The 288,358-nt window shown below is 40.3% G+C and overlaps 2 protein-coding genes and 1 long non-coding RNA gene across 7 annotated transcripts; 2 read left to right on the top strand and 1 right to left on the bottom strand.

The window, feature by feature from the left end:
• Window positions 1–59,881: 59,881 nt before the first annotated feature.
• On the bottom strand, window positions 59,882–275,161 carry EFNA5 (ephrin A5). Of its 4 annotated transcripts, none has more exons than XM_083464639.1 (5): window positions 271,596–275,161; window positions 102,571–102,863; window positions 72,773–72,838; window positions 72,282–72,362; window positions 59,882–64,103 (listed from the first exon to the last, which is right to left on the bottom strand). In XM_083464639.1, the coding sequence occupies exons 1-5, from the start codon at window positions 271,718–271,720 to the stop codon at window positions 63,982–63,984; spliced, it is 687 nt and encodes a 228-aa protein (XP_083320765.1). In that variant the 5' UTR covers window positions 271,721–275,161; the 3' UTR covers window positions 59,882–63,981. The 4 variants fall into 4 exon arrangements, with proteins under 4 accessions (XP_083320765.1, XP_083320763.1, XP_083320766.1 ...); XM_083464637.1 differs by lacking the exon at window positions 271,596–275,161 and adding an exon at window positions 202,665–202,915; XM_083464640.1 differs by lacking the exon at window positions 72,282–72,362.
• LOC310688332 lies at window positions 169,035–170,437 on the top strand. Its single transcript, XR_014516856.1, has 2 exons — window positions 169,035–169,334; window positions 169,705–170,437. It is a non-coding gene; the product is annotated as an uncharacterized lncRNA (long non-coding RNA).
• LOC310688290 (uncharacterized protein) lies at window positions 272,550–282,648 on the top strand (the record flags this gene model as incomplete). Of its 2 annotated transcripts, none has more annotated exons than XM_083464634.1 (2): window positions 272,550–277,929; window positions 279,595–282,648. In XM_083464634.1, one exon carries the CDS (start codon window positions 272,550–272,552, stop codon window positions 273,477–273,479), a length of 930 nt encoding a protein of 309 aa, XP_083320760.1. In that variant the 3' UTR covers window positions 273,480–277,929; window positions 279,595–282,648. The 2 variants fall into 2 exon arrangements, with proteins under 2 accessions (XP_083320760.1, XP_083320759.1); XM_083464633.1 differs by having other exon boundaries at window positions 272,550–277,934; window positions 278,302–282,648.
• Window positions 282,649–288,358: the final 5,710 nt, after the last annotated feature.

Raw genomic sequence — 288,358 nt, 5'->3', positions numbered from 1 at the left:
CCTTAATATATAATATCATTCAGTCAACAACCAAAATGCTTTGAGACAGAGAATTCACTTCTATTTGTGTGCTCGTGTATATATATCACTATGTGTTTGTGCATATGTATCAATTTAAAAATGAAAATACAAAAAAGAACACTATAATAAGGTTTTTATACAAAATTACAAAGCATGGTATTGTGTTTCACTTTTTTATGCTTAGAATTTTTTTGAGCAGCACCAGGAACAAGATTTATTCAGCTTTATTACAATCTTCAGGAAAAATAACTAAGCGCAACCCTATATCTTCTATGACACCTTTAATGTGGTTCTTCGGGATTGTAGATTTTGGTTGCTAACGCACACAGAGAGGGGAGGATAGCGCTGAAAAATCAATACAACTGAATGAAATACTCGGCCACAAGAAAGCGCAAATCTTTCAGTTAAGGGCTGAAATTTACAGTCTACATGCAAATAAAATCCCCATATAAATGAATGATAGATTTACCTTGGCAGGAAACAAAAAGACAGGCGCTAAGAATAACTTATTTTAATGACAATCAAGAATATTATGTGCAAAGGTGGAATGTGAAGTGAGGGAAATAGAAGGATATTTTTCTGCAGACAGCCTTTGAGAAAACACTCTCCATAACATTTGGTGTTGTAGAGACAACAAATATTCTTGCCTAGGAAATCCTGACAGATATGTTTCCTCTGCAGGAAGGAACAAAGGCAATAGCCAACATTGTGAAAAGGCCATGGTGGTTATGGGTGGTGGCTGTTGCCCATTGGGACTGGAAGAATGAAAGGCCCCGCAGTAGATGGAGCCAGAGCCAGTCACATGCACAACAATGATCAATAACAGTGCCATTCTCCAGACTGGATGTAAGTAAGAAGGGAGGCAGGTGGGATATGTGGCTAAAAGGAGACTCAGATTGGTGGGGCAGTTATAGGACTGTATCCAGCATTGCATGAGCTTGTGCAACCTATATTCCCCTTGTTAAGTATAATTGGTTTAATTGACACTGAAACGGTGAATGCCTTTGTATTGCTGAAAATTCTTTAACATGGAGATTTTCCATGGAGCTATATTAATGCCAAGAATGGGCTCTCTGAGCTTTAACTGAGTTGTTAATTAACCGTTGTTGTTTCCTGCTAGCTAGCACGTGAGTGTTTAACCTTAGATCACATGGGAGGTTATTGAATTGCAAGTCACCATTTTGAAAGGGAGTTGCCTTTAGTCCAGGCATGGCCAAACTTGGCCCTCCAGAAGTTTTGGGACTACAGTTTCCATCATCCCTAGCTAGCAGGACCAGTGGTCAGGGATGATGGGAATTGTAGTCCTAAAACATCTGGAGGGCCAAGTTTGGCCATGCCTGCTTTAGTCTTTGTTCTCAGACTCTGTGTGAGTGAGGATGTAAATGAAGCTCCCCAGGTAAATAGCCCCAGGCAGGATGTAGGCTGGAATGCAGGCTGTGGGGAGAGACAAGCCTCTGCTTCTAGGTCTGTTGGAATTATTTCATATTTTGTAAGATGCTGGTCCTATGCCCTCGACCAGCATAGCTCTTGTGGAACTGTTTGGATGTATCATCTGATGTTTCTGTTTCATTTTGAATAATGTTCTGCAAGTAAAATTTTGAACAAGCTAACAGGTCTAGACAATGCTTCTTTTCAAAAGCAATCAGATTTCATGCATCCATTTGCTTCAAATTATGCAATATTAATATCTGCAATACCCCTCCTTTCTCCGCCCAAACCCCTCCCACCATAGCTGTCAACGTTTTTAAAGGGAAATTCCCTTATTCTGAATAGGATTCCTCTTAAGAAAAGGGAAAAGTTGACAGCTATGCCTCCCCCATTGTGAGTGGGTGGGTGGCCTCACCCACAACTGGATAAAAGAATCTTGAACTGCTTGCAAAAGGTTCCAGTTTGGAGCAACTCCTTCCTCCTCCTCCGGCTACCATGTAAGACACAATCTGCAGTGCTTGGCAGGCCTCTGTGAAGGTGTAAAGAGGCTAGTTCACACTATACAAGGGGCTACAGGAAGGAAGAGAAGGGGGAAATTAGTTGTTTGAGTTGCCTTCTGCTTGTACAATGGTGGAGATCACTCATAGTTTATCTATGAGCCAGTGTGGTGTAGTGGTTAAGAGCGGTAGTCACGTAATCTGGGAAACCGGGTTCGCGTCTCCGCTCCTCCACATGCAGCTGCTGGGTGACCTTGGGCCAGTCACGCTTCTGTGAAGTCTCTCAGCCCCACTCACCTCACAGAGTGTTTGTTGTGGGGGAGGAAGGGAAAGGAGAATGTTAGCCGCTTTGAGACTCCTGAAGGGGAGTGAAAGGCGGGATATCAAATCCAAACTCTTCTTCTTCTTCTTCTTCATCTTTTTCTTATTAATCTACCTTGTGCAGTACATTATACATTTTCATGTATCATACTGGGAACTAATTTTGAGAAAGATTGAGGTGCTAAAAGAAAAGAAAAGCTTATTTAGGTGTGTGTGTGTGTGTGTGTGTGTGAATGGGGATCTAGGTGAAAACATTTGCCCAGCCTATGTATTCCAGGCTTGCTGGAAAATTGGGACTGCCTGTCCCCTACCTCTAGGTCTAAATTTTCAGCAACCTTAATTTTACCTCTAACAACCTGATAGGCAGAGAGCCGGGAGGCTGTCATCTGCAGAAGGGTGCAATGCCTCCTGGCTTCACAGCAGGGGGGGTGATAGGTCTCCCTATGATTGACTGACAGCGAGGGAGATCGAGCAGACTACCATATGTTCCCTGAAAGGAGGGAACACCAATTTGGCGAATAAATCACACACATTTTTCACATTAACTGTTGCCATCGAACAATTTTCACATTGAAAATGGCATTAACAAAGGGCATGTGCATTAGCTATGGTGATTTACTCTCTACCATATGTCTGTTAAGTGACATGCTGTTTGTGTGGGTGACGGTGCTATATGTAATAGTATGTAAACAAAACACTCATGAAAAGGAAAGAGAGAAAATAAAAGACTGAATGCCTGCCAAACCAAAAAAAGGAAGTGAACAGCAGGGAATGAAATGGCTTTCTTTCAGATTTCTAAGAAATGATTACCAATAACAGAGGGTGGCTTTTTTTTTTTAAGGTCCTCAGCAAGATATTACTTGGCAAACTCTTCTTGTAGGCAGATAACATGCCCAAGTATCAAAGGATGATTGGAGTGACTTGCATTGAGTGATCCAACGAACCCAGTTGTGTCCAAGAATACTGCAGGGTCTTTCATGGATTTCTACTAATGTTTTTCCAAACTTCAAGAATGTCCCGTCCCCCTCAATTTCTGGATTTGAGGCACACTTTACCCTTACACACAATGAAAGTTTGTTTTCAGAGTGTGCAAAGATAAGGGGCACTCATCCTCAAAAGAATCTTGCTGGGCATTACAGAATTTTTCAGAAGCAGCGTTCTTGGGCAAATTACCTCATGCCACCAGTATGAGGTTCAAACAGTCCTACTTGCATTCCATACTGCTTTCAGCCATCCATTGTGTTGTGTCATTGGACCCATTGACACTATACATCTAAAGTAGTATCGTATCAAATCTGAAGAGCGATGGCTTCCCCCAAAGAACTGTAGTTTGTTAAGGGTGTTGAGAGTTGTTAGGAAACCCCATTCCCCTCACAAAGCTACAATTGCCAGAGTTGATTAGCAAACGGATTAATTGTTATAGCACTTCTCACAATTTTTTGGAAACAAAAAAATCCAACACACACATGTGTTTCCCTTCTGCCCTACAGCCCAGTAACTGGAGGTGCTTTTTCTACTAGCAAGGCTGGAGGAAGACCTGGCCAGAGCCAGAGCAGCTGCCTTGATGTTCTTCCTGGGAGGCAGTAAGTATAACCTCTCAGTGGCCCTTTGTCTTCATCTGGTGGCAGAGGCCATATTGTGCTCTCCTCCTTAGAATGAAGTGTTCCCACCTATATGAGAGAAGGGAGGAGGCATGACTCTTAAGGTGGCACCTGCTGCCCCTGATTTTTGTTACAGATTTGCATTCAAAGTAATGAACAGTTTCAGGCCAATTGTAAAGAGTGAACCCTAAACCTGTGTGAGAAGACATCTTAATGGTGCCATAGGAGTTTAGACCCACCTTTAATACCAACATGAAATGCAGCACCTAAAAAAGAATCATTTATTTCTACATCTCCCAATATGGCAGGAGTGTGGAATCTTTGGCCATCCAGATGTTGTCCAACTACATTTCCTAGCATGCTAGACTACTTGCCTTGCTGGCTGAAGCTGATGTTGGAGTCCAGCAGCAGCTGGAGGTGCATATTCCCCATCCCTGTTCTGCAGGGGGCATAGGGATGCTTGATATGCAGAGTGTCCCAGTTTCAATCCCTGTCATCTTCAGTGAGACGGGTGATATGGCAGGTGATATGGCAGAACTTTCCATGGAAAGCTTCTGCCCATATAGAGAATTTTGCACTAGACAGACAAATAGTCTGATCCGGCATAAGGCAGCTTCCCATTTCACTTCCTCCCTCTGTCTGCCTAACTCCTTTCCTTGCTCCCAATGGCTGTGGATCTGCTAGTATGACCCACCTTGGGTCAATTCACAACCCAGTTGTTGGTAGCAACCTACCAGCTAATGATCAATACAGTCAAGCAGCCTTCATTAACCTGGTTTCCTCAGCTGTTTTGGACTACCAAGTGTCCAGCTGTTCCAGCTGTCAGGTGAGTTGCAGCCCAAATCAGCCATAGAGCACCAGAGTTGTGGCAGCCTCACTGGAGGTCAGAGATCCTGAACCTTTAAAGAGTTTTCTTTTCTTTGACTGTTTATATATACCACTTAATTACAATGGTCTCTGAGCAGTGTACAGTAACTCAGTATGATAAAAATCAAAACCAGTTAAAATGACAGGGAAAATAAATAAAAAGTTCAACAGGGTCTGTTTGACCTCAACTGGAAGGGGATTCAATAAAATAGTTGATGAGAAGCAGAAGTGGAGTTTTCCCTATTCTAACATTACAGGAAGGCAAGGTGCACTTCCTACACAGTGCCTTTCGGACTAGCAATGAGAGGCACAGAAGTTTTGTCTAATGCTGAATCCGAGTGACATATACCTTCCTTTTCCCAGAACACCTCCAACATGCCTTCATGTGCAGTGCAATGCCAAACCACAGGGAGCCCTTCTCCTGACGCACTGCCAACAGCTGGAATCAAAAGAGAGAATTGTATCAGCACAAACCGCAGGAGTATCAAAACCCAGCAGCACCTTCATCCATAACCTATCCCCATTCATCCGTAGCCTGGATAAAGTGCTGAGATAAAGTGAATAAGCTGTGCCTGAGTATTCTCGGAAATGGTTTTAATAATTCTCCTTGAAGATCTTTTAAAATGTGCTCGAGCTCTTGTAAAAAAACACACAGCCCACCAACGCCAAATTCAGCAACGTAATGAGATTCAGCAAGAAAAGCTCACAATCAACGCCAGCTGTTGCCCAATTAAACTCAACAGTTCACAGGTGTTCGCCTGAGAATACACAGTTTTGCCGAAGCCAATCTATGTTCTTAACGAACCCTTCAGAGAGGGAAGGGGGAAATGAGATGTGTTTGATAGGGTGATCTCTTTCAAAAGTTGGATGTTTAAAAAAATAAATTTTGTACGTTCGTGTCAAGAATCTGATGCACAGCAACCCCCCCTTCAATTAATTACAGTTTAGTAAAAATGGAAAAGTCAGCCTTAATAGCTGAAGCCTATGCCTTGTCATTCTCTTCTGGGTGCTTTGATTTTCCCTTAATAGGCTTTAGTGTCTGTCTCAGGTGCCACCTCTTTATGCAGAGCTAATATATTCATTGATTCACATTTGGGCTGTGTTTACATTATACAGGCAAATAGTGCTGGCCACTTCTGTAGGGGAATTATATTGGAGCTAGGTTTCTAACTTCTATAGGGTGCTCAAACTTATATATTGGGCCTAGAGTGTTTACCTCTATAATGTGCTCAAACTTTCCTTATGTGCCTTTCCCCCCTTTATTTCACCTCCCATCCTCAGGAGAGAAATTCATATTCAACAAAGCCCTGTAGTAGCTTTCTCCAGTCTGGCTGCTTCTGCCTGGCTGTGACTGATGGACATTGTAGTCCAAAAAAAATCTGAAGGGCACCAGACTGGGGAAGGTTGCCCCCATAAGGAATATCCTAGGATACCTGGTTTGCTTTTTTGGAGATAGAAAATATTGAGGTAGGACGGGAGTTAATGTGTGCCAAGACATCTATTTTCAAGATCAGTGGGCACAAGACCAGGCCAAAGGTCTATCTCGTTCACTTCCTGTTCTCACAGTGGCCAACTAGATGTCTATGTGGAAGCCTACAAGCAGGACTGAGTGCAATAGCACTCTCCCCACTAAATTGAAATTTAGAGACATACTGTCTCCAGCAGTGGAGGCAGATCATAGCCTTCATGCCTAGTAGCCACTGATAGTCTTGTCCTTCAGGAATTTGTGTAGTCCTCTTTTGGAGCCATCGGCCACACTTCCACTTGTTCCATGCCTAGAAAGCATGGGTCCAAGCAGTTTTCCACTTGTTCCGTGCTTTCTGGACATCATACCCTCCATTTTTTTCTGATGGAAATAGGGGCATCCTATTCCGTATTTAATTTATTATTTATACCCCGCACATCTGACTGGGTTGTCCCAGCCACTCTGGGCAGCTTCCAACATATATAAAAACATACCGGTAATAAAACATTAGACATTTTTTATTTTTTTAAAAAAACCTTCCCTATACAGGGCCACCTTCAGATGTCTTCTAGAGGTTGTATAGTTACTTATCTCTTTGGCTCAGGGAGTCACATAACTCCATAGCTTCCAGCATTTCTCTGATGAAAATAGGGATGTCTTAAGGAATAGCGGGACGTTCTGGGATCAAATCAGAAACCAGAATGGCTTCTGTAAATCCAGGACTATCCCTGGGAAATAGGGACACTTGGAAGGCCTGGGACATGGGTCCAAGCAGTTTCACCTTTGCCCTACCACTTTCACCTTGAAAACCCACTTTTGAGTGCTAAATCAGAACAAACATCAATCCGGAGAAAGCCAGATTGGCATTTGCTCTGATTCAGCAGTAAACAACAGGTTTACTTGGGTGAATATGGTGGGGCAAGTAGAAGTATGGATGAGCCCTAGGTTGGTGGCCTTCAGTACATGTTATGAGAATGATAGTTTAAAGAAGTACTTTCTTTTGTCTGTATTCATTTAGTGTACTCAAGCCAAAGAGAAATGATTAACCAGTCACCTGAAGCAGAAGCAGTACTTTTCAGCCTACAAATGAAGTAGTTTTCAGGATAGCAGTCCCCAAATCCATTGTAATGCTGTAGAATTGTAATTCCTGGAGTGTTGTAGACCCTGGTTGTCTAAGTTATAGGTTATAAGGATTAAAAAGTGGTCAGAGTTTTAAGTTAGCAAATGACTGAGAGATTTGTGTTCATATCGGCCTCTGTATTCATACCGGTTCGCTTTTATTTGTGTCTATGTACACACCATTGGTGAAAATGCTAAGAGACATGGGATTAATATTAAATAGAAAGTCATGGTATTTATCCTTAAACTTGAGATGAAAGCACTTCACCCCACCCCACAATGAAACGCTGTTCCTATGTGTTCTGCTTCCAATTTCATTTAATAATACTTAATAATAATAATAATCTTCAGAATGATGCACTGCACTTCCTTTGATCTTCAGCTCTCAAAGGTACTTTATAATCACATATTTCCACCACACCCTAATGATGTCGGAATCAGACCTATAAACACATGGGATTAACACTTGGCTCTATGAAAACCAGTGGGAATTATTTAGCCACTGACTTCAGTGGAGACAGGAAGCTTTACCTTAAATGGGAAAGAAAATTTAACTGTGTTGAGGAGATTTTTATGTTCTGAGTGTTTCAGCTATGAATTTGATGATGCTAGAAAAATCAAAATAGTAAAAACATTGTAGTTGTTGTATTAGGGATTATGAATAAGATTGAAATGTAATTGGATTAAATAAGATTTTGGAAGCAAAATTAAATGAATTTATCTTACCTTGAAATCTAGCATGTGAGAGGCCATCTAAAAAGTATAATTGGCTTATCAAATGGTTTATTTTTGAATTGTAATTGTAATTTGGTAATGTTAAAATGTGATTTATATTGGATATATGTAACTGAAAATTAATTAAAAAATGTTTACAAAAGAAAAAGAAAAATAGGAATAGAATCAAAACATAACGCTCTTTGGAAATAATACTACAGCACTTACGAACTCCAGGAATTTGTACTCTGCGCATGTGCAGTTTGATCTATGAAAGGTTGCTGGGGTAGAGGGATTGTACTGCCTCTTGAGGCAGGGAAGGACTTTGGTAACAATGGTACCCTGTGTGAGGCTAAAATTTGATGCGCCCACCCCCTGACCTTGCGCCACTTTCCCAAAGCTGGGTAAGGGAGGTGACAGGCTTTGGGAAGAAAGCGCAAGAGCTCTGGGTCCCACAGCCCTCACACCTCCTTCCCAAAGCTGGGCAAGCACAAACTAGGCTTTGGGAAGAAGGAATGAGGACTCTAGGACTCTGTCGGAGCCCTCACACCTCCTTCCCAAAGCCGAATGATTGCAGTTGAAGCACCTTACTCATCTTGACCAAGAGTGCAAAACCGGGATGCCCCATCCTGAAATGAGAGCTGTCTGGATAAGACCTTCAACTGTGCCACAGAGAAAATGTGAAACATATACATTTATATCCATTAGGGATTCATATATAAAGGAGTGTGTGTGCGTTTCTTTTTGAATATTCTTCCCTGGGATTAAAATACACAGACAAGCAGTCATAGGCTGCCTTTCTGTATTATCTTGCTAGGCAGTCTCAGAGCAATGCTGCTGATCCTATGGGCCAAATTACCATCCTTTGGAACTTGCAAGGGAACTAGAAGTTCAGAGAGGAGATGTTTAGAGTGCTGACCTTGCCGAGAGCGGAACAGCTTGGAGTGCAGCGCACAGAGGAATAAATGGCAAATGAAAACTGGATTATTGCAGGGGAGAAAAAAGGGAAAAATGAAAGAGCATGCAGGGAAATTATCAATAGATGCCTATTATCAAGAGCCTCATTCAGAGAAAGCCTCAAGATAATAGCGCACAGCAATAAATATGTGCTCTTTCTGATGAAAGGGGATGCAACCTGAGCGACCGAGAATGTCATTCATTTCCTGTCAAGTTCTATACAGGAGGGGCTGAGCTCTTCCAACAAAAGTGTCAGAGGGCTCCAGGGCTTGAACTAGGAAGGAACTGCATGGCCTGAGGTTGGGAACGAGCTTTGTAAGCGACCTGGGAATGTTTGAGAGGAGTCCGCTTCAGGGACAGAAGGGAACAGTGCAGCGCTAGTGATTGGCAAGCACTTTGAAGGAGACGGGCTAGCCCAACCAAGTTTAAATATGAGACATTTGACAAATTACACTGATATTTGTTGGCCGGTTGGGGTCATTAATTATTGTTATTTAATGTGATTTTTAAAAATATATTTCAAATATGTGGTTTACTTCTTTGTTTGCTTCAGAGGGGGGTGGTCTGGAAATAGGTGGGGTGTATGTCACCCAATTGTCATGCTCAGTTCCTGGGGAGGTTTGGACGTACAATGACAATTCCTCCCTGAAGGCATAGGTGCTATATCTAGGGGGCCTGGGGGGCCTTGGCAACCAAAAAATTCCAACTGTGGGTGCTGGGCTGGGTGACCCAATGTGTCGCATGTCATGACACCACATAGGTACCATTTCCATGGGGCCAACAGAAGCCTGGCAGTGGAGGTGAAGGCCCAGCCCAGTTGCGGTGGCCGCGATGGAGAGCGAACAGAGGCAAGGCAGCAGGCAGCAGTGGTGGGTTGAGGCCAAGCACTGTCGTGCACACATGATGGCTTGAGTGACGTCATGACATCACAGCATGTGCATGCGCATAATCTGGGTCCCAAGTCAGCACCTCTGCCCGCAGGGGTGGGGAACCAGTTAGGATGGTCTGCATTATATTACCATAGTTCTGTTCTTAACTTCAGGGCCATGTTTAGAGAGTAGCAATGGATGAGGACAGTGAGTGGCGATGCTGCCAATGGGAAAGGATATGGCAGCCATGACAAGCAGGGTCAGACCTCTTTAGCTTATTAGCTTATTTCTATTTCGCCTTTCTCCCAAGCTGGGATTATATATATGTGTGTGTGTGTGTGTGAGAGAGAGAGAGAGAGAGAGAGAGAGAGAGAGAGAGAGAGCTTCTCAGGATGCTAGAAGGCCCACCCACTTGCTCAGAGGGCCTCATCACTGTGTTGTAGCTCTTGCAGCCCAGCTCATTCTTTTGGGATACTAATCATGGTGCTTAACAAGTCTAACTCAGAATCATTGCCTAGACAAAGAGACTGGATTGGTGAGCTTGCTCTCATACTTTCTACCCTCAAACCTACATCAATACCAATTGCCCCCATAGCACTCCAGTGGTCAACATCCTCTGCACCTAATTGTCAAATGGGAAGGTCTCATCCTGCTGGCAGAAAGATAGAGGGCAGAAACTGCTCTAAACTCTCAGGCAATTTCACAATATTGCACTGCCACAGGAAAATCTTTCTCTCATGTCACCGACCGCCAACCATGCCTCAGATGTTCATGGGACTGAGAGGTGCTCAGCCAAGGATCTTAGCACCCAGGCATGTTCATAAAAGGAAATACAATTTTTCAAGTAACCTGGTTGGGGGTGGTTCATCAGATGCCAAGGCTTCCCCAAGTTTGGTTCCCCAAGTTTGGTAGGCCTGTTTCCTACATGTCCCTTCAGTTTAAAATACCCACTATGTATTGCTGCTTTTCATATCTGTCTTGTCTGTGTGCTTCCTTGCTTACAAGACATTTCTGGCTGTTTATTTCACCTTGTTTTTGTGACATTCACTGTGATGCTTGTTTTTCCACTTTTTTAAAAAAAAAAACACCATCAGTCGAGAGGTTTGATATAGAAGGAAGACCCCTGCCCCCAAATTCTCTTTATCTATCTGGTTTCAGTGAGAAAGTACTGTCAGGGGACTAACTCACATTCTGTTTGAGATAAGTTTCATGGACAGTCTTTCCCGTTCTACTAGAGAGCAGCAAAAGACACCTGCAATGGTCAGTAGTGCACATAGTGATTTAATTGAACCTCGTCCCCTGAACTAAGACCCTCCAATTCTTGGCTTCACCCTCTCCCCCCCACACACATTCCAACTCAAGCAAGTTGTAACAGTCTCCTCCTGAGCCAGGGACCTGCATCCATCTGTTTGCTGTGACTTTAATTTTTTAAAAAATTGCATAGTTTATATGTTGTAACTTACAAAATGGTCCTTCTTCTGGAATAGTCCCAACAGAGTTTGATATAAAATGGGTACCACAGCCCAATTCATACACAATGAACACATCTTAACGCAGCACAAATACATTTTTCCACGACACTATAAAAATGCCACGTAATTTAATGGGCTGCATATTAATGTTATTGATTTTTCACAAACTCAATTACTTTTAATTTGAGTGGAGGAGCAAGACATTAGGTATGTCATCTTATTAATGACTTGGATGAAAAAGTGGCAAGCATACTTATCACATTTGCAGATGACACAAAACTAGGAGGCAGCTCAGAATTATCTTGATAAATTGGAGAAATGGTACTGGAAATGATTTATTGATATTACACAAAGGGAAAAAATATTAGATATAAAATATAAAGCCGTTTGGTGTTTGCATGCTTCCAAGGACCAAGAAATTATAGAAGTCTGCAAAGAATCAGTAATAAATTCTAATTTAATTGTATCTGCATTTACATTGAGCAAAAGTAGAATTTAAAAGGCAAGTTTTAGGCCTCATTCACACCATACATTTAAAGCACTATGATGCCACTTTAAACAGTCATGGCTTCTCCAAAGCAATTCTGGGAGCTGTAGCTTGTTGTAGGTGGTGACAGCTGTTGGGAGACCCCCTATTCGTCTCACAGAGCTAACAGTTCATAGCAGAAGCACCAAGTTCCACCCAACATTGGGATGGAACATTGACACACACACATGTGACATCACGTGCATTGGGAGGAGGCCGCAAGACCCAATGGGATCCTCTGCCAGCATGGGAAGGCCTGGTGGGTCCCCTCAAGATGGGGGGCTCAGCCCCTTCCCCACATACTTTTGGGGGACTGAGGTGCTCAGTCCCATAGCATTGGCCCTATAATTCATAGAGTGGTTTAACAACCAACTTCTTCCCAGGGAACTCTGGGAATTGCAGCTGCCTTTCCTCATATGGAGCCAAGGGCAGCTAACAGCATTCAAAACACACAGCATGCAAACAGAATTAAAACCACAATTTACAATTAATTAAAATAACACCATTTAAAGATCAAAGTATCCATCAGTGGGACAGAAAACGTTTTAGACAAATAGGGCCATTTCCTACTCCCTCTGCTCTGAGGACCTACAAAAATAAACGTGTCTTAAACTGATGTATGAATGAATATCATGAGGAGGAAGTTCAAAAGAAGGATTTCAAACCCTTGGTATTTTCTTGCAAGGTTAGGGGTCTCTGAAGTCTCCTCCCCAGTCTTCCCACATTTGGACTCTCAGTATATTTCCTCATTATGCCCCCACTTTAGTAATACAGTTGTACCTCAGAGGTCAAACACCTTGTGACTCAAACGTTTTGGCTCCCAAACACCGGAGTGTTTTGGTTTGCAAACGTTCTTTGGAATCCGAATGTCCGGCATGGCTGATGCAGCTTGCGATTGGCCGCAGGAGCTTCCTGCCGCCAATCAGAAACCACACCTTGTTTTCCGAATGTTTTGGAAGTCGAACGGACATCTGAAACGGATTCCGTTTGACTTCCAAGGTACAACTGTACGCACAAGGAAATTAGTGGAACAGGAAGAATCTTCACTAATACTTTTTTTTAACTTATCCTAAGGCTACAATCCTACTTGCCGGAAGTAAGGTCCATTTAACCAAATAGGACTTACTTTTGTGTAGCGACCTACAGCATTGTGTTATAAAAACACCAAGGTCCATGTAAATTATTAAGTTATTAAGGTCCATTATCTACTCCAACAGTAATAGAAGAAATGGAGCTCATTCATTAAGACCCAATTTGGGGAGGGGGGGTCAACTAGCAAAGTGAGGTCTCTTTGAGATGCTACAATGATACCCGAGGTTGTTTGGTCAGTTAGTTGCATGGACTGACCTTCACATGCTGCTTCTCTCAAGCAGCCCTCATACTACTTTGTGTAAACTAGCTCTAAATTAATAAAATTCTAAAACTGAGATTTACATCCAGCAATTTTTCCCCACCCCCCTATGATAAGGAATCCCCATGAATCCTTTCTATCCAGTTAATGAAAACATTTGGGGAAAGCTTTCCCCCTCCTATGTGGTGGGGGTAGTCCCTTCATTTCTAGCAGACCACTTTTATAACATTGCTGGTGTTGGCTTGGATCCCAAAGTTGCTTAAAATACCACAGTTTTAAATGTAGCGTAATAAAAAAGTAATAGCGGAACATTTCAGTAGCACACTTCAAGTCGTCAAAGCACTTAACATGCCCTACCTCAGTAACATTTACAACACTACAAATGGTTGGCCAATATTATTAGTGGCATGTTGAAGATATAGAGAGAGATGCCGAGATAATGGCTTGCATAAAACTTCCCAGAAAGCTTACAGGTGATTTGAGCTCTGAAGTGGGGGCCAGCCTGGCTATTAAGCAGAGTGTAGCAATTGCCTCAGGAGGCTCATGCTGTGAGGAGATGGTAGTGGGAACCTAAGAAGGGCCTGCTAGATCCGTCTCATAGCCTATCTAGTCCAGCAGCCTATTCTCACAGTGGCCAACCAAATGGCTGTGGGAAACCCGCAAGCAGGACTTGAGCACAGGAACACTCTTTCCTGCAACTAGTAGATGCCACCACTACAGCCTGTCATTCCTCCCAGGTCTCCTGGTAATTCAACTCCATGACCTACTTCAACTGCCAATTTGAAGGGCTTAGAACTGAGGGTAAGGAGGACTATCCTGTCCTTTTCCTCATGTGGCAAAATTTCATGGGAGGACCCTGCTGAGGACTTACATTACATCCTTAGCCACTATGCTACACCAGCAGAAGTAGGAGGAAAGGTGGCATTTGTTGGATGTTTACACAAGCAAGCAATGACATAGGACAGCCTTTCTCAACCTGTGGGGCCCCAGATGTTGTTGAACTACAACTCCCATCACACCTAGCTAGCAAGGCCAGAGCTCAGGGGTGATGGGAGTTGTAGTCCAACTACATCTGGGGACCCACAGGTTGAGAACCGCTGCCATAGGCGATGCTGGACTGACAGCAGCCATGTCTGTTCAAAAACACCCATATGTCTCAGAGAAGAGAGAGCAACTTTGAATATTTATAGTTTTGCATTGTAAGGAGTTGGGTGTTTCATTAATCTGCATTATTGTTGATAGAGTAGGGCTTTGGATTTACCTATTAATGTTCTTATAAATCTCATTAATGGATGTAATAGAGGTCTTCTTAGCAATGTGCCCTAATTCTGCAACCATAGCAATAGAAAACATTAAACTGTCTTGAGATAATTTTCAGGGAAAATAGTACCTCGGTGACTAGGAAGAGAAAATTTATCACAACATTGTTTTATGTCTTTATCTTTATTAATGCTGTATTAGCATTGATATTGCTCCTGGAGGGAATTACCATGTTCAGAGAATGCCTCAATAATGAAGAGGGAATTTATTTACTTGTTCTTATTAAGGTACGAAGCATATTTGTAATGACTTGATGGAAGGAGCCCATTCTGATTTAAAGATCGTGATCTTGAGATGAGTCAGGTAAACAGTCATTTCAGATTTACAGCTGACGTCAAGTTTCTGCTTACTTCAAAAGTCGTTGCTAATTTAGATTTTGTTATTAGCATCTAAGTTGAATCTTTGGCCAAAAGAATTTAAATCACAGCAGGAGATATCTCCTAGGCACTGCTGTTGCTGCCGCCGCCAGGGTCCTTGATACAATTACACACTCTTATTCTCATTTATTGCAGTGGGAATTTCGCACACATAACTGCATGTGGGAACAAATCCATACAGTACTTCTTAGAAAATCATACTCTTTACCCTGGTGCTGCAAATATTGGCCATGTTGGCGTGCTATCTTCCTACATGCATCAGCCCAAACAATTCATCCATACTGTCAGCTCTAAAAGGTCCAATCACATGAGAGGAAGGTGACAACTGTGTTCTGTTTCTTCTTCCCCATACTGGTAATAAGCACTGCCAAACCTTGACGGATTACCTGTTCTGAGTTGCAACTGCACTTCCCAACTGAACAATGGGAAGTGTGTGCACAGCTTGATTCTGTGGTGCAGAACCACACAAACAACATCCATTTCTGGTTCCTTATCAACTTAGGATGGACAAGCTAGTTACATGAGGTTGACTAGAGACTGCAAACTATGGGTAGATAGATTGAGACTTTGATCACCACATGGAAGTTATAAGCAGATCACTTATAGACTTGCCATGGAACAAGGAGGACGTTTCCATCCTCTATTTGGGTGCAAATGTAAGAGAAGACTTTTAAAAGTACACTTTTGCTAATCACAATAATCATTCACATAGTAACTCTAAAATCTTTTGAAGTGTGTCCATTGCCAACATCTGAAAAAGCAGGGTAGATACTTGGCCCTGCCATAGTTGAATGATCACCTAGGCCTAAACCTGATGTTATGTGTGGTGATTCTCAGTCACGCAGGCCCCCTGAAACTCTGAAACCACCAATCAATGGGAAGGATAGCTTAGAATTACATACCTGGAGCTTCTCGCTGGGGATGGAATCAATGGGTGGATATCAATGGATATTACAGGGAAGCAGTAAAATGTGAAGCTCTGTCTGGGAGCAGATGTTAGATGGTCATCTGTCAGGATGCTTGAATTGGACTCTGAACTGTAGCATACCCTCCAACATCCAGGGGATCAGAATTGGGATGCTCATTTTTTGGTCAGCCACTCTGGCACAAGCCAGCTGATTCTTCCCATTTTGCTGAACCCATTTCTTGAAGGGGAGGCGTTTCCCACAAGCATTTGAAAAATCTCGCAAAAGCTCAACATAAAGCAGGTACAGACAACTAATAGCTACCTGAGAAATTATGACTGAGAGAAGGGGTATAAATATTTCAAATCAGTAAATAAAATAGATTAAACATACCCTCTCTGAAAACCAGACCTCGGGAAATGTTTTACGCCGCTTGCAGCAGACACTTCGATTTGCAACTTGGGATGGTTTTCCACAAGAAAGGAATTCCACAGTAGTGCCCCCCCCCCCCCCGCCAGATCTGGCTAATCCAAAAACCAGTCAGAGTCTCTTCAATAGTATTTTACTGATTACAGCAGTGAGATATTTGTTATGCCCAAATTCTTTCCTTAACATTTATTTGCTAATCTATTCCCTTATTCCTATGTAAGAGGGACAATGACTAAATTACTAAAATAAAGAGTATTAAATAAAGAGTATTCTTGTATTCTTCGCCATATGAATATGCAGCAAGAATATGTGATTTGTTCATTATAGCAGCTGTGGAAGGACATTGGAGAGAAAATGCTTGGCTTGCTATGCTGGACATAAGCTATTGAAGTATGTATAAACTTTGTAGACAGTGCTTTATGTTGTTCTGGTATTATTCTTATTTTAAGAGAAGACGAAATTCCACACACTTAACAATACTAAATAAAATCATGATATGGCAAGAAAAGTTTGGTCTAGGCTTTCCTTCTACCTGTATTTTACAATAAAAATTCCATATTTTTCGCTCTATAACACGCACCAGACCATAACACGCACGTAGTTTTTAGAGGAGGAAAACAAGGAAAAAAATATTCTAAACGAAATAGTGGATATATGATTTTTGTGGTTCATGCTGTGGCCACAGACATGTGATCTGACAGTGAGTTTGGAGTAGCCCAATGCAAAAATCCTGAGGATCCATGTGGATCAATGCTTTGTAACCACGGAGGAGGAAAGGAAGGGGAACCATGGATCCTCTGCTCACGACTGCAGCAGATCCCCACCACCACCCGCAGGCATTCGCTCCATAACACGCACAGACATTTCCCCTTACTTTCTAGGAGGAAAAAAGTGAGTGTTATGGTGCAAAAAATACTGTAACTGAACTTGTGCCATGTTGCCAAAGGCTGCACATTTTGACATCAAATACCAGATTCCTGGCAAAAGCAGCTATCCTTCAAAGCAGGCCTCTTCCAAAAATGATTCTGGATTTTTGTTGTTGTTGCAACTCTCAGCAGATTCAAGGATAATCTAATGTAATATTTAAAATGCAAGTTGTATTACTCATAATCATAATAATAGAATTTCTCTAATGTCCTTCAGTTGACGATCACAGGGCAGTTTATAATATGAAAACAAAAATACATTTCATAATAACAAATAAAAACAATACCTCCACGCAAAAGCCTTGGAGAAGAGGAATGTTTTTTGCCTGACACCTAAAGATATGTTATGAAGGTGCCAGGCAAGTATGCCTTCTTTGCAGCCTTCATTGCCACTAGGTGAGCTTGATGAAGAGCCTTCGCCTGTGTTTGACCGCATTCAACTGGAGTTTTCCACCACTCATATTCTATCTAGCCATCTCCCAACTTGTTTCCCCGCCCAAAGCTCTGGAGTATACCAGGGAACCAAAGAGACTCCACGATGCAGGAGAGGGTGCTCAGGAACGATGATGTCAATGGCTGCTGCATAAGTCCTCTTGATAATGGTCTCCTGATTTTCATTCTGCTTTGTTTTAGAGTGCATCTTTTCCTCAAGTGGAGAAGAGTAAAAACATGGGCTAGGAAGCTAGCGTGCAAGGTTGCCATAGCCTGACTTTACAGCACAATCCTACGTATATTGACTCAAAGGTCATTCGCATTGAGTTGGAACCCTTTAAGTGAGCACAGAACTGCAACCTAATGTCAGGCAAATGAAGAAGGCACTTAATTCTGGAGAATTCGGACCTGGAGCATGCAAAGATCTGAACAATAGGAGAGTGACATATGGAACATCTCTATGGAAGTTACTACCATTCACAAGATAACATTCACTAAAAACTGAACAATTTTTTTAAAAAATTGCATTGTGCTTGGGGATGGGAGGGATTGATTGGGCAGAGAAGAAGAGTTTGGATTTGATATCCTGCCTTTCACTCCCCTTCAGGAGTCTCAAAGCGGCTAACATTCTCCTTTCCCTTCCTCCCCCACAACAAACACTCTGTGAGGTGAGTGGGGCTGAGAGACTTCAGAGAAGTGTGACTAGCCCAAGGTCACCCAGCAGCTGCATGTGGAGGAGCAGAGACGCGAACCCGGTTCCCCAGATTACGAGTCCACTGCTCTTAACCACTACACTACACTGGCTCTTCCTTCCTCCCAGTTCTTCTGAATATGCCAGGTTCTTACCAGTCATATTCATGGAAGACACTCAGCTAAGAGTGATCGCCAAAGCAGAAGACAAGCTACTGCCAACAGAATGGTGCAAGTACTACTCCATTGGTACAGCACTGCTCTTTACACCCACCAATCATGCTTCTAGTGGCAATAGTATAAGGTCCCAAAATGGGTCCTCCTAGAAATGGGGACGTGGGGCTGAGCCAGTCCTGGTTCCATTGAATCCTGAGCTGTTCTTAGAGTCATTATGCAACAGCATCAGACTCTATCCAGGCCCAATTGCTGCACCAGCTCCAGGCTGGCAAAGTGATCTTACTGCCCCCCTCAACCTTCTGCCCCAGCTTCTGTAAAGTAAGGTTATCAGATGTTTTTCAATGAATCCGGGGACACTTACTGTTCACTACATACATGTGAATGCTGATAAAGCTGTAAATCCAAGGACTGTCCCCGGGAAACAGGGACGTCTGGTAACCTTACTGTAAAACTCCAGAGCGGAGGTTTGGATTGAAGTCTAGTTCATTTCCAAATATGATATTGTGGTAAGTTGGGGGGGGGGAGATAAGCTGTACGCCTGAGTCCCTTCTAATTCCCAAATCCAGCAAGGTTTCAGTTGTTGGAATGGCTAGGCTATTATTGGTGAGATAATGGCCCCCTAAGTATGGGTCATTAGGGTAACAGAGGAAGTGGATTTGTGCCAGAGGGCAAAAGAGTGTGGAGGCCCCTCTCTCTCTCACCTAGTTTTTGGTGAGGAGAAGAGTCAGAGGAGAGAGAGAGCGCTGGGTGAGAATCAGGCAGAAGGCAGGAGCCTGAGAAGGAGAAACATGCTTGATTTCTGTTTGAATCCAAAGCTGTGGCTTGGGAAAACTAATATGCTGTGAGCCCCTCCATCATAGGCTCAGGCTGTATACATGTGTAAATAAACTATATAAATCCTAAAGACACCACAGTCTCTGCTGCCACTCATTCCAAGAAAATTGAACTCTGGGTAAGTGCCTGGAACCCCTGGAATCTTGCACCACTCGGAGATTGGGTTGGTGTGCAACAGTATATTAAAAAGTTGTTTTGTTTTGTTTTACAATAAATAACTCCTCCTCACCTGACCATTTCCATCACCTGATACAGTTGATAATATAGGACAGATTAAATCACTATTTACCAGGGTTTCCTCCCCCAATGGCCCTTCTCAGGTCACTGATGGTGTTTGTTAGTTGTAACAGTTCCATCCTGTTGCCAAGAAGGACTCATATTTTTCTCCTTTTAGCAACCTTTTAACTTGACAGGTTCAATGTAGCTCCAAAAAGAACATGACTGTTAAAGACAAAGGCCACTCTTACAAGTGACACTTAAAGTGGTTTCTGTATTTCCTACATCAGCAAAGCAAGCAACATGGACTAGAATGTAGTATATCTGATTTTTTTATTTAAAAAAAAAATGGCTCTCCCCTGCTCCCACTATTCACAGTGAGTGTTCATAGGCAAGATCTCATCCTTAGAAAGGATCCCTGGGAAGATACTTGGAAAGATAAATTTCAAGCTGCCTCATCACTGTCTGAAAGAGTATGCCCCATTATTCTTTTCTTCTTTTTTCTGTAAATAACTTTTATTGGTTTTACAATTTCAAATTCAACCATTTTTTCCATCAAAAAAAAGGGGGGGGGGATAATGAGAAATGCAAAATATCAAACATGGAATATAAGAACAAAATAAAAAAATAAAAAACATCTTTCCGGAGGTTCTCTTTAACCTCCTGACTTCCCTCCATTTCTTCCCTGGTTCATTGAACATATATATTATTTTCTGCATAATTGTACTTAAGCTTCTTTTTTCTTATCCTTGTTATTTTATCTTAATTACATACCATCAGTTTTTATTGTTTCAGTTCAAATTTCCTTCCATAAACTTTATCTTATTTTAACTGCTTGCAAGTGTTTAGTCAAAGCCTGCCAATGTTTCTACTTGTTTACAATATTTTTTGTAGATATACAATAAATGTCTCCCATTCCCTTTTTTAATTTTCTCAATGTCATTGTCTCTGAGCTTTTCTGCTAGTTTTGCCATTTCTGCATAGTCCATCATTTTCAATAGCCATTCTTCTATTGTTGGTGTCGTGTCTTCCTTCCACCTTTGGGCTAGTAAGATCTGGGCTGCTGTTGTTGCATACATAAACAGTTTCTTCTTTTCCTTCGGGATTCGATTTTCTGTTATTCCTAGTAAAAACACTTTACCAAAAAACCAGAGTATGCCCCCCATTATTCTTAATGAGTAAAGATTCCTAAGAGGGGTACACGCTGTCAAGACAAATTCCCAGAAACTCGGAGTCATATGAAGATTTGGCTTTGGTGGATAACATTTGTGGCTTCTCTTCTGCTAGGCATATGTTGTTACAATATTTCATTCTAAGCAGAGATGGTAGCAGCACAGGAGATATTTCTGAGGAATTAATCAGAGGTTCATGGGTCAGAAATGGGGGAGCTGAATGACATCACAAACACACAAAAACAGGACTTTGCACAGACAGGCTAAAAGAAATTGAACCTTTGTGTCTACAAAATACATATTTTTCTTGATGGATAGTTCAACCATTCTGAACTCTCCAACTGAAAGGAGTTTCCTTTTACTTAAAAAACACACACAACCCCAGCCCACATCTGCTTTGAATGCTAAACTCTGGACAAGCACATGGAGATTTAAGGTTAATCTTCACATAATCTAAAACACCAGTTTCTTGTCTTCTCCAAGATGAGGCAGACATCTGCCATATTTGGTGTTTAGTAACATGGTGGACAAGGAAGACATCAGCTCACTTGGAATGATGAAACATTTTTAAGAAAGAAAGAAAGAAATCATGGATCATTCTAACTATGCTTATTATAAATCACAAAAGGAATGTTCTTGCACATTATGTCAGCTTGTTGGCAGACCTTTCCATAGCCTTTAATTTTAGCCTAGTCGTGCCCATGTTTACACAAAAATAAAATTCAGTGGAGCTTACTTCTAAGTAAACATCCATTGCAGCATTTGAGAATTCGTATGTCAACTGCCATTAACAGAGAAATTTGAAAACAGGTTCTATCACATCCTTGCAGGGTAAATGTTTTATTATTATTATTATTATTATTATTATTATTATTATTATTATTACTACTACTACTATTATTATTATTAATAGAGGAGTTCTGTTATTCAGATTAACTTCCATGTTTATTTCGTTTTGTAATTCGGACAGAATGGACATAGTGCCATGCATCACCTATGCTAAACTCAGGCCTGTGTTATTAAGATATACTTCCCACTGCAGTAATGGTGCTGTGCTAGCAAGCACCATTTAAGACAGTAAAACATACTACTTCGCAAGGGCTTGTCTGAAAGTTGCTAATAAAGGGGAAGTCTGGGTTGAAACTGATGTGCAGAATCTAAAAACATCATTGGGTCTCAAGTGCATTAAACTCTATCTTTTCAAATGCATTTGCTTTGTATGATTCGGCCTGCTTATAAAATATGGATTTCCTTGGCCCATGCACACCTCTATGGGGCTCAAGTATGTCTTAATATGAGGAGAATTACTTGGGATTTACCAGAAGTAAATATTAAAAGAAATTTTACTTTCTTGGGTTCCATGATCACTGCCGATGGTGACAGCAGTCACAAAATTAAAAGACGCCTGCTTCTTGGAAGAAAAGCAATGACAAACCTAGACAGCATCTTAAAAAGCAGAGACATCACCTTGCCAACAAAGATCCGTATAGTTAAAGCTATGGTTTTCCCAGTAGTGATGTATGGAAGTGAGAGCTGGACCATAACGAAGGCTGATCGCCGAAGAATTGATGCTTTTGAATTATGGTGCTGGAGGAGACTCTTGAGAGTCCCATGGACTGCAAGAAGATCAAACCTATCCATTCTGAAGGAAATCAGCCCTGAGTGCTCACTGGAAGGACAGATCCTGAAGCTGAGACTCCAATATTTTGGCCACCTCATGAGAAGACAAGACTCCCTGGAAAAGACCCTGATGTTGGGAAAGATGGAGGGCACAAGGAAAGGGGACGACAGAGGACGAGATGGTTGGACGGTGTTCTCAAAGCTACCAGCATGAGTTTGACCAAACTGCGGGAGGCAGTGGAAGACAGGAGTGCCTGGCATGACTAAACAACAACAAATATTAAGTATAGTGATTTAATTTACTGAAACTGGTAATGCTTAAATGCATTGCTGCATGTTTAATTCTGGAATGTTCCCCAATAACTCTGGTCACATGGGAGGTATCTTATTACATTCTCCATTTTGTTTTGGGTGTGAGTGACTTGACTGCAATGGCTGCATCTCCATGACCACTGAAGAAGAGACATTGTTAGATAATTCTCTCTCTCTCTTTAAACGCAATAGAGGAGAGGAGTGCTGATATTTCTGTGTGAATGTATGTGACAGAAAGAAGTACATAAGTTGATGTTCTCCCAAAGAAGCAATAAGGAGATGTCTGCTGGAAGGAGAAAGTGGAAACCTTACAGAAGGAACTGCCTGGCTGGTTAATATACAGAAGGCTCAGTGCAAATACTGGAAAGAGAGAAAGCCACTGTTTGAATGTTAAAGGATGAAGCTGTAATAATCAACTAAGAAAAACTAAGCCCATGCACAGTATTGCACATGATTTGGTTTCCTAGCCGCAATTTAGCTACTCTGCCAACAATAGAGTTTTGGTGAGAGGCTGTAGCTCATTAGGAAAGCATCTGCCTCCTAATATTCAGGTTCAGTCTCCAGCATCTACAGGTAGACTTGGTAGAGGCCCCTGTCTGAAACCCTGCGAAGTCGTTGCCAGTCAACATAGACAATAGCTAAATGGACCAATGGTCTTGCTCAGTATAAGACAGTTTCCATTGTTCCTTTGTAACTAGTTGCTTGGGATGATGCACAGACAGATTTTCCTTTCTGCTGAGCGAACAATCATTGCCAGATACTCCTAGAAAAGTTTAAAAGAGTTACGATAAATTTCATACTTGGCTACCAAAACCCAAGCACAACAAAACATACACATACTGTGCTAGTTACAAAGGATGCATGCCTGTGTAATTGATGGCTTTTCACTTCAAATTACAAACAGGCAGTGAGTTTGGTGTGTGTGTGCTTTTAGGGAAAAGCTAAAAATCATAAAACAAGCTGACACAGAATGATTGTATTTAATATCTGTGTACTGGGACCAAAGACAAAAATAGCACAAACTGCTTGACTTTTTAAAAAGCCAGATTCTTAAACTTGATTTCTACAGAAATATCCAGTTGTGTATCTGAGCTTTCGATAACATCATTTTTATAGCTGGACATTGTTTAAATGCTTGCTGCTAGCCAGTCCTATCTAGATTTTTCAACTGAAGCTTTTCGTCTTGTCTCTGAAACCAGTGACTACCAAAATTATTTTCACTTTCGCAGTTTTTTGTTATTGAGCCTTGCAGAGGCTGTCACACAAGAAACTGAAACCAAATAAAACTCGGCTTTGTGGAACATCGGCAAAGACGTGCCATTGTTGGAAGTTATCTAAAAACAAACAAATAACATGTGCGTCAGGAAATGTAAAAATGGTGCAGATTTGAAATTGGTTTGGGTGTTTTAGGCCACCTCTCAATAATCACATGAACCAATATCCTCTACTCATCTTCATTTACTTTTTAGAATTGAATTTACTGTGATGTTTCCCTTCAATTTTCATCTGGTGAAATAGTCTCAAGAAAGGAAATGGTAGTTGCTGACTTGTGTGTGTACTGTTACACTTACTGAGTGACGATCTTATGTTAAATGCATAGTTGCTTAATGGTTCATTGAGATTGGTTGACTTTGGACAAATGGGGAACTGATGATAGGATATGCTGACATGAGGGACGGGCCCAGGAACTGTCTCTCCAGTCTTGAGATGTCATACTTGTCAGTCTGGGAAAATGACATCTTCTAGCTAGCCTGGCAATGTGGGAAGTTTTGAATTTGGGATGGAGGAAGTGGGGTAGGGAAAATTTAAATCTGGTAAGTTGTTTGAAGGAGAAGCACCTGGCTCCTAGGCCTGCCTTTGGGAATCTGAAACAGGGTTATGTAAATCAACACTGGAAATGGAGAAACATTATTAGAAAATGGGAAGATTAAAGGATTTATTTTATAAGATGCAACCTAAGGTTGGAATTTACAGAAAAATCAATGTCTGCACATAAGGAGACTGTGGAATTGCACACTAAAAAGAGAAGGATATTGACAAGCAGAGGTATAGTTAGCTGAAAGAGCAAGTTCCAAAGCACTGGAAAAATACGGGTGAATAATTTAAAATGTGAATTTGCAGAATGTCCCATTTGGGGCCCTTTTAAAAAGCACTTGGAAAATATATAGTCAATCCTTTAATCACCTTCCTTCAAGAAGGTCTTGGGGTTTTTTTTTGCTTTTTAAGCTACATGGGTATCTTGACAAATAACTACAGAAGTATTAAGTCAAAAAGCCTTCCCTGATTGATATCAAAACTAGCAGCAATTCTTAATAAAATATACATTTTTACTTCTGAAGTGTTGCACCAAATACATTGCACATAAGATACACAAGACAATGAAGAAGGTCCAGTGTTTCTGCCGTATTATTTAGCAACAGCAAAGTATCACATCTCAAAGGCTAAATTTATGATGGCATGTGTTTTTATAAAGTGGAGTTTGCTTCAACAGATATTTTAGCAATGTAGTTTCTCGTATCTAACAGAAAGAACTAAGAAACAAAATACAGCACATTATCTCTCTGTACTGGAATTAGGAATGGGGGGGGGGTTCAATTCAGTTTCTGTTTAAAGCCAAAGTTATTTAATTTGCCCTTTCCAAAGCAATATGTTAGCTGTAACACCACTATGTTTTTAGATTTGCACTTCTCTGAATTTTGCAGTACAGTTCTCCAGACAAGTAATGTGTACAGAAATACATATACTCAGTCCTTTTTTTCTTTAAAAAATGTTTAGGGGTACTCTAATTTTCCTACTCATATTTAAATACTGCCCTTCAATGAGGCCAAACTTAGATTCACAAAATGTTTAGAAAAAAGCACTGCATATACTACAACAAAGTGGGCACAAAAATGCAAAAAATACCATTTAAATTTATTAGGGGAAATGGCTTTGCAAAAAGATGTATATCAGGCAAGATCCAGTACAAATATGTCTCTATTAAGAGTTGAATTTAAATGCTGATGATTTTTCATGGCTTTGTTTTTTTTAAAAATCACAAACTGATGTGGAAATGTGGAGAATTGAATTTAAGATTGGAAAAATGAAAAACTAAAATTGACAGATTTGCCCAACAATAACTGCAATACAGGAACTCTTCCCAGATGTGTGAACCTCTAGTTGTAAGTTTGTTGGAAGATCTCATTTCTGAGGAACTTACATCTCCTGCAAATCAACAACACAGCTATAGGTCTGTATATTTAAATATCCAATTCTAATTATCCTAATTAAGAACACGCATGAACCTTTAGGAAGTGTTATTTTTCTATGTGAAAGGAGTAGCAAGGGCCAACCCTGCCATTAGGCAAAGTGAGGTGAGCAACTCAGATAGCAGCTGCTGTTTCTCCTAGTACAGTGGTGCCCCGCAAGACGAAATTAATTCGTTCCGCAAGTTTTGTCGTCTAGCGAATTTTTCGTCTTGCGAATCACGAAATCCCATAGGAATGCATTGAAAATCAATCAATGCGTTCCTATGGTCAAAAAAAGTCCAAACAAAGCCAAATTTGGTACAACAACAGTTTATTAACTGCTCTTTAAAGTCACACATACTGTAAAGAGCAGTTAAAAAATTGAAGGGAAAATAAATTAACTTTATAAACAAAACATGTCTTTGTTTTTAGACAAAGGAAACAAAGTCGCGAGACGTTTTCGTCTTGCGAAGCAAGCCCATAGGTGAAATTCGTCTTGCGAGGCAAATCGAAAACGGAAAAACCTTTCGTCTAGCGAGTTTTTTGTCTTGCGAGGCATTCGTCTTGCGAGGTACCACTGTAAAGGTAAAAGTTGCAAGTAACGGTTACCTCACAGCAGTTAATATCCTGCTTGTCCTTTTAACTGTTCCATCCTCTTATGTTCCTCCTGAGATGAACCTCTTCAACAACAACATCTCTCAAGGCCAGCTCTTGGTTTGAAAAGGCCCTTGGCAAGGTGCCCATCTGAAGCCTCTCATAACTCAGTATACTTCAATGCCATGGGCTTACCTGGGGCAACTAGTAGATTACTATCAGCCACTATTTAAAATTCCCAGAAATCTTTGGCATGATTGTCATTGGGGTGGTCCAAGGCATTGTGGGACCCCATCAGTAGCCTGAGTGCACTGGGGGGCTGGTCAAATCCACCCTATACATTTAAACCCTATACATTTAAAGAATCCTGGGAACTGTAGATGGCTAAGGGTGCTCAGACCTGTGGCTCTGCAAAGAGTAAACCCCAGTTCCCAGGAATCTTTGTGGAAAGCAGTGCATGTTGGATGTGCTTCAAACATCTGGTGTGGATGTGACCCATGACTGCTTGCATTTCCTATTGTTGAAGCAAGCAGGACTCTTTCCCCATATTGCAGGCAGGAGAAGAGGGGGATGAGGGGGACCAGAGCAGGACTTCAAGCTTCTTTTTCCTCCTCCTCCTCCTCCTCCTCCTCCTCCTCCTCCTCCTCTTCTTCTTCTTCTTCTTCTTCTTCTTCTTCTTCTGGCAGCAGAGCTGTTATAAAGATATTGTGGGTTTCAGCTTGGCAGCTCTAACTGCAGACAGTAGAAATGTGTCTGGTGAATATATGTTAACAAACATCTCTGTGATCTTTAAGGCTTATCCTGACAGCCACAGCAGCAGGACCCTTTCCCATTCAACGTGGCTCGTTATTCAGCTTATACATTGCTTCATTCAGCTGAAAAGAGTCTCAAAGCGAGGGCCCCACGTGAGACCTTAGGATGCCTCTGCTTCACACATCAGGACTACTGAGTGGGGTTTTGTACATGGGCAGGCTTCTTAACATGGGCCTGCATCAGGCCTTCTCCAGGCCAAGGGAAGAGAGAAAGAGTAAATTTTGGAGGCTAGCCTGTCCTTCAGGAAGCCATCAACAGTTCATTCAGTGTGCAGACTCTGCCCCAAATTCATGAGAACTAATGCTACAGCAATAAGAAGTGCCTCTTCTTGTGGCATATTGGTCTTTGCTTGCTGCACCAGGAAGTCTCTGCATCAGCTCTCAGGCACTGTGCCTACAGTTTCTGTTCTATATTGCAAGCCGTAGTCTGCTTCATGTTCTTTATTCCCCCAGATGCCTTTTGAATTGAGGTTCTTGTTGATGAGGCATCCTCTATGTAGGTTCCTCTTCAAACTTTCCACTTCCCAAATGACTTTCGATGCAACTTCAGAAGGAGCTGCAAAAGACTGGCTCCTGTGTCATTCGGGTGATGTCAGAACAAGCCTAGGAGAGAATGCCTGTTAAAATCTTCCTGTTAATTCTGAAAGGGATGGGAATTTATTCAAAGCGCTTCCTGTTCACTGGACACACGAGAGCAGTTCTGAAAAATATTAATTTTGCAAGTTACTGCAGTGGTGATAAAAATGACACCACCGCTGTGTTATTCATTTCATGCAGACCAACTTATTTGTGGCTGTGAAAGAACACACCATTTGAAAAGCTCCTTCGATATATAGCTCTTTTCTACTCCCGGCCCCTTAATTTTGCTCAAGTTGTTCTGCTTCCTATCTGATAAGATTTTCGGCTCCTTTCTTTTCCAAGTGCTTTTTAAAAAGAAACCTTCACTCACAATCCCAAATTGGACCCAACTGCCCCAGGCAATTAAATTCCGGGACCTCAGAGTGAGTGTTGGTATTTTAGCTGGTTGATTAATAGCATCCCCATTTAAATGGTCACGGCTAGCCTTTGAAGCCATTAACACCCCATTAAGATGAATGGGGCAAACCATGTGCCTTTTGTTTCAGGCTCCTTGAGTGGGACAAGGCACAAAGGCCCAGTTTAATGATTTACAGGGAGAAGTTTCAACTCCAGTGAAGAAAAATACAGAGGGGAACTTGAATATTCAACAGTGCTAAATATTTATATTGTTCTGTTCCATTTGGAGCGGTTTTATGTATTTAATAATTGTAACGATTTTCTCATTTTCTCTGTTTTGAGAATTGTATTTTCTGTTGCTGTAACCCACCCCAGGATCTTATGGCGAATGGAGAGTAAGACATTTTATACTCAAACAATGAAGTAAAAATAGCCTGTTGCCCTTACAACACCTGGAGAGTCAGTGTTCCCTTAAATGATCAGGTAATTACACTAACACAGTTTTGCAAACTGTCTGGGCTCATTGTCCCATGCATTTCAGGGGAAACTGCTCCAGGGGAAGGAAAACACAAGTCAATCTAAAGGCAGTTTGCAGCATTCTGATGCAAATAATTGTCTGTGTGAAATTCCCATCTAGCATCTTCGCTGAGCAAAATAAGTAAAAGCAGTAGTTAGCTTTTTCTACAGGGAAAACAGCACAGTGGATTTCTGTGCCTGCTGGTGCTCTCATATATTTTTGTTTACAGTTATAATAATCTTGTCCCTGCATGCATCTCCCTCCTAACAGGCCAGTAATGATGCGATGAAATTCTAGCTGAAATTAAATGGCTTGGGTCTTTATCGGGAGTCACTGGAAATGAAATATGGATGCTGTTCCAAGAAATTGACTCCTATCTGAAATACCTTCCCATTTGAGGTGGAAGGTGTACTACCATCTCTTTTACAGAGATGTGGTCACTATTTCCATATTTTCCATCACCACCACCATCCTGTCGAAACACAGAAAAGTAAAGGAATGGAATGGAAAGATTTCCAACAAGAGCCAATAGAGAGAGGAAATGACTTACCACGGTCTTAACCTGTGCAATGAGGTAAAGAGTTCAAGATTAAGCCTATTATGTGGATGATTTGTATATTTGATTGTTTGTTGATATATTTATTTATTAAAAGCATTTTTACCCCTTAGAAATTCTCAAAGAGGTAAACAGACTACAATAAAATGTGCTACAAACAACCAACAGCCTTCTACTAGGTGTCGCTTTATAATTCAAAGAGATTTTTTAAAATCAGCGTAGTTTTGAAAAGTCAAATCCACCATCTTGATTCAAACTGTTGTCCTAACATAGACGAAAACCTTCACATTGGCCTCGGGAGCCACCATGCAAAATTTGGTTATGGCCTTAAGCGGTATCAAAGTGCATAGTGGACAAGCAACTTTCCGTCAGTAAAAATGTAAAGCAACAATATAAAATCCATGTGGGTTAAGCATTTAGCTTTGTTTGAATATACCCATTGTTTTGCTTCTGAAACAAGTGTGGCATACTACTGGATAAATGACATTTCCAAGTATCATAGTTTTATCTAGGACCTAGGACTTTCCATCCATTAATTACTTGACACCGCTATACAGCCTTATCTTTTGCCCATTTTTTAAAAATATGCCACCAAAAGCTCTTCCAACAGCTCAGAATTTCAGGTCTGCAAGGATTCTGATGTAATACCTTCCTGCTGCTTTTATATTTGGCTCAAGATGCTGTTAACCCTACCCCACAATTACTGTGCGTCCAGATTCAGAGGCAGCAATGCTTCTGAATAGGGGATAGTTCTCTTGTGTTCAGTTCCTGCCTGTTGGTTTCCCACAGGCATCTTGTTGGCCACTGTGAGAACAGGGTGCTGGACTAGATGGGTCAGTGGCCTGATCCAGCAGGCTCTTCTTGTGTTCCATTTTTGTTTTGACATTTCTGTTTTTCTTTCATTATGAAGCCGCAAGGAATCCATCCAGAGAAATGTTGCCCTGCCAGTTCTAAATTTCAGATCTGCAAGAATTTTAACATCATTACTTTCCAATGCTTCTATATTTGAATAAGATGGTGCTAACTGTGAACGCCTTCCATTACTTTCCCCCTTTTTTTCTTTCAGTGTGAAACATCGGGGAATCAATATTTCCCCACAAGGTTTTATGCAAAATGCATAATGTTAAGGAGCCATATGAATTATCACCGCATATGGTCCGAGGCCTAGGCATTACTTGGTATCAGAAACCTCATGTTGATTATCAAACAGGAATGCTCTGCTGCCTCACCGCATGGGTAGTAGAGATGGGCTAAAACTGGCAGAAGTTATCTCTTCCCTCCTAGTTTAACTGAATCAGACAGGGCAATTTTTGTTGGAAGAGTCTGCTGGCAATCAATATGTCTCGGCTTGCTTCTCTGTGCCTTGCTGAGAGCGGGAGAGAGAGCTGTTGGAAAAGAATCAAGACGTGAAACTTCTTCAGCTCTAGTTTAAAGCTTATGAAAGCAAATGATCTCCAGGGCACTAATCCTTTCACCTTGGTAAACATGCAATGAATTTAAATGAACACAAAACAGAGAGGCTCCTCTTTCCCTCCTGCTCAAGCATCCCTCATACCTTAAAGGCTTCAGACAATATATATGCCTAGCAGGACTTTTTGCTAGGGATGCCCTATACAACTCAAGAGGAAGGGGAGTGTGAAAGCAAGAGTCCCTTCGAGGCAACTGAATGTATCATTCTCTTAAAAACCTTGGCTTTTCTCCTTTTACTCTTGGAATATGTTTTCTTTGGCAAAGGAGCCTTACTAAATACAATGAGATTGTGTGAATCCCGAATGTGATTTTATTCTGTGATTCTTTTCTGACAGAGCAATATAGCAGAGCATAAGTATTTAAAATACATACTGTGAAGACATATTTATTTCAGCATTTAGTTAGATGCTGGGCAGGATTTTTCATTCTTGCTGTTCTTTGTTTTAATGTCATCCCCACTGATTGGGAGTAAGCCCCATTGAACTCAATAGGACTTACCTGTGAGTAGACATATATGTGTCTGGAAATCACGCTTGATGTTTTTATTTGGATAGTTGGATTGGGTGCCTTCTGTGCTGCTCTTTTCATTTTTCTATGATATTGATTGTGAGCCACCTTGAGAGAGTGCCAAACATGACTTTATAGTCCTGAAATAAATAAATAAGGGGCCATACAGAGTGTTTTTTTTAATTTAAAAAAATCTATAGAACTCAATACAATAGTCTGCTTTGCATTGGCACCAACTGAAACATGACACAAGAGAGTTCGACTCTGAAGCACAAAGCATAGATGACAAAATGTGTGCTGGCTTTAAAAGGGAATTAATCAAATTTACAGAGAACAGGACTATCGGTGGCTACCAGCCATGATACCTAAATGGAACTTCCAGAATCAAAATACAACTGAACATGAAATTTGAGGGACAAACAAGAGGGAAGGACTGTTCCCTTTCCCTGACCATCCCTGAGGCATCTTGCAGAACACTGCTGTAAACAGGACACTGAACTAAAACAGAGCTGGAGAACCTGTAGCCCTCCCAGTGCTGTTGGACTACAACTCCCCTCACCAGTGACCACTGACAATCCGTTGATTAGAGGGCCACTTGGTCAGATGTTTTTTATCTAAAAATTTATAAACTGCATTTTTCTTAAAAGATATCAAAGCATCTTACAGCATATAAAATGCAGTAAAGCACTCTGCCAATATCTCAAAAAACATAATAAATAAATAATACATCAGTATACAATTTTTGGTTAACGGGGGCAGGGGGGGAATCATATTGTGAAGGCCTCCCCAAAGTGTACAATTTTCAGAAGACATTTGAAAGACGGAAGGAACAGATTCTGCCGAACCTCCACAGGTTCATCAAGGGTGTGGGGAGATGCCCCTCTTGCCTTGCCCTTGTATATGCCCATAAGAGCAAGAATGAAACAGAGCTATAACAAATTTGTAAGACAATGACATATTGCACCTTACAAATTGCCCCAGGTTTATGGAACTAACACTGAAATGGGACCAACTGCAGTGCTATTTTTCTAGAAAAGGAGATACTAGAACTCATCACGAACGCCTTCCTTGTTCTTTTATAATGGCAATGCCACACACCTGAGAGATGTCGGAACTCAGTTCCAATGAGTTCCAGCTGAAACAAAGCCCTGGGACCAAGGAAGAGCTTGTCATGAACTGCCAAGGAAATTGGCTTCTAGTAACTCAGCATTGGTACCACATCGAGTAAGATTTGAAAGGTTTTTCTTATTTTCTTACTTGTTTATTCAAGTATTTATAATCCACTTTCATAGAAGTGTAACAAGGTGATCTACGGCATACAAGATTATAATGAAATCAGTAAATGCTGGTAAGTAAAAAAAAAAAAATCGCACTGCAAACACCTGTCTAAACCATTCTGTTTTCAGAAGGCATCGAAAGGAAGGCAGAGATGACTCCTCCTGAAACTCTTCTGGGAGTTCTACAGAGCACGGCCCACCCTATTAAAGACTTTGTCTCTTGTGAAGGCCAACCAAACCTCAGAGGTGTGGAAACCCACCAGATATGCCCCATCAGATGATCTCAGTGATTGAGGTAGAGCATCAAGGGGTCAGGTGCTCCTTAAGATACTTTGAGCCCAATATCTTTTGGGCTTTGGAAATTCACATAAGAACCTTAAACCTGACCTGAGAGCAAATTGGCAGTGTCTTAAAGTCTACTTGCTTTTAGTGCACTTCGTTAAAGTGATATAACTTTATCAACCGGGCCTTTCCTAGAATAATGCTTTTGGCAGGAGAGGCTTTGAATTGTATGAACACCGTTGCATTTCTTTTTCTTTTCTTGCCTATTGTTGTAGGCAGCCAATAGATTGAGGTGATGCTGGCAATTCCGACGAAAGCTTTCATCTCTGCAAATCTAATACTGGGTCAAAATAAGGAGAGTTTTCTTTATGCGCCAGACAGCAGCTCAAAAATGGTATTTGATTTAGGTTTCCAAAGGTTAGAAGTGAGACAAGCATGCAATAAACATTTTGCAAAAGCTCAAATCAAGCATGCTACCCTTGAACTGCAACAATGTTAGAACTCCTTCCTATGCGAGGGTCAGCCTGTGAACTTGTTTACCAAACATTTTTTCCCATGAACTGCAACTCTCATTCGATGTACATGTCCTAAGAGTGGGAAGGAAGATGCTATGAAGCTGAGGCTATGAACTGAACTGAGTTCAGATGAGAGATATACAGCTGGAACCAGACTTCGAAAGAAACTGACAAGCATCCCTGTGTCACCAAAAATTGCATCATCATCATCATCATCATTATGCAACCCATCTGGGTTAACCCAGCCACTTTAGGTGGCTCCCAACAAAAAACAGTAAAAACACAATGCATGGAACTGGCCAGCAGAAAAATCCTCATTTAAATTACTCTCTTTTTTGCAGGCTAGTGACAGTTAGCAATTCTAAAGAAAAATATCAATCGGTATATTGGCTAATAGGAACCTACACTTATTTCAGATATGCAGGTACATGAATGTATACAATGTGACCTTCAAGTCTGCCCTTTATTTATCATCCTATATATTACACTTTTATCCCTCTTTCCTCCAAAACTCCCAAGGCAGCATATAAGCTCCTACTCAGCTCATTTTATTCTCACAACAACCCTGTGTTTGGGTAGTGAGTGGCTCAAAGTCACTCAAGAGAGCTTTGTGGCTGAATGAGGATTTGAGGCTGGGTTTTCCCAGTCATAGCTGGACATTCTAGCCATTATCCCATGCTAGCTGTCTGTGTGAGTATCCCCAGATATGTGTGGTATCAGAGGGCATGGAATTCCCCCCCCCCCATACAGAACAGCTCAAAATGCCAAAACACCTTGTGTTGACCAGGTACCCTCCAGATGTTTTGGACTATATGGCCATGCTAGCTTGAGTGGATAGGAGCTGTCATCGAAAACATCTGGAAGACACCAGTTTTGGAAAGTTTAGATCAAAGAATTCTGTGTACCTGATGGTGATCTTCTGATTGATTACTTCCTACTTCTTCCACCCCTCACCTTCACATCACATGTTAAACTTAATTTTTTACAGACCTAGGTGCTTCTCCTTAAATAATCAAGTATAATTTCCTAGTGTCATATGAGCAACGACTCTAAGCAAAAGATGGATTCACTGGAAGTCTGGAAATGGAGGGTGAGTATAGAACACAAAATGTTATTTGCAGCTTGTTATATTTCAGACATGTAGCAAGCTAACTAAACCCTAGCCTACAACAGAAATTACGTGGATCAGCAGAATGGAAATACTTTCATGTTGAAACTCTCTAAGGTTCATGAGTTCCAGCAATGGATCCTCTAGTGCTCATGTAAAAATAGGACAAGCCAGGTTTTTCCATAGCTAGGAAGTCCCAGTTCTGGTATATAACGGCAGATGTTGTGTTTCATGTAAATGGACCATCAAAATATATTTTTATTAAGCTGGAATGCAATTCTATGCAGGTTTAGTTCAACAGGGCTAAATCCCGAGTAAGTGTGTTTAGAATTGCAGCCCAAATATAGGAGAGGGGTTAGCAAACAACAGCCATAATCATAAAAGTTAGAGTTTAAAAAAAGTAGAATAATTGTATTTTCCTTTTCTTGTCTCCAGCAGACAAAAAAAGGAAAATGAACCAGAAATGTATCCCTGTTACATTGCTCCTGCTGAGTGCTAATAGGTCTTGGAATGAAATTGTTTTATTAATTTGATTAAGTTGAAGGAATATCGAGGGTCTCCCATGAATAATTCAGATTCTCATCATATCCTCGGAAGTCATATGTAAAACATTGTTATACCTCAATGGTCCCTTACAGTCTAACCTACATTTAATTTTCAATAATGTTGATTTATAGTTTTATAAAGGCAAATAATAAATATAATAAATTGCCCCCATATTTCTTGATCCCAAGCTCTATAAAATAACCCCTGTAGTTTTACATTTCCAGTGTGAAATATTAAATACATAAATCAAAACAAGATTATTTTTCATCTGGAGGTGGAGACCAGTTGCAGAGAAATGACAAATTCATTTTGGTTAAAATGAATGTTTTAAGGCAAGTTCTCCATAGAGTGTCTACCAACTCTAAAAATGAAACAAGCGATGTTGGGTTTTTATTTATTTATTTATTTTTAAAAAAACTAATAGCCTGCATTTGTTGGGTTCTCTATGAGAGATATTTGTGTTCATGTAATACAATAGGATGATTCCCCATCTTTAAGGCATAAAATTATATGTTTCCAATTCATTTTATAATCCCTTATTATTAGGAATGGGGCATTTTACCTCTTTTTTTACTCTCACGCTTAGCAATGATGTCTCTGTAGCCTGGCACCAGACTGGCATATTAGTTACCTGAATGCTGTTTTTTAGGTTTTCCTCCTTTTTCTGCCTTAATAATGGTGCACTAACCAGAAGAACATTATAATAAGACATTTCCAAGAGAGGTTGAGCTTCTAATTTCACAAGCAGATCCATTTATAGTTACACGCGCAACATCTCAGCCAGAACAAGAAATATTGTTTTGCATCCTTGATTAAAAAGAGTAAAACTAATTATAAGGATTCATTATAACATTTAAATACCTTTCAGCTCTCGGAGTGCTTAAAATTTTCTGTCACCAAAAGCTTTCTGGTGGAATGATGAAGCCTGAATGCAAAAGGCTTTGAAAGCCCATGAGCGAATGAAAGAGTGAATAGATTGAGCTAAACTAATGGGTTAGGGAGTCTCGGGATAGCTGCACCCACCTAAACATCCTGATATTGGAAATCTGAACTCAGTCCATCCATTGAATTAATCTCTCTGAGGCTTTGTTTCAAAGCCAGTGAAGATTAAATTTTGACAGCTAGTATGAATAGAATTCTGCCCATTATCCTGGACATTCACATGCTCTTTGGTGAACTACTCACATGATCACAGCCATGGCATTAGAGACATCCAATACTGATGTATTGAGCACTTGTGAACAGGAACAGATAGTCTTTCAATTCATGCTCATGCTGCTACAGCCCTAGCTTTCAATTAAGAAAATGACTTTTCGGGAAGGTGGGGGTGACCCTTTGAGATTGCAATCTTGTACGCAGTTACATGGGAACAAGCCCCATTGGACTCAGTGGCGTTTACTTCTGAGTCTTCTTTTGGGAGCATACATAGCCGAGTAAGATTGTCTTCCAGGAAAACAGTCTTAATAGTAGACCTGTCTAGGGTTGCACTGTAAATTTCTCAACCTAACAAAAATGTGAAGCACAGAGCCCACATGCTATTTTGGAAATTTCTGAGGAGACAATAAACTTTTTTTCCTTTGTGCGTAAGTGCAAGAGAACAAATCATATTATTATCCATCCGGAAGGGGAAAGAGGTGTGAAGAAATATCAAGATACCATTTCTGCTGTAAGCAAATAGGATCCCAAAAGCTGCTGTCACAAGATACCACATCATACTAGTAGAGACAGCTGGGGCCGTCATTAGCCGTAACAGGAACTCTAAGGAAAATCCATATATTTAACAGAGTTAAATGGGCTACTGTCTTAAATCTGACACCTTTTGAATTTTGTTAGATAGCTACAACATCTGGATAATTATGCATGGATCTTGAGCATGTGGCCATCAGTATCCTTTTCTTTTAGCTTGGAAGTAGAAAAACCTGAAGACATTAGCCTGTTGATCAAGTGTGCAGCCTTGGCAGTGAAAAGGCTGCAGCACAACATTGCAGAAGTGCTGCCTAATAACAACCCGTTTCTGAGGGGTAAGAAGGTGAAGTCTCCCAAAAGTATGACAGAGGCCGGTGGAGGCTGTAGGGCTGGTCACTTTCACCTAATCCAAGCCAGTGCAAACGGGATTGTGGCCAAAATGTGTTTTCAGGCCCTCTGGAGGTTGATTTGGAATAGTAGTCTCTGACCCACAAAGCATGAACCAAAACTAAACCTAGAATGACAAATTAACAGGTGGGGTGAACCTGTGACCCTCTTGGTGTGGCCCCAGCCCATAACACAACCTTTCTCAACCTTGGGTCCACAGATGTTTTTGGCCTACAAGTCCCATCATCCCTAGCTAGCAAGGCCAGAGCTCAGGGATGATGGGAGTTGTAGTCCAACAACATCTGGGGACCCAAGGTTGAGAAACACAAAGATGTCTACCCTGGATGTTGTTTTTCTTTCTTTTTGGGGTTGGTGTGTTGTGCGACAAGCACACAGAGTGCAATGAGATTGAGTGTTTGGGGGAGGGAGGCTCAGTTAATTTCATTGTACACAGGTTATACATTGACAATGTTGTTGTTGTTACTATTATTATTGGAACATGATCTATTGATTTATTCATTACTGTATTTATACCCCACCTTTCCTCCAAGGAAAGTTAAACATTCAGAAAATAAGAGATAAATATCAGAAAATAACTTTTATCTTTGGGGAAACCATCCTCTTTCTACAGTTGCTTATACCAATCTTAGGTAGTTGTCTAAGGATCGTCATTTTTCTTTAAAGCACACAGTGCCAGGTTCCTTATTGTATTTAGTCAATGTGATAGCAGCATAAGACAATGAGCTGCTATGTTTAAAAACATAGGGACCTGCCTTATACTGGGTCTTTCTAGCTGCATTTTGTTTCTTCTGGCTGCCAGTGGCTCTTCTAGGCTTTTCTCTAGAGGAACCTTGCCAGACCTACCTGGAGATGCCGGGGACTGAACTTGGGAACTTCCACAGTATATGCAAAGCAGATGCTCTACCATGAGCATCTCCACCCCCATCGTTCTGCCCAGACACTGAGGTCCAGTGCCGAGGGCCTTCTGGCAGTTCCCTCGCTGCGAGAAGCCAAGTTCCAGGGAACCAGGCAGAGGGCCTTGTCGGTAGTGGCACCCACCCCGTGGAACGCCCTCCCACCAGATGCCAAACAACTACCAGACTTTTAGAAGACATCTGAAGGCAGCTCTGTTTAGGGAAGCTTTTAATGTTTAATAGGTTATTGTATTTTAATATTCTGTTGGAAGCCGCCCAGAGTGGCTGGGGAAACCCAGCCAGATGGGTGGGGTATAACTAAATTATTATTGTTGTTGTTGTTGTTGTTGTTGATGTTGATGATGAGCTATGGGCCCTTTGCCTTTAGTTTCTATTCCCTGGGCTATTTGGGGGCCACCCTCAATCTTGACGCTAAATCACGGCACTTATCTTGCAGTTTACATTTATTTCAGGTAATTTATCAAAGTGAAACAAGACATGAATAATGTTTACAGCTGAAACTGAAACCACAGACCTGGATTCTGCAGATTAAGCTGCATCTCACCTTGTGTGCTGTATAAACTAAAAAGACATCTCCCTATACCTGTGGATAGACAAGCCATGATGGTCCTCTATTCAAATGCCATGAAGGTGAGAACAGTGTCAGGATTTTGACTCGATATACTGCCACAACATTCCAATTCCAGTGGCCATGAAAGTTGTCTCATGCCACATCATAATGCCTGTTCCTCTTTACAGATTCCTCTAAAGATCTTTCTCAGCTAGAAGCAGGACACGCTCAGACAGATATAGCCCAATGATATTTTACCTTTTGTCTGGGACATCATCTAGATCATTTGACAAAGAAATAGTTGGAATATTTTTGCTTCAGCCTCTTTTTTTTTAACTCGGGTGCTACAAAGGCAGATTATGGTGCATAAGTGACAGCTTGCTGCTTTACATATAAGCTTATAGCATTGGGCCTACACGACAATGTACCTTGCATAATGGTTAACCAGTGATATCTCAAGAGTGGACTCTATGGGACTGTAGTGCCAATCAAATTAGCAACTTGAGTCCATTGGCACTGCAGTCACATAGACCACTCCGAATGTTTCCTCAAATTAGCCATTGGACTCATTCCATTTTAGAAGGAAAAAAAGTGTAATAAACAAAATAATTGATCGTCAAATCAACAGCTATACAACACTGACCTCAAAACAAGTCTCTGTTGAATATTTTATGAAGATGCTTAATGAATACTGCAAATGTTTATAATGCATGCATATATTACATTAAATTCAACATCTGGTCCTTCATCGAGTGTTTTCAGCAGCCTTAAGTAATTTCCCTTTTCTCTGGACTTTTTAAAGAAGACTTTCAACAGATATCTTTTGCTGACTTTAGGAAATAGCAGAACAGTAGAAAATGGAAAATGGGATCTTTCTCTTTCTGCTCTATAGATATCCTTACCAGCTGTTTGGGCATTAGCCCCATCATACAATGTGTTTATCTTTCCCAGCCTTATGTTTGAATTGCTTTCCTTTTACACGAGACTCTTATACCAAACTTCAAAGTAGCTTCCCCTCCATATGATCTTCTTCCCCTTCCCCCTCTCTTTACAGCTGCATCTAACTAGATTCAAAGATATTGGGTTTCTACCAAGACACATGGTTAACATTTGAGAGCCGGTGCTCTGCCGTCATTTAGAAAACTGCATTTAGAAGCAAGAAAGAAACTATTTGAAGACAAGAAACTGGAAGAAGACAGTACTAAATACAGCTTAGCAATGTCATATTTAGTTGCCATAAATTTGCTTGCCAGAACTGGGGATTTACAACGATGTAGGGAAGTTGCCTTGTTAAAAGGTTAGACCCGTAAGAGAGGATATTTCAGAAAACATGGAAAAATAACAGCAATCAAGAATTGGCCAAGAATGAAGTAAATGCAGGCTGGCTGAAATAGTGTTTATCTACGTGGATATTCTTAGCAAAGCAAACTAGGTGCCCTTGATAAACTGATTGATTGATTATTGATTATTATTTATTAGAACTTACTTTTGCATTTATTATTTGTACATCATCAAATGGTCCCAGGTTGCAGCAGTGATGCTGGGGTCACTTCTCATGGCCTGGCACATGGGTGGATCAAACCACACAGATCCTTTCTGCATAATCACCTCCTACCCACAGACAGGCGATGACCAAATGATAAGGTCCCACATCCCTGTGATGGCAGGTATGGAAACATTACAGCAGCAGCATGCAATGAACCCATGGAAGATACAATCTCCTACACTGTTGCTTAAGAAAACAGTTCCTTTCGTCACATCAACTGGGGAGCAGAGGGTAAGAACAAGGATAGCAGCTGCTTAAGATCACTCCATTAGAAGCTGGAAATCAAATGTTGATCATTTATCTGGACAACTGGAAGTGAAAAGCTGAATCCATGCATCATTTCTATTAGTCTATATTTTTTAAAAAGGTAAAGGACCCCTGGATGGTTAAGTCCAGTCAAAGGCAACTATGGGGTTGAGGCATCCATCACACTTTCAGGCTGAGGGAACTGGCTTTGTCCACAGACAGCTTTCCGGGTCATGTGGCCACCATGACTAAACCACTTTGGGTGCAACGGATCACCATGACGGAAACCAGAGCGCATGGAAACGCTGTTTGCCTTCCTGCTGCAGTGGTACCTATTTATCTACTTGCACTGGCATGCTTTCGAACTGCTAGGTTGGCAGGATCTGGGACAGAGCAAGAGGAGCTCACCCCATCGCGGGGATTCAAATTGCCAACCTTCTAATCAGCAAGCCCAAGAGACTCAGTGGTTTAGACCACAATGCCACCCGCGTCCTTATTAGTCTATATTTGCAGAGCAGGAGGATAAGAGTACCAGATGGAACAACTCCAGAAGGTGTAAGCCTGCCCAAGTAGGAAGGATGCCAAACGAGGTCACTTTGCAGGCCTTTTCTTTCAGATAATATGCATTGTGTGTGTGTGTTTTCCCCATAGCCCATATTTTCCGAGTAAGGTTAGCCTTCTTCTAAAGTGACAGGGATCAAATAACTCAACAAGAAAAGCTTCCCAATCACTTAACTCAACAAGGAAAACTTCCAAATTCCTGTTTCAGCCTGTAATGTCAATTAGCTTTCATTAATCAGTGACAACCAATCCTCATATACCAATATACAGCCAATTGCTCATGTTAAACTTCAAAGCAGTAGCTATAAATCCTGAACAACGTGACATTTGACACAAATGAAGCTTCAAGCAGGTTCTGTTCAAGCAACTAAGTGGCAGAAAGGAGACATTTAATTCTGATTGTATGGAATTTGGTCTACATAGGAAGTTTATACATCTCACTGCATGGAACCGTGATTCTTCACCAGAGGGTGGCAAACCATGAAGATTTATTTTAGCACAGGAGGGAGAGACATTCTATATGTCGCACATTTGAATCCCTATATCTTTCTGGAATGAGGACCAGCATGAAAGCATGCATAGTGAGGTGGACTTAGATTGTTTGCTTAAGTCTACAGAATGGGAAGTCCAAGGGAGGTGTGATACTTGAATCAGAGGTCTTTAGAATCCATGTCAGCTCCCAGTTGCTACAATGGATACAATAGTAATGTAGTTTACATGATTAAACAAAATAAATGGGAGTGAAGTACTCAGAAGGCCTTCCTGCAGTTAGTGGTAGAGTGGGTGAGGTTGAATAAACTTAATTCAGAATAGATGGAGGGGATAATGAAGGGGAGTTTATGGATTCACTGGTTGGAAATATGCCTTTCCTGGATAGGGTTGTACACCTCTTGTAAGGACCAGATTGGGAGGTTACTACTTGAGCTGACATCATTCATGGGTGATCAGCTTTGGCTGATTTGATGGTTCTGTCTACTGCTTACAAATGAAGACTTGGGCACCATCACTCACTGTATGGTGACAGTAGAGACAATTAAAATGTGCTCTACTGGCATTGTAGATGGTTTGGATGCTATAGATGGTTTGGTTACTGCAACTGGGTTGAATGATCCACTCTGGTAGTCACTCTGTTTCCAGGCCCAGTTGAAAGTGCCAGTTTTTAAGTTTATTGTTTTTATTACATTTTCTTCTGGTGAGGAACTTCTTCAAAATTCCATCTCATTAACCACCAGGAGCAGGGCCATTTCTGTAGTGGCCTCAGTGTTATGGAACTCCTTTACGAGGCTGCTAGAACATACTCCTCCCTATTTTGGGAGTTTCCCTGTTCTTTTAACCTCAGCCAGTTTAAATCTGGACTCACCTATTGGGTCATTATGGTCTTGGGAAAATCATTACCATTCTGTCTCAGCTTCTTGTTCATGCAATAATAAATAACTATTATGATGATGAGAGACCTAACTCACAAGGTTGTCACATTCAGCAAAAGGTTTTCAGAACATCCTGCACATTAAAAGAATTTTCTTAAGGAAAAACAGCAATGATGCCATGAGTCAGATGTCATCAAAACATTATTCAGTTGGGGGGGGGGACGACAGCAAAGCAGAATCAATCAGCTCATCACCCAAGGTGAAATAATTGGGACCACACTTTTTTTAAAAAAAACTAGGATGAGCCATGCCTTTAGTCAGACACAGACAACAATGCCCTTTATGAATCTTTGTAGCACAGCATGGACCATTTAGTTCACCAAGGGTGGCTCACACCCACTGTGACAGATGCCTAAGCCTTGTACAACTGGAGCTCATCAGGCTCTAAGAGAAATGAATAAACAAGGCCATAAAGGTTTTAAAAGCTCAAAGTTGCTATCTTGTTAGTACAGGAAATCTTGAGTCATTATGAATCTCTCAACAAAGGCTGCTACCAACTCTGCAATGAAACTATAAATGTATTGTGACGCTTGGAAGGAGACCACCCTGAAACAACATGCATTTGTCTACTTGGTAGTAGTGGAGATCTTGGGTTATATTAGATGGTGTATTCCTTCAAAATGGGGTAAGCAATTGCTGCCATTGGCAGAGGTGGGTGTGGGCTCTTGCTTATTATGTTGAGTGTTGTCCTAGACTTCTGCACTGACAGCACAACAACATTGTGATAATATGCAAACCAACCAACTGGAAGGTCTACAACTTAGCCTCTCCCAATATACATTATGCCATCAATCATTATGCCATGGGACGTGGGTGGCGCTGTGGTCTGAACCACTGAGCCTCTTGGGCTTGCTGATCGGAAGGTTGGCGTTCCGAATCCCCACGACAGGGTGAGCTCCCATTGATCTGTCCCAGCTCCTGCCAACCTAGCAGTTTGAAAGCATGCCAGTGCAAGTAGGTAAATAGGTAGCACTGCGGCGGGAAGGTAAATTGCGTTTCCATGCGCTCTGGTGCTCATCACGGTCCTCCGTGTGCCAGTAGTGGTTTAGTCATGGTGGCCACATGACCCGGAAAACTGTCTGTGGACAAACGCCGGCTCCCTTGGCCTGAAAGCAAGATGAGCCCCACAAGCCCATAGTCGCCATAGTTCTCTGAGGATTGAAAGTTAAATCACTCTTTGAACTGTAGCTCTGTGGGTGGAAAAGGACTCTAACAACTCTCAGCACCCTTAGCAAACTACAGTTCCCATGAGACTTTGGGGACAGCCATGGCTGTTTAAAGTTGTCTGATACTGCTTTAAATGTATTGTGCAGGTGGGACCACTTGCTTCCTTCAGAAGAAATTATATAGGCAATGCTGCACGTCTGTAGCCACAAGATAAATTAGAAGATTACAGAGACTAGTCAACAAATCTTAGAGCTACTTTTGGGCAGCTCAGCCCCATGAATCTAACATAACAGTAGCGCTGCAAGAGGTGATTGATGCCATGACACCAATGAGTAATTGATGGCAGTGTCCGTCTGCCCAGGGCATTGCTAGGAAACACCCCTTCTTGCAAGATGTGAACAGACTTGGTTTATGATAGCCTCTACAGTTTCGATAGGACTCAAAGGCCTCTGCTATAGGATGTTATAGAGGCAGACCTTCCAAGTCTTCACAAGAGCATTTTTATATGTTCTGACAGCATACAGCTGTGCCTCACAGACCAGCTCTGGTTGGTTTCCAGTGGTGCAGTGTGTGTATATGTATTTTATTGGAAACCAGCAGTGGTATTGTTTGGGATATCTCAGGAACCAAAAGATCAGTGCCGTTCTGAAAGGTTCAGTCCCCATCTTGATTCACAGTGAAATGTAACTGTATCCAAACATTGACAAAAATATCCCTTCCCCTTGATCTCAGGAACCATCAAATTATATTGATGGTATCTTGATGAGGTGTCCAAATACATAACAAACAGACAGACAAACAAATAGGTTTCCTAAATGTGTCGTAGATACATTAGTCCTTTGAAAGCTTGGTTGTATGGATTTGTGTGAAAAGGGATATGGCATTTCATGTGCACAGGACTCCTGAAACATGCACACAATCTATCCTGAATATGCATTAAAATATGTTACCCGCTTATACCAGAACAATGGAAATATATGTTAGCGTGATACATGAACTCTCACTGGAGCTATATATGTATGTAGAAAACCCATGCTAACTTGGCTGAAAGTCTACTCACATATAGTTTGATCGTGAGGTAGAAGATGAACTGCATTAACCCGCTTAAACAAAGCTCCGTTAAATTGTGGAAACGAAAATAAATCAGCAGCCCCATCTACAAAAGCAGCCCACACAGCTGCTGCCAGCAACCAACCAACTGCTGGCAGACTTCCTCCCACTCGAGACTTTTAAAAGGAATCCTCCCTTTGGTTGCTGCCCACAAGAGCAGATTTTCTCTCTTGAAAAAGCCATTAATCACACTCAGTTCTTTGTACTGGTGGGGTGGGGGGTGGGGAGGTAGAATATCCCCAGATAGAGAACGAATATAGCTGAAGGAAAAAACACACCTGATTTTAAGTTTAAACTAAGAGAAAGCTTTCTGTTTTGTTTCTTGACGAAATATCACCAGGGTTTAAGCTTTTGCCATAAAGAGTTGTTAAGTCCCTAAATGTATGTAAGTGGGAATCATGCTGTTGATCTTTATTCCACATGGTAGCAGGAAATAAATCGGAAAAGATCCCCCGCATCACCTCATCTTCTCTCCTGAAACCCCAATAATAGGCTATGCTGAAAGGGAAGAGCACAGATTATCTCATCAAAAGATGAAGATCCAATGGAAAAACCATTTCACCCACCACAGACATCCGAAGCATGTTCTAAAGCAAATTATTGTTGACACTTGCATACTTCAAACATCACTGTAATAGTTACAAATATAGTGTGCTCTCTAAATGAAACATGACTTTAACTTGCAATCATCGGGCACATAGTTTAGAGTGGGATGGCTGCTAGGGAAGGTGCTGGGCATGAGAGTCTGGTGGTGGAATTTCTCTCATTATGATGACTTCAAACATAAATGAAATTAGAGATTCTGGAGCACTTTTCCCAATCTAGAGTTCTCCAGATGTTTTGGTCACCATGCCTGACCATTGGCCGTGTTGGGTGGATCTGGTAGGAGCTGTCATCCAGAGGGAGTCAGGTTCTTTAGAAGGTTGGTTGGTCTGTTCCAGAGAGTAAGAAATCATAAGGGTAAAGGTAAAGGGACCCCTGACCATTAGGTCCAGTTGTAGCCAACTCTGGGGTTGCGGCGCTCATCTCACTTTATTGGCCAGGGGTGCCGGCGTACAGCTTCCTGGTCATGTGACCAGCATGACTAAGCCGCTTCTGGTGAACCAGAGCAGAGCATGGAAACGCCGTTTACCTTCCTGCTGGAGCGGTACCTATTTATCTACTTGCACTTTGACGTGCTTTCGAACTGCTAGGTTGGCAGGAGCAGGGACCGAGCAACGGGAGCTCACCCCGTTGCGGGGATTTGAACCGCTGACCTTCTGATCGGCAAGTCCTAGGCTCTGTGGTTTAACCCACAGCGCCACCCACGTCCCAGATACTCCTTTGCAAATGTGTAGGTATTGATAAATCGATCACTGGGGCTGAATTTAAACACTCTTCTTTCAAATGCCAGCTCTTGGAAATGCCACCTGGGAGCTGAACTTTCAAGGTCAAGTTTGCAATATTTTTTGGAGGATGAATTGAGGGGGAGGGCTCACTTGTGTTCTAAACCTTTTGGAGCCAGACTGCGCTCCAAGTGTTTTTGTGACTCTCTAACGCAGAGATTTAACCAGCAGATGAGAACAGACAAATTTCAAAACAAAATTCACACAACAATTTGAGACATTTCACAAGGGGCCACCTCTGTTATGCAGGCAGAAAAATCAGGGACCTCTCATCTCTTATGATGAGAGTACACGATAGCCTTTTCAATTCTGGGCTCAGTTGAGCTATAGGAAATTTGTAGTGGATCATTTCCATTTAAAATAGACTAGATCCGCAGACACCAAGCGCATAAAATTCTGAATAGCTGTTATGATGTATCCTTGCTAAAGCCACCAACAGCTCAACAACTCTGAATCCTCTGCCTGCTGACAGAGATGAACTGGGAAGAAACAAAGAGAGAGGGAGAGAGGTAAGGCACGCAGTGCTTCTGTGCCCTCTCAGAATTGCCGTTCATCACTCATTCTTTCAGCGGCTCGCTTGCTCCTTTTCTGAGGGAGGTACCATCGCCTAATGAAACAATTAAGGTCTGACAGTTTAAATATGCTCTTCCATTCTTTTCAGGCATAAGTGCCAGCCGTCAAGACAAACTATCCCCACTGCTGCGCTATCAGCAGAGTCGTTGCTGGCCCAAGATAGAGTGCCCTAAAAATAAAAGCCATTCTCTGTGAGGAACTTCATCAAGTCAGGTCATGTCAGGCCCTCAGGGCAAACAGCGCTGAACTCATTTTATTATTCTATTTTTAAGCACCAGCTCCTTGCATTGTTCCGTGTGCCCTATATAATGCCCACAAAGCTCACCCGCTGTGCTCAAGGTTTAAATAACGAACAACAAAGGGTTCTATCCCAGTTTATATGCATATTTTTGAATGCAGTTTGGGTAGTAGGTTTTATCTAGACCAGAAATGGGGAACCTGTGACTCTCCAGATGTGGTTGGACCAACCCTCTCGTCCCTGACCATTGACAGTGTTGGCTGAGGGTAATGGGATTTGGTGGAACACAATCTTACTCGGATATGAGTGATGGCAAAGAAGAAGAAGAATGGAACTTGGTGTCCCAACAACATCTGGAGGGCCACAGATTTCCTGCCCCTAATTTTGAACTTAATTAGGGTGCAATGCTGTATACATGTATCTGGGGGAAAGCTTCATTGAAATTCAGTGGGTCTTACTTCTGATTAGGCATGTGCAGGACTGTACTGTTTGTTCCACTAATGGCCAGGATTCACCCTGGCTGTAATTAAGAGCCATAGCTGAGTCAGTACTCCTGTCCAAAAGCATGTAAGTGCAGCTGTTACTGAGATACGTGTATTAGACAATGAGTCGTCCTTCTATGCATCCTTTCCACATCTGCAGTGTATAATTTTGCTACATGTACAGAATGGCTTCGCCAGTTGTAGTGATAAAGTATACTGATTTTTTAAAAAACAAACAAACATAACTTTATTTTAATTTTTTTGAATATTACCATTTTCTGCTTCTCAATATTCCCGCCCCCCATCAGTGTTCCTTCATGATTTCCCTGTGAAACATGGCAGTTCAGGCAAAGAAAGGCAATATACCCAGGGAAAATAAGCAGCTCTGCATAGAACATTGTTCTGAAAAAATGGCTTGTGTTACCACAATTTCCCATACAAACAAGACCCACACCTATTTTTCACAATCACTATGCTGCTGATGTACAATATATCTATATCAAATAGTTTCTAGGGTGCCATATGTGAACGCTCTTATCATCTTGGCAGTTTTAAAGGATCATTGTGACAAGTGGTGCATGTATGCATCTGTGCATATGTGCATATAGCATAAAATAGGATTCCTCTTATTTTTCCGGAACTTATACATTTGTGCCAATTGACATGTGATGGCTGCAGAAGCTTCAGCAAAGCACCGCCCATCATCTCTGCCAAGCAACCAAGTCATTGGCCCACCTGTGATAAACTGAGTGAGAAAATTCACATAACCCCTCATAGACAGCTGACTGTTGATGGTATCTAATCACCAAGTGGTTGTTGAAATCACCACCTAACAAGCTTGTGTGAATAGACTCTCCCCCATGACTCTGTGACCTCTAAAAGAGCTGTACATTAGCAATAGTATTTAAGCTACAGGAGTCTAGTCAAATTCCTTGGCTTTTCTTTTAAGAAAAACTTTTCAGTCCAAGAACTGAACCATCTAGATAACACCTAAGTGAAACAGTTTGTATAGATACTGCCTAAGCAGAAATGCCTAAGCACAACACACTGTTGTTGTTTTTAAAAAAAGCGAAACAAAAAACAAAAAAAACTGAGTCAAATTGCAAGCTAGTAGGTGACTTTTTGTCCACTACACTTTCTCCCTGAGGTGCTAGATCAAAGGTTGTGGGTTCCTGTTTTTTTCAAAATTTCTCAGCCGTTAACAAAAACCCTTTGCCTGCAGCCAGGGTGTAGACATTTCATCCACTCCTGACAAGAGAGCTGAAGCAATCACAGGGCAGATGAAAGATGGGCGAATGGTGCCACAGATCTTGTGAATACTTGTGCTCATGAAATACAGTTATAAAAGATAATAAGGACATGGTCAGTATTTGGCATGGACATGTTAAATAATTACAGATCCCTGGCAGATAGGTGTGACAGTTATAAACTAATGGAGACAGAGCTGATGCCTCACTTTCAAGGGGAAGGGAGCTGGACTAGCAGACTAGAATTTTCTGTTAGCTTTAGGCTTTTGCTGCCACCGAGACATATGAAAACATAAGAGCATAGCTGGACAGTTTGGCTTACGGAGCTTACGGAATGCATGGGGCAATATTTAGCAGAAGACCAAACTAAGGGGAACACTTCTCCCAGTTAGCAAAACTAGCTGTGTTAAGCTGGGGGGGGGGTGTATGGGAGGAGAATTTATTGGAAGAATGAATTTTGCATCCTACATATGACGGCAGAACCTAACTGCTACTTGGTATTGTAATGCAAAATTATCCAAATGAATGAAATTACCTAAGTACATGTTGCCCTGATGCTTTCTTCTGTCGTCACTAGTTGAACTGTGTGCTTATGCTAGATATTACAAGACAGAAGCGTAATGTGCCCTTTTACTGGATGCTGCATAAACAGCTGTTGAACAGTTGGCTATCAGAAACCTTCGCCATTCTACTGCTGATCACCCAGACATTTATCAGTAGATCCCAGGCTACATTTTGCCCATTCCTGACCTAGAGGAGCTACACTGCTCCATGACCAGGTGAGTAAAGAGGCTGCAAAATGAAATACAGCAGGAGGGGGCAGAAAGTCCACCATCACGTGGACCCCGTAAGTGGTGGGCTCCTAATCCACTGAATTTGTCCATGCAATCTGTTCACCCACTTTGTATACATAAGAATACCAGAATGACCCATCTAGCCCAGCATCCTGTTCTCTCTATGACCAACCAGGTGCTGATGGGAAGCCCAGAAGCAGGAGCTCAGCACAAGAGCTCTCTGCCCACCTGTGATTCCCAGTAATGAATATCCAGAAACATACTACGCCTGGCAGCATGTCAGTATTGCAGAGACCACCACCACCAGAGATGAAAGTTTTGCTACTTGTGCCTTACCTAATAGGCTGGAGTAGGGTTTCTTTCTATTACTGGCAACACCTAGAACTGGCCCTGCCTCCCTCTGCAGTGCTTCAAAAGAGCTCATTGAGTTACCAATTGCACCACCTTCACACAAGGGGAGAGCGTTGCTATCTGAGACTTACCAGCCAAGCCAGAAGATGCTCTTCCCTGTTCCAGCCAACACCTGAGTCTGAGGACTGCTGCTGCCACCTTCATCAACCCCTTTAAAGGGGCCCTGCTGCTACCACCAAGAACAGAATCTACTTCATTTTCTCCTTACAGATAAGTTTTATCAAACAATTGTGATATGTTTGATACTGATGCTGTGTTATTATTGGTTTGTTTATTTTATTTTGATAGGTAATAAGTAAAGGTAAAGGACCCCTGATGGTTAAGTCTAGTCAAAGGCAACTACAGGGTGCAGTGATCATCTCGCTTCAGGCCAAGGGAGCCGGCGTTTGTCCACAGACAGCATTCCGGGTCATCTGGCCAGCATGACTAAACTCTTCTGGTGCAACAGAGCACTGTTCCCATTTACCTTCCCACCACAGTGGTACCTATCTATCTACTTGCACTGGCATGCTTTCAAACTGCTAGGTTGGCAGGAGCTGGGACAGAGCAACGGGAGCTCACCCCGTTGTACAGATTCAAACTGCTGATAGGATTTATATGCTGCTTAATCATAAAACTGTCCAATCAGTTTATATATTATATACATTAAACCTATTGATAAAACCAGCTGTTAAAAGAAGTTGACCTAAAACTTTCAAAATATAAGTAAAACCACTAGTGTTACAAATAAAATTGCATGTTAAGATGCATGTCACAAACCTTGGTAGGCATGCCTAACCATAGCACTTTTTCAGCAGGTGCCAGAAACTATGCAGCTGTTATTACGAAATTATTTTGAATTGTCCTGTATCAGCATTTTAGACAGTGATGTATTTGCTCTTGGGTTCCTGGTCATGCTTTGGCGTGAACCACTTTGAGTGTAATGTGGAACAGCAGTATACAGCTAAAGTGCCAGTGGCTAACTGCACAGGTGGGTGCAGTTCTTCTGAGAGCTTGGGCTGGCTCAGAAAAACTAGCTTGGGTAATTTATGAGTTAATGTGACGCTGAATCTACCGCAGTCACAGCCTGTTATAAACACAAACTGTCTACAGGATTGTGCCCTTACAGCACCCTTGCCCTTGCAATAGCCTAGCAAGCACAACAGTTAAATAGTTTAGCTACTGAACATCTCACAGTCCTCCAATAGAATGGTGGCATTTCAGCCAATGCATGAGGTTTCCGGGCTTGTGTCCTTTTACTGTGACATCCCATGAAGAGATTTGCAAATATGCTGTTTGACAGATTGTTTTAAAAGAGGCCTGCATTGAGATGAGTGTTTCTGGAGTGCCGCACGGCACGAGTGGTTTCAGCCTCCCAGCTGTGCCCCTCGACAGATGGGGATGGCGGACGATGCATATGATGTGACAGCACAGTATTAAGTTGAAACCGCAATTACAGAACGGTCTGGAGACGAAAACAAGGCCAGTGTCCATCTGAGGGAAATCACACTGGATAAACATTTATAGTGAGAGGTCAATGAATTCCACTTTATTTTTGTTTTTTGAAACCACAAGTACTCTAGCACTTGGAGGCCATCCCTCGAAGCTACTGGGAGCAGGACCCCCCGCCTTTTGCTTGCCAATCTTGCCTAGCTATGACGCAGAATGTCTCAAGAGATGTGCAGCCCAAATCTGCTAGCAGGGTGGTGAAAACAGGCCTCCTTTCCTTCCTTGGCCTCTCAGTGAATGAGAGCCAGGGAGCAGGAGGGGAGGTCTCCTAAAATAAGCAAGTATAGGGCCGAAAAACCAAAAGTTCAGTTTCTCAATGTGCCCATATGCATGACATCCTCATGGAGCAGAGGGATATAAAAGCAAGACACCTGTTTGGTAATTCCTGGTTAAAGAATGTGGTGGGAGAGGAGGAAGTATTATCATTTACAGTGGTGGCTTTTCCCCAGAAAGACTGGTGGGTTGAAAGGCAGGGAGGCCAGCAGCAGGCAGAGCGAACTGATTTTAGTTTTACCCCCATCTTCTTCCAAACTGAGTCCTACAAGCACAACACTGAGGAGGAGGAGGAACTTGACAGCCAGGGATGCTGCCTGGACTGGTCAGTAAGAAGGCAGGCAAATGGGTGCTGTCTAAGGTAGACTGGGATTAGTGGGGCAGTGCCTCATTTGCCCTCATGGACCAGCCTCTACTGCTGCCATTACTGCTCCATGTATATATACAGGAAATATAACACCACAAAAAGTCCAATCAGCCTGTGATATAATGGCTCTAAACTGGGATCTAAAAGAGATCTAAGCTGAAACTTGTCTTCACTGCAATCCCAAATAAATTGTTTTCTTCTTCAAAAACTTCCACTGCGTTCTCAACGTGACGGCGTTTGTGCCGGCTTTCTATTCCCTTTCACAAGACTTACTGGCCTACTTGAAAGACAGTGCAAAACTTAAAACTTCAAGCTATTGTAAGGACTTTCCAGTCAGTTGCTCCTGAAGAGAATGCAAAACAGCAGCTCCCAACTCTGCTTCAGACGCAAAAGCTGCCCTGAGAATTTCGGGACTAAACCCTTGTGTTCCAAAGCTGAAGGTCACTTTATTGTTGGAACCCTTGAGCCTCCCCAAAAGAAGTGCACAGGAGGTGATGATGAAATACAGAGCAGCTAAAGCTCCCGCTTTTCTATGAAGCTGTGTATATCCTGTCTTACTTGTCGGTTGCAGCTGAAGGAGGAAAGGGCAGGGGCGGGAAGGACGGAGCCCCCCCTGCTGTTCCCGGTGGGGTTTCCACACTCAGTGACATCACTGTTTTGTCCCGATCTCGTTATCTGTTCTTGAGAAAAATACCTTTAGTATTCATAGATGCAAAAAACAAAACCCACCCCAAACCCCTCACCATTACACCATCATAAATATTCATAATGCTATGCAACTGGGGGCATTCCATTTAACCTTTTGGCAAAAGTTCTTTGGAAAGGACAAAGGTTTGGAGGAAATTTGGCTAATGAGAACGGCACACAGGAAATGCAGTCAGGCTGCCCCACTGAAAACAAATGCCAGATAAGCTGTTTTAATAAATAAAAAAAGAAGTGGAGGAAGGGAAGTGCAACCACAAGCACAAGGGACGTCTAGACACTCATTTGCTCTGCCCCTTTAGCCTTATGTGGGAATAGCTTCCTAAGTTCCATCTCACTGCCATCCCCATTGCCTTACCACTAATGTAAGATGAAGGTCTAAAGCCAATGTAATGCCCTGAAGATGTCTTGTGTACTATTTTCCATCAGCCCCAGCCAGGACAGGATAGGATGATAGGAGTTGTAGGCCACAGTATTTGGAGGGCAGCACCTTGGCTACTTCTCTGAAGTGGGTAGCTTTCTGTATTCATGGAGGCTGCAGTGTGTTTCAGAGTCCCGGAAAAACCAGGCTTCTTAAACCCACAGGTGGCCGAACTACATGAGTCTCAGACCTTGATACCCAGATGCTGTTGGGTGATGCACACCTCTGCTTGCAGGTAATGTCTGCATGAGAGCAAAATGCCTGCATATGATTTAAGTCTTCATGAGAATGAGATAATGATAGCAAGAGTCACACGACTGCAGCAAAAGGCAAAGGAGCTGTAGAAGTAGCCTGGAAGCAAAGTAGTCACGGCACTAGCAAATCTGCATTTTGAAACCTGGATCTGCCTTGAGCCCATAGAGAAGTTATTTTTTCCTTGTTTTCTTTAACAGCAAAAGGATTACACTGCAGAGGCCCTCAGTCCCACATCTGAGGTCTTTAATGGGACTCCCTGATCCTCAGGAGATGTTTCTTGGAAGCTGGGATTTACAGTGGAAAGAGTATGGGAAATTTTCTTTGTGTGCTTGTTTGGATAGGATCTAATATGTTGGAGTTGACAATATAAGTGCTCCCTGACATTTTTTTAAATCTGGGATCTCTCATTCACACAAGCAATTCAGCAGTTGACATTACCAGTGAATGAAGATGCTTCTGCAAAGCAATCTTATGCTGCCACAAACAAGTCAGTTTCTCACTCAATCAACACAACATTTAAAAATCAGGCTGCAGAAGGGATCTGAACACTTCTGCCAATCCCACACAGAATGTTTTCCTCCTAGCCTCTTATTTAAATGGAGTGGGTGTTACACTTATTCGTAGGGGACTTAAAAGAGTCTCTGGGGAGAACAATTATACCAATGTACAGTCATCTTGCAATGCGGCATGTTTCCTTGGTATTAAAGACGGCATTTCTGATTGAATGAGGCCCATCTTTTGTCCCTCATAGTAGCCGACGAAAAGACTAGGATACAATGAGTGACTTGACAATGCCATGAACTTAATTGCCCCAGGGATATCCCAGCAGGCTAAGTTCTTCCACAGTCAAAGCTGCACATTTGGGGACAGGATGCAAAGAAGGACGAGAACATTCTACTATATAGAGGAGCAGCTTCCATCTGCTGAAGCTTTCCTTACCTTGGTAGCTTCCCAAAGTTCTCCAGCCACCATAAAAGGTACTTGAGCCCCATTTTCACCTTCAAATTTAGTCCCTCTAGCTGGGGAGTTGGACCAAACTATTTTGCAGTCCTCGTTTCATGTATTTTAGTACAGAACAAAGGGAGAAATCATTTTAGGGTTCATTCAACATCTTGTTATTGGTTGGGGGTTTTACCACTTGAGTTAGGAGCACAAGAAGCTGTCAGAACTTTAGTTCATTGGTCTTGCTATTCATACTGACTGAAGAACCTATCCAGAATTTCAGTTTGGGGTCTTTCCCAGCCCCAGTGGGAGATGCCAGGGACAGAGGCTGGAATGCTCTGTATGCAGGGCAGATGCACTGCTACTGACTCATGGTCCTTCCCAGCACTCTTGAGTTTGGGGACAGTTTTATTTTCATTGATCTAGTTCTTTTTCTCAAAATACTCTTTGAGGTACAGGAACTGTTTAGATAAGTTTGAGAAGGGTAGCCAACAGTGTATGCGGCACCTTAAAAGATTGATTCTTGCATATGCATTTAGGATTTCCTTAGATACATGAGGTAAAATCCTAAAGTGGAATGTGTTTTGGGGTGGGTGTGTTAAACTTGGGAGCCAATTCTGTCATACTTCTAATCAAAACTCAAATTTATTTAAGTAACCATTGCACAGAAATAACTTGCACTAAAACGATTGATCACTGTTGCTTTGCTAATTTAACATATGTAGTAGTGCAATCAAACAAGCATTTTAGTCTCAACTGAGTCCTAAACCACTACGTCATTAAAAAAATTAAATTGCTTAAATATGTTTAAATAAGGCTTTTTAAAAATGTGACTATGTGCAAAGTGGGGGGAAAAATAGATCAAAGCAACAGCTTAGTTGACCAAAAAACGTAATTTAATGTTGCCTATTGTTTTAGTTTGTAAAATGAGTGACTGTTTAATTATAATAATGCTGGTGCTGCAACTGGTTTAAAGAATATAGATGCATTTCTCTCATTCACAACTGTACAAAAAGAGTGGTTCTTATGTACTTTGACTTTGCTTCCATTATACTGAAACACTGATTTGAAGGGTTTACACTGTGTCAAATATAACTGATTTTTTTTTTTAGAGTACTTGAGAAATACTAGGTATCCAGCTGACATAATTGTATTTAAAGGAGGCATAGCAAGGCTTCTGTTAGCAATGTACAGATGGCTTTTTTCATTTACTTTGAAAAAAAACCTCCATGTATTATAATTCTTATTATTTATTAGTATTAGTAGTTTATTTACTTATTTGATTTTTTTTTACCTTCAGCATGAGGTCCCAGGGCTGCTTGCTATTTAGAAATGCAATATTAAAATTAGATAAAACAAATTACAGTCAAGAGAACAGGGTGGGTCCTAAAATATTTCTGTATGTATCAGGTGTCAAAGGCCGTGGGAAAGAGGTGCATCTTCACCACAGTGTAAACTACACAAGGAAAGTGCCAGACACACATATGTGGGCAGTGATTTCCACAGCTTCCAGCAGGTTTGTGGAACCTTTTGGTCCTCCAGATGATGCTGAACAACAGCTCCCATCAACCCCAGCATGCATGGGAGTTGCAATTCAGCAAAGGATGATGGGAGTTGCAATTCAGTGGATGATAAAGATTGTGCTGGAACCAGAATCCATTAGTGGCAAAGGATGATGGGAGTTGCAATTCAGCTGCCAAGGAGTGTGGTGGAGTCTCCTTCTTTGGAGGTCTTTAAGCAGAGGCTTGACAACCATATGTCAGGAGTGCTCTGATGGTGTTTCCTGCTTGGCAGGGGGTTGGACTCGATGGCCCTTCTGGTCTCTTCCAACTCTATGATTCTATGATTCTATGATTCTATAACATCTGGAGGACCAAAGGTTCCAGACACCTGGCTTAGGGGCTGCCATATTGAATGCTCTTTTCCGGTCTGCCACCCCACAAATCTCTTGGTATAGCTACCAAGAGAGCGCTATCAGTTGAGCTTAAGTCAAGAAGGTCTGTAGGGAAGGAGGCAGTCTCTCAACTATTTCAGAGATTATCATAGCAACTATGAAAGTGGCAGACACAATGCATATGGTAACACACATCTTTAAATACCCATGCACCATACACTTCTCAGAAACCTGAGTCAATCTAGATTCTTAACATACCGTACTTACATGGATGTTTATAGGTGTGTGTGCATGCAGGCCTTTTTCTATACTTTGTGTTTAATGCGTACACACACACATACACAGACCTACAGATATGTTCATTTAAAAATATTATTATTTGAAATCACAGTACTTTACTCTGGTCTACATTTGGACCTTCCTGTTATTTTAAAATTCATAACCATGTAAAAACTTGTGCAGTGTTGCTCTTTGCTGCACTGCACAGTGTGATGATTAAAAAAATTAGGCTGGACATTGATAAAATTATTTACACACAAACACACACAATCAGTGGTTTAATATCTGCACAAGCAACACGTAGGGAAGAATGCCCACCCCAAGGTAGTTTTATGAATGTGTACGAAACAGCTATGCAGAATACATAAAGTAAAATACAAACAAAGCATAGAAAACTATTTACTCAAGCATATTATTACTTTAAAACTCACCTTTTTCTTTTAGGTGAATAACATGAAAGAAACTGGAGATCTAATTGTAAACAGAATGAAGTCTTCATCATCAACCTCAGAAGGGGTACGTAAAAGTAGCCAGCGTAGCCTTTTTATTATTGCAATAATGTACCTAGCTTGTTTCTTGTTTTTCCTCTTGTTTTCTTGTCAGAATTGACAGGCATTCTTGTGCAGGCAGGTGACAACCAGAACTCACTTGGATAATCATCACAGGAAAAAAGGGATGTTATAAAGTGCATTATTGACTGCAGAAGTCGCCTGGCGTACAGTATTCCTCTGCAAAGATTATGAGTGACAGAATTAGAGACGGTACTTTCACAGGAGAAGAAAACAGATCGAGCTTCTTTTCGTGAAATGCCAATGAAGCTTTGATTTTTCTTACCAAATCCTAAATGAAACTACAGCCCTAATGCATTAAGCACTAAACACTGAAATACACCGTGCATATTATCATAACCAATAGTTGCAGTAATCAAAATGTCCAGACCTCTGCATGCATAACTGGAAGATTGGTTTCTGCCAGTGCTTTGATTAGGGACATATCATTGGAAGTGCCTCACAATAGTACTCTACTTTTCTCCTTACAAGACAAGTTGTGGTCATCTGAAGCTCTATTTTTTTAAAGGCCTATATTACCTAGGATTCTGGTTCCAGCACAATCTTTATCATCCATTAAGCACTAGCTCTTGCAAACACCAGTCCAAATGGCATCATCATTCTTCCTCCTTATAAAAGTGATCTTAAACTGACCACTTATATTCTGAGGAAAAAGCAACACCAGCTTCCTACTAAAAGAAAAATCACCCAATCCAAAGCTGGTATTTGCCCTGCAAAGCTGCTATTTGCAGTCAACAACGCCCTAGGAGAAAAATAGCAGTTGGGAGGAGGTTTTCAAACTGCAGCTGGAAGATCATTTGACTGCTCCTTCACACTGGGCAAAAAAGACGTGAGTGCTGCAGGGGGAAGAGCAGTGAACCCAGACAAATGGTTTTGTTTTCTGAAGATTTTTTGTTTTATTTGCACTCACAGTAATAGCCCTATGCAGAAATTCAGATTGCATGAGGGACCTATGTGCATTCAGCTGAATATCTAAATATGATCAACATGTGTTCAAAGGTACACATAGGGAGCTATGCAGACATTCAGGAGAGTAAACGTACATACATCAGGGAGTGGGGCCTGACACAATTCTGAGGCCCTCGTTTTATATTAAGTCTACACAATTTGAACATCTGCAATTGCCATTGACAAAAAGGTTCAATACTGCACACATTCTTTTAGTTTGCTTGATTCTTCTATATCAACCAAGCAACATAGTTCCTCCACCCCATCTCAACCTTCAAACATTGGACTGCAATTCTAAGCACTCTTGGTTGGAAGCAAGTTCAATTTTTAAAAAAGGGGGAGCTCAGCTTACTTCCAAGCAAATAATGCTTAGGATTGTCCCTTATAATCAAGGCACTAGATCCTACAAGGCCTCTTTTAACTACGTGGGAACAGAAATGTTGGAGGTCTCACTGGAGACAGAGGAACGGAAAAGATGAGAGTGAATACTACTAATGCCATTCTCCATCCAGAATTCAAAGTCCATTCTCCATCCAGGCAGTGCCTGCAGAGCAATGACCAGTAATTGTGAAACTCGCAGTATAATTTGGGGCTATTATGTTAAGACAAACCAAACATGTGTCATTTATAATCTGACATTCACACTTCCAGAGACAAAGGTTCAGCACACCAGTACTTTTGTGTTAAACATGCATACGCCTCTCTTCCTCTTCTCACAAAGCTGTCACTCCTAATTTGTAAAGAGAAGTCACAGCAAGTTATAATTAGTACTTGCTGCCCTGTCAACCAATTAAATGTAATAAAAAGCTTTCATGGCGGTTAACGCTAACACGGGTGTAATTAAACCTTGTATTTTGAAATGCAGTGTGTGTGTATCAGCTGCCTTTTCTGTGTGTCACCCTTTCAACCTTATTTTTCAGGTGAAGTTCTTACACACCCTTCAGATCCTTCGCAATCCATTTGCCAATGCCAGCATATCAAGGTCTTCAGGAACTTGCCCTAGCGGTGGTGAAGGATATGTAACAATTGCTGGTGGAGTGGTGAACGATGGGAGGCAATTCCTTCATCTTCGTCACAACTGGTACTGGAACCCTTGTGTCAGTCCTCGTTTCCCATGAGCCTCCAGTCAGGTTTACTCCTCAAGGTTTGTTTTTTTAAATGCCAAACATTCCAAAACTCTTATTTTGATTAAAAATAGGTACCACTCTGCACTAGCATGTTGTGTACTTGCATGTTGCGGAGATGTACACAGCTACCCAAGCTGAACTGATCTTTGAGGGATAGTTCAGCATTCAGAACTCACTTGGAGGATGAGTTGAAGAGAATACGGAGGCCATGTCTGCAGATGCGCTGGGAATTTTCCTCAAGACCACTTTTGAAGCTTGCAGAACCCAAGGGCACTATGGGTAAAGGGGAGCCATGTGTTGTCTGCCCTGTTTGCAGTCCCTTAGACCACACCATTCCATGGTATGAAGAATATGGTGCTTTATACCAAGTGCTCAACACTGGGGGGAGGAAAACTGGACAGAGAACATCTAGATGGATTTTTACCACCAGCATCTAGGATAGGAGTGGGGAACCTATGATTTTCCAGATGTTCTTAGTCTGCCCCATTAGTTCCAGCCAGCATGGCCAGTGGTCCAAGTTGATGGGAGTTGTAGTCCCGCAACATCTGGTGAGCCTCCCCCATGACCTAGACAATAGTATGCATTGTCACACCAGAAAGTTTATAATTAAATAGATGACTGGGTTGGAAGTGGGAGGGAAGAGCAGAGAATGTGACAGTAGCCAAGGTACAGATCTGGCCGGATCCTGGCAGCTATGGCTCCAGCCATTTAGCCCAAGCAGAAAGTGCATTGTAACAGTTTCGCAGCTGTGAAGTGCTGTATTCCTTGCAGCTTTCCGCTGCCCGAAAACATTTATAGGCTGGAGGACAGCTGGCCCTGAAACAAAGATGTCACTCAGCAAACAAAAATATAGCCTGAAAGAATCCATTAAAATGATGAAAATCTTTAATTTTTTTTATTCAGATATAATTGTACGGACACGTGTATATACAAATACAGATCTTATGGGTTTGTTTGTTTCGTTTTTACAATTTCTGTTAAGTTCATATAATGTAAGCATTTCAAGAACAGCACTCAATGAATAAGTGCAAAGAAACTGCAAAAGCAGGGCAGTACAAGCACAGGACCACACTGAGCTGGACTTTCATACCCAGAAGGACACACAATGAGTGGCTTCAATAGGGTGTCAAGAGTAAGTATGGAAAGCGGATTTTGTAGACTCATGGGTAACCTCCAACATGCCAGCATCTATTAAACTGTACAGACAATGGCAGCAAGTCTATTGTAGGGAGATTTGTCTCACATCTGAAAAACTCAGGGGTGAATGCATGGGAAAAACTTGGTAATGCCAAATCAGAAACAGATCTGCCCATTCACTGCTCCAAATTTTAAACAGGGTGGGTGGGGGGAGATATATTAAAAAAAAGAAACTTGCCAGGGTTACAGAATGGGGAGGAAAAAGAACACATCTGATGCAGGGCATTTGGGAAGTAAGACTGATGAATACACATAATCTGACGGCAGTATGAATGAGTTCCATATTTTTCAAAACTGACACAGCCGCTGCTTTGATAAAGCAATTGATAAATATCAGTTTTTTTAAAAAAAACAAAAAACAAACAACCAAACACATTCCCTCAACAGCTAATGTTTCTTTCCCTCAGCAGTGGTTACACAGGAAAGAAAATTATTTACATATGGCCCCTCTCAAATTTGTTGGCTTTATTTTTTTGGTGTGAGGGCACTCCAGTCACTGTAAAACGTCACATGTGATGCTGGCAAGGCCCCTTTTGAAACAAACCATCCATGAAAAGAATTTTTTTAAAAGACAAAGAATCAGAAGGAAAACCATCCTCGCAAGAAATAAGAATAAGAATCCCAAAGCCATTGAGAACCAACATGCTAACTCAACCCCAAAGGGGAAGGTTAAGCCTAAACATCACAGGGCTCCAACGTCAGGACATTAACACTGAGGACAAAATATCGAGCATCAAATGTCGCACGGCTCCAAGTCTTGACATCGTGAAATCTTGAGCGTCTGGGTGCATGGGTTTCATGGGTGAGTTCTGAATGGTGACTTGTTGCGACTACTTGCCATTTGGTCCTCAGTCGCCACAGTGAATGCTTCTGTCATATGATCAGTGGGGGTGCGTTTCTTTTATTTAATTTTTAATATCATGAAAGTCTATTTATTTTCTCACTTACAAAAGACATAAGAATCAAATTAATACTTTATTATCAAACACTATATACAACAGAGGCTGCTAATAATACAGAATTTAAAGAACAAAGCATTTTGTTTGTTTTAACTCGTCTTTCCTTTGCCATCCAAGAAAGTACAGTACAAAACAATTATTTCTAAACTAACACGAAATGTTACCTTGTCATCTATTAAAGGATACACAGTATCCACCAAACAGATCAATCCTTATTTCCCCGCTACCCTTTGCAAAGCCCTCGGGCAAACTGGGAGGGGGTGGCACAGGGCACACTTGCCTGGGCTCAGGGGCTGCCGTAGCGGAATTTGGCTCTTCAGACTTCACGCCGGGGGACAAAGGCTGCTGTAAACTTCCACACTGGCATCTTTTTCAAGATGTCGAAACGACACGCATACACACACCAGAGAGATTCAAAAAACCTTTAGACGTTGCTCATTTGGCATGATTGAGATTGCCTGATGCCATTAAGTATCCAAAGCAGAGGTCCTGCAAAATTACTGCCAACAAGGATTGCGCTGGATGTTGAGCAGTTGTCAGCGACTTTTGCTGTAAGGCAGTGCCGCCTTTATTTGTTAGGTTAGCAGTGCACTGTGGCAAAGCAAAGGGCTGAATTCACTGTGGTGAAAACTTCGTGTTGCTAAAAAAAAAAAGCGTGCTCTCGAGACAGAAGTGAGTCCAGTTTTTCATTACTTATAGATGAATTATGGAAAACAGCTATAGTCATCGTTAGGACATCAAATCAGTACTACTCATGTTTGCAATTGGCATGGAACCATCTCAGGGACATTATCTGGTGTGCTCCACAGCCATGACTTTTTCACTATCTCCAAGGTCATTACTTGCTAGCTACCTGTGCACTGCCATTTCTGAGATATATGTGCACCAAGTGCATTATACTGAAGAGAGAAAATTTATTTAATGTAAGGACAGTGCCATCTCTCCACATAGGCTGTTAGTGTGCGGTATTAGACGTCTCTGTGCTTTCAAACACAGCCCATACTGTATGGTATCAGGCAAGCCGAGAGTGCTCTAAATTTACTTTCTGCTATTTTTGGATCGTGAAATCCTTCAACTTTTTTCTTTTTTAAAAAACACATCCTGCTTTCCTCTCTTAAACAAACAAACAAAAAACATTCACAAAATGCTGTCCATTTGCATCATGATTTAGTATTAAATTACACTTTTTGTTGTCCTGCGGAATCTAGCGCATTCTTGTAAGGCTTTGTTCTCAAGAGTTTGCGGTAAAAGTCAACTTTCCAAAACAATCACTTCCATGATGTCTACTCAATCTCCTAGGAGCAAGTCAACGCCTGCCTAAGCCAATGGAAACCCACAAGGAAGGCATTTCCTGGTAAATGGTTTTTATTAGTCCCTAACAAAGTAGTTTTCAGGTGCCTAAGGGTTCAGCCCTGATTCCAACCAAACAAGACAGCACCCCATAATCCTCTTACCATTTTATCATCTTTAAATAGGACAAGCATATATAATTACTTGGTATATCTAAATAATGCATTTTCTATTCTAGTGGGTTTTCAAAAAAATATTTAGTTCAAGGTCTTTGGGAGTCCACCTACGTATCCCCCTGCTGATAAAGGTATTTCTTCCACTTTTCAACTGTGTTGGAAAGGAAGAGAGCTACAAAACCAATGCTTCAACGTTCACTCCAGAGTTCAACACACTCTTCCTAACTTTTCCTTCTCCCTAACCCACAGCCCTCTGGTCCCTTTCTGGCAGGAGTTTACTCCAGTGGTTGCCAAACTTTCAAAGGGAGGCAAATCATGAGCACCCTGGAGATTTTGCATCTCTGACCATGTTTTCTCCACCCGGTGCTGCTATCATCCTAGCATGTATCATCACTTAAAGAGTGGTATCGAAGGCTACCGGCTAGTAAATCAGCCTTGGGAAAGGTCACTTTATTCACACAAAGAAGAAGAAAAAGGAACAGAAAATGCCTCTTTGCATTTGAAGAAAAATTATTGTAGCACCATGGTGATCTGTTTCAAAAGAAAAATAATCTGGTGTGCACTATCCACTTAGAGAGATACCAGAGGCACTCGCACCCCAGCGAAGCTTCCTCTATCTGACCTTGCTTGTGTGCTAGCATTCCTCAGTAGCCACTTTCTTCTCCCCTGATGACAAGAGTGTCTGTTGTGGAGCGTAAGTTCTACTGTGAATGATCTTTCAAGGCAGTTGCATACAAAACAGCATCTCTTTCCCTATGAAAAGCCTGTTCATTGATAAATTCCTGGAGGGAATGGCGTTACGCTATATCTGTTCTCAGTATCTCCCCTCCAGTCCTGACATGGTGATACAGTGCCTTGCATGATCGTCTTACAGCGCTCAACGAGGAGACATAAATATTGTATCGGAGTGAGTAAAGACTCCTCTTGGTTTTCCAAACAAGTTCCTTATCTTCCAAATGACTGCACCTGCTACTATTCTTCCTTCTCCACATACAGGTGGGCCCAGAGAGCTAACCAAGGCGGTATCTTAAGAGAGGCTGCAGAGAACGTAAGAATCACTAGTGTCAATATTGAAATTTGGCATTTTCATTTGGAGTCCTTTTATTTTAGAAGGGGTCAAGGAAAGCCACGGGGAAGATCGGGAGTGGCAAGAGGGCTAGTTATGCCTCTTCAATTTTTGCTCACAGTTCAGGTTGCAGAGGAAGAAGGGGAGGAGATTGGGGAAGGGAAACAAACCAACATCAGCAAAACCAATATAATGTCCCGTTCTGGGGATGAGCAATTAAGCGGATCTTTGATGTTCCAAGACCCTGATGTTGTCTGTGACAGATTACTATAATATGTGCTATAACGTCAAAAGCATTGCCAGGAGGAACAGGAGGGTTGCCAAAAGCCGACTGGATATCCTCGGTCTCTGTGCTGCGTTCTCACCACGGGACGGCTCAGCAGACTCATGTACGGTATCATCTGTTCAAATGGGGGGGGGGGAGAACACACAAATTCTAATGAAGCATTGCATCTTTAATGAGCCTCGAGATTACAGCTCCAGCATTTCAGTACAATACAGAAAATCAGATTTTGTACTGTGTGGGGCTTTAAAAACCACAACACCCCACCATTTATACACATGTGATGCACATTTAGCATACAGTTCTCTCTCTCTCTCTCTCTCTCTCTCTCTATATATATATATATATATATATATGCAGGTTTTGGTGTCCTCGGGTGTCTTCCCGTGTAAAAGTTGGGGTGTCTAGGCGACGTTTCGACGAGGTCTCACTCGTCATCTTCAGGCTGGTGCTTTCGGCTTCTTGTTACTGGAACAGAGCGGGATCTCAGTGTTTGAGTTCCTATAAATACTGTAGAGGGGTGTGGTGTATTGCCTCAAAAGTTCTGGGCAGAGGGGAAGTTCCCAGGCTAGTGTTCTTTTCTTCTTTTGTTCCTTAATTACTTGAGGGATATCTTGAGTGATTTCTTGAGTGATATTCTGAGTACCACTTAGGTGGGTCATTAGGTGTGGATTAGTTGCTAAAGCCTTCGTGTCTTGACCTCTTGAATTTGTGAAGAGTTTTTCTGGGAAGATGGCTGTACTGCACTTAGTTGTGCTTTGGCTTGGCTTCGTGTATAGGGGCGAGCTGTGGTTTTGTGCCCTGTGCCAGCCAGATCTGTGTAGGGATTGCAGGGGGGTGCAGCATCCGGAGTTGCCACTATGGTTTGGTTACTGGATGCTGCACCCCCCTGCAATCCCTACACAGATCTGGCTGGCACAGGGCACAAAACCACAGCTCGCCCCTATACACGAAGCCAAGCCAAAGCACAACTAAGTGCAGTACAGCCATCTTCCCAGAAAAACTCTTCACAAATTCAAGAGGTCAAGACACGAAGGCTTTAGCAACTAATCCACACCTAATGACCCACCTAAGTGGTACTCAGAATATCACTCAAGAAATCACTCAAGATATCCCTCAAGTAATTAAGGAACAAAAGAAGAAAAGAACACTAGCCTGGGAACTTCCCCTCTGCCCAGAACTTTTGAGGCAATACACCACACCCCTCTACAGTATTTATAGGAACTCAAACACTGAGATCCCGCTCTGTTCCAGTAACAAGAAGCCGAAAGCACCAGCCTGAAGATGACGAGTGAGACCTCGTCGAAACGTCGCCTAGACACCCCAACTTTTACACGGGAAGACACCCGAGGACACCAAAACCTGCATTCCTGTACCCGTGAAAATCTACGAAAACAAATATATATATATATATATATATCACAATCAATGTGAGCAAAAAGCTGCTAGCTGAAATACCGGGCATGTGTTCAATTCCTGGCATAGTCTTGTGCATTCATATCTCTGTCCCAGTTGCATTACCCCCAAATCAGCATGTGCTTCAACTGTATGTTACCATTCATACAACACTTGTTCTCCATGGCACAATTAGAAGACTGCATTTTATTGGAATGCTAGGCTTATTGTGTGGAGATGACAATTCTGTTAGTTTTACCCTTTAAAAAGCTCAGGAGATGGGAAGTGCATAACTACTCGTGCATGTTAGAGAAATCCTAAGTACCACAATAGTGGAACAAGTCAGGTGGCCTATGTGAAAGTTATCCACGTGTCATAGCGCAGTGGCTGAGCTTGTGGCTTTGCATGGGTTATGTCCCAGGTTCAATCCAGGTAGGACTAGAAAAGACTTCTGTCTAAAACCCTGGACAGTTGTTGCCAATTGGTGTAGACCAGCCTCTTCCAACCTTGGGTCCCCAGATGTTGTTGGACTTAAACTTCCTTCATCCATAGCTAGCAGGACCAAGGATTGGGGAGCCAAGGTTGGGGAAAGCTGGTGTAGACGATACTGAGCAAGACTGATTTATACTAAGTTAGCTTCTATTTGCACTGAAGCTTTTAACCCTGTAAGTATTCATATAGAAAAGAAATAAAAACAGAAAAGGCCTGTAAAGGATGCAGTTGTGTGTGCGACTTTTAAGTGTACTGAATTTGTGGTTTGTAATATTAACTCTAATGGAGTTGTGATTCTAATTCTAAAACTACTGATGCTAAATAGTTATGAGCAAATCTGTTTTTCCAGAATCATAGCATGCCTATTTGAAAGCTTTAGATTGACAACACTGTCTTTAAGTTACTCAACACCTGAAGGCAGCCCTGGTTGGTGAAGTTTGATGTTTTATTGTGTTTTTACTATTTTGCTGGGAGCTGCCCAGAGTGGCTGGGGAAACCCAGCCATATGGGGGTATAAATAAAATTATTATTATTATTATTATTAATTATTATTATTAATTATTATTATTATTATTATTATTATTAAACAAGCTCAGTGGGTCTAAAAAATCAAATTGGGTTTTCACTGACGAACATAGCTTTAATTGTCAAATATTTGGACAGTGATACTGACATTATCAGGGTCACTATATGCAATGGAAAATGGTAAAGGGCTGATAAAAACCTTCACCACTGATTTTTGCTGAATACCAGAATGGAATTAATACAATTTCTGGTGAATTACAGCTAATGAAAAATAACCAACATTAAAACTTTGAGAAAGCCAATACCTATTAGTAGTGAAACAAGTGGAGCAGAATATTATATTTCTCTTTTGAACACATCTCAATGATATCACAAAAAGTCAGATGCAATTTCAGGGTACATATCAGCTATTCTTAAAAGAGAAAATATTAGTCATGTTAATTTTTATTGAATATGTCAGACATACTAGTTGGATCAGTTTATGGTGTCAGAAAAATTTTCAGATTCGAAACACTCTCTATACTGTATATGATACTTCAGGCTAAATTTTTAAAGCAAGTTTTATGAACTTGCATCCCTGAGTAAAATCCCTAGTATAGTAGAAGAACTTTTTTAAAAAAATTCCAAATACATAACACATTTTGAACTGACCCCTAAGTTACTTAAAAACTCAAAGTGCATTCATTTGTTGATTCATCTGAATTAAGCTAGCAAAAGCAAGGCATTGGTTTCAACTCCAGTGCTTAAAATCTCACTTTAGTCATAAAACAGATCCTTAATGCATGAGTTTATTTATTGATGTATCATGAACATTTAAGCCCTGCTTTTCTGTTTTAAAAAAGATGAAAACAAGGCAATAGAAACATAATAAAATACAAAATTAATGGCAGGTAAAAGACAAAGATAAGAATGGCAGATGAAACAACTTACAAATAACCACACTGGGAAGATTAAGAACAATTTACAAAAACCACAATGGGAATATTAAAAAACAACAACTAAAAACTTAGTGGGTCAAATGTCAGCTGCAAGAGAGAGGTCTTCGCCCACTGGGAGCAGAAAAGAGGCAGATTCACTCTTGCTAGAGAGTATCAGAATCTCAGAGATGCCATCTTGAAGGTTCTCTCTTGCATGCTGGCTAAATGCAACATAGATTTGACTTGGATGGGGAATAGTTTTTCTCCAGGTAACCTTAATGAATGGGCAGACTCAAATGGAATCACTTTTAAACATCCTGGTCCTTATGTTCTTTTACGGGGTCTTATTGGAGCCCTCACATTTTTAATATTGTATAGGCCCACCAAGATTATCTGCTTCAAAGCTTCTCCAGGAAACCCCTAGCACCTAGAAGTACTAATTCACACTAGAGAATGAGAGCCGATGATGTCTTCTTCAATGTACTGCCACATCCTACATTTTAGGAGGCAGAATGAAGTCAAGTTGCCCGTCTTGCCTTAATGGTTTATTAGAGAGCTAAGCAGAGATAAACCATGAATTTAAATCGTAGCATGTTATTGTTGATTAAACTGCTGGTGTAAGCCCTCTCTGAAATTACTGCCCTAAAAATAAAATTTAAAATGTTTACTTTGTGAATTATGAGTTTCAACTATTCAGTTTCTGCCTTATTTATGATTTTGTACAAAATGTATGGAACCATAAATTAGATATAATTCCAATTATTAAGCAATGATGGGTAGGTAAACAAGGTGGTTACCCAAGAAACATCTATTACTGTGGGAACAACCAACTTTGGAAGTCAGATGCGTGGCTGTCAGCTTTTTAGGTTCATTTCAAACCCATACAATGTTATTTTTTGGGTGCAATAAAATTTCAGTTGCCAAAGTTTCAGTTGGCATTAAATTCCTGGAAGATTGCTGTATACAATTACTGGTTGATGTTATTAAATTGGCTGCTGCTCCTATTTTTATTTATTCATTTTAAATCTTATTTTAATTGGAATGGGTTGATTTTAACTAATTTTTGTTTAAGTTACTTTGGAGGAAAGGTGGTGGTGGCGGAATAAAAGAAGAAATTTGACTGCTGGGCAACTGCCTTTGTCCCCACCCCACACGTAAAAGACAAAAGGAGAGCACAGCAACCAGACACGTACACTACAATACTAGCATGTTAGTACACAGTTTAGACAGCATGCAACAAAACTCAGTGGGACTGTCCCTGTTAATGAAGCAGCATGTTAATAGCAAACTGTTAGTGAGCTGGGAATTACTATCAAATATCTTCTCAGGTAATCTTGTGAAAATACTCTGTGGATGGGAGCTGACCCTGCTCCAGATCTGTACATGCTGCAATGTGGCTTCTCCATTAACTTCAAAGTTGTTGTTGTTGCCCTATACCGGCAACAGGGATGCAGGGGTGGAGCTACTTTGTCATCAAAGGTGGGAGGAAGGCTTTGATTGTATGAAAACTTTCTCATGCAAAAGAAGCCTCTGCGTCAGCGTAAATGTGCTTTTCATTTAGGCATCTCCCTACACCACCTACTCTTCTTCTCTCTACCAACATTTTGCATTGTGTTTAGATACCACACGCTAATGACTCATTAACATGGTTTCGCCGCTCTTCTGCAAAACAGATTCCTGGGCATTTTAGGATCTTCATGCTCAGAAGAGGAACATTCTTACTGATAAAGCTGACAATGATACACAACTGCTCTAGACTTTTATGGAAACTGAACTTTTTGCATAAGTATTTTGCCTATCGATACTGAGAAGTGTGTGTTGGAACTGGTTTGATTTTGCTTTGCTATAACACATTTGTGTCTAACGTAGTATCTTAATCATAATGCCTTGCAATTGAGCAGCTGCCATAGCACATCTGAGGCCGCCTATGTGCTTAAGTTTCAAACAGTTGATAAATTCCAGCCGAAGGCACTTCCATTATGGAAAAATGACATCTAAAACAGGATAAAAGCATTTTTAAAAGTATTTAAATTCTCATTTGTGAGTGCAAGTAGTAGTCTTTTTAAATAAATGCTTTAAATATAAGGTGGACAGTAGCCGGCCAACACAAAGGTTTTGGCTGTAAGAGTTAAACAACAGCAACACCCTGGTATACCAGTGTGATGAAAACCAAGGTCACCTGTGTCCTGTGTCAGGAGTTAAATGCACTATAATTACTCTGCATTGATAAACAGACTTCGGCAAATTTGTCAGGATAATGATGGCAAGGGGTCCTTTCTCCTCTGGTGAGTGAATGAGGTGGTAATGAAGCTTTCAGGTTCTACCTATTGTTCACAATGGATTAGCTCATATTCAAAAGTTGAAGGGATAGATAAATGCATGTTCAGCTACTTTAAAACTGTTAAGAAAAAATGGAAAGTGTAGAGAACTCAGATTAAAAACAAGGCTCAGATAATGGAAGGTGGAGCTTGCTTCTCTCATTCTTCTCTATGAAGTCATTGAGACAACTGAAAAGTCCCGTCCCCCCCACTGAATTTCTACTCTCTGCTAGCACAGGGGTAGAGAACCATTAGCCTCCAGGCAAACTTAGGTCTGTCATGTGCCCCAATTTGGCCTGTGAGGCTGTTTTTCCTAACCCATGCCCACTTGCCACACAACAGACATCATATGTGATGTCAGGTGTGTAGCTGTTAGATATCCAGCAGTCAACGAATAATTTGGAGCCTTAAAATGCACTCGAAAGTGAAAGATAAATAACTTTTCATTCACCCTTTTTAAAAAGATAATATCTGTTTCAATACTGATAAATGTGTGTGTACATTACTGTGGTGTCATAGTAGGACATGGTTTGTAGGACCTAATGCTTGCTACCAATCAAGGCTTGTGGTAGCTTGTACAAATGAGACATAATTTGTAGATATGTTGATCAGACTGAACATAGCTCGTTACGTTGTAATTTGAGGGGGCAGAGAAATTTAACAAACCGCAGAGCATCAGCAAATATGCTTTTCAGCTACTAAAATAATTTAGGAATGTGACACAGTGGTGCGGGGTGGGGATTATATTATTATTTTTCCTTTGAGGTTTTTGGGAAATATATAAAGCCATCTTTCAAAAGAATGTGATTTTTGATAAGTTCTGTTGCAATGCTTGTGCTCTGCTACTAGGTGTCACTATAGAGCTGTTTGTGCGCTTGAGTCAATGCAGACCTAAGCCTTTCCAAGCTCCTTCTTGTGTATAAAATCCATTTTCTTCTTTAATCACGGTTAAAGCTGACTTCAGCATCAGATTTAAACATGGAGAAGCTGCTTAGCAGACCATGGTTAAGAGATATCCTAGTTAGCATCAACTGTGGTAAAACAACAACAGAGAATTCACATGCAAGGAGCAATGGCTGGAAGGAAAATGTGCAATTCCATGGGCCACTTCTAATCTCTTAACAATGATTAAGTGACCGGTGTGTTATATCTGCACTGGCTCTTAGAGACAAATCAGTAATAGAACATACAGCACAAAATAGTTGTCCCTTGCAAACAGTTGCCTCTTCATTAACTATCTGTGATAGGGACTAGTTCCTTAGGATAAGACTATGTTTCTTTTACAGGGCAAGAGTATACTCAAGTATGGTAGAATAAATTTTCCACCCCACAGCCTAGAATACAAATACAATTATCAACTAGCCATATAGGCTCACTCTAAGATTCTGTATTTAATGGATAATGATTAAAATCTCTCATGTAAAAGCAATGTCCACAGGCACGTTCATGTTCAGTAGACAGTTTAGCTTTCAAAAGTTCTTTAATATTTTCACTATAAAAACAGAACTGAAAAAAATAGTGTTGAGGTAACTGATTACAGATGGGATTGCAAAAAAAAATGTGTTTGCTAGTAATTATTTGAAAAAAAGAGTTTACATATATTTATTTGGCAGAGTGCATATATAAATCCATGCACACATAAAACATCTATAGAGATGCATATTTTAATGAGCTCCAGCTATAATTATGTACATTGGTTTCAATGGGGACAGTTCTGTTTAGGCTTAACTCAATCCCATTGAATCAAAGAAATTTAAAAGCATTTAATTAACAAGATTGCACTCTAAATTTACAGAGCAAAACTTCCAAGTGTATGTATATCTTATTCATATTTATGAAAGCATTTGTACTGCAGGCAGTCTTTTAAAGCATACAGATATATTCCCATCGAGATCAGCCTGAATAGTAATACTCATTTGCACAAGGATCTTTAGGAACACTTGTAGACAAGTCTTTCACATATGCTATTAGTTTAAAGGTACATAATGATATACAGCCATTGTTCTCATTTTAAAGCCTGAAATAATTTTGATTTTAACCAGTAGAACTTATTGCATATTTGTTCTACCATATAGATCAAAACGTGACACTTTTGGAAAGGTAGCTTTATTAAATTTATAAGATTCTGTCCACCCATTGGACAACTGACTTATCAATGATGTTATGGTCAATTGCTTGTTGTGGGCAGGGAAACCACTGGTTTAAATGCTTCTAAATACATAGATGTGTAAACATGTAAACAATATCGAAAGTATATAAACACACACACACACACACACACACACACACACACACACATTTCCTCTCTTAATTATTTATGTCCTGAATGGATACAGTGGTGTTGCGGCAACTTACTGCAAAAATGGGGTGGGAATGGGGACAGAGGAACTGCTAATTTTTTTAAAATTGGGATGCCATGTTTGAGTAAATAATTTGTCATGGAAAAAGCATACTTTGCCTCCCATCCATTGGACAAGAATACTAGCGCTAGCAAATGAGAAACACCATAAGCAATATTAGCATTGCGGGAAATGAGTAAAAGCAGAGTCATTTTACCATGCAAACTATGCAGACAGAAAGAAGGGAAGAGAAGCAGACGCGCCAGAGGATAGAGGCATTTGTTAAAAGAGATTCTCTAAGCATACTAACCTGCTGGTTCTAATGAATTTTCTACTTTGTCGTTAACATCGAAAACACGGTCATGAACACCTATAGTTTTCATACAGTTGTCTATAACAAAAATAGAGATAACAGCCAAATATGTTAGTGAGACACCCTTAAATCCCCCATTTTCCTTTTTGTTGTTGTTGTTGCTCAATGTGATTTCTATTTCTATTTCTATTATATGTATGTATCTCTTAGTTGTGGCATGCTTCCAAACGCCACAATAATTGTATTTTTGTACAACAGTCTAAGAAACAACAAGTTAGCAACTGCTGTGTACTTGAAACAAATAAGAGTAAAAGCTTTGTGAAAAATGATAAAAAAGATATGGTGAAAACAAAAACAAAAAAGCCGCTATATAGAACAGATACCACACAGGATTCAAGAGTAAAAAAAGAAGTTTTTACTGCTGTTTACCAGACCAAACAAAGCATGTGCTATTAAGCCACCCTCTAAGCAAGATCTAAATAACTTACTTGCAGGCCGTACAAAGACTTTCAGCTTTAGACAGGACCTCCTCCCATTATCAGGGATTGCAGATGCTGTTGAAGAGAAGGGGGAGGAAGCATAGTTACTCTTTGTCCTACAGACATAATGCAGTACATTCTTCTTTTCCTAAGATAACACATCTGCAGCACATTAAAAAAGGAAGAAAGTAGATGATATGGGGCAGTCTGAATAGCAATAAACTGAAGCTTCAAGGCCACGCCACTGCTCTTTTTGCAAAAGAAAGAGTGGCGTAACAACTGTGCAAAGTAAGAAGCCACAGAACCCACCCACCAGACTCTACCCTTGAGCCCCAATAAGACTCAGGCCAACAACAACCACAGCGACAGCAGCAGCAGCAACAACAACAACAGCAGCAAACCAGCTTGCTTCTACAAACTGGTTCTAAGGGCCAGTCTGCATGGCCACTTTTGATGTAGTAAGGTGGGTGCAGAAAATCATTTTCACATGCTAACATACTAAATAATAACTACCTGAAAGCTGCAGTGACTTAAAAATTCTAATGGGAATCATTTTTTCCTGCTGCTACTGAGTATATTTTTCAAGAACTACTGGTATGGGGCTGGATGAATGGAAGAACTCCTTCCATTCACAGAAGAGACTGCAATCTATTCCAGCGGAGCATCTTCCTGGCTGAATTTAATATACAGTGGTACCTCGGGTTAAGAACTTAATTAGTTCCAGAGGTCTGTTCTTAACCTGAAACTGTTCTTAACCTGAAGCACCACTTTAGCTAATGGCGCCTCCCACTACCGCCGCGCCACCGGAGCACGCTTTGTGTTCTCATCCTGAAGCTGAGGTACCACTGTATATTAATAGTACCCGAGGTACTATTTCTGGGTTAGCGGAGTCTGTAACCTGAAGTGTATGCAACCTGAAGCATATGTAACCCAAAGTACCACTGTACTCCTTCTTCCGCCAGAATTCCCCCCGCCCCATGCTCTCTCCCACACTGTTACAAGGAGTTCTCCGACCCTCCAGAGAGAGGTGCCACAGTGAGAAGGAGACCTTGACAAAGTATTTCTCCTCAAACAGCAGGAACACACTGAGATTGGAGTTCAGGTCACAGGAGCTCTGTATCCAAGAAACACAATGATCCAAATAAGTGTAAAATATGTCTGCATTGTGGCAAAGAGATGCAAAAGCCAGGATGAACTTGCCCTGAACTTTGGGCTGAGGCTTGCACTAAAATGGTGTGCATTGCCACACAGCAAATAGTTACTTCCACTGGGGCTGGGAATGTAGTACAGACATCTGGCCCCACTTGTGCGCAATTGACTCTCGTACGACTGCATATACGCGTTGCACCAGGAAATCAATCAATCAATCAATCAATCAATCAATCAATCAATCCTAAGCTGAAATGGCTAAAGAGAGCTAGAAAATCCTTGTAGCTCACAAGGATACCTTCCCCAGAGTCAGAACAGGATGCCAGAAAGCCAAAGGTCCAGGCTCCAAAATGGCACATGGGAGCTCTTGCTGCTGCTGCTGTGCTACCCCGCTCAACAGCTGTTCGTCCGGAATCTGTATGTACTGCAGTAGGCTCCCCACTTACTCTCATTTTGCTTATGTGGGGTGGGGGCTGGAACGTAACCCCCGCATAAGTGGGGAGTCACCTGTATTAAGAAAAGCCAGTTAACTGTTGAAGATTCTGATTATAAAGTTACTAAAACTGTGGTCCTTCTTCACCTCAATAAAAGTGTTTCATTTCTTCATTACTGGTTCTAGGGGGTAATCATGTGATGCCGTTTAAACACTGGAAACTCTGCTACATTTATGAAATCCCTGCTTTCAGCAAATCACGAATCTGCTTTTAGGAATCATGAACTGCTAATACAGTGGTACCTCGGGTTAAGTACTTAATTCGTTCCGGAGGCCCGTACTTAACCTGAAACTGTTCTTAACCTGAAGCACCACTTTAGCTAATGAGGCCTCCTGCTGCCGCCACGCCGCCGGAGCCCAATTTCTGTTCTTATCCTGAAGCAAAGTTCTTAACCTGAAGCACTATTTCTGGCTTAGTGGAGTGTGTAACCTGAAGCATATGTAACCTGAAGCGTGTGTAACCCGAGGTACCACTGTAATTATATGCATTGATGTGGAAATTGGTTTGCCTCTAAATTAACGCATGTGGTAGGTCATATGACTCATTGAGTGGTCCAAATGTGCACATTTTTAGTCATATGACCAAGCACCACAGGGAAATGGAATCATGGTTTGTAGCACATCCAGATGTCAGTCTGTCCACCAACAGGTATATTATTATTTGAGGATATAACACTGGATGAAGATAAGTGTCGTACTGATTGTGCTACATAATTAACCGCTGCTGTTGATTTTATAATGCTGTAAAGAAATGCAGTAAATGAAAGGAGAAAAGCCCAGGTGAGTGAAGAGCTTGGTGGTGGGTATTATGAAAACAATCCATTTGTTTGATTATGGATGCTGCAAAGAATCCAACTGCCCTGTACTAGACAGCTGGCTTGGAGAGGGTTCGGCAGACAGCGCCCACGAGACTGGTGCTAAAAAAAGGCCTTTGTGATAAGGCACTGGTAAAAGGCACCGAGGGATAGTATTTGTGACAGACTTGAACTGGAGCTCGATGACAAAAAGAGATTAGTGGTTTGTGTACACAGCCAGCCAATAACCAACACACTAAGCCTCAAGGTAAGTGGGGCTTATAGGGACTTTGTGAAGACTTGCTTAAAAAAATACGTGTGGCTTTATTAAGCAAGTGTTCTTGTTCCAGAGCATATTCCAAGTGCTTCCACGATCTCAGAAGATGCTAACTTTGATAATTTTGTTTTCATTGAGCATGCATGATGCCCTTATTCAATCTGCTGCTCCTTTGTATAGTTGATTATAGGTAGACATTAATTTACTGCATCTTCATTATTGATATATGCAGATGTAGACGGTAAAAGAATTATGAACCGGCTCCTTCAGACTTTGAGTCATTGTTTCCAAGGCATATTTTCTGGGGGGGAAATGACAAGTTCAAGGAGGGAAGGGAGGAACACAAGAGAAAGAGGGGGTGGCAGTTCAAATAGAGTAAGCCAGCACTTGTTAAAAGTGCCTGCCTGCCTACCTCTTTTAATCACAAAACAAAACTGAACAGCAAATGATGCTTTCCTGCTCTGCCTGGTACTCACTGACAAGCAGTTAAGAAGTGCTAACAGCTGGCTTGGCCGTAGGCTCTCACTAAATCAAAGTTGGTAAAAAAACCAACCAGCAACCCTCTCTCTACTGACATTTACAGTAACTGATGTGTTACAGGGCACTGCATTGCACTCTGTAGGGGCATCCAGGAAACTGTGTCCTTCCTGTGGCCCCTGATGAATATACAAATCCTTCTCAAGACAGGACAGGATGCTTAACAAAATCGGAATACTGTATTCCTTACCTAACAAGCAAATTTGCTTGCCCTGTTAGCCTAAGCAAAAATGAGTATTTGATTATTTCCTGCTCCATCCAGACTTTTAATTGATTTTTACAAATGACAGCCTACATACTCAAAGGCAGGATGTCAGTTTTATGCTCTTACTTTGGAAGCTATTATTTGCCTTTGCAAAATAAAGGCAGCATGGATTTTGCTATCCTATAAACTACCTGGTGTATTTTTTCCTCTAATAAAACAGAAAGGCAATCGTTTCCATCTGCTCTCTTTATGATTATAACCCGTTTTACCACAACTAAAGGGAGAAAATGCACAAACTGCTGACAGATTAGTGCTTATATGGTAGCTTTGCCCCTGCATATCATGGAATAGTTCTAATCTTTCATGCCCAAATACTAGTTTTTCTCCTGACGAGCTCTGTGTTTGTTTGTTTGTTTGTTTGTTTGTTTGTTTGTTTCTTACTACTTTTCACAGAGTATATCCCCAAGAATAAATGCAGACCCCTTTCACTCTGAATGATGTCAGGTACCAAGAATAAGATTGATATCCCTTTAGTAACTTGAGCAGGGTGATTTTGAGCTTCTTCCTTGCTTTGTTCTTCTTTTACTTTGAAACAAAGCTACAATAATTGCATTTAAAATGCATTAAGCAATCCACAAAAATTAAACCACTACCAGGCATTGCTAATCCACATTCCAAAATGCTAGCAGATGCTAAACTTTTCTAATCAGAAAAACAGTATCTTGACAAATTAACTGATCTCTACCTTTATTAAGTATTCAGAATCTGAGCAAGCACTGATTCCGTCTATGAACCCTTATTGATTAGTGAATTCAAGGTACATCTGCAATCAGGGGTGCTAACATGGATCTTCTGCATGTCAATTTAGCCAGACACCTCACCCTCAAAATCAAGTACAAATGTGCACGTGCTAATTTAAAGACATATGCAAATTTAGAAACAATGAAATACAAAGTGGCTACACACAAGCAATCAGATGTCTTAAAAGACAGAATGTCATCAATGGAAGCTTTCACCATAATTGTCTTTCCATGCTTAAAAGCCTTAATCTGTTGAACTCCTGCCTGCCACACAGCTGTTATCACACAAGAGCCCTGCTCTCCCACAATGTCAACCCTAAATCATGCAAAGAACTGAAGTTTTGTTAATTGCAATCCAGTTATGTTACTGAACAGCTTTCATCAAATTGATCTTAGGCTAACAACCTACATTCAATACAATACCAGACATGATGTTTCAGGTAGGATGGGGCTAGTCAGAGTCAAAGCATATTTAAGATGTTCAGTCAAGGCTCAAATGCCCATGCATTGATAAACAGTTTAAAGGCAAGCAGCTAATACTATAGCAAACAGTCTTTCTTTCTTTCTTTCTTTCTTTCTTTCTTTCTTTCTTTCTTTCTTTCTGAAATAACAATAATTTGACTCTTTGACATGGATATACCTATTTAAGTTCTCCAATTCCCTCTCCTCAATAGGCAAGAAAGCAATTAATCACACCACACTCTTTCCCCATTGTGCTTCCTGAATCACACTTTCTCAAGTACAATGTTGCACACACCCACAATATGGGTATATTAATGGTGCACTCTATTTACATTTGCATTGGCAAGAAAAATGTTTATTGTTTACAGGGGGGGGATACACTTCTTGCATGAAATTAAATTGGAGTTAGAAAGAACACACAGGGGGATTCAACTAATGAGCTTCAGCAGCAGCAGCCCTGTGCAAAAACTTCCCCTTTCAACGGGGCTTCCCCCCCCCCCTTCTCTCTGTGTCACCCTCTCAATTGATTTTGCAAGGGCTCAGGAGAACCCCTGGAACAACATGTGGGGGGAAGGAGGGAAGGATTGATCCATCTGGCAAGCCAGCATGCTTGCATCAATGGATCAATCGCCTTAGCATGGCACTCAATTCCTTTCATGAATTCCTATCTCTTGTTGCTACCTTTTGCTTTGGGCTGGATACACCCAGTCACACTAAAATCCTGATTTCTCAACTTTTTTTGGACAACTATCATTTTTCTACAAGAAAAAGAACTTTAGGGTGAATCAAGATTTCCTTTCCCATTGTCTGGAAAAGGGCTATCTGGTTCATTCGAAAGCTACTTTTTAAATATTCCCTAGTTCATATAGAATAATAAAATTGTAGACCTGGAAGGGGCCCAGAGAACCATCCGGTTCAGCAGGCCTATCTCCAACTGAAAACATTAACTATCAGTCACTATATTTGACAAGCCTAATCAGTAATAATGGAGACCTTCTTTTGACTAAGCTGGATGAGGGAAATCAGAGTCTATTGAAACTCTGTAAAACTAGCACAGGTACAAAATAGCAGTAGTGTCTTTCTGGCCTTTTAGGCACTAGCAAAGCTAGTGATGAAGATAAGTGGATGTCAAGGGATAGACAGAGATATTTTTCTGCCCTCTGTATAACTTGCATCTGCTTAGAAGAGAATAAGAACAGCACCTGCTCTTAAACAGCACATACTGTATTTGCTTAAGCAGTTTCCTCATTCCAAGATAACTTGCTTGCAAGAAACTTTGAGCAACATTTTCTTACTCTTTTGTATAAAAGGTAAAGGTACCCCTGCCCATACGGGCCAGGCGTGTCGGACTCTGGGGTTGCGTGCTCATCTCGCTCTAGAGGCCGTGAGCCGGCGCCGTCCGAAGACACTTCCGGGTCACGTGGCCAGCGTGACGAAGCTGCAGCTGGCGAGCCAGCACCAGCGCAGCACACGGAAACGCCGTTTACCTTCCCGCTATAAAGCGGTCCCTATTTATCTACTTGCACTTAAGAGTGCTTTCGAACTGCTAGGTGGGCAGGAGCTGGGACCGAATGACGGGAGCTCACCCTGCCACGGGGATTCGAACCGCCGACCATACGATCGGCAAGTCCTAGGCACTGAGGTTTTACCCACAGCGCCACCCGCATCCCTTTTGTATACCCAGGTCCTATTGTAAGAATGTTTCATGAAGAGAGATCATACTAAGTTACTCTTCTGTGAAACACTGTCACAGACAATTCAATTTGTTCATTATGTTGTTAATCACTACTGTATATTCCTTACTGAATTCTGCTTCTGTCTTTTCTTTGTATATCTGCTGCAAACAATTTGCCCTACTGAACAGCTAATCTTAAGGGCTCCCTATTATTCCCTGTTTGGTGTAGTGTCACAGGCCAGATATAAACCCAACGTGTTGAATGGTGAAACTGACCTAGAAGCACCTGCTTCATCTTAAAATAACCATGCAGAATTATTAGCTCCATTAGGATGTCATTCCATGCTGGGAGAGTGAAATCTGAACCATGAGATTTTTCTCTCTCTTGTCATTCTAAAAAATAGCTGTCTACAAGACTGGAATAGATACCCAGAAGTCACAAAAACCAGTCAAGCGGTCCTAGTCAGTCTGCAAACTTTGAAGGCACAAACACAAGAACAGAGCCAACTCTATCCCACTACAAGCAAGTCTGAAAAGGATGTTCAGGCAGTTTTCTGCCTAAGTTATAACGACAAGCTCTTTGGGGTGTGTGAAAAAAGTATTTATAGCAATGATTTGCCTTTAGCCATTTCAAGCACAATACCATTGACATTAGTCAAATCCAAGATCCACATAACCTTACATAACCCTCAAATCTTAATTCTGATAGCCAGAAGCACCAAAATATCCAATACTCTGTGTCAGCCCCAGAGATTTGGGAAGTTTCATTTTTAAGAAGCGCCATCTGCTTCCTCCTTTGTAAAGAAATGAGTTTGTGTGGGAGCATTAAAAATGCAGTTTCCCATTATGTTTGCCATGGGCAATATTTCTCAATTTGCGGGAGTCAAAAGAAAAGAGAGCCTATTAGTTGTTAGCAGAGCTGAGCCTTTCCCCTGTAGGATTTAGTGTGATTTACAGTACAACACAAATGTATGTAGATTAGCCAGGTAAATGCAGTATTAAGCATTAATATTCTTCTCACAATGCAAACTGAAAAAAGTTTCACATTTACATAGACACTATTGAAAAGGTCTACTGAAATTTAATGAACCAACAAAAAGTAAGTATGAGTATGATACACTTACAAAAGGAATTCTGTACATTGAAACTATTTTTTACAAAATTAAAAACCATAATGCAGAGTATTTCTACCCACAAAGAAAGCTCCATCCCTCAGAAATCTGCACGCTTTAAAGATTTATCTGGATCGCCATATATTGATTCCCATTTCCAACCCAAGAATTAATTGTCCAGTTGTGTCTAAATCTGACCGCTCATAGAGACTTAAGTCTTGTACATTCATTACTTGCTCATTCTTGAAACTTGCTTTATCAAGCATGCATCCTGAGTAAATTGCTTTCCTACATAGCCGTAGGAGGTGATTCAACTTGCTGGCAACATTTGATCTCACCTAGTCTGCCATATCTCAACATTTAATCATCAACAGGGTCAAGCTACTGACAAAGCGGAAGATTTTGAATGTCTTAAAGCAAGAGACAGGAGGATGCCAGCTGCAGATGATACAGCTCTAACAACTACTGAGAAAAATGCAAAAGCACTGGTAGAACATCTGCCTGACAATGTTAATTGAAAAAAATGTTTTAATAAGTAATGCATTTACTACTAATAATAATGATGATGAATTTATTAAATATGTGCACTCCCTTTCATCCAAAAATCACAGGGTGGTCCACAACATAAAAATGAGAACACAAAATACATAATTAAAAGAAACAAACAAACCAGTAACACCCTTCCCACAAACAACACTCACATGCACATGGGAAACTGATTTATCTGCCTTCATCAGCTTTGATACAGAGTTACTGAATGTGCCATGCAACTATGCTCCACTGCAGTGCTTATACATGAGGAGATACTGCCTCCTCTCTCCTGAAAGAGGGGTGTAGTGAAAGTCCCCTAAGATACATTTGTTGGTGTTTCAACAAGAACATAGAATGAAACACAAAACAGAACTCACATGCCTTAAGGGCGGAGCATAAAGACAGCAAATACCCCAGCTCATACATCCCATGGGGCAGGCACTTAATTCACATAGCAGAGGAGCAGCACAATCCCCTCCCCGCTACCACATCAATAGCATGAATTGAGTATTGCATGTCAAGGCCCCCAAGCCAGCCCCCCAGAAGAAATAAATTCACACAGACACAGATTTTGGTTTAAGGTTAATGGGCAAAATTTAGGCCACAACTTTATTGATTACAGCAAATGTGAGTGGTATTTGCTTAGGCATTGGCAATACATTCTATCTGACTCCTGCCCACCTTGCAGGGAGTCAGGATGGGTAAACCACCCAAAGAGGAAGCCACATTGGGGGAACCCGCCTGCAGCTCGCCCCGGTGTTCCCAGAGGCCTGGCATGGCCCTAGCCCCTCAAGCGGACTTCAGACAGGATCCAGGCCCCAGATTCCTTTACTGGAATACCCTTGAACGTGGAGGGGCAGGGGATGGCCAACCTCCCCCCCCCCCACATCAATAACCCAATGCCTAACCGCCTAACCTTACGAAGTTGTAGCGATTGCTAAGAGGTAGGCAAAAACCAAGTGGCCAGTGCCAATCTGCCAAACGGAAAAATTCCTACCCACCCCACCCCCCGTCCCAAGTCCAAAGCAAGGCCAGAGGGCACCTAAAACAAAAGGGAGGGTGGACAGGTGTTTGGCAACGCGAAGCAGTTGCTCAGCACATGTCACACTGCTGCTTTCATAACCCCCCATGATCACCCCATTCAATTGTGATTGACCAAAAGAGGCATGGGGTGATCATGGTGCCACCCTGGCCTAAAGGGCATCACTCCCCCCACAGCAGGGAGGGGGGAACTGTGTTGTGGGCCCACCAACAACCAGGACCATCCTTTAAGATGATCCTATTTCCCACAAATGGTAGACTGTCTAGTGCACATGTGGGCAACCCATGGCTTGCATGCAGCCCTCAGATGCCTTTTGTGTAGCCCACCCTTGGTGCCTAAGCTAACACTGCATTCCCATCCCCTGGGAACCCCCTCAGGGTGATTATGTTAGAAAGAATGCACTGGGGAAGGACATAGCTATATCCCCCAACACAACTGTACTATCTCAGTCCATCAAACACTTGAGGGGCTGTAATTTGCATGTGTAGAGAGAGATGAATCCCCTCAAGTGTTTGGCAGGCAGGACATTACTGGAATTATTGTGGGTGAGTTGGTGCTGGGGAGGGACGTACTCACTCCTTCCCAGCTCACCAAACAGTGGGTTTGGTTTCCATGGGTCAGTTGGTATACAAGTCATACTGCAACTCTTTTCTTTGGAAATTGTGTGTGTGTGTGTGTGTGTGTGTGTGTGTGTGTGCTGACTGTATTTCTGTGTATGTGTGTTAATGGTTCCTGAGCTCCCACTTCTGCAAGTGGCCCTTGGAGATGAGGGCTTGCTCACCTCCAAGGGCTGGTTCACAAGCAAACATTATCAGCGTACTGGAAGAACTCACACTGTTGAGCTACTACAGGAATTAAATGCCCAGGGGATATATGACGTAGGTCTCTAATTTTACACTTCCCCTGGAACATTTCAATGACAGTGTGACTTATAATGTCCCAGAATCAGAAACGTAGTTAGATAACTGTCAAGTTATTTCAATCTATTAACAGTGCATAAAGGTACACTTTTTTTTTCATTTTAAAAATGAAATGCTAATCCAAAGAAATAATAACTCAATTTTAATTAATTTCATCTCTAGACAAGATAGGACTAAATCAACTGATGGACATATCATTGTCACATTAGTAACAGCAAATCCCTATCATGTGTGCTATCATGCAATTTGCTAGGGTTAGATTATATGTCTGTACTTGATAAATCAATGGTTTCTGTTTAACTCAATCTGTTGATTGTTTGATTATAATAATGACCAGTGGCTTCCCCACCATTATAAACTTTCACTTTCATAGATTAAAATGGTAAGCAACTCAGAAACGATTTTTTAGTTCACAGGGTGAATTCTGATAACATTTTGCCTTTATCTACAACTACCAAGTGCATAATCAGTTAAAGCAGAGCAGTTAACAGCAATCCTACTGCTGTGTTATACCAGTTTACAGGTTGTAGGATTTGGCATCACTTTGCTGATGGAACAGAAGATGCACCACCATGACAAATATATCAGGAGTGCTGCCCAGACTTCCCAATGGAGTGGCTAAAACAAGATGAAGTAATGAGTAGGATGTACACTTCCACTATACTCACTGTACAGGAGTTGTATAAACTTACACCCAATTGACAATACAACTTTATACAAGCTTGAATCTGGCACAATTCTACTCCTGCACTGCTGACCCTCAATACCATGACAGATCATAGGTGTCAGGAGTCAGGGAATCCGATCTCCTCAAGGTAGGCTGCCGGGAGTAGATAAGACAGGAAAAGTTCTTACCAAGGTCTTTTATTCAATATTCACAGAGAGAGGCTTAGAAATGCAGCCTCTTGGAGTAATGGCATTGCTCTGAGTAATCTCCACCCCCCCATCTCTCCTCAATTGTCAACATCACCACCCACCTTACGGTGGCCGCTTAGGGCCATTTTTCTTTGAGCCCTTTGCTCTTCTACTTTCAATGCGCGCCAGGTTCTGGGAGAAAGGGGGGGTCTGGAATGCTTTCTAGTGATAGTGTCAGCCAACTGCTCTGGCTCTGCCTCCCGCTCCTCTTCTTCCATTAATTCCCAACTTTGTCCCTCATCTGCCTCTGACCTGTGACTTCCTGCAAACCACTGTTGTAAATCTATACTGTCTTTCTCTTCCCTGGAAGGTTCACGCTGGGGAGGAGGGGTTCTCCACCATTCCTCCTCTGTCCAGTCCCTAACACTAGGATACATTTCAACCTAGCACCCAATATATTTCACATAGAGACTACAACTCAGATGATAGGGTATGTGGCAGTGATCTCTCTCTCTTTCCCATGCTGTGCACACTTTGAGCTCACAAGAGGGAACCCCATATGGTGAGGTTCTTCTGGAGTTTCATAGGCTACTTATATCTAGTTGATTTATTTGGTATAATTTGCAAGCTTAACTTCTTCCAACCCTGAATAATTTAAACAGCACTATCCCCAAAACAGTTCTTGAAATGGTAAGTGCAAGTTCAGCTGGATCAGAGCAATCTAGTCCAGAATCCTTTTTCTTAGCAGCAAGCCATGTCTTGAGGAAGCTCACTAGAAGGGAATGAAGCCAATAGCTCTCATCACTGTTATGCCTTCGGTCCTCATATTCAGTAGTCTATGATGGTACTTAATCATAATAGCTAATAGCCCAATAAATATTGTTCATGCATTTGTCAAAATCCTGCTTTAAAGCCATCTAAGCTAATGAACATACTTACTTCTTGTGGCAGCAAATTCCATGAATTATGTATTTGTGTGAAGTACTTTTACTGCCTGCCTGAATGTACAGCCAATCAATGTCAATGGGTGACCCAAGTTCTAGCGTTATAACAGAAGGAACCTTTTCCTCTGGTCACTGTCTTTATAGACTAAAAGGTAACAAACAGTTCAGACTTCCCTTGTAGTGAAGGTGCTCCAATCCTGTGATCCAACCTTTAATCTTCTATGTTATGAAAAGCTAAATGAATGTATAGAATGGCAAAAACTGAATAATTGTTGATATAGCAAAGAAATCTGAACAATTGGCAAGGCATGAATCGTCTTAGAATAGAATTGTAGAGTTGGAAAGGACTCTGAGAGTCATCTAGTCCATGAATCACAGCTAAAGAATCCATGACAAATGGCCTTCTAACTTCAGTTTAAAAACCTCCAGTGAAGGAGTTCACCACCTTCTAAGGTAGTCTGTCCCACTATCGAACAGCTCTTCTTTAATGAAGTCATGCTGATTCTCCCTCAGAAAAGTTCTTTTTCTACAATATGTTTAACATACCCAGATTAAGTAATGCTCTCTAAAAATTAATCTGGGTGTATACCTTGGTAGATGCTCTCTTCTTGAAGCATGTTGTGAAGGAAAATTTAGAGGTAATCGTATATCTATCTATCTCTATCATCTATCTATCTATCATCTATCTAATAAAATTTAGTTTAAAAAACTCTTCCAAAATGGATCTTTTAAAGAACTCTATTGCATGCCCACTGGCTTTAATAGTTTTTTTTAATCTTAACTTGCGAACTGGTTCTAAACTTCTAAATATGTTCTTATCTCTTGATCAGGGAAGGCCAATGCAGATGATTTATTTAGCTTCAGTGTAATTTCCTTGTCTTCGCCAATGTTCCTCTTACACCTTTGTCATTACTGTCCACTGCTTGTCTCGTTGGCTTCCTGCTTTTAACATATTTGGGGAAGAAAAATAAATTGTCCAATTCTCAGCAATTTGGTCTTCACATTCCTGCTTGGCTTGCCTTACTTGAATTTGCAATACAAATGCCAATGGTTTTCTTTCTTTCTTTTTTCATTTGTACATTTACAAGACACAATTCCTAGTTTCCTTGATTGTTCTGTTTACTCACATTAGTGTCATTTTGGAGAGTATTTCTGTGCTTAAGCTAAAGTATGTCTAAGAAAATAAAAGTTTACTGTGAAAACCTATATATGTCTACCCAGAAGTAATTCAACTGAGTTCAATGGGACTTATACAACCATGTGTACAGAATGGCAGCCTTAAAGAGTAAATTTAACTCAGCCCAGAGGTAAGAGCACAGAGGAAGAGTGGGTTGGACACTGCATCCCAAACCCTGCTACTTGCATCAACCAAGGCAGAAGATGGGAGCAATTTTTATTTTTATGTTGCTGTGCCAGTCCCTGGCAGGTGCAGCTAAGAGGCCTAGATTGGGCCCCTCACAGGGATGGAGAATCCTAGGATAAAGTGGATTCATGTCTGGCTCTGCTCCACCCTGGCTCCACAACACCTTATATTGCAGCTCTACCATTGCTACCACCGGCAGTAGCTTCTCAATGACTACACTTTGAGCAAGCTAAGCTGGGACCTTTCCAAGAGCAGAGCCCGGTGGACAGATACCTCCTCCATATTCTAACCCAGGGGTAGGCAACATAAGGTCCAGGGGCCAGATGCGGCCCAACTGCCTTCTCAATCCAGCCCGTGGAAAGTCCGGGAATCAGCATGCTTTTACATGAGCAGAATGTGTGCTTTTATTTTAAAATGCATCTCTGGGTTATTTGTGGAGCATAGGAATTCATTCATTTTTTACCCCACATATAGTCCAGCCCACCACATGATCTGAGCAAAAAGGCATCCCTTAGGTTTTATAGAACAACTAAACAACTTATCAGAGCATCCATAAAATGTAAGGTCAACTATAGCTTTTTAAAAAAAAAAAAAAAAAGAGTGTTAAAGGCTGGCAGACATATTCCACACATTTTCAATGAACCTCAGATTTCCACTTCAGTTTTCTACCTGATTTTTAAAAAGTGTACTCTTTGTAAAAGTGCGCACACCCACACTATTAGAATTAGAAGAGGCATCACCCAGGAACTGCTTGTACACATTCCTATATAACTCTCCACGCTCATTTTTTGTTTCTTTCTAATGTGCCTACATTTTTCAAGCAATTCTGCAAATGAATTCCTACAGGGAGAATACAGGGCTTTTTATTTTAAACATGTCAGGAAGAATGTTTGTCCTAAAACTGAGTTGCAGGAAAAGAGCCCGTCTGAAGTGCTCACTTCTTTCTGCAGAACTCAAGTGACCATACCCTTTCATTCTGAAGTGAAAAAAAGGGAAAAGATTATTACTATGCTACTTTGGGAAGTCAGCCCTCCTGTAAGCGATCTCCTTTGTTATGAATATGGAACAGATGGAGCTAAATCTATCTGCTCTGTAGGAACAAAAACACTTACAACCTAGCTCTCTCTATTAAAGACTCTACTTAGCTCCTTTATACCACTAGCTTTCTGTGCACCGCTGTGAGGTTTTGACTTTATAGAAAAAGGGACTTCATAAAAGCAATAGCTCTTATTCTTAAACCAAAGTGGCCTAAGAACCGCAGAAGACGAATACGGGAGTTTAACCCGCATGGCTCCTTGGAGATATGCAAATATTCAATTACTTTCTCTCTTCTTCTTTTTTTAAGCTGGAGGAAAGATTCTGAAACAAAAAGGAATATCCATATGCGCTACAGACTTTGTACCAAAACAGTAAATCATGTGGGTGATAACATACAGCCCACATTACTAAAAGGTCAAGAATAGCTCCATTGTTGAAAGTCAGGAAACCAGGATTTAATTTGTGTATGTCAGGATGAAACAAGATGACAGTCCTTCAGACGAAACCTTATCAAACTCTCAAAGTGCATTTAGTATAATGCAAGTGAAATGTGCAATTAGGTTCCCATCATGCATACACAAAAAGACGCTGTATTGGATTACTTCAAAGAGCTGAATTTTTCACCTTTGAGCATGTGTGTTGACTAACATCTGAATACAAGTCTACATTTATTAAATTAACAAACTGGAAGTAAGCAGCTGAGAACCAATACACATGCTTATTTTGTTTTCATCTGTAATGTCAAAAAGCCCTGAGAGACCAGAATGGATATCAGTCCAATTGCCTAAATATAAATAAGAACTACATTCATAATTTCCCCCAACATTCGTCACAAAAGTTTTAGCAATGGATTAAGCAAAGCAGTGACCTTGTTTACCAATTAAATGTATCGTATTGATACATTTACTGTCAGTCTCTTGAAAATAATTGAAAAAGGATTTGAAGGCAGGGTGCTTTAATTCTGACTAGATCAAGACTTCAGGCAAATTTCCCCCTGCCAGGGAAAGCACAGCTTGCCTGAAGTCGTAACCTTTGTTGGCGGAAGGGAAGTGGCCTTGAAACAGATCACGAAGCAGATGTTTAATGTCAAATCAGAGTCTAGGGATACATAGGCTATTGCAAATAAAACTCTTCTCCTGTCTGCTTAGTCTTCCCAATTCCCTGCCATGTGAAATATGAACTCGCCAACAAATGGCCAGTGTGCTATGCAGCGCAGCGAGCAGAGCGACTGCCACAGCTGAGCCAAAGACCGGAAAATTCCATATATTTTGCAACATTTTCATTATCCTGCTTTACAGCCGTGGATTCAGTCATAAGACAATGCAGTTATCCTGCCTATGGAAGTTGAGAAGGATTGCTACTGGCATCTAATAATGGATGAGCACCAGGCTTTAACCTAAACCTTTAGATTAAGGAGTTTGGTCATTAATCTAACCAAAAACTTTTATCTATTGCCTGGCCCAAACTATCTGGCAGTGCAAAATAATAAAGTGCCATTTCCTAACACTGACCTATTTTGATACAGTGAGAATCATGGGGATGCAAAACCCACACCTAACTTAACGTAACGGATGGGCCTCGTTATTTATTTTCTAAAATGAGAAAATCAATTAATCATGGAATTTGTATATTTAACCTTGGAAGCAATTCCTCTGATCCAGATGTGTGGGAGCTGCTGCTCTAATGTTCATGAGTGTTTTAGGAAATTCTGATTGCTTTATTGTACAACATTTTACAATTGTAATTGTGTTTCACTGATTGCTTATAGATGCCCTGGGAATTTATTTTGATAAATGACAGTTCAGAATGTTCGATAACTAAATAAATAAACAAATATTGGATGAAGTTGCTTAGTAGAGAAAGAAAGCTCTCTGATGCAGAACATTATTCAGGAATTCTATTCTGGAACAGAGAAGGAAGAGTTCTGCAGGGTAAGAATATAGGAACAGAAATATTACATGCCATATGCCCTGCCTCATTCTTCCCCACTTGCCTGCCTTTGCCTCCTCCTCCTCCTCCTCCTCCTCCTCAGTAGTAACTACAATCCTGCACTGAGAAGGAACTATGATAAAGAAAAAGTGGAATAAAATTGGCTTAACCTTTACTTTCCAAGATGCCAAATTTACTACAGGCAATCATGTTTGGTACATTCCCCAGCAAGCATTTTGTGTGAATAAGAAGCATTTATATATGTGCACTGGCGGACCAAAGCCAAATCAGGGCTCTTAGGTGCATGCAGATAGATGTTTAAGGATTTTGTGTATTCACTGCAGAAGACATAGTTGTAACACTGGTATTACTCACAACAAATACCAATGCTAAATGAAGTGCAGAGTGATTCTTGGAAAGCTGCATTCTATAACCTGGCTAGTTCTACTTATTCATATGCAAATCTTTTAAATCAAAGATGAAACACTTGTAGTATGTGTGTTGGATACAACCCACTGAACAATTTTATCCAGCCCCAGCAGTTCTACCAAAGTTTTAATTGGAAGGACTAGTAAAAAAAAATGTCACGGTGAAAAGAAAAGTGCTCTCAAAAATTCTGATACGTATATTCCTCACTTTAATATCATGCATTTCTCCGAGTTCTATAGATCATATACTGGCTGATGACTAATCAAAAAGTTTTTATACAAAATGACCACTACATGAAGGTTGAATTGTGTAGTGCAGTAAAGTATGGGGTTTTTTTAATTCCTGACTTACTGTATAGGAATCAGTCAACTCATACTCACTAAACACAACTGAGAGTTTTTCAGCCCACAATTTGGACTGCGCGGGCACAGAATTCTGGGTTATATCCAGTTGTGCCCCTCTGTTCAGAGAAGGCACTGTGCCCCTGAGGAAGCTTCTGTCAAAGGATGTAAGAAGAATCTGCAGGATCAAGCCAGTGCCCCATCTAGTCCATCATCCTGCTCTCAATGGGGCCAACCAAATGTCTCTAGGTCCCACAAGCAGGACCCAAGCACATGAACACTCCCTCCTTGTTTCCAGTGACAGGTAGATATCTGGTTTCCCCCCGAATTCTCCCTTTCTTCTGCACCCCTTATACTACCTCTCATGGTGGTCTGAATTATTCCCCAGTCCCCTGAAGCAGATTTTCTTTTGGGGAAAGGGGGTGCACAAAGAGCCCCAGAGAGAACGAATCTGCAAAAATTTCTTCCCTCCCTTTTCTGTTCATGGAAACCTATACCAGACTGAAGAGAGAAGGGATACAACCCAACTTTTATTTTATTGTCAGAGTACATGCAACCCAGAAGATGCCACTTCAATATGGGGTGGTTGGCCAGTTTTTCAGTTTAGCAGAGCCAATCCTGTGAGGAAATAGTAAGGATGGGAGTTCATTGGACCACAGCATGATACATACCTGCACTGAGCAAAGATAGACTACAGTGTTTTAGTGAGCTAAAAACAGCCATCCATTCCATGCCATAAAAACCGGCAGCATCAGAGTACCTGTGAGAGGTCATCTAGGGCAGTGTTTCCCAACCTTGGGCCTCCAGCTGTTTTTGAACTACAATTCCCCTCATCCCTGACCACTGGTCTTGCTAGCTAGGGATGATGGGAGTTGTAGTCCAAAAACAGCTGGAGGCCCAAGGTTGGGAAACACTGATCTAGGGAAATGTCAGGTAAAGAGGGCATGCAGGAATGAAGGACTCGGGGCCACAGTGGGCACCATATGGAGACAAAGGAAAATAGCCTCCTTGTGGTAAGTGATGTTCCTACCCTTCAAATAACATATGCAAGCACTTATCAGAGATATTGTAAATTATGATCTTCCAGTACTTCTAAACATCATGGCCCTGGCAGGGATCATTTGCCATATGATTGCTGTTTCCAGCAGTAGTGCCATAAATGATCATAATGTACATCCACAATCTATTGAAGGCAGAGGGTATTTTTAGTTATTGATGTATGTGTGTTGTATTTCAATTAGCTCATACAAGGCTGTACATAATTGATTCTCAAAATCTTTTCCACACATGGGGGCTTTAATCTTACATAAAAGGCAAGCATGGCAAAGCAGTTAATAAAAGAATAATGCACAAGCAATGATCACACAGCTGCAAGGTACAATGGTATGCACATTCTGCAACTAACACTTAATGCAAGCCCTGTACCTCTTCAATATGTTTTTCAGCTGAAACTCCTATAATCCGTTACCATTGCACAATGCCAGCTGGGGAATACCATCGCCATCATCTGGAATTACCCTGTCCTCCCTTTCCTGGTGAGCTAGTACAGCATATTTTCTGATAGGGTTATTAGAATGGGTGTCAATTGCATTGATAACCATATCTAACACATCTAAAAGGCCCGAAATATTATTAGCAAGCTGCCCAACACTATGAAGGCTGGGTGTGTGGAAGCAGGGCCCAATTATAGCAGGAACTGCTAAGGGCCATGCAATGTTTCTCTGTATCCTCTACCTACCAGAACACATTCTTGGTGGAGCGGTTAGACTTCCAGAAGTCTCATTTGCACTTAACGCTAAGTCTTAGGCTTATGTGCCAGCTCCATCCCCACTTCTCCTCCAGTGTGTTGATGAGGAAGAGACTGAAGCTTTCACTTCCTTTTTCAGATTAACTGCAGTTTACCATTATATCCAAATCCTAACATGTGGTTAATCTTAACAACATTTTGTTGAAACAAATCAGCTTCAGGTCTCATGGTTTGAAGATGGTTTGCATCGATAAACCATATCTAAGCCACCGTTTGTCTGGATTCAGACATCACAACAAGCTTCAGTTAATCTAAAATAGAAGGGAAAGCTCCCAAAACTCCTCATTATGGCTGTGCCGGAGGAAGTGGGAGGGATGTGAGAACAAAGCTTGCGGTGCCTTGTTCTTGCAACACTAATCCTCATTTCAACATGTGTGAATGCAGCCTAAATGTGTTTTCACTTGCACTGTTGTACTGCATACCCAGAGGCAACATTTCATTTCTCCCCATATGAGCACACAACATCAATTCACTTCTGTTTTAAAAAGGAGTGCTTTTGGGAACACCATTTAGATGGCCGCTAGTCATCCACCAGAGCCTCCTGACTCTGGATCCTAGGGAAAGCAGCAAGCCTTGGCCCTTTTCAACTGTGTCCCAAATTAAAACCAATTTACTTTGTCCTATATAACTCATTGTGAGCTGCTGCAAATAAAGTGTCAAAAGCAGTCCCTATCTGCATGACCCCTACCCTTCTTCTGTAAATCTGGGACTGTCCCTGGAAAACAGGGACATTTGGAGGGTCTGCACTGCACACAAGGCAAGTTAAGATCCTTCAACATCACCAGGATATTATAATCTGGTACACAGATATCTCAAGTCACTATAATGGAGGGGAAGATCTGAAAATTGGATATTTATGTATCTCTCCTTTGCAGTTACATGGCTGATTTATTATTCTTTTTCAAATGGCATTACTACCCCAAGTCAGGGTTAAAATAATGAAAACAAAACAAAAACCCAGAACCCATTTATTGAGATGTCCACCAAAATCTTTAGAGGAACAGGTTTGCTCTGTTTCACAGTTTCTAAAAATGATGCTGTGGCATTTAAAACTGAAGTTTATATTCCTACACTTTCTCCCAGAAGAGTGCTTAAAAATAGGCACACATTAGACAGTTCAACAGACCTTACTTTCCTATCACTGAATTCATCAATTGCCTGATAGCAATCGAGAACCTACAGCTCGTCCCTGGATTTTGAAGTGCTCTGTGAAAGAGAAACCTCCCCATCGCAGGGCTTCTACGTTTTATGCTGAATAGGATTCTTCTCTTTTTCAGTCCTGATAACAGACTTACCAGGTTTCTCTAGGGAACTACACCACCATGGCAGATTTTTATCATGCCCTTTTCTTCTGAAATATTTCGCTGAAAATAATTGGAACGTAATGATCCTTCAGAGGAGTCGCTAGACAAGGGGGGAAAATGAAATAATACTGAAGAATGTCATGTTGGAGACTGCATTTTCATTTTGCAGAATCTTCAGATGTCCAGTGGGAACTGTCAAAGACACGGATCAATTAATTTTCTAATCTCTTCATAATGAGCTTCTTCCTACCTCCCACCTCTTGTTTGTGTCTTCTGTAGCAAGCAATTTGATCTTTATGGGTTTGTTTTGATCATCTTCTTTCTCCCTTTCAAAACTCTTCCATTGTCTTAAAAACATAAAACATGTTTGAGAGCAGCAGGAGGAGGAGGGAAATGTGAATTCGCCCTAATAGAATTAAGCATACTAGTAATGTCTGTTCTTTAATCCAACGGAACAATAGAGATAAACCTCTGAAGCTTGTATGTGGGGAAATTGATTTCTGCCTGTAGAGTACATGGAAAGTGTGAAGGTCATATTGACAGCCTGCCCTGCATTGCTCTTAGGGCCAGCTGTATTCATTCTGACTTCTTTCTTATCATTCCCATCAGCTCCACACATTCTGTCCCATTATTCATGGATTGCTCATATAGAATTGGTTGCAGAGGTACAGAATATTAAATGTCTTCTGATAGTTTTTCCTAGGGGCTGTAAAGTAGGTCTCTAAAACATTCTCAAGAATGAAAGCTCCAGGAGAAGGGAGAAAGTGAAGCTATATCAGGGGTAGCAAATCTGGTGCCCTCCTGATGTTGCTGGGAACATAATTTCACTTGTCCCTGACCACTGGCCATGCTTGGTTAGGGCTTGATACAAGCTCTAGACCATTAACATCTGGAGGATACCATGTTGAAATCTAGCACTCTAGATCTTCAGCCAAAGATGGCTGGTCTATTTTTAAATTAAGGCTCTCTTGTTTCCTTGATCTCCTTACTCCCTAAGCTACCCAACTCACAGTCCCTCTCAATTTTGTACTGCTCACATGTCTCTATTTCTTCTTCTTATTGGTCCTGCTAATCTTAAGCAGCTCATCTGATTCTTAGGTCTGTGTTAATTTTCTCCATCCTTCCCTGCCGCCTCTTTGCCCTTTGCCCTCCCTATTGTTTCTATCCTCCCTTTTCTCCTATATTCCCATTTCTAATCCTGCTGCACCCTTTCCTTTAACTATTCCATTTCTACACACTGCTTTCAGTTTAGAGCATGAAGGCCAACAGGAGACCCAACTGATTAATTTCTAAAATCAAAGAGTTCTGGGGTTTGTTACAGAATTTGATTCAACTGGAATTTTGCACATCCTCCCCCCCCCCCAATAGTGAGTGCGATCGATGCTACTGGAGTAATCAGAGAGAACACCCTGAGCCAGTGCTGAAACCTATACACAGCCAACAGCAAACAGGAATCGGTTATATATATATCCTGAATTGCATCCTGGAAGCCAATACAGAGGAACTTAATCTAGACAAAATGGAAGCACTGCTAGTGGAAGCTAGTCTATCCATGGAGGTAAATTCAATCTGTTCAATCTTTGGAGATCCTCCACCAGGTACTTTTGCAGTCTGAATTGAGGTGAGTGGCAATGGGGGGGAGAGGCTTCTTAGCTGCGGTGCCTCACTTTTGGAATGTTCTCCCCAGGGAGCCTCACCTGGCACATACTTGTGGTTTTGGTTCAGCCTTGCTCTGCTTTCATAATTTGCCTGCTTCTCTGCTCAGAAGGAATTAAGTCATCTTGCGTGTCCATTTCGTTTCTGTCAAACAATTGACTGATCACTCCCATAGTGATAAACTGCAACTGAGTTAAAATAAATGTATAGTAAACTACATTTACCCTCAGGTGAACTGTTGAAACTGTTAATCTCTATATAAGCACCAATAATTACTGTTTTGTTTCCTGTAGAAGGGTGGGTGGGTGTATTCCAGAAAGCACTTTAGCAGCCAATCTGCATGTTAATAAAACTTGGAGAAACATTGGTGATTAATATAAATTACGAATCCCACTTTTATGCCTGTGTGTGACAGGGACTAATTCATACAGCTTCGCTTGAGCTACCACTGTGTATTTCAAAGTGGGAGGGTTAACATTGTGCTATCTCAATCCTGCACAGTTCTGTTAACAATTTACATGTGCAACTGTGGGTGGGTGTGGGTGTATCTTAAAAACAACCTTACTTATGAGGTATTTACATATTATTTTGAAAACTGGGCAACGGGTGCTTGCCTGTGCATGCAACCTTAGCATATCAGCAGAATGCTACTAGAGTGCTTATGTTATGGGTACCAGCAGTCCCCAGTCCCCAGGCTCCCATGACATTTTAATGAGAGGGCCAGTCACCCACAAAGTGTGGCATGGCCGCACATGTATGCTACGGGGGATGCACACACTACGCCATGGCACCCTGCTACATGCATCACCAGAGGGTGTGATGATGTTGTATGTGCATGCCAGGGGGCATGATGACATAGCACATATCCCATGGTGTGTGTGCTCGCCCCGGTGATTGCACACAGCCCTGGGCACCTGCGGTCACAGGGGCAAGCCAGCGCCGTTGCATCTTGCTTATATGTGATGCCAAGGAACAGGTAAATCCCCCGAGAGTATGGTGTTTAGGCTTTCTTAAACAAACTTGCCAACAGTGGCAGCAATTGCCTACTAGGGCAGGTGGAGCGAAGGGCAGGGCAAAAAAACATGGCACCTAACAGCAGGGAGTGCTGGGTGTAAGAGGAGCCAGAAGTCACAAAAGGTAGAAATGACAGAGCACAGGCAAATTGACTGTGGTGTGGATCCAGCTAAGTCACTGTGCATATGGAACAACTCTCAGCAGCACAATAGTAGTTCTCTCACTCCAGCTCCCCACCAGTCCCTTCACTACACTCAAATGTGCTCAGACGTCTTGGGAGAAAGTTTTGGGGGAGTGCTGGAAGATAAGAGGGGAGAATACCATTGTGCTCAGGGACGTCATTGCATGCATGCAATAATTTAGTTGGGTCCAACCCTCAGTGTTTAAGTGGTGGTAGAGGAGGAAGAGAGAAACAGCAAGGTTGGGTCCTTGGAGAGAGAAGAAGGGGAGAGGCTGAGGGGAAAGAAAGCCAGGCTAGGAGTGAGGGGAGAAACAGTGAGGCTAAGGGGTAGGAGCAAGGCTAAAGGAGCTAGACTAAAGGATGGGATGGGATGGGTTGGGAGAAAGAGAGCTTTCCTGTTCTGCATTGTACAAAAACAACTCATTTTCTTGGTCCAGGCCAGGGACAACAATCAGAGCAAAATTGCCTGGGTTATTTTTAAGTGATTCCAGTGGATTGGTCATGGGTGTAGGTCTGGAACAAATCACTTTATGCATATTGTTGATATCATTTCAGCCGGCATCTATTCCATATTACACAATGCATACAAGCATTTCAGCAGTTCATTCAATTAGTGCGTTATCTCAGAAACTGAATTACCTAGCGAGAACACTTCTCATCTCCACAACAAGAATGTAACAGCACTATCATTTCCCAAAACTGGTTTCATTAAAAGAATGTCTGGTTTGGCAAGTCCTCACTAAATTCTTGCAGGGTATATAGTACAATACCTGTACTCACATTTCATATCCTGCCAATTCTATTATGATAAAGCAAAGGACTCCCCACAGTACAGTAATACTAACCAGTTCTAGCTATGAAATGATAAAACATCATAACTAATTTGTAGTACGAATTTAGCTAGGCTGATTACAGGATGAAATCCAGCAAATACACTAATTAATATAAAAGGTAATGGGACCCCTGACCATTAGGTCCAGTCGTGGCTGACTCTGGGGTTGCGGTGCTCATCTCGCTTTATTGGCCAAGGGAGCCGGCATACAGCTTCCAGGTCATGTGGCCAGCATGACTAAGCTGCTTCTGGCGAACCAGAGCAGTGCACGGAAACGCCGTTTACCTTCCTGCTGGAGCGGTACCTATTTATCTACTTGCACTTTGATGTGCTTTTGAACTGCTAGGTTGGCAGGAGCAGAGACCGAGCAACGGGAGCTCACCCTGTCACGGGGATTCGAACCACCGACCTTCTGATCGGCAAGTCCTAGGCTCTGTAGTTTAACCCACAGCGCCACCCGCGTCCCTCTAATTATACATCTAATCAATAAGGGCGGAGGTTTACATGTTTTCACAGAACATGCACCAGTAAGCTTAGTTTAGCATATGTTCATATATGTGCCTATGACCCCACTTTGGATGAAACTTGGCTGATTAATTTTGTGGTCATGGTCTCGATTTTCTTACCGGTATATCTAAAATAGGCACATCTTTATATCTCGCCTAAAACTCCTGTTGCATTTGTTGGTTCTCACAACTTAAATCTAACGTTCAGGAAGAGGAAGAAAAAACTCTTTCCCCTTTGACTTTTTTATTAACCGTGGAAAGAAAACCATTCATTCATTCAGCCACAAAGGCCAAGACCTCTTACAATATACATATGAGACAATTCTCAAAGATGCACATTACAAGCACAGCCCATCTCCTTTCTATACACCCTGTTCCATTGCGTTAATGACACTTGAATTTTTAACAGCAGGAATCCAAATAATCTCTTTTCAATTAGTTATCTGACAGGCTTGCGGGTGGGGGGTGGGGGGAAGGACCTGCAGAAACAAATGCTAGCATTGCTTTGGTTCATATCTCCACTCTCTTGCACAGATATTTATTCAGTCCCAAATTATGCAACAGCTTTTAACACTCCCTTTGAGGGTTTTAAGAACACTACCGACATCAAAATCTATTAGACAGTGGTGATTGTTCCAGCTTTTCTTTTACAAGACTAGCACTTAATTCTTCTAATAGCAACCAGTCCTTTAATCTGCACACTAGATTAAGCAAAATTCCCTTTTAAAGGTTACCTTGTCTGTCTGTTTAATGTTTCATGAACAAAAAATACCAATAATAAAATAAAAACACACATATATCAAACTCTTCCAATTACTCTGATTTCACTCAGAATGTCGAAAGCAATTTGGGTGAACCAGCTATCAAAGTCAGGATTCCTTGAGTCACTTGGGCAGCTCAACAGCTGTCAGGGCAGCATCCCTGTTTATGCTGATCAGATCTCCACTGAAAAGTTAAAAGGGCATCTAGCAATAAAAACAATACCCTGAAGTATTATTGGGACATTAAAAAGCTCTGAATCTAAATAAATTTCCTTAGTTAGTTTTCATTCCTAAAGGTCAATTCAGATGTTCTTATATGTGAATAAAATGGTAAACACAGTTCTCTCAGATCACAGTGGCATGAGGCCCCCGGAGGGGGAAAGTGTTCCACAAATCCAGAGGAAATTTATATTATCCCAAAAGATAACAACAGAATAGGTCCAGTTGCATTTGAGGTTCCCTTACTTGGATCACAGCCAACAAATAAATTGTTAACACACATGACTCAGGGTCAAATTAGATGCGGATGCAACAGCCATACGTCTGTCTCGTTCATTTATACAGTGGGGGGTAGCAGAGTTTATTGAGCACCCTCCCATGCTTCAGGTATCTTTCACCTATCACTTACGGTATCGCAGGTAGGGAGGGAGAAAGTGCGAGCCATAATAGTGTGTTTACGTTTCAGTAAGATGGAAGTGGGAGGAGAGGATTCAGTTTTCACTTTTGACTTGTCACGTGCAGCATGACTCACAGAGGAGCACCTGCTATTTAGATGCCATTTTGCAGTTTCCTAATCCATGGGATGTGGCCCATGCGTATTGGGGGGCAGCTGTCGCAGGCATCAGTGGGCTAAGCTGGCTGTAGCCTCCCCACCAGGGATGGCTGATTTTGTGTTTGAGCTTATAACTTTATTCTAACAAGACTCCTGCTCCAGGCCTCAGACAAGCTTGGGGCCTGGATGGCTATCTAGGACTGTTTGACTGGGAATATGGCCAGTGCTATCACTGATCAAAGGAAGAAACATGTATCCCAAGGATGAAAACAACAGCAACGGTCATTGACACAAAAATGGAACATCATTGTTTAAGATTATGCACACGCCAGCAACCCAAATAGAACCGATGGCACCTCATTCAGCCTCTTAGTTTTGTGTTTAGTTCAACAAGTTGGCAATCTAGAACCAAATTAAGAGCCTATAACCTCTGAAACAAACAACTGCTTACCAAAAAGTTCTGCGTCTTAAAAAGACATGCCAGTAACTCAAAAAAGTATGTACCGATTCATAATCTTGTACATTCAAATAAATGTGATAAGAAGGCAAAAAAATCCATCACAACTTCCTTGAGGTTTTTGACATTTAACTGTTAGATAATGCAGTGAATTTAACAGTCAGTAAGTTTCCAATGATACGTACAAGTTCAAATTTATTTGCAACAAATAACCTAATGTTTGTTTAATCCTTTAAAAATCTGTTCTTTTGGGGAATGTTTACTGGAAACCACCGAATAGTTCATACTACAAAGATGTAGTTCAATCATATACAAGAATTACACAGATATGCTGTAGAAGATGTGATCCAGTGATATTTTGCGGTGCGTGGAAAATGTTTTTTTAAGACTTTAAGATTCTGAAATATGGCTAAAAAATTAATCTCACCAATTGGAATGCCAAAATGCTGCTGCTAAAAATATATCATCGCATTCCTAATTTTGTGCTATTTTACCTTTCATTTAAAAAAGTAACTGCAGCTTAGATAAAGAGCATAAAACTCTTGATATTTCAAAGTACTATGAAACAATTACGTTAATGGGAACCATTGACAGTTAAATGATTCTACTAAATGAATGTTATAGAAAACACAATGACTTTTTTAAAAAGAAAAATATTGAATTTAACCACAAATTAGAAAAAAAGGTGTTACAAGCACTAGGGTGCATTTTTAGTATTAATTCAAACGGCAGCGAAGTGCTGCTTATATAGTTCAATGGATTCTGTATTTTCTAATAAGCAAGTTAGTACATAGCAATGAAATTTTTTTTATCCTACTTCCCTATGAAAGGTCTTGCTGCTGCCTGGGAGTGCACTGCTGCCACACTGGGTAAAGAAACCATTTCCCAGAGAGAGGACATCAACTCGGACAGGGCTGGTGCTCAACAGCTATTCCTGATATTTTGAAGCACTTGAGTTTGTACTGAACTGCATTAACTGTTTAAATGAATCGGTTCGTTTTTAGCCTTCTTTACATGCTACTTCGTTTATAATATTCATACAGTGATTGGAATGTCTGCTAATTTTTGATGCAATTGTTATTAGTGCGAGCTGCTGTTAGCTCAACTTTTGTTGTTGGAAAACAGAATACAAATATTAAAAATTAAAAATCAAATGGTGGTTTTGACTAAACAGTTTGTACATGCACCCTGCAATCCTGTGGTTTTGGGGAGGGAGTCCCAGAGCCCATAGGACAGAGCACATTTTTCTCTGTGTGGGTCGAGATAAATCTGCCCTCAGAGATGGAGCATCAAGTAATATTTTTAAAACCCCTTAAGGGATTTGGCAGACTTAACCTGCTCAAGAAATTTCCCTGCATATTTCAAACACTTGAGTGAAAAGGCAGGGGAGGAAAACCAGATATCCATCTCTAGATTTCTAATTATGGTCAATAGAGGTAGAACTGAGCTTTGAATTTAACAGATCAGAATTGGACCCAAATAATGAATCAAATCAGAATAATACAGAGCAGATCTTAAAACAGATGAGGCTGCTTCCAGACGCTACATATACAAGAGGAGCTTTTTGGTTGCTGCACACACCCAGTTATACCTCACTTTAAATTTCCTTGGCTAGTTTAATTGTTCGTTAGAACTTTCAAGCAGCAAAGTTCACAATAATACCTAACCTATTGCTCACTGCAGTGAGATATAGTTCTGCATCCCTTTAGAGACACAAACTCTCCAAAGTCAAGGGGGATGTTTGCATAAGTGAGATCGGTACCATATGATGTAAATTAATTCATTTCACAACCATCTCCACTTGACTGGGATTCCTTTCGTATTTACTAACAGGATATGAACCAGAGTTTAGTTCTGACATGTTTTCACATGACACATCTCCGAAAGTAAGCAGTGAAACAATTCAACTGTTACTGTTCCAATTTATTTTCATTACGCTTTGGCACGTGGAGAGAGTGTAAGATTGAGAGCGAGCACACAAAAGTACAAAGAGGTACGTTTTCTTGCAATGCCTGGTTGCTTAAGTAAAAGAAGCATTCATGTATTTCAGCAAGAATGAATTTCCCTATTTATTTTTAAGAAACATGAGACTGAAGGCATAAAGTAAAAGAATAGATGCTACCAGTTTAGTGAGATAATGGTTTCACCGAGGAAATAACAGCTGGAAAAAAATGGCTACTGCAATGCTGAAACTAATTGTAAATTATTGGACTCTAGATGTGCAAGGTAAAGGAAAGGAGCTCTATGCTAAAGAAGAGCTCATTTCATTACTTTCGTATGCAGCTAAAAGGCTGATGCTTTTTCTGGAATTGTTTCTCCCACGGCATCACCTAAAGGCCATAGCAGGCTTCAAATCTCCTTGGGGGGGGGGAGTGCCGTGATAGTGAGGGAGTGTGTGCTTGTTTAAAGGATACAGGTGTGTGAATTCCTTCGTAACTACAGTGGTGCCCCGCAAGACGAATGCCTCGCAAGGCGAAAAACTCGCTAGACGAAAGGGTTTTCCGTTTTTGCGTTGCTTCGCTAGACGAATTTCCCTATGGGCTTGCTTCGCAAGATGAAAACGTCTTGCACTTTTTTTTTAAAGCCGCTTGAAGAGGCGCAGTTACGACGGACCGTGCTTCGCAAGACGAAAAACATCGCAAGACGAAAAGACTCGCGGAACGAATTAATTTCGTCTGGCGAGGCACCACTGTATTTGCTTGAAAACCTGCTCCCAGTGCATTTTGCATCCCCCCACATGCTCAAAGAAACAGCTGTTCTGAGTAAAAACTCTCCATGACATGGTGAAGATTGCCATTTATCTCGAGACATTACTATGCTCAATAATGCTGGACTGTGGTATTTGCAGATATAGCATTTGGAACATTTCTTCACTGATGACCATTTTTGTGTCGCCAAGGACATTGCAACAGCTTCTTTGAAAAAATGAAAGAATCTTGCATATCTGGAGTGGATACTCTGTTACTATACACTTTCTGCAATGACACTTTGCACGTCTCCAAACTGAGAAGCAGTTCAAATGAACATAATGAGGTTGCGTTCACAAGAACATTAATACTTAAGTTTACAAATGTACTCTGCACTTTTAGCAGCATCTCCTGCTCTGTTCACAAAGAATAATATGAAGTAAAGAACCATCAAAGGGGAGTCATACTGACATTTCTTCACTGTTACAAGCATAGAGTTCACTCTACATCAATCCATCAAAATGAGTGTAGCTACTATTCTATTGAATCAACAAATGTTTGGGGACATCTCTTTGCACCTGAATGCGAACCTTATAAATGAAAAACATTGCAATAATGATATTGTTATTTAAATTCCTGTGAACCAGATTGTATGTGGAAGTAAGAGAAGTTCTCTTGAATAACCTCAATGGTGTTGCTTTATTTCACATGAATGCAGCTGGATATGCAGTTTCATGTGGGGAAAGGCAGACATATTTTATATCTCATTTTTATTCCCATACTCCTGATGATTTTATCTAGGGATCCCAAGATCTATAAGTATATACTCAAGACACATCTGTAGCACATACAGACTGGCCTTTTGCATAAGTGAAAAACTGCCATGGTTTCCTCCAGCTGCTATACAACATTTTATAAATCTCCAAATACTCACAGATGTAGAAATATTCCCGGCCTGGCCTGAACTCAAATCCTAATGAGAACGGAGTGAAGAGTTGAAATTTTTCTGAGAACTTCAATGGTCCATTCGGAGAGTGAGGCCGATTGCACTCCCACCTCTTGAATCCTTTGGAAGTGTGATCACAGGAACTGTAGCCATCAAAGTTCACCATGTAAAGGATGTAGCGTTCAGTCTTATCTTCTGACACTGAATCTTCATAATGAGGACAGAATACATCCAAATAGTCATTGATGCAGACATCAATATGGTAGTCACCCCGCTGGAATCTGAAAGGAAAAACAAAACAAAACCAGTTCAGGAAATCTTCACGACAAAAAAATTACTTAAAGTCACAAAAAATTAACATCTTGATCAGGATTCACTCTCTCAGAAAAAGCCCTTCACAAGGACTTCCACTTGTGCAATGGGGCTTTCCCATCCCCTGTATTGGCTCCGTGTTTGTGTTTCATGAGAACCCCCAGGAGGAGCACACAAGGGAGAGGAGAATTGTTCCATCAGGCAACCTGTTATGTTTGCATAGATGGAACCTTTGTAACAGTGCAATGTTGAATACTGCCCTTGGGGTATTTCCTTTGTCAAAAGCATGGGAAATAGCTCAAGAAATTTTTCAAGCCATAAGTTTGCACTCAGTGCCCTTTAACTGAAGGGCCACAACCAGTTCCTGTTAGGATTGTCCTACTCTCCTGTAGGATCCTGGCAGAGACACATGCCTGACTGGCATGATATCAAGAGGCATCAGCACACTTAGGAATCCACAGACTATTCGCAGTTTGCGTAGCAGAACTCAGTAGCACAGCATTTTGGCTAATCTACTTTATTTACATATAATACACTTGGAGCATTCTGACTTAGCTCCTTCCTCTTTCTCATCAGACAGCAAAGAGAGAAAGAACAAAGGACAATAGTCCCACTTCACGAACACAGTAACATAAACATCCTGTCTCCGTCACTTCCCACACTGTGGAATGAAAACATACACCGCCATGTGACAGACAACAATCCCATGACTGCAAACACAGAGCAAGACTCCTAACAGTTCTTGTTTGTATCCTTTGCCCTACAATTGCCTCCGGATCAATATATTCTATATGGGGGGGAGGGGGACTGTGAGAGAAACTCTGTTTCATCTCTCTTTATTAAAGAAAAAAACCAGAAATGCTATACATACTTTCATACAGCACAAACACCAAATGGGAGATATCACTTCTGTACCACAACCAAATCTCATTACAGGCACATGCATTCATCTTTGCTTTCTCTTTGCTGCTGGCAACGTTTAGTCAAGATCCAAGAAAGCAAAGTATACCTTTGAAATATTTTTGAAAAGCAATGTTACTCCACTGCCAAAGTGCATAGAAGAGATACCGCTGCTCAGATAAAAGAATTCTAGACTATGAATTATCAGCACTCACCTGACAGTTTGGAATGAGAGCCAGATGAGAAAGGTAGTACAAGGCACTTTCACTGATGCGCTTTTATTATCAGCATTGGTAAGCAGTATTAGCTGCAGCAGTAGTGAGGCTGTTTTTACTGTCATTGTAATAGAAGTGCAGGAGCTTAGTGCCAGGTAGGGCCAACATATTTCTCGCCCAACTCTCAGCTGCGTACTGCAGGTGGGAGTTGTATGCACTGCATATGGAAGCTTGCCAGTCACCTGAGAGAGTCACTTTCACACACAGCCCAGACGCAGCAATTTAGTCCCACTGAGTCCTCTCTACCTACTACTCTCTACTCACAGGAGTGCATCTTAACAGCAAAACACTCTTGGAACATGAATCAAACATACATTCACTGCAAAGGTTAGAGACGGTCCATGAGGTAACTGTGCCCCTGAAGGACCAGGTGTGCAGCCTGAGAGTCATTTTGGATTCACAGATGTCCATGGAGGTCGGTTGTGTTTCCAGGGCAGCTGTCGACCGGCTCCATCTGGTATGCCGACTGACACCCTACCTGCTTGCGCACTGTCTTGCCAGAGTGCTCTGGTTATTTCCTGCTTGGGCCACTGCAATGCGCTCTACGTGGGGCTACCTTTGAAGGTGACATGGAAACTACAACTAATCCAGAATGTGACAGTTGGGCTGGTGACTGGGAGCAGCCACCGGGACCATATAACACCAGTCCTAAATGATCTACACTGGCTCCTAGTACGTTTCCGAGCACAATTCAAAGTGTTGGTGCTGACCTTTAAAGCCCTAAATGGCCTCAGTCCTGTATATCTGAAGGAGTGTCTCCAGCCCTATCATTCAGCCCAGACACTGAGGCCCAGCTCCAAAGGCTTTCTGCCAGTTCCCTCACTGTGAGAAGTGAACTTACAGGCAGCCAGGCAGAGGGTCTTATCAGTAGTAGTGCCCACCCTGTGGAACACCCTCCTATCAGATGTCAAGGAGATAAATAACTACATAACTTTTAGAAGACATCTGAAGGAATTCCTGTATCAGGAAGGTTTTTGTATTTGATGTTTTATTCTGTTGGAAACCACCCAGAATGGCTTGGGCAACCCAGCCAGATGGGAAAGGTTTGAATAAATTAGTAGTAGTAGTAATATCATCAGTGAAAGCTTTATTTTCACAGGTATCGCATAATGTGGACATCTGTTAGCAGGAATATAAAGTTAACACAAGCTGTCTTGTGAAATAGTGGCTCTAGACCACACTGTATACCTGCAGCATATATACTTCCACAGGGACGTGGGTGGCGCTGTGGTCTAAACCGCTGAGCCTCTTGGGCTTGCTGATCGGAAGGTCAGCAGTTCAAATCTATGCAACGGCGTGAGATCCCATTACTCTGTCCCAGCTTCTGCCAACTTAACCATCCAGGGGTCCTTTACCCTTTTACCTTATAGTTCCACAGAGACAAGCATCGACTTCTACCAGCTATTCTTTCCACGCTGTACTTATTCTTACCACATTATCCCTACCTATGGCTTCTATTCCTCGACAGCAGCCACTGTAAAGTGCAGAGATAGTAATAAAGATACCGTGACATATTTAACTATAATGTCCCTTTTCACCTGAGGCACATATTTTAAGCACCTGATGGACCTGAAATCTGCCAACTAGATACTTCCATCCAATTTAGGGCGGTGAGGCGGGGGGGAAGCAATGATCATTGGGTCTTCTCCAAGGATATATTCAGAGCAATCTATTCATCTCCTACAATCATTTAGCTACCATAAAATAGGTTTTTAACAAAGGAGAAATTGTGTTTAGTGTACGAACAAAAGCCTGCTAAATCTAATTCTGGCCAGTGCACATCACCACATGGTTTTCTCTTGAAACCCAGTAAAGGGACTTTATTTCAGAACTCATATCTGCCATAACCACTAAGGCAAAGTAGATGAGGGATTTCCATGACTGGAATTCCTAGGGCCTATTTCTTTGACAAAAAGCAGCAATGAAGATTCCTGATACTGGACAGGGCTGCCATATAACAGAGAAGGAATTTAAAACCTTTCTTCCTGTGATTTCACCCCACTGAAAATTCTAATCCTTGGAGCTATTTGCCCTCTGTGTTCCCTTAAATTTTGCCAATGGGGATTTAGAGCAGGTTTGTTGGAGGAATGCTAAATTTCAGAAAGAAGATCAGGACCTCTCATATTATGAGTTAATCAAAGCAATATTTAGAAGGGGCAACGTACCTACTCAAGGCTGAGAAGAAAGAGGCAACTTATTCCCATCCTTATTTGGATATTTGTATTAAGTGTGTGTAAGTACTAAAGTGGATGGCTACTAATTAAAGCTATTTGCTAGAGAGCTTATACATTTTATATTTCATTTTATTAGTATCAGGCAATTTTAAATTCTTGCCAAAAACCCAGACTATTTAAATCATATCTGAAACTTGAATACAGTGGTACCTCGGGTTACATATGCTTCAGGTTACAGACTCCGCTAACCCAGAAATAGTGCTTCAGGTTAAGAACTTTGCTTCAGGATGAGAACAGAAATTGTGCTCCGGCGGCACGGCAGCAGCAGGAGGCTCCATTAGCTAAAGTGGTGCTTCAGGTTAAGAACAGTTTCAGGTTAAGTAAGGACCCCCGGAACGAATTAAGTACAGTGGTACCTCGCAAGACGAATGCCTCGCAAGACAAAAAACTCGCTAGACGAAAGGGTTTTTTGTTTTTTGAGCTGCTTCGCAAGACGATTTTCCCTATGGGCTTGCTTCCCAGACGGAAACGTCTTGCAAGTTTGTTTCCTTTTTCTTAACACTATTAATACAGTTGCGACTTGACTTCGAGGAGCAACTCATAGAACGCAGTGTGGTAGCCTTTTTTGAGGTTTTAAAAGACTTTGGTGATTTTTGAAGCTTTTCCAAAACTTTCCCGACACTGTGCTTCGCAAGACGAAAAAAAATCGCAAGACGACAAAACTCGCAGAACGAATTAATTTCGTCTTGCGAGGCACCACTGTACTTAAGCTGAGGTACCACTGTATATTGATTAGCAAATAGAAAGCCTAGTTTACTAGATCAAAGCTAAAAGTCATTATTTCCTCCTCAGAAACCCCAACCTGAATTCAAAGGAAATATTTTTAACTTTCAGAGACTACATTTAAGGTATACTATAAGAAAAATAGCCAGCTATCAGAATGAGATGAATGTTTCAGTTCAAAACTAATTTACCTGCTCTAAACCAAGACTGAAAAGTGCAACAGTGTAGGAAAGAAGAAATTAGTTTACAAACATGTTTGAGAAGATGATTAAAAAAGCAGGCTATAGAGCTCCTTCCTCACATTTTGCTAGAATGCAATCCGTATGCTCCTCTACAGTATTCACAGAGGCTACAGATTTTCCTGGTTTTGTCATTTAAGTCCCAGTCTTGTAGATCCCCCTAAACAGTATGCAAATGAGTCCCCAAATGTCACTAGGTTGGGCAACTAACTTCTTACACGTCTACTCCATGTAGAAAGCTCAGAATACACACACCTACTCAAAGCTAGCTGAGACTATAATGTAAGGAAGGAATAAGTCAGTCTTTTCTTCAAAATGAATAGGCTAGAGAGCTAAAATAAAATTCCTGAACCACAAGTCTTTCCCCCCACTCCAAATAATGCATTTTGCCTCCTTACATTATCAGTTACATACAAGAAAACACACTGCTATTCTTCAACCACAATTAACCTTTACATTCAGTCAGGTGACGTTCATACAGTGTCATGGAAACTTGCACGCTACTGAGTTAGATAATAGGCAGTAAAGCTCTAAAAAGGCATGGCAAAGCCTGAGACAGTTAAGTAGCTCCTCAGCCAAGGCACCTCTGCAGCAAGCAAATAAGAATTCATATTGATTCCAGGCCAGCAAAGATTGGTTCAGATCATCAGACGTAAGGATACTTGCTTCTCAGACATCTCCTATTTGTTTCAGCTGCAGGAATGCTGAATGGGGGGGGCTGACACTTTCAACCAAAGAAATACTCAAGACTGACAAAATGTTTTGAAATTAATTCCTGTGCTCTGGTGTTTATCCATCATTACAAAATGCAGGCACGGCTCGTACCATGTGCATTTTTTCATAATTGTAATTCTGAAGCATATGCGAGTCTTGTCTTGAATCTAATAAACTTTGTTGGCTATGGCTATAAGAGGTCTGCTTAACTAGATATTTAGAATGCAGTAGCATTTTTTGCATGTTGCTCTCTCTTTCACTTCCCTCCGTTAAAAAAATAAACAGTATAAAATCCTGGCATAAAAAATAGCACCACTGACACTAATTGCCCATTATCATATAGATGGATAAAGAACGGCAATAGCTTCTGCTTGTGGCTTGCCCCATACAAAGAATATATATTAGTCATATTCTGTGTTTTAAGGTGCATATGCTAGCAGCAGCACCTCTGTTTCAAACTGCTCTCTATTTTCAGATATCATGGAAGAGTTTTCTTTACAGAGAAGGGAAAATCCTCCTGTTTAAACACAAGCACATTATAAGTATTAGGATGGCATTCTTCCTCAGATCTCAGAATGTTCAGACTGACAAATCAGATAATTTGAATTGGGTAACAATACTTTCAGGGATGTGGGTGGCGCTGTAGGTTAAACCACAGAGCCTAGGACTTGCCAATCAGAAGGTCAGCGGTTCGAATTCCAGTGACGGGGTGAGCTCCCGTTGCTCGGTCCCAGCTCCTGCCAACCTAGCAGTTCGAAAGCACGTCAAAGTGCAAGTAGATAAATAGGTACCGCTCCGGTGGGAAGGTAAACGGCGTTCCGTGCACTGTTCTGGTTTGCCAGAAGCGGCTTGGTCATGCTGGCCACATGACCCGGAAGCTATACACCGGCTCCTTTGGCCAATAAAGCGAGATGAGCGCCACAACCCCAGAGTAGGTCACGACTGGACCTAATGGTCAGGGGTCCCTTTACCTTTAACAATACTTTTGCCTTGGGGGTGTCAACTTGAATAAAATATTGGGGGAGCCCAGGTAAGGTAAGGCCCCCCACATAATTGATCACATGACATGGCACACACACACGCATTTGAATAGCAATGCCCATTAATTTTTAAGGCAGACCCCCCCAAATATTTTATAGGGGGGCAAAGGGACCTTGGCCCCTAGGAGTTGGATCCTATGTCTCGCCCTAACATTGCTAATTTAGTTATCAGCTGTCGTGTGAAAAAGTTCTTACAATATACAGTTGCACAATTATATATCTTATTTGAAGAAGTTTTTTATATTAAACTTACAAGCCTATCATAAAACACTGAAGACTGTGTCCAACAATGCCACCTGTGGAAATCGCCAAAAACTGGTTTATTCCCCTTACTGTCAGCTGAACGAGGCTATTAGATGCACTCCTAGGATTATGTTTAAATGCATTTCATATACAAACCTACATAAAGTGCTGAATCCAAACCCTTGGATGGCAGTGATGGGATTAATAGTGTGCTGTGGATACCACCACATCCACAACACTACTGCTCACACCTTCCAAGGTGGAAGGTTGGGCAGAGGAAGGAGCGGAATTCTCTTTGCTGTGCCAATGAAAAGGCTCAGATGGGGCCTGTTGCCTGCATGTGATGGCTGCACAACATAGCTGTCAACTTTTCCCTTTTCTTGCGAGGAATCCTATTCGGAATAAGGGAATTTCCCTTTAAAAAAGGGAAACATTGACAGCTATGCTGCACAGGATCCAGCAGGTCCTGTCCTGGTTCAATCCTACCTCTTTCCTCCAAAATGCCCTATTTTAGAAGTCCCCACTAGCTATCATAGGCAGTAATGTCTGTCCACTATTTGTCTGGGCAGGGGGCATCTCTGCCTCAACCAAATCCACTGTAGTACAGCATTGCTCTGCAAACCACCCATCTCATAGCTTAGTTAACAGACTGCCAGTGGTTTATAGATTACTTGAGGAGTATATGAATTCAAACCCATAAGTCAGCCAACATTCAAGATACACCCAAATACCACCCAATGTGAGCTCTCAACAGAAGAATCATCACTCCATTATTCTTTTGAACAGCTCAATACATTCATTTTTGTTTTTCTCAATACGCTCTCCCACATAATGATTTAAAAAGCTAGAGGTTAGTAATTAAGCTTGCTGGAGGATAAAACAATTTATTTAAAGATATTGCAAAAATAGTGCTTGCGTCTATCATTTGGATGCTGAGAATTTATACAAAAGCACTATTTCAGAAATACCCATAAACAAGCTCCTTTAAAGAAATCATGCCCCTTTTGTCAGAATTGCCATGCCTCCCAATAAACTGTTCACAGGCAGTGCTGAAAACATCATTGATTCCAACTCAAAGAACAACGGAATAATCAGACAAAGTATTAATTTCAGTTCTATTCACTTTTTTTAAAAAAAGCAATGCATTATTCTAGTTGCAGAAGGCAGCATATTGGAAAGGTTCCATTTTGTTACTTAAAAAAATAATAATCAAGTGGGACAAAACGAATAAATTAGGGTAGTGAAGTACCAGGATGATGACCATTGTTAGATCGTCTGTTTTATGTCCCAATGTAGTTAAGAATGTCTTGTACCTTCTTGTTAACACGCATTGAATCCCAACTTGGAAGAAAGGTAGGATATAAAGTAATAATAAGACCTCTACAATAACAGTACTAAAAAGTCACACTCGGGCCAGGAAAGCACTGAGACAGAGGGAAAGTTTTTCTTTTTATCATTAAGTCCTCTCTATTCAATTACTATTTATCTGGGTAATTAAACACTGGGAAAGGATGCCAGGCTAATTGTTAGATTATGATAATTACCTGTCTCTGCTGTGCTGCAATGATCAAAATAAAACGTGGATACGGGCATAGAGCTGCGGCTGCTCTGTAATCGTCAGGCTTCCATGGGAAACCAGGCCGTTTATTACTTGTTCATTACAAAATCAGGCAGAGCAACTTATCATTTGTAACTTCTCTCATCCCCCCCCCCTTCACTTGCTCTGCTGGAACAAAACTCCCAAAAGGTTGCGCCAAAGCTGTTGTCTCTGATTGGCCCACTTCCATCACAATTACACAGTTGAGCAGAATCAGGTCCCTGTACTTGAGAGACTTCATCAGACCTGAAATTACTGCCTTATAATAGACTGCAACGACCTATCACATTTTCAGGAACAGCCAAGACTATCTTGCTACCCAATTTCCATTGTGCCAACGAGTCAAAGATCTAGCTTCACCCTCTTATTCCTATTGTAACCCTGCACTGGCACCTGAATGCTTCAAATTAGTTGGATCATATAAGTGGGATGCAATCAGCAACAATGGAAGGGTGGAGGGGCGGGTAAACAGTAATGATTTATTGCTGAAAATGAGCACTAAGATCCCTTTCTATCTCAGTTCATAGAAAACAGTCTAAAGATGGATCAGCTTCTGCTATGATCACCAAGCTTTTAAGCAGTTAAATAAAATCCACTTCATCTTATCAAAACTTCAATCCAGCTTCTTCTTTTTTTTAGAATACTGAAATATAAAACACAAGGGACACTCTATGGAACAATGTGCACAGAGTAGCATGCACAAAAGTGGGGTGCCATTGCCTGCTGTCCCTTTCCATAATAGTGGGCCTCTCATACACATTGCAGTGCACAAAGTAGGGCCAGGAATAGCCCTGATTTTAAAAGCTACCCCTAAGTGCTCATAGGAAATGCTACCAGAAACCATTCCTACTACAGTAATACAAAATGTCTACAAAAACAACAACAACAAAGGGTTGCTTCATTTTCATATCCAACAATTAAAAAACAACAACCTGCCAATGCTGGGCAGTCAACCAAAGTCTGCCTACTCTATCTACTAGGCAGACTGATTAAAGCTGGGCAGCCTTAATTTTATGCATGTCTCTGCCTGCAAGAAATATGCCAATAATGCAGGAGCATCCTCTGTATATTTCGAACCAAGAGACACCTGTATTATCCTTTCTTGCACTGTATTTAAAGACAGAACCAATTGAAGAAGAGCAGCAACTCATAAATGTTAACTCATAAAGAAGAGCCTTGGGTTTGAACAGAACAATAATGGTCAACAGTGGTGACAGAATCATGGGTGGGTGCAATAGCTACTGGAAAGCTTTTAACAAGCTATGTCCTTTTCTCATCAAAACCAAGCTACACTGCGTGAAAGGACATGCAAACGAAAAAAATTAAGCTAAGTATAATGATTTTTAATGTACTTATTTATCAAAAGGTGCAAGTTTGCTTCTTGAATTATCTGTGGTTCAATCCCATACCTATAACTTTTCGTACAGCTGGATCTTGTATCACAGCCAAACACCGCAGAAAGCAATATACATAAAGAGATAATGTAAGCATAAAAAAATTACTCTTTCGATAACACACCACAAAAACAGTCAACATTTACTCCCCATCTATAAATCTAGCCACTTTAGTACCAACTGGTCAAATACGGGAACACTTTTATGCCCTTAACACTCTTATCTTCTCATGAACATCCCTTTTCTCCCTTTCCTCTCTTCTTTTGATCAAACGGTACTTTCCAGAAGAATGTACAAGAAAGGCAACTGCTCTTCAATGTAAACACACATAAGCCACCTCTTGATCTTTGGGACTTCTTGTCCCATCCTTAAGAAGTGTGTGCTTGTCCAGGCCGCGGGGCTTCAGGAGAATAGTTGTGCCAAGGCAGATGGATGATAAAGCAAGAGGGCAATCAGGGGCACATTCATGCTGTGTGACATGTCAGAGCATCGATTCCAAGGAGATCAAGCTCTCATCCTCAAATTCTCCCAGCTCCAATAGCTTTAATCCCTGCAATGGCAACCTCTACCTGCCTATTGATTTTTCATTGCTGTGGGCATTTAGCTTAGTGAGGGGGATGGAGAGAGATGGGAGGGGGAAGAGTACACGACAAGCTCTTATTCTTTCAAAGGCATCATTTAGACTTATGAGCTGAACTTTAGTATCGATGGCCCGAGTCACATAAACTGCAGGCAATCACACCCAAGCAGATACTGAGGTCCATCAGCGATCACTTGCAGTCTGTTTCCAAACTACAGAAACCCAACATCCAAGTCTATGCCAACTTCTTTGCCAGGCTGATTTACAGATATGCGCTCTCATGAATTTCAGTTCCCAATTACTTCCTTCACATTAGTTCTATCCAGTAGTACTTAGGGTCTGACTCACAACATTTATTCCACTTTATTTTTGGCAGCAGCAAGGAAGCTCATAATTAACCACCACAGATTTTGCTGTCAAATGCTAGCAGTGTTTGCAAGGCTTAGTGCTACATCAGTGAGCCCAAGGCAACCATCGAGCTCATATACTCCCCCCCCTTCCTGCACAGCTGGGAGGAGGAGCTTTGTAGAGTTGTTTCTTTTTTTTAGCTACCCTAAGTTCCAATCTACCTTTTTCCTACTGCTTTCCATCTATATTTTACCCAGATTTAGGTATTAGTCAAATGTTCTTTTCAGAAACGTTCTGCCTTCCCGGATATCATGTGCTCTAATTAGGGATATCCGGGACAGGCAAGCCTGCTATTGAATTTCTGTTCATGCAGTGTAGATAACAATATTTAGCAATCAACAGTCTATTACATACTATCACTTTAGAACATACTGGTATGCATGTATATAATTGTCTCTGTAAATATATACATAATTTGTTATTTTGGCCATTGAGGCACACTTCTAAAGCTGCAGTCATGATCTCTATTTTTAGGAGAAACAAATAAATGTGTACATTACAATATTATACAGAGGGGGGAGTACATGTCTGAACCCTACACTCCACAACTAATTATATCATAGCATAATACAAAAAAATGCAGTGAACTGATATTAAGCCATTATAACTCTTTGATTCCTACATTAAAACGCCAGTTCTAAGAGTTAATTGAGAGGCACAAAACAGCAAAAAGGAAAAAGCACCCATGGGTATGGTGCTAAACAATGCAGACATGAGCTGCATAACATGTGTTGACCATGTGTCTAACTTAAGAGCTACAGTCCATCAGATTTGATGGAATGCGACAATGATTGGTATTTGTTAATCCTGCCCCGAGGCATTCGCTGACATCTATTAATGGTTATGGAGAACAATGGCCCATCTGCAGAAAGGTCTTGCTTTTCACACTCAAAAAGCCAAAAGGAAAATCACTTGCACAACATTCATAATGACCTTCAGTGCGATTGATTCACATCAACCGTAATTCACATTGCCTTTCCCTAAGCAATTTACACAGATACTGACACCAATAGCTTTTATAATTTGTATTTCTACTCTTCTATACAATATTATTGATGAATGAGAATGAAGCAAATCCAACAGGAAAAAGTCTATTAAAATGCTTTTCCGAAACTTACAGTAATTAGGTTCTCAGGTCCTCATTTTAACATTGCATAGTATGCCACAAAAAATAATAACTGCGACTGTCCACATATACATCTGTGCAACAGATTATATCATATATGTATTAAGAAGCCTTGTATACAAGTTTTGAAAACAAAAACTAACCAGCTCCCACAACATAAACCACAGACAGCATAAAACTGGTTAACTCCAATCTTACACAATTGCACACCTTACTTAAACATTGACACCGGACATTTGATTGCAACAAGAAGTCAAGTTTATTAGCTGTTCTTAATGTTCCACCAACAAAGATGACTTTAGTATGTTTCTACCTGAAATCCTGCTTAAAAATATCTTCTTCCAGTTCCATGCCTCCTCTGACAGATCTGCTGGCGCATAAATCCTAAGGTATGTCCCCTTACCATGTTCATGAGACAATATTTTAGTTCCAGCCCACTTTCAAGAATGGGGCTGGTTTATGGAAGGCCATATGGAGTAAGGAGTAAGACTCCTTTGATTGAACCACTTCATTTTGGGTATGCAAATATTCTATTGAATCCTCATGACTTCAATGACACACTAACAAAAATGTCATCAGTAATTCCTCTGAAGCACATCTGTAGCAAAATGTTCTATGTAAACTACAAGTAATGTGCATATTTTTATATTGTATTGTCATATGTAGATATGATGTAAATAATATACGGTGGTTACACACAATACTAATTACGTGTGAATCATTGTCTTTACTGCACCCATTTTTATTTATAGGCTGCACTTGTAGATTAAATCCAGGTTTGATTTCCCCCTCAGTGAAATTTGCAGCATTAGAGGCATGAACATAAAATCTACCTTCAACAGTTTGCATCTGTTGAATATTCTGCAATGAGCACTAAATTCCGCCTTCCTAGAATTGCTTCCTGCTGTACAAGATGAAGATGACAGAAAGCATTTTGGGACACTGCCCTGTATGCAGACCCCAATGATACTCTTCGGGCCTTGCTGGTTCCCGGTCTCTCTCCAGGCCTTCTTCGTTCCTAGCCTCTGAATAATTATTTTAAAAATACCATTCAATCATTGCCCCCTTAGAAATGAGGAATTGTTGCACCCAGAGCATGATTAGAATAGTAGATTGCCATGAGGGACAAGCATTCAAGATACTTTTAATGGAAATTATGTCTGGGTCCATCACTCACCTGAAGTTTTAGTTGAAACATTTGTGAAAAGGTCTGAAAAACTAGAGCGTAAAGCATTTCCTGAGCAGCCACCATTATGTTACCTCCTTTGCACAGTAAATGTACATTAGACTTTCCAAGTGCTGGCCAATCAATGATCTTAACCATGACAACCTTTACGGCTTAATTTTGCACAGTGTCACAGTTTGAAGGCCCCAAGAAGTTGTCTCTTTGCTGCCTAACACCTGCTGTGGGAATTTTACAGCACAGCACGCATAAGCAAACCTGTTTTACACCTGCTTTCCTCAACTAAAACCCAATGGTAACAAAAGATCTGCAGAGTCTTGTTTGAATGATAAATCTCCTTCAATTTGAAAACTACAGGGAGGCAATTAGGTCTTCCAGGTTCCCAGAAGCAAAAGACTCAAGACTTTGGCCTTCACCAATCCTTTAGGCAATATATTCAGCAGATGGAAGTCTTTTTATATCCTCAACTTTCTTCTATGAAAAGGACGTTTTACTTTATAAAGGGCATTTGTTATTTTATATACGAAAACCTTTTTTTCTAAAAACTTCCATTGCTCATGCTGCCCATCCAGATGTGGCCTGCTCCTTCGTGGAGTACAAACATTGAAAGGCCAGTTTGATTAAGGTGAGATGGGTGACTGCTGTCTCTCATGGCTAGAAAGGAAGAATTGGGAGCGATCTCACCCACCCACCAAAGTGTTCTGCAGTTTGATCTACATCCCCACTTACACGACACACCCACGTGCCTCTGGTTGATTACTGCAGGAAAACTATAACTCTGCAGGACCCTGAGGCCAACTGCTGTTGGTCCCTATTGCACCCAGCAAATTTTAAATTATATCCATTAAATACATGTTATTGTACTTTAAAAGAAAAAGGCAAGCCAGACATACAGGCAGATCACACATTTCAATTCATGAATTTCAGAGCATCAATCAGGTGTTTAAACTCAGCTGTTATTGTCAAGTCTGGAAGGCTCTTTCTTTTGAAAGACAGCAAGTTCCTTCAGTCTGAGTTTAATATAAATAAGTATGCACAAAATCAAGCACTTCAAGGGATAAAAAGAGTCCTAATGACAGCAGGTGGAGTTGAATACAGACTATCGAAATACTTGTTGGCATGATTCAAGAGTGCTCAAGGCCATCTGATGCTAAGGGCCATATGAGAAATCAGCAGAGACCTAACCTAGCTAATTGTCTCCCCTGATTGTGACGGCTCTGATTAGAAGAATAATCAGCTCTCAGCAGCCTGTAGGCAAAAATGCCATCCAAGGGTTTTCCCCCCTTTATGATGATGCAGAGCAGAATTCCAGATCTCATCATTACTGCACTTTTTCAACACATTAAAGGAGTTTCTATATGAACAAAGAAAATAATTCCCTTCATAATTAGCTAAAATATTTTGCTCCTGGTTTTGTCCCCCCCCCCGCAATTTTTCTTTTCTGCAACAGCTTTCCTACAGAAAAAAAGAGATAGTGCCTGGATACTGATACCCAATCTACTTTCCACAGTCACAAAACATGCTTGTGTCGCTCTCATGATGAGGCGCATCATAGTATAAGGAGGCTTATTATCTGTGTCTACTTATGATTAGATGAGGAGTGCAAATGTGCTCCCCACAGGGTGTGACATTAAAGCAGTTGCAGGTATAAAATTTAAAACACTTCCCACATAAAAAGATGTTATGCCTACATAGAGCGAATACCCTACCAAGATTGGGAACAAGATTGGGAACATTTTCTCATGTGCATTTTCAGAGATGTTTAAGCATTATATATTCAGTACAGGCCATGGCCGATTTATGTGCAACCAATTGACGTGTGACATCAACTGGTTGTGTATTGCGACAACCCAGAAGTGGCCAGAAAGAGGGGTGGAATGGGGGCAGGGGTAGAACAGGGTGTAGTGGCCCTGTGTATATTCTGTCATCATGCACAATGATCCAGAACACAACCCCTGCACAAATAGAGGGTTGCCTATGTGTTAACACTAACTATGGGCTTGGTCAGAAGCTAGGTTGCTGTGTCCCACCAAGACTTTCCTGGTAACCCACCAGCTCTCCAACCCAATTTGGCATTCCCTATGAAGCTACCGGGATGCAGGTGGCGCTGTGGGTTAAACACAGAGCCTACGACTTGCCGATCAGAAAGTCAGCGGTTCGAATCCCTGCAATGGGGTGAGCTCCCGTTGCTCGGTCCCTGCTCCTGCCAACCTAGCAGTTCGAAAGCACGGCAAAGAGCAAGTAGATAAATAGGTACCACTCCAGTGCAAAGGTAAACAGCGTTTCCGTGTGTTGCTCTGGTTCGCCAGAAGTGGCTTAGTCATGCTGGCCACATGACCTGGAAGCTGTATGCCGGCTCCCTCGGCCAATAAAGCGAGATGAGCGCCGCAACCCCAGAGTCGGTCACGACTGGACCTAATGGTCAGGGGTCCCTTTACCCTTTACCTTATGAAGCTACCAACATGAGTTTGACCAAACTGCGGGAGGCAGTGGAAGGCAGGAGTGCCTGGTGTGCCCTGGTCCATGGGGTCACGAAGAGTCAGACACGACTAAACGACTGAACAACAACAAACAACATGAAAAAAGGACAGAGCACTAGTGGGAACTACATGCTGTTGCCACCTTTGGCTTCTTTGAGTGGAAGGGGATATAAACTGAATTACCTAATAATGATAGTGATAGTGATGGTGAGGATCCTCACTGTGATGCTGAGAGATTTCAGATCACCCCTTCCCCATGCTAAAGTTCAATAATCACTGAGCAGGAAAGCTGGCAGTACTTGATCTATCCATCTGTCTGTGTGTGTGGTAGAGAATACGGATTTTCCTTATGAATTTGGCCTTATCAAATAAATTTTTTAAAAAAAACAGAATCAGAAAACCGTAAGTAGTGCTGAAATTGTATAGAATGATACAATGTCTAGGGCTTCAATCCTAACCCCATTTACCAAGAAGTAGACTCCACTTGATTCAATAGGATTTAGTTCTCAGCTGGCCTGCTTAGGATTGTGCTGTAAATTAACATCTGTAAATGGGCAAGCATTACATGTAACTTGAAGTAATCTTTAACAAAAATCTTTCACAGGTAACATATTAAGACCCATTAGTGATTTTTTAAAAAAATTAATCCCTTCCCAGTTTGTGGCTTCTCAGTTCAGTTCAACCCTTTATAGCTTTTATTCCTTATCCCTAGAAAAGCTTCCAACTAGAAAAACAGCATAAATTTTGAGTTTTGCCTGCTTGTTATTTTTCTGCTGTACTTTACCTCTTCTGCTTTCAGAATATAATGACTTCATCTTTCCATTAGTTGTTTTCAACAGGAGAAAATCACAAGTATTCCTTTGAATGCAAAGTAATATGCCACAACAATTATGGTTTCTAGGCTAGCAATTTCATGAAGCACATCTTGTCATTTTATCCTGCAGCATGGCAAGCTTGTTACTCTTTGTATATTTACCCAGAAATGTGTAGTTGATCACACATAACTGGGGGAAACCTAACACAGACTGGAGAGAACATTCTTTCTTCCCTTTGCAGCCCAACATCTTTTTGCAACGAATGCAATTTAAGTTCAGGTGCTGCATCTGTTTTGACAGAAAGGTGATGCATGACCTTTCATCATAAATAATTAAAGATTTAAATCATTAAGATTAACACAATGATGTGCTGCTCGGCAATTTTTACCCTTCTGCCAAGCGATCAATTGATACTGTAATGCTAACTACATCACAGTAAGCCATGAGACAGATATAAAAAGGTAAAGGTAAAGGACCCCTGACAGTTAAGTCCAGTCGCAGACAACTCTGGGGTTGCGGCGCTCATCTTGCTTTACTGGCCGAGGGAGCCGACTTTTCCCTGCAGACAGTTTTTCCAGGTCATGTGGCCAGCATGACTAAACCGCTTCTGGCAAGACCAGAGCAGCACATGGAAATGCTGTTTACCTTCCCGCCAGAGCAGTACCTACCGTATTTATCTACTTGCACTTTGACGTGCTTTCAAACTGCTAGGTTGGCAGGAGCTGGGAGCTCACCCCGTCGCAGGGTTTCAAACCGCCGACCTTCCGATCAGCAAGCCCTAGGCTCAGTGGTTTACACCACAGCACCACCCGCGTCCCATACTTCGAAGTTATACTTTGAAGCTATACTTCGAAGTTGTATTTCGAAGCTATACTTCGAAGTAAATATGACACCCTGGAAGCAGAATTTGGTAAATGAACCTGGAAAATCATGCATTGAAATAAATACCAGTTCTCCATGATTCATTTCTTTGTTTGTACCAATAGTCAGGTGAGTGAAGGACGGACAAGGAAAGGAGCATAACCAACTTCTGGTATCACCCTTGAAATAATCCCCAATTTGACCAGCAAACAACATGGTAAAGTATCTATACTTGGAAACAAATAGGGGATTTCTATCTCCAACTTTCTCTCTACTTTCCAGTGTATGATACAAACATGAAGAAGCATTTTATACAGTAAGCCCACCCATAGTTGTTAGTTTGCCACTGACAGGAAATGTTAAAACAACAACTTTTTTTTTACCCCACAAGCAAAAGGAATATCACTATGTTTATTTGGACTCAGCTGCTAATGCATGGGTTGCTAACACAGTGCCTGTAGGCATAGATGTGTTCACAGAGGCTTTTCCCCTGTGCCCACTCCTTACCCTGCTGAAATTAAACTCAGAAGAAGCATGTTCAATGTTAGAAACTGAGATACGAAAGCCAGGAGCTAAACGGCACCTTGAACCTAGGCTTTGGGCGCAAAAACGGAATCTATAGGCACACCTTTTTTTGTAACAAGAATACAAAGCTAAAAATGAATGAACTGCAGCTAAACTATTATGTTCATTTTTCACATGGTCTAGTCCTTCCCCTCCCCACCCCCCTTAATATTCTTAAGAGGGTCTCTCCTCCAGTCTTCAGAGAGTAGCTGAAAGTGGGGAGGCAGAAAAAGGTCCTCCTTTCCTTCCACTCTGCAGTTTTAATCTGAAATCTTAGGCGCAGTACTGCGCCCAGAGCTCAGAAGCTGCTCGCGCTAATGAAATTCCCTGCTGCAAAATGCGCCTAGAACAATGGGAGTTTCGAACACTGAGCATGCTCATGTAGCTCTTCCCCTGCTGTAATCCCCACCCTCAATATTCCCTCTCCCCCTGCAACGAGGCTGGGGAAAAAGCCTTCCACTGGCTCAAATAGATGGCTTTTTTCCGAGGCTAATGGAAGCAGGCATGTGGGGGGGGGGTCTTCTTCAGACTTCAGCAGGGCTGACATGGTTGAACATTGCCTCTCCAGTTGCACACTCCATGAGAATCACCCCCTCCCAATAAAGCTTGGGAGTAGGGCAGTGAGTGTGTGTTCATGTGCCTGGTTATAATGAGTAGGGCTGGGTGACATGTTGATATATACCATGATATATATCACCCAAAACTGGTTTGAAGTCCATATTCTGATATTGATTTCATAGTTTTTGACCTGGCAAATAGATCACAAATCATGTTGTGTGTTAGGGCTAGGCAATATATCATCCAAAACCGGTTTCAAATCCATTTCATGATATTGGTTTCATGATTTTCAACCTGGCAATATATTGCTAATCATGATGTGTGTGTACGTGTGTGTGCTATGCAAAAATCACAATGTGGGAAAAACCATGAAGCTAGCCAATGCCTCTACAAAGCTCCATCCTTATTTCAGACATTGTGATATATCAGTATATCGCAATGTTTAGCTGGTGATATATCGCGATGTTGAAAACCAGATATTGCCCAGTAAGTGTATGATTGTATTGAGTGTGTGCTACCACAACCGTTTCTCTGCTTTTCAAACATGCCCACAGTCCCAAAAATATTGGCAAAGCCTGTGCAAATGGGTTTCTATCCTGAGGAAGATCAGCAGAAATGTATGTTTAAACTCTGGCAAAATGTATTGCCGGAAACAGAGAAGGAAATAGATAAATATGTGGAGGGAAAGTAATTCAGACTCTGTTATAGACCTAGTATGTCAGGAGCACTGCCTGTTTTCTCCCAAATAAAGCTCTTAATTTTCTTCCCTGCCTCAAAGATGGTATGCAGGCAAAAGCTTGTTTTATTCCCCAATTCTTCCCTCCACACAGACATACAGGGATTTAAGAAAATCAGTGGTGTCTCCTTGCAGTTAGAGCTCAGAGCAATTTAGTAATGGAAATTTTCTTCACTTCACTCAGTGCAAATTGCTTTTCCCCCCTCACAAGATCCCCAATGAACTGTAAAAGCCATCACTTTGGTCCAGTTAGCATCTGCATCCATTCAGAACCAGCATAATAGAGACCACAATGATTTATTGAAGCAGACTGTCCATTCTTGAAAAAATTTAAAATAAAAAGTCACCCATTTAACAGAAAAGAATGCCTCCAATTGCTCCCATGCACATTACATTTTACTATATCTAATGAATAAATCTGAACCTATTGACAAACATAGGTGAAGTTCCATTTCTTTTCATATGCATAGTCATACTGCAGACTCCCCCTCCCCCAGCATGAAATGTACTAAACACAAGGGGTGATTTATATCTGCACCTAATTAAACAATTTTTAGAAGCTGTCCTGGCCCAGATTTGGCTTCTAATGACTTGTGGATAAGGAGAAGCAAGCCAATGGAAAACATCCATATGAAAACATTATGTGACAAAAGAAATCTTGGTTTTTCTTAAATCCTTAAGTTCTTTTTAAAAAAGGAATCCTTTCACATGATTCGTAGGTATTTTAGCAACAATAAGTAATTTTAGTAACAAGTACTAAAGTAAAATCAGAAACATGCAACTTTCAAAGACAACTGTTGGTTTTTAAAGTAACTTGTCGGATTGTGAAATGGAATATTTTGAAAACAGTAGATCATAAAACATTGTATCATGCAATCCTTGCTACACTCAGCAAAACATTGTCCAAATATTTCCATGGGAAACAACTTTCCAAGTAAAGGCAATCCCTTTTGTGGCAGATTTACTCAAGCTACATAACATTAGTAGTATGCTAATGTATTATGTACCGGTGCATCAGGGCTGGAGAACCTATGGCTCTTGAGATGATATTAGACTCCAAGTCTTGTCATGCCTGATAATTAGCAGTGCTGCCTGCAGCATCTGGGAGCTGGAATCCAACATCTGCAGGGCCACATGTTTCCCAGCACTACCTTAACACTCATGGAAAGTCTTTTGATCCAGAGGATCTCTCTGCTAACCAAAGGGAAGTGGAGGAATTGTTTTGTCTAGTTAGCTTTTCACTTGCAACCCCCTCCCATGTCAACTTCCACCAAATTCTCTTAAGCTCATTTTAAAGGGTTATGGGGACTATAGACCGGAGAGGGACAATCAAAAATAACCTCCCTCCTCTATTCCTGATAGCAGAGGCATCTGCTGGCTCTATAACCCTTTCATGAGAACAAGGTCAAAAGTTAGATTGCAGCCTATGTTTCGAATGCCACAAAATGGGACCTTTGCCAAAGCAATGACATCCACTTCTCAGTCTTGAATCTGCACTTAAAAGCGGGTTGCTGGATGAACATTATTTTTGATCAAAGGTCTGCTGAAGTTTCAAACAAGATTATGTGCAGTCAAAATGTAAATGAGCCAGGGCAGTGCACCAAAAACTTTTTCAACAGGGATATGTTCAAGTTGTTGCATTAGCTTAAAATATATTATAGTGGCTTAACACCAAGGGAGTAACTTCAGTATTCTCAAGACTGTAGGAAGTATGAATTTTGTATTCCTCATAAAATAAACAGGGTTGGAGCTTGGCTCTTTAAAAATACAGGATTTATAATATTGGGAACAAACACATTGTAGATAAGTTGCTTGTGCTCCATGTTAGATAAGTTATGTTTTCCTGTGAAGTAAACAATTTTAAGCAATTAATTTATTTTCCTTTGAAAACCAACCCACCCTAATATCAGGTGCAACTTGTTTTTGGTGTAAACTGCATATTGAAAAGAAAACTGGGTGGGTGGGTGTCTAAACTTTCTTAGAAGCAATACAATCTCTGGAAAGATCAGATAAGAGGGTACATCCTACAATATGTGAGCACACAACCATAGTTTTGTTATCTTTAACCAACAGCATTCAGAATAATAATAAGGGCAGACTTCTTTAGGCAATTCCTTTTACATATTCAGTGAATGTGTGACAGGAAAGTGAAGAAATGCCAATTGTCTAAATCCCTAATACAGTAGTGCCAGCTGGCCACTCATTTAGGAGCAATGTGAAAGGGTGTGGGAGCATATATACAACTTCTCTCATGTGAGCAGGAATCTGTGTGAATGTAGGACCTTTCACGTTCCTGCTCTTTCATTCTGCATTTAATACATATGCTTAGGGCATCTAAAGAAGGCTACTGTGCCCTGTGAATCATGTAAGATATGCAAAAGCAGTGGCAGCATAGATGGTGCCCTCCGAGTTATTAGACTACAACCCCCATCATTCCCAATCAGCCATGCTGACTTATGTACAGTGGTACCTCGGGTTACATACGCGTCAGGTTACAGACTCTGCTAACCCAGAAATAGTGCTTCAGGTTAAGAACTTTGATTCAGGATAAGAACAGAAATCGTGCTCCGGCGGCGCAGCAGCAGGAGACCCCATTAGCTAAAGTGGTGCTTCAGGTTAAGAACAGTTTCAGGTTAAGAACAGACCTCCGGAACGAATTAAGTACTTAACCCGAGGTACCACTGTAAATTATAGTTCATCTGAAGGGTACCATGCTGGAGGCTCTTGCTCAAATGTAAAGAGTTGAGAAGAGACTCAAGGGCATCCTGATCAAATTTGCAGATGACACCAAATACAAGATGGGGGAAACCTGGCTTGAGAGCAGTACACGTGAAAAAGATCTAGGAGTCTTGGTTGACCACAAACTTGACATGAGCCAACAGTGTGACGCGGCAGCTAAAAAAGCCAATGCAATTCTGGGCTGCATCAATAGGAGTATAGCATCTAGATCAAGGGAAGTAATAGTGCCACTGTATTCTGCTCTGGTCAGACCTCACCTGCAGTACTGTGTCCAGTTCTGGGCACCACAATTCAAGAAGGACACTGACAAACTGGAACGTGTCCAAAGGAGGGCAACCAAAATGGTCAAAGGCCTGGAAACGATGCCTTATGAGGAACGGCTAAGGGAGCTGGGCATGTTTAGCCTGGAGAAGAGGAGGTTAAGGGGTGATATGATAGCCATGTTCAAATATATAAAAGGATGTCATATAGAGGAGGGAGAAAGGTTGTTTTTTGCTGCTCCAGAGAAGCGGACACAGAGCAATGGATCCAAACTACAAGAAAGAAGATTCCACCTAAACATTAGGAAGAACTTCCTGACAGTAAGAGCTGTTCGACAGTGGAATTTGCTGCCAAGGAGTGTGGTGGAGTCTCCTTCTTTGGAGGTCTTTAAGCAGAGGCTTGACAACCATATGTCAGGAGTGCTCTGATGGTGTTTCCTGCTTCGCAGGGGGTTGGACTCGATGGCCCTTGTGGTCTATTCCAACTCTATGAATCTATGAGATGGATTTGATATAATCTAAAACTCTCTGCCTACATAGGTAGGTGTTTCTCAGGCTACGTGCCCACTTAATTGAATGAGTCCTATGATTTTAATTTCTGTGAAGATGAATACAGATAATTAGGAAATTATATGGAATGCAATGGCATTCACTTATAACTCTTGAATATACACTTCAGAAGGCTACTATAAGATTCCCTCAGAATTATGTCTGAAAGAATAGTATTGCACTGTGTGTCAAAAATGAAAAAGCAATGTTTCTGAACACGTTCAAGCAAAGCGCACAGTAAAGACAAGACAATGAGATGCATGAATGACCGAATTTCAGAATTAAACCTTTTTGCACTCTAGAGAGCATACTGATCTGCTAGTATACTGTCTTCCTTCTATTCGTCTAAATTTCTTTTTGTTTTTTTTAAAAAAACATTTACTACACTAATAAGAAATCATGACTGGTTTCGAAGGATATAAATACAAGATGAATTGCAGCATCAGTACATAAGGCCTAAACAAACAAATCATTAACTAGAAAGAATAAAGCAAAAGTACAAATTGATTTAGAAGCAGAATACGTGATAAAGCCTTAGTTTACAATTACTGTGGGCCATGCAGGTGCAATTAAAAGGATGCTCTGTGATAGCATTTTATTCTGGATGAGGCCTTTTCAGGAGAGGCATGTCAAGTCAGTGTCTCTCAACAGAATTATATCCAACAAGCAATTACATGTAGACACGGCCCTCTTCTGCCAATCAGACAATGCAAAGACCTTTTCCAGACCCCAGTTTAACTCTATGCCTGTTACAATGTAAGAGGATTGATTTGTAAAGTGCTAGAGCATCTGGTTTTAACTTAGCTACCGCTTTGTATATATTGACGAGGAAATGTGAGCGTGTACGTGTGTGCAAACATATACTTTTTTTCTCAGTGAAAAAGAACTTGGGGCTACAAATCCCAGGAATATAGGCTTCAACCTTCTTTGCTCCACATCTCCCATTATTGCCTGCTGACTATTTATGCTCACAAGGGAGCGTGAACTATCCATGAGTGCAAAATGGATACAGCACAAATTGATTCAGTAACATCACAGAGACATGTATGAATAATGAGATTCAGTAGCAGTCTGTCACACAGAAAGCATATCGGTCTAACTGATTTATTGAAAACTTGACTTGAGTAAAATCTAATTCATCAGAAAGAACGTATATAAGTAATCTAGTCTTGGTATGCTTTTCCTTCATAGGTGCTTGCTGGCAGAACACATACATTAATTGAAAGAGAGATGACATTTCAGTTTCCATATGGTGCTTCCAGAAGAGAAGTAATGGGATAACAGTATGTACACACACACACACACACACACACACACACACCCCTTGGGTATTCCTCCTAGGCACTGTTAGAAACTGGGATAGAAAAGCTAGGAGACAAATGGCTCCTGAGCCTGGGTTGTGGGTGCCAAAACAGAATGTCCAGTTGCCATGGCCAGCAACACTTTTTATTTATTATTTTGATAAGTATGAACTAATACACAATTCCCATAAGTGACACATTGTTAATTGTTAAATTGTTAATACATGTATAATTTGGTGTTTACAATAAAAAGATTGGTACCATACAGCAGTTTTCAAAACACTCTTACTCTTTATTGTTAAACTCCTTAACATATTGCCTATCCTTAACACAGGCATAGGCAAACTTGGCACTCCAGATGTTTTGGGACTACAACTCCCATCATCCCTGACCACTAGAGATGATGGGAGCTGTAGTCCCAAAACATATGGAGGGCCGAGTTTGCCTATGCCTGCCTTAGCATATACTTCAATACTTCAAAGCACATACATTTCAGTAATCCTTGAGTGTCAGCCAGGCACAAGAAATGGCATCCAGACTTTTGGAGGTACTCACACATGGAGAATCTTTAGGTGCAAAACGTGCCTGGCACCTTGCTAATTACAAACCATGCTCCTAGGCTAATGTTGGAGTCTCCCAATTTTCCTGAGGGATTATTAAGTCCCTGGATATTATTTGATTACTTATAGATGAGAGAGTAGGACACGGGTGGTGCTGTGGGTTAAACCACAGAGCCTAGGACTTGCCGATCGGAAGCGGACCAATATAACGGCAGTTGTATGAATAAAAGGGGCCTGTGCTCTGAGTTTTAACCTTCTTCCCCCTTTTTACTTTCATAAAATGCGTAGCAAATAAACACAAAATAAAACACCTGCTCCAGTCAACTTGGTGCCGCTATTTTAAGGTCAACAGAAAGCCTTGTCCACAGTCAGCCACCCACATCGCTGAAAACCACAATGATAAGATTCTAAGAAAAATGTGCTTGCAGGCCATAATGACAAGGTCAACACCTGTGAAGCTGGGATTTTGTTGGAACCATTTTGATGAGTTTCCCATATGCCGCTATGAGTTTTCTTTATTACATGTTCAATATCAGATCAATTTCTAGTACAGCATTCATGGTTAGATTATTAAAAAACAACAACATGAAAGTGTTAAATGTGCCTGTTTTTGCTAAGTTTACACTATTTGGCTGCAGTGCTATATTTTTATTCCAGATCACACAGGAAGTCCCTTCCAATATGTCTCCTATCCCAGAAAGTCAGCTGTTCAATATTTTTCTCTTCACGTGCTTGAGTATTTGATTTTACTTGCCAGATTTTCCTCTAAGAAGTTACAGTGGTATTTTCATTTGTTTATTTCTAGAACCTCTTCATACATTACAATTCACAATAGAACAAATGAAGAGCAATACATATATATTATTTTCTTGAGATGAGTATATAGTATGAACAGCTACTACTTTACATTGGGGGCCCTGAACTGTGAACTTGCATATAGAAAAAACCTAAGTGCATGAACACATCATTTAAAAATTGCATTTTTTTTATTAGTGCGCAATCTTGAAGTAGCCTAGCATATGCAACAAACAAAAACGTGTTTAATTCATACTAGATAAATAATAAAACAAACACAACTATACAGTTAGACTGACAGAAATTTTAACACACTGGGTGGAATCCCTCAGGACCTTCCATTTGTGAAAGGCACTTGGATTCAATTTTTGCAGCCCCCCTTTCCCTTCTTCCTTAACAGTTCTTAGGTTCCCTAGCCTGAAGAGATTTCTGTTCACACCAGTGGCGTAGCGTGGGGGGTGCAGGGGGGGCCGGCCACACCGGGCGCAACAACTAGGGGTTAGGGTTAGGGGGCGCAAATCCACGTGTTAGGGGGCGCAAATTACTTGCCTTGCCCCGGGTGCTGACAACCCACGCTACGCCACTGGTTCACACAAAAGGCTGCTGGAAAAATATGCAAAAATAATCTCCCTATTCTGTTCATGAGAGCACCCATGTCCACGAGTAGATCTCAGCTCATGGATCTCTGGATCAACCTACTGTCTCCAATACAACTAGACCTGAAGTGTAAGTAACTATTTTTAGAATCTGCCCTAGGAATGCTTATCTTGTGGATATCAGGCGTTGGTCACCTACTGAGAGTTGGGTGCTTCTGCAAGCAACTGAGAACATTCACCCAGGGCTTTCCTGATCATTCATATCAGCTCCTGGCATTCCTGGTTACTTTAACTGTAACTTTATATACATGTGTGTGTGTGTTTAGAATGTGATTTTCTTATTTTCTAAAAAAGTGCATTTAGAACTTTTCATACACAACTTTAAGTTTTCTTTATTTTAGTTTTTTTCCACTATAACATGCTTTTTCCCTTTCTTGGGAAATGAAAGATAACACTTCACTCCTAAGTAACTATGATTTTAAATGACTCGACCTGCTTTAAAGACACAAGGGTGCAGTTGTGCTGTGCGATATATCTGAGAATAAACTGCCTTGTTGGCAGATCTCCCTTAAGTGTAGTTGTAATTTTCTTGCATGAGGTCCACTTTCAACCAATCCAGAAAAGGCATTGTGTGGGAGAGAGAAAAAAGAGAAGGCTTCCACATGAAGGGAAGTTATTCAAAGCAACAGATTAAATGCAAATTTACTGATGCAGCATATGTATTAAAAAAGCAATTTTTTTTTTACTCAAGAGATGGATACCCTTTGTCTCAATTCAGATAATGACTCCATAGTGTTTCCATGGAAAATTCTACATTGCCATGGAGTTCCATCAGAACTCTCTAAGTGAACATAAATCTATTTTAATCTGTGGTTCGGAATTCCAATTTTTTTCTGATCATAAACCATAGTCTGTCTCTCTAACAATGTTAATGTTTCAGTAACCATGTACTAATGTATGGGGTGTTAGGAGACAGGTGGCACTGTGGGTTAAACCACAGAGCCTTGGGCTTACCAATCAGAAGGTTGCGGTTCAAATCCCCGTGACGGGGTGAGATCCCGTTGTTCGGTCGCAGCTCCTGCCAGCCTAGCAGTTTGAAAGCATGTCAAAGTGCAAGTAGATAAATAGGTACCACTCCGGCGGCAAGTTAAAGAGTGTTTCTGTGCGCTGCTCTGGTTTGCCAGAAGTGGCTTAGTCATGCTGGCCACATGACCCGGAAACTGTACGTCAGGTCCCTCAGCCAGTAAGGTGAGATGAGCGCCACAACCCCAGAGTCATCCGCAACTGGACCTAATGGTCAGGGGTCCCTTTACCTTTAATATCTCTTGTGGAGGACACTCCTTCTGGGGTAGCTTGTCCACCTTTAGTCCCCACTTTGCATTCAGTTCTAACCTGTGGTTCCTAGAAGCTGTCAGCATGGGAAATGGCTTCAGGCTAAACCAGGCTAAACCAGCAAGCTAAACCAGGTGAGGGTAGCCAATGGGTCTTAATCCCTCAGTGAGCTTGGGACTTCCCCTGTATGAGAAGACAGGTTATGGCAGAGTGAGCAGACAAGACCAAGAGTCTGTCCCAACAGTCAAGAAGGCAGTTAGTGCACATGCTGTAATGGGAAATGAGGGTCAGATGGGGATTGTCAACCTGGGAAGGTAGCCCATGTAGGAGAAGGAAAACTCTGATCCTAAATCTCCGCTGCCTTGCAGCAATAATTCATGAGAAAGGCTTTGGGAGCCTTTCAAAAGCCTATTGCAAAAGAAAAAAGGAAGGTTGGTACTTCTAACTCAAAGACTCATAATTTGAAGCTATAGTATGAAGATAATATTATGTAGGCAAGGCTGTTTTTTGGAAGTCAATTAGGGAGGGGAGAGCGAGATTCTATCCTTATAGTACATCAAAATATCTGATCAGTCTTATTTAACATCAGGAAGAACCTGTATCTACTGTATCTTATGAAACATTCTGAATCTTACAGAATTCTTTTCATCCTTCTGTTTGTCTCTGATACTTATTGGCTTGGGAAAACTGCTGAAGGTTTTAAGTTTCATTCTGTACCTTTAAACAAGTTCAAGGTGGAATAATAAGGTGTTTATGAGACAAAACTAATGAGTCACAGAGCAGAAGAAAATGAAGCTTGTTGTTTCTCACTTGTCACTGCACAGTTTGATAAGAAATCAACTCATGCCAGGAAAAATCCTTTATACGGCCATTTCTAAACTATAATTATGTCAGTCAAAGTTATTTTGAGTTGGGGGCTCCCCTTCTAGAGGTGTCTTTGAAATATTCCAGTGTTGAGCTATCACAGTCCCACAAAATAAGGAGTTCCCCAGGGTTTTTCAAAAAGTCCATTAAAAACTCTCTCACACACACATCTTTTTTGTTTTTTAACACCAACTTCAGAATCAGCAACTCTGGCAAACCCATTGTGCTGAAATTACAGGTTCAAACAAGATTAACACTTCACCTTCCAGCTAAAGTTTACATGAGCAGCTCAGTAAAATACATGCAGCCCTGTTTGGCTAGTGGACAAACCAGAGTTTAACAAAATACACATTCAGTCACCTCTTGCTAATTCAATAAAACTAAGCAAACTACAGAAACAAAACAAGAATTAAAATAGGAAGGGCAACATATTTTTCCATTCTCTTATTAATTGACAAAAACTGCTACTCATGGTCTACCCACAATAAATAATTACAGTTTTTGCCCTTCTTGGCTCCTAAGGTAAAAAGATCAGCAGAAAGCCCTAAGAAATATCAATGTTAAGTTGGTGTATGGATAAGGTTCTACTGTACATGACTGCCATATTTTTTAGTTAACAGAGACCTATAAGAGACACACTGTCTCTGACTTGCATGGACTTCTCTCCTCTCTAAAACAGAAGGAGAAGCCACTGTTCACCCCATATTTGATATAGCTTCTCATCAATTTCTTGTTTTTCTAGCTTCTCTAGGCCACATGACACCACAAGCTGGAGTGATTGCAACTTTCAGAGGTAGGCAACAGATGCTGCTAGACTGCAAACACATCCCATTTCCCATATCCTTCCTCCTGAAACTTTTTTTACCTCTGGAAAATGTGCCCTTTCCCCCTCTCTCCCAAGGCTTTTGCAAGCCTCTTTTCCCTCTTTAAGATCAGAGTGAAAGGGTGTGGGGATATTCTGGGAAATTTTCCTGCAGATTGAGGACATCAAACAATCTATCTGCTTTGCATGCTAAGAGTAAACAACTCCACACGTTTTTTTCAGAAAGGTAAAGGTGATGAGACTTACAAAAGCTTCAACAGTATTTAGACAACCCAAAAATTAGAGGGGGAATCCCAACTTGGTCCCCAACAGAAGTACAGTGGTACCTTGGGTTAAGTACTTAATTCGTTCCGGAGGTCCATTCTTAACTGTGAAACTGTTCTTAACCTGAAGCACCACTTTAGCTAATGGGACCTCCCGCTGCCACTGCACGATTTCTGTTCTCATCCTGAAGCAAAGTTCTTAACCTGAGGTACTATTTCTGGGTTAGTGGAGTCTGTAACCTGAAGCGTCTGTAACCCGAGGTACCACTGTATTCTTTCACCAGAGGGAGTATTGCTGTATACATAATTTCTTTGGTGCTGTTCCTTCTAATTCTTCAGTCTGCCTTTTAGAACTGCAACTCTTTAACAGATCGGGAAAAGTTCTTAAATAAGTCTCAATACCTTTTTAAAAAATATTGCAGGTGTGTGTGTAAGTTTTCATGTAGCAGCTCTTTATCACAGTAGTGTGTGTGTCCCTCAGAGGCATATTTCAGATATTTCCAAATTCTGTTTCTCACTCTGCATTCCAGATGTAACTGTGCTTCCTTTTTAAAAAATTTAACAACCCTTTATGACAGTGAAATATGAAGAGGTGATGATTTCCTCTGAATTAGGAGGATGTTAACAATTAAGTGTTTATGTGAACATTCCTACACTAATGCAATTATAACTATATTCCACAAAGGGTGCTAGGAAATAATTACTCTGATTCTCAAGTGATAGTTCTAAGAAAATTAGATTCTCAATCTTAAATTCATTAGGTAGGTTCTGCAACTCTGATTACAAGCCTCGGATTGCAACAGTCTTTTTTAGTAATAGTTTCCTTAGTCATTGGAGTGTAAAGTCCTCTGCTTTGCCTGACAATGACTGAAGGCCAACTAGGATTACCAGACATTGCTTATTCCAGACTCTTCCAGTTCACGAGATTCCATAAGTCAGGCAGCCACTAACAGGTGCAGAACTGCACCTTACTTTGGTGGTTTTGAAATCATCCCAAATTAAATCTTAAAGGCAACAAGATTTTTTTAGCAAAACACTGCAGTATTCAGGATCCTAGTCTTTTTTCTTTTTCTTTTTTTTATGAAGCTGGGAAGAGTCCATAGACCACACTTCATAGTGGTAACATCCTTGATTAAATCTGCAATAGATGCAAACAGTTTGAAAGATAATCATTATGTTTAAGTTTAGTCAACTAAGTTTATCAGCTCATCTTTGCTAAAAGCTAGGTGAAAACAGCCTGTTTTGCCTGGATATCTTTTTTGTGATTCACTTTTCTTTTACTTATTATTTGGATATTTATATCCTTCCTTTCTATGATAAAATCAAACTCAATACATTTGTGAATCACCCAGTAGCTGTAGCCATCCCAATTCTGTACCCTTCCATTCTGTTGAATACATGAAGTTAACAAGTGAAACTACAAATGTTTTAAAAGGAATGTATGACATCCCGTGCAGATGCAGCTCAAATAGTCTTAATGGGGCAACTTAATCATACTTAATTCAGGATCTTGGAAAGTACAGCTTATAATTGCAGTATTACCTTTGGCTGACAAAAGCCTGGCCTACGAAGGGCGTATAGTATGCTTTGTCTTCTTACTGCATGAGAAAGTTTAAGCCTTTTCCAATTTGGTACATTTTTCTGCAAGTAAGTAAGCTTAACGAGCTTCATCTAGTTAACAGCTCTTAATGCCCAAGGAATACTCTGTGTTTCTCTGAGCCACCCAAGTCACACCTAATCACATTACCAACTAAGAAAGCTTATTTAGCAACTAAGATAGTTTTAGGAGGTTTACCCAATAGAGGAACTCTGTACTTCCACCTGAGTTGATGGGAGCTAATAGAGGCTTTTATACATTATTGTACATTCTACTCCCATTTCATCTATAATTGTGATGGGTATCAACCTGGGCCATAGCTAGGGGGTGCTGAGGTGGGGCCCCGCCAGGGGCACAGGCGAAGGGGAGCACAAAATTGGCTTAAAATATGTCCATAAATGTCTATAAATAAAAATATTGATTATTGCCTCAGAAGAAAAGGTTTTAAATAAAAGGTGAATTGAATGGGTGGTTGGGGGTTGGAGGAGAGGCGGAAAGAAGAGCTAATTTGTCCATGGCTAGGGGGCACAATCTGGATGGTTCTGCCGGGGCACAAGATCACCTAGCTATGGCTCCAGTATCAACACACTTCATCAGTTTCTAATCTTTTCCACTGCTACTGTTTCCTCCCTCTCATCTGATTTTCATCTGTCAAGTGATTTAACCTTCCTATTTCCTTCCCCAGTGTATTTGATTTTTTTAAAAAATAAATAAATCAAAATCTAGAATTTAAAATAAAAGCTTGAGTTTCAAGATTCAATTGTTTTGAGTTTCAAGCTATTCGAAATGCTAAATCTTGAGGAAGTATAATTTACTCAAGTTCTATCCATCTTTGTTGCCACATTCAGAATTGAAAAATTGCATACAAGGGAAATTTCAAAAGGTTTGGCTTTTTCCATTACTTAAGCACTATAGTGAACAAAGTTGCAATTGATTATGGTTTTCTTCTGTGTAGCTCTTCCACTTGTATAGAAGCTATCTCAGAATTTGGACCTGGGAATTGTTACAGCTACTTTGAGGCTGCAATTCTATGCTCACTTACCTAGGAGCAAAACCCACTGAATTCACCGGGGCTTAATATTTATATATGTAAGATTGGCCTGTGGTTTAATGCACATTTATTGATAGAAAGATTTTGTGTTTAATAGTAACATGTTTCTGCTCAGGCGGCCAGTGAAGCTCACAGTCCAATCAACTCTCTGAAAAAAACCTTTTCTGCCATTTAATCCTATAAATACAGAGCTAAGACTGTCTCCAAAACACTGTTCCAAAGTTACTTGTTTTTGGTGTGCTGCTGTATTTGAATTTTTCAAACGGGATCTAACGGCACATCTCTTATGTTGCTAAATCAAAGTCGATACTGTAATTGCTCTCCAACTAGAAATTCTTTGTTATCTTTTAGTGGCTATCACTCTACACTCCCCATATTAAACACACAGGTACAAGATGGACTTAGTCATTAAAAAGAGCTTGCCAAAAGGATGTTAGCACAAGGAATGTGTCAGGTGACAGGGCAGAGCCTCCAAGGACACTGGGATCTGTCAACCTTTGTAACTATATCCTGGTGGCCCGTCATGGTAAAGTTAATTAGAGACATCTGTAGCATGGAGATCAAGCAAAGGCACTAGTGGCAGCTTATTTGCACTAGAAAGGTACGACTCATGTGGGAGGTAAAAGGAATAGAATCACCAACAGATATGGATCAGTAACATGAGCCTGAACAGTTATCTGAGCCATATTCACTTCTGAAATACAGCTACTTGATTCATTGATGCGAATGCAGAGCTGATGAAAAGAGTGAAATACACTGTTAGCAAACACTTTGATATGCTGGAATTTTAACACTGTAAATGGAGTTCTAAGCCACCTGCCAGCACTTTTCATGGAGTCCATTCTACACTGGCTTACAAGAACTTTTTGTGCTTATCTTTCCCTTTCCATTGTTCATTCAGCCCTTGTTTTTTGTAGCACATGTTGGCTTTCTTCCTATGATAAATCTGGAAAGGCAACGCTGGACTCCTAAACAAGCTTTGTGCAACTCTTCCTCAGACATTGCCAGATGCTGGATGCAGCTTATGGACCAATGGATTTGCAGAGCTGATGCCATATTTCATTTGTATAATTCATTCTGTCATCATGGCTTTCAGCACTGTGGAAATAACCAGGATATTGCTGCCAGATAGCACAAAAATTGCTAAGATGAAAATAATAAATAGCTACCAATGCAAACAACATCTATTGAATAAAATATAGTAATCACACACTAGTTAGGACAACTACCTAAAGACTAACGTATTTCTATGTGGTTAATTAAGCCACCAACAACTATACCTGTGCATTAACAGAAATGTTACCTATAAAACCTTAGGTGTCACTAACAATTATAGTACCACTGGATTATTTTCTAACTCATGATAGAAATTGAAAGAGGTTGCAAAGGTTGGCCAAATGTGACCTGCAAAATGTAGTTTAATCTGGTCCTGGTATGCTGTTTTTATAGATATAGATATAGATATAGATATAGATATAGATATAGATATAGATATAGATATAGATATAGATATAGATATAGATATAGATATAGATATATTCAGATAAAAGAGATTGCAGTCACCATTCCGTAAATCATGCATTGGAACCATAAAGCACTGAATGTAAAGAACCGTACGAGTGCAGAAACAGACTTCTACACAGAGAGGGGGGGGGGAGAAGTTTGGCACTGCTTCTGCTTTTATAACATTCATAGTTTTTGCAAACACTGGATCAGAGTTTAAAATGTTGCCCAGAACTGCATCAACATAGCAGATGGCAATATATGTTTAGAATATACACAATATACCAGATGCTTCACAATAAGATATGATTAGACACCAACATGTTCTACTGGATTGCACTGAATGTTTGCATCAAATTCTTTCAGGTTAGGCTTATGGTAAAAATAAGTGGCTCCCCCACCCTAAAGTATGCCACAAATACAGCTAACCAATATTACCTGGGTCAAACTATTGTTGCATCACATAGTAAAGTAATTGAGTTCCCTGTGGCTTCCTAACTTTGCCTAACAAGCCATCAATCAAAGGAAGGTATTTAGAAGAAGACAAACTGATTGGTTGCAGTGGGATTTCTGGACATTTTAAATGATACCCAGTGAAAAATACACGAGAAAGATTTCAAACCTTGGAAAAAAATTGCCTGACAAAAGCTATGACAGATAATGCCATGATAGAAATACTACTCATTATGTCATATTTAATAACCCACTGATGCCACATTACACAGCTGTTTCTGTTATGCAGTGGTGCCAAATAAGATTTCTTATTTCTTAGCTCCTTTTTCTCCCTAATTAATGATGAATAAAATAACACCAGCAGCAGCGTGACTGTGCAGGATATGAAGACCTGGCTGTAACAGGGGAGGGGGAAGAGTAGGGGGGGGGAGAGTCTAAACAACCAGACTAGTAATTTCCTTAAAATTTATGCAAAGAATTCTAACTGCTTGCTCAAATTCATTAATAGAGAATCTGTTCCCACAGGTTTACATGGAGTAATTAGCAGCAAACAAATACTGGTTGAGATTTCTAATGTGCAGGTCCGGCTGTGGGATTACACACAAAGGTTTTGTAAATTTCAGAAGCTATCCTCACAGATGTCTGAGGGGAAAAAATATTCAGGCCACATACTGGATGCAGCCAGAACCCATTAAGTAGTTTAGGATTTGTTAGATTCAGATTGTCAATAAATGTTGTGGGGAAAAGTCATAAAAAACGGATAGAAAATATATATAATACAGGGGGGGCGCACATAAAAATTGTAGTTTATACACAGCTTGTAAATCTGGAGTGGGGAGTGGGGATGACACAAGAGGGAAAGAGTAAACAGGCTAACAAGAGTTCATCAGTCTTAATAAATAGGCAGAGTCACATGGGCTTCCTTCTGGAAACAACATAGGTCCCTTAGTATCTAATTATTTTTGGGAAAAGGACTAGGGTTTTATTCCTCCATTAACTTTGTCAGTGCTACTGTGAATCATTCTTCATTAGTCAGCATTTTAAATGAAATATTCACATTTAGATGGCTATACCTTCTTACGCTCACTGAGATTTTTTTTTAAAGAACACTTGGACATATATTTTCACGTGCTAAGAACTATTTTAAAATGACATTATGTAGTAACAGCTTTTATTTTCAGGTTTACTGGCCAGAAAATGAAAACTGCAACACTTTAAATGGCACCCCATAAGACATAAAACTGCTAAGAAAAATGTCTGAGGATAGAAAAAAAAACAGGACATGTCACTTGAATACTATGGATTTCAGTAATCAGATGTAAGTCGCTCACTGTCATATTTTGAAATGACAAACTGCTTTCCACAACATGTACAAGATTATACCTGACAGAATTCTCAGCAGCCAAACTCATGGAGGAAGAGCACTCGGGATTATGTAATTCTTTATCAGAAGGAAGTAAAAATATACAGAGGAGAGGTAATAAAAGGGAGGCATTTATTCTACTAACACTAGTATTTAAAGTACATTGCTTTTTATGGTCAGGCCAACAGTGCATTAACAGTCTCTTTAACTTGGTATCTTGTGCACCAGAGATGAAGAAAACTGCTTTTATGGTACGGCAATTAAATAAATAAGCCATCTGTAATCATAGGAAATAAAGGCAAGCAAATACAGTAAAATAGGCCAGGAAATCGGCTGATTCTTCCCATTCTGGTGCTAATTATCACATGGTTTTGGTAAGTAATGCTGAGCAGACTACTAAGAAATACGAATTCTAAAACAACCCTTGAATTCAAGCTGGCTTCAGCAGGCAAAAATGGGACAAAAAAATAATTCTTAACATTTAAGACAAATAATTTCTGGGGTCAGTTTGCCCTGTATGATTGCAGATGTGTTAACCATAACTGAAACGGGAAATGAGTTAGTTGCACTCCTTTGGAAAAGAACACAAAATGTAGACAGTGAACACCAGCAAAAAAACAAAACAAGTTATAGCAGCGCTACAAGGCAAACAGGAAGGAACACAATGGAGAGGCAAATAGTTCACCACCACCTTTTGTTTGAATTGAAAGTTTGGGTGGTGATGGCAATGAATGTGCTCTTATGGATAGTCTGTGCTGAAACTTTCTACAACATCTAATTTTAAGACATTATTGGATCTCTCCACTGATCCTGCGCAGCCACTGAAGTCAGAGTCATTGGTGTTCAAGACCATAGTCAGGATATATATATGTATGTTTGTCATTGCCCTAATGGAATGTAACATTAGTATGCTAGGAAATACCAAATTAATTTACATTGAAAAGCAGTTCCTTTCATTATTGTGTTCCTGGCTTCCCTACTATCCTAGGGCTTTTTCAATCATTGGTTTGTTTCTTTTTTAAAAACTGAATGCTCCACATACACTATTAGTAATTTGCCAATTAATGATTTTAACTATCCCTCACATATGCACACGTGTACATACACACAAATCAGTAGAATATAAATATTTATGCTTGGCATATACATATTTTAAAACAGATTAAAATATTTTTGGCATTCTAAGGAAACATTTAATGCAGATAAAGGTCATGCACCCATGTGCCTGAAGAGATGAAGGTATAGCTGGAAACAGAATCCCTAGCACATGAGACTTCTTCAGCTGCTTTGTAAGAGGTTTAAAAAGTTTTTTTTTGAGTGGGGTCTTCCATGATATTCCTCCCTCTAGTCAGACCTCCATGGCCTCCTCTTGCAGTGTTGTGAACAAGGATTCATACCAGAAGACATACACGACTCCCATCACTCTGACCCTCTACAAGAATAAAGGTGACCACCATGACTGCAACAAATACCATGGGATCTCTCTGCTGAGTATTGTGGGGAAAGACTTTGCCCATGTGGTTCTCAACAGACTGAAGCCACTCACTGACAGGGTCTATCCTAAGCCCCAACCCTGTTTTATAGCTCAGAGGTCAGTGGTCAACATGATCTTCTCACTGCGTCAAGCTGCAGCAGAAATGGTGAGAACAGAGACACCCCTTGTATGTTGCCTTCACAGACCTGACAAAGTCCATTGACGTCATCAGCCAAAAAGAACCCTTCACACTGCTCAAACACACCTAATCTCCACACGATGTGTCCTTCCAAGGGAACACGTGTAGCACTGTGAAGTATGACAGCTCATCCAGTATGAAAAGTGGTTTTCTTGCCCCAACTCTCTTTGGCATATTCTTATCCCTGTTGCTCTCATATGCCTTCAGCTCAACTAAAGATGGTGTGGACATCCATTCAATTATATTAGCAACAATCCGCCATTCTCCCTAAGCTAGCATGTCCTGCACCTCCAAAGGTAGCTTGCAGTTTTCAGGTACAGCGAAGGATGCCATCCTGTTGCCATTGTTGAAGTAAGATTCAGCTGCCAGTCTGCTCAGATGCTATATGTGTATTTGCTGGGGGGGGGGTTCCCATCTTGTCCCAACAAAATGCCTTGGGTAGACCTTGTATTTAGTTTATTGTAATATTGCCAGCATCATTCATTCAAACTGGTAAGGACCACACTGGGTCTTTTAGGTTCCAATGTTTATACACAGTTATAAACATTTCATGCAGCAGAGAAATAATGCATGCAAACAAACTGATGCAATGTAAGTTTTCAGGTTATTTAGCAGAGCTACTAAAATACAGGGACTGGATCTTCAACTGTAGTGTTGCAGTGGCCAATCGTTTAACATACAGTGGCCATGTCTGGACCACCACATCTTGGCTTAATAAGCAGAAATATGAACAAGTCTCATGTACCCGCATGCAGCTGCTTTGCTTCTCCTTTATAGTTGGTTATTACCTGCTGTTACATTGGAATCTATAAGCTTTCAACCATGGCTTGTTTGTGAACCATTAACCATAGTTTCCTACTTCAGACATCCTGGAAAACTATAGTCAACTGTGGTTTGTTTCCTTGCTTGCACAAATGAGGAGCAAACCAGGTGCAACAGGCTCATTCATATTTTGGCCTATTAAAATGAGACACAATTGCCCAGACACAGCCGGTGATAAACAGCCTTGGATCCATCCACTTGTTGCCACATCAGTTGGTGAATGCGTCAGTTTAAAAGGAAGAAAACAACAGAACGTACACAAAGTTTTCTGTGCCAAACACCTGCCCCTGTTTTCTTGCCATGCAGACTCTCCCTCCCCTTCCTCTCTAAATACCTTGATACTGGGCAAACTAATTAATAATGCGTCAGCTCGCTCATGATTAGTTTAACTCAGAGCTGCCAAAGTGGCTCTGAGCAACAAAAGGAATTCCTGTGGGTCTTGTCATGACATCATTTTTACAATATAGCTGGTGATGGCAGAAAATGAAGCTGGTATTTATACAAGGGTATTACAGGAAGGCCCTCCCGCACCAGGCTTAAAATGACAAAATGTCAGCTTCAATCATATGCCAGGCTTTGGTCTCCCTTCTGTAACCTCTTTCTTTTTGGTTGCTTTCTTTTTATATAGGTATGACACTAACAGAAAAATAAATTGAAAAGAGCACTGAGGCAGAGTGTATTTCACGCACTGGTGCCAATGTTTCATATCTCATGAACCTCGGGAAAACAATTCATCGAACTAATTAGTTTACAGTGTTTAAGCAGCTTGTTTCCCGTCTTTAATCTTCTTTATGTAATACTGTGAACAAAGCCATATTATCTTTTGACTTTTTTCCCCCCTCATACAGTTTAACAAATATAATCTTTTTGTTTCTGAAGATTACTTCATTTAGACATCAAACTGTCTCTTTTTCTTCTCCTTTCCAGGGCAGAAGATAAACAAGGTAGCATAAATTCTGGTGCATTTCAAATGGCCTCACACATGCAAACAGTACTGAAGCTCTTTTCTTGTTAACGAATCCACCTCAGTTACTTATTAAGCCTCCCCACCACCACCCAAAAAAACCCCAACAGCAACTATTGTAATATGAAACTATGCACAACGCCACTGGAATGATGAGTCTCCTGCCATAGCTGCTGCTACCACTTCAGTCAGCAACATCTCCCACTCCCTCACTTAACCCTGACTATTAGACAGAAACAAATACATGTTCGTATCTGTACACACACACACACACACACTTACTTCCTATAGCATCTGCACAACCAGGAATGTGGCAGCTAATTTGCTAGCAATACCTATGGGTTTCTGGCTAAATGTAAGAATGGCACATACTTCTATACCTTCACTGCTGCAACCACCACCCAAAGCACCAAGGACGCAACACGTACAGCTTTGGTAAGTACTCCCACAGGTATGGTGCTGAAACTGGTGAGGACTAAATAACGAATTTCCTGCTTGGAGGGGTTATCATGGGGTGGGGGCTCTTCACTGCTATTGCTACAGCCATGAGAGCCATGGGAGAGAAAAAGAGAGGATAAACCCAACAACTTCACACATAATGCTTTTATTAGGACTACATGCTTCAATGGGAGCGGGGAGAGTTTAGAATGTAGAATAAAAAACAAAGGCTTTTATATCATTATATATAATAACAATAATAAAGTTAATGATAATAATAAATGATTCATAATAAGATTATATTAATCATATATTAAAGTAAAACTTATATTAAACTAAGATATTAATCATATGAAGACTGAGTTGTTAATACAGTAACTACAAAGGCCATGGCCGACAGAAGACAGATTGGAATTGCTACTTGCCCAAGAACTTCCCTCTCCCTTAATCTCTCTTGTTCATCTACTTTGCATGAGATAAGCATCTTTATAGAGAAAAATTTGTCTTGGTGATACAAGGCTTTGACAATGCCATTTCTGGATACTTATTCCTGCAATAATGACGGAATACCCAATTTAGACACTTATTTCAGGCATTTTACTCCGCATAGCATTAAAACAAAGTCCATGCTGTCAGCAGTATTTCCTGTGCTGACTTTTTGCTTGCTTTAGAACTGTTTACTGTCCCATAGTGCCTATCTCCACTAAAGTTCATTCTGTCCTTAATTGTCAGACAGATTCATGGTAACTCTTAATTAGTACAGAGCAGGTAACACAGCTGTGACTTTGTGAGCCCCGAATACTTTGGAGATCTCTGACCTAGCTTGCTCAGGTGACACTTCCACTATCCCCCAAGGTTAATGAATGTAACGTCACAAAAAAATACTAGCAAGTATGCAGACGATGTAACTGAAGATACCTGAAGTCATATAGCTACTTAGGGAATTAAGAAGTGACTGGAGAAGGCTTGCCTTTGAATGCATGAAAGGTTACAGAACTAATTATGTCAGTGATTGAATTACTACATTCTAACATTCGTTTTAGTGAAGGCTAAAATAGACATCCTAAAGAGATGTGTTTTTAAATGTTATCTAATAGAAAAATGGTAAGCAGGCTTCGTATCAGAGGAGACATGTTTACAGTCTTTGTATAAATTAAAAAATGTTGATTCTTTTAACCAGGACAGAACGCAACACATTATTTTACAGGAGCATTAATCTCCCATGAAAGTGGGAGGATGTTGGGGACGGGGTGATGAGGAGAGTTATGACTTTCATCTAGAGGGTTCTTTATAGTCAACAAGGTGGCAGTGTGGCCAAGGGTTATCCCCATCCCTTTCTTTTTAGTCTAACCCATAAATGAGGAACTTATAGGTCTCCATAGGTTGTTGGTCTGCAACTCCCATCATGCCTGGCTGGAGATGTTGGAGGCTGGAGCTTCCAGAACATCCAAGGGCAACAAATCCCATCATCCTTATTTCAAATAAAACGACAATCACTGTTCAGTAATCCAAGCAAATTGAAAATGAGGGTTTATGGGATTGACACTATGTTTGCATGGGACCAGCCATCTTTCTTTTTACTAGGAACGCCTATTTCCATGTATTGTCGGGGCATTCAAGCTCTTATTTCCGATGTAATCAACTGCCAAGCCTGCCAAGCAGTCAAGTCAAGTGACAGCATAACTTTGTTTTAAGGGTGCTGGTGGACAGATTGAAACTTTATCCTTCAATTCCATCAAACATTTCTCTAAAACTCAGTTGTTTAACAGGCCTGTTTGGAGGCTTGACAGTTTCCCTGTTCCGTTGTTGAATTGCTGTTTTAAATTACAGAGCTTTAACAATGCAGTTTAATGTGTTCCAGTCTTCATCTGTATTATTTTGTTGTCTTTTGATTTTAAGATTTCCATAGGCCAGTTAGGGATGTTTACCAAAAATGCTAAGAGGCACACAATTTTTCTGCATAAATAAACTAAAGAAATATCATGGTTCCTGGGTAAGTAGATGTGTTGTTTCTGGACAAACCTATTTGCTGAGAACACACCCTCCCCTTTAAAAAGGGTGCACAGAGAAAGGTTGTTGGGTTTTGTGGTTTTTTTGGATTTTTAAAGTGTTTATTTTAATAAAAAAAACACCCTACTTGCCATACATCCAGATTTTCTGCCTGGACGCCATTTTTGTAGCCCGATTCCTGGATGTGTCTGGTAAAACCAGACATATGGCAGCCCCAGTATATGGAAGCCTAGCAAACAGATGTATTTTGGAAAACAAAAGGCTGTTCCGTAGAAAATGGTCATCTCTCAAAAGCTATTCTAAAGCAATAAAAAAGACCCACTTTGCGCAAGCAATTTTTACACACTGTAGTTTTTAACAAGAACATGCCACTTAGGGAAGTTCTACATCTTTGGGGTTGGATCTTAATTTGTCCTTTCACAGATGGGCTTCTTCCACTTCTGGAAGGGACTTTGATCTAGTAGAGGCTTCCAATAGAATTACTGCCAGTTCCCATTTCTCCTTACAATCCACCATGCCACCTCCCACACTGTTCGAGAAGGTGTCTCAAACTTCCAAAGCAGTTAAAAAAAAAAAGCAGGGGCAGGGAGGAAAAAAGAGGCAGCATGAGAAATTCATTAAAATCACCTTCACTTTTTAATGGTTTTAGCAGGTATTTTAAAAAGGTTGGTATGGCTGCCCTTTAAAATGATAATATGTTCAACAACTCCCTGTGAATACAGGCAAAAGCCACAAAAACAAAAATGTTACAGAGATTTACGAGCTCAGCAACCTTCCATGGAGCACCTATTCTTACACTATCACCATGCATGTTGATAATAGCAAATATAACATCAATGGGCTCTAAGACACACACACCAGGACATGCCCAAGGCTGTGCTTATAAGTAATTCTTGGAACAGCTTCTCACCACGGTGCAACCCACATCTTAACTGTCTTCCCTCAAAAACACTGTCTACCCTTGAAGAGAATGATCGCTTTAGGGGCTGAACGACCAACTCTATTTTGTATACTTGAAAATGAAACATAATATTTCAGTTTTGTAACAGAAGTCACACAAACATTTTACCATTGTATAAATGACATAACCTGACAGACCCTCAAGGAAACCATAATCAAAGTTAATTGTAAGAAATTCAAATTCTCTTCTTTCAGGTTTATCTAAAAGAAGAGCCTTTGGATTTTCCATTTGCTGTTTGCAATTTGAATCAGAAAGGCAATCATATTATTAATTAATTAATTTAATTTTCATACCGCCCTTCCGAAGACCCCAGGGTGGTTCACAACAGAAAAAAATACAAATTGTGAATACATAATGAAACAAAACCAAAAAAACAGTCACATGTATTTGCAACGCTTTGCGAACAGACATATACACATAAATGTTATTGCTCTCTCTCTCTTTCTATTTCTCTCTCTCCCTGTGTAAGGAAAAATAAGAGAATACATTTTCAGAGACGTTTACAAAATTCAGTCAGACTGATCAACTTACTATCAGTCGTATCATGAATACGAAATTGTTCCTACAGAAGCAAAAAAAGAGCAATAATGAGAAACTTGATTCTTATGACAATAATCTGAAACTAGCATAAGATGGAATTGGATGGATCTGTTCATCCCTAGTCCTAACACATCATCAAGTCATTCTTCAGGACCAGCATAAATCTTGGCAGACAATTTAAAGCAGCCAGGTCCATATATTGTGTAATCTGTGAAGCAAGAAAGTTGCTCATTTCTGTAACAATGGGTGAACCCCTTCTTCTTCATAATGATGATGATGATGATGATGATGATGTATTTTGGGCTAAAATGGTGCTAAACTCTTATGGATTGGTATCATTACCCTATTAAGCTAATCAAAACAAATTAAGTATCCTCTATAATAATTATGCCAACTTTCAGCCCAGCTGGATGGCACAAAGCTATAGCGGCTTATCTCACAGACAAGCCTGCTTATGATGCTTTCAAAAGCAGAGCTTCTCACCCCAGCACAGTACAAACAAGTCACTCAGTAATGAGCCAATCACTCAGCATGGTGCAAGCAAAAATAAGACACTACTGTAGTGCTCACACAACAGTCCAAAAGAGCAACGTGTAAATCTGTACATAAGCAGTCATTTGCCTCTTGGACTTCAATATAGTTCCTCTGGTTTTATTCTGATAAAATATGAAATGATGCCCCCCTTTGACATATCTTTTATATATAATTTTAGGTACAGTTAGTTGTAAACCATTTTGCATAGATGTTTTCTTGGGGGGAAAGAATATACTGTACTATTACCTAAACAAAGGCTTCTAATTTCAGGTAATTTCAGGTAAATGCAGCTACCAGGCAGTATTTTTTTATTATTTTGTAAGTTGCTTCGGAACTTCCTTTGGCTGTGGGAAGTGATGAACTGATTTATACCCTAATTAAACGGTTTTATATCCCATGCCAGTTTATTCAAATAAATTATAAAGACTTATATTATTCCTTAATATCTTTAATTATATTTCTACTATATGGAATGACTGAAAAAAATGAAATAAAATAAATATGGAAAATCAATGACTACCCAAGTGAACTTGCTTCATTTACAGGACAAAGATATTTTCCTAACTACTAGCTCTGCAAACTCAGCATGGCTTCTAAAAGTCAAGCTGTGCTCTTTCGAGGTCACCCATCTTCACCAATGAAAACATTCTGAAAATATAAAATGTGTAACAAGGATACAATCATCATTGTTGAGATCCTTTCGGAGCCTACCAAAATGAATTCGAAACCCAGCAGAAAAATATCACAACTCCATGCAACAAGGGCATAGAGCTCACCATGTGGTAAATTAATAAAGTACCTAACTATTTGTTAATTACATCCTTCCACCACTCATCATCCCAAGTACCTCTACTTTGTGACAAGTATCATCTCACAATATGGAAAAAGGAAGATTTCATGATCACTATAATCAGTATTTGCTAACAACAGAAACAAAAAGCACCTTGGTAAGTACTCTTACTTGAAGCTATCTTTGTGGAGAGAATTTTAATAAATGTACACAAAGCACTGAAGACTCTTTGTCTATTTTAAGGATCATTATAACCTCAGGTCCAACACAGGAACCTTTTGGCTTTTTAAAATGAGTATTTCATACGTTCTTCTCCCAAGACAAGACTTTACTCCACGAGAAGAAAGATGTGTCATTTCAAGTGAATACAAATTACAATAAGGTCAGTCCTTCAAGTCTCACTTTTCACAGGAAGAAAGGCTTCACTTTAGCAAATGCCTACAGCTTTGCTACAAAGATGAAGGCAACCATAGATAAAGAGAAGGGCAAAAATTAGAAATCTGCCCACCAGCAGAGAACAGAAATATGCTCAAGAATTTGTAACCAACTTATTATTATTTTAGACAGAATTATTGTTTTACAACCAAATACAGTTGCAAACTGACAAAGGCTTATAAAAGTTGTTTCCCCTCTATGTCTTGATGTCTATGGTATCTACAGAGATGTAGTGTAAGATGAATTACTGATAAGAAAATCAATTAAAGGTTTCAGCAGCAAACTAGGAAAGGGTAAATGGAGTCTCGACTCCTACAGCAACTTTAATTTTCCTGCTTTAACACACATTTTATCCATACCACTCCATTTTGTTATTCACATACTTATAACATGATTTAAACACTGTCAAGTATAGCACAATTTCCCAGCATTTTAAGCATTACTTCTTCTGAGCTAATAATCTCAAAGTCTGTACTTGACACTCTAATTTGCTTGCTTTATTTTCAAGATTTTCCTAGCATGACTAAGAATCTTGAAACATGTAAGCTTCTGAATCTTGTAAGCTTATGAAAGCTAGTAATTTTACAACATAACCCAGGTCAAAGCTAAGGCAGACCCACAGAAGGCAGTTGGGGAGGGCCCAGGCACCAGGCATGCTGTTCCACTGACACTCAGATCCAGTTCCTGAGGGCTGCAGATACCTATACAGTGGTACCTCAGGTTACATACACTTCAGGTTACAGACTCTGCTAACCCAGAAATAGTGCTTCAGGTTAAGAACTTTGCTTCAGCATGAGAAGACAAATCGTGATCCGGCGGCACGGCAGCAGCAGAAGGCCCCATTAGCTAAAGTGGTGCTTCAGGTTAAGAACAGTTTCAGGTTAAGAACGGACCTCCGGAACGAATTAAGTATTTAACCTGAGGTACCACTGTAGTCTTTTCTCCATTACTCCAAGCATGCAGCTGCTTAGTTATGCCTTCTAACAGGGTATGATGAAACCTGTGCTGGAAACCATCACAAAGAGGTTACTTATGCAAAGAAAACTCAGGGTCCCTCCACACCTAGGCCACTGCTTGGAGATAGCACAGAGTATTTATTTTTTTTACCAGATACAAGCTCTTGAAAACATAGAACAGTTCAGGATGATCAGTTGTTCAGGTGATGATCAGTTGTTCAGGTGCCTCCTGCTAGCCTCTGGTAGTGGTTAAATACGAGTCAGTCCTTCAAGGTGGACACTATTCCACTCCATGCTGCACAGGAGGCTTGGCCTATAAAATTCAAAGCACCATCCCACTGAAGTTTGGCCAGTTCTATGTGCTGCATAAGACACACAAACATTTCTCTACATCCCATGGAAAACCATGGGAGCTGTTGGACTGATCTTCAATCATAAAATGTTACTCATTGAAAAGATTTATTCCTTTGGTATCTACAACAACCTTCAGTTATATTTGCATATGAAAAGAAATAACAGCTTGGCAGTTAACTGCTACAGGTATTTTTCATTAACCTTAATTGCTTATTCTATCAGTTAGTTTTTCTATGCCTGCTGCTTAAAATAATTTCTTCCCCAAGTATGACACACGTGCCTGTTTTCAGCCATCCCTTTCATATTTTCACCATACAGCTCTGGCTGTCCTCTTTTGTAACTAACAGAAATGGACAGAAGATGAGAAATTACAAACCCCAGAACTGATGTGCATGACTGGGTTAAAATTTCTTTGGCAGAACTCTTCATCCAGCTCTGCTGAGTGAATATTGAGTGGTGACTAAACCAGAACCTAAATGCTCCCCAACCTAAATGCACTTTTATCTTTCCTGCAAATTTCTTTCCCTCTTGTGCCAGAATAAACCATGTTTATTGTAAGTCTTATTGCAACAGTGGGGGGAAACAAGACTATGGGTGCCCTAAGGTGGAAATATTAACAACCTGGCTGCATCCATCTTCTGTGTAAAGAACGACACACAGATCACAAAGCAAATAAATCCTGCGGAGTATGTTGGGGAGACTAAGCAAACCAAATAAGGTCAGTGTTTTAGTACTGCCTTGTTTTGAAGTCATTATGCAAGGGATATTTTCCCCAGTGAAACTGCACTAATCAATACAGTGACTCAGCATTGTGGCAGTCTATTTAATAGCGACTTGTGTTTTTCCCCTCAAAATGCCATACTTGAGCAGCTGATCCACTGCAAGAACCATCAGCACATGCTGTCTTTATCTACTGCCTGTATCAGCTCAGAAATGTGTACAGTGGTACCTGTGGTTATGAACGCTTCTGGTTACGAACGCTTAAGGTTATGAACTCTGCTAACCTGGAAGTAGCTGCTCCTGGTTGTGAACTTTGCCCCAGGATGTGAACAGAAATCGCACGCCGGAGCGGGAGGCCCCATTAGCGAAAGCACACCTCAGGATAAGAACGGTTTCAGGTTAAGACCGGACCTCCGGAATGAATTAAGTTCGTAGCCAGAGGTACCGCTGTATTCCTACATTGTGAGATCTTTTGTTTGTTTAGATTCTTTGGGAAAGAGCAAAGTGTTGTCCAGAACAAGGACAGACAAGAAGTGGAGAGAATGGATGCTGAAATTTGTGTATTTTACTTTTCATTTTCCAGCTATGCCTTACACAAATATAATTCACGCTTTCTTCCCTGCATTTTATTACCTCTCCAACTAATATATTACCACTGTAATATGTTTTAAAAAATAAAACTTAGTATTCTGTGATGTGGTAAATCACTCATGGTATGAATAATTTTGGGAACATTTTCAAACATTTAACCAAATAAACTAAAAAGAGAGGAAAGAATCACGGAGTGATGTAAATTATGAAGGAATAGTTTGATCCATTTAATCCTACTGAAAGAATGAAGCTGTTTAAAGAATCACAAAGGCCTTTCCTTTAAAGCCAAAGAGCCGAGCATGCATTTCATACTGCTCTGTGACAGCTGATATTTCAACACATTTTATAGGCACGAAAGAACTTAAGAAGAGCCCGTTGAATCGGGCCAATGGCTCACCTGGTCCTCCATCCTTTTCTCACAGTGACCAACCATGTGGCTTTGGGAATTCTGCAAACACGACCCGAGAACCTGAACCCTCCTGCAGTTTCCAACAAGGCCCAATAGGTGCAGCCAGCAAGGAACATCGGAAGCTGCCTTAAACAGTGTCACATAGTTCAGCGTTATCTACACTGACTGGGGGTTTATCCACACTTTAACTTTTGCCCTGCTCTTTCCAGGCAGAGGTCTGAGCTAAAACGCTCCACGTCCAAGCAATTTTATTTTATTTTTCATATATTTTTGCCCTGAGCTTTCCCCTGCTCTTTAAAGCTGAATTGGAGCAAACGTCAATTTGGGTTTTCCATGGGTTGATGTTCACTCTGATTGAGAAAGGTAAGTATGGATAAGCCCTGGCAGTGGCTTTCCAGTGTTTCAGGCAGTAAGTCTTTCAAAGTTCGACCTTAAGATGTTGACGGTGAAACTTGGGACCTTCTACACACAAAGCAAACACTCTACCGCATACCTGTAGTAGTTCACATGAACTGACAATGGACTGCGAAACAAGGTCCAGCATCTTTCATGCCTCGTTTTACACAGGAGTTTCAGACCCACAGATTTCCTCAACAGATTACCTGCAAGATATCTGGCATGGACAAAATGTTTGAAAACTGCTTTTATATGACAGCAGTTTACAGCACAACACTGTTCTTGTAGATGTGTTTGTTATTAGTGCATTACGGCCGTATAAAGGGAAAATGGATTTATGGCAAGCAAAGGTACCGGTACTTATTAACTCTACATCTTATTTGCATACTATCAGCGAATACATTCACTAAAATGTAATATTACAAAAATTTGTGATATTCCATCCATAACCAACAGCATCATTTAACACACACACACACACAGAGAGAGAGAGAGAGAGAGAGAGAGAGAGAGAGAGAGAGAGAGAGTGGTACCTTGGGTTACAGATGCTTCAGGTTACAGACACTCCAGGTTACAGACTCCACTAACCCAGAAATAGTACCTCGGGTTAAGAACTTTGCTTTAGGATGAGAACAGAAATCGTGCTCCAGCGGCACGGTGGCAGCAGGAGGCCCCATTAGCTAAAGTGGTGCTTCAGGTTAAGAACAGTTTCAGGTTAAGAACGGACCTCTGGAATGAATTAAGTTCTTAACCCAAGGTACTAGTGTGTGTGTGTGTGTGTGAGAGAGAGAGAGAGAGAGAGAGAGAGACAGAGAGAGAGAGAATGAAATACACTTTTTGCAAAATGGTTGAGCTATTGTGACAAGTTTTTGTAATACTGCTGCTTTCATACACATACTGAAGGATAGGCTCCCACTAATTTATGCAATAAATCAGGAGCATAATGGCTTGATCAGCGCAATTTGTTTCACCTGCTTCTGCATCCCTATGACTTTTATGACAGACCAAAAGTTGGCTAGTGCACTGAAACAACATTTTAATGTCTCTGCAATAAGCGATCTGCTTACCAGTCAGCAATAATGCAGCATCAGATGTTTCCAGACTCTTCACTGGGTCTCAGTAAGAAGCCTTTACATTGAACAAGAGAAATCAGGACTCTCCCAAGATGCCTTATCTCTCTGGCCTGCAATTCATCCTCCTAATCCCAGATAGGTGCAACATGACTGTTCAGTGATGAAGGACAGGCACTCTCTCTTGGGTCACTGGGATACAAGTTCCAAGCCTAGTACTGAGAACTAGTTCTAGGCTAAGCAGGAAAATAAACACATTGAAAAGGCCTTTTGGATAACAGGTGGCTCTCATCAGCAAGGCTAACTACAAACAGCTTTAATTACAACACATTAAACAACCTCAACAATAGTCTACGTTTTCTAATATGGCGAGGTCTGTCTCAAACTGCTTACTAGCAGTAGCCTAACACTTTACTCCATATTGTTGAGAACTGGAAGTAGTGAAAAAGAATAAAAAACAATACGATCTTGACACAAAAGAGTTGCTCACGTTACAAAAAAGCAGCTGAATCTTATATTTACAAGAGGTCCTTGGACAGCATAGAGCTATTACTGTTGAACAATGGGCACATATGTCTGCAGATTTAAAAAAAAAAGGGAGGAAAGACTATCAGCCTTCGTTGTATGAAAAAACCACATTCAGAATTCCTTTCTAACAAACACCCGTAGAAATACTTGATGAATGGGCCCTGAGAGAGCACTTCTCATTGCCCTAGCATGGAATGGCTTATAGGCATACAACACTCCATCAATATAGAGAGCTAGCAGAATGAGAGGCAGGAAGGATGCTCTCAGACAGCATGCATCTGCTTACTAATCGCATGGAGTGCCTCAATTCTCTCCCCTCATTCATCGCCTGAAGAAAGTTCACCATATAGCAACACACCATCAACAGATGGCCCCTGGCTAACGGATTACTCAAGAGCAGCTTGTTAATTTACCCCAAATAAGCAGAATTACTGTCTTCCATTTGAATCCAAAATCCAGATCTGGGGTAGCAGATTAGGGTGCTAATACATTTACAAGCTTCTTTTTTTTTAAGTTTGATTTTTTTTAAAAAAAAGTTACTGCATACACTTCCACAGCATAAGTGAGGCATTTTCTATTTATCTATGTTTTGGAGATAAATGCTACATGAAGTGGATTTTGAGACATATGCTAATTAAATCATTTACCTCCTACCTCTGTTTTCCCCTCTAGGAATCTTTTGCATTGTACGTTTTAATTTACAGAATTAAACTTTTATCACCTTTACCTTATGGCTGTTTAAAAGTAACAGCACCTTGCACCATTCTACTCTCATAAACCATGTAAAATATCCATTAAAACCTAATAAGCATTTAATAATAATGTAGCTCATATTGTAATATTTGAAGTTTTCTAGCAGCTGAAAGCATCATTAACTTGAAGGTGTCCGTTTTCTTGAAAACCACATTTAAATTCAGAATTGTGCTTACTAAAGTTCTCTTAATACCAAGGTTAAAAAAGGGAGGGTGTTTTTCGTTTGTTGTTTGTTTGTTTTAAGTAGATTATGTGGACATCCACTTTAAACTTTTGCCATCTTTTTAGCAACACTGTATGAACCCAGTGATGTTTTAGTTACATTTATAAACACACAGTGTGTGTGTGTTTGTGTGTGTGTGTGTGTGCGCGCGCGCACGCATATAGTCAGATTATACATCTAAAAAGTGGCAACAATTTGCATTGTTCTCTATTGGGAATTTGCACAAACTCCTCAGCTTACTGAATGGTTATTTAAAAAGATCTGCGAAATAACATTGTCAATGAAATTAATATACTTTTCAAGGAGTCAATAGAGATCTCAAATAAATGGTCTGTTTATAAACTTTTGATCCATACGTCTTTTTAAACTATTATGGAATGCTGTGGAGATCTCAAACTTAAACCTAACTTTGTAGAAGTACGTTAAAAGCTATGTTTTCTTAAAATAAAGAAGTATTTAAGAAAAGGTTTGTAAATTAAATCACACCAGAAGAGCAGGTAAGGAAAGAGACACATTTGGAAGTGAAGAACAACATCACATACTGAAACTCAAGAGTGAACTTCAAGTCGTCATTCTTCTAAAGGCAACTCAACCATTGTTGGCATGGAGGGAAGGCTTCCCTCTTTCACACCTACTCATGTAATCCCCTTAATTGAAGTAGATACATTGCTTACCTGAAAATTCAGCAAGCTGCATTTGTTGATTTGGTGAGACTGGCCATTGCTTCATCTCTTACAACATGTGGGCAACACATAGTCCTCTGAAGCCTTTCATGTCTGCCCAGGTACCCAAGCCACACAAACATAGCCTCTCCTTCCGTCAAACTTTTGGCAACTGTAAAGGGGAAGAAGGCATGTGGGAGAGAGAACCTTGCATGCCTTCTACCCCATACATGTGGTAGTCCATCAGACAGTATAATTTATCCCTTCTGTGGTCCACCCTTCACCCTAGCTGGGAGCAGCTAGTATCATGCTGGGTGTCACAGGCGAAATCCCTGCTTTCAAAGCGTTTTTCTCATCCTGAATTCATAAAGCACTAATTTTTCATGTGCACTATAAAATGAAAGCAATATTAACAAGCTGTAAAGGTTTATCACCTTTACTTATCTATTAATCAGAAGAAACATGCAAAAACTAAAGCAGGCTTTAGCTAGATGCTTCTGCTTGGTTGTTGTGTTTTGTTTTAATCTGATGGCATTCTGACACATCTAGTTTGGTAGCGTTGCAGAATTCTTTGACATCCAGTCAGCTGTGCCTAAAGGTGCCATTATTTTAAAAGGCAGAAATTTAAATTACAGCCATTGAAACTTTTGCCAAAAAGACATTAACTTCCTGTTAGTTCAGGCTTTTGAATGGTTCTAGACTTAATAAAAATCACTCTTAGGCAATCCTGATGGAAAGCCATCAGAGCTATTTTTCATGCTTATGGAATTAATGTTGAGAACTATTTTCTTTCTCCCCTGGTAGAGTGAAACAGCTGCTCAAAGAAAAAGAAAAACAACTTCAATACAAGCAATGGGATGTGTGTGTCATGTTGCCAATATGGCTTGTTCTTACTCTCAATGGTATCCATTGTATAAGAAGTGGTTTGGTTTGGAAATAATACCTTACAGCTCTTCTTTAAGGGCTTTACAGCTCTGGGCTCACATTAGTCCTTTTTGGAAGGGAAATTCATTAACTCACCTGCTGTTTTATGATGTCTCCAATGAAGTTCTACTATTACTGGCTTTTGTTATTTTAATTATTGTTGTTTACTGTTTTGATAATTTAATGCAATAATGTTATTGTATTACAGTGCATTGCTGTATTGTGATATATTGTATTTTTATGGTAATCTACCCTGGCAATTATTTTTAATAGAAAAGGGGGTTTGAATATTTTAAGTAGATTTTAAAAAACCCACTTGTTAAATAAGCCTTTGCATTTGTGGGTCTGGTGAATTCGAGGTTCATTAGGTATAAACTTGTTCTTTATGCAAACCATCCTATGAGCGGATATCTTTCTACCATTATACAGTCTCTTCTCAACATGTCTGCTCTACCAACAGACATATTTGGTGATGCAGTAGCACAGGCCCAATGCGTGTGGCAGTAATAAACGCCTCCTTTACCAAGGGTTTCATGCCTTTGATATGGAAAGAGGCAGTGATATAGTGCCTGATCCTGGAAATGGAAATCTACTTGGGTAGGGATCACTTTGGTTTTTAATATTCCCATTGGGTATGTGCATAAGTTCTAGTAATGTAGCTCCAGAGCTTTGGATGAAAGTAATGATTGAAATCCCTTCTAGACTGGACTTCAGCCTAGTTTCAGCATGGAAACTGCCTTGGTCATCCTAGTGGATGATCTACAAAATGGATAAGAGGGTGTTTGACACCATTGGCCTTTGGAGTCACCTTGAAGTGATGGAAACTGGGGCCATGGTGTTGAAATGGGTCTGTTTATTCCAGGGATTTCTTACCACACAGAAGGTAGTACTGGGGGACTGCTCTTCTTACCCATGGCATGTCACCAAGGAAGTTTCATTAGGTTCCACCTTATCCCACTGTGCCATTTAACACATACATGAAGCTGCTGGGGAAGGTCAACTGGAAATTTGGTTCCTGAAGTCATAGTGTACCCATGTTTATCTTTCACTTTTATATGAAAGGAGGCAGTTGAAATGTTGAAGCACTGCTTGACAGTTCTGAAAGACTAGGTGTGGTACAACAAGCTGAAACTCAGTCCAAACAAGTTACCATTAGTAGATGAACCATTTACAGCTTTCCCTAGTTTAAAATGGTACGCCAGCTATGGCCTTTGCTGATGAAGGTGGACTTTGGCATGGGCGTTCTTGCTTTAATGACTTCCAGATTAGACTGCTGTAACATGTTCTATACAGGGCTACCCTTGGAAAATGTTTAGAAACCTCAATTAGTGCAGAATGCTGTCGCCAGAATGTTGGCAAGAGCTAGGCGGTCTGATTTATCGTGCCATTTCTTTATGTCTTGCACTGGCTGCTGATTAGTTCCCAGGTCAATTCAAGGTGCTGGTCTTAAATCTTCAAAGCCCTTGTTGGCTTGGCACCTGTCTACTTTAGGAACTACCTTTCCCAGATGTTCCTCTCCATATGCTCAGATTATCATCTGAGACTCTGTTCTAAGTCCCTCAATGTCAGGAGATGTGGCTGGTGTAAATTAGGGGTACAGCCCCTTTTCTGTTGTGCCATCTACCCTATGGAAAATTCTGTCAAGTGGCCCCTTCACTATTTAATGAATTCATAATAAATTTATACCTCCCTTTCCAAGCAAGGTTCCCCACAAAGCAGCCACACTGCTTCAGGAGGTTGGTGCAGACCTGCTTTTTTTAAAAAAAGACCTTTGGTTAATCATGTAGTTTTGCTGCCTCAGATCTGTTCTGCTGCTGAAATTTGATATACAGATTGGATATAGTTTTATTATTATTATTATTTGAATGTCTATTGAGAGTTTTGTTTTAGGGATTTTTAAAAAACTTGTTTTATTACTGTTTGTTAGTCACCTTGAGTCTGTCAAAATAGTCAGGATAGAAATTTTAAAAATAAATTTGAATAAAATAAATATGTATTTTCATTGCAAGCAATGATGTGCTTGGGAGATGCAAAATTTGCCTGGAAGCTAAGAAAATCCAAGCTTAGTGTACAAAAATAATTGGATGACTCAAGTGATATTTAATTCATTATTTTTATTTAAAATGCCTGTACTGTTATTTCCTGATGACCATGCTCACACTTTTTAAAACCAAGGTACTAAAAGTGACTGCTACATGTATTTTTTGTATTTCTACATGCATACAGCAGTGTGCTGTTTATTTTATGGGCTGTAATGTCCTTTGGCTTAAAGTGATCAATTTTTTCCATATTTTTTGATCTACTGTTTCACTCAAATCAATTTCAATTTTTCTACTATTGCACGCCAGAGCAGCCACTATAACAGTTCCAATCCCAATCAAAAGTAACCTGAAGCTTCCCCCACACATTGTCTGCATGAAGCACAGAGACTTCTATCTTGTACCCCCTTTCAATTTTAGAGGAAACTATGGTGCAGTGTTGTGCTTGCAGATATTAACACAAAATCTCCCTCTTTGACTACTGCAATGCGCTCTACGTGGGGCTACCTTTGAAGGTGACTCGGAAACTGCAATTAATCCAGAATGCGGCAGCTAGACTGGTGACTGGGAGAGGCCACCAAGACCATATAACACCAGTCCTGAAAGATCTTCATTGGCTGCCAGTACGTTTCCGAGCACAATTCAAAGTGTTGGTGCTGACCTTTACAGCCCTAAATGGCCTTGGTCCTGTATACCTGAAGGAGCGTCTCCACCTCCATCATCCAGCCTGGACACTGAGGTCCAGCGCCGAGGGTCTTCTGGCAGTTTCCTCACTGCCGAGGTGAGGTTACAGGGAACAAGGCAGAGGGCCTTCTCGGTAGTGGCAGCTACCCTGTGGAACGCCCTCCCAGCAGATGTCAGAGCAATAAACAACTATTTTACTTTTAAAAGATAACTGTAGGCGGCCTTGTTTAGGGAGGTTTTTAATGTCTGATGCTGTATTATTTTTAATATTTGGTGGAAGCCGCCCAGAATGGCTGGGAAAACCCAGCCAGATAGGCAGGGTACTACTACTACTACTACTACTACTAATAATAATAATAATAATAATAATAAAAATAAAAATAAACACAACTAGTATCAAACAGTAGTTTCAAGCATGGTTAGAAATGTGGTTGTGCTAACCATGATCGGTGTTAGAGAATCAAATTTAGAAGTGCCTTCAGAAGTCATCCAGTCTGTGATCAACCTCTGGATGCTAGAAATCTACTCCTACAACAAGCCTGAAACATAGTCACCCTGACCTTACTTAAAGAAGAGCCCATCACCTTCTGAAGTAGTCTCATCCACGGTTGAACTTGTACTGTCAGGTATTGCTTCCTAATGTATAGTCTAAACCTTTTTATTGTAGTTCAAACCTACTGGTTTCAGGTCCTATCTTAACTGATTTTAGTGTAGCCATTAACACCACATCACTGATAGCTCTGAAACAGCAGAAAAGGGACAACAGAAATACCGGGGAAAGGCAGGCGGAAAAAGATAAGGGAAATTGATATGAAACAGCGGTCTGTGTTAAAGAAGTTTACTGCTTCCCCAAGTCCTTTCCCTCCCCACAGCTCTGTAAAATATTTTTGGGGGGTTTAATAATTAAGTCACATTAGATGTTTTGCACAGGAAGAAAAGAGATACATGGAGGTGCTCTGCCTTCAACAGAACTGGGGAAATGACTTATGCATTGAAACAGGAAGACCTTTACATCTATGTGCATTTCATGTGAGCATGGGAAAAGGGTGGAGGTCCTTCTCAGCCTTGCTTGCTTCCATTTGGGTTTTCTTGTGGTATTTTGTGGAAGGTAAAGGCCACTATTGGGAGGGACATTTATGAAATGTAACTCTAAAAAACCCAGAACACAAATCGCAATGCTGAAAGGTACTTTTAAAAATAGAAAGGAAAGAAAAGTGAGTGACACTGTAAATGACATCCCCCCACCCCAACTTACTTTAAACTATTTTAAATAGCAAATTAGCCTGGCGCAGAGTGGATTTTTTTTCCCCTTACAGGAGAGATGAAAGGTTAACTGTCTGAGAGAGAATAATATGTTTGACATCTATTTAGGGAAGAAAGGGTTTGTTAATAAAAGCAGAGCCCCACTTGATGTTCCTAATGCTTCTTAGTGTTTGCATACACTTCCAAATAATTAGGGAATCTTACACCCCCTTCTTTCCCTACAACAAAAAAAGAAGGGTAGGAACCCAGAATGGAAAATAAAAAAGCCATTTCAGACCCCAGTGCCTTGTTTGCTGGCTTTGACAGAGGTCCTTGGAGGTCGGAGTGACTGACAAGTCTTTGGTAGCTGAGGGACTGCAGATAATGCACATACCATCTTTTGAGACACAAGAGCTCTGAGTGCTACTCACCATATTTAATAGGGGAAGGAGAGGCAGTGGTTGGAACAATGCAGCAAGCAGGATGACTCAAAGATTACAAATAGCTTCCTCAGCCAATTAGTTCCAATTAGAAAAGCAGGAGGGTACTGTAAACCTTGCAGACAGCAACAAGTGCCTCCCCTAACTCGCTCTCTGGCTCTCACAGAGCTACTTTGGTAACCGCTTTCTAGAATGCATCTCTTAACTGGCCAAGAATACTTGCCTCGGCTCCCCTGAGAGAAAATGTGTTGTACATGTCACTACACCAGTAAAGTTCCTTTAAAAAGGCAATTGCAGCTGGGTGCAAAGGCTTCAGTTTCAATAACCTATGGCTCAGACTGGGATTTCATAAAGTGCAACTGAGAGAAAACCACAGTTTAAATAAAATGAGAAGCAGCATTGTCAACAGAACCCCATGCTGTGAGCGCACAACGGTCCTAGCAGGCAATCTTTTGAACAGGATAGCTAGGAAGAGCGATGGGGTGGCATGCTATTTCTAGCACTAACACTCTGGATTTTGCAATATCTGGGTTATATTCCCTTCATATGGATTGGTAGGCACTAATTTTTCTTTGCAAGTTAATAGGATGCAATTACAAGAGGAAGTTTTGTTCCTCTCATAGAATCTGAGCATGCTTTCCTTCTCTGTCTTTCTGACTAATAACATCAAACTATTGCATTAAGCAGACTTTACATTTATTGAGGAAAATATTACCTCCTTTGGTGTGTCGTTACATTAGCTTAGAGGCTGTGCTTTTCATTTTGCACCAAAAAAAGTACTCTCATTGCACTGAAGTGTTAAGCATCAGTTCCTACTTGTTTCAGACTATTTTTCCATCCTTAACTCCCACACACAACTGGAGACAAGTAGCAGCATCAACTGCTATGTTGAACTTCAGGTGCCTGATGAAGACATGTTAAAAAAAAAATCAGCAGGCATTTTAAGTAAGCTTTTCTGATTTTCTGGTTAATTTTAGCAAATCAGTATCCGTTTTGTATCACTTAGAAACTACGGTGCTAAGAGGTATAAAAATGTCTGAAATAAATACATACAGAAATTTAACTTCATGTTATGCAACACTTACCACAATGGTTCTCAATGTAGGACATAAACACACTCTGCCCACGTGGGCGCTACACATATTTTAAGGTTTCCCCTGTGCCTGGGAGGCTTGCTTAGACAACACTGATATATGACATGTCTAGGTAACAGTTGGCCATGCATTTATCTCAGGACTGGCATGTGCAGCCATAGGCACATCAGGCATTCATGAAAGATGCAAGTATCCATGAAAGATGCAAGTATCCAACCACATTCCACAAACACGGCCTTTTTTATCAGACAAAATGACATCACACCAGTCATATTCAAACAATCAGAATGCTCAGTGTTTTCTAGAATACATTAATTAGTTAAAATATTTTGGGGATACCTTCGCCAAGAAAAAGCCTTATACAAAAGACACTACTGTGAAATACAAATAGCATTATTCTACATTTAAAAAACAACACCTGCTGTTACAAAGGGAACATAGGAAGCTGTCTTATACTGAGCCAGGCAACTTGTCCATCACATTCAGTGTGGCTTGCACTAACTGGTAGCATTTCTCCAGAGTCTGAGATGGGACATTTCCATCCCTACCGGTTGATGCTGAGAACTGAACCTAAGTTATTTTAGGTTATGCTTTGCTGCTAAACTAGCATTTCATTTATAGGTATTGAAAATCAACCAATATATGTAAGGGTCAGTTACTTTATAAACAAATCATGAGTAGATGGTTGAAAAAGTAGTTTCACGTATTTACAAAGCAGAGAAGACACTTTAGAAGCGTTTTCAGTTCAGCAGCGCTAAAATCTAAACTAATGAAGGGAAGAAAACCTACAGTGTGTTTCTTCCCACCCTGCTTTGAACGATAAATGCTGTTCTGCTGCCAGTACCAAGCTAGATGAAGAGTGCAGCTATGACACAACACAGGTACTTAACTTTTACAGAATTTTTCCAACTGTGGCTTCATTTTCCATCTTTGGAAACCTTTTTAAAAGGAGCCCTCATTTAGTCACAGAGGGACTGCCAAGCCATTTCAACGTCAGCAATGACCCAGCCGTAATCACAAAACACACATGTAAATACCAGGTTTCTTCTGAGCCGAGTTACTTTGATGCTTCATAAATCACAAGGCTATGCTGAAGTAAACAGAAAGTGTTTTCACAGTGTTCTGAAACTATATTTCTTCACACCAGCTAGGTGTGATAAGGTCTGCATATAGCACTGTGGGCTTTTCACTAAGGGCCGTAGATGGAGAAAGGCCACACAAAAGCCCTATTCATGGATTCCAAAGAATATAAGGACTTAAATCGAGGAGGGGGGGGTATCCTGACCTTCAGAGGGACGTTCCTATGGGAGTTTTGAAGTGCATTTAACTGAATGTGCTTACAAGTCCCTTCCGTATCTTCCAGCTCTATGTGAAGCACATATGCCCACTGCATGCAGAAACATTGGAGGCAGTGGCTGTGTCTACATGCATGCTCCTTGCTCCACGATTTAAGCCCTCACAAGTTCTTTTGCTGTCGTAAATAGGACTAAAGTGGCCCAAACCTTCCAGGAGAAATTGCAGATAGTCACGAATGTGTTAAAATCAGAGGTGCGCACAGGCAACGAGGTCCAGTTCAAACCCTAATTCAGCACTTGGGAAAACAGCACAGTTTGGCTTGGAATGATTCAGAGATGGGCTAACTTGGGAAACCTGACTTGGGAAAACAGAAGCTGCATGCCCCTGCTGTTTAATATTATGGGGAATTAAACCAAAAATGGCTAAAACATTTCCCCCTTTTTAAGAAAAATTGATAATTTGATATTAGCAAGCCTATTTTATCACAGTTATTAAAATGATATGTGTTAAGTGTATTTAACTTAAGGCTGCTGCATCAACCTAGATTTTCAGCCATAACTGTGAATTTCCTTTGGCAGATTTAGCACCGACCATTGCTTTTACTTAACTGTAATGGTTTGTTGTGAGAAGTCATGACTACATGCATCTTTGGGCTGCCTGCACTATGCATTACCTAAGCCAAAGGAATATCCCCCTTCCACCTATCTGTAATGTGAAGGCCTTGCTCTTAAATGGTGCTGCCTGAGTTCAGGGTGGGAGCTGTTCAGGACAAAAGTAAAAACTGTTTTGAAGACATGGCTGAAACCCCGATCCTTCCCACCGAAAGGCAGAATTCTTCAGTGCTAAAGGGGGGAAAAACTGAGGACTGACCTCTACATTCATAAAGATGAGAAGAATTTTGGGCATGAAAGACCTGAGTAGACATGCTTCTAAAATATGTCTATTTATATACATTATTTCAATATACCCTTCATGCTACCATAGCATTTCAGTGTGCTGACATGACTTTTCGAAAATGCTATCTAGAGACTGTTCAAAGCACATAATTGAATAACATTCCTACACTTCTCCGCAAATTCAAATCAGTAGTCGATGAACATATTTCCAACAACATAAACAAAGAGCATTAGACCAAAATTATAAAATCGTTATATTAGTCCTACAAGAAGAAGAATGAGGCTTATTTATTGTCTGTAATCAAATTTTTAACGGTGCAAGAAATTACCTACTTAATAAATTCATTTGCATTCCTCAGTTCTACACTTTACTATCAGCCTGGTGAAAGAATAAGTATTGTTAAGCTACAATATGCATTTCAGAAGTTCCCACACTAAGGAATGTAAATGGAATGTCAAACAGGATGGTACTTAAATACTCCCACCCTCACCATATTTAGGACTCTCATTTAGCATTTTATCTACCTGTTTAAGTGACAACTATACTACATAGCTATGGAGAGGAGCAGGGTAAACATCACCCTATAGTAACACGTCCTCCTTTAAAATATTTTTTTTAAAAAATATGACAGAATGACTGTGGCCTTGAATCACAGTACCCTCAGTTCTAGCTAGGAACATGTTATTCAGATCCTATTGAATGGAAATAAACAGTTGAATTACCTGAAAATAAGAATTGGTAGCACTCTTCCAATTAAACATTACAAAGCTTTTCCGTAAAAGAATTGCGTTTTAAAAAACATAGATATGAGAGTTAATGTACTGCTATTAACTTTTGTTATTATAGTGTGATCCTATTCATGCTCACTCCGAAGTGAGTTGCATTGAGCTCAACTATATATAGGACTCTGGCAAGAGACGTAAAACTTGACTGCGTAGGCACATCTCAAGCCAAAGGGCGTTCTCCCAGATATACTTTTTCTTGGTTTTTAAAGCCACACGAAGGGACAGAAGGTATATACCACCTAATCCTATGAAGACTGAGGATCTGCAGAGAAATCGGTTTGTAAGCTGTAGATTCTAGGTCACAAACCCCCCATATCCCCTCAGCCACTTATTTTTCCAGCTTAGTCTGTGCCTTCCCCACAGAGAGGACAGATGGCACCAAGCAAGCATATCACAAGATATATTTTTTTGTAGTAGTGATTAGTCTGGATTGGAAAACAACATACGGTGAATAATTTGCTCTCTTTTTTCTCTTACTTGTCTTAACCCAAACACACTGACCTCCACCCAAGTCAGAGGTCCCAAATGTGTCCTTTCCCCTCAGACCTTTCATCTGCTCCTTTCATTCCATTCTCTGGGCATGGTACAAAGGTCCTTAAAAGCTATGACATAAAATAGCAACATACGACACCTACTGTGTGGAAATGAATGAATCACACAGGTCAAACTGGAGCCCAAGCACAACATCTGGGAAAGCCATTCATCACTAAGGCAGTGCTGTGCAGACTTGATGAGTATGTAGCTGTCACAGATATGCAGAGCCTTCCTCTTTATCTCCATCAACACATGTATCATCTTTCCTACAATTCTAGCAATGAGGCACCTGGTCTCTAAGATGGGTGGCAACTACAGTAAGTTATTGTCCAAACTATTCCAGCTGAGCATTACAACTGGACAATGTTAGCAAGCTTCCCTTTGTATCTGCCATTGCATCCTTCTGGACAGTCTGGAATATTTATTTCATCCATAGATTTGGGTTGTGCTAATATATATCTCGGATCTGGTTTGGAACCTTCAGAGCAAATCTGTGAGGGCGTGTCCTTGCAGGTGTTGTTCCACATTCACAAAGATTTAGTTAGTTACAACCCTATGTTTTTATTGATTCCCAGTTAACATGAAAGCAATTCAACACCTGCAAAAAATAACTATGTGATCCAGAGAATAAGCAACCCACCGGTTTCCATGAATACAAGGAGGTATGTGCAGGAAATGTGACCATCACAGAAGGCTCACTAGCATTCTTCTTAGTTTTGCATGAAAAGTTGGGTTGCCCAGATAGAATCATGGAATTGTAGAGTTGGAAGAGCACCCTGAGCCCCATCTAGTCCAACACCCTACAATGCAGGAATCCTGCCCACAGCCAAAGGCTACAATGCTAACCATGTCTACTGAATTCTGTACGGGCTTCTTCCAGGCTAAGTGGGGCTAAGATAGCAGCCTAACTATTTTTACTGCTACAGATATTCACTTTTTGGGGAGATTGATTCTATGGTGAAACAAGCCTTGTCGCTCGATTCTTCTCACTCTTTGTTCTTTCCAGCTGAGTTTCCATTCAGCTGCCCCTGCAGTTGTGTGCAAATCTTTGGAGTTATATCATCCTTTCCCTCCAATCCGAAATGTATTTTTCTACAAGCTGCCAAGAAAGTTGCTTTTCAAAACAATGCCTCCTGTGTATCCTTTGCTCAACTGCATGGGGTTCCTCTCAGTTCTGTAATAGGATAAAGATGGTACAGCATTGTTACAGCAACAATATTATTCCTTTGAAATCTCTTGCCAAAAGATTTTAGAGTGCTGAAATTAACGTTAGTTGCCCACAGCCCGTAATGTACGTTCTGGCTGCCATTCACTCACATTTTGATACAATACCAATTTGAGCAAGAAAGAAATCACCAGAAGTCAAAGATAAATGCACAGTATTCTAAAGAAGAGGAAAAAAGAGACCTGCCTGTTTGATCAAAAACACCAAATAAGCCTAGCTGCGCTTTCCCCAACTTCTTTGGCAGGAGACTAAAGTGAAGATAAGAGAGCTTACATAGCATAATGCACTAATTTGCAGAGTTTAATGCAAAAGATGCACAAAAATAAACCAAAAACCAGATGGCACTCAATTGTGAATGATGAAAGAAGACTGGGTGCCTCTCACTTTATTATTTCGTGAGAATTTTAAAATTAATTTTATAACTGGCAGAAGCACAGTTTGCCATAGTTTTCAGGATACAGTTACTTCCTTCTCTTGTCCCGAAGTCCATCAATATATGTATATATTGACTGAAAACATGTAAAGGGGAATCTTGGTCATATCAAAACTCCCTTTTGTCATCATTTTAATAAATATACATAAGTGCTGCTGTACACAGGTAACCTGGGCAAAGTGGGCAATAGTCTGAAGATAGCATCAAATTAAAAAAACAGAAGAATGGCAAGTTGCTAATGCAGTGGTGAAGCTCCACAAAATTCTGAACCTAATTCCCCAAAAGTGGTGGGGTGGGGGCAAAGTGGCTAGAGAGAATTTATCATACATCTCTACTGATCACATTAGTTCACTGGAAGTGAATTCACTCAAGCAAGGCCAGTGTAATAAATAACACCCTATTAGTTTTTAAATCTGATCATTAATTCTGAGCTGTCTGACCTGAGGTGTCAGGCACAAAGGCCCATAGTGCCGAATATGCCCCCTATGGATACATTCACCACAATATCAGTATTCTAGACCAGTCTGAGCGAAACCAGTTTACAAAATGTAATAAGCAAGCAGTTGGGTACCCTACCTTAACTATACAAAACGCGAAACAGCAGGGAGCCCGTCTAGATTATTGAATTTCACTGGCAGCGTCAATATTGACAAGAGTCGCTGAAAGCTGAGAATTACCTTATCCATTTTACTAGATAGACTGAAAATTGGTCAACAAGTGAAAAGAGGAGAACAAGGCAGATGGCAAAAGTGAATGGTGTTAAGAATTTTGTTGGTGTTAGGTATAAAAATAATTTGTTGCAAATTAGGTTGCAAAATGTGACAAAGATTGGTGTGGAACTTCTAAAACTATGCAAGTTGTATTACATACTAAAGGTCTCAGGCTCGACCTTCAACAACACCATTTTTTTTTTAAAAAAAAGTAGCAGTGGAAAGGCTTGTCAATGTCTGAGACCTGGAAAGACACATCCCACTCAAAACATACAATACTGTGGTAGATGGATATCTACCAATAGATATCTACTGTGATAGATAGACTGATCTGCTAAACGTCACCTGCCTAAGCTTTGTGCACACAAATAGAACCGTGAGTTGCACTCTCATTCTTTCTTATCCCACTTGTTCACTCAAACAGAAACCTGTACTTCACACCTGCTACAGTTATATTGGACACACTAAATTTGTATAATTCATCAAATATTATATTTGAGATTTAAGCTAAGTCAGTCAGACCCAAACCTCACAAGAAGTCAAGTCCAGTTTGCCCCTAAGCTACAACCTTATTATTAGTGGAACTGCAGTTCTGAAGATTAATAATATCTACCTGAACTGTCTGGTCAAACTATATCCTTAACGTTAGCATTCAACTATCTATCTGACAGCTAGCTGTAATAGCTAATCACATGTAGTCAGTCCCATTAAGAGGAAACAATGAAAACAAAGTAGCAAAGATCACATTCTACATGTAGCAGAGTTAACAGTAGCAGAGTAAATCCAAAGGCTTATAAATGAGTAGCTTGGCATGTTACTCAGCCCAGCTGTTTTAATGAAATAGGTGCACTATACATGCAGATATGTATGCTGAATATCTGTTTATGCTGAGATTTCTACATTCAACTCACTTTGCACAGTACACAAATAGTATATATAGAGCCAAGCTCTATTTTAATCACTCAGTAGCTCAGCGATAGACCTCATGCTTTTGCATACAAAAGACCACAGGTTCAATCCCTGGAATTTTTAAGTAGGGCTGGGAACTATTCCAGTCTGAAACCCTGCAGATCCACTATTGACCAGAGTTGATCAGGGATGCAAAATGTGTGGTCTTCTAAATGTTATTGGACTACAGCTCAAAACATACTTGGCCATTGGCCATGCTGGATGGGCTGATGGGAGTTGGAGTTCAACAACATCTGGAGAGCTGCCAGTTCCCCATCCCTGCTCAAGACAATAAATGCTAAGCTAGATGAATTCAAGTTATGATCTCATATATGGTAGCTTCTTATGTTCCTAAAATCACCACCCTCCCCTACGAAAACGATTTTGAAGTATTATTTTAAGAAATTATATAGTTTGACTTAGAAAATGTATGGAACTGGAAAAGCTTTTGCCAAGCAAGTACTGCTCTATTCTATTGGTCAGACCACAGCTGGAGTACTGTGTCCATTTCTATGCACCACAATTGAAGGAGGATATTTACAAGCTGGAACATGCATAGAGGAGGGCAACCAAGATGGATCCAGGGTCCGGAAACAAAGCCTTAAGAGAAACCATTGAGGGACCTGGATATGTTTAGCCTGGTCAAGAGGACACTGAGAGGAGATATAGAATCATAGAGTTGGAAGGGACCGCGAGGATCGTCTAGTCCAACCCCTTGCAATGAAGGAATCTTTTGCCCACTGTGGGGCTTGAACCCAAGAACCTGAAATTAAAAGGACTGTCACATGGAGGATGGAGCAAGCTTGGTTTTTTTCTGTTCCAGAGGGTAGGATCTGAAGTAATGGCTTCAAGTTACAAGAAAGGAGATTCCATATAAACAATAAGAACTTTCAGAGGGTAAGAACTGTATGACCATTGAACAGACTACCTCATAAAATGGTGGGCTCTTGGAGGTTTTTAATCAGAGGTTGGATAGCCATCTGCCATTAATGCTTTAGCTGAGATTCCTGCATTGAAGGGGGTTGGACTAGATGACCCTCAGTGTCTCTTCCACCTCTACAATTCTATGATAAATCTAAGGGTTGTTGTTTTTTTTAAAAAAAAAGGAGAAAAAAATTAAGAACAACAATAGCTTGTGGTCAAATTAAATGCTGGAACATAAAACAACATACATCATCTTGATCACACTGTATATGCATGTTTTATTCCCCCTTCCACTTATTTTCCACTGCATATTTTGGGTAGAATTCATCAGACACTGGTTTTCTGTATTCTCAATTCATTTCAATAGGGTTTGTGTGAGAAAGATTCTACCAGTAATTTACCAATGCATCTCACTCCATTCATGTGAAACAGAAAAGCTTTTCTACAACTTTAGAAGGGAAGACACCAATATGCAGATAAATTTGTACTATGAAAAGAACAAAAGGTGCATTTCAGAGCTGTGTATAAAACAAAGTAGTAGGGAATAAACTGTTGGGCAAAATATACATTATTTTCAATCTAAATGCATTGTCTGGATTACAAAAAAAATAAACCTTACTGCCAGAGTAACTGGTAAGTAAGTGGATTATATGCCACCTAATAATAATAATAATGATAAAAAATAAAAATGTCATACGTTGGATTTCCCCAGACTTTACCAGGATTTCAAATTTGGAAAAGACACCCAGTGGGGAGGATTTCAAAAAGCAATTGAAAAACCACTGGGTGGTTGTTGTTGTTGTTTTTGGCATTTTTGTAAACAAAAAAGCTCAATTTCAGTGGTTTCCTATATATTAAAAAAGGCTCAATAATTTTGGGAATTTATAATAATAAATTCTTTATACCCCACCCCACCCTTCTGGATGGGTTGCCTCAGCCACTCTGTCCAGCTTCCAGCACATATATAAATAATAATAAAACATCAAACATTAATAGTAGCAATCTGATCCAACATAAAAAGTCACAATAAGTCAGTCTTTCTATCCTCCTCCTGATAAGGCAGTGTGGTCAATACTGCTACAGGACAAAGTAACATCTTTTATTGATAATTTTAATGCTGGGGGTGGTGGGTTGCAAACCATGAAGTGCTATACAAATTTTGTTAAACGAAACAAAGTAATATAAATGCCTATTTCTTATCTATAGCAAGCCAAGTCCACTGCAACTCGAATACTGCATTAAATACAGTTATTCAAAATATGCCTCAAGGTTACTTTAACTACTACTTGTATCTAGGGATACCGTTCCGTTTGAACAACCTAAGAATGTGAACAGAATTCTTAGAGGATGAGGTCAACACTTGTGTGCTTGACCCTTGACCCTCCCTTGCTGAAGGCAGACAGAGGTCAGTAGCTGAGTGGGAAGTGGGGGTGGTGATATCTGTTTACTTGAGAGAAGGGAAAATACTAACATATTTTAAAGCAGCTGTGGTAAAAATCCTTACTGGATCATCATAGTGGATAATTTCCAGACAGATTATAATATTCCATTTTTGCATAAGGTGTTGCATGGAATGTAAAAACCCAGTTATTATTTTTTTCTGAATTAAATAGATAACATGGATGCATTTTTATTTGTTTTTTTCATCTAGTTTCAGATTGCTGAGATGGAATTGGTTGCCCTGGCAGGTTATCTATGCCAGGAATGAGACAGGGAGGTAAAGGTAAAGGTAAAGGGACCCCTGACCATTAGGTCCAGTCGTGACCGACTCTGGGGTTGCGGCACTCTTCTCGCTTTATTAGCCAAGGGAGCCGGCGTACAGCTTCCGGGTCATGTGGCCAGCATGACTAAGCCGCTTCTGGCGAACCAGAGCAGAGCACGGAAACGCCGTTTACCTTCCCACTGGAGCAGTACCTATTTATCTACTTGCACTTTGACATGCTTTCGAACTGCTAGGTTGGCAGGAGCAGGGACCGAGCAACGGGAGCTCACCCCGTCGCGGGGATTCGATCCGCCGACCTTCTGATTGGCAAGTTCTAGGCTCTGTGGTTTAACCCACAGCGCCACCCACGTCCCGAGACAGGGAGAGTGTGCCCCAATTGGTTCTGCTGGATGTCATAGCAGCTTTCAATACTGTCTGTCACAGTATCCTTCTGGGCTGCTTGCTTCAGATGGGACCCCGAGAAACCTTCCTAGAAGATTGTGGTGCAAGAAACTTCCACTTGCTGTCTAGCAGGATTCCACCTTGCTGTTCAATACATACAGGAAACAAATAGAGGGCATCACCTGGAATCTTCTGTTGTCAATATGCTGACAATATGCAGATCTACTTACCCTTTACATCTAACTCCGTGCAGAAGCAGTGGGGATTCTGAACCACTGTCCAAAACTGGTGATGGGCTAGATGAGACTAACAAACCAAAACTTATGGGATTACTGTAACATACTGTACATAGCCTTAGAAGACTGTTCACAAACTTCTGCTGGTTCAAAACACAGCAGCAAAACTCCTTAATGGGTGCTGGCACAACTCTTCTTTTATACCAGCTGCTGTGGCTGCTAGAACATTTCTGGGATCAAGTCAAAGTGCCAGGTATCACCTTCAAAGCTGAACTGCTCTGGCAAATTCCATCTGCTACATTTAGGGGGAGAGGCCATTCTGTGTTTACCATCGCCATCAGAAATATGCTCTCTCCTTACGTTGTTTTTGTTATACAGTACTTGTTTTCTTGTTTCAGCAACCCTTTGACCTCCCTTATGCAATTTGGTTTTTCCTCCCAATAACTTTTTAAAAACTTGTTGTGTTTTTCTGTTTTCAAATTGTTATATTGTCATTTTTTTAAAAAAAGTATTGGGTTAATTGCTTTAGACATTTCATTAACAAGTCAAAAGGAGGGATAGGTAAAGGTAAAGGGACCCCTAACCATAAGGTCCAGTCACGGACGACTCTGGGATTGCGGTGCTCATCTGGCTTTACTGGCCAAGGAAGCCGACGTACAGCTTCCGGGTCTTCCGGGTGCTTTTAGCAGGTGCAAAAAACAGTGCCGCATACCTAATATAAATGGACAAGGAGTTCCAAAGTCTAGATGCTGCCACACTGAAGGATGAATTCCTTGTAAGTGCAGAACAAAGCTTTGACACTTGGGGAAAAATTAGATCTGTTCTTAAACAAAATTATGTCTGAAATAAAACATGAATGAGCCCAGTGCTATCACAAACCAGGGCTGTTAACAATGCATTTTAAACATAATGAAAACTGTTTATTTGGCAGTTTTGCCTAGTAAAGGTAAAGGGACCCCTGACCATTAGGTCCAGTCGCGACCGACTCTGGGGTTGCGGCGCTCATCTCGCTTTACTGGCCAAGGGAGCCGGCGTATAGCTTCTGGGTCATGTGGCACCATGACTAAGCCGCTTCTGGCGAACCAGAGCAGCGCACGGAAACACCGCTTACCTTCCCGCCACTTTGGCGTGCTTTCGAACTGCTAGGTTGGCAAGAGCAGGGACCGAGCAACGGGAGCTCACCCCGTCGCGGGGATTCGAACCACCAGCCTTCTGATCGGCAAGTCCTAGGCTCTGTGGTTTAACCCACAGTGCCACCCATACATAAATACAGTTAAGTTTCCAATAGAGGAACTGTGTGCAAATTTAGGCTCCCCCACCTGTCCTTAATCTCTGAATTATAGTTAAGGTATGAGCTGATCTATGTCTGCATCAGCCCTGTGTCCCTATTGACAAGGTCTCCCCCTGTGTTTGTGTGATGATTTTCTTTTAGCTCAGTTCAATTACCAAAGTTCAAATATATCCCATGTAATGTGAAAGTGCTCACATAACAATAGATATTGCACACAAAGTGTGGAATGAAGGTGAATGGGGCGGGGGGGGGGGGAGATTCATTGAAGGGAACAGGAAAGGAAATAACTTAGTTCAAAATCAAAAGGTACATATTTAATAAATTAATAATAATCTTTCTTTCAGAGATAAGTATTTTTTTCCAAATTCCTGCTCCTTAAACTATCCAGAATGTACAATTGCACACGCGCGCGCACACACACACACATTATAATTGCAAACAAGAAGAGCATGGTGAAATGTATCTGTGCATTTCTACTAAAAATAACCAAGCATAGACACTTTAAATATTGTAGTATACAACATCAAATTATTTTTTTAACCAATAAATGCATCAATGTTTAAGCTGAAACATGTTAAACAATAGGTTCTGCCCTCAAGCATTCACTCCTAAATATATTAATGGTGTGAGCGTTAATTTATAAGGCATTGTTTTGTTACCTCTGAAATCAAAACTTCTGTTTACTACACAGGAAGAAGCTTTACTTAATATGCTTGCTGACAGATGTGTCCCTCCCCACTCACCACACCTGAGTCACAGGTTTTCCTCCTTTTGTTCAAATTACTGGAAGAGGGTTGTGGGGGGATAATGGAATGATGTGGGATTCCAATGTGTAGTTTTGAGATAGCTGTAATAAGTTTGAAGTTTATTAGGAAACTTGGATAATTGTCTGAAAGCAGTAAGTGATGAGACAAGGTTTGTTGGGAACACGAGAGTATCAGAAATCAGTGGGTGGCTACTGATGAAATAAATTTAGTGTCAATGAATGATTGACTTCTTTATGTAAGGAATCTGGAAACATTTTTGGAAAACCACACTTCAGAAAACTGTAGCACTCTAAAAATGTCACATTATGCTTTGCATCCAATCAATTATTCTAGAACTAAGCACTTGTATGTAATAAATAACATTTTGGCCACTAATTTCAAAAGAGAAGATCTGTCACTTGGCAAATCACTTCTACAGTTTGACTTACAGAATTTATCAGGGTTTTATTTTGATGTCAGTTCAAATGTAACAGCAACCTATGGTTTGCTGCAAGTAGTGGGAACTGTAACACAGAGTCAAATAAAAACTGGAGGATTATCTGAATGCAGCCATGTGCCTTGGTAATAACTTATTGTGAAATACTACAAAATCTGGTCACAATATGAGGAAATATATCTTAGGAAATATATTAGTCTGCTATCATGCAAAGAAAACCTTGATTTGAGAAGGAAATGCTAGCAAGGTAAGATCCTAAACCTTGCACTTTTCCTTTGGCGACATTTGTGGAAACCATCAATAAATTTGGAGGAAGCATTTAAACCTAGCATCTGAAAAACTGGCCTCTGGAGCTTTGTATTTATGAAACTTATACTAAGAGTTCTTTATAGTTTATACTTTGTAGTATGGCACTCTCTCAAAGGAATCCTTTAGCAGCCAATATGACAGAGATGTCCATTACCCAAATGGACAGCACTCTGTATTGATCACTGCTTCACTTAGCAATCCCATTTGTCATCCTATTGTTTCTGCCCTGATTTGCATAAAACAAAAAATGAGAATTTATTGGCTTATTTAATCTATGTACAAAGCACAACTGAACTTTGTGTAATTTTAAAGGACACAGCATAACAGAATGCAGTATGATGGTTCCACATGTTGTTTTAAAACACACAAAAAACCTTTAGGAAAACGTACTGTCAGAACTGGGTGAAATTCTGAAACAAGCCAATCCTAAAGATGCGTACAGCAGCTTACACTTACACTTATACACACATGGGGGGGGGGCAGAGAAAGTCAAATGTCACATAATTCTTTCTCCACAGATTTGAATAATGCCTTGCTTTTCTTCAATCAAGTGCTACATTAGGAAAAAAGCCAAAACATCCATGAAAACAGAAGAACTGCCTAATCAGCTAGTAAATCACTTAGGGAGGACTAAATGCAATTAATTTGGTCTATGTCTTGAGATAGTGGCAGCCAACGATTTCAAACACACTGTACCTTTCTATATAGCCTTTCCATGGAAAATTTAATTAGCCACAAGAAAAGCAATATTGAAACATTTAATATCCCTCCCACAATATTAAATATAACCTTCCATGTCAGAAAGATATAAGATTCAATGCAATGAAATAAACAAACTTCTTTCAGACCTGAACTGCATAGTCATCAGCCAATAGCCAATTATTATACTTGCTACTGGAGTCTGACCTGCATTTTACTCAGGATTTTTCTACCTATTTCCATTCGGAAAGTCATCCAAATCCAGATTTCCCCTGAGAACACTTTTATGATGCTATAAAGACTATCAACCAGAGATGGAAATGCCGCAGCTCCTGAGATGCAGACAGAACTATCAAATAACATTTAATTGTCAGATGACATTGTGTGGCTGGACTTGAATTCTCATCTCCAAATGTTATCTGTGCAACTGTCTGTGGAGATAAGGTGGTGATGATAGAAACAGATAAAACCAATTAAACTTGGAAACAGCAAATGCTGCAAGATGTTTCTTCCCACAGTAAGGTTTAAAGACGTAGTAACATAAACGCGCAGCAATTTGACATCATTGTGGTTTGATTTAGATTCAGATTTGAGACCTAGTGCAGGTTTTACATGAAGTGCACACCTGATAACTTATTTTTCATTCAGAGTCAACCTGAATTCAGTGGTCTGAGTGGATAAGATCAGTATTTCCATAGGCATTTCAAGAAAGGCACCTCTTTCCCAAAGGCTTAATACAAAAGCAAGCTGAGAGAGAGAGAGAGAGAGAGAGAGAGAGAGAGAGAGAGAGAGAGAAATAGGATATTAAATAGATACTTTTAAATGCTAGTGGAACTTGCTAAGGGAGGAAATTTAGAGATTGAAATAAAAGTAGGAAGTGATTGGATTATAGAAAGGACACTTGAAGAAGCTATCAAATAGGAATACAAATCCTTTTCACACTGTAAAGAGTAAACCCCACAGTCATGTTTGAACACATCCATTCCACAGAAGCCCTCTTTTCATGGATCCCTCCACGTGTTCAAACCAGCCCTGTTCTCTAACCTCTGCACACTTGATGGAACATTATAGAATCACAGAACTGTAGAGTCTCCTCTTTACCAGCTAAACATACCCATCAATCAACCACTCCTCATAAGGCTTGGTTTCCAGACCCTTGCTTATATCAGTTGCCCTCGTCTACACATGTTCCATTTCTTATGTTTCACCCCATGGGCAGAGGGTGGAGCCAAGGACAGTAAGTATCCTCACACTACTCTCCATGTGTTAATTGAACAAGCATGAGAAGACTAGTATGTGCAATGAATATAGCTGCTTTATGCACACCCTATTTTAACCAGGTTTTTGTTGAAAATGTATGAATGTTTAGCCTTTTTTTAACCCCTCACATGACTAAGAAATGGGAAATATTTACCACCACCTCCTTTAAGAAAATACCGTATTTTTCGCTCTATAACACGCATCTGACCATAACACGCATGTAGTTTTTAGAGGAGGAAAACGAGGAAAAAATATTCTAAATGAAACAGTGGATGTATGATTTTTATGGTTCATGCTGTGGCCACAGACATGTGATCTCACAGTGAGTTTGGGGTAGCCCAATGCAAAAATCCTGAGGATCCATGTGGATCCGTGCTTTGTAACCACGTTTTAAGTGGGGAGGGAAGGAAAAGAACTCAAGGGACAAGGAGCTTTTCCGCGGGGAGGAAGGAGGGAAAGAGCACTGTTGCTTTAAAGGTATACTTAAGGTATTTGCCCTGTGCCTGGGTTTTTTTTCCATTTAACAGTTTGCAGCCTTTACCTTCCGCTCCTTGTTTTGAGGAGGAATAGATTTGAGCAAGTGAGGAGGACTTGGATTGAAGGGATTCGCCATTAGCTGTGTAAAAGTGCTCCTCCTTGCAGCCTGAATGATAAGCAGCCACCAGCAGCAATAGAATGGAGCACAAAAAAGCGGTAGGGGCACTAGGACCCAGACAATGCTCAAATCTATCCTGCCTGAAAACAAGCTGCTCCGTCCCAGCCGATCAGCTGAGACGCGGGGATTTGTGAAGTTTTCCCCTCTCCCTCATTCCCTCCCCAGCCTTTTTTTTTTACTTCCTGGTTTTCACTGCGCTGGCTCAGAGCTCGAGGTTGGTTTTATTTTGCTGCTGGTTGCTTAAATTTTATCTTTCCTGCCGTCTCTCTGCAGCCTCATTGCTCTGTTTAGAGAGCGTGCAGACCTTTGCTAGCGTCTGTCCCTCCTCCCGTGTAAGCGGCTGCTGCCGGCTTTGCTGCTATGGCTCTCCTTCCCTCCCTCCTTCCTGGCTCCAGGTCGCTTTAAAGAAAGCAAAGTGAGAGCCTCGTAGAGCATGTAAGTGGCTCCCGCTTTGCCTCACTGACGGCAGCCATGGCTCTGATCCGTGCATTCACTCCTTAACACGCACAGGCATTTTCCCTTATTTTCTCGGAGCAAAAAAGTGCGTGTTTTGGAGCGAAATTTACGGTAATAATCACCTGGGCTGTGTTTTCTGTGATGATTCAATCCACATATAGTATAAAATTCAGATGACTTTATACTGAGAACGTTATACTGAGACTTTATACAGAACAATTCTGTACTTCTACAGAAAAGTCCTGAATCCAAAGCACAAGGATACCACTATGTGTTGTTGTTTTTAAAGTCATGGCTTAACTAGAGTTACTCAGTCTATTTAGTTCAAGGACTAACCTATGCTATTTGGCTTTTCACACTAAAGAATTCATCAGCTTCCTTTCAGCTCTGTAATGTTTTGCTCCAAAGCTATGCAGGATGGTTAGGAAATTATGTGGCCTCATACAGATGGCTTGACAAGATATGCTGGGGGAAAGAGATGAAATAATGGAAACAGGAAATTCAGAAAGAGGGAAGGAGGGAAGCTGGAAGTCTGAGTGCATGTGCTATTACAGTGGACTTGCTCCATAGGCATGTCATATATACAGATGGGGGGTTTTTTGGGGGGGAAGCAACAAGTCTCTCCTTTAAGTTAAATCCCCTTTAGGTACAGAAGTTAACTTAAATGCTGTAATGATAATTCTTTTGAAGCAGCAAGTCTGAATTCATTATTTTTTTGGGAGTAGGAAGGTACTTGCATTTATTGTTTGCTCAGCAAGAACATTTCCATTCTCTGTGCTTTCCAACCATTAAAAAAAATAATCCTGCCTCTAAAAGTACCAGGTAGAAAGGATGTTGAAAGTGTAGAAAATTTTAATATTGCAAATTACATTCGCACAATGCAATGGATGGAAATTCTTTCCTCGTGTTCTTATTGACTTTTTCCTTCATTACACACACAGTGCTAGTATAATGGGAAGAGTCAGGGAGAGCAGTCATGAAACACCTGTATGTTCAAATGTTAATGTTAAGTATAGACTAGTACCACTAATAGGGGGAGGGGAGACAGTCAGGTTAGCTTTCTTTTATTTCTCTACTCAGTTAGGGTTACTTTTTCCACCAGATTATTTCAGAGGATGTGTCAGGGTGTAATGACTTGGCAAGGCATTACAAGAACGAGTCGCCCTTCTTCCCTGGTCCCCAAGTGTGTTCTGTTTGAGTGTCATTAAATGTAACCCAACCAACTCTGGGTTGCTTGACTGCTGCACACCAGGATCAGGGAAACAAGAACATTTTTAATAGCACAAATTGGGACTTCCCCCCTCCTTTCCTCTCCATGCCCTGTACCCTCACCAAATGTGTTCTGGAGGGTTAGAAGAATCTCCAGGGTAGATGGTGGAGGTGAAGTCAAGGAGAGGAGAGGGAGGAAAGTAAAACAAACAAACGAACATATTCCTAGCATGAAAAACTGCTCTTGGGCTCTAGGATAAATTTATTGTTGCAGCAGAGAGGCAGCAGCCTGTTAAAGGGGGGGGGGGAGGTTCCCACGCAACAACTGCGGAACAGTTGCAGCTTTATTTTGCAATAAAATTACCAGGTGTAAACATTCTCTATCTTCACCCCATTGCTCTGTAATTAAAGTAGCTCATTTCCTGCTTACACATTCACTCTTTAAAGCTGTTCTCAAGGCATGTTTAAGCCTTAGAACTCACCACTAAATACACTTCTATCATAAAAACCTCACAAAATATTAAACCAGTGATACAACTTTCAGTCCTTCATTACTAAGCTTTCGGCGTCCAGCCTACTGACATTTTCCATTCACATAGCTTATTGCTGGAGGAACCACGGTACGCTGAACGACAAAATACACATAGGTTATATTGGATTTTTAAGAACTATGTGTAAATATCTTTATTAGACCAACCAAATCACAAAACAGTGTGCAAGCTTCAGAGTTACTGAAAGCCTACACCCTATTGAAACTAAACGTCTACAAGCTACGTTGTGATGGCTTAATGAAGGTATTTTTAATTTTTTTACTTACTTACAAACTGCATTTACATCCCACCTTCTTCTCCAAAGAGCTTGAGGTGGTGTACATGATTCTCCTCCTCCTAGTTTAATCCTCACAACAAGCCTGTGAGGTAGGTTAGCCTGAAAAAAGACAGTGACTGGCCCGAGGTGAGCTTCATGGCCCAGTGGGGATTTGAACCCTGATCTCTTAGGTTCTAGTCTGACATTCTAACCCAGACTTGGCCTTCCAGATGTTTTTGGCCTATAGTTCCCATGATCCCTAGCTAGCAGGACCAGTGGTCAGGGAAGATGGGAATTGTAGTCTCAAACATCTGGAGGGCCGAATTTGAGGAAGCCTGCTCCAACCTATTGCCCTAAAATGGATTCTGGCATTTGTTATGAGCCGACATGGTAACTGTCAGTTATTATATGAAAGTGGCTGTGCAAGAGAATTTCCATAGCTAAGAACTTCCCCCTCTCTCCTCCTTGTGTACATCTTGCCATTTTTATTTTTATTTTATCTTTGCTGTTTTGAATACTGCCTGAGGTTGTAAGAACACTGGAAAAAGAAAAGAAAAACTGGGCGTAAGATGTGCTAGCAGCAGCGAAGGAGAAACTTCTTTTTTGATGCTTGGCTATTGGTTTGATGAGAGCCCACTGTTCAAAAACAAAGGAAAGCTTGGTGTCAGAGGTAAGAGACAGATTCATGGATGTGTCTGAATGAAGGCGGGAATGATGAACTCTAGGACGTGGTGAGAAGCTTGCCTGCTGAGCTGCTTGTCCCACCCACTGTTGAGAGAGAGATAAAGTGCCATGTCTACTGCCAGAAATCAGAAACAACATGTGTGAGGTCAAAGCAGCAACCACAGCAGCTAATTCAATCTTGTAAACACATAGAGGATCTAGGAAATCAGAATGGTGTCTTGCAATACATCCAGCATGTTGTTTATTGCAAAGTTTGTGAAATTAAAACTTTTTTAAAAAAAATTCAAATCACAGGCAGCAGATTCAATGTAAAACTGTACAAGATCTAGAAAAAAATGGGTAGTGTATTGGAATGCATCCAAGATGTTCTTTGTCACAAACTTTATACAATTAAACTTTTGTTGGTCCAGTTCTTCAACATGGTTTAATTATATCTGCCTGGCTATAGTACAGAAGTTGATATTGGCAAGCAGCCTGAAGCAAAACCCAGACAAGACTGAGGTAATTAGCGTCAGTAAGGTAATGAGACATAAGGGAAAGGAGACAAAAGGGAAGAAATGGACAGATACAAAAATAGAGGCTTTAATACTATCCTCTGATTTTGACTTTGGAATGGTTCAAGATGGAGCGAAAATGGTGATGGCAGTGGCCAGAAATGCGGGAGGGACGGGGACTGGGAGACATCTTGGTGTCTGAGGTCAACAAAATGGCACCTCCCCCCATTCCATGTACAAAAGCCAACCAGACTGCCCTCCATTGCAATTGAAATAAGCAAGCTCTCTTAGAGGGCATAGGTTAGGCCAGGTGGCACACAAAGCTCTATCAACTCCCCACTCCTAAACATTTGCCATCCAAGGCAGCTGCCTCACTCTGCCTCATGGTAGGGTAAGACCTAGCCAGGAGCACTTTTCGCAAACTCCATCAGACAAAAAGTCTGCAGCATTTCATATACAGAGACTGCTAGTCTTGCTTTCCTAAACTTGAAGACTACTGTAATGTGCCTTACATGGGGCCACTACTGTTGACTGGTTACAGGCTATATCAAGAATGCCTTGTCCTTGCTGTGCATAAACTTCACTATCTATGAACCACAGGCATGACCAACACAGTAAGTTTTGCTGTGCAATCAGTGGTCCAAAATCTCTATCCCAAAACTCCTATCAACTCAAGACTAGTGTCGCACCAGATGACCCTGAGGCAAATTTCCTAGATCATATTGATGTTCCTATCATGTTGAGGTTTACTAAAGTTTCTCCTGAAGCATTGAACAACCATTTCCAACCTGGGGGGAGGGCAGGAAAGGGGAGAGACACGAAAATATTTTAAAGCAGGTGTTATGCTACTTAAAGCCACTATTGCTCTATTCATAGCTGATAAGCTATGGGGTTTTATGTCCGGTTAGCCAGGGACTGGCATTGGCAGCTATCACTCATTTTTATTTCCCCAGCCTCCTGTGTAACACAAATCTAAACACAGTTAAATGCACTGTGGCAAAAGTGCTATATAATATTGCTCCTTAAAATAAGCATAGAACTTGATTGTTCACTAAAATAGGTGAGATGGAAAGGAAACTCAATACATTACTACTACTGAGATCACCTGAGAGAAACGGTCCCCTTGTTCTCGTTTATGCGGTGTGCACTCTCCATAAACATGAAACAAAAATAATGAGCCATTGTCCGTACCTTCTTACCTTACTACTTTGTCCTACATGTTCACAGAGTACTCATAGTATTTGAATGTAGCCCCCATAGTCCCAATAATAGTCAGACAGAAGTACATATGGGATAGTCATTGTTATCTCTGTACATTTTTGCAAACTGCTTTAGGAAACATTTGAAAAGCAGTCCATAAACATTGCAAAACAAACAAATGACTTGTGTGCGTGCAGGCAGCATTTGAATAAGGATAACTATCTATATCTATGAGGAGCATTTGACAGTTTAACAAAAATAAAAATTATGATCTCATAAGCATTTGAGGGGTCTAGGTCTTAGATATTTACAAATTATACGTTATCAGTCAAATCCTAGCTTCTGTTTCACTACAAGCTGATTAATTACAACCAGTAGCATCTGGCCAAGTGAAACACAGGACCAGACAAGCTGAGGTGACTCGGATCAAAACTTGACTGTATGGATAGACACGCTTGAGGAAATCTGTTGAAAACCTGCTGTTAATATGTCTCATTCACAAAATGTGCTCTCAGGCTCCAACTTTCATCAGCATTAAATTAACCCACATGTTTAAAGGCTAAAGGGGGGTGGGAAAATTGAGATCCATCAGGCCTACATCTGAAGACAGGTGTCAAAAAACAAAAGATTTCAAATGATAAGAGCCAGAAAAAGAATTTAAAGTAGAAGTGTCGATCACATCTTATACAAAGCCTAAAACAGTATTGCTCTAGATGCTATTGCAGGAAGAAGCTTGTTATATAAAGATACCACTGAGAAAATATTAAACATTGACTATGTAAGATTTTGATTTTCTACTACATTGAAAGGCATATTGGAAAAAGCAGCAGACACTGGCACCGTATTCAAAGGTTTCTGGGTAAAGCCAAACAATGAAATGATATATGGTTTAGTACCTGGCATAAAGTTAAAATGGCAGCAGTAAACAAAAGCAAAATTCAGGGACAGCCTTAACTGGCTGGCTAACTTGGCAGGATGCTCCACTAAAATCACTGTGTAGGATTGCAACTGTACAGCCAAATCAGATTACTGTACTAATTTCTTGGAAATAAATCCCAATGTATTTAATGGGACTTGGCCCCAAGTATGTGAAAGACTGCAGGCTTACTGTGAATAAAACTGGAATCTTTTAATTAATCCACCCCACACAATTATTACCATTACCACCAAACTATGTTTGGAATGCTGTTCAAAGTTCTGGCGAACCCACACAAATACAACAGAAGCAACCAACTTCAATAGCAAAGGCTTGGAGAATCTTCTCTATGAATAAAGGTGAAAGCAGAAGATTAAAGCATCATAGAATTGTAGAGTTGAGAGGGAGTCCAACCCCTGCCATGCAGGAATCTCAACTAAAGCATCCATGACTGATGAGTATCCAACCTCCGCTTAAAAATCTCCAAGGAAGGAGAGTTCATCACCTCTCATGGGAGTCCATTCCACTGCTGAACAGCTCTTACCATCCAAAGGTTCTTCCTGGTGTTTAGTTGGAATCTCCTTTCTTGTACCTTGAAGCCATTAGTTCAAGTCCTACCCTCCAAAACACACAAAAACAAACTTGCTCCATTTTTCATTTGACAGCCCTTTGGGTATTTGAAGATGGCTATCATATCTTCTCTCATTCTCCTCTTCATCAGGCTAAACGTACCCAAGAGGCTAAATACCTAGGAAAGCTAAGAGGGCACATAATAAAGGTTTCTCAAATTATACTAGGCGAGGAAACAGAAAAAACAATGTGTCTCCCATAATATGACAGTTTAAGACAGACACAAAGTACTTATTCATACAATGCATATCATGTGTAATTCTCAGCAGTGATGGCTACAAGGTTAGATAGCATTAAAAGGGGACCGTACAAGTATTTGGAGGCCATTCAATGGAATCTCCAGGTTTAGAGACCTTATGCCTTTGAATACTAGTTACTGGGGGGCGGGGGGACACACCAGTGGAAGACTATTAGTTTTAACCTTTGTTTGCTATGTTTATCCTGTGCTATCCTCCTGAAGTATCTGGTTTAACATCATGAAAAAAAGAACGGTGGACTAGAGAAAACACCACATAATTCTGAGTGAATGGAAGACCCAATGCTGAAAATTAGCACCGTTCTATGAATGCTTTATTTAATTACAGAAGGATGGCACCGCTGGCTTGAGCCAAAAACAGCTGGAAACAGAGAACAGTAGTTATCAATCTGCATGTTAAAATTCAGAGAAGCAAGAAAACATCACAGGCAAATGTACCAGTCTTTGATGGGGGAGAGGCAGTGCAGAGCTGGCAAGAGGAAAGGGAGTACACAAAAAGGGAGAGGCCATGGAATGCACTTGCTATGTCCATGTTGTTACAGGCGTTCCAATGCATCTGCCAACTTGGCTAGGATTTCCTGGCAACGCTTATTTCACAATGTCATTATGCGGAACTAGGGGAAGAACATGATAAAGAACTAAGTGTTCGTTTGTAGCATCAGATCTTTCAGCCACAACATTTTTTTCTCACTGGCCTTCAAAGGGCTAAGTTAAAAGAATTTGCACAACCAGAAAAAAAGAAGATTGCAACATACTAATATTCATTGCACAATTTCCAAATAAATATGAACTCATATAAAGAAGGGAGGATGAGATGAAATGTAAGTGAACTTTCAGGCACTTACAAGAACATTCCATTCAGAAGCCAATTAAATGTCTACACCAATTCTAACTTTGTGCCTAGTTGCAATCCTCTTTTCCAGTTCCAGGATGAAGAAACAATCTCAGATTGTATCCCTCTCCATCCCTCCCCACCCACCCCCATTTCAGTCTGTCATCATGACATAAATTACAATAAACATATATAGAAATGGTGGGCTAATAAAATATTTTTGTGGGCAGTTAACTGTGGTCCATGGAAGAGACTGGACTGAGAAGCCTACGGAAATTGAGAGGTGAAGTTACAGAACTCTTTTCCATGGAAAAGTGATTCATTGAACTAACATACACACACACACACACACACACACACACACACAAAATTGGTTCTTCATTCTGTTAAAATGATATGAAGTCAAATGCAGGTACAGTGGTACCTCAGGTTAAGTACTTAATTCATTCTGGAGGACCGTACTTAACCTGAAACTGTTCTTAACCTGAAGCACCACTTTAGCTAATGGGGCCTCCTGTGGCTGTTGCCGCGCCGCAGGAGCCTGATTTCTGTTCTCATCCTGAAAGTTCTTAACCTGAAGCACTATTTCTGGGTTAGGGGAGTATGGAACATGAAGCGTATGTAACCTGAGGTACCACTGTAGTGAAAAATAGATGCTGCAGACTATAATTTGTGCCAGGACTGGCTATTCAGGCCACACAGAAGCACTACTGCAGCACCCAGTATTCACCTCGTTTTTTATGCTAGTCTGAAAAACAAATGCTTCTGCTTCTAAGACAAGTGCTTACTAGAAAGGAAGCAGAGAAGAGGACTAACTAGCATTCAATCAACACAGCTCAACAAAGCAGAGGAAGTCTAGAATTTGCAAAAGAAAAACAAAGAGTGTTGAGTACTTGTACTTAAGTCTTTGTGTTTCCTATGAGAACTACATTGAGCAGAGCAAAACTCTTGAAATACAACATCCATGGGAACCCTAAACACCTGACAGCCAATCTGAACAAGGAGAATATACCTCTAAGTACCAAACCACAGCTCCCACGCAGCCGAGTGACAAGTTATTCCCTGGGAGACAGGCTCTCTTGTAAATGTTTGCATCACAGAACAGCGTCAGTTGGGAAGAGTGAATATTTATATCCGCCTAAACATTCTGAAGCTATGACTTAAGCCTCCAAGATATGAAGAAAGTAAGGGTTTTCAAATGCAAAACCATTTTAGCAATTTAAAATGAAATGTAAAAACATCTCTCACACCTGCACATGCAATAAACTTATCCCCAACTTGGCTTATGTTCTGAAGAATGCTTTCTGCTACTATTTCATTCACTCAAAATACAGAAATTAAGTGACAGGAGCAATCAGTTGAAAATGTGAACTCAATTATCCAGAGCCCCATTTATTATGATTTCCTCCAATTTTCAATAATCCCATGCACCCTAATAACTATTATGTCTTTGTGATCACACATCAGGGCATTTATCGATCATGCCTTCCTAAACTACATTGCCATGCTTAACTAACATCTCCAGGTAGCAGCTTTGAACATACAGTCTTGATTGCCTGCTAATGCCTTGCTTTCAGTCTTCAGTAAACAGGGAAATAAAAGCTGCTCATTGAGCTGCTCATGTTACCTAATGCATCAAATCCACATTTTTCACAAGTATTACCTGTTTGTCGAGATAGCAGGTCTTGGCATGCAAGAGAGGGGTATGTTGATTTTGTGATCTTGGCTGCAAGCCAAACATGCTTAATCCATCAACTACAATTTCAGAAGCCTTGTAGTTGTACAATTCCAAACTGCTGCTATGAAGTGTGTTAATTGTTTGCTTTGTCTGTTAGCTAAAATGAAGAAGAAAAAATAACGTACAAGGGGGGAAATCCATCCACAGAGTAAATATGCTATGTTCCTCCCCAAACTACACTTATGGGGTGTGTGTGTGGAATTCCAGCATAAAAGCAAATAGGAAGGGGGGGGAGAGATCTATAGATATCTCAATGCAAAAATGCACAATGTAGTAGGGACTGCTTTATCTTCCTGCTCAGCTCCCAGTTTTACTGACTCAGGAGTCAGGATTCAGCTACATTAGTAAAGAAACGGCAATTTGAATGTGCTATAAACATGCAACACCAGATGGCTCCAGAGAGCAGGAAAAAAAACTAAAATGCAATTTTCCATAGAGATTTTTTTTTCTTTTGCTATAACGATCTGTTTTCTGACTTATTTATAGTGGGGAGTTTCCCCCTGTGTCAAGAACCACACTCTGTCTGTCATACAATGAACACACTCACACACCCTTGAACATGCCCACATTCCACTGGATGCGAGCATGGACATCCATCCTCCAAACTGTTCTGAACAAAGCAGAGGAGCAAAGAGCTTTTGTCTTCAAGCAAGTGAGACAGTGCTTTACATAAGTGTCTATTTCCCAATGATAGGGAGGCATATCTGTATCAATTTCTGGAAGCTGCCCTGAGTGGCTAGGGTAACCCAGTAAGATAGGTCAAGTATAAGAAATATGGCGTTGTTGTTATTTTATATTGCTGTTGCTCTTTTATATCATCATCATCATCATCATTTGTGGTCCTCCCTTTTTCTGCTCTTTTGGATGTAACAGCCAATTTGCTCTCAGCAGATGTTTTCTAATTTACACTCTCAGCAGTTTTCAGAATTCCAAACGTGCCTGCTAGCCAAAAGGTGACAAGCCCCAAGGATAAAATCACTCACATTTCCTCTAGGTCCCACTGAAGATTCACACTATGGAGACACAAAACAGGGTCTTCTCTCTGGTGGCACCCTAACCTTGAAACACTCTCACCTTGGAGATTCACTTGTCCCCCTCATTTTACGTGTTTAAATATCAGTTGAATATGTTTTTGTTGACTCAGATTTTTGTGAACTGTGATTAGGCCATTTTAACACCTAACAGCTACAAAGCAGTGATAACTGAAATGGTGTATGACTATAAGATCTGGAACAGAGACATTACAGAGTGTGTACATTACATAGGGTTGCAGAGTATCTACAGCTTTACCAAAATACCACCTCTCCATCAGACTTCTCTTTCAATTGTTATCTAGCTGAAGCTATTCTATCAGGCTATAACAAAGGGAGAAATGGAACTGCAAGGCTTCTCTACCCTGTTGAGAGAATAGGTCCATTGGGCTATACCTCCCCTTCAACACTCTCTCCATTCAAGCTGGCTTTAAGAAATAACTTTAGCTTAATCCTCTGCCCATCCCTCACTATTTTTGTAGCATGTCTTTCATATTATAAACCTGCAAGGGTAAAAAATCTGCATATTAATTCTGTATAAATAAACTAACATGCAGCTTTCCGGAGATTCCTCTGGAACTAAGCTATAATTTTCAAACAATAATGAAATGAATGACATATGGTATACTTTCTGCAAGAACAGACCTTATAGGCAACAACTTACCTGAGAATCACATTCACTGACTTCCCTGGGGTTTGTACTATATAGGATTACACTAATGTTTATGCAATCAATATTCCTCCAATCTTGTTTTTCTTCAAATCCAAAATTTTGACAAAATCTGTCATTTTGACAACTTAAGTGTTCCTCTCCTCTCCCCCCCTTTACCTCTGTTCATACAGAAAACAAGTTAACAAGTACCTACCAAGGAAAGATGTATGATAATTGTAATTAACAGTAGTTGTGCACTTGTGGGCTTTCAGGTAACACAGAAAATTAAATACTAAATAGCTCTTTAAAAGGTTACAACAAAGAGGTCTCTCTCAGAAAGCTGCCTTTGCCCTTCTCCTGTTAGTGCAGGAACTACCTGCCTCAAAGCAATTGAAAACTTGCAGCTTCTCTTCATCCTGCAACCTGGAGAAAGCCTTACAGAAAGGAGTCATTAATAGGAAATGGGGAGGAGGAAGATAATACAATAGCCATTCTTCCTCCCAACCCTGGTGATGGTGCTGCATCTATTTCTGCTGATCAATTTGACCGCCTCTAGCACATCTGCTCAGGAGCTGAAAAATGGCAATTGCCCTCTCTGAATTCATAAATAAAGTAACGTGCAAGCTGACAAACAACTACAAGGGGAAAATATATGTGCCCTTCATAAGCAAGACAAATCACTTGTTCTTACTGAATGCTTCCAGCAGGAGCTCACTAATTCGGTATTTATTTGCAAAGCATATGCACTGTGTCCGAAGCAGTACATTAAGAGGGATTTGAGCCATCCGGTTGCTTTGATTAGCTTATTCAACTCAGAGTTACCTAAGATTCAGTGGCACACTTTTGAAATAAGGGACTGTTTATATGGAAAGCAGCTTACCGATGGTTCTTAGGATTTATTGGTGCTTCTTACTCTGAACAATTCTTTCAGACCGAAAAACTAAGTATGAGTTATGAAACACAGCAATAGTTTAACAAAAGGTTTCATGTGCCCTCTTCTTACCCCAATGCTATTTTAAAACAAAAACACTGCTAGATGGTATTTTGAAATTCTTTTTGATTTGGTCATGAGATTTTCCTTAGACCAGGAGATGCCTGGATTGCAATAGTCTACCAGTTTAATCATAAGCCTCTTAAATTTGAGTCTGGTAGGCACCCAATGTCTTAACAGCACCTAGCAGCAGTTGAATTCCTTCAGTGATGCTCCAGGCAAAGAAAGAATCAGGGAGGGAAACATTAGACATAACTTCAAATGAATAACAGCACAGTCATCCTTCGCAAATCAGCAATGCAGATACCACGGATCACCCAATGGCAATGATACCTTAACTGGGAACCCTGATCTTTCAGCTTTCCAGAAATTAGTGTCCAGTAGAGGACTTCAATAGATGGCTAGGAAGCAGCTGAAAAACAAGCAACTTTGAGGAATTTTCTGCTTGAATCAGGAATGCTTCCAATGTTACATGTTTCCTGCAGATTCTATGGAATGTACTTTTACACAGAATAAAACATACAGCTTGTATGCACATGTGATGGTCATGCACATTTAGTATCTCACTGTGTGTACATTTGCCTGGAAGAAGTGGCCAGGGACAGGAAATCTGCATGCTTCCCCTTCAAAAAACAAAACAAAAAACTGCTATCCAAGCAGGTAATTCATCATATTGTCATCTGTCTGCCTTCAACTACAAGATTTCAAGCCAACTCCAGCATTCCTGATAATTAGATGTGGACCCTATGACCAGCAGGAGCCTCAACTGCCATAAGAAAAAACTAGTTACTCTTGTGCCCTTCCAAGTCTCTCTCTCTGCCTGGGTGTCAAGGGTGAATTTGTCCAGGGAGTTTCTGTTGATAAACCACAAATATGACAGGCATCACAATACAGAATTAAGGGTAACAAGCAACTTGAAGAGTCATGTAGATTTAATGTGTAGTATCACAGAGCTGGAAAGGAACCAAAAAGCCCTATTCAAGTATCAGTTTCTGATACAGTTGCTTCAAATAAGTGTGTATTTTTATGTTCACAGTATTCCCTACATTTGTCTAAGCAAGAAAGGGTGATAACCTGTGGGGCTCCAGATGTTGCTGGACTCCAACTCCCATAAGCCCCAACAAGCATGACCAATGACCAAGGATAATGGGAGTTGTGGCATAGCAACATCTGGAGGATTTCCCCATCCCAGCTGTCTTAAAATCAAGACATATGTGGATTTCTTACTAAAGAAATATGTTTATCACAAAACTGATTCAGTAAGCAAGTAACAGATTTCCCAATGGATTATACAATTTCCCCCTTCCAAAGAAAAAACAGAATGCATTCCAAGTCACAGCATTCAAAAGAGACTTAGTCGAGTCTCCTGCTTCAAAAGCAGTCAACCTTTCATACAGTTGTTCAGAAACTTCCAGGAGTGTATATTCTATACAGTCCAGAATTAACTTGTTCTTGATACCTAATTAAAACAGATGCGTAAAGTTCCTGGAAATTTTGAAGTCGAGGGGGGGAGGCAAAAGCATTCCTGGATTACGAAACAGGAGGGACCTACAATATGGAGAAAAACAGAAAAATATGCCCTACTTACATCAAGTAAACTTTACTATTTTAATAGCAAAACATACTCAGCAGTACCCTATGCTATTGGAGAAATCCTGGGGACCAGTTGCTGGAAACCATTGGAGGGGAGAGTGTTCATAGAATCATGGAATTGTAGAGTTGGAAGGGACCACAAGGATCATCTAGTCCAGTGTTTCCCAACTGGGGTCCCCAGGATATCCCAAGGGGGAAATAGGTGAAAATCATGTAAATGGGGAGGCCATAGCAGGAGGCTAGGAGGCCACAGAGGAATGTGAGAAGTGAAGGGGGGATCTTTTTTTTGTTTGTTTTAAAATATAATCTTGATTTGACTGGCTATCCACTTGAAAATCAAAGCCACAAGGTCTTTTCAAGTGTGGACACTGCACCACGTGTAGGTTTGCATTACAAGTAAAATAATTCTCTAATAGTGAAGGCTTTAACTTTACTATACAATCATTTGCGACGTGTGCCACAGCACGGGTTAAATGCACTTGTGGCTTGTGGTATGTCGGCCAAACCATAAGACCAATGAGGATCAGGATTTCAGAGCATCGCTCTAGAATTAGAAACAAAAATGTAGAACAAAAATGTACCAAAGCACCTTTGGTACAACACTTTATTAAAGAATCACACACAGAAGATGATTTAATATTTTTCATTCTTTGGGCTTACCAGGGACCTCTAGATCAAACAAGGAGGGTCCTACATCAAAAAGAAAGGAGGTTTATTTTTCTCTTGAATACACTTCATCCTTCAGGGTTAAACACTGAATTAGATTATAGCCATTTTCTTTAGCTATATATTGGGCAAACCTTTACAATCATATAGTATGCCTGTTGTAACATTTTACTGTTTGAGCAATGTTCCTTTAAGAGTGAATGAACATGAATTATCTGCACCTGTTGCCTTAGTTAGTGTCCGTGTCCCCCCCCCCCTTATATTGTACTCATACTTACTGGTTTACCTCGACTGAGAACCTATTACGAATAAGTTCTATGTAGCTGTTATATACAGTACCAGTATGTGCATTTATTATATCCTTGAATGTTTCTTTGGAATTTGTGTAGCTATTATATTACAGAGTGTCTATGTTTATATGATTTAGAACTACGCACAGCTGATGAAGCCCCTTCAGGTGAAACAGGGGAATATCCAGGAATCCTTGTCTTGTCTGCCTGTGCCAGCATCTACCAGTACCAGTTTCTTTTGTCTACCAACTTTATCATCTTCATTAGATACTTAGAAGATTATTTCATGTCACTCTTCTAAGGAATACGTCAGGCAGAAAAATACAAGAGAATTTGAAGAAATTAGAAATGAATGCATTACAGCACTGACAAAATAGGATTTGTAATTTGTACATACTGGACTTGGTGGTCAACTGTATAAGCTACATTTTAATATATTATGTCAAGATGTTGATTTTGACACTATGAGAAGCTGTATCTAATTTTTGAGAAGTAGTTTCTAGTAAATAACTTTGCAATTGTTATCATGCAGCCTATTACATTTATGTATTTTTTTCAAATGGCTGTCCACTTGCCAATCACAAGTGGGTAAGTGAGGGCCTAGAACTCCTTTTTGCCATGTGTGTTTTCTTGGAGCAGTCCTGGATTGTTTCCGGTGGGAGAGGGCAATCACTGAGGCTCCCATTTTGACCGGTACAGCCCGCGATCCCAAATCCCCATGTTGGCTGAGTGAAGTGGTGGGGTGGCAATGAGTAGGGCTGGGTGAGCCGGAGCTGCTTGTTGCTGGGCTGTCTGGTGCTAACTTGCATCTAGTAAATAACTGTCTACTTAGAAGAAAGCCGCACTGAGTTCAGTGGACCTTACTCCCAGGTACGGTGGGGGGGGGGCATAGTGTTTTATCTAGACAGTCAGGGTTCCTCCAGATGGCAAGATCTTTTTGCACAAGGTCAGTGAGGACCACTTGCTTTTAAAATTCTCCCATATATACAGAACTCCCTGTGTGCCCGTGTGGTGTAGTGGTTAAGAGCGGGAGACTCGTAATCTGGTGAACCGGGTTCGTGTCTCCGCTCCTTCACATGCAACTGCTGGGTGACCTTGGGCTTGTCATACTTCTTTGAAGTCTCTCAGCCTCACTCACCTCACAGAGTGTTTGTTGTTGGGGAGGGAGGGAAAGGAGAATGTTAGCTGCTTTGAGACTCCTTCGGGTAGTGATAAAGCGGGATATCAAATCCAAACTCTTCTTCTTGTTTTGGACTGTATATGTAGGTTTCTCCCTCTGTGTCAAATTAACTGGGGTCAAATAAGTATTGTTTCCTTTTTATAATACATGGAAGACAGATCTCCCTTAGGAGGTTCTGGACTCTCCTTCCTTAGAGGTTTCTACACAGAGGTTGGGTGGCCATCTGTCATGGATGCTTTAGCTGAGTTTCCTACATTGCAGGGAGTTACACCACAAGGATGACCCTTGGGGTTCCTTCCAGCTCTGTGATTCTACGTCGTTCTGCTTCAACAATATTTAATTATGTTCCTATCATTTTATGTAATTGTATTTTGTACGAATCATAAAATTATAAATAAAACATGTTCTGTTTACAAACAAACCATTTTAATAGCTATCTTTCTACCGGTAGGAGAGGAAGCATGGGCATAGCCAGGATTTCTGTTAGGGGGGCAAGCTTTTGTTAGGGAGGGAAGAACCTCAAATTTGTATTGATTTTTACTTATTTGGGGAGGGGGCAACTGCCCCCCTGCTCCCCCTTGGCTACGCCCATGGGGGGCCCACAGGAAGGAAACAAGGTCAAAAGGGAGCCACAGTCAGAAAAAGGTTGGGAAACACTGATCTAGTCCAACCCACTGCAATGAAGTATTATTTTTTTCCAGCATGGGGTTCAAAGCGATGACCCTGACACTAAGAATATCACGCTCTACCAAGCTGAGCTATTGCAGCACTCAAATATGGGGTGGACACACCTGTTCCCCCAACACTTTTTCTCAATCGGACCTTACTCCTGCTTTTTCTAAACCTCCCTGTGATCTTCGGAAGAAGAGCTGTATAGAATTGTAATAAACAAATAAACCTAAGTCCAGTTTATTTAAATCGGAACCACTTTCCCTTCACCAAGCAGCCCAATTCTTTAAAGCACGTTTTATCTTGCAAAGTTATTTAAGCAGGGACTATCAAACTGAAATTAAAAAGAAAGGAAAGAATTAGAATAGAAGGAGAAGGAGGGTTTGAATTTTGACTTCCATTAGGTCAGCAGGTTAAGAGTCAATAACCCTAGTTCCATTTCTTGCACAAAGCACTGCTTATCAGACAAGGACTTTTACATTGTTTCTGCAAGAACACACACACACACCAATAATGAAAAAATAACTCCATATCGTTTCAGGCAGAATCGAAAATAGAATTCAGCTTTCTAATATGACTAAAGCAAATCTCATCCAGTCAACCATACAGCCTTTCAAAGCAATTATGCAAAATCTTTTCATTTGGCTATGCTGCCTGCTGCAACTATAGATTTGATAACACTTTTCATGCTATGGAGAGCACTTAAAACTGCTATTAGCACCCACTTCTATTCCTTTCCTATCTAGTGCCTGATTCTACACTAGGGGCTGGCAGCCAAAGAGAAGAGAAGAAAAGGGGGGAATACACATACTTCTCTTTCTTTACTCCTAATGTACAAGTTCTAGCATAAACAAATGATTCTGGTTTCTTGGCATATCTTGGACAAACTAACCCAATAACGTAACAACTCTGCTTGCCTACACATTTAGGATTCACATGCAAAACAGGCACACGGTGATTTTATGGTAAACATCCACAATCCAAATATAGCCAAAACAGTATTTGAAGTTCAGCTCCACTTCATGTACAGTAGAAGCAGGCCGAGAACTGTAGAATAAAAAAATGCCATGCATGTAAGCAGCTTACCACATGGCACTCTCATGAAAAAAATATCTTCCTCTACCTCGCAGCAATAGCTGAAAAGGCTTTTCACACAAAGAGATGGTTCACAACAACATGCTAAGCCAAACCTTGTCTTAGGAAAGATTGTGAAAACATGTGAGTTCCCAAAAGGGAGCTTGCAACTGAATTGTTCTTCCTTGGTCCTTTCTATTCCCATGCCACACTAACCTAAGCCAAGACAAGCCTTGGCTTAGCATGCCAGCCAAACTGAGACTTGTGGTTAAGCTCTCTCCACGCTAAGCTCAAGCCATGGTCAAGGTTTGCCATACTGAGCAAATTCTGTAAAGTTGTGGTCACAGAACAGTTAATGCCACAAACATTTTACAGTATCCCTGCAACGGCTACCAAATATGCTGTAGCCATTAAAAGCCTACTGGTCAACAGTACTGTTATAGATTTAAGGGGGGGGGGAAATCCCCCTAAACCTTAGAAATTAATAAATGCAAGGATTTTGATTATTTGTGACATGACAATGCAAGCTGCATTGGAATTCCTGTGGCTGAACTACAGAGGAACAAGAAAGAGCAATTGAGGGACGTTAACAATACAACAGAACTCCTTCCCCCTTGCCCCGAGGTGTGAACAGAGACTGGGGGTTTGGAAGGTTGCCAGGCTAACTGTTCTGGGAGCAAGGGTGGCTGGGAGGAAGGAGGAGTAAGAAGAGCAGCAGCTGAGATCCATCTAGGGCAGGCTGGCTGCAGAGATGCCTCCAGAGCCAGGGCTAACTGCTATGGGGTACAAACCCCTCTTGAAAGGACCATGCTGTAAGATCTAGACTCCCTCCATATAAGCAGAAGGTGTGAATAGGGGAATAAACCATATTTCTTAAAGCAATTATAGTCTGTGCTACGTCTTCAATTCTCCAAAGGAGCACAGACCCAGTGTGGGTGCCTATGACCACCATGGGCTCTTGTTACTGTTCGGCAGAGAGAGAGGCAAGCACCCGACTTCTGTAATAGTAATTTTCTGCAATTGACGTTCAAGGTCTGTGTGATACGAATAAGCACAACATTGTTAAAATAGGCTTTTAATCCACATCAAAGGTGGCTAACCTGTGAACCTCCAGATGTGGTCGGACCCAACCTCCCCCCATCCTTGACCAGTGGCCATTCTCGCTGCAGCTCATAGGAGCTTGAGTGCCACAACCTCTGGCAGATCACGGGTTTGCAATCCCTAATCTTACAGCACAGGCATATTTGAAAAAGGCAGCAATGGTTATACTGCAGATTTGTTATTGGTAAGGAACTAAATGATTCAGAAGTAAGGACAACGTTTTTAAAAGCATTACAAATCTAAGCAGCAGAAATGACAATATAAACAGAGGTCTCCTACATTGCCTCAAGTTGGTTAAAATAAAACATATTAATTATAAAGCTTAGCATACCATTGACTTATTAGTCGACACTGGTTCATAGCTGACTGGAAATTTCAAGACTGATTTGCTTGTCAAACAGGCAGCGCCATTACATTTCCTTGATAAAGCCTTAGGACAGCTATTCCCTTTCTCATCATCCAGTTGGATGTCATATGAAAAAAAACTGTACAGCCACTGAAGCAGAGAATCATCTGCCATTAGTTTTCAGCTGCTTTCACTATAGGTGAAGATGGTAAGCAGCAATAATGTGTTTTTCTGCAAATAAAATTAATCTTGCAATCTTAATGTGATGTTTTTGATCAAGTTGTTTCAAAAAAGGGTTTTTTTGCATTTTATATACTTTTATCCTTTTTTGGACGAAGCACTGAATTTTTTATGGAAACTGGTCATAACTTGTGTTTAGCGACTTGTTACAAAAGGAAAACCTATATATTGTAGTAACAGCTTAATCTGTTCTCCAGATTTCCAGCCAAGTGTAATGGCTATTTTAACTGATCACCAGCTGAGAAAAATGCAGAGCTGTTTTTAAAGTCTTATTTTTTTAAAAAAAGAAATATTTTTAAAGTATTACAGTTTTACAAATTTACTCACTGCTAATCTATCCAGACAATATATTCATAATAAATTACTACCTCTTACAATGTATTTGGATAAAGGGTGTGTCTTCCACAGTCCAGTAATTATTTATAAAGCTGCTATGTCAAGCATCATCTATTAGTTAGGCTTAAGACACACTTGGATCTGTCAGATACGCCAAGTGTTGGATGAGTAGCCAGCCACCACTTCTCCTGCTAAAGTGCTAACCTGCTGTTTAACTGCTAAACAGTTTCTTTACTGCATTGACAGCCACAAGCAGCTGTTCGGCACTCTTCAGCTTTGCAGCACAAAGAAAATAATGGGCATGGCTCAGTGCAACTCAGTTACCAAATCTTCGCATTCAGGAAAATGTGTTTCAGGCAGACTAGAATTCAGGTCCTTGTGGTGCAAGCCTCATACCATTCAGTGAGACTTACTTCTAAGTAGACATGTGTACATGAGTTGGTGTATAGGATTGCCCAGTTAATCAAGAAGACTTAATTTCAGTATGCACTTTTGAATAAAGCAGTAGCTCTAATCCAAAAGATTAATGTGGAGCACAAAGATCTTTTTTATGTGATACAAGTATGTCTAAAGAGTTACACTATCCTGTTGTAAGTGCAGTTTGCGTGTGTGTGTTAATATGTTATTCTAATACATGGGTAGGCAAACTAAGGCCCAGGGGTCGGATCCAGCCCAATCGCCTTCTAAATCCAGCCCGCATACGGTCCGGGAATCAGTGTGTTTTTACATGAGTAGAATGTGTGCTTTTATTTAAAATGCACCTTTGGGTTATTTGTGGGGCATAGGAATTTGTTCAGATTTTTTTTCAAAATATAGTCTGGCCCCCCACAAGGTCTGAGGGATAGTGAACTGGCTCCCTGCTGAAAAAGTTTGCTGACCCCTGTTCTAATACTATGCAAAAGCAATTAATAGGTACAAGTACCGTGACTGTATTTTTATTACAAACTTATTACCTAATAAATCTTGGTAAATTCAGACAATGAAAGTATTAGAAGATGACCACTGGAAGATATCATGTTGATCTAAGGCATCAATATGTGCCTGCTCTATTTCCAACTATAATTTTGTACTAAGAAATAAGATTTCAAAAGTACTTTGCCATATAAGCATTTTATAGGTGGAACTAAGGCAGGACAGAGAGGGGTCAAGGTTTCATGTTTTGTTCCCACATAAAAAACAAGAGATACAGTATGCCAAATGTCTGTAAAAACAAAATATCATCATAAACGTTGGCAATCTCTCTCACAATCTCAAACATTCTCTATCATTGTTATTTTTCAAAATGAAGACTGACTGTATTTCCTTTGGATACATGTTCCAGAAGTCTCTCAACACATTGCCTTTTTGCAACAGAAGTATACTCAGAAATAATTTAACACACACAACGAAAAACATGCATACCTCCCACACAACCTGACCCTTAGTCACCACCAAGCTCTCCCACACAACCTCCCACTTTCCAAATATTTCAGCTAAAAACAGAAAAAGCAACTTATTGAAAGAATTAGAAAATAACTAACACCATGGAAACACACCAAAGATTTTCTTAAAACAACAACACAACAGTATAAATGCTGATACAGAAACCTATCTATAAATTCTAGGTCAGAAGCTACTTTATAAAGAAACTTATTCAAACATTATCACATATATTAGAAACTGAAGGCTTTTAACACAATATTTCTGCTCATTTAAAATTAATGATTTCCTCCATGGGTTCAAACCAAGACCACACCTATTCATTGGAAGTTGTAGCAAATGAAGTGGAGTGAACATTAATGAATGAGTGAGATCTGGTCCTATTTAGTGTTCTTATTTAGGAACACTGACTAATCTATAGACACATCAGAAGATAGTTATTAGGGTTCTGGTAGCAGGTGACAAGCAAAAAAATTAACCCTCCCCATATGTGGAAGCTGTGGATACAAAATGAAAAGATCTAGGACAAGGCTTCCTCATAAGTCAGGGGATTTTTTAAAAATCCAAAGAGCTTTCTGCATACAAAAAGCTAGAAAGTTGAGGTATGTGCTTTTAACACCATGTAAGCTTCTATTAAGGGTTGAATTAAGAAAGTTAACAATTTTCAGAGGATCAGTAGGTCCATTTGGAGTTGCTTTTTTATTCTGACACATTGGTTTTCTATGCCCCTATGAATCTGTTCAGTCACAATAACTAGACTTTATTCTAAACATTTCAAGAGTAATGATCTTCTAACTGTTCCTGCAGAAGCTCTTATATGTTCATGAACCCTTCCCCAACACTCTCCACCCCAGTTCTCTCTTGGATATCAAGTTATAAATATGATCGGGACAAAGTAATGTGAACCAGCCATTTGTTTAACATAGCTAACCCCAAGCTGTTTGTGCTTTTACAAGCTGTTAAGCTCCATCATTATATCAGAGTCTCCAGGAGCCCAAACAGAAGAAGGTCACGTCTTTGAGAAACTGTACACTCCTTGCTTTGTGGTTTACTCTCTTGGGTTTGGTGCAATATGACCTTTGACATGACTTGGGGCTTGAGGTTAGAAGGCAAAGCTGTTCCAGCAGATTTTGAGGCCAATAGCAGTGTATCAGCAGCCCCAAGACATAGTTGCAAAGTCTGCATAGGATATAATTGTAACAGGTCAGTAAGCAGGATGCTATCTATTAACTTATTCTAAATACTTTTATATTATACTTCCAGGACAGTTTACAAAAACAACATAATACATAATACCAAAAAATGCCACAAAATAAGAAAAGCAACATTAAAGTTGCATCTAAAAAGCTCTGGAAAATAAAAATGTTTTCATTGGCACCGAAAGCACAATAAAGTAGGCGTCAGACAAACCACATTGGAAAGAGCGTTCTAGAACTGTGGTCCCACCACCAAGGCTGCTCTTGTAGCCCTCAACCTCACCTCAGATGACCAGGGCACCACACAAGGCTTTTCTTCACTGTAAAGAATGGGATTGTATCCATTTCCTCTCCCCCAAAATCTGATCTCGAGTTTCATTTACTATAGCCTCCAAGTAAACAGGTTTGTCCATCCATTTAAAAATAGTCATTTGGGCCATTGAGAGACAGAAATTTCACATATGTCCTGTCTTATTTGATTATATATCCTGCTTTTGCTTCATATGCAAACTGCATGCTCAAATCTACTAAAGCCATGAGCTGGGCTGAAAGTTTGAAATAGTTCGTGTATGTTAACCACCATCAACACTTCAAGCAAAACAATGCAGCCAAGAGGAATGCTATGTCTTGCTTTGGCTATTACACATCTTGTTTCTTTCAGAGCTCCAAGAATAAATGAGGAGTGATGCACTAGCAAAAGATAAAGAGGAAAAGAAATGCTGGAAGTGATTGCTGTGAAATATTCACAGACAATTTTTAGAAACTCTCATGTGCAAATGGATAGGGAGAGGTTAATTATAAGTGACACTGTATAATTTCTATTGAAGAGAATCCTGAGGCATGTAAAAAGAAAGGTTACGCTGAAGTCTAATAAAACATTGCACTGGAATGCTTCTTTTTTATATACAGAAGGAAGCTGCTATTGTTTTCTGGCTGGCTAGGCAGCTGGCACGACACTTTGACCTCCAACCCTGACTCAGCAAGGAGCTCATTTATGACCTTAGTAGAAATCAATCAATTAAATGAGATCATTCAGGAGAAAATCTCACAGACTGTTTGTCTTCTACCCACACAGCTATCCTTCCATTCCCAGACACATGGTGGCATACCGGTCCAGTCAAGCCGTTCAATTCACTTGCCTTCATAAACTCACCATTTTTCAAGTACGTTTGATAGGTTCTTTCCTTCAAATTCAAAGCTGCTTTCAGAGACGTGTAAGTGGGTGCGAGCTTTCTATTCTTGCTGTGGATTTGATTAATTTGTGGCATTCATGTGCCTATTTCTATTCAGACAATGGAAATAGACTGGTTTCAACTCCATCTACAAGCAATTTATGCTAGAGACATTTAGATCTAAAGGAGAACAGGGGGTTTTCAGAGCGATTTCTAGCTTATGGGAAAAATCAGGAAAGACAGGAAATAAAAAAGAGGGACCTATTTTTTTTAACACTATTACTAAAAAGCACCTACTTTATTTTTTAATCATTCATTATTACTAAAACACATAGATAACTAGCTGCATTATCACGTGGAACTATTTTAAAAACATACAGCAGAACCATCAAACCTTAAATGGGGATGTACAGAGAAACTTTTACTCCACTGAAGAGCTCAGCATGTCATGTTCACAGCACACAAAATGGGCAAGGCTTACTTATGAAATAGGCCAGGCCTAGGCAAATAAGGGACGCGGGTGGCACTGTGGGTAAAACCACACTGCCTAGGACTTGCCGATTGTATGGTCGGCGGTTCAAATCCCCGCGGCGGGGTGAGCTCCCGTCCTTGGGTCCCAGCTCCTGCCCACCTAGCAGTTCGAAAGCACCCTTAAAAGTGCAAGTATATAAATAGGTACCGCTTTATAGCGGGAAGGTAAACGGCGTTCCGTGTGCTGCGCTGGTGCAGGCTCGCCAGAGCAGCGATGTCACACTGGCCATGTGACCCGGAAGTGTCTGCGGATGGCGCCGGCTCCCGGCCTCTAGAGTAAGATGAGCGCACAACCCTAGAGTCTGTCAAGACTGGTCCGTACGGGCAGGGGTACCTTTACCTTTACCTAGGCAAATAAGCATACATACCCCTTACCAATTGTCTTCTGAAAGTCTTTCATAGGCCTAGGATGCTGTTGTGGAACATGTCATAGGAATATCCCAGATGCAACAATAGCCCACGTTATTTGGATTCACTGTGATCTACCAACTTTCATCGATTGAACTGTGTGAGGCAATGCCATGGCACCCTAACGGAGGTCAGGCAATTTGCTTCCCCACTGTTGCAATATACAGAGTAAGTCACTTTGATGTGAGCTGGTTTGTTATTTTTTTAAATTTCCCCATAATATATCACCGAAGAATATACAGTGGTACCTTGGGTTACATACGCTTCAGGTTACATACATTTCAGGTTACAGACTCCGCTAACCCAGAAATAGTACCTTGGATTAGGAATTTTGCTTCAGGATGAGAACAGAAATCGTGCTCCGGCGGCGCAGCAGCAGCAGGAGGAGGCCCCATAAGCTAAAGTGGTGCTTCAGGTTAAGAACAGACCTCTGGAATGAATTAAATACGTAACCAGAGGTACCACTGTATAATGACTTGCATTACTTACAATAAGCCAAGTAGACTATTGACAAAGCAATATTAAAGGGGAAAGAGTTTTTTAAAATATTACTTATTATAGTTCCTACCTCCTTCCTTGCTTTAATTATTGTTATATATGCATTAAAAAATATTAACTGAATTATTATGCATCAGTATATATAATCTGTGGCTATGAATAAACAGTTGTGAGCAATTCTGTAATGAACTTGTTTGCCCCCAATAAACCAAGATCACAGAAAGTCCAAGATTATCCCTAATCTTCTCTCCAACATTTTTTATTTCAGTTACTGCCCTAGCAAAAATGTTACGCATCCTGTAGGTTTTGAATCTGCACAAACTGGGCCCTGAAGAAAGTGCTCTTTAAACAGGTATCCTATGTACAAGGGATAGGTGATCTGTGGCTCTCAATATCCTGCTAGACTTCATCAGCTCCAGGCAGCAAAACCAGTGCTCAGGAATACTGGGGATTTTATTTTAACACCTGGACAGCCACAGATTCCCCAGAGCTGTTATATACAAAAGCATTAGAATAAAGCACTTAGCCCAAACTGTAAAACAATAGATTCTAGAATTCTACCAACAGAAAGAGTATTTACTTGCTGATGGTCTGTAATACCAAAGTTATCTACTTTTGCAGCTGCTGCAGTAGCAAAACTGCATTAGTATTATTATTTTTTTAAGGCAGATGAATGGTACGGAAATGGGTTGTTTTATTAAATCTACAGATTTAGTCATTTTTATTCATTTTTTTACTAATTGTTCTCAACTGTTAAAGTTTTTATATTTTCGGCACGATCAATGGCTTTTACAATTAAATTTTATTTCAAATGAAATATATTGATCTGAACGGTGGACTGAATACAGTGGTACATCGGGTTAAGAACTTAATTCGTTCTGGAGGTCCATTCTTAACCTGAAACTGTTCTTAACCTGAAGCACCACTTTCACTAATGGGGCCTCCCACTGCCACCGCCACATGATTTCCGTTCTCATCCTGAAGCAAAGTTCTTAACCCGAGGTACTATTTCTGGGTTAGCGGAGTCTGTAACCTGAAGTGTCTGTAACCTGAAGCGTCTGTAACCCGAGGTACCACTGTATGTCATAAGGCTGATAAACTGTGGTGTTTAAGATGGACACAAAACAGGGCTGCAAAACGTACTTCTTGCAATAAGTTGACCTCTCAGTTTACAGAGATGCTGTATGCTTTTCACTTCCTTAAAAGGCTGGCAATTCACTATGGCTGTCACAGTAAGCAAGTTAGTAGTATAATCTGAATGGGCCAACTTGCACACTTTGCTCTTCCCCACTAGCATGCAGAAGAAACAAAACCAAGCCCCAAGGTTTAGGGTTGCATAGAAATCAGGGCTTGTGGTTTCTTTTGTTGGCTGTATTACAAGGAAACATTTACTTGTTTCTGATCCATTAAAAGTCATCCCTTGTCTGTGCTCAAATAGGGAAATGAAAATAGTGGCATGCAAAAAGATCCCAGGATTAACCCGGGTTTCTCCAGGTATGACTAGAAAAGTCTCTTGCCAATCAGCATCAACAATACTGAGAAAGTTGAGCCACTGGCCTGACCTGGTATTAAGACAGCTTCCTTTTTCCTTGACTCAAGGCAATATTAAAATAATGAGGCTTTCCAAATTTATGCATTTTATCAGTACATTAAAAGCAGTATTAAAATAGTACAAATGCAATAATTTAATTCAACAGGAGTAGGAAAATGAGGAACTCTTTGAGGTTAGGCTCTGTTTTGTGTCTATTGCAAAAGTAGCAGAATTCACAAAAGTATGTGTAATAAACATATTAATCCAAACATAATAAACAGTGGCAAACTTTTTTTTTCAACAGCAAGCTATTGAGAAACCATATGCCTACAATTAAGAGTCTGTGTAAGTGTTCCACAGATGTGTGTGAGGAATAATTCAATAAATTCTCTTCTCTTTCTGTATGCAGCTCTCCACAAATTTCCTTCTTGGACCTCTGTAATCAGCAAAGGAGCAGAAATTAAGAAAGCAGCAGCAGCTCTTACCAAATGCTGCTGCCATGTAATGGCAAGTTGAGTTCTGCATGAGGTTCCATTAAAAAAAAACCTACAGCCTGCAGAGTTGCTTCTGTTTACATCTGCAAGAGTGTGAAATTCTGCAACCTTCACTTTGCTCTTAATCCAGCAAAGGGGCAAAGAGCACTGGAACTCACTGGGTCGAGCTTTCAAGCCAAGGCTCTTGCTGATAATCCTCACTGTGATTTCAAGCTCTGATCACATAACCAGTGAACTTTTCACTGTGCTGATAACTTGCTGTCTTGGTAGAGTAAAACATTTCCTCCCACACCCACATCATTTACCAAAAGGAAGAAAGAAGAAGAAGAAGAAGAAGAAGAAGAAGAAGAAGAAGAAGAAGAAGAAGAAGAATGCATAGTCTCTGAGAAATGGAATGAAAGAAGGCTTTGTTCATTTTGATGGTTAAAAAAAAAATAAATGGTAAAGTTATCTGCTACCTAAACAAATAGCGTATAAACCAGACAGTTTCCCCCAGGCTACAAAAATAAGCTTGAATAATCATTCAGTGGAACTTTCCTGATCAAATTGCTAACACCTTTTGTAACCTCACATCCACAGGGAGATAGTGTGGAGCTCAAGCATAGAGAGAGGACTCAGAGCATTCCTCCCGTACAGTGTAAGAGGTTTACCTTATTCCCAAGAGATGAAAGATCTGACATTCTTTTGCAGCTACATAATGTAACGTATATACTCCCATCTGGTAACTTGTTCTGGATCCCTGAAGAATATTTTTTTTCCTTTTACTGCCCATCTCTGGAACATCTAGAAGGGAAACCTCTGTGGGAGAGGCTGTCACAAAGAGAACTGCACTGAAAGGGATTTTAAAGAGAGATGACTGACTGGCGTTGCCACATTTGGGCTGCATTCTCCACCGATTGCTGCACAGCCACAGATTATTAAACAATAATACCTGCTTCTTTTGGAGATGGAAAGCGTAACTGAAAATGTTTCACCGGCAGCTGTTTGATCTAACAAAAAAAGGGTAGACGAGTACAAATTGACTGTAAGAGGTTTCTTGTTCTTTCATGGTATTATATTCATACAGTACCTGGCTTTAACTAGCAATGGCACCCCCTGCTGGCTTCCACTCTGAACTTCCTCACTTTGTTTCTGGCTCCACAAGCATCTGATACAGCCCGAGCCGAATCAAAGCTACCAGGTCACAAATCATTGTTTGCATCAAATCTCCATCCAAAGCTGCTTCACCCAAGCCCAAACTCCCAGGTATCCCATCAATCCTGTGCACTCAGCATTCACAGCATCATATGTGACAGAAACAGACGGATCTACTGTATTTTGCTGAATGCTATGGAAACCACTATTGCCAACAAAAAATGTGGCTTTCTACAACATGCATATGAAACAAAATATCTGCACTCACCACATGCACAAGAGTAAACTGAATTTCTGACACAAGTGCAGTATCTAACCCATGGGGTAATAGAAACCCACAATGACAAAAACATTCGTCCAAGAGTACAGATTTAGAGATTTTCAACAAAGCACAAAGGGGACTCAAGTTTTGACCCAACTATTTTCGTTTGTATTTAAGTCACAAGGGCTGTGGAGAAATGGAACCAGATTCACAGTGAGAGAGCTGCTTCTCACATAGGATTTTGTATTCTTAGCCTGAAAGCTAAGTTTAAAAAAATATAAAGGGATGTAAGCAAGTTTGAAACACGATTTCTCTGTAATATACACAGCACCTGACTCCAGTATTGCTTATTGCTAATATAGATGCTTTTTTTTTTTTAAGTACAAAATGTCTAATAAAAATCAGCAAAATGTATTCTGGCACTGATGTTGAGTAGGCAGGGAGCTGGATTTCCTATTTTATTTTTATTTTTTAAAAAGCACTCATCACAGAGATCTCAGAGCTTTCCAATGTACAGAACTCTGTCCTTCCTTTACACTTTCCACCTCCAGAACTCTGGACTAGATTACCCTCAGGATCCTTGCCAATTCTATAATTCTATGAAATGCTAGAAGTGAAATCCTAAGGAGACATACACAAAACTAAAACCTACTGAAATCAGAGGGACTGCCTTCTAAGAACACTTGTTTAGGATCGGAGAATAAAAGTTCAAATGGTACAGTGTCTATCATTGCTTGGGAAGGGGTATTAAGACAAGGGCAACTTTAAGTCCAGTTCACATCCATATTTACGTAGCTTAGCCATCAGCTACCAAAGAATTTGAGAGCAACCTGCTGTTTCACAACTTGCACTGATACTGCATAACAACATCTTTCTGCCCCACAACTACATTTCCCCCTTTTCATCACCACTGCCGTAGTATCTCAGCGCTCTAACAGAAAATATGGTGTAACACAAGCAGCGAGATTGTTTGAAAGCACATTCCCACCATCATCAATTGGAAACGCTTACTTAAGGAAAACTGCCGCTAATATGTTCCAGTCAGCAATGTCCCTAAGATGACAAAAACCAAGTGTAAAAATATGTGTCGCTTAACCTGATGGCAGGAGCTTTGATCATCCTTCAGGACCATTCATTCTTCCTTCTCATTGACTGATAAACCATCCCATAGTTTCCTGAGCAAACTCTCTGCCTGTTAGTCACAGTGAGGCAAAACAAACCAGTGAAGCTTAAGCTGTACAAACCTCCCTAAAACTATACTGGTTTCCATCTAACCTAGGAACAAGCAGAGACAAAGTGAGTGGGCAAAAACTAACAAACTTCTGGCCTTAGGATTCTTGCTACAGTTTCCTGAGCAAGGGGAGAAGACTGCAAAAAGACAGGCTTATGCTATACCGGCTTCTAGTGATTACTGAGCAGTATGTAAGCTGAAAATGCCAGCAGTCTCAATTGTTTATTCTCACTAAAGAATGAATAATGGAAGTGAGCAAAAAGGAAGCCAAAGAGGTTCAACTGTGCCCTGTGCTTACAAAGTATTCCATGCACATTTGACCACTATCACCATTAAATGTTGTTGCAGAACACGCATTTGAACAAGACCAAGTAAACTTTAGTATACCTTGTACTATCTGAACCTTACATTATCTATCAAAAGGTCTAACTCAAGGCATCAACAATTACTGTCTCTTTATATGGTCAGTTACAAGAAAACGTCGACTCCCTACTTCCCCAACCAAACTTCTAGCAAGACAAAATTAGCAAGGGGTGTGTGGAGTGGAATGCTACTAAATCAATTGGATTGCTTAAGGTTCTATGTCGCCTAATTTCCTCACATCTCCCATATTTTAATGCTGGCATACTTCCAGGACTTTGCAGTGCCAAGATTACATATGTCACAGACCATTTCATTGCATGGAATAGCAGTCTAAAGCTTCCTTTCAAGTTAATTAGCTATAATAGTCAGTTGGGGGGGGGGGAGAAGGGGGGAAAACCTCCAAGATAATGTGACTTCTAGTCAACAAATTTATAAAACAAGAGAAATTGTTTTGCAAACTGGACCGCGAAACACATATCATCAGTCAATATCATCCAATTTTGCAAGAAACACAAAATAAGACTGATAAATGAAAACCACCTTCATTGGGTTTAAGCTAATACGCCATTAATATGAAAAGAATTTGACAGTTTACATAAGGGATGTGACCTGGTGCCAACAACCTCTGGCTTCTCCATTTTCCAGATGGAAGGAGATTAGTCTAAAGCCTTTATTCTCATAAGAAGATTTTCCCCCCATGGAAAAACTATAAAGGACAATTCTGTTCCAAACTTCAAGTCTCCTTCACAAACGTCTACTCAATTCTGGTCCCTTACTAATGCCTATTAAAAGAAGCCCTTGGGCCTGAAGCTGTTGGGAGAAAAAGACTAATGCAAACTCCACTTTAATGCCTGCCTTTAAAAGATCTATTGACAAAAGCAGTGGGGAGAGTTTGGACCAATGTTAACTTAAAGAAAAAGGTTGGTGAGTTTCAATTGTGGATGTGAACGCCTGCTTGAGTTTGATCTTGATGGGCTTAAGGCAGAGAAAAGTTAAGCCTACTTGCATATTAAAAATGCATTAATTTTAAATTCAGTATGTACCATTTCTCTCACTTTGATTTATAAGCATCACTGGAAAAGACTTTGAAGGACATTCCTGTTTAAAATGGTAAAGAGCCACAGCACAGGACACTTTCTCTTCTTTGAAAATGTTAATATGAAAAATTGTCCATTGACAAAGCATGACACCATGTCCCATTAATCCTTAAATACAGTAAAATGGAAAACTAGAGTCTTTCATTGGTCTGTCCAGTGGAAGACATGGGTAGTTAATCAAAGAGAAAACATCTCTCAGATGACTTATCTCTTGCATACAAAAATTCATAACTAGTACATCTAATCAGACTACACACACACACACACACACACACAAACAATATTTATCCTTACCACATCACTATGCAAAAACAGTTGCAGAGCCAAGCAAAAAATTCTCATCACCAAGTTACATGGTCTTGTCCCTGAACTTGTAGTTAGTGTCTGAAATGAAGCACAAGTTAAGGAGAAAAGTTCCTGCTCTTTTCTCCAGAATGAAGACTAAATCTTGGAGGAAAGAGGGCAGAAAACAAGTCCCTGCCCCCCCCCAACAGTAGCTAGAGAAGGCCAGAGCCTGCTCTGACTTTGCACACAGTAGGCACTTACAATCTGGAGTAACCACTGGGTATGGGGTGAACCTAGACAGTTTCCCAATCTAGCTCAGAGATGCCTTTGTGAGTAACATGCACCCTGAGCGTCTGTTGTGAGCACAGGTAAAGCTACATAATTCTGCTTCTTCCTTCGACCCAATGTCCGCTGGATGCAAAAGCAAAGCAAGACCATCAGCTTGCTTTTACACTCAATTGACATTGTGTATCTGACAGGTGCACAAATCTCCACCTTCCTTTTCTAGTTTCCAGTTGGAGGTCAGAGGTTTGTCATGGCTCTACAAAAAAACAAACAAACAAACAAACAAATCCCACATTTCAGCCAACCTGTTGGACTGTGGGGGCAGAAAGTTTCGTTCCTTCTCCTCTTCAGCTCCAGGCTCAGAGGAGGCATTAGATTTATCTTGTTCTCCAAAGCTTGACTCCTGTTTCACCGTGGCAATAGAAGGGGAAGCAAAATTACTGAATCCCAGACATCTACAGGGAATTCTGCATGCCAAGTTCCTACACGCAGTGAGAGCAATTTCTCCCTTCTATTGGGATCTTCAGTGAAATTAATTGCAACTGCGTACGATGCAAGAATGTTCAAATATGAATTTTGCAGAAGACCTCTACAGTTGATTGTGCATTTTGTGACTTCTAATGCATGGAGACATTTGTCCCTTAATACTCATAATAAAAATCACCCACTAAATGCACACTGACCCAGCCATTATAGGACCATCTTGAAATATTAATCAAACAAGTTACTCAACCTTAAGTAACTTGAATGAAAGCCAAAAATTAGCTATATTTAGCTTGCTGTAAGAACAGAACAACTGTCAATTTTACCTTCTTTTAATACACCCCCACCCTTTGGAACAACCTTTCTAGATAAAGATAATTTTTCATTCCCAGCTTTATAAAAGGAAAGATAAGCGTGCTCTAAATCCCTTCACAATAAATGTGCTCTTCTAAAACCTAATAACTGATAAAGTTATGGCAATCAGATAACCAGTTTAGAAAATTGTTTAAGGAAATGAACACTAGTACATCACAGTACTAGACTTCCCTTTAATTGATACAGTGTGCTTTTTTGTCAACTGATCACTTTTTTAACAATCAAAACCTGCAGTTTTATTCATTAAATTAATTTAGAGGTACACTAAACATCAGGGGGTAACCCAGTTAGTAATCCAATAACACTTTTTACAAAATCCATGTCCTGGGGGGCAGGGGAACGTTCCTTTGTTATTTCTGTTAAGTGATACCTGAAAAAAATGTAGCCATGTGGTATGGTTTTGTTCAGTGCTCCAGCCAACCCACCATGCTGTCTTCCAGGATACAACATTCCACTCCCCACCACTCAACTCAATCCCACTTTACACTTGCACATTGATACCACCCTCTAGCTTCTCAGTGCACCTCACCTTGGAAACACTACCAAGGTGGCCTAGTCATGGGTCAACACTTGCTGGACAACACCCAGCAGTGACACCATCAATAAAGCCTCCCCTGCCAACCAAAGGGCCTGAGATGGTTGATCTTGGCAGATGCAAGCTTAAGCACAAACCCTAAATGGCGTGTGAACGTAGTACTAATACCTTGAACCGGGTCCAGTAGTAGCTCTAATGCAACTTACGCCCTTGTTTGTACTCAAGAAAGGCCTTTCCTGCAATATAAAGCTGATCTCTTTGATCAAGTGGAGAAAATCATTTCCCCTACCAACAAAGCACCTGGTATTCAGTGATTTATTGCTATGGATTTTCTTCTTCTGCCATGAACAAAGACTTTAACAAAACAAAAAAAAACCTCTTAGATTGCAGTGATAGCAGTTCACAAAATGAGCCTTCACTCTCCATCCAACTATCATGGGCTGATTACATAAACTAAAAACTGACTTTTATAATCATAACCGTCTCCAGGGTTGAAGATACCTTTATCTGTTTATCTGTTTACACTTATGAATTACTATTTTTAAGTGCAGAGTGGGAAAGATATACTGCAACAGCAAAATAAGCATTCAATAACAGGGAGATCCTAATGTTTCTTCAACTATCTGTAAATACGTGCAATAAGAGGAAGAGGAAAAGATACCATTCCAATTATTGTTTAATACACATTAGATAAGAGAAGCAATGTCCTCACAATAGAATTTCAGAGGAAGCAGTATAACGAAGAGTGGGTTTTCCTTCACTATGAAATGTTCTATGGCTGAGAAGTACAGGGGGGAAGTATCAACTCTTTACAAACTGGAGGGTTTTTTTCTATTGGAAAAGCAATCCTAATCCCTGATCTGCAATGCTGAAGTGTTTGGAGTGGGTAGAGAATTCAAAGATTAATAAGCCAAGAGGTATGAGGTGAAGAGGGTACACGGTTGGGGCATATAGCCACTGCCACCTTGCCCACATCAGCCAACTGTATAAGCTTAAACCATCCCCTCAGACATTGGGTACTTCATCTGTAATTGCAGCAACTGCAGATCATTCTGAAGTCGAGCAACTTTAGCCTCAAAGTGTGTAGACAGCTAGTCATAACGGAGACCCTTCTCACACAGTCAGATTCAGTAACCTCTGGACCAGAGGTCAGCAAACTTTTTCAGCAGGGGGCCGGTCCACTATCCCTCAGACCTTGTGGGGGGCTGGACTATATTTTGGGGGGAGAAATGAACGAATTCCTATGCCCCACAAATAACCCAGAGATACATTTTAAATAAAAGCACACATTCTACTCATGTAAAAACATGCTGATTCCCAGACCATCCGCGGGCCGGATTTAGGCGGCGATTGGGCCTACTCATGCTTTGGACCTTCCAAAACAACTTTGCTGGCCAGGTACTAGAGGATGCAATGCAAGCTGCAAAATGAGCCTGCTTCACAGTTCACCCTGCCACAAGGTACACATGACTATATACACTACCCAGTTTTCAGCCTCTGCATGGATACTTAATTTACTCAGAATTACTGTCCTGAGGTTCTCCAACCATGCTAGAGATCCCTTCCCCCGCCAGCTATGTCCCAGATCCCATTTGTAATTAGAATGGTCAATATTAGAACAAAATCTTTGTAAGTCCCTGCTACCTGCCCACACAGACCTATTTGAGCACTGTTATCTGGCATTGCCAAATAGAACTGAGAAATTTGGGCCACAGATAATAAACTAAGGTCCAGTAGTGGGCACATCCCACACTGTCAGGTGGAAGATTTTAATGCCACCACTCCTCTCAGTGTCCCTTACTCAGAAGAAATGCTTACCAATCCAAACCTCCACCCTCCCAGGCTCTCACCCTAGGGAAGAATCGAAGGCCTAATGTCCACAGTGCCTAGGCTACAGTTCTGTATCCTTGCTGACAGGCAGGGCACCCTTCCACCTCACCAAAATCATGTCCCAAAAGGGTTGCCTACCGCTGAGCCTGTCCTTAGGCAGGCTCTGGACCACACCCATATCTCAGCTGTAACCACTCAGCCAGCTACCAAACATTACCACACACTGCAATCAGCCCAACTCTCCAACTGATGCAGACAAAACACAAACACTCATTTCTGTCTGGGAGAGCAGGCCAGGCAGGGCCCACAATAGTGCCACCAGCCTCTCCCTGTTTAGCCCTCCTGTAGGTCTGTTCCCCTCAAATAAATGCATACAACAAAATAAAAATAGTGGATACCAGAAGACATGAAAGGCACTAGTTAGCAGTTTGACATTTCTATGCAGATCCCACATGTATACATGAAGAAACGGTGAACATTCACAACCGTAATATCTGCAATAATACCATCTTTCTAGTTATACTGTTTTAATTTTACAGCTGTAATGAGAAAGAAATGCAGAGACCCAATTAAGCTTGAATAGAACAGAATTTCCTGACAAATCCCAGCTCAGCAATTTCACACTGGAGCCTCCCTTTGTTGGGAGTATGACGAACGAGGTCAGGAACAGAGTCTCGTAGGAGACTGAAATTATATTCTATTCATTTTGAATGTTGCTATCTTTTCATTTTACTTTTTGTGTAGAGACTAACCTGACCTAGTCAATGTGTCTGTATCTGTCTTGGGGGATCCATAGCTAAGTATCTATATGTTAGATGGTGTAGTTAGGTGTAAGCCACGAAAGGCCTGACATATGAGAGAAAAATATTATCTAGGACTGTAGAACATTGATGATACCTTGAAGTGGCTTTGGGCTGGGAGCTGCAAACAACAACACACAATATTTTGTCACTTTTTCTTCTGGGTCTCAGGCATCTCCTGAGTACCAGTCTGGCCTTGTCAAACAGTTTCTTCATTTCAATGAATAGGCATTGTAGTTATAAAAAAAAATATCTGGTGTAAAAGTTGTCAGGTGCAAGTCCCTGTCTGAGAAACAGGAACAAATGTGCTCATTGTTTTCATCATCTGAATTCACATACTTTGAAATACTGAAACAGTATAATGCCACTTCACATCAATTGTGTGTTTCGCACCATTGTGTTTCAAGTGTCAATGCAAAAGGCAGGCTATCCGTATAAATTAGGCTACAGAGTTCAGGCCTTAAGGAAATGCATATTTGTGTGCGTAAAACAACCCAGGGGGATAATCCACTCTGTAAACAACTTCATCTGCCAGACGTATGGCATGAGAATAAGCAAATTAAGAGGGGTGGATGAACACTTATGTGCTTACAAAATAAGAACAGGTGCTTAACCCACCCTGCATGACATTCGTTTTACTGAACACCCAGCACGATGGAATATGTAGTGTGGGTGAGTCGTTTCCGGCCTGGCAGGAGGCAAATTGGGCAAACATGTTTTCAGGATTTCTGTGAGCAAAAGAAAATTCATAAAGTCAACTCTTTATGATGTACCTAACTTTTAGATTATACTCGGCAAGGTGCCTTATCTTGAAACACATCATTGGTCCATCTAGTTCAGAGTCTCCACTCTGTTCGGAAACTAGCTCTCCAAGATTTTAGGCAGGAGCTTTTCCCTATTCTACTTGAAGACACCAGGGCTTGAACCTGGAACCCTGAACTATGGTCATTCCCCAAGGATTTCATACACCTCTCCAAAACTGAATCAGAGAAATCATTATGATGAAGGACTATTCGTTATTTTAAAACAGTTAGTTTTCTGTTTGTGGTTATTCACTGTTAATGCTGCAGTTACTTCTAGAGAACTCAATTCAGTGCAACTGACATGCACATTTTTGTCTACCAATAGTTTAAGACACACAGTTCCTCTTTTACCATCAAAGATTTGTGACTTGCCCGTGGTGAAATTATGTCAGACTACATCTGTAGAAGTGGTGCTCGATTTCTCCTTCCCAAGAACATTATGCAATCTTCTTGGCCAGGAGCTCTAAATAACCTCAGCCTCCTTCTTAGACATTGAAGTTATACTTGTCACTTGGTATTTGATTAACCAGGGAAGGTAGACGCTCTGGTATAGTGGCAGACAATATAAACTGCTCCACTCCTTTAAAATGCTGCATCAGAAATGACCAATAAGCAAGTGGAAGTCAGCATGCTAAAAATATTAAGCTCCTAGCCAGTCCTCACAGACACTTGCAAGATGGTTCACTAAGTAACAAGCATCACACAACTTTCCCACCGCTTCCAAGCAAAACGTTTTTTCACCAAGATCAGCTTATTTCCATTTCCGATGTCCCCAAAGTAATCCTGTTTGTTCCTTCAACCTTCTCATAGACAGTGTCAAGCCTTAAATTTTACACTGTAAAGTAATCATAATTTTCTCTGCTTCATAACAATACTTGAGAACTGCAAAAAGATAAAAAAAGTTATCAGGCACACAATATGTAAGTTAATACTGTTTTATACCATAAATTGTTCTGCACTGGTTGATGGCTGCTGTAATTATTAGGTCAACAAAGTTTGTGTACCTGGCAAAAGAAAAGTGCTTCAAATTTGGAAACAGAAAATGCAGAACAAAAAAAGTAACAATTTGCCAAGAATACATAGAGAAAATTATCAAATATACTAAGAATGCAAATGGATACATGTCACAAGCCACTGCTTAACTTGAAGAGATATTTGCTCTTTTGAAGTCTTGCCAGAGACCTCAAAGCTGCAAATCAGGCAGCTTCAAAAAAAGTTGTAAGAAAATAATAATAATAAAAAATCATAGCTCCACTAGTCAATAGGAATAATATTACAGATGTCAACAGAAGCAGGATCATACCCATTGTGCCTTCTAAGAACACAGCTCAGTTCTCAAACTGAATGCCTTTCTTGTTATCCTGAAAGCTCAGAAAAATAATCAAGGCATTTTTCATGTAAGCAAGCACACTCTGTTCTAAAGCAACATTGGTAATAACATGTGACAGCAAAGAATTTCACTTCTGAAGCAGAATTTGCTTGGAAAACGTTGGTATCTTTTCTCCTCGCATTATGACAATGCACAGATGATCCACCCCTTCATTTTTTTTAAAAAAGGGGTTATTGAATATAGATAGTCTATTTAAAATCCTGTAGTGCTATGGGCTGTTAAACAAATCTGTAAAGTTAGATTTCAGAATCTGTGAGCTACAGATTTATCGATTAAAAAGAAAATACTTTTTGAGGATAGTTGAACACCCTACTAGCTTATCTGAATTTTTCTCAGTGACATTGCTATCACATAATAAATGTAAATTTAATATTTATTTCTTGTGAGGATACAAAGAATTGCTCCAGACATTATCCAAAGCATTGGAAGAGGTCACGAATAACTCTCTCCCCACTGGCCATTTTCACGTGTGTGTGTGTGTGTGTGTGTGTGAACACACACACAGAGAGAGAGAGAGAGAGAGAGAGAGAGAGAGAGAGAGAGAGGCGAAGACAGCGCTTATCTTTGGATACGAACAAGATGCATATGAGAGGGAGTGTACAGCCTTTAGTTCCAATTACTTAGAAATAAGTAACAGTAAATATTCCTAAGAAGTAAAAGGTAACCACTGTCAAGTATAGAATCAATCCGAATTACCAAACATTTTCACATGAGGGATAGGTGAGGGAGATTGGTTTTTCTGGTATCCAAAACCAGACTTGCCAAATGAAAAAGATTATGGGGAGCTTCATAGCTCTTCCTGCCACCGCCGCCACCCTCTCCGCCAGCGCAAAAGAAAATAGCAAATCTAAACAGCAGCCTCTTTCTTAGAAAACCAATGTGAGCTCAGCTGACATTAGTGGGATTTATAAAGCTATAAAATTGTGTGCCGGCTGTAAGAGTGCTCACTGGCAGCTGTCACTATGAACTTGTTGCTTACATCGGAATCTTCCAGTCCATACCTTCCATGTAAGCGGCAAAACCCTTTCTGTGAATATGACTGTCAGAAAACGCAGTTAGAACTTCATTATCAAGCCCTACTCTGTGTGGTGGTGGCGGCAGCAAAGAAATTCCTCACTGGTTACACAGAGTGCCTTTAGTGGAGCTGATCCAAATGGTTGAGGGCATTCTCCAACCCTGATATGCATGTTCCTGAGAGCTCCTTCACATTTTCTAAGCACTTATAAATAAAATTGCTTATATCTGCTACAGAACAGATGCCAAGATTATAACAGATCAGTTTAAAGTTGTGTCCAGAGCTTGTGTTTTGTGTTACTGGATGAATTTCAGTTGTTGAAGTCTAAGGATATGGACATGGTTCTTGTACAAGCATGGCCTACCAACTGTACTGTTCAACCTATATTCATCTTGGCTCCTAAGCAGAGAGATTGACCAGATGGGCTTGGGAGGTGGAAATTATGGAGCCGTCCCAGCTGTCCTTTCACAAAGTTGTGAAAAAAGTTTTTTTAAAAAACTCCCTTGTACCCAGAATATTATAAGAACTGTATTCTGATTACTAATATTCCTTCCTAGGCAAGGTATTTAAACAGGCGTGGGTTGTACCATCCAGTGAGTCCCTGACCAGAGGGAGTACTTAAAATCTTGAAGTTTGAGTCATTCTGGGAAAACTAACGGAGGTGGAATTAGAAAGAGAGTAATTGGCATCTGGGTTTCTAAATTGGGAAGTGAACTTAGATAAGGGTATAACAGCTGCCTTACACAGTACAAATTTAAGTAGGTACCTAGTGAAGGATATTGATAATATTTAGTTTTATATATTACCATTAATATACACTGTACATTAGTGCATAATATACTGTATGCTAGCATAGAAACACAAACAGGCACAAAGGTGCCCTCTTATTATTTATGTATATATGGTTTATATGCCAAAATGGGCAGATCGGCAGAGCAGAGATGGTTATAACCCCGTATCTGCTCAACAAGATAATCAGTTAGTCAGGGAGTACTGATTCTACTTTATTTTTATTTATTTATTTTAAAAAAGAAATTGCACCTTCCACTAAAATTGGTGGGTCTTTGAGGAGGGAGGAGAAAATTTGCAGGGTAGGAATATGAACCCCTTGAATTGTGGATTTAGCCATCCCCATCCTATAGCTCAATAACCTGCCATCGTTTCTTAAAAACTGGCAAGGCAGCTCTTCCACATTTGCATTGTCATCAGTGGATTCAGGAAGTAGTAACTTTCATCATTTGCTGTTGTAGAACAAGAGTCATAATACGCCATAATACAAAAAAATAAAAATGTAGGCACCGTTCTAATAAACTGCCTGGGGAGGAAAAAAAGCCTGCTATCACCTTTCAGTGGTTTTAGCCAAATCGTAAAGTCTGAGTCGTGCAGCACACTAGGTCTAGAAAATCTTGTAGGAACCCTTGCACATTTCAGAAGGTTTGGTGGTATATGAAGATACCAACATCTACAGTTGGGTGACAGCAGTGGGAGCTGTCCTTCACAAGAATTAACCAGTTGGTTTCTTTTGAGACTTGCCGGCTTTGTCAAATCTGTGACAAAGGAAAAGATGGGTCAGATCCAAGATAGTCTAAAGTTAAGAGCAGCCAGCTGTGTGATGGCAAACACCAACAGGCAAACCACTGAACAAATAAGACGTTAATCAAAACCAAACAAATTCGGAGGACTAGGCAATTTTACATATTTGAGCAAAATGAAGGGAAACAACACACAATGGCCCTCCACTTCTCACTTCTTTAAAAAAAAAGTCTTAGCTACAAAGTAGACAAGCAAATTGAAATAATCATCTGAGAAGACTCTAGGTCAGAAAAGCCACAGATCACATCGATGCTGTCAGAAATCAAAACAAATAAGACAGGTCTTCAGCACATGAAGACGCTTAGAATTATGGAAGAATCAGAAAAGTTAGTAGCCAAATAAAATATTTTGTGTCCAGTATAAAAGTGACCTCATGCAGATCTCCCTGTTCTTGATCTCTTCAACTTCTCCTTAAATATTCATTTCCCCCCTTAGCCAGTTACACTGTACTGACACTAATCTGCCTTGAAATTGGCTGATTCTGCTCCAGCCAAAGCCAAGTTTCATCTGGTTGTCTTCGCTCCAAACCCAGTCTATGCTATATGGCAGAGGTTATTATTAAAAACTATATATTATGTGCACATGCTGTAAGAGAGTTCCTAGCTTGCAAAAATAACTATTATATCTATTTTCCATTCTCTCAAGTCAATGAAAGAGATTGGTAGTGGTGAAAACCTCGTATGGAAATTGTTCTCTAGATCCATTATTATCCATAAATGCCATTTAGCAACTGGCATCATACCTATTTAATATTTTTCCCCATTTTGTTTTGTGGATGCTAAGGTGGGGTAAACCAGGACGGAGTAAAGAATGCAAGGTCCATTGACATGATGCTGAGCATTAACCACAAGGGCAGAGAAACAAAGGATTCACACAATCAATTGCGTCTGGTAGTTTAGTTTATTCCTTTCAAATGAGCAGGTGCTTTGGCTCCAGCAGAAGGGAAAAGATTCTTAACACCACTCTGTTTTCTAATGATACAAGTATCATTTGACCAACCAACTATGAATCAGCATTCTTCCCCCTGCACAAGAATAAACATTCCCTTTTATTATTACTAGATTAAGTAATATAATACGGGTTCTAAAGCTATGTGAGAAGCATGAAGAAATGAATTCTAATTCAAAATATAAATGCGTATATACTAGCTCATACCTCTGAGAGAGTCCTTCCTGCCCACCTTCTCTTCCTGAGCAGATTTTCTGGTGAGAGGTATAGAGCTTTAGGCTGTGCACATATTACTTGCTTAAAATACAGCTGGATAGTTCTTTTTTTTCTCACTTTGCATCAAAGCTGGTTTAAGGGGAAGTGTTTCATACGAAACCATTAGACAGACACATGATATGGATTGTGGCTAATGTCATGTCCACAAAGCTTCCCAAGCCAGCTGTGGGAACACAGAGTAAATGGATGTGAGCCCACAGCTTCGTCTCAAAGCTAAGAGACATGCGGAATCTGCAACTTTTTTCACTTTAGATGAAACCCCTCAAAGTGTCCCGTAACTCTTGGAACTGAACAAATAACACCCAGCTTTGAAATATATGTATTGCTTTAGTTCCCACCCTCATTTCAGATCTATTTGCATACAGTGGTATCTCTGGTTGCGAACGGGATCCATTCTGGAGCCCCATTCGCAACATGAGCAGAACGCAACCCGCATCTGCGCGGGTCATGATTTGCCGCTTCTGCGCATGACGTCATTTTGAGCGTCTTCGCATGCGCGAGTGGCAAAACCCAGAAGTAACCCTTTCCGATACTTCCGGGTTGCCATGGGACGCAACCTGAAAAGACGTAACCTGAACCGAACATAACAAGAGGTATGACTGTACCTAACAATTTACAGATTATATTGAATGGAAAATCATCTGTCACACTTAAAATGCAAAGGGGCAAGTATGAATGTGGGCATGCCAAAGTGAGCAGGAGTCCAGCACACAATTGTGTGGCAAAGCAGAACATAATGCAAGAAGTACAGAGGTAAGGACCAATTGAGGGGGGGGGGAATCAACTAGAAAGTTAACTGGAGGTAGCTGGCACTCATCAACCACATCCCATAAAGGTAAATTCCCTTTACCTTTACCTGTTCCCTGCAGATGGTCAGATATGACACACCAGCTCCACACAATGAACTGGATCAACTCATTCAGGTTTCACCCAGGGATTCAGAAACTGTGCATGCACCCAACTGGTCTCTGAATTCAAGGCCCCATGTGATATACTGCACACAAGAACCAAAGGTCTTGCATTATATAACCCTTTCCATCACGGTGACAGAGGCTGTGCTAGTGCTGTAAGACAAAAAAGTAATGGAGACAAAGTTAACAAACTCTAAAAATAAGAAAGGTTATTATATAATCAAAACAGAGTTGTTCGTAGGAAATCAGGTCCACTTAATTCTGCCAAACACGTTGATCGTTTATTCTGGCATGACTTACACAGGCTGATGTGCTGACATATATCACTGATCTGAACTTATGCTATGCTATCGGTGCTCCCAAAGCCCATATTTCAGTTCAACAACCAAGAGCTTAATCTGTTTCCAAGATGGATTTCTCTCCTTACATCTCAAGCACATTTAAAACACTGTTCGAGAAGCATGGGATTCTTGAAAGGGTGGGTGGGGGTTGAAAGAGAATCTAAGATACCATGCTGATCGCAACAAAGTTATAGGCCAGTGTCAATGGCAACATCCCCCATCTCTATTAAGTGTGATTATTATTTTTACTACAAGATGCTCTGTTGAAACAGTTCTCATGAAGTCACCAAAACACACACACTTTACTGCTAATCAAATTTTTAGAAGCTGTCTGACAGAGAGAGATAATTTTAAATATAGTGATCTTAAGGGAATAAACTTTGGACCAAGGGCATCCTGGTTTAAATCCCATTCCAGGCATTAATAAATTCCAGGCTTCAATAAATCGTTGAATAAACCAAATAACTAAGTTTATGCTAGCCACAAACACCACTGTTTACCTGTTACAATACACAACTTAGCTTTATGAGTAAGTCAACAAGACTTACTAGCCTTTCTGCTCATGTGATCAAGTCAAGGTGGTGGTAGGGGAACCAACAACACAGGAATCTACCTTCTTAAAGTTTACACACATCAATAGATAATTTGGTGTGTGAATGTTTCAAACATTTATCCCCATGAATACAGTGATTTTAGTATGGTTTTGTGGTTACTGATGATCAAATGGCAACACACAGTCAAATAAACACATCTTAAAGTACCAGTCTATTACACAGAGATTCTCTTTTTCAAACAATATATGGGCTTGCGCAAATGTTGAAATCCTTTTAAATAAATATACTGTATATATAACTTTACCTTCACTTTACAAACTCATGTTGATAACCTAATAAATTTAGCTAAGTTTGCAAGTGATTCAAAACTCCTGCTTCCACTAAGCAAGGCTGAGCTTTTCCTCAAAAAATTAATTAAATAAAGAAGAAGAAGAAGAAGAAGAAGAAGAAGAAGAAGAAGAAGAAGAAGAAGTTATTTCTACCCCACCCATCTGGTTAGGTTTCCCCAGCCACTCTGGGCGGCTTTCAACAGAACATTAAAAACAGAATAAAACTCCAATCATTAAAAGCTACCCTAAACACAGCTACCTTCAGATGTCTTCTAAAAGTCAGATTGTTGTTTATTTCCTTGACATCTGACAGGAAGGCACGACTACAGAGAAGGCCCTCTGCCTGGTTCCCTGTAACCTTACTTCTCGCAGTGAGCCTCACTTCTCCCAAAGAGGCATTTCAGAAATTTGGACATTTTTCTTTTTCACTGCCCAACAGTCAGCCTTAGTTCTGATCCGCTTACAATTCATAGCAATCCCCCTTCACACACACCCCTCTCACACTATGGCAAGGCGATACAGCAGGAAAAGTACTGTGCCTGGCAATCAACTCCCTTCCCATTAGCTACAGATAGTTTATTGGATATAGCATAATGGAGAATCTTGGTTTTAAAACTATTGTTGAAGTTCTCTTACACAGTTGGGTGATTTTATGAATATAGTAATAACTATAACCTTTAGAATTCAAGATGAGAACAGCAGATGGAACCTAATTAAGAGAAAAATTATTAGTCTTCATAAGAAGCAGGAAAAGTCAAGGTACTTTAGAAAACGGAGGTCTTTTGTGTCATTCCGTAATTGCAGAAGCAGTTTATCGGATAGACTGTAGGGCTCTTTAAACATTACCCTAGTCATACTGGAGCCACTTTTCTGTTAGCGGTTCTAGTGGGGGCTGAGGCTAGATCTAAATTACCAACAATGTGGGCTAATTCTGAGTGTTTTTCCCAATTGCATGACCAAATCTAATGCAATTGGACTGCACCAATGCTTGGAATGCTTGCATGTTAGTGCAGCCGTATGAGAGGTGTTCATGGAAATGCAATATATTAAGCCACACAATTTACGTTCAGTGGATCTTGTCTGAAGCCAAAATTATGTACAGTATAGTCAAAAGCCACTGGGTTCAATGGCAGGTGAGATAACCAATATCATCTTTTTTTCTGGAACCCCTTTTTTGCCATGCCCGTAAAGCTGAATGCACACAAGTTAAAGTTGTGGGCTTAATAACCAACACAACTACAGTAACAACTAGGGAAAACATTAAAACACCTCATTAACAGGCAGGCAAGTGTCCAGAAGTTAAAGCTTGAGAAGCCTGATATCTAAATGCCAAATAGCAGAACCAGAATACCTGGGTTGTCCTTGCCATCTTAGCAGGAAAATTATTTTCATTGTATTCCCCCCCCCCCCATTTTCTCTCTGTTTTTAAGAACATGTATCAAAATATCTGTTGGGCTTCATGGAAACCCTCTGTTACCCTTTCCTGCTCAGAACTGATGAGCCATACTTTAAAAGGCAAAAGTGAGTAACCTTGTGGGGGGGGGTTAATCCCCAGGAAATCTATGGATTTGAAATCGCATTTCTTCCTTTTTGGTGGGGGTGAGGAATAATCCTGTTTTTTGTTGTTGTTGTTGTTTTTGTAGAAGTAGAAAAAAATATGGAAGCAAGAGACCACAGTAGGTAATAGTGGATCTCGTGTGTGTGTGTGTGTGTGTGTGTGTGTGTGTCACACCCACCCACGTATAGGCAAAACGGCCCTTGAGTGTAAAATAAAAGAACAATAAAAATAAACACGCTGATAAAACAGCACCGACGGGATAAGAAATAGTAAAGTTGTGCAGAAGTAAATATACACTGACAAGCTTACTCACCCAATACATCATTCCACACATCAAAACCAGGCCTCATTAAAAGATAGAAAAGGACTAGGATGATCTACACTTCCAGGGATTGCATCACCATGCTTATTGTTTAAAAAGTCATGATTTTCAGAGGTTTCACCAGGAAAGCATGTGATAATTATTTAATGGCTTTTTATTTTATGTATTCAATTTTTTTTAAATAATAAAAAACTTGTATCATGCCTAATTTGTGAAAAATTCGGGGCAGCTAACAAGTCAAAACATGAGAACAATATATTCGATGTAAAACAATTCCGAAGTTGAAACCAACCACAAAAACCACATATAATCTGCCAAAGAGCTTTTTTGGACAATCACATCTTTATCAGCCTCCTGAAATCATATTGCAATGGAGCCTGATGTGCCTTGCTTAGTAAGTCATTCCACAGAGTGAACACAGCTACAGAGAATGTTCTAGCCCTGCTTACTATTAGCTGTGTCTCATGAGATATGGGGATTTGGAACAGGGCCTCACATAATGGCTGGGGCATGCAGAGAGACACATACCAAAAAAAAGGCAGTTCTTCAAAAAAATGAGTGACCAAACCATACATATTCCCCAAACTGTGAATGTGCATTCATTTCCCATTGTGTTTACATACTTATCACCATATGTATAAAATCACTGCAAATGCCATGAGTTCACGGGAAATAATTTCAGCTCAAGGGGTAGCTAGCCATATGTTCAAATTTATTTATAGTCCCACATTATAATATTATTATGATTCATTAACAAAAGGAACGTCTCCAGGTTACTTAAAGACAAACTTGTAACTGTCTCAAGAAAACTTGACATGGCAATACTTTTCTGCTTTGTACAGGCATTCCAATTTCAATTCCCATTTCCCTTCCAGTAGTTCCACCCCAAACACGGAATAATCTGCCCCTTTCTTCCTACTCATGACACCTGAAAACCTAAAGTGAAATGACAACTGCCTGTATTGGTTTATTCTTCATTAACTGTTTGCTTTGGATCAAGTGAAACCGGCAAGGAAATGGACAACTACTCCATTGGGAGAAGAGTCATGTGGGACAAATTAGAAGCTGCTGCATGATTCTGGAGCAGAGGGTGGAGAGGGGGAGTACATGGCTAACTGGAGGCAGCTGTCAGGATGTGGATTTTATGTTTATAATCTGCCTCCACCCCACTCCCAAATTCCTTGTGGATATTACGAGAGAAAGTGTGAGCCTGACCTATGAGGAGAGCAGCTCCGGTCTTCATCATAAAGTCATGAGAACATAACCTTACCTACAAAAGGCAATTGCCCAGCCAGCAAAGAAATACAACCAAAACAGGTTTTATATGCCTTATTCTTCTTCGCATCTTCTGATATAAATACCATAATATATAGCTAAAATTGCCTTTAAGGAAAAAAGGAAGATACCTCTTATAGGCTAAAAGCTTTGAATGCAGAAGTTCCCAGCTCAAATCCTTATCAACTTCATATACTATGGAGGGAGGAACCCTGTTCAGAGAGCACTGCTAATACTGGCCTAGATCAGGCCAGTTAGCAGGACCAGTGGTCAGGGATGTTGTGAGTTGTAGTCCCAAAATAGCTGGAGACCCAATTTTGGGAAACCCTGGCCTAGATGAACCAGTAGTCCAACTTGATATAAAATAGTAGCTTCCTAGATTCCTGGGGTAAAATCTGCCCACCAGCAGATGAACATCGTTGGTAGACAAGCTTCCACCTTTCCCCCTGCAGTCTTGATTATGAAACTCTGTGGAAGATTTGGGGAGTAAATAAGGAAAGGTAATCTGCTTCTGGGACACAGGATGTCACCCCTATGCACAGCATAATGTATGATGGGCAATGTCTTCTCATGTATTTCCACCCAACTTCTTTCAGAAAGAACACACACTACTTATTCACTATATTGCTGGCATTTGTCTTGTCACGAGAGACAGTGGAAGAGTGCACCTTTCAAAATATAGCTGATTAACAGTATCCATTTGAAAGACCCTACACCCATCACCTCCTGGCAAATAGAAGGGGAAGAAATGGAGGCAATGAGAGATTTTACTTTCTTGGGCTCCATGATCAGACGGTGCAGATGGTGACAGCAGTCACAAAATTAAAAGATGCCTGCTTCTTGGGAGAAAAGTGATGATAAACCTAAACAGCATCTTAAAAAGCAGAGACATCACCTTGCAGTCAAAGGTCTGCATAGTTAAAGCTATGGTTATCCCACTAGTGATGCATGGAAGTGAGAGCTGGACCATAAAGGCTGATTGTTGAAGAATTGATGCTTTTGAATTATGGTGCTGGAGGAGACTCTTGAGAGGCCCATGGACTGCAAGAAGATCAAACCTATCCATTCTTAAGGAAATCAGTCCTAAGTGCTCACTGGAAGGACAGATCCTGAAGCTGAGGCTCCAATACTTTGGCCACCTCATGAGAAGAGAAGACTCCCTGGAAAAGACCCTGATGTTGGGAAAGATGGAGGGCACAAGGAGAAGGGGACGACAGAGGACGAGATGGTTGGACAGTGTTCTCGAAGCTACTAACATGAGTTTGACCAAACTGCAGGAGGCAGTGGAAGACAGGAGTGCCTGGCGTGCTCTGATCCATGGGGTCACGAAGAGTCGGACACAACTAAATGACTAAACAACAACAACAACACCTTTCTATAAAACATCCAAGGTCTTCTGCCTATTAGAACATATGAATATTACAGAAGAAAAACCTATTGCTATGGCTAGTGGCTAATGCAAATAAAGTTTCTATCTATCAAGGAAGCAAGGAAGCAGAAGAAAAAAACACAGATATAAAACTTACAGTGCAGTTTGTATACTGTCCACATCTGACGGTATAAATAATAAATATTATTATTAGTATTACCTTTACCACTGCTACGCATAACAGTGTAATGTAAACCAAATATCCAAGCAAGCGTAATGTTTAGAATGCTGCAGCAACCTACCCAAAGGAAAGAATAAAAGTGAACTTATTTTCTTCAACTTACTTTGTACAACCACAGTGAGAAAGAACAAAAAAACCCAAAGAAGTAAATCGGGTTCAAACTGCAGTGACTTTACGCAAGTGAAACAAACCTATCAAAAGTGGTTTTTCTTTAACAGTTCAGATGGTTTGATTTTCCCTGCTGGGTGAACAAATATATGAATTGGATATGCTTCACAATGCATCCATGCTTCTTTCAGTTCGATGCAGACAAATAATAATAGTATTCATCACTATACTCTGTACCTTAAAGTTTGCAAGATTCTTTAATATGATTCTTAACCCTTACACTTGCAAGCAAAATATTCACGAGAGCAATACAGACATTAACACTGCAATTCTATACAGAATGCTATACAGTACTCAGAAGACGCACCAAGTTAAATGGGATTTACATTCAAGGAAGTGTGCATAGGATTGCAACCTAAAAGTCATGTGCAACATTTCTAGGGAATGTTTCTACATTTGCATATCTACTTAGAGCTTCAACAATAGGCAAAGCATTTAATAGAATCATAAAATTGCAGAGTTGGAAGGGACCCCGAGGGTCATCTACTCCAACCCCCTGCAATGCGGGAACCAATCATTTGACTATCTAGAAATCAGATAACTTTTCTTAAGGTTTTTTTTGTGGGGGGCGCTATATAGATCTTAGAAATATGCCACACAAAAGGTGAGAAAAGAAACTCTCTTCTCCCGAAATGAAAGATTAATTATCAAATTGTTGCAAAAATAAAAGATTTTATATTTTCAAATGTGTTTTTCTAAACTCCATTACTCAAATTCCCATATATCTCTCGCACCAAAATTAAAAGGTTTTATTTCCAGTGCTTATTTCGATGAAGTAATGTAATAATATGCATAAACAAGAAATTCATAGTAATTTCAACTGAAAGAATTAAGCGGTTTTTCCCTCACACATAGCTAGAGCAGACCTGAAATTAATATTTTACATCTCAGTTATTCCCATGAAACACAGATATTTTTTTTAAAAAAGATATCACCTTAAAGTGATTTGCATCAGGAAACAAAACATAAAAAGCATAACATGATGAGAGCATAACAGCCAACAACTCCATCTATAAAAGCTGGGAAATTACTGGGTGCCAAGCATCTCTGGATCTAGCCATTTCAAAGTAATTAAACATATTTAATTAAATACTCAGCTGATGAGAAAAAAGAACCCACAGATTGCATCTCTCTGTCTCTCTCTCTCTCTCTCTCTCTCTCACACACACACACACACACACACACAGAGAGAGAGAGAGAGAGAGAGAGAGAATTAGGAGGCTGAATTCTTTGCCATAAATGAATTCATACTTCACCATCAAAGTTATCAAAACATTATTTATAGTTTATATTTAAAATTTCTTCATAGTAACAAAAAAAGATGAGGGGAAGAATTTGAAGTGACAAATCAGAAGGGTCTTGAAAAATAAAAAGGGAGTTGAAAAATAAAATCTAACAACACAGCTTTGACAACACAGCAAGTTATTCATCAGCCTATGGAATTTTCATAACAAACTGAAACTTGCTCAAAACTCATTTGCAGAGATGTGTTATTCAAGTTATTTCTTGAGCCAGAAGCAGGCAATACTACTACATGATCTCGGGGGAACCTGAAGTGAGGCAGGATGAAGACGGCAGCAGTTTAAAGACTGCCAGTGCAAAGATCCAAAAACTTTTGTACTTATTGCAGAGTGGGAAGTAGTCAACCTTACAACTTCAGCACTTTGCTTTTTGTTTTACTGCCATTCTGGGGGAAATATGTTCCTGTACCAAAGGTCTGGTTTATTTTTTCCACCTCATGGCAGTAAAGTGAAATTACACAACGGAAAACTATAACTGAAGTTCAAAAAGTTGTGCGGGAAATTACTTTACATTTTCATACTCCTTACTGTACTTTATCTGATGCATCCTTTTCCATATGGCATAAATAATAAGGATAATTAGAATTTTGTCTTCTCCATTAGGTAACTAGTAGTAATCCGTTATCTCTTTCCCCCACCCCTCCAGCAGCAAATAACAATTCTCTCTTTTTAGGCTCTGTTTAAGAACAAAATATGTCATACATCTCCTTCAAAAAAGAGCATGAAAGACACTCGGGGAAAATAGTGTGTGTTTGATTCTTTAATTATAATAAAAACACTGTTTTTGGGTAGAGATGGGCAAAAATTAAAAGTGACAATTCTGCATGTTAACTACTAATTTTATTTAAATTATTTTTTATTAAGTTGTAGCTAAAAATTCACATCATAATTCAAAACTTCAGTAAGGAAGTCTTACAGAATCTATATTTATAGCATGCTCTTTTAAAATATACTGCTATTTATTACTTTTCAGATGGAGAAACCTGTCGTAGAAAACTCAAGTCTTACACTTTTGTGCAACCCCGAGCTCTTATAAGCAAACATGTGAACAAGAATTCGAATAATGACCGAAACCTTTGCATAGTCCCACATTTTATTAAAAATTTCTATTACTGAGGCTACAGCTTTTAAAAAAAGAATTAAAAGTAATTGTGTTCATGCCAGCTAGGGCTGCCTCACTTCCCTTTTCCAAAGGCTTTTCTCCTTTGATCTGTCCATCTCTGTTATTAACAGAAGCTGCAGGGGCAGCAAGTTCAAGTCAAAATAAGGTAAATAATTCCTAAGCAGAAGGCTGAAGCCAACGAGCAGACAGACGTCGAACGGTGTTAAAAATAAAATCTTAAATTGAAAGAATAGAAAATAAATCTACTTGGGTTATAACTAGAGGTCAATGGATTGCATCGTTAAGAGAACTGCCTGTCAGCATCAGGGCAGCCATAGCTAGTCCTAAGACTGCAACACCTTTCGTATTTCTGCCAACTAATTCTATTACCATAGTTCTTTCTTATCCATAGTGAACATCTAACTGATAGAGTAAGTGCACATTCAAAGTATTCTTTTCAAAGTTTCAGCATTATTGCTCCACCCACAATGTAATTTAGAAAATGACAGAAGCGCTCGTATCATAAAGATTCGCAAAAGGGGCAGACCCGAATTTCCTATTAATTTAAGAATGATATGTCAATGTTTGATGATAAAGAAAGAAAGAGACAGCGATCGCTACTTTGTTACCACGACAAAAATATATTTCCAACTTTCTCATTATGAGGTAATTCACTATAAACCAAGCAATACTTCTTTATCCAACTATCTGAGAGTTTCATGGTAATACCAGAAGGGGGGTTATTAGGCACCATGGTTTCTAAGCGTAACCAAAAGAATACAAACCTGTAATAGATTTCTCCTTACATCTGGTCAGGAAGGCAATCTTTTCCCCTTATAAAACAAACTCTAAGTTGCATAAATCAATTCACATCATCCCTAGGAAAGAGCTCATGCCACTTATTTTACACTTATTTTAACAATCTATAGAGTAGAAAGGATTTTTTTTTTAATTCTCATCTTGCAAAAAAAAGAGTAATGTCAGTTATTTTTACTTACTCTCAGAATCATAATTCTTTTTGCCAACGGAGGCTACAAGCCTTTATTTCATTTCATATTTCCCCTTGAAACAGGGTTACATAGACAAGAGAATAAAAGTCACTGTCCTATTGGTATACTCATCCATTTTAAATATTTCAAAACAGCAGATTTCAAGGAAACTCATTTGATGTTTCAGACATGAACATCCAAGGTCAGTAACAGTTAGCGCAATTATTGTGCAGCTAACTGTATATGCTATTGTGTTTAAATTGCTGCATTGCCGACACCTTATACAGCAACCTTTAAACATCTAAGAGAGGAGGAAAGAAGCAGGGTATTATTTCAGAAACGAAGGGCGGGGGGGTGAGGAATATTCTAGAAGCGCAGATTTCGATCTGTACTCTCTCAGTCCCATTCCCCTTGCGCATTGCGTGCCAAGAATACCAGAGGAGTTGTACAGAGACTTTCATGATGACGCAATGTATGGTCACGAGGCACAAGCACTTATCCCATTCGCCCACTCCCCACAATATTCTGTCTCAAATCATTTCCATACTCACACAAGCATGAAAGAGGGGCAATGACAGATTCGTAACCTAGCACGAAATACCAAAGAAATGCTCCTATATGCACTGGAAATTAACCCTTTATCAACTTGCACGATTTTCACACAAAGCAAGATGGGAGGAGGCGCCCATATATGCAGTTGAGTTTGAAACACACGGCGATAATTTGGGAGGACAGAAAGAAACAATAATAAACTATACAGAAATATTTGGGTAGGGGATCTTATTATATATTGATTTATACACGCAATTGTAGATTGTTTCCACTTGACATTTCACTGATAACAGCATCTGCCATTAAAGTCCTGATCTTCTTAGAAGAAAACATGATCTATGCTGAACTAGAGCGATTAATATCCCAAAATCAAAACAAATATGAGCTCAAACTTTCTTTTAAATCTGTTTTGCTCTGCAAGACAGTTACTGGAAAATACTAACTGTTTTGTTCCGCTGCAAATTTTTTCTCCACTGAACATAGTCTAAATCACAACACTATGAAAACAAAGCAAATTTATATGAATCACCTACATACAGGATCACAACAGATTTACACTAAAATTAAACTACTTTAAAAAATAGCTATAAACAAAAAAGTTGATGGAGATTAACATTAAAACTCAAGTAAAACAAAGAATAATTTTAGTGAGCCAACCAACCACTACAGACAAAGGAAAGCTTATTAGGTATTTTGACTTCATTTACTGCATTGTGTACACACCCTTTACCGAATCTTACAGTAACTTTACTGGGATTCCTTTCACTTTTTTGGTTACCTGTATACGGTTGTATGAAATTTATCAAAGGAACTATAGCTTAGAAATTAAGACAACTGCTTGCAGAAATTCCAGCCTAGTGCAAATTAATGGATCGCCAAACTTAGTACCTCAACATAGCTCAACAGCTATTCGGACAATTCTATTTTATCAGTTGGTCTAGTCCCAGATATATTAGAAAGTCAGTTCTTGCTATAAGTGCATATATATTGAAGGAAGAACCACATTTTTCTGTGTATAAAGACTAGTTTTTTTTACCAAAAAATTGTGTTTAAAATTGGGGCTCGTCTTATACACGGGTAGTGCTGTGGGGTGTTTTCTTAATTTGGAGTCCCCAAAAATAGGGGGTGTTTTGTACATGGGGGCGACTTATACACAGAAAAATATGGTATATTGCAAACACAATGAGATCTACTTAAGTTTAAAGGTTTTAGACAAAGTATCAAACATGCCTTTCACCTTCCTAGCACACACGAAGCCTAAACAAGGCATGGTGGTAAAAGAGCAAGGGTGAAAAGAAAAGTTTTTTTTAAAAAATGCAGAATTTCACTTGACAAAATAAATACAGATGGTCAAAACTGCAAGGAGTCAATAAGTCCTTGTAAGAAAAGAACACCTCTTGGCGTTTTCTCTTTCATTAAGTAGGTTGCAGTGTATTGATACAATGGCTGAGAAAGGAGGAGAAAAAAAGAATACATTTTCTGTGTACTAGACTGTAAAATTAGCACTAAAAACTACTTAAGGAATGAGTAATGCACTAAATGGTGAAGTGGAAAAATAGAATTACCCGGATGAAACTGTTAAAAAGCGGGGGGGGGGGGTACTTTTTCTTGTTCACAAGTTCAACAAGCCTCATTTTCTTCAAACCATAAAAAATATGAGTAAAGAAATTTTCCGTGATAACTTGGACTATATAAGCATAATAAATTGTCTCTGCAATAAAAAAATGCTAATAATGGAAAACCTTAGGAAATGCAGTTTTTATTGGTTTTATTAACTTACCAGTATAAATTTGAATTATCTCATTTTGTTTATTTGCTACTTACTCATTTCTAAGTGCCTCTGTACTAATGAAAATAAAATCTCAAGTGCTTGATAAAAGCTCTGGGGCTGGCTGAAACAATTAGAGATTTCTTTTTTATTTATACAAAGATGCTGAGCGTCTCATACATGAACTCACACTCTACTGGGTTTTGGGGTTTTTTAATTATGATGCAACAGATAAATTTTATTTCTTCCGAAAATTCTCATAAGTATTGAGCAAAACATATTGCTTCGTATGCCAGTATATAAACCTGGCAGTAAAGCCCATTTAATACACTGCCTCTGATGAAGTCTGTATAGACAACAGCTGCAGTTCTACACTTACTTACCTGGAAGTAAGTCACACTGAACTCAATGAGGCACAATTTTGAGTAGACACGTATAGGACTGTGCTATACAAGTGGAGGATGAAAAAGACACCTCTCTCCTTTTAAAGCAGCATGCTACAAAGTCAATTCATCTTCTTTTTTTCAACTCCTTGTGTTCACGCCAGATTGCACTCGCAGCAAGATTTTTTACTAAAATCCTATTTCAGCTGATTCCAAGCTATTTAAAAACTTATTACTCCCTTCAAGGGCGTTTTTATTCAAAACACTTCAGGAGTTAAATTGCCAAGTTAAAATCAAAGTAATGACCCCAAGCAGAGATTACCGCGTCGCAGAGTAAATTCATATAAGGGAGTGGGGGGAGAAATCAGACTGCAAAGCATTTCCTGCTAAAAGATACCATACTGATTGAATCTTGTTCTGGCACTAAGTATTCCTTATGGTTCTAACAGCCCATCACTCACATTAAGACCTTCACAAAGAGAAAGATTACTGAACGAACCCAATCAGAACTTTGCCCTCAGAGCTGTGAACGCCTCCGATTTCTCAAGGTTTCCAGACCACTTGACTGACTGTCTCGTAAAACATAAGGATAATTAAACTGACATGAAATAACGGCCCTGTTTAAATTCTAGGGGCAGTTTGTCTAACCTTTGACCCCCTCAAAAGACCACAGTCATTCTAGCACCTGTCCATGAATCTTATTGCTTAAAAGCATATGTACAGTATAAACATCTGCAGGTCATATTTCTGTTATACGTTAACACAAAAATTGTCACAAGAATAAGCATATCCGAATTATTAGCCAGCATTAAGCTGTGCTCTTCACTTTTTAAAATTCCTGAAAAGTAGGAAATGAACACTCAAAACTTGGTTAATGACCTTCATCATCATTAAGCTATTTGGTTATATTATTTATACACAGACTATTGAAATTCTATTTACTGCTTGTTTTATAACTACTATAATGAATATCCACCATTCAGAGTAGCCCTATCAAAATAAATGGGTCTACACTGAAAACAGTTTACTGGATATCACCCTATAGGCAGAAATGTGAAAATAAACGATAAAAAAACATATTACAGCATAAATACTTCGTCAAAATTTGCATTTACTTCCTTAGTTTCACATGAATACACAAGAAAGTTGACAAAATCACAATCTATATTCTGTAATTTTAGAGTTGGCTATCTACAACAATCTCTACAAGACATTATGTGATTAATTCCATCCATGTAAGTGATTTCAAACAAATCAAAGTGAATTATTTAAAGTCAAAGTTCTCAAAGAAAGCAAAAAAAATAAAAAGTATATATGTCAAGGGAAATGAATATTCAAATTTGATCCAGAAATCTGGAATTCGTGTCAGTTATAAATTAAACCCAATTAGCTACGGGGTTTTTGGACTTAATACAGTGCATTCCAAGAGGTCAGACTGACATTTTTCAGTCTACCATTCAAAGCCTCACATTCCTCAATATGCAAAATTAGCAAAAGCATCCTATATTGCTTTTCTCTTTCTTTGCTTGATCGAGCCTTCCTAAAATGCAAACCATGTCTAAAATTACTATAAATTAAATTTAAATGGAAATCAAGGCTTAATTCTTCAAGTCTTAACATTCTCTTTGTTCCTGTTATTATGACGATTCCCAAGACAGGGATTTCCTTAGCAGCAACATTATCGAGCTGCTGCTTCCTTCCAATCAAAATATATAAAGAAACCTGGTTCAAGAAAAGCCTGAAATGGCTCAAGGCTCAACAGTTCCTTATCTGTTGTTGGATATTAGATGCAGGTGCTGTGATCATGCAAGTAGCAGTTCCCAAGGAAATCATGGCATGCATGTTCAGCATGATCACAATAATATATTAGGCTTTATCGAATACTCTTAAAATTCCCTCATTCCATTGCATTGCATCCTCCAGTGAAAATTACCTGTATCCATGGCGTTAACAATGCTACTTCTTAAAATTGCCAGGGACACTTTCCAGCACTGAAGAAGAGAAGCACATAAGCTTCTGAACTAGAACAAAAATTGAAGCCTCGCAAGGGTTGCATAACAAAGTTAAACCTTCTGCAAAATAGGAATTTTAGTGAAGAAATGGCTAACATTAAGAATCCAATCCAAACCTCACCACGATTAGTAGTGGGTTGACAATCAATTGCACAAAAATGGAAGTCTTTACAGAACCTGGATCTGCCTCTACGACAAAGGAATATGTGGACTCTCTCTCTTTCAACAAAACAAAACCTTATCATTTACGTTCTTTGAAAGGTAGTGCTAAACCTAATGCATTTCATGCTGCATGGTGGAACTTCGTCACATATGTTACTGGCCATCATCTACAACAAAAGTTCTTGACAGTATCCCTGGAAATCTGGAAACAGTTTTGAATTGCTCCCCAGTCTTCAGTTTATTTATAAAATGGAAATCCCCTACCCCGCATGCCAGGTTTTCTGTTGAAAGTGTTCTGTTACCAGATCTGGGTAATTTCTCTGTTATCTGTGGTGGTAAATAAAAAATACCCTTTGACAAAAGCTTACTGATTTTTCTACTTTGCACTATGGGTAATAGTAGTGAAAGTGACTAATATTAATCAAAATGGATCCTAATCTTCAAAAACTGCTCCTGCAGCTTTCCCAGTCTCTTGCCTCCTCAGAAGTGCTTGCCAGGAGTCAAGTATATATGAGTGCTGGCATTTGCCAATATCCCCTAAGGAAAATACTTCCATATTAGAGCTGCATATTGAGGGAGTGCTTACTGCAAAAGGCCACTTTAAAATGTGAAATATTGTGTGCTGGGGTCAGGGCGGGGGCACTTATGCAACTCATCACTAGCAATATCGCCAAAAAATGTCCAGCAAGTTAAGCTCACGGAACTGCACTCCATGATGCACAATGGCAATGTTTTCCATAATGGAGAAAATCCTAGTTTCAACACTGGGAAATGAGAGTATCGTGGCGATTAAAATATATGAACTTTACATCAAGTATCTTCATTAGGGTAGTATCTTGTTCCTTTTGTGTAACATCAAGCCTGGAGAAGATTTATGGAGAACTTGAAAGCTTCCCACACTTTTGTGACATTTTGGTTGGTTGCAATATTACCCTAACAATTCTTTAGAGAATACCAAATAACCAGGGATAAAAACAAAACAAAACAGAGGAAGAAGACCTTCGACACCTAAAAATGGCAATTAACTTTTGGGAGTTACATGCCCTTCACAAACAACCACAAAGTAATGCTACTGAATTTGGATTCTACTTACTGTTTCCTAGGTACATCAACTAAAATTAATATACAGATTTGTTAATATAAAATATGTCTCATTTTGCTTTACCTCTGTTTTCTGTTTCACAGGGGAGCTGTGTGTTCCCACATATATTTTATATTTTAAATGAGAGGGATAGCAGCTATTGGTTGTTTCTTTATCCCAGCAGCACTCAACACAACCTGAAATCTATTTTGCAATTAGCACAGTCCAATCAAATTAACTCTACAATTTCTTCCTTCATTCCATTTAAGACTATTGCAAACAGGAGATTTGGGGGCATCAATATTATAGCCAGATTCCTCCCCCAGCTGAAACATCTTTTTGCTTAACATCCAGTCCAAAAAAAATTTGGGACAAATTAGAAAGATTGCTCACTTCTATGTGACATTTGAGGTAATCCTAATAAATGTATCAGCCAACATTTCACACAGTAGGCTATTATTTGTTAATACAAATACATTGTTTAATGGTCAAGAGAATGCATGTTGCAGTTGGATAATGCCTTTGTCAAAAACAATCAGGTATTTTTGCACTAAGTTCCAGAGGCATAGCTGCTTTTGCTCTTGCAGCAAAAACTATAAAAAGTATTGTAGCACCTTAAAGAATATAACCAATTTATTATGGCAACTAATAATAATCTCTTAAGTAGAAAATGTATTTTTGATTGATCGAGTATGTCAGTTTGCATAAAACCTACAGCTAATTTTGAACACAATAACATCGCAATAGCATTGCAACAAGATATCAGAAATTGGGCATTAGAATGTAAATTTGCCTCCAGACACATTCTTCCACAAATGTAAGGGGATCTTCAGAACATAGAAGAGACTCTAATTCAGCAGAGGCTCTCAGCAGGAAAGGGGGGGAAATACAATTTTTACAGATCCTCCATGCAGCCCTTCACTTCACTCCCCACAATGTTCCAAAAGGTTCCCTAACCCTCCAGAACAGCTTTTCAGAGACACAGGGGGAAGGAGAAATTAAACTATACCATTCCACACTAAAGTATGAACAACTACAGTAGCTGCTAGTGCATCTTATAACAGCAAAGCCAATATGCAAGGAGAAATAGGATGTCATTTGCATCATCACAGAAACAAATAATTGACACTCATATCAATTCTATTGCAATAAAACTGTATCTCTGAAAGCCTGCAGTAATTGAGATAGTTGCATTCATGTTATGCAATGCTGGCTTGGCACAAAGCATGAAAAATACTTTACAATTTGGCTGTAACACACTTTTTAATAGTAGCAAAATGAACAGTCTGCTATTCTTCGTCCAAGACTATACATGTACTTTTCTCCACAAAGATGATATTATCCCGACTTGGGAACTCGTCATGTTTGAAGAATCTTTCAGACAAGACATTGAGGACTAAGCTACTAAAGGAAAGGGAAAGGAAAAAAAGTTGGTTTTGGCTACTTTACCTGGGGCAGGGAGATTCCGTTACTGCAATTCTATTTCCTGGTTACCAAAAATATTAGAACTTGTTGTTTTAGTTGTTTTTTAAAAGAATTATTACCAAAGAGAATTACTGAAATTTGTACACATCAACAGGATATTTAATGTGCTTGTTTACAGAAACCTAACACTATTATGGTTCTCGAAGCTACAAACATGAGTCTGACCAAACTGCAGGAGGCAGTGGAAGACAGGAGTGCCTGGCATGCTCTGTTCCATGGGGTCACGAAGAGTCGGACACGACTAAATGACTAAACAACAACAACACTATTATGAATAAATAGCCTTTATTTAAATACACTTTGGGCATTAACTATTGTATATAGTATTGCAACCATGCTTAATAAACCTTTCTGCCCTCTTACAGATCTAAACGCAGCCAGGAGAATCTCCTAAAGTTAAATAAACCACATGAGATCAGTGGCCCTGCCAACTCTTTGCTAATCTTAAGAGGCAATTTATACCTAAAAGACATTTGTAAGTTTACTATTTTATCAAAACATATGAATGCAACCGAGCCACATGCATTCATTAAGTGACACTAAACATAACTTTTCAAAAAGCATTATGCAGGCAAGCTGGTGAGCAACAATGAAAATTTATAGTTTGGAATCTTCTATAAGCACTTCTAAATCAGTTTTGAAAGAAAATTGACTGGTGGGAAAAACAATAAATTATTCTGACAAAATAACACTGTCTCTGGTAGATGAACTAGTTCTTCCTGTGCTCCATCAGAACAAGATAAGCTAAGTAATAAAGGGTCAACTTTAGCTGCCTTTTTCAATGTGCTATACTACACTACCCAGACAGATGTTTAAATATGTTCAACTCTTCTCTCACAATCCCCCCTCCTCTTTTTAATTATCCTTTCCATTCTCTCTCCCTTTCCTTAGCAGCCATATAAATGTTTTCTTGGAAACTGTGCATCCTTTAATGCACAACCAAAGTAACTGAGCCCAATAAGAACACTTAATAATAATAATCACAGTTCTATAGGAACAAAAGTAGGACAACAAAGTTCCAATAATTATGGGAACGGGAAATTCTATGTGATGTTAGGCTGTATGGAACTTGAAAGGAATAAAGTATGCTGCACTTTGCTCCCACCTATGTGGAACCAAATTCTTGAAAACATTTTCTTTCTACCGGATAGTTCAGTTGGTTAGAGCATGATGCTGATAACACCAAGGTTGTAGGTTTGATCCCCATGTGGGACAGCTGCATATTCCTGCATTGCAGGGGACTGGAATAGATGATCCTTAGGGTCCCTTCCAACTCCACAAACTTATGATTCTAAGTACATTAATATTCCGTTGCGCAGTTTTGCTGGCAGCATTCTTTCTAGACAAAGTAGATTCCTTTATGACCAAATGAAATAATGGAAGTTATTCAGAACTAGGAAATAAAGAGAAATTTGGAAACTCTCCAATCCCAGTTGTACTTTAAGCTGCCTAATTTCTGAATGGGTAATTGCATATGTGTGTGTGGGGGGGGGCTTTCTGAACCAATGTGCATTCACTCTGTACAGATTGCGTGCATAGACAAGCCTGAAGATCACGGAAAGATTTGACGCTTGAGTGAGTCTAACAGTTGAAATGGCAAGGAGTGAAGGTGGCACCATTACAAATATATCACACTGATACACAAGTGGTTTGGGCTTTGTCAGCGGTCCATCTTGGCGACATTTCACAAAGCTCTCTATATTTGCTGGCATCCAGGATGCAGAATGTGTCACTTTGTGTTTCCCTCCTCTCCGAATATGTGTTACCTGAATGTCCACTTCATCCACACAAGGTAGATTCCATAATGGTTTGTATATATTTCCAGTGAGACATCATAAGAAAATTACAAGGATAACTATGTAAGGCCAAATAAAAAATTAAAAAATACAAAAGTTCCCTTGCAGATAGCAGATCCATTAGAAATGGCAGCCAAATAAATGTAAATATGAACTGTACTCCGTAAGTAGGAGCTAAAGAGGCTGAAATCAGTTCTGCAATGCTTCCATGTTAACATGCAAGAATATAATTCATGTGCAGAAAAATACCTATAAGCTTTACATGCAAGAAATATTATTTTCAGTATTTTGCTGTATGAGCACATTTTGACAATGGGCTTATTAGTATATAACATGGTCTATTTCATGCACACACGTCAAAATTAAATATCCCTACTTATGAAAGAGAAATATAACAAGCGTAAGCACAGGTAAGGTTTGACACAAATTCTTTTAAGTACTTTTAAATGATATACAATATGCTAATAACTTTCCTGTTAAAGTTTCTTCGTGAAAATAGCAATCCCAGCTGTTATAGGGAAATCCAACATTAGACACCACAATCGCCTTTGAGATATGTGACTTTTATAATCCCTAGTTTGGAATAACAGGAAACAAAGACTGAATACTATGTTTCTTACGTCTTCCTAAAATGTCACTGAGAAACTTCCAACTCCTTCCTAAATAGTATCGTTTGCACTAGGAAGAACACAGATAGTGAAATGTGGGAAACAATATAACCCCTTCCACCAGTGTGGATTAACAGGTCCCAGCAGTGATGGCAGCACTGAAGAACAAAGCACTTCAAGAAGAATTACTTCCTATTGCAGAGGATTATTGCTAGCATAGCTGTTTTGACACAACAGTAGCTGTGCCACTTTTTTCTGATCCTGCTTCTCCATTCAGGCTGTTGTGCATAATCTAAGTCAGAGCATCAACCACCCATAGCACACTACCTCTGGGAGCCCCTTATAGAAAATTTACACAACAAAGGCTTTTCACATCACAACAACCTAGTCATTGAAAATTTTAATTCTTCATAGGCCATCTTTCAAGTGCTCTTTTCAAGACACAGAAGTATAGTAATATGTTCAAAACATGGAAGTACTTAGCAGTTTTGTGGAATGGCATGTTTAATTTCACATACAGATTTTTGGATCTATGTTCAAACGTATTTCAGAAGATTTTAATATTATTATTTTTGACTAATTCTAGTCTGATTTTTAGCCATCAGCTCTTATTTAAAGAGTGAGAAGTTAGACATCATGGAGTCTGTTAGCTTTCAGCAGTTTGCAGAACACACTATGGTTTGGTTTGAAAACATGATAAGCCAAACGACAGCTTCACCAGAACATGCAAGCTCCATGAACGGAGCTTTAACACCATTCTGGTTGTTTTGTTGCCACACTGTGCTGAACTGTGCCACATTTTGGATTAGTGTGATGCTTAGTGGGTTCATGGTATAGCTCTCCTGAACAAACCACAAGCCATAAACCATAAGACAATCCCACTCATGATTAGTATAGACATAGCTAAACAATGAGACTAGGTTAAGATGACAGTCTAAACCAAACTAGGGACATTATTGAACATTTTTAATGGATAACGAGATAATAAAACTGTGATATCACTAAAACAGACCATCAAACTTTAATACCCATAAAAGCATATAAAGAATAATGCACTTTCCTGCAGGGAGATCAATCTATGTTTAGGAGCACAACCATTGCTTGTAACCGCATAAACTTGTATCCCCCAGTGTTTTGTAGTTTTGAAGAAGCCACCATTCTTTTTTCCATTCTAGTGGGACTACAGAATCAAACCGGGATGTTACCAAATGGCGTCCCTCTACTGACAGAAGGGTAATTGAGCCAGCAGAGGCTTCTATCCGTGGATCAGAAAATTAACAGAATTTTTTTATATTCACCCTCTTCCCTGCATCCTCCTCCCTCCCCACCACCACCACAAAAAACCCATCTGCTTCAGAGGTTAAAGGACCCTTCAGAGCAGAATGGGAGATAGGGACTACAGTACAAGGGGAAAGGCAAAGAGGTAAAAGTAGCCCTTCTCACATTCCAAGCGCCTCGCCTCCGTCTTCCATTGGTGAAGAGGCAGCATTACATACAAGGTAGTTAGCCGATAACAATTTAGGCTCAGAACATGTCTCAGGAACAGAATTATAACCTCTACCAGAGAAGAAGCATGTGTGAAGGTAAAAGCAATCCCAACAAAGGCACACAAAAGGCTTTGATCTCCTTGTTTGCAACCAGCAGCTCAACCCTTTTGGAGAAAGAGATCAGAAAGTAGGACATATCCCTACGGTCTCATAAGTGCCAATAAGTAATGAGACGTTACCTAGAGCAATCAAGTGGACAGTATTAACAATGCACTCGGCCCACACCCGGCCACAGTGGAAGTACAGAATAAAAAGCAGCAGTTATGCACACTGTGTTGCAGTTGTGATAAGAATAGAGATATATTTTTCCCCATAATGGTAACTTTAAATAGGAGAAATGCCTTGTGGGTGAAAGAAGATTGCTGCCTGTTAGACAGAAAATAGGAACACTGTATGCTATTGTTACAATGCAAGTGGAACACACATCTAATGGCTATTAATACTAAGCCTCAGTTTGATGTGCAATGCACAGCAGACTACTTCTTTAGTCCATGCAACTAAAGAAGTAGTATTCATACTACTTCATCCTTCATGCAATACTACAACAGCCAGTATTTTGAAACAAGTCAGAGACACCTTTAATAATAAAAAAAAGCTTATTAAGATATTTTATAGCACCATCATCAGAGAAGCTGAAAGGATTTGTATTGCTTCATTAAATGTTACGAGGCTGTCTTTTCTGTGTGAAATATCATGTCATATACCTTTTCCTGCCATTTTTAGTATTGTAATAATCTTTGTATTATTTCTTTTATTCATCCTTCATTGTTCTCCATTGGTATTTGTTTGTTTGTTTTACTTGGCAGAATTAATACAGGAAATGTTAATGAGGCAAGATTATTAAAGAATGGGGATAAGTTGATCTGGGATCTCTACACTATTCTTCCCAGCAAACGGAGAACAAAGCATTCATTTTCACAGCACAGAAATAATAAAAGTTATTAGCCACTTTATCACCTGAAGAATTGTCACAGAGGGAGCATTTAGCATACAAATGCCTGTATCAATACTACCTCTGTGTAAAAAGGTAATCCAAGCAGACATAGAGTTTAGAATAGTATGATTTCCTTAACACATGCCCCTTCATATTTAGAATATAAACTCATAATGATTAGTTGCTAACTCTTAGTGTTATCACATTGTACCAAATTATACAAATGCATCAGCTTACATTAAAAAATATAAACAAAAAGCAAGCAAGACCTGTTTAATTATTCCCATCATGTATTCCACATAATTAAAATGGAGATACCATCTTATCAAATATATTTAAGTATCAGCATTTATTTTCACAAGAGTTGAGAGTGGCTCTATTCATTATGAGGTCTCCAGTAGATGGTTTTAAAAATCAAAATGGTATTTAGCTGTGAAAGACAAATCTACTGAAAAATAATAATTTCAAGGTTGCAATGTGGTAGCTGGAAATCACAACCCAGAGACTTGTCAATTCCTAAAACAACTGTTTCTTATTCATTGTCTCTATTAAAGCACTCACTTTACTTACTATTTCAGTACAGCATTCAAAAACAAAGGTGTTTTTGCGTGAGAACCTCAAACTGGATTTCTGCTCCTGAAACGGGACTTCTAAAGGGGACTCTAGAAGATTTTGAGGCTACACAGTGGGACTTGCAAGGGCTTGTTCTGGTTATGCAGAGACAGCACAGAATACAACTGGAATGATTTTTCCCCACCGTTCATAGTCAACAACAGAGATTCACTTGAACTTTAGTTTTCAGTACAGGCTTCAAAATAGTTTACAGGTGAATAATATTCAAGGAGTACTCTTTATTTTTTTCTAAAGAATAAAATTTCATTGGGGGTGGAGTTTATGTGTCCTAAAATTACGCTGATTCTCCTTGAAGATAAAATTTATGAGTTGCCTCCTTAATCTTTGGCTTTTATTATAGTTAGATTCACATAATCATTATCATTATTTAATTGATTTCTTACCCATCCTTTACCATAAATTCCCAGGGTGGTGACAATATAAAAATATAGTATTAAAAAATTACTTAAAAGAATTATTAATATTAAGCCTTAACATGCCCTCTGCTCCAGATATGTAAATATGCCTACGATTTCAGCATGCAGCTATCAAGATACAGTGCATTAATGTCTTCATTTACAAATAAGTTAATGAATGGTTGCATATAAGAAAGAGTCATAGGTTCCAGGCATGCCATCAATGATATACAGTCCTTTTTGATAAGTTGTTAGTAGTAGGCCATTATGTTCTTGTCCTCACAGCCAAAGCATAAAGGGATTAGATGAATTCAGTTGCCATACATTAATTATTTCCAGTTGTTAATTAATTTTAGAATAAACTAGCCACAACTGGAATAAACAATTTCTAATACTAGTTTAAAGCCAATTGTTACATCTTCCCAGTTTTTCCATTAGTCATATGACTTGGCAGGAAAAAGTCAGAAGTGCTGACTCCTTCACCCCCCTTCACCCCCTAAATATAACTCCCAACAAGATGCTAGAATCAAGACCTGTTACTTCTGATGCCTTTCCCTTGGTGGGCATGCTCACGCAATCCTGTTGTGTCTCAGACCTCTCAGCCTCGATAGGCTATACCAGCTGGAGCTGCCTCACTGCACATTCGCATCAAATTACTTCCGCTTTTCTAACTTTTCCACTTCTGAGCACGATCAATTATGCACTAGAATAACTGAGGCCTGGCTCGGCAATGTAAAATGTAACATAAAGGCCGATTATGAGTGTAAATAATTTAAACACATGCGTGCCATGTTCCTTTTACCACTGATATGAAGCTATTGGAATGCAACTCATTGCTAGAGAAGACTCAAGTCTCCTAATGAACAGACAGATCCCCAACTCAAAGGTGGAAATGACCACTACATAATTTAGCCCTTAAGGCTACTGCAAATGATTGACCTGACAAAAATTAAAATGTAAATTTTGTTAGAAAATTTTTCAAACAGCAAATTCCATTATTTTGGAACTGAAAGGGGCCAAATGCTATATGGGAAATCTGCAATACACTTGCACCACAAGTGCAAAACTGTGGTATAACACAAAAATGGGAAACAAAAGAAGTGTGATAGTCTTCAGTACAACACATGTACTACTTTACAATAATATTAGAACACAACCAAGGCTTCTCCAAGAAGCCATATTTGGAGCAAGGGAGTGTTTAGCATTAACATTAACTATTCTTATTCTTGCACATGGAGCTCATACTTGAACTATCAATACGTACAAAAAGTATGGTTTCCAAACTCTGAATAAATCTTGTTTTTAACAGAGGATTCTGGGCTATGCCAATGATTCATTGTGCAAAGCTACCCTAAAATTGTGTTTTTAAAAAAGGCTCAAAATAAGGGTCTTGCTCAGACAAAGGTAACAGAAGAACAAGACTGAAATAATGTAGGATTAGTTCTGAAACACACATGGTTTCATTAGAAACACGCACCAATTTCATGATTCAGCATTTTGAATACGAGCAGATTACAGCAAGAAGCACAGGGTAGCTACAGCTCATGTTGTTTTAAAACAACTTGAGGATATTTATAATGAAGTGCAGTTGAGAGGGATAGATTTAAATTACACTTTCTGTTTGCTTTTGAAATCCACTAATAACATGACATCGCAAATGGAATGTTTCCATTTGAAAAGTACAGTTCACGCTTCAGTAAAATTCATTCTGAATAAGGAGGCTGTAAGCCTTGCTGCTGTGGAGTTCCATCAGACAGATCTATTTCATAAGTGAGGTTCGAGCGGGGAATGAATAAAAGAGAATAGAGGAATGCTAACAACTTGAAGAACATTAGGTTTACCCTCCCCCTGCCTACCCCCAAAAAAGAATGTATGTGGGTGGGTGGGGGAGACTGGGGTGGGGGGGAGATATGTTTATGAAGCATTGCTTCCGGAAAGAGTTGGGGTTTGGCCATGCCAATTTCAAATGGAGCAGTAGTAGTTACTTAGAAAGAAAGAAAAAGTTAATGGCATCCATATGACAGCACCAATCAGCATGGCCAGAGTCAATAAACAATCGTGCACTTTTTTTTACAAAACCCTTCCATTATTCGCTGTCGGTTAACTATTTGTAATTAAGGAAAGGGGATTTCACATTTCTTCTTGTTAGATTTATCTTCAAGTGGCATCTTCAATGCAATAGGAGAACAGGTTGTACAGAAGCTCAGAAGCTTTTTCATTATGAACATGGCAAAGCCTTTTCTTTTCTTTTCTTTTCTTTTTTGTACATGCTAGGGCTTGCTTAACCCATTATAGTGTTTCTTCAAGGCCATTTCACATGCTTCACATGTATCCCAGAATTATCTGCACTAATATACTCTGACCAAGAATATTGCCTCAGTCTAGCAAAGCCAGTTATACTTAATTTCCCAATACAATCGTGTTTCATGAAGTCTTTGAGAAACAACATAAAGGACATTTCTGTTGCAAAACAGACAAGAAACTGGCCGACTGCACATATGGATTTGGCATATGCACAAATGCCCTTCCACTACAGAGCGATCCACTGACCTTTATCAATATCCTTTCAAATACAGAAAAATTGAGACGGCCCTTCTTGTATGCAAACAATTCTACTTAGTACAATGCTTAATTTTTTTATCTACCTTTTATTTTATGCTGAGTGAAATACAGCAAACAATCCCCCTCTTAGCAGTCCCTTTAATCCAACACATTTTTATGTGTTGTAATGAGAGGCATTTTATAGACGTAGTAATTATCATGGTTTTTAAGCCTTAGGTAATAGACAGCCACATAGTGAGAGGGTTCAGTAAAGGCAAAGTTTCTAATTAAGTAATATAAATGCATTTCCACTAAACTCCACATAGAGAGAATGACAGATAAGACCAAATTTGTAAAGCCAGCCACCCATGGGATGAAAGGAGTTAGTAGAAAGCCCATGAACAAGGTGACTGTACGCAGAAAGGCCTGCAAAGGATAAAAACTCCACTGTAAAGTTACACATGTCCACTTTAGCAACATATTCCTAAATGCCTTCTTAGCATATAGGTCCATCACACTAGACTTCTTTGACAGTGTGCTCTTCCTCTTGCTTATGGGGCCAATGCTAGCCTTCCTTCCATGCAAGCTGACTGAAATAAAAAGACCAACACAGGACATGGTTGAGGTGGGGCAAAAACTATTCTTGCCACAGACACTGGTGACCCAAAGGCTGGTGTGGTGATAAAACAAACTGCTACACAGTTGAAAAGCATTTTAAAAGCCAACACACAGCTTCATGAGTTAGAGATGTTTATAATTCTGATGGCAGTCAGTGGCGTAGCAAGGTCAGGTGGTACCCGGTGCGGAAAATTTCTTGTAACACACACACATTGAAATTATTAAAAGAAGGAAAAATAAGATACTTACCGTTGAAAGTGTTGTTCTCTGGTTTATTTACTTAACATTGTGAGCATAAGCACTTAAAACCTTTTTTTCGCGATGGGAATTTCTTATTTTAAAACACATATTTTTGCCATTTTGTCACCCCCTCAGTGATGACACCTGGGGCAGCCTGCACCCACCGCACCCCTCTTCCTACACCACTGATGGCAGTTCAGACAACAGGAGGACTCACAAACAGCAACAGCCTCTTCCAAGGGCTGTTGAAGTATCCGAGTTTGTCCTTCCATGGCCAACAGCAGCTCCAGAAGGCTAATCTGGATCAGGGCCATAACCATGATGTGTTACCATGGGTAGGCAAACCAAGGCCCAGGGGCCGGATGTGGCCCAATCACCTTCTCAATCCGGCCCGCAGATGGTCTGGGAATCAGCGTGTTTTTACATGCGTAGAATGTGCCCTTTTATTTAAAATGCATCTCCGGGTTATTTGTGGGGCATAGGAATTCATTCATTTTTTTCTTCAAAATATAGTCTGGCTCCCCACAAGGTCTGAGGGACAGTGGACTGGCCCCCTGCTGAAAAAGTTTGCTGATCCCTGTGTTATACCATCCCTCACTATTGAACTAGGACCCTGATTCAAATCAGAAGATCCTACAGCCTCTATTAAAAATTAAAAACACAGAGATCCCATGTTATTTGCTGTTGACCCAGAGTCACATAAGTAAATTGTTTATATGGACCCTACTAACTCCACAAAAAACTCCAAACACTAGACTTACCCAAAACTAAACAATAAGTGGCACACATGCTTTTAAGGCAATTTAATTATTCCGTTGTGTTAGGCTGTAATCCTATATACACTTCCTTAGGAGTAAGCCCCATTGAACTCAACAAAACTTACTTCTGGGCAGGCATGTACAGGATTGCACTGTCAATTTCATTTTCGGACAAGTATTTCCATTAGGAGGCAAGTGTTTCCAAAGAATACTAAGGAGTCATCCAGATCTGAGGGTCCACCAATATCTTCACCTTTCTTTCTTGGGATTTTTTTCCCCCTTCATTCTCCATGTGCGTGCCAAAGTCTGCCTGCCCTGCTTGTCTGTAAGATCGCAAACAGCCTTTAATATTTAATTCGGCCCAAAGCACAGAGCGTGCTCAAATTCAATACAAGGAAATGCTTTATCTCCTCCATCACAGGCTAATAATCTGACAAACCCAGAAGCACGAGGGAATCGTGGCAGGTTTTGAGGAAATGACGTGTAGGTGCTTTAAAATATTTTTTACTGCAGTTTAGCCAATAACTAAACAAATAAGTAAATGAAATATAAGTGAAATCTGATTCACAGTGCTTTCCACTAATCCACATTTATTCTAACATAGCAAAAGGGCAACTGAAAGGGAAACATGAAAGAAAAGCATTGCCCAAGGTTAATTTTCTTCTTTTAAACTGAACAGGCATTACCTGAGGCAGAGTTGCTGAAGAAATTAAGAGTAATATTTAAGATTCTTGAACAAAAGTTTACTAAAACTGTGAAGTCTTCATTAGCATTGTATTTCCTAAACATACATTAGTTTATTTTTTAAAACAAAAAAACTTAATCAACTGGCGGTTGTTTTGTGGTTATTGTTTTTTTTAATCTTTTTGACAGAAGATGCAACAACTATAAAAGCAATTGCTCTTTAATGCTGAGATTTTAAAAGAACTACTTCAATTGTATGTGTGCAATAAGAGAGGACTCACATCTGGTCTTGTCGTTCCTCTTCTATCCACCCCCCACCGTGGCTCCCCCCCCCCCGGCCCCCTCTACTTGTTGTTCTGCCTAGTCAACGTTATTAGCAGTCTCTTCAAGCAACTAAACCACTTGAAGGTTTTCTTACAATTAAGCAATATATAAATCTTGTTAAATAAATGAAAGTATAAATTTCATTATTACACTGTGTGGTTTGGTTGTTGGTTTTTAACGAAACAGTGTAATGTCTCCTCCCGTGTTCCTCTACAAACTTAAAGAGTTTATATGAAACAAGAGGTCACTATATTTATTAACACCTTTTAGGGCACAATTGCCTCTTCAAGGCTGTGTACAAAATGTCATAAAATACAACGAAAACAACAAATGATAAAATAACTATCTAATTAAAACTACTTTACGTCCCCTTAAAATGAAACGGCAGCAGTTAAACCATCAAGATAAATTTTAAAAAGGAACTTCAATTAATAAATAGACTACAGAAGGCATTGGTAGAGGTGGCAAGTCTGGGAAGTTTAAATCTAATCAGGTTATAGAAAGTCCTTTCAGCTCAAAGCATCTAGAATGACAAATACTGTAGCACAGCTTCCAGACTACATTAAAGCTTCTAGCATCTGGCAGTGGTATATACTGTCAAGCAAATCACAGCTCAAATTCAATTCACCAGTACAGAAATGGGGGGAAAATGCAGAATGACAACAATCCAATAAACTCTGATGGAAGGAAAATAATAAATACTCCTTAAACCTATTTTTAAATAAGGGAAGATTTCTTGTTTGCCAAGAATGAGCGTATATCACCCAACTTTCCAAAGTTATTCTCAGATATCCTAAATGTTACAGGGAGAGAAAGTACTCATTTCTCTTCAGAATAAAATGAGACATCATATCGGTTTTAGATCATTGCAATTAACAGTTTTAGAAACTGAGAGGTCAAAGAAAAATGCAAGTCAATTCAAAGACTGACAAGAAAAGGGGGGAAGTTTTATTGCTGATACTTGTTAGGGCTAGTGGGGCAAAAAAGGACAACCAACTGGTGACATGTTATAAATAAGAAAAATGCTTGATGAAAATTAGAGACCAACAAGACATGATGTGGAAGGAGAGGGAAAGGTCTAAATAAAACTTTAAAAATGAGAAAGCAGCGGTAAGAACTTTACAAAGACATGAAATGTAAATTAAAAAAAATCACTTATGAAATATATTTAAAATAATATTGTTACAGTCAGTTCTCTCCAATGTGTTTTTTGGGGGGAGAGTGACATTACTATGGTGTTTGAATGTATTACTAAACAAGTAACACACTTAGGATATGGTCTGGGAGAAGGTCTGGTTTCCATTGCAGTTTATGAAAAAGCAAAACAAACAAACAAACAGCAGAAATCCCAGACAGTGGGAATCAATCCCACAGTTGCTTACTTTCATGCACTACAAAATTGAGAGAGCCTCTCTCTTAATAGTCATCTGCAGCGTGCCAGCATATGCCAGGAAGAATCAGTGGCAGCCACAAATGATGCCTAGCCAAAGAAAACCACCACACACATGCCAACATTTGTGGACCTCTGCGCCCTTAGTAATCCCCAAATTGAATTCTAAACTTGCTACAAGTCAGCTCCAGAAATATAATAATCATCTTGAGGAAACTGCTGAAAATAAGAGAAAAAGATTGTCAGAAACATGTGTCCCGTACAAAATTTGCGTTAATAGTGCAGTCTGATAAATGTCTGCTCAGAAATAAGTTCTGCAGAGTTCAATGTAGCTTACTTCCAGTTATGTGGATACAGGATTGTAGCCTCAATGCTGTAAATGTTGCATCATTGAGTGTTTCACTTGTTCTGTTCTATATTAAAGACTGTCCCAGGGCTGATTTTTTTGGGGGGGGGGTTGCATACATGTAACCTATTTTAAATTACTATTGTCAATGATTGTATAATAATTTACAGCCGAGAACAAAATAGGAGGTTTCATCAAAAAGAAAATAACAAATATGACATGAAGTTTGGATGCAGGATATGCAATACTTATATACAAATTCAAAGCAAAATTGAGACATGTCAAATTTTTATTTCATGCCAGATTGTAGCAAGAGGTAGCACATCAAGCTTGGACCTTGCATATTTGATAACTTCATACAGCTTGATTAGCTAATTATTATATAAATTAGGTGAGATACAATGCATATGGGAAAACAACCTGCAGAAAAGAATGGAGAAAAGCAAAGCTGGATATTCTCTGTTTCATAAGACAACATTCAAACAACCACGCCTGTCAGTTTGAAAGAGTCTAATGAAACATTATCTGTAGTTGAACCAACTGTCTTGCTGTATTATTGTCTATGTAACAAATGTTTTCTTAGCCACTGAGTTAAGGTCAAATAAAGGCACATTTAGAGACAAATGAAGGCTCAGGGGCACTCTGCGGGAACCATAACCAAATGCAAAAGGAGTGACATGATTGCTGAGCTTCCTAAATTATATTGCAAGTAGTAAAACAAGAAAACTAGTCATAGCTAAATGTATCAATTCCTAAACAATAGTTTCAACATATTTACAATTCTGAACCCATTATTATTTTCATTTATGCACCCCTTACTATCTGGAGCTCTCAAGGATAAAAGAAGCATAAAAAAGGCAATACTATACAAACTTGCTTGGGAGAAAGTCTTTTTCAGCTTGAAATCAAAAGTTAAAAATTGCTATGTGGAAAAAAGTAACAATAGAGCTGCAGGTGAACAAAAAGGGTTTGTGAACCTGTTGGAAGCATTTACACAGGAGTAAGCAGTTTCTGTTTATCCTGGATAGACACTTAATTTAGCCTCATGTTTCTGATGCAATGTGAAGTAGATTCTAGTTGCATACAGCATTACTTAAAGATAAGGATTACAGAGAAGCATTACTTATTGGTACATTCGCAAAGAAGGGCAAATATTCCAATGAACTGGAAGGGAATTTGGGAAAGTCTATTTGGATCTGGTAAACAACACATAAGCTTAACAAGCCAATGTCCTTCTATTTATGGATCCTCACTCTACAGTCAGACTTATTTACTACTTCCAATCACTTTTTACTTAAAAAGAATAATGGATATATCATAAGAGCCAAAATAAATTACTCTTTCTCAGCTAAACATGTCAAATATTAACCTTAATTAACAGTAGCATAAAATGATTCTTCTGGCAAGAGAAAGTTCATCGATTAAAAATGTAGTATATGTCCCTCCAGATGGAGAACAAATGTTCAGTTAATAGTTACTCTCTATATTTTATAATGAAGCACTGCGCAGCCAAAATGAGTGGCTCTCAGGAGTCGCTACTGCAATAAGATAATGATCAAAACTACTAGGCTAGCTTTCATATGTTCTCATCCCGTCTAAAAGGATACTTGTGTGTGCTAACAGGACGCTGACTAAAGAGACTGCACAGAGTTCCAACTTAGTTAACTTTAGCAAAGAAACAAACATTTTCTTGAAGTACCCTATACTAAAAACAACGGGTTTTTAAAATCCTCCCCTTTTTCCTTATGTGAAAGGAGAATCAGTTCCTACTCCATGAACTCTGAGTAGGCCACGAAGCAGTTATCCAGTTGTAGCATGAATAATATCATTTTTATTGTGAGATTATTTCTCTCTTGCAAGAGATGAAAACTCAACTAGGCATCCCATTAATGAGAACTGCAATTGTAAAATAAAAAATAAAAACATCCCAAACTCATAATGTGAACTGTATAAACAAGTAACTGAATTTATCATCCTTCTAGAGAGTTGTGAGTTTTAAATCTAGTTACCTATAAAAGAATTAACAAATTCATCTTTGATTAGCTGTATGGTGCACACATACACACACATACACACACCATCCCATTCCTTTCTTTCTTTCCTCTCTTCTTTCCCCTCCCCTTCTTTGCTCCAGTGATCTGTTGTTCATAGAACACTATCTGCCCATGTGTAGAACCTCACCCATCTGGGCCGCTGAAGGGCCCTCAATTCCTAGTCCTGAATGGTAATTGTCTCAGAGAGCACCCTTACAGGCATTTCAAGCATCAGGGCTTATTAAAATCCTGAAGGGCAGTAATCCCTGAATGCCACTAAAAAGATCTCCAGCTGCTACCGTTTATGAAGTAGGCTTGACAAGAGAGAAAAAAGGGGAAGGGGGTGCAGAAAGAGAAAGGAAGAATTTAGAAAAGGGCAAGTTATCCAAACAACTCCCTGTTGGGGAGGGAGGTGGGGGTGGGAAGAGTCATGTTTTATCAGCTTAGGTTTTCTTGCCTCAGTTCCCAAAAAGTATTTTTCTCCCCGCTGCTTCCCCTTTCCTCACAGCACACAAAATACACACTCTTGTTAAACCTTCTTTGTATTTTCAAAGATCTCATTAGATATGGAGGCAGGAAGTCTAAAACTAGGTGAAGAAGACAAGAAAAGAACAGACCAAGAAACCAAAATCAGAACTGAATCTTGTTTCTTCCTCAACCACTATCATTAGCTCCTATAAGTTGTTTATGTAAAAACATCCCCCCAAAAACAAAAACCCACCCCTGTTTCTGTATGCAGCTCTTTCCTCACTCTTTTGAAAAGGTCTTTTCATCTCATTAGGGTAAGCTGATTAATAAAAATTCAGCAGTTTACTCATGGCTCCTTCAGAAAGAGGTGCAGCAAGTTGAAAGATGCAGGCGGAAGGTTTTTGTGTCTGAAGACAATGTATGCGATGACTTCTTAAAACCTTCCTTGTCATCCTCCATTAGAGACAGTCAGACACCTTGGATCAAATTCCTCAGACAAACACTACTTGGCTACACTCCTCTATCTTCTATTAACTTTCATGAAAGGATTCAACCATTTCAAAGTGCAAGGGTTTTTGTATATGCGTTTTGTAAGTCATCAAAACAAGGGAATGCTCCCATTTTGACAATTATTTAGACATGCCGCTGAAAAGGCATTACTGATAACATACCAGAAAGGGGGAGAACACAGAGGAGGATTCTGGTGACAAATAAGCTAGTATTGGGTCTAATAAGTGGGATATATTATTTAAGAAAAAATAATATTCATCAATAGAAATTTCAATGACAGTAAACCAATTTCCTCCAACACTGGATTTATATGTTCGTGTGGTATGTGTGCATAAACATTTCCTATACCTGTTTGGAAAATAATATTTTCTGTGAATCAGTTATAATTATATCCCTGCAATAATCTAAGCAGCACACTAAAAATAACAATAGATTTATTACAGATGCCAACCATCTGTATTAGACTAAAATCAGCTAACATGGATAACATGGATAACAGCATTTGTAAAGTTATTCCAAAGTACGCTGATCATTTAATGATATATAGGGAACAGGACAGTGATGTGTGTGTTTACTCAGTAGTAAGTTGCATCATGTTCATGGTCTTGCTCCCAGGTAAGTTTATATAAGACTGAAGCTTTAAACACTTAATATAAATTGTTTAAGATTCTGAAAATATGATATGAAATTTCTCAACTGAAAGACGAAGCAAGGGTGCTGATGGGCAGCCATTAGCCCCTCAATGGAAGTCATCAACCAGGCTCTGCCAGGCACAAAGGGAGGTTGCCAGGGTAACGGGGGGGGGCTTTATGTCACCACAGGAAGAAAGGGTACACTTTTACAATAGATGCATTGGGAACAGGGGTTGATGGGGGAAAGGAGCAGGAAGTGGACAGAACTCCATGCAGAATGAAGTGCATGAGGCATGCTGGCTGGCTGTAGCAGGCTGTTACTGAGAGACACAGGGATGGATTTAGGATGCTTCTGAATCCATTGCTGCACTGCTGGGAAGGACACGCCCCTCTTGGGGTGTAAATGCTGTGAACTCTCTCTCCATAAACTCAATTCAAAATGCATGTGAATAAACCATATTTCATAAAGACAGTAGCCTCCGTTGTGCCTCATTTTCTCCAAGGAAATTTTGGAATTTTGCTGCTGCTCAGTAAAGATTGGGGCTGGGGGTGGCGTGTAATCAATCACAGGCAGCAAAAGTAATGTAAATAAGGCATGCAACATTTTAACCGCAAAATGAACTACGTATTTCCATCTGCCATAGTGTTCCTGACAGGATGTACCGAGATACCCATGCCAATGTAAAAGCTACTGTATCAACTACCAATTACAGATAGGGGTTTCTTAACCCATGTATCATGTAAATGGATCAGTTCACTTATGTAGTGTTAGCACAAAACTACGTCTCAGGTTTACATTGCATAGAGAGTCGCACAAAACTGAAGTTCATAGAAACTCCTTGGCAGCCCACCAATAATGCTCCACCCAAGGGTCAGGGTACCCTGCTGAATGGGTGTGCTATGGAACAGGAGGCCAAGAGGAAATGGGGAGGTGGCAGAAAGAAGTTAGCTTCCCTGGTCATACACAACTGGTCCCTCTTCCATTCCACCCCAAAGCAGCTGTCTCCTCTGACCCTTGGAGAAGCCTTTCTGGGAGGCAGCCGGGGGGGGGGGGGTCCTGGCAGATTTCCAGATCCAAACCCATGTGTTACAAACAACGTACTTCAAAAACATGTTGTTGTATTTACCTTTTATGGATGGGGGGAATGATGAACATACACTATTGTGTTTGTCCTTTTTCTTTAAAAAAAATTAACATGCAGAGGAGAGCAGCAACATCTCTTGAAATGCAAGAAGGCGCCGTATTAGATAACTTTAAACTAGTGAGTTGGTTGAAAGTATCAACATGGTGCAAAATCTGTATTTAGCTCTATTGCTATAATCCTTTCTCCTCCAGCAATGGACATGCTGTCTCAACCAGCCTTCTAAAAACCTAGATGGGCGACTCTTCATCATGCTCCACATTTTTTATTAGTTCACTGCAAAGCCAACCTGCCACAGGAAATTTATTGAATCTATTCCAATCAGTCCCAGAAACTGATTAAAATAATCTGAAATGGAAGCTGCTGAACAAATGGATGCTGTAATAGGTTTGGCACCTGTAAATAAATGAGATTCCCCCCTTTCCTCGTGAAGTAAACCTATTTCAACCTGTAGCACATGTAGACAGTTGAACAGGTGCATTAGGCTATGCAACTCAATACCACCGCAACATGCTTCTGCATACATTAGCACAATACTCATGCAAATATGTTTAATAAGCACCCAGATTATTTCTATCTTTGTTGACTTTCTGAGTAGAGTTTGTAATTGAATCACTGTTCATTTAAAACCAGCAGATTTCTATAACAGATTCATTTCCTCGAAGACACTCTTGTATGTTTATGGGAAAAACACTAGCACAATAAATTCCTGGCAACTAATAATTTTTATAACAAATCAGTATGAAGGCACCCAAGGTTTAGAAAATAATTCTGCCATGAGCTTAGCAGTATTATGTCTGAGAAATACGGAAGGGCCCACAGTTCCTTCATGACACCTTCAGAAAACTGAGTTAAATTAAGACAAATCATTTATTTATTTTAAATGAGAAGGAAACTAATTAATATTGGATTTCCATGTTTCACCCTTCAAGTTGATTTCTCCACTAGCAGCTGCTCATGCATGACCATGACCAAATATGCCCACAACTGTATCTGAGCAAGATAAATGAAACTGGGATTTATTTATATGCGTCATCACCTAAATTAGTTTCTTCGGTCATCAACACACATAACTCCCAGAATCACAACTCACTCCTATGCACACGTGTAGTAGACAAGCAATTTCTCTTTGAGAAAATTCTGTTTTAAGGTACTGTATGTGGCACTTCAAGCTGCTGTAGAAATAAAAAAAAAGTCACTGCAAGACAATGCAATTGTGGAAGGCAGGCATTCAAAACTGCAAGATAATGCAATTGTGGAAGGCAGGCATTCAAAACTATTTCGCACACCATATGCCAGTAACACTTAAGAATCTAGACGGCTTTCCAGTGATCCTCTAGATTAGGCATCCCCAACCTGCAGCCCTCCAGATGTTTTGTCCTACAATTCCCATGAACCCTAGCCAACAGGACCAGTGGTCAGGGATGATGGGAATTGTAGTCCAAAACATCTGGAGAGCTGAAGGTTCGGGATGCCTGCTCTAGATCCCTTCTAATCTGAATCTATAGCAAGCCAAACACAATTCAATATGTTTGGTTTGACCCAAAAAGCCATAACTGTATTAGGCACAACTTAAATACAAAATTATAACCCATGTACCACCGTGGAGTTCCGAAAAATGGATAACGAATGCCCTTCTTGCCATATTTGCCATGCACCATGTACAGCTACTCCTGGATAGCTCAGTTGGTTAATACATGGTGCTGATAACACCAAGGTCACAGGTTCGATCCCCTTAGGGAACAGCTGTGTGTTCCTGCACTGCAGGGGGTTGGACTAGATGATCCTCAGGATCCGTTCCAACTCTATAATTCTGTGGAAATATATGGCCATTTCATACAAGTGTACACGATCATCACACCACATTCATAAAGTGTCTTTCTCTTGGATGTGCCACAAAATTCAAGCACAACTACACTGAAAGGTTACTGAAACTTTCTTGGACTGGCTTATAGTAATAAAGGTTAAGCTAGTTTGAGGGATTTTAGTTCAAATTCTAATCTGGCTCAGATTTTCTGGGGTATGCATGTGCTTTGTGTGTGATTTATATTTCGCTGCAAAATTTCAAGGTAAGCTAGTAAATTTAACTCATAAAAATTAAGCAAAGCAATTGCATCATATCACAAAGCTGTTCCCAGAAGCATTGGTAAGTTCCAAACAACATAAGACATTGGTTAATAAACCGAAAGTATGTAGGTAAGCAGCTATCAACACAGCACATTTATGGCCCAATCAGGTAAATGACAATCATGCCCATTAAGGAAGAGGATACTAAAGCCATTCATCTGATGGGACTACTACACATGCACAGCTGCAACTGCTGGATCTAGTTTAGAAGTCATGTGTGTGATCCTACACCCAGCTTGGGCTACACCCACATATCATTCTATATACATATGGCTTCTACCGTATGTACTTAAATACTGAAGCATAAATACTTGAGACTAAAGGTATCTCAACTAGTAATAAAACTTGTGAGGATTTTCTAATGAAAAGCTGGTCCTGCGGTTGCAAGATATGATCAAGCATATATACCTTTGGTTTGGGTGGGTTGCTTGTGAATTCCTCATTTGGTATTTTACCTATATCAGCCTCTCTCTCTTTTTAATCTTTATTCCATTATCAGAATAGAGCTAGTTCACATTTCTGAAGGAGAAAGACCCATAGGCTAATACAGTGGCACCTCGGGTTATAGACGCTTCAGGTTACAGATTCCACTAACCCAGAAACAGTACCCCGGGTTAAGAACTTTGCTTAAGGATGAGAACAGAAATCATGTGGCAGTGGCGTGGCAGTAGTGGGAGGCCCCATTAGCTAAAGTGGTACCTCAGGTTAAGAACAGTTTCAGGTTAAGAATGGACCTCCAGAACAAATTAAGTTCTTAACCCGAGGTACCACTGTATATTAGGAACTCAATTCCAACAAGATTTTCTTACCATTTATTCAAAAGTAGATTTTAAGATTGTCAAAGCAGTTTGAAGAATGTCAGATTTTTGTATGATTAGAAAAAACCACCTTTTTTTAATGCCATAAATCTTCACAAGGAGGGTTTCTAAAATATAGTGACATGTAAGTAACAGTAAGCAAATAAAGCACGGAAAATATGCTTGAGCTGTTTGATTCTTCTTCTTAAATGAATATACACCCGGTTGACTTTCCTTATACCTCCAATTTTACTCTACAGAGTTCTTTGCACGTATGCCACAGCTATATCAATGTGATACCAAGAGGGAGTTGTGGAAAGGAATTAACTGTAAAGCCTGTTCACTGCTCTGCAAAGCTATAATATAACTCCCCTACATACACACACACACACGCGCGCACACACACACACACCTTGACAACTGCCAAAACTGTGATAAATAGGGTGAAATGGGCCCTGTGTTGCAGCTAGCACTGTACGTGCAGCAGACTAATTCCACCTTTTATCTTAAAAGTTCAGTATTTGTCTTCTACACTCAGGTGAAGAGAATTCCATACACAGCATCCATACCTTACCCAGCATTATGAGCAGGGCTGCTACATATGTCAGGGGTAGCCAACAGCGTGCCTTGAGGATGCTATTGGACTCCAACTCCCATCAGCATGGCCAACAGGTTTGGAGTTTTACTGCAAGGACACCTGGGAGGGCACCATGTTGGCCTTTGCTGGCACATTGCTTCATCTACACCACTGCTTCTGGTCAGATATGGCAGCAGGAGACATATGGGGCAATGGAACAGATCAATGGATCATTCATCCTTTTTCCAAAAATGCCCATGAAACTTGAAGGTTTTGGCAATATGAAAGGCTCTGGGTGTGATCAGGCCTGTGCGGGGGGGGGGGGGGCAGCCAGGTACATGTGCCCCAGGTCTCTAGGAGCTAAGGCTTCTGTGTCCTGCTACAGGCATCAGACAAACTCTGCCCAGGCCCGCAGGGGATCACTTGAAGATGCCAAGAGTAAAAACTGGATGGAAAAGTTTTATCCATGGCAGTAAAATAAGGTGCAAAATATAAAATTAAATACTTTTTCCTGTGTGCTTATCTACATAAAGAAACACATACACAGTCATTTTAGCGTTTTCTTCCTTATTTATAGAACTCATACAGCACACTACTAAAGATTTCATTAGATACGGCTTCGGTGTCAAAGGCACACAACGGACTGATTTACCAACAGAAGGTACACTAAAATCTACATATAAAACACTGCTAGTTCAATAAAAAAAATATTAACAGCAAACGGCTCACTGAAAAACAAATGCATCCAAATTTTTCCAAAATGCCTACTAAAAAGGCCATGGCAGCTAATATTTAAAAAATGAAATGGTACAGTACAGTTCTGCTGTAAACAATAAAATACAGTTCATTCTGTAATATACCTGCAAGAGAAAGGGAACGTGCTTCAGTGCTGTATGTTGTTAAAAAGGACACAGTGGACTAATGTTGTGCTAATGCTCTGTATAAAAAAGTGTTCATGACAACTGAATTATTTACAATCATAGTGCAAGCCAGGCTTGATAAGAAAACCAGAATACACAGAACAACCATATTCACTTTTCATCTTTTTAACTGACATCATATAATACATCTAATATGCGTTGGAACAATATTGTAGCTACATATACACATCATATGATATCTATTGATATATTTTGCTTTTAGTTCATATCATTCTTTGCTTCCTTCCCTCCTTCTCTGAATTTATGCAGGTTTATGATGAAACACTGAGACACAACATATGTCTCATCAGTAAGAATCTTTGATGCATACTTTATGAATTTCACTTAAATTGTGCTATTAAAATGTATTACCAAGATGCGTTTAGTAAAAAGCATTCCTGACATTTTTTATGAAATCTCTCTGGCACTGCATCTAGGAGTTAAACAGAACACTCCATGCCGCCACCAGTTTTACAGAAGGATCATAATTATCGAAAACAAGAATTAATAATATTTGACCTGAATTTTCTTCAGCATCCACATTTGCGCTGATATCCTCTGCAAGTATTTGAGATGCACGGAAACAAAATTTAACTCAAATGCTAACTAGGCCCCCAGCATGGAACTACATCTACTAACTGCTAACTCGGATAGAGCCACAACAGCGTTCTCTGTATGTTGTTGGGACTACAACTCGCATCTGCCACAGCAGACACAACCAATGGTCACAAATGATGGGAACCGTAGTCCATCAACATCTGACATGCTCCATGTTGCTACCCTCTAGATAACTGTGCTAGTGCAGAATCCCTTTTGGAGTCAGGTGCTGGTGTGCATATGGGAAAGTAGTCGGTGAAAGTTGATCCAGAAGCAATAAATGAAAGGTCGCTGAAATCTTCAGTCACTATGGGCTACTTCACTGCTTTATTTTAAAATCTAAAACCATCATCAAGGCTCCCCAAAATTTCAACTACCTTTACAGTGAAATCCTACTGAGGCCTACTAAGAAATAAGTCCTATTGAGTCCCAGGTGAGTGTGCACAGGATTGCAGCATCACAACAACCTTCTATAAAATGTATTCTCAGAATGTAGCTCAATGAGGCTTACTTCCAGGAAAGTGGAAACAGGATAGTAGCCCATTTTAGTCATAATTCATAATAATTACTTCGCAGTGGAAGCCTTGGTAGAGCACAAGAATTCTTAATCTCAGGTTTGTGGGTTCGAGACCACATTGGGGAAAAGATTAAGAGCGGTGGACTCGTAATCTGGTGAACCGGGTTCGCTTCCCCGCTCCTCCACATGCAGCTACTGGGTTATCTTGGGCTAGTTACACTTCTCTGAAGTCTCTCAGCCTCACTCACCTCACAGAGTGTTTGTTGTGGGGGAGGAAGGGAAAAGGAGATTGTTAGCCGCTTTGAGACTCCTTAATGGGGTGAAAGGCGGGATATCAAGTCCATAAGGATTACTTCCAACTCTACTATTATATGATTCCATGAAATAATGAAGTATCTGACAGCACACTACATCATTTGCAACCTTATTTGCCCAACAACCCCAATTAAAGTTTTATATGTAGGGGGGAATCCAATATGTTATATTTGTCATCAATGTAGTAAGGCTAATTAATATTTGTAAACAGATTAATCAGTAATGTAAGATGGATCAACTCAAGCAGTAAAAAGTGGCACTGCATGTAACACATTAGTGATTAACATACAGTCGTACAATTGAGACTTGCCAAGAATGTCTGGCCTTGATACTCTGCAATTCTCAATGGTACATTATATGAAGAAAATATAGGGTGCCTATTGTTTGGTTTTTAAAAGTAATTATGCAGGACCAAACCATCATTCATTTTGGCTTTTTTTTTTTAATCACACTATCTATTGTAGTTATTGCAGCCATGTCCAAAGTCCGTTACGGGGGCCTAATCCAGCCCACCGGTTGGTTTAATCCATCCCCGTTGCAGTCCTGGGGTAAAACCCTTAAAAAACCTCAACAACTTCAATCCTAAGAAAAGCTGAACAACCTTGCTTGGCTTTTTGGTCGGCCCTCTTTGGGAAAAGTTTGGACACCACTGAATTACTGTGTAAAGGCTATGAGTATTCACTTTCTCGCTTATCCTTCAGCATTGAATTCACTATTGAATAAAGAAAAAGAAATGTTTTCATCTAGAATCTAATAAAAATCCAAATAAAGATTTGGACATTTCTCACACCTATAGCTGACTGAATTCAGCCAAAAAAATCTATTACATATAAAACTCTGAGTCTAACACCCAAGACGAGCATATATGTAAGCACACAGCTGCAAGGGTGTGAGAAGGTAGCAATTCAGCAAGAATCCACCACAATGGTCATCACCTAGTACAATTAGATTAGGAAGAATAGGCACCTTTTTGAACAGCTGGATTTTTATAATACCAGCCAACATCAAAGGAACAGCTTCATTGATTTAAATGGAAACAATACCTGGAATTATTTTGGCACAATTTATTCAATGGAAGCAGTTAAAAATTCAGGCTGCAATCATAAACATACTTGCTTGAGAGTAAGCTCCCATAAAAATACTACGATTGCACCATTAGCATTAACATTAAGAGAGAATCAAGTTGCTTAGATGGGAAAATGCCCATTTTCAAGCACTGCGGGCTTCTGAGCAGCTCCCACTAATTCCGACAGCCTGGAAAGATCAAATATTTAATGTCACTTAGGTGTTTTATTTTGGCATTCTGTTCTCAAATAATATAACATGCACATAAAGTAATTTTAAGTGTGGACATCCAAAGGGGTAGTTGTGTTACTCAGTTGCAGGAAAAAATGAAACAAAAGAAGTATTGTAGCGGTGGGGGAAAATTAGTCTTTCAGATGCAACAATGTTTTTACAAATGGGACACAAATATATTGATTGCAGTGTTTGTTAGTAAAATAACTAGTTTGCATTTACTTTCCCAACAACAATTTTATACTGATACAATACGCAACAGCAGTGCTGCATGTATTTTGTACATTAGCAGTAGTTCAAGGACAAAAATAGAGTATACTGTTGCACACATATTCTAGGTTTTTCTAGTCACCTTTCGTACTGTAGCCTCTTGCACACATGCACACACATACAATGCACAAACACAAAGAGCTGAGTATCATCTGTATTGGCATTTGATATTACCTAAAAACCACCAGAGAAAAGGAACTTTCTGCACAAAAGCACTTTTTTTGCAAGCAAATCTTTTGAGATCCTAAACTTTTAGTATGATCCTTACACAGGTCTACTCAAAAGTAAGTCCTATAAATACATAAAGAATTGCAGTCTAAATGGAACAAGATAAAAAGTAGAAATAGGCTTGGCATTGTTTTCTACAGATGAAAGTCACAGAAACCCAAGAGCGGTCATATCGCCATTCCAATGGATGAGAAACTAAGCATCTGACTTTGTGTTTAAATTCAACTATAACATCCTTCACATTTGCCCCATTAGCGGTCTGTATGATTACACATGTAGACAGCAATTTTATACAAAAGCTTACACCAGGAGCCGTGCATTCAGGATAGCCAAGTTGGTTGGAGTGTGCTGCTGATCACGCCAAGCTTGGAGGTTTGATTGATCCCCATATGGGACAGCTGCATATTCCTGCACTGCAGGGGTTGGACTAGATGATCCTCAGGGTTCCTTCCAACTCTACAATTTTATGATTCTGTGATTCAGAATTGTGGGCCCAATTTTAAGGAACTCCCTTTCCACTAATGTCAGACAGACCCCTTACTATTGAACTTCCAGCTTTTTCTTTTCCAGCAGGTATTTTAACAGAACTCTAATACTTTTAATTTTTGATCTTTACTGTACTGAATTACTTGTACATCACTTAGAGAAGGGGTAGGCAACTTAAGACCCATGGGCCACAAGTGGCCCACGGGGGTTGTTTAACCAGCCCACAAGTCGCCCCCAAACCGAGCCACCTGCTAAGTGAGTCCCCGCGCGCTGTGCTAAACCGGCGCGGCATGGGGATTCGCTTCCACAGCACCGGAAATCGTGTCTGCGCAAATACAGACACCAGAAATCACAGGCGCACACATTCATGAACATGCACAATCCGGTCCACAGAGGGATCTCCGCTGGAGTGAACCAGCCCAGGCGAGGTAAACCTTGCCGACCCCTAGTTTAGAGATTACGGTGATTAACGGGAATATAAATTGCTGAAATAAAAATAAATAAATATTAAAGACCCCCAAAAATGCATTCAAGAAGAAAAATGATCTTCACAATTCCACTAGTTTCAATGGGACTAACTCCAAGGGAAGTAAACAAAAGATTGCACCCTTAGTTGACTAGTCTATTTTTAATCTTAGTCTACTGGTTTTTTATCTATTTATATAATCTATCTGAAACACAGCAACCATACAGGATAGTATAAATATGGATTGGGCGGGGAATCTTGAAATCACCCAAAAATTAGCTGGTTTTTATTCTGTAGAAAAAAGCAACAGCAAATCAGGCAGTAACATGATACAGCTTTATCGAGTCAAATAGCGTGTATAGCATGAATTTGATGCTTTTCTAAAATGCCAGTCTGAAAATGGTAGCAGCCCAATATGCAATTAGTTGTTTTAATCGTTCCCATGACAGCTATAGCTCTGCAAGCACCCCCTGCCTTTCCCACTGTTAGGGGAACCGTGCTAATTATGGTCACTGCAGCCATTGCATGGTCTGTGCCAGGAGTGATTGGCAGCCTTGGATACCAGAAATTAAAATAAATATATAGCTTGTTTTACTTTCATAGTCAATTATTGCCCAAATGACTGGGAGAGAGGAACTACACCCCTTCCCCCCATGACTAACATTACACTAATACATTCCTTAGTGATACTAAAGTTGGTGCTTGTTAAAAAGTTCAAGTAATTGATGATAAAGTCAGCAAGATAAACATTGTTCCACTAACCCCCCCAAGAGCATTATACATTTCAAAAAAAACCAGCTGATGGGAAGGGAAGCTCCATAAACAGTTATAACTACATTGGGCTATCGTATCCCTTTAATTTGCCATTCAGTAATATTTATTCAATATTTAGAAGAAATCGTCTCTGCCTGCCATGGCAGCTCTTCTAGTTGTTGAGGTACTTTTTCGCCTAATTAGCAACTGGGAGACACACTTTTGGCAGCTTTTTCATCCCTATTATTTCCTGTTGCTTGGCACAAAAACCCTGTCAGAAGCAACCACCACTTGTACTGTACCCCTCTTAGTGATGGATCACTAATTTTTAATAAGCCAAGCTACCAAAGAATGGTAAAAAGATGTAAAATGTATTGAACCAACAAGAGTAAACAAATAAAGGAGGCTGTTGCCATAACATGGAGTCCTAGAACTTTTTCTGGGCTCTGCTTCTGGATGGGTTTATCAAGAGTAGCACAATCAGGAAACAATAGCGCTCACATTGATTCAGAAGGCAGAAGCCTGTTTAGACAAGTGTTTTGATTTCTTGTTGAAAAATGTATCTCTCTTTCTATTTTAAAAAAGGCTACAATAGCAACAGCATTTTTCTTGCAAGAGTTTTGCCTTCACAATGTTCATTAAGTTATCCTACAAATTCTTCTCCCAGGAAGAATTACCACAGAATCCTAACCCAAGAGGGAGAAAATCTATGCAGCAGTTTACAAATCCCCTAGATACATCAAGCATAATCCTTAGTAGTAGGTTTATTAAGTTGTATTGTTGACCATCATGCTGAAAGCTTGCAAATAGCTGTGGAATCAATACTGGGTTCAGCATCTAGCTGTCTTTCATATCAGTAACATAAAAAAATATGCAGTTTGCCATTCTGGTGGCTGCAGGGGACTTTATGTGCCAATGCAGCAACCATGCTGTGCTTATGTGTCAGATTTCAACATCTCTCTCTCTCTCTCTTTCATGAAACAACACATGCACATGCAGTGCTGATAGATCCTGCCTTATTAAGCCCACTATGGCTAAACAGGCAACAGTTTTAAGATTTTAAATATGTGGGTATCTCTTTTTTTTTAAGTCCAAAGTAGTGCTAATGAAGGATTCTGCAAATACTGACATCCACTCTATAGGAATATATCTAATGCCATCTCGGTGATAACCAGCATATATTTCTATATTATCTCAACAGTGAATCCACTGAAATGAATCGTGCTTAAGTTTACATGTTATTAGCCTCACAAAATACTGCAATGTTGCCATTTTAGTACTGACAGAATTATCCATATTCACGAAACAAATGGCGGCTTGGACCAAGAAACTAAACAAAGGATATGGCTGTAAGGTGGTAATTTATAAAACTCAAAAACGTTTGAGAAACGAAATGTGAACTATTGTTTTGGTAATTATTTATTATGAACAGCATATATTATGCATCTTTTGGGAATTGTAAAGAAATAATGTGTTCATTCTACCAATGGAAAGGACCTTCTGTTCTTGGAAGATCCAATTGTGGATCCAACTCCTGCAAGACAAAAGAAATTCCCCCTTCCTCCTACAAAATCCAACACCTCTTCTAACACTGTTCAATAGGGCATGGGTGTGGGAAGGTATATGCAAAAGACACCTTCCCCTTCTCCAGCCGCTCCCAACCCCAGTGGGAGATGCCACCCTATGGGAAATTTGGATCCAAGGCAGAAAGACTATTTCTGAATCTGAAGGCAATTCCATTTTTCAACATGAGCCAACCTTCAACCATTGCTTGAGTCCTATACAAATCAGTAGACAATGCAACCCAAACATATACTTAATTATGTTCGCAAAATAAGCTGACCTGGAATGCAAAAACTAGATAATTGAAATATTGACTATTACTCTCTTGTTCAATATTCCTCTGCCTCTAAGGAAACAGCTCGCCACCAAATGTTACAACACACTCCAATAATTGGAATAATAAGACAAACCCAAAGCAAAGAATAAGATGTTAAAAGCGAAACCATCGTATTATTTTGTATAGTGTATGGTGTAAAGTAGCAGTACTTCTGTGACAGAATAGAGGCCAAGGATTCCATCCAAATTTGTATGTGTGAAATTGTACTTTAATATTCACTGTGCTCTAGCATATTAATTGCTATTCATATATTAAAAAATTAAAATGTTGTTTCCTTCATGATAGGAAATAGGAATAAAGGGGAAATTTGCCGAGTATGCAGAAATTATGTCAAATGTTAAACTAAAGCCAGTTTTACTTGTTAAAAATATATGTATTCAAACAAAAAGCTAACTAGACGATGAAAACAGCATATTAAACACAGAACAAGATGACTTTGAATTAATATGCAGCGCTAAAGCTATGCTATAGCATTTCAGTATGGTTTCAGCAAACTCAAAGGCAAAATAGAGACCTCATACATATACTGTATTGTATAATTCAGAACACCAAACATCTAATGTTTTAGTCTATGTAGTCTTTCCATTCCCCATTTCACTACTCACAAGAGCTGAATAGAATAGAGCCATCCAAAATGGAGGTTTCAAAAAGAGCTTGACGCGAACTGAATTAAATTGGAGAGTAAAAACTAGCCTTGGAAATGGCATCAGCAGTTTGGCAACACAGCTCCTTGCCTAAGAATTGTGTGTGCGCACACAGGCATGAACACACATGCACAAATTGGAAATCTGTGGGATTGGTCATATAATACAAAATGCATATAGGAGTTACTCAATATCTGTTCCTTCTAAACTGATGATAAATTGCCTAGCAGTATTTTATACGGCTCTGTTAAGAGCCATGAGCTACAGGACAACTTACTTTTTGTCCCAGTGTTTCCCCATCATAAACTGCCCCCTCGCTTGCCCCAATCCAGTCCAGATCCTCAAACTTCTGTTTAAACTTCCAAGCTCATTCTTTTATTTTTTAAAAAGAGGTTTGGGGATTACACGCAAGAGAAAGTCAAAGTGAAGTCAGGGAGGGGCAGCTGCAGGTACATACTAGCAGTATTTTCTCTTTCATCAACTCTTGCACTTAATTCCCCAATCAATGTATGCTTTTAACTCAGGAATCGATATAGGCAGCAATTGAACTGGGTACATACAAGTCACCCCGAGGATCTCCACTTATTGGTGTAGTTTTAATAATTGTTGTTCAGTTATTTATTCCCGAACACTTCTTTCATTCACTGCATTTTTCAGAAAGATACTGGATTCCCCCCCCCCCCAATAACTTATGGAAGACAAAAGCTCTTCAGTCAGAAGATAAAACACCAGCAGGTTTTTACTTCAAATTTAGACTCTGAACTTTTAGTAAGGTTTAAGAACAAAAATTTGACTTAAATTTTATTTTCCGCTGGAATGACAAATAGGAATTTGACAGTACATTTCCATCAGTCAACCGTCAACTATATCAAAGATGGCAACACAGAAAGAAGACATTATAATGTGTCTTTATGATTAGTGCTGTAATAGTCACTCTAAAAGGAGAATGGTATTTATTTTATTTTCAAGTAGGTCATACTCAGAGTAAACCCACCAAAATCAATCAATTTCAGTTTATCTATTCCGAGTTTGACTTACTTGAACATCACACATTAGTTCTCATTTTTCTGCTTTTGAGGGGACAAAAGTATGAGTACTTACTTATTCTCTAGTTGATTCTATTACAATGTATACAAAGCTCATCCAGTGCTATTCAGATGTTGGAAGATGAACAATGTGAAATACTATTTTTGTGTATGATGATGGGTATTACACTTGAGTTATATTTCAACAGTTGTAATATCACTAGAAAGTGGTTTTAAAAATATTTCTCTTATAAACTCAGCATCTAATTTCTCAGTGACTACACATTTAAACATAAATGGAAGAGAAATGTATACAAAAGGAAATTGTTCTCAAAAGTAAATACATCACTGTCAACCTCTGAAAAATTAGGTTAAAACAATTCCAGAAGTTGAATAAATATATGTCGAATAGCTAACATATAAGGAACTGTTTATTTGGCATTTTAATACAATCTAAGAAAAATAAGTAGAATTGTCAGCTGAATTTATCATCTTGGATAGTCATAAGTATCTCTAAGTACTGTTCCCGCCTAGTAATAAGAGAATTGCCCCACAATCTATTCTTGTATAGGTTTTATAATCAGTGGCGTAGCGTGGGTTGTCAGCACCCGGGGCAAGGCAAGTAATTTGCGCCCCTAACCCGTGGATTTGTGCACCCTAACCCTAACCCCCAGATGTTGCGCCCGGTGCGGCCGCCCCCCCTGCACCCCCCACGCTACGCCACTGTTTATAATACTAATACTAATAATAATAATAAAAGTTCCAATACTTTAGCAATGTAATGCATTTTATATTGAGTCATATTTTAACAACCAACAGTGGCCCATAGTTTCATATACATTAGACACTTACTGATGACAGCAAGATACAAAATAATGAGAGAACAGCTGTCAATTTAGGATCCCAGTCAATAAATAAAAGTCATGATGCAGCCAAGGCAAAGCACTCAAATCCTGTTGCTTACAATGGTAAATATTCAAAGACTAACTCTTCTACTGAAACAGAGCTATGAAAATCACTGGGATTTAGGCTGCAATCTTATACTCACAATGAGTAAGCTTCATTGAACTCAATGGGGTTTACTTTGGGGTAGACCAGAATGGGAATGTGATGTTCAGTATTTAACTTTTGTTGAACTGTGCCTATTCAGTTTGTAAACAAACAAAAAGCATACCTGAAATCCAAGTTAACAAATATTCCTATAAAAGGCTTGGGTCTTAAGAAACGAGAATACTTTGTCAATTTATATTAGAAGCATTATTGCTTCTTTTATTTTTTCAGTTCAGTATCTCTCTAACATTACATTTCCCCTTACAACAGTGTCCTTGTATGTAGCCATGTCTCATCTTTAAGTCATCAAAAGCAAAAAGGTCAGGATTCCTGATGGACTCACTGCATTCATTTGTTTTCTCATCCCAGCATAAGACGGAATATTGAGGAAACGGACAGTAAGGAGCATATTTGTCTGTCTGCCCCTCACAGTAGATTAGGCTGTTGTGTCCAACACAATGATGTATCACCATTAAGAATTTGCTTGCTTCCTTGCAAAAGAGTAAAATGGGAAAATAATTAGGCAGGTGATATTTTTTCATCCCTCTAGTCAGTACCATCTCCTTTAAAGAGGAAGGCACATATAGCTATGGCTCACTGGATAGGTTTCCAAGTGAGAAGCTGAATTGTATGGGAGTCCATTTTAAAATACCAAAGGCCTTTCAGGGCCACAATTTTCAGGGTAACACAGTCAAGTAAACCGCATTCAACGACCTACTGAATGCTTTTTCTTTGCACTTTTAATCAGAAGAAATTCACTGATTTTGAGATAGCAGTCCCTCCAGATTATAGCTGCCAATAAAATTAGCATTTGAAATATTAATATTCCTTATACATAAATAGACTTTCTTAAGAAACTAGCATTGCAACCCTATATATCTACTTCAAATAGAGACTGCAACCCCTACAACACTTAAGATAGTGGGACTTTAGAGAAAATATTCATAGGTTCATACTACACAAAGTTAGGTCTTCCCATTTATCCACAAAGGCATTTTTTTTTCATACAATAGTATTAATAATACACAGAGAAATGATGTAGGATTTGGAAATAAAACTACAAGCGTCAAGAATAAAACAAAGTAGAACCTCTCTGCAAACCACTGGGCTGAATATTTCTGAGAAACTCCCAAATTCAGTTAAAACTGAAAGCATTCAACGGCAATAGCATCTCTGAAAGCTAACCTACTTTAAGGCCAGAGTTACACAGTGAATGAATTAAGTGCAAGATTCAACTTAAGAATGCACTTAAGTCCATTAATTTCAGTGAGACTTGGATCAGGAAAAAACTCATATCAAATGTTTGCAAGGCCCTCTTCATTGCAACAAAACCTACAGTGTTTTGAAGATGATACATGGCACATTTTACACTTATGCAGTCTCCTTCACAACAACTCTGATAAAGCAATATTTGTGGCAACCAGTCTTAGTGTATCTGACAATTTGATTTTATAACTGTCTAACTCAGAAGTAAACCCGATTGAGTTTACAGAACTTACTTCCAAGTGTGCATGGGATTGCAGCCCAAGACTATAATCATACACACATTACGGTCTACTGAATACAGTTGGATTTACTTCTGTGTAAACATGCATAGGACTGCACTGTCCATTAGATAAGCGCCATTTGGCAAAATTTTATATTTCTCAAAATGCATACTTAAAAGTGTGATTTTTTTACTCAAGCTTGCACGTGCACCAGAGTGGAAATATAATTAGTTTTTATTTATAGGTATACAAATATTCCTAGGTTTAATGCATGTTTGACTTTAACGTAATTACTTATATAAGCAAGCAGCGTTAACTAGCTTTTGTACATTATGCAGCCTGATATAATCTAGATATTGCAAATGGGGGGACAGTTGTGCAAAACACAGCACTAGGGATCGTAGACCATCTGCAATGTCAGTCTTTGCTTGACACACTAAGTATTTGAAGGATAAAGCCCTAAAACAGAAAATGATTTCTTTATGCAATTTTTGGGAAACATAATACTCATTTGCTTCAGAAGCCTATACTTCACCTCTCAAAGCTGCCCAATCATTGTACAAGGGTTCCAAACAGCATTCAGCTGTTCTACATACAATTCTTCAATGTAGACGTTTTAGCCATAAATACAGCTATAAAGTCTGATGTCCATATATAGTCATTTATAGTCACAAAACTATGTACATCATAGTTTTTAGGACAACTTGCCAAATACTTCCTAAAGTAAAATCACCCAACCATTTTAGAAATTACTTACAATTACTGTCCTGATAAACCGCTACTATTAACTGATATTAGTTACAATTGTATGTATTCAATTAACTTACATTAGAAAGGAAAACTAGGTACAGTTATTCCAAGATCTGCTTCTCTTTCATGATGAAGAGTTTTACTAAAATACCCAAATACTACTGAAAAAATTATGTCTATCCTTCATATGTATACGCTGACCATATGAAGGTCACCAACATCTGCACCATATTGAGGCCCATATATATAGCAAAATGGCTTCTTTCTGAAAGTACTTAGTGGTAAGTCATTTATTGTTCATCGGTTTAATTTGAAGTCTTTTCTCTGATGCTATATTTGATGCTTGGATTATATAAAATCTAAATATATGAGTTTTTTGGGAATATACATTAAGCTTCAGAAATTGCGCACAAAATATTAAGTGTTCTTGTACGGAAATATTTTGCACTTGAATTACTTCTCAAAAGTTTTTGTGGTTTTCCAAATTTGAAGTACAATACATTAAAAAACAGTATTTTCTTTGTCAAGTGATAGCCATCATCTATCACTCTGCAATTTTTAAGAGTTGCCCAGTTTATTAATTTAAAAACTCATTCTTGTAACCTATGATGGCATCTTTTAAAAAATAATACCATTATGGGTGCAGTACTTCTTCACCTTAACCATGAATTATAAAAATACATGGCAAGTTCTCTTAACTTTTAATATCTTATGAAGCAAGGTTTTTCAGGTTCAGTAGAGCAAACAGCGAACATAAAGTATGCAGATATGTTAACAATTCTAGAAAAGAAAAAAAACTAATTATATTGCGTTAATTATGAGCTTATAGTGACTGTGAAAGAGCCTTATAGTTTAAAACACTTTCAATAGTACAGTGTTCTAAACCCTTAGTTTCAGGAATTTATTCCCACATCAACCTTTAAAAAGTTCCATAACTCACTACTCCTCTGCTATTTTTTTATCTCCTCTCTCTTACACACCATTTTATTGGCACAAAAGTTATCATTTAAATGGGCGTCATCCATGTTCACTGGTTTAAACGCTCTAGTTTTGACCCCAATGTTCCATGGATTATTTATAGTGAAGTATTGTACCTACATCACATCTTTAATTAATACCATAACAGGCAGAGAAGCAAACATTTAATAGGATGCTTTGATTTTCGCAAAAGAGCAACATGTGCAAGTCATTTGGTCAAATTCAAAGCAGCAAACATTTCCGTTTCACAACTACAGTAGGCGAATTTGGTTTATTATTTCACCATCTTCAACAAATACACTTCATTTTTTCACTTTTATTCTAAGATGGGACAATCACCCTTAAGAAGAGACATATTGGGAGGGAAAGCTTCCAGATCTCTGCCTGTTGTAACAGTTTACTTGTGGCTGCAGTTTTCTCTTTGATATGATGGGAGAGAGGTGGCAGGTTTTGATAACACAACTGTTAATAACTGTCACCAAGAAAATTAAGTAGCAGGAACAGTATTAATTGCCACACACACTACCGCATTAATGTTTGTTTTGCTTGAAGTACCCCACACAAAATTAACACGCCAAACTGTCTACTGAACTCAAGGTACTTAACAAGCAGTTTTTAACTTTGGCACCATATATTCTGAGGCCATTCTCACATACAGAGCAAAACAGACTTTGGCAGGCACCACAGATCTATAAAAAAACATGACCTGCGACAAAAATCAATGTGCTAATCTCAATTCAAGCAGCCAAATCAGCAGCATAGCACAAAGATAACATAAAATAAAATGACCAGAAACTCACTTGAAGTAGCAAGATAGGTTTAGAAGACCTAAGAAAAATTACTTGTCCACTTTAACAATGCAACCCCCTCTCCAACAAAAAACAACAACTCCTAAAGTACTGAGGTGCCTTATTCATACTGGGGCAGCACTGGGAAAAGATTGTAATTTCTGCTACTGAAAAGGGGGAGATGTGAGCAGCTCAGCAAAACTTCCTAATTCAAAGAAGATCCATCAATGCAATCTTGATGGGAGAGTTTAGAAACAGTAACAAAATAGGTTTTATTTGCACTTACTATATTTATCGAAATGCAAATAGAACAAAGGAACACAGTGAAAGTTTGTTTTTACACAATCTTAACTGGATACTTTGTCCTACATTAGTTTTATTATTAAACATGTCTCCCATAAGAGAACATCCTCTCTCAAGCTCTCAGTATCATCTCCTGATGATGCTAACTCTCTGCATAAAGGAGTCTAGATTCACAGCAGATTTCCTCTGCATTGTGAGAGTATCACCAACCATTGGACTTGAATTTGCTCTGACAGCTTGAGACGCCCTTTTCCATGAGAAACCTGCAAGTCTAGGGATCATCTGGCTGCACTGAAACATTTCAAACTTGGGGGATAGCATTACTCAATTAACCCAAGTCAGCTTACGAGTAAGATTCATATACTCTTACCCCAGGCAAAGAGATGGAAAGAAGAGTAGCTGGAAAGCAAGGGAAGTACTTCTCCTTTACTGACTCTAACCCTGACACAGAACAGGTGCCACATGTGGCTACAGGCAACCACAATCCACAAAAACTAAGTCTAACGAAAACAGAACCACTCTGGCAAAAGTCGTAAGACACTGAACAAGTTTGATGTTCTCCCTGTAGACACTTGCAAAAAAAAAAAGTTCGCTAGAGTAAAAGGATTAGAATTTCTCTGTTCTGTTAAAAAAAGATCTACCAAAAAAAACCAACCCCTGGTAGCAAGGTACTAAGGGAAACACACACATATATATCACAGGCACACGCTTCCTGGGTGTATGAGTTTACCTATTTGCTCTCAGGAGTGATTCACTACAAGTTAAGAGATGCGTGCCTAAGATAAGAGGTGCATTCCTTAGGAACGATCAACAGCCAAGGATTGGAAATCAGCTGCGCTGATGCAACCCAGAAATAACAAGGCGCAGGGCGATGCCTCCGAAACTACAGAGCAGGGAGGAAAAGTTTGTTCCCTTCTTCCAAGCAAGGGTTTCCCCCGCTGGAGGATGCCCATCGGCTGGTGCTTCCAAGGGAGAAGGCAGCCCATCATCTCCTTCCCTTCCTACATCCGATCCTCGAGCGGCCGCTGCCCCGGGTAGCCTGGCATCCCTGAGAAGCATCGGCGGGGGCTCGGCCTGAGAGCCGCCTTCGCCCTCCTTACCTGGGGTTGGTGCTGTTCCAGTAGACGGCGTAGCGGTCGGCCACCGTCTTGGAGCTGGGATCCTGGCAGAAGACGCACATCCAGAGCACCAGAAAGAGCAGCGTCAACATCTCCACGTGCAACATCACTCCCGGCCAACGAGACACACACAGACACGGCGGCAGCAGCACAAGGGGGGGATCGGGGGGTGGGGAGAAAGAGAGAGGGGCGAAGGAGGCAGACAAGGCGCTCCTTTCTCAAAAGACAGACGGCGACAAGGAGGAGAGAACGAGGGAGGAAGGAGACAAAGCCACACCGGAGTCACAAGACACCAAAAAACACACACAAAGAGAAGGGCGAGGGGCCGCCAGGAGATTCCCCCGCGGGGGGAAAAGCCTGCGCCGCGGAAGGATCCTCAGGGAGTCTGCGCGCCCCGGCCGGGGGAACTGGGCAGCAGCAGCAGCAGACGGAGGCTGAGGCGGCGGCAGGAGCTCCTTCAAGGCGGCGAGTCCTGTGGCGAGCCCAGGGCGAGACATGCACCGGCCCGGCCCCCGTCCAGCGCCCACGATGGGCGGCCCCGCGGGCCAAGCCTCCTTTGGCCGGAGGGGTTTCCTTTCGCCCGCCCTCGCGCTTCTTTCCCTCTCTCCTCGCTCTCTGAGGCGCCTTTCTTCTCCTCCTCCTCCTTCTTCCCGCCTTTTGGCGCGAGGGGCTCTGAAGGGATCGTTCCGAGGCCGGCTGAGGAGAAGCGGGCAGGAAATCCTCGGAGGAAACGGGGCGGTGGGGGGGGGGGAGAGAGAGAGAATGAAGAGGCGTGAGGAGAAGTCCACTTCTGAGGCGCCTCTCGCTCGCTGGAGTTGGGGAGTTGAGGCGCCTCGCTCGCCTTCCCGTCTCTTTTCCCCCCCTCTTCCTGGGTGACGGACGACCAACAAGCGAGAGGAATCCACAAGACCCAGACCGGACTGGGGGGGGGGCGGAATGCCGCGCAGGAGTTGGCTAATCCTCAGGATAGGTCAGCGCCGAATCGCCTCAGGAGCGGCTTCCCTCGCTGGGTTGGAGGGGGCGGCTGAGGGAGAAGGGAAGGGAGCGCGCGCGCCCCTCGCCAACTCCGCCGCTGTTGCTTCGCGGTGCCGGCGCCTCGTCTGTCGGAAGGCAGGAGTTGCTGCTGCTGCCCGAGCCCTCTCCCCAGCCCTCCAGGCGAGGCGAGGCGGCGGCGGTCTCGCTTCCTTTCAGCTTCGCCAAGTGTCTCGGGGAGCCGGGCAAGGTCCAAGTCGCCCCTCGAACGTCAACTTTGCAAAAGAGAAGAGGAGGCGGGAAGAGAAGGAAGAAGCCTCCCTCGCCGACGACTACATTCGGGCGGGAGGCACCTTCGGGGTCTGGCCCGGCAGCAGGCAGCTGCTCTCAACCGTCTGCAGCAGCAGCAGCAGCAGCGCCGAGAGAAGCGGGCAAATGTCTCTCTCGCGACTCCGGCGAACGAAGGAAGCAGAACTCGAACGCAGAAGCAGCTGGGATCGGAAAACGCAACGAGGAATGGAGAAGCAGAAGTCAACAGACTGCCAGAGAGGAGGAGGGGGGGGGAGAGAGAGAGAATTTACGAGGGGGGAAACATATTTAAATAGTCACGCCCCCTTTCTTTTTTTTGCAACGACCGGCTTCTTCCTCGCGTGTAAATCCGGCGGCGGCGGCAGCCTAGGCAAAGCGAGGCGGCCGGCGGGGTTGGCGGTGCCTGCGCGCAACAGACAGCTGCATCGATGCCTACACGGGATGTGTCCGGAGAGAGATATATATACACATCCACATGCGTCTGGGTGTCAGGAGACGAATCTGGAGAGAGAGAGAGAGAGCCTCCGTTGGTGGAGGTGCGGGGGTGCGCGCCCGCGCGCGCACGGAAGAGGCGCAGTCGGCTAGCTGGGAGCAAAGGCGCTGCTGCTGCTCGATCATGTGGGATTTTTTTTGCATGCAGTTTACTTGCGAGGTTGGCGGGGGGGGGGAGTGAGCCGGAGCAGCCAGTCACGGCCCGGGCTGCTGTTTGCTTACAGATGCCTTCTTCCCCGGCGTTCTCTCCAATGCGATTGGGTTCTGTGCCTCGGAAAGGGGCGTGGCCTCTCCCCGGCGCCCCGCCCCCGCGTTCCAAAGAGACGACACCCCGCGCAAGCCCCGCCTTCTGCAAAACCTGACTAATTGAATTACAAGGAGTGGTTCCCTCGGTGCCGCAGGTAACCGTTTCCGCGCGGGAGACGGCGCAGGATCGTGCTGGGGGAGAGCGATCTTTCCTTGCCTGCGAGATCGGGGGAGCGAATGGTTACGAAAGCCGCCTCCCCAGTTCCAGTGGACGGGGTTGCGGCATCAGTTGCTGGAGGGAGGGTGGATGTTTGCGAGATCAGGGGGGATCTGCAAGTCTAATCTCGCACACGGTGCATAATCAACATTTTGAAAGTTTAGCAGTCTGGAAAACAGACTTCTGAGCTGCTTTGTTCCGCTTTTAATCCTCTCTTTTTCCCCCCACCAATGCTTTTCTGAATGACGGGTCGGCGGTGCGGCTTTAAATTAGTTTATTTAAGGGGTTTATAAGCGAAAGATGGGGTTGCCCTGCTTGGGTAGCGCAGTTGAAAGCAAGATCCACGCAGCCGGAGAGACCTCTCTGCTAAGTATTTAGCGGAATGCGGCAAAGGGATTCACCTGAAAACCTCTTTTCCCCCTCTCACATTTATTTGCATCGAGAGAAGTAGAAGCCAGGGGTCCTTCTGGAGCTATTTTTCATTCTTAAAAGGGCATTCGCCTCGCCCTCCGCCAGCAGCTGCCCTGCTTACGCTGCGCTACCGGGAAACTAGCCCAGGTGACCTTCCTCCAGAAGGCAAACGAGAGGGCTGTTTACACACGAATCAGCCTTCGCATCAAACCACACCCTGTTAATGTCCATTTGAGGGGTGATCGCCAGTGGCGATCTGCAACAATCCATGAACAGGTAGTTCCGAGGAAGGCGCTCCCCTGAGCCCCCTTTGAGTTAACCTTTCATCCTCCTAAAACTGAAAAAGTGGGGAGGAGGGAAGAGAAAATAGGGGGGGAACTTTGGAAGAGAGACGCACATTCTGGTGTCCGGAATCTTTTGAGGTTTGAGGTTGCCTTCCTTCCTTTGAAACGGCTGGCTTTTAATTTGAGGCGAAATGTTTTCCAAGCATGATGTGGCTGTATCTGCTGTGGTTTCTTCAGCAGATGAACAAAAAAGAAAAAAAAAACCCACCCAAGCATCATCATACTCTCTCGTCTTTCATCCGCTTGGCTCCCTACTCTGCTTTCTCTAGGCTTTTCAGTCGTTTGAAAGTGCCCAGACTCCCTCTAGTGGCAGATTTTAAGGCCGCACATTTATTTGCTGGGCATTTCTTAATTCAAACCTACAGGAATTTTCGCGACGCTCACAAAAATCACTTCCGTTTAAATCTGTCTGAAGGCTCGGGCTGGGAATCCAAAAAGTTCTTCTCATTCCTGCTTCACCCACTCACCCTCAAACGGTGCAAACAAAAAATTATCCCAGGACCAAAATGTCCATGCATTTTGTCTTTGCCCTTAATTGCTCCTGGAAAAAATAAAGAAGAAATTTATGTTTCCCTATCATTAAGAAAACTTTTTTGAATTAGGTACTGTATAAGCACTACATAGATGTCTGTCTGTGGAAGCATCTTCGTTGCTATCACAATAGTTGCATGCTGTAGTGCCAGCAGTTAGGAGGGAGATGGGAGCTAAGTATCAAAATAGGTTGCATTATTACTTCCAAAATATTACTGGCACTGATAATTCCCCTTTTAGGAGTACCTCCTAAAACGTAGCCACAATAATGTCCTGTGCCCACTGTGCCTTATCTCATAAGAACACAACAGTTAACCTTCACAGTTGCACCACAACAGCCACTTTCAACATTATATAACAGGCACTGCCTGTTTTAAACAGATTGAAGGCAGTCCAAGGCCAAACTGTAGATCCAAACACTACAACAGAACTTAGCTACAAAGACAATAGTTGATAGTGCACAAGAGCATTTGGTTTCTTATTAAGAAGTGTTTTCCTTTTTTTCATCAATGGGACTGAATCCAAGTTTTGAATGCATGTGCCATGGGGCAAAAATACTGTTAACAGTATTTCAGGGAGAGGGCTCAAAATTCTTGTAAACATTCTGGATTTAAAGCAGGGGGAGTGTGACTCTGGTGTAATATTCTGTTATTGTTGCTTGTTCTTGCTGTTCTTTCATTACATACAACAAACACATGCCCTGCATATATAAAAGGATCAAATAAATAATAATGTTTCAGTTTTCACTAACAGGTGTTAAAGTGAGGAAACAGACTGCAAGAAAAGTGTCCCAGGTCTATTTTGCACTTGTCACTGAATAATGTACAGGTACAGTACAGACAGAATAACTATGGATCAGGTAAGCTTGACTTCTTTCATTTTTTAAAGAAAAAGTCAATAGTTATTAACGGGACTATTGGATTAGCAAATGTCATAACAAAAGCAATTCTTGTGGGTGTATTGACTAAAACATCCAATCCAATGTCAGCTCATCTGATCATAGAATTGTAGAGTTAGGTGTCCCCTCCCTTGGTGACATTAATCAATTATTGATGTCAAAGTTATAGACTATTTGTGCATGCCAATAAACACCTCTGACCTTGGTCTGTAATTAATGGAATCAAAAGATCCATGAAGAAGTGGGTTGTTTTTTTTAATTTCCAGGATTCACATCCGTTATGCAATTTGAACTATGCAAACAAATATAACATAATTTGAACTATGCAAACAAATATAACCCAATAGTCGTGTCTTTCCCCAAAATGCTTATTATCATCATCATCATCAGGGAATGTTAACAAATGTTCTGATTCTGTATAAAGCATTAAAAAGAAGAAGAAGCTTGAGACTGGTTATTGCCAGGGAATTTCAGGAATGACACTGAGAATACCTTTAAGTCTGGAATGCATCGCCTTTGGCTTGTTAATGGATAACATAATGCATGTTACATATAGCCAATATAAATTCTGAATAATAAATACAAGTGATACCTTATAGTGAGCCAGACCACGGGTTCATTTAGCCCCCATAATCTACACCGACTGGCAAAGGTTTTTGCAGGATCTCAGGCATGGGATGTTTTCAGTCCTGTTAATTGAGTTCCTTTTTACTAGAAATGCCAGAGATCGAACTTTTGCTGTGTGCCTCACAGGGATGCGTAGTTTGTGTTTTACCATGAGTTATTGGTCTTTACCAAACAAAAGTAAGCAAAACTACATGACCTAAGCCACTGAGCCAGCTTCCAAAAGGCCAGTTTTAAGGACTATTTCAATTAACAAATCTCAGGATGCGAATTGATTCATAGATCTTTTTTTATGTAGCAGTCACTGCAAATTGACATTTAGAGAGAATTCCACATGTGTCCTGTGATTGTCCTGACATGTTTTGAGACAAAAGATTACTATTACCCAGAAATTCACTGAGCCAGAAGCTGGAAAGTTCCTGTTTTGTGTTAGTGCATACCCCAGACTTGCCATGTACCAACATGTTCTAAAAAAGTAAACGTAGAATTGATTTCAACTCTTAAAGAACTGTGAAGTGCATCTCTCTTGATGGAGACTTCCAAAAACAGACATACACAGACTTTAAGAATGGGTGGGGGGTGGGGGGGAATATTCTCTTCCCAAAATCAGTTTGATCATTTTTTGTGCACTGACTGGGCCATTAGTCATTCCTATTATTATTATTATTATTATTATCATTTTCAAAAACAGGAACATATTTAACCCCCCTCCCCTCCCCCTGTCCCACTTACAACTTCGTACCAAATACAGCATGTACAGTGGTACCTCGGGTTAAGTACTTAATTCGTTCCGGAGGTCCGTACTTAACCTGAAACTGTTCTTAACCTGAAGCACCACATTAGCTAATGGGGCCTCCTGCTGCTTCTGCGCCACTGGAGCACAATTTCTGTTCTCATCCTGAAGCAAAGTTCTTAACCTGAAGCACTATTTCTGGGTTAGAGGAGTCTGTAACCTGAAGTGTATGTAACCTGAAGCGTATGTAACCCAAGGTACCACTGTATACATACACCATATGACTTCCCTTCCACACTGTTCCTAGTTCCTTTGCTTTTCTACTACTCTGTGTAATCCACATTTTAAAAAGATGTGGTTTATCCATTCTTTCCACTCCAAGAAGCTGAATATTGCGACAAAGTTTTCTAACCTCTTTTTGCTACATAATATGGCAACACTCGGGCGAGAGAGAGGTGCTCTTTCTGGGGGTTTTTCACCAAGGACCTTAGAGGACCATGTGACTTTTATCCTTTGGTTTGACTTCAACCTACTTAAAAGTACCGTATTTTTTGCACCATAACACTCACTTTTTTCCTCCTAGAAAGTAAGGGGAAATGTCTGTGCGTGTTATGGAGGGAATGCCTGCAGGTGGCGGGGGGGATCTGCTGCAGTCGTGAGCAGAGGATCCATGGTTCCCCTTCCTTCCCTCCTCCGTGGTTACAAAGCATGGATCCACATGGATCCTCAGGATTTTTGCATTGGGCTACTCCAAACTCACTGTCAGATCACATGTCTGTGGCCACAGCATGAACCACAAAAATCATATATCCACTATTTCGTTTAGAATATTTTTTTCTTGTTTTCCTCCTCTAAAAAACTACGTGCGTGTTATGGTCTGGTGCGTGTTATAGAGTGAAAAATACGGTAAGTACCACTGCCATTAAGTCATATTACTTGGAGGCAAACCCAGACTTTTAGCTATACTTAGTAAGAACCAATACAGAAAGTCTAACAATTATTCCTTTGAGATTGTGGGTATTTACATTCTTTCGAGCTGTTGTAAATGCTTTAGCAGTATATAATTTTTTTTATATAAACAAAATGAATAAACTGTTAATGGAATATTTTAAACCACAATAAAATATAGGTGTAGTTTCATGAAGGGCCAGTGCATATTTTTAATGCTTACAAGCCTACAAAAGTCTGCGAGTTTTTATATATTGATCAATTTTTTTTATCTCAGTCCATAATATTTTTTTGACGGTGGTTGTGTATGTTAGATGCATCATACCCATCATCTTAACATTTTATATTTAATGCTACTATTCATTTTAAAATATAGTTTCAGAAGCTTAGTTTTTTTTACTTTTCAGATTTTAAAGGATAATTTGGTTCAAAATAAATGTTTTAAAGCTTTGTTGAAAAACTTTAATGAAGGTTTCTTTTAAACAGCTGTTTATGATTATTGATTTTGATAGCTCTATATACATTTGAAATGGCTGTTTTTATGGCCTTAAAGATATGGGGACATTCAGTGTCTGAAAACCTGTTTTGAGTCCCTAAAGCTGTTTCTAAAGAAGGCGTTTAGAAAACAGCTTGAGAGCCAAGGTTTGAAAACTAATTGTTACATGGCATGGTTAATAGTTATAAATCCTCCCTCCTTTTATTTTTAATACATTGTACTTATAGCTTGTAATTAAAGAACAAAACATGTTTAAAAGTATTTAGGAAAAATGCTTTAGGCTAAACATTACAAGAGCTTTCTTTGTAGCGTGCTCGTGGGCGGATTGCAGACTGCAAATATTAGTGAGTCAAAAGTTTTTATTTCATTAATTACCTTTTTTGCGCAATGTAGTCCTATACTGAAATGAAAGGCTGGAGGAGATTGGCTTCTGAAGATCTTGTGTCCCTGGAATTCAGTCTGAGTCAATTTGAACTTCAGGAGGAGGAATTAAGGACAGGGACAAGAGAACAGAGTCTGCCTGTAGCTCCTTGGTGTGTACCTGGGAGGAAAAGCATGGTAATTGGACACTAAGGTCCAAGGATCACACAACTGGTCATCTGAACAACTATGATGTGCAGCAAAATGACTTCAGCATTGCTCTTAACCAAGCTATCTTGTGAACCAGTATGTGACTGAAGCTGCGTGATACCTCCTTGCCTCTAGCTATTGCCTCTTAATAAAGTTATATCTTTTTCTTCTTGACATGCAACAACGGCAGTCTGCCACCGCTACTACAGCTGAGACATGTGTAATATATAAATCATAAATCCATTTCCAAGGGAACCTCCAGAAGGCATCGTTTGGTACAGCTGCTATCTTCTAGTGTTTCCTGGTCTCCTAGCATCTTTAAAAATTCTGGTCAATGGAAGAACCACTTGGCCTGGTCAGAGGGCCAAGTCCCCTGGATGTTGACAACATATGTGTGCATTGTTAGCTGACACTTATAAATAAGCTTCAAGATTAGCTCTTTGTTGGACACAGGACATGAGCCCAGTTTCAAGCCATGCATGCATGTTGCCAAGCCTAGAAGGCTTGCCACCTCATCACATTTACTTGGCAGACTATTGTGATTTTTAGTGGGGGGCTAGAGGTTCCCAGAGGTACTGTTGTTGTTGTTTAGTTGTTTAGTCATGTCCGACTCTTCATGACCTCATGGACCAGAGCACGCCAGGCACTCCTGTCTTCCACTGCCTCCCGCAGTTTGGTCAAACTCATGCTGGTAGCTTCAAGAACACTATCCAACCATCTCGTCCTCTATCGTCCCCTTCTCCTTGTGCCCTCCATCTTTCCCAACATCAGGGTCTTTTCCAGGGAGTCTTCTCTTCTCATGAGGTGGCCAAAGTATTGGAGCCTCAGCTTCAGGATCTGTCCTTCCAGTGAGCACTCAGGACTGATTTCCTTCAGAATGGAGAGGTTTGATCTTCTTGCAGTCCATGGGACTCTCAAGAATCTCCTCCAGCACCAGAATTCAAAAGCATCAATTCTTCGGCCATCAGCCTTCTTTATGGTCCAGCTCTCACTTCCATACATCACTAATGGGAAAACCATAGCTTTAACTATATGGACCTTTGTCGGCAAGGTGAGGTCTTTGCTTTTTAAGATGCTGTCTAGGTTTGTCATTGCTTTTCTCCCAAGAAGCAGGCGTCTTTTAATTTCATGGCTGCTGTCACCATCTGCAGTGATCATGGAGCCCAAGAAAGTAAAATCTCTCACTGCCTCCATTTCTTCCCCTCCATTTCTTCCCCACAGGTACTAGTATATATCAATAACACATCCATATGGCGATAAAGCTTAATATACACCAATAACACATTTCCTACCCACACCTCTGCAGTTCACCAAACCTCGGTTTACTATATTGTCCCAATTCATGTTCAGCATCTCTAACTCAGAGATGTAGGACTTGTAGTCCTCCAGATGTTAGGGGCTAGAGCTCTCATTATCCCTACATAGGTTGGAGCCAGTGGTAGGTGAAGTCCAACAACATCTGAAGAGCAGCAGGTGCCCAATTCTTAGTCTAACTATATATAGGCCTCAATTTTGCCAGACACTGCATTGCCACTGAAACTCAAGAAAGCAGTCAGAGGAAGAAGGAGAGCTGGTTGTGCCACCATGCCAAAAGTTATTTTTCAATGAAGGCAGAATATCTGCAGATTTGAAGTTCTCTCCGTGAGTTTCATTGGTGGTGGAGCAACATAATTGGTTTATCCAGTCTGTTTGGAAGCATGTAGGGACACCCAAGCAGAAGCAAATATCCCTTTCTATCTTCTTCATTTGAATTTTGAAAGAGGCGCTTTAGTAGATGTTCACACATCATTTCAAAGTGAAACAGTCATCAGAGCTTGTAGAACGAAAGTGCTGAATCAGAAAGAGTAATTGTGAGGTGCATGAACATTGTGAGGCTTCTCGGAACAGTAGAGCACAACAGTCAAAAGCTGCATAATGACTGACAAATTAAAACAGGAGGCTAATTAAATCACAAGGCAGTCATCTTAAGGAGTAAAAGCAGTAACTTTTACAAAGTTGAGTGTTTTTCTTTACAAGTACATATTATTTTTAGCTTTACCTTTGCAAAATCCATCATCAGAATGAGATCTGGATGAAGCAGTCAGTAGCAAATAACCACACAGTACAGGACATTCCCTAAGCTTCCAGCTCCTATTGCAGTATAAAGGCTTTTGTTTTAAGAAACAACTGGTGTTATCTACTGTGCAAATATTAGCACTTTTTCTGATAAAAGGAAAGGAGAGCAATCCTTTCCACAATATTGTTTGCCTCCATTTTTTAAGAACAAGAACTAGAGCAGTGGGATAAAAATAATTGCATTAACACTTTCTATGTATACATTGAACATTACAATTTTTATCTGCTGCATATTAAGCTACAGTTCATAGTTACAATTTTACCAATAGACATTTATCTGATACATTTATCTGTTTCCCTTTGCCATTCGTAACATTGTTTTGCCTTATATGCGTAGCATAAATCTGGTCCTTCCCACCCCCCACCCCCTTCCCTGGGCTTGGCTGTTGTACGTTTACCAACAGAAACAATCTTCTTGTGCCTCAAATAATAAATGTTCCATTGACTTTAGGAGAGTATTCCACAGTATTACATACCAAATATTGAGGTGTGTGTGTGTGTGTGTGTGTGTGTGAGAGAGAGAGAGAGAGAGAGAGAGAGAGAGAGAGAGAGGGAGACTACATGTTAATTTGTGTGTTTTGGGTTTTTTTTTTTTACTTTTTCTTATTGCATTTCATTCTTTGTCTCAATGCTAAAAGCAATTCATCTTCATCCATGGTGTTTAAATATTGTATTTAATTTTATTCAGAGATACTCTCCGAAACCAAAGTGCTCAAATGTGGTTTTGTCTCTTATCTCATAAGGCTCTATTGATGTGACCTAGCCCTTGGTGATTATGTAGTTAGCCTACAGGGGGATAGAAACAATTATATTAAGCTCTATGCACTTCAGCTAATGCACCGGTGAGGTCATCAACAAGGAAATAGTATTAAGTGCATTTCTCATATACACCACAGTGAGGAAACAAGAAAAGTTTTTTTTTAAAATAAAAAAATAAAAAATTATTGAGTACGCACATTCAGCCTAATTATTCTGCCTCGACTATGATTTTCTGAAAAACTGAGGTCAGACATCTCTTGTAGCCACAACGCCTCCTGCTTGGAAAATTCATGTAAATTTATACACAATGACAACAATATTGTTTTCTGAGCATTCAAAGCATTTCACATAATCTGTAAAACCCTTTGAATATTTGTTTGGTTTTTTGTTTGTTTGTAAATTAAGCCAGGATAATTATTCTCCTATTGCAGAGCATAATGGTGAGACCCACCTCTTTTGCTCAATTTATATTGTTCTATTTCATTTCAAATGCTGCCAAGTGTTTTATAATTGTAATGCTTTTGTTTGTTTTTATCGTGGTATGTTTTATTGTTGTGTCCTGCCCAGGAATCTTACGGTAAAGGGCAGGTAAGAAATCCTATAAGGATGAAAGAATACATTATGCAAGACCACTGACAAAAGCAAAACAAACCCCATGCCATTTCAATCTAACATTTAGCGAGGCAAAATGTGTGACATGATATCCTTCTGTTTTGAGAGTTTCCCTGACCCTATTCCGTTTCATGGGCTGATTCTGGAGATATGGGTAGGGATAGCTCTGCCACAGTGACCCAGGCAGTGGTCACTTCAGGAATCAATTGCTGCAATGTGTCTTGAATGCTGCAAGAGGTTCAAAATCCTACAGCTAGGTTACTGAATGGAACTCCTGACTATTGGACAAACGTATAACACCACAGCATGAGCTGCCAATTTTCTACTGGGCCACGTTTAAGGCATTAGCCCTAAACAACCTGGGACCAAACTATCTGAGAGAATGCCAGATCTACCCAGTCACTAAGGCATGGGTAGGCAAATTAAGGCCTGGGGGCCGGATCCGGCCCAATCACCTTCTAAATCCGGCCTGTGGACGGTCCAGAAATCAGCGTGTTTTTACATGAGTAGAATGTGTCCTTTTATTTAAAATGCATCTCTGGGTTATTTGTGGGTCCAGCCTGGTGCTTTTACATGAGTAGAATGTGTGCTTTTATTTAAAATGCATCTGTCGGGGAACTGCCATCAGCTCAGAGGCGAGGGCAGCTGGATTACAGGGAGCCTCCAAAGATTGTGGGAAGCAGCACTTCCTCAGCGGAGGAGGGAAGCCCCGCCTCTAGTGGAGAAGAGATGCAGGGCTCGGAGGATGCAAGGCAGTGCCAGGACACCTTGCCTGAGCAAAGTGGGGGGAGGGAGGTCCCCCTTTACCGAAGACGTCCTTGCGCAGTAGGTTTACGCGCAGAGAGGGGAGGCATCAGATGGGGGTCAAGAGACTGCTGGGGAAAGTTTAAGGACTGCCCACTCTCAGATTCTGCTAGTGACTGAGCAAGACATGGAATTGAGGCGTTCTGCACTGTAAATGTTTTTGCACCAATAATAAAGCCTTTGAAAAGACCAGTGGGGAAACTGCCTGTTCGCTCTTGAGCAACCACGCCGGTAGGCATAACAGCATCTCTGGGTTATTTGTGGGGCATAGGGATTCGTTCATTTCCCCACCCCACCCCAATATAGTCTGGCCCCCCACAAGGTCTGAGGGACAGTGGACCAGCCCCATGCTGAAAAAGTTTGCTGACCCCTGCACTAAGGTCTACGGAGGCCATCCTGTTTGTGCTGCAGTCCTCTACAGCTCAGCTCTTGAAAACAATTCTGTTGTGGTGTCCAGTAGTGGTCAGCGAGCATAGCAATGCAGGTGGGTCAGTATTGCTTACCTGCCTTCCCAACTCCCCAGTGGGGAACACAGTGCGGTCCATGTGCAGCGGCAGAGCCAAACCTGCACTGAGTTCCTTGTGCCTAGGCCCTCTCCCTTTCAGAAACCAGAAGCAATGGGAAAGGAGATGAGCAATGCTGCCCTGCCCGTGCCCCCCTGCCTACCACAATTGGTGGTGTGCACTCTTTAAAGTACCCCTTCCCCCAAAAAAGGAAAGAAGCCGTGTGCGAATGGTGATGCAGTTTTGAACTGACGGTTAATGCTGCTCAGTTTATTTTTTCCACTCCAATTGTATTTTATTGTGAAGCACCTTAAGACGTTTTCAAAATAGGTGGTATATAAATATTTCAAATAAATAAAACGGAAACTGGCAATGTGGTAGCATCCCTTTATGTACGATGGAGTGGGGTAGGAGAGCTTGGGGGAAAATCCACATCAAATTTTCATGGCCCTGTAGCAGCTATGGTGGCTTATTTACCTGAAGTAATGTATTTAGGGGACGCGGGAGGCACTGTGGGTTAAACTACGGAGCCTAGGACTTGCTGATCAGAAGGTCAGCGGTTCAAATCCCCATAATGGGGTGAGCTCCCGTTGCTTGGTCCCTGCTCCTGCCAACCTAGCACTTCGAAATCACGTCAAAGTGCAAGTAGCTAAATAGGTACCGCTCCAGCAGGAAGGTAAACGGCATTTCTATGCGCTGCTCTGGTTCGCCAGAAGCGGCTTAGTCATGCTGGCCACATGACCCGGAAGCTGTACGCTGGCTCCCTCGGCCAATAAAGTGAGATGAGCGCCGCAACCCCAGAGTCGGTCACGACTGGACCTAATGGTCATTGGTCCCTTTACCTTTTTAATGTATTTAGTGTTAACTCTGGCAGTGTAGACTCAATTCTGAGCAAACTAAGCCTCCTGAGGGGTATTGTGCTCTAGGAGGCTTAGTTTGGTCAGAATTGAGTCTACACTTCCAGAGTTAACACTAAACACATTACTTTGGGTAAATGAGCCACCATAGCGAGTAGAGGTGCCAAGAAAATTTGTGTCCCGGGGTTTTTAGACTCTTCTACCCATGTACTATCTGAAACCAAAGGGGAACATTGGTTGCCAGATGTGAAATATATTGGCATTATTTTCAGCTCCCCTACCCCACTAATGAGGACAAGGAGGAGTCAGGCTGCTGCTTATGTCATTGCCGCACAATGAATATAATGTATAATTTTGACCAAGGACCACCTAGTGAATTTATGGCAGAAGTGTAATTTGAACCAGGGATTTTCTCTTGAGCCAACACACTCAATGAGATTTAGGTACTGCAGCCCTGTAAAGAAGCAGTGCAATGTTCTGGGAGCCAGTCTGATGTATTCTAAGCACTTCAAGACATTTTCAAATGCAGAAGTAACTTGCAATTGCACTGCTGTACTTTGACATTTTAAGGTAGACAGTGACCTTTAATCCAATGTCTTTGCATCGAGGAAAAGAATGCATGCTGGTCAACATAATGTATGCGCATCTCTAAGGCCACCGAGGAATAACTATAATCAGATATATTAATGAGTTATTCATTTTTTTAAAAATTGCTGGCATATAAAACATAGCAAAGTAGTGTCCTATTTCCACACACAGTCTTAGGAGCCTGCTTTCAGATTTATATCTCTCTACTCTCATGTTTAAGGGTGAAAACTGATTAAATCAAATGTTTGGGTCAGGACAGATTCATGCTAATTTCAGCATTACAACAGTGACTGCATTCACCACATCAGTATGTCTTTTGCTTACATAACTTTGAATCTTATTATCACTATTTATCTGCAGGTAACATTCATTTCACCCCACATCTGTTATGTGTATCTCTTTCACTAGTACAATGTACCCAATAATACTACTTGTCTTCATTACAGAATATATGCTTCCACTCAGAAGTAATTGCTAGACAGCCATAGGAACTGACGCATCCATAATCCAATATTAATTAACCCACCAGATTCCTGATGCTGGATTCTATGCAGATTTGAACACCTGTGCTCCACATCTGGTCCCGCAGGATCACAGAAGTGATGCTAGAAATCGTGTTCTGGTCTGCCTTACACTGGGATCCTCTATCTGTGCAAAAGGGCAGTATATCTAACAGAAGTTAAAACAGGCAGAAGTTAATGGCCCACGGACTGTCACACTGTATAGGAATATGACCATGTAAAAATAATTTAAACGTTTGTACTAGTCTGTCAAATTTCTTGGCTTCACCAACAAGAATCCTAGTGAGAGAATAAGAGTTCATATCTGGTCCTTTCATCTAAATACAGTATTTTTCTAGGTGAAAGATAATTCTAGGAGCACCTGCTGAAATGTAGAAATAATCTCATCCATCACAACTAGTTTATCTTCCTCCAGAGCACTAACATTTACCACCAGCATTACTTCCATCTTTTCTGAATTAAACTTCAGCTTCTTTAACCTTGTCCACCTAAATCACAGCCTCTGGACACTTGTTTAGAACTCAGACAGCTGCTCCTTATTGCTTAGTTAATTAAATGTAGAGCTGAGTGTCATCCGCATTTTAATCAGGCAATTCAGATGTATTAATGGAGGCAGTGGTTTCAGTCTTCACCTGGTCTCAAATTGAATAAATATCTTTAGACCACCAAGTGGTAAAACTGGGGTGAGGAATCTGTTGTCTATCAGATATTGTTGGACTATGAGTCCCATCAGCCCCAGCCAAAATGGCTAATGATCAAGGATGCTAGGAGTTATAGTCTGGCAACATCTGGAGGGCCAGTGGTTCCCACCCCTGCAGTAAAGGGGAAAATTTAGTGGAGAAATGGAAAGCTGGTAAGATGTGGTGGTGGTCACCTCACTCTTCAGAGATCATAACATTAATATAGTCCTTTCCACATCTCCTCATTGAGCTGGAAACTGCTCTGGGTAGATTTATCATGACACTCTGTGATGGCATGAGCTATACCTGTAAAAGGGAAGAGAAGGGAGCAAGCCAGCTAACATAAGCTCCCTATCCTGTGGTTCTCAGTGTTGCCACCAAAGGAACTTCTTGGCTATCTCTGCTAAACCTGTCCTTTGATGATGGAGAACCTACCCTGTTGCCTTCCAGATATTGTTGGACCACAGCTCACATCAACTCCAGCCAGCATGGCCAATGGTCAGGGATGATGGGAGTTATATCCAACAACACCTGGAGGACCAAAGGTTGGACACCCCTTCTTCTGTTACTACAGACTTCCTTATTAGCCCAACACATGACCAACAAAACTATTAGGTAATGTGGTGAGATATTTTGGTAATGGGGTGAAAATCAAGGCATGAGACCAAGGCTAACCCAACAACATACAGTGGTATCTCGGGTTACATACGCTTCAGGTTACAGACGCTTCAGGTTACAGACTCTGCTAACCCAGAAATAGTACCTCGGGTTAAAAACTTTGCTTCAGGATGAGAACAGAAATCGTGCTCTGGTGGCGCGGCGGCAGCAGGAGGCCCCATTAGCTAAAGTGCTTCAGGTTAAGAACAGTTTCAGGTTAAGAACGGACCTTCGGAACGAATTAAGTACTTAACCCGAGGTACCACTGTATTTAGGAAATGGTGGTGATCATATGCTTTGAACAAGAGCAGGAAACCTGATTTTAAGAAATTGTATTAATTTAATTTGGTTTGATTTGTAATTGTCTGGAAAATTAATTTTTAAAAATTTGGGGGGGGGAATAGAGTGCAGTCTTCAAATGAATGTGATACAAGCCTGCACAAAACCTATAGACCTTTTGGGCTGTGCAGGCTTGTATGTAACCCCTTGGAAACTAAACTAGAGAAGTTAATGAAGGAACTAGACTGCCATCCAACACACAAGCAAGCCTCACCAGTGAGAATGTAGTCAAGCAAAGCGCTGGTGGTCCTCCTGTCTCATCCACTGATACCTCTTCTGACCCATGAGTTTGGAACTCTTTCGGCAAGTAGAGAAACAGCAATTAACATGGTAGAACATTATCACTTCCAGAGGCTGGCAATGAAAGGACTGGAAGAGTCAGACGTGGCAATTTGTTTTATGATTAATCTTAAAAACACACATTCAGCCACGAATGCTGACAGAGACCCAGACAAAGGTGAATGGAGATTAAACCCGGAGCTTAGCTCTGAGACAGATCATTAATAACTGAAGCCTATA

This window comes from Podarcis liolepis (genome assembly GCF_965112155.1).
Source record: "Podarcis liolepis genome assembly, chromosome: 11".
Taxonomy (NCBI): Eukaryota; Metazoa; Chordata; class Lepidosauria; order Squamata; family Lacertidae; genus Podarcis; species Podarcis liolepis.
The sequence above is the reverse complement of the archived record's forward strand: the minus strand, read 5'-3'. Positions and strand labels throughout refer to the sequence as shown.

Bases quoted from the DNA above. Each gene is read 5' to 3' on its own strand.
- EFNA5 (XM_083464637.1), bottom strand. From the start codon at position 202,900: ATGCAGCCCAAATGTGGCAACGCCAGTCAGTCATCTCTCTTTAAAATC. The intron at 72,363-72,772 runs GTAAGTTATTTA...TTTTTGTTATAG, and splicing joins AGTCTTTGTACGGCCTGCAA to ACAACTGTATGAAAACTATA. The intron at 64,104-72,281 runs GTTAGTATGCTT...CCATTTGAACAG, and splicing joins AAATTCATTAGAACCAGCAG to ATGATACCGTACATGAGTCT.